This window comes from Trachypithecus francoisi, unplaced genomic scaffold (assembly GCF_009764315.1).
Source record: "Trachypithecus francoisi isolate TF-2019V2 unplaced genomic scaffold, Tfra_2.0 Lachesis_group5, whole genome shotgun sequence".
Classification (NCBI taxonomy): domain Eukaryota; kingdom Metazoa; phylum Chordata; class Mammalia; order Primates; family Cercopithecidae; genus Trachypithecus; species Trachypithecus francoisi.
In genome coordinates this window covers 106,088,717-106,377,074 of record NW_022681470.1, presented here as the reverse complement: position 1 = coordinate 106,377,074, position 288,358 = coordinate 106,088,717, and the positions used below count along the sequence as shown (strand labels likewise).

Below are 288,358 nucleotides of genomic sequence, written 5' to 3'. Positions count from 1 at the left end.
CAGAGCCATAGAAAAAATATATTCTCTACTTCAAAGAAAAATCATTAATAATCATTGGATTGTTTTATCTACAACTCATTGATTATGCTATTACACTGTAAGGTGCAGATGAAGTATGATTTTTCACTGCCTCAGCCTCATAGAGGGAGGAAGGACAAGAATGGCTGGCTGGCTGGGTGGATGGATGAATGGATGGTAGAGATGAGGCAAATCTAACATCTCCCTATCATAATTTTATATGGGTAGTGATGGTCCATAATTTTAACCCTTTTGTTTCTGAATTAATGTGTTAATTAATGGTATAATCCCTGAAAGCATCTATGCTTGTAAAATATCATTGGACAATTAGTCAGAAATTTTGCATCTCCTACACTTTCCCATACCTTGCCTCAATTTCCCCCCTTCTAAACTATGCTCTTTTGAATTTTTTTTTTTTTTAGTTTTTAATTTCTGTGGGTATATAGTAGGTATATGTATTTATTAAGCATATGGGATATTTTGATACAGGCATACAATGTGTAACAATTACATCAGGGTAAATGGGGTATCCATCACCTCAAGCATTTATCCTTTGTGTTACAAACAACCCAGTTACACTCTTTTTGTTATTTTACAGTGTACAATTAAACTGTCAACTATAGTCATCCTGTGGTGCTCTTGAATACTAGATCTAATTCATTCTTTCTAATTATTTTTTGTACCCATTAACCATCTCCACTTCCACCCCTATGCTTCTTTACACTTCTACCCACCACTACCCTTCCTAGCCTTTGGTAACCATAGTTCTATACTCGATCTCCAAGAACTCGATTGTTTTAATTTTTGGCTGCAATAAATAAGTGAGAATATGTGAAGTTTGTCTTTCTGTGTCTATATTATTTCACTTAACATAATGACCTCTAGGTCCATCCATGTTGTTGCAAATGACAGGATCTCATTCTTTTTTGTGGCTAAATAGTACTCCATTGTGTATATGTACCACATTTTCTTTATCCATTTATCTGTTGATGGACACTTAGACATTGCTTCCAAATCTTGGCTATTGGGAATACTGCTACAATAAACATGGGAGTGCAAATATCTCTTCAATATACTGATTTCCTTTCTTTTGGGTATATACCCAGCAGTGGGATTGCTGGGTCATCTGGTATCTCTATTTTTTGTTTTTTGAGGAACATCTAAGCTGTTCTCCGTAGTGATTGTACTAATTTAGATTCCCACAAACAGTGTACAAGGGTTCACTTTTCTCCACATCCTCACCAGCATATGTTATTGCCTGTCATTTGGATAAAAGCCATTTTAAATGGGGTGATAGGGTGTCTCATAGTAGTTATGATTTGCATTTCTCTGATGATCAGTGATGTTGAGTACTTTTTCATATACCTATTTCCCATTTGCATGTCTTCCTTTGAGAAAAGTCTATTCAGATATTTTCAACATTTTTAATTGGAATATTAGATTTTTTCCTATAGAGTTGTTTGAGCTCCTTATAAATTCTGGTTATTAAGACCTTGTCTGATGAGTAGTTTGCAAACATTGTCTCTCATTCTGTGGGTGGTCTCTTCACTTTGTTTGCTGTTTTTAAAAGCTTTTTTTTTAAAAAAAAGCTTTTTAACTTGATGTGATCCCATTTATTCATTTTTGCTTTGGTTGCCTGTGATTCTGGGGTATTACTCAAGAAATCATTACCCAGTCTAATGTCCTGTAGAGCTTCCTCAATATTTTCTTTTAATAATTTCATACTTTGAGGTCTTAGATTCAAATCTATAATCTGTTTTGATTTGATTTTTGTACCTGGTGTGAGATAGGTGTCTAGTTTCACTCTTCTACTTATGAATACCCAGTGTTCCCAGCACCGTTTATTGAAGAGATTGTCCTTTCCCCAATGTGTGTTTTTGCCACCTTTGTCGAAAATGAGTTCATTGTAGATGTATGGGTTTATTTCTGGGTTCTCTGTTCTGTTCCATTGGTCTATGTGTCTGTTTTTATGCCAGTATCATGCTGTTTTGGTTACTATAGCTCTGTAGTCTAATTTGAAGTTAGATAATGTGATTCCTCCAGTGTTGTTCTTTTCATCCAGAATAGTTTTGGCTATTTGAGGTCTTTTGGGGTTTCATATACATTTGGGGATTTTAAAAAAATTTCTGTGAAGATTGTCCTTGGTATTTTGATAGGGATTGCCTTGAGTAGTATGGGCATTTTAACAATATTGATTATCAAATCTGTAGATTGCTTTGGGTAGCATGGACATTTTAACAATATTGATTCTTCAAATCTATGAACATGGAATATCTTTTCATTTTTTGTGTCCTCTTCAATTTCTTATATCAATATTTCATAGTTTTATGGTAGAGATTTTCACATCTTCGGTTAAGTTAATTTCTAGATATTTAATTCCATTTGTAGCTGTTGTAAATGTGATTACTTTCATGACTTCTTTTTCAGATTGTTTGCTGCTGGCACATAGAAATGCTACTGATTTTTGTATGCTGATTTTGTAATCACAATTTTACTGAATGTATAAATTCTAATAGTTTTTTGGTGGAGTCTTTGGGTTTTTCAAAGTAAGATCAGTGTCTACAAATAAGGATAATTTTACTTCTTCTTTTCCAATTTGGATGCCCTTTATTTTTTTATTTTGCCTGATTGTTCTAAGTAGGACTTCTAGTACTATGTTGAATAACAGTGTGTGAAAGTGGGCATCCTTGTCATGTTCCAGGTCCTAGAGGAAAGGCTTTCAGTTTTCTCCCATTGAGTATGATACTAGCTGTGGGTCTGTTTTACATGGCTTTTATCATGTTAAGGTTCAATGTTCCTTCTATACTCAGTTTTTTGAGGGTTTTTTTAAATCATAAATGGATGTTAAATTTTATCAAATGCTTTTTCAGCATTAATCAAAATGATCATATGGTTTTTGTCCTTCGTTCTGTTGATATGATATATCACATTGATTGATTTTTGTATGTTGAAACATCCTTGCATCTGTGGGATAAATCACACTTGGTCATGATGAATGATCTTTTTAATGTGCTGTTGAATTCAGTTTACTAGTATTTTGTTGAGGATTTTCATGTCAATGTTCATCAGTGATACTGGCCTGCAGTGTTCTTTTTTTTATGTGTCTTTGTCTGGTTTTGGTATCATGGTAATACTGGCCTCATAGAATGAGTTTGGAAGTATTCCCTCATCCTTTATTTTCTGGAATAGTTTGAGTAGGATTGGTATTAGTTCTATAAATGTTTGACAGAATTCAAAAGTGAAGATATCAGATCCCAGGCTTTTCTTTGCTGGGAGACTTTTTTTTATTGTGGCTTCTATCTTGTTATTAGTTATTGGTCTGCTCAGGTTTTGGATGTCTTCATGATTCAATCTTAGTAGTTTGTATGTGTCTAGGAATTTATCCATTTCTTTGAAGTTTTCCAGTTTACTAGCATATAGTTGCCCATAGTAGCCTCTAGTGATCTTTTGAGTTTCTGTGGTATTGGTTGTAATGTCTCTTTTTTCATCTCTGATTTTATTTAGGTCTTCTCTCTTTTTTTCTTAGTCTAGGTAAAGGTTTGTCAAATTTTTAAAATCTTTTCAGAAAATCAACTTTTCATTTTGTTAATCTTTTGTGTGGTTTTTCTTTGTTTCAATTTCATTTATTTCTGCTCCAATCTTTATTATTTATTTTCTTCTACTAACTTTGAATTTGGTTTGCTCTTGCTTTTCTAGTTCTGATAACAATGCATTATTAGGTTGCTTATTTGAAGTTTTTTAAATGTATGTACTTACAGCTATAAAATTCCTTCTGAGTACTGCTTTCACTATATTCCATAGTTTTTGGTATGTTGTGTTTCTATTCTCATTTGTTTCAATAAATCTTTTGTATTCTTAATTCCTCTGCTCTTTCATAGTCTGGGCACTGTTCCCACCCAGAGACCTCAATGACACACATGCTCTATGGGCTGCTCTCTCAACAATTTGAACTAATGGTTCTGGTTCTTCTGTCCTCACTCATTTTCCTTATCCTACTTTTTGTTTATCTAAATTCTTTTAATTCTTTAGTTATCTTTTAAGACCCTGATTTCTTTGTTATCCTACCTCTGCTGTCCTGCTTCTTGCTCCTGGTTGCTTATTGTCTGGGCTATCTTCACCATTTCTCAGACCAGGGCCACCCCCAAAACGCAGTAGCACATGCTCTGCTATCAAGTTCCCAGACATGGCTGTTGGTCAGCATGGTGGAATCTGAAGTTTGGAAAGGACCAGAAAAGTCAGCTGGTCTATGTAATGCTAGTCTCTGGCACAACATCCATGCTATGAATAATTTCTCATCAAGTGTAGAATTTAAGAGAACCAAGGGTGTGGTCGTAATACTTTGGGTTTATAAACTTGTGTATATTTGGTTTAGGTGTTTTAGGAGACTTGGCCTTTAAAAGTTAAGAGGTCAGTCTGTGATTCCAAATTGAAATGTATAACTAATCGATTTAGACTTGTAATTTTGGGTTGAAATTGTATTGTTTATATAGTTTTTCAACATTTGAGAGACCCTAAGAAGCCATCTTTTAGCCATGTTTTAGTTTATTAGATTTATGAAAAGATTTTTCAGACAATTCCTTTAATGGAAAAGAAATCAAGTATATTAAATTCATAACTGCAGTTTAAAATATTTGAAGTGAGGTCTCCCTGCCACCTTACTTTAAAACGTATCCCATTCCATCTTCCTTATTTTAATTGACTTTATAGAAATTACCACCTTCTAGGACAGATGCAGTGGCTCACGCCTGTAATCCCAGTACTTTGAGAGGCCAAGGCGGGTGATCACCTGAGGTTGGGAGTTCGAGACCAGCCTGACCAACATGGAGAAACCCCGTCTCTACTAAAAATTCTAAAAAATTAGCCGCGCATGGTGGTACATGCCTGTAATCCCAGCTACTTGGGAGACTGAGGCAGGAGAATCACTTGAACCTGGGAGGCGGAGGTTGCAGTGAGCTGAGATTGAGCCATTGCACTCTAGCCTGGGCAACAAGAACAAAACTCTGTCTTGAAAAAAAAAAAAAAGAAAGAAAGAAAGAAAAGAAATTTCCACCTTCTAATATAGCAAATACTTTGTTTGTTTACTTTGCTTATTTTCTGTCTTCTGTCCATTAGTATGGAAGCATCATACTATGAATATGTGTATGGGTTAACCACAGATATTTTATCTGTTTTGTTCCTGATATTCCCAGTGCCTAGACCAAAGGCTGTCAACTGATACTTTTCAATGCATAAATAAATGAATAAGGTTTATAAGTTCAGCCTAAAGACATAAGCAGGAGCAGGGATGTTTAAATGTGTCATTTTAATAAAGTATTATTTGTTAAAATTAATAAATTTCTGGGAAGTCTTTTTAGACCACAGAAATAACCCTCAAGTACATTTCAAAGTTTACATTTGACATTTTGCAATTTTTCTCAGTTTCCTGGGCCAGCAGGCCAGCTCTAATGTAGAACACATGAGTGCTCACTAACAATTTTTTCATTCCTCAAAGACTCCCATTATCCTTTCTTGATAGTTAATTTTCAGCATGGACGTCATTCTCTTGGACGAGAAAAGCAAGAACAAAGCAAGATCCAAGGAGCTCCACTGTTTCTCTATTACTCAGTGTTGCACTGTCAGGCCCAAATGAGGGACATACTGGATTTTTCTTTTCCTGCTTTAATAAGAACTTGTATTTTTAAAAATTCTTTTGTTATGGTTTTTCTTTATAATTCAGTACATTTGAGGTTTTAACTTTCCTGACACAGGTTCATGTTAACATGTCCTGTTTAGCTCAGCTGCACATTGTACTATTCTTTTGAAGTCTAAACTCAAAGAGAGGTATTTGATACAGCTATACTGGCTTCTATAGGTCCTCCCTCTCTTTTTCCATATCTGATTCAGTTCAGTTGCAATCACAGCATAGACATCAGAAAAGCACCAACAGCTGAAAGACCATTGGCACTGTAGCAGTCTTGATGGACATTGGTAGCACATATTGTTATCAATTGCCACAATAACATTATCTAACAAATAACCCTAAAACTCAGTGGCTTAAAACAATAACCAATTATTACTACTTATACATTTATGAATTGACTGGACAGTTCCAGTCTTGACTGAGTTCAGCAGGGCTCAGGTCTCTGTTCAGTATGGGTCAATTGTAGCTTTCTTGATTTTAGCTATGCTCTCTCACATGTCTGCAGCTCAGCTGGGCCAACTAGACTGACTCAGCTCTGCTCCACATGGTCTCTCATCCTCTAGCAGCTCAGTACAGGCTTGTTCTCATGACGGAAGCAGGGATCTTAAAGAGAGAGAGAGGTATGTGATGGCTCTTGAGGCTTAGCCTCAGGCCTAACTTCTGTGGCATTCTGTTAGCCAGAGAAGACCACAAAGCCAGCCCAGATTCAAAGGGTGGGGAAATAGATTTCTACAACTGCAAAGGGACTATTCCTACAATAAATCTACAAATAGCATAATTGCTTATTTGAGTGTTGACAGCCACAGAAGACACCACCAAAGTCACCCAGAGAAGTAAAAGAGGCTCTAAAGATGATTCCACAGTGTACACAAAAGGATTAATCTCCTGAGCATATGCAGGCAACACCTGAGGAAGTCAGAACTGCTTGAAAGGATTATGAAGAGAGTTCATTTTCCTGAATAGCAAGAGGCAACAGAGCCTGATTGTTGATGCTATTTGTTCATCCTAGCTGGCGAACTTACAAATATGGGTAATATGGGAAGGTTTGTAGCGCTCATATAATCCAGGGCTCAGGTATTGCATCAAAGTTGTGGAACATGCATAGCTCATTTTGTTCACATTACTGAATATTAGACCACATCCTGGGATATGATATGTAAGTGTTATATAAGTGTGGGTTGCTTTTATGCAGCTTCTATGTGATGTGTACCAAGATGTTTCACCAAATTACGTCTATTGTGTCTGTAGTACTACATGTGATGATTTGAAGCAACCCATGCAGGCTGCTCTCCTGTCTGAGGAGCTTCCTGGTCACCACATTGCAAGTGCAAACTTCCTTCCTTGAGCCTTGAACGTTGTCAGTCCTTAGCCCTGAGCCTGTCTGTCCACTCCTGTTCTGATTCATGTTCATCCCCTTGCCTCTGCTCTTTTGTTTGAGGAAGGAAATAAACCCAAAAAGCAATGCTTAAGAGGCAAAATTCTAAAAACAATCAAACAAACAAAATTCCAGCTGCTACAGTTTAAAGCTCATTAATGCTTGAGGAGAGTGTAAATCACATATCAGTAACATTTTTAGAGGCTGATTTGGCAATATCTATCAGCATTTAAAATGTGTACACCCTTTGTGTAGCAATTCCACTTTGGGGAATTTATAAATAAACTTGCACAAATGTGCAAGTGTATGAGTGTGTGTGTGTGTGTATGTGTCCATAGACATATCATCATGCCAACTTATAAAGGGTGTTGATAGCAACATTCTAAGAGCAGGAAGCTGGAAATACATAAATGCCTATCAATAGGGCCTGTTTAAATACATGAAGACACATTCATACACTAAATGACCACATAGCCATTAAAAAGAGTGAGATAGATCTAAGTGTACTGATTCAGAAAGATGTCTAAGACATTGTTAAATTTTAAAAATCAAATTACAGAAGAGTGTAGTATGTTCCTTTTGTGTTTTTCAAAAATTAGGGGTATGTATGTACATATACACTAAATTTTTTTCTTTTTTTAACTTTTATTGTAACTTCAGGGGTACATGTGCAGGTTTGTTACATAGGTCAACTTGTATCATGAGGGTGAACTATTAAGAGTTGTGACCTCTGGGGAAGCAGACTGGAAAGTTGTCGGGGGAGGCATTTTTTACTTAATACTCATTTATACTCATGGAAAATTTTTACCAACTTGCATAATTTACACTTACAATTTTAAAATACATTTAAATATAAAATATATAATCAATCCAACAGAGTTGTGTAAAGCATCTTCTATGTCCCAAGTCATTTGTATCAGTCAAGGTGCTTAGGTACTGTTGGTAGAAACCACTTTGTCAGTTTAAACAGCAAGGGATTTACCGTAAGATACTGGATAACTCACGGAACTGTTAGGAGAACTGGAGTATGGAGTTCTAGATCAGACTTCCAGGAACATCTCTTAGAGCCACAAAATTGTGATGAGGAAGTTGTCACCACCACCATCCCAAACCCCCAACTTCCTCTGCCTCTACCCAGGCCCAGCCTTTTAGCACTCATTCTAAACCAAGCCACGCTCAGGTAAATCTGACCTGCAGGATCTAAGTCACATGTCTGTCCTCTAGCAGCAAAGGAGGCTAAGAAATATAAGAATTTTTTTAAAAATTCTTACTTGAAAAAGTAAAATTCACAATGTGGAAAATACCAAAGTGTGGGGTGTGTTGTTTAAAGATGGGGGCAGTTGTAAATGACAGCTATCTACTGCACAGTGCTATAGGTTCCCCCACTGGGATCCTACTCAATGAAGCATATTTTATCAAGGAATAAACTTATTCTAAAGTTGAACTTGTGTCAGACTGAAGATGATTGCTAGCAGTGATCTGAATTATCCCTCAGTTAATCATTCTCTAAGTAAGTGTGGGCAGCTTATCTGGCATAAATAATTAGAATTTCAAAGACCACTAAAATATAAGTAAAATTCGTTTTAGATGGTTTTCTCTCTGAGTACTAGAATAGTAATTACAGCTACCATTTATATTATGCTCATTGTATTATTAGGCACCGTGCCAAGATCTTTAAACATAAAAAGTGTGATGGTTAATTTTATGTGTCAACTTGACTGGGCTAAGAAGTGCCGAGATAGCTGGTGAAACATTATTTCTGAAAGTGTCTATGAGGATATTTCCAGAAGAGATTAACATTTGAATCAGTAGACTGAGTCAAGGACATTACTGTCACCAATATGGGAAGGCATCATCCAATCTGATCATGGCAAAAGCAGAACAAAAAGGCAGAGGAAGAGTGAACTCTCTCTTCTTGATCCGGGACGTCTATCTCCTCCTGCCCTCAGACGTCAGAGCTCTTAGTTCTCCAGCTAAGACTTACAGCTCCCCTAGTTCTCAGGCCTTTGAATTCAAACTGAATTACACTACCAGCTTTTCTTATTCACCAGCTTGCAGACAGCATATCCTCATCTCTATCCATGTATTATCTATGTATGTATGTATGCATGTATGTATGTATGTATGTATGTATCTATCTATCTATTATCTAGATATCCTGTTGGTTCTGTTTCTCTGCAGAATGCTGATTAACACAAAAGGAAAAAGAATCATTTAAAAAAATATTACTGCAGCCACCAACCCAACACTTACTATATCAATCAGGGCTCAATAAAAGAAATGGGATAAGCAGAAGATACATAGTAACAGACTCATGGCAAGGAATTGGCTTATGCGATTGTGGGGTTGGCTAGACAAATCTGAAATCCACAGGGCAGGCTATCAGGAGAGCACCCTGGAACTCTTGGGCATGGGCTGAAGGGGCCATTCCACACGTGGAATTTCTTCTTTAGGGAAGCTTCAGCTCTGCTCTTTCAGTCTTTAAAGTAATTGAGTCAGGCCTGCCCAAATTATCTATAGGATAATCTCTCCTACAAAGTCAACTGATTATGGACTTTAGTCACATCTGTGAAATATATTCACAGCAATACCTGTCTTAGTGTTTGGATAACTGGGGACTGTAGCCAAGCTAACCTGACACATAAAACTGACCATTGCACCTACATACTACCAATCATCCAGAAAAAGGTAGGGGACATTTTATTTTAGACAGACTGTTAATAGACTTCTTCAGCTATGTAAATACGCCATTTGGCACTAAACTAGAATGACAGTCATTGAGAGAAGAAAGCTTTGCATTCATTTAATTCATTCAATTCATTCAACAAGTACAGTAGTTTTTTCCTATAGGACGAGACGTTCCAAGAACCCCAGTGGGTGCCCAAAACCACAGGTAGTACCAAACCTGATTGTCATCAATTGAAACACATTTCTGTTCATGTCTTGCACTCACAAATGTAATGTCTTTTCCATCTTGACTAAGCACTTGTCACACACAGTGGCTGTAATTTTTGCAGTTTGAAGTGCAACAACAAAACTAGTACAAATGTTTTTTTCCTTCTTCACAATTTCACGGACAGAAGATTGATTCTTACCATAGATCTTGGCAACCTCAGTATAGGATTTTTTTTTCTTTCCTTATTAAACGAAGAACTTTCTCCTTTTTACTTAAAGGAAACACTTTATGGTTTCTCTTTGGCATATCCAAATTGTTACCATCATCATTCTTGTATTTTGGGGCCATTACTAAGTAAAATAAGAGTTCATTGAACACAACCACTGTGCTACCACAACAAGCCATCTGATAATGAAGACAGCTACTAAGTGACTAATGGACAGGCAGCATAGGCAGTGTGGAGAAGCTGGACAAAGGGAAGACTCACATCCAGAGCAGGACGGGACAAGATGGGGCAAGGACAGAGCAGGATGGGGCAAGATTTTGTAACACCTAAGGTTCTTGCCTAGCCACACCAAAAAACTGGTGTGGTGGTTGACCGTGGCAAGTGATAGAGACACAGACCGAGAGGGAGAAAAAGCTGTAGGCTTTATTGAGCAGAGTGAAAGTACAAAGCTTCCAGAGGGTGGAAGAGGTCCCGAACAGGTAGCCAGAGTTCGATTATACAATTGCCTTTTAAACTCTTTAAGGCGGAAAATACGTGCAGTGGGAAGACGTTACCAGAGCAAGAAACAAAGGCAGTAAAGTATTTTGTGACATGTCCTAGATTTTGGGGAAAACCGGAATTGCAACTGAGGTTTTATCTACTTTATGACCTTGCAGTGACATGGCAAAGGAGACAGGATCTTACAGGACTTTACAAAATGTGTTTACAAGGGATTGGAATTGGAAGTATAGACAAGGTCCGCTGGTCACAGAAAAACTGGCAGTTAACATTCCTTTTACTTTAGTTTCGCGGGAGGGGGAAGGCAGAGAGGGCACAGGGAAACTTAGAGCAAAATTTTCACTGTTTACAGCTTTCTTGGGGAAGAAAACATATGCACACATCCTGGTGTTAGGAATATTTTAAGCATATATCTTCAATATTATTCATCCAGGACTGAAGTAAGTCCTGATGCAGGAAATGAGTGAGTTTCACAACTTTCTGAGCCCCTACCAGACCCAGGAAGCCCAGCTGGCCCCTCCTCTCAATTTGATCACACTACTAAGAATAGTGTGCAACTTAAAACTCATACATTGTTTATTTCTGGAATTTTTTATTTAATATTTTCAGACCTCAACTCACCATGGGTAAACTGCAACTGTGGAATGCAGTGCCTCACTGTGTACCATTGTTCTTGGTGCTCGGGATATGTCAGGAAATAAAAGAGACAAAGATTCCTGCCCCCGTGAAATTTACATTCTTTGTATAATAAACTGGTGGCAATTTTGAGTTTGTTTTCATTTTAATTATTTTTCTTTTGAGACAGGGTCTCACTCTGATTTTCTCAGGCTGGAGTGCAGTGGCCCAGTCTCAGCTCACTGCAGCCCTCACCTCCCTGGCTCAAATGATCTTCCCACCTTAGCCTCCCGAGTAGCTGGGATTATAGGCACACTCCACCACACCCAGCTGGTTTTTTGTATTTTTTGTAGAGATGGGGTTTTGCCATGTTCCCCAGGATGGTCTTGAAGTCCTGAGCTGAAGTGATCCACCCAACTCAGCTTCTCAAAGTGCTGGGATTACAGGCGTAAGCCACCATAAACCCCCAGGGGCAATTTTGAGTTTTCCATGGGCGGTTGGAGGAGATTGAAGTTCAGAGGCCCAGGATCCAAGAAAAAAGTTAAGAAAGACAGATATAGGGAAAGGATGGATTCCAACATAGTGACAATTTGGAATTAAGAAAATGATGACCAGTGAGAAATCCCTTTGTGCTAATCACAGATGGCTATTAAGAACAACGAAACCCAGTAGTCCAATTTCCTGCTCTATTGTATTATCCTCTGTTATCCCCAAAGCATCTGCTAAAGTGAGTTAATAAAGTGTGGTAGTGCCTATGAATGCAGCAAACTGATGCAGACGAGGACAGCAGTCACAGGAGGTAAGGGGTTTGGGGGTGGTGAAGGAAGGGGATGGGAAGGGGGTGTCAGGTATTCAGCAAGGGTATTGTATTAGTCAGGATTCTCCAGAGACAGAACCAGTAGGAGAGGAGATACGTTACACACACACACACACACACACACACACACACACACACGAAGTCATGTATTGCTTAACAATAAGGATACATTATGAGAAACGCATCATTAGGCAATTTTATTATTGTGTGAACATCACAAAGTATACTGACACAAACCTAGATGGAATTGCCTTCTATACATCTAGACCATATGATTTAGCCTACTGCTCCTAGGTTATAAGCCTGTTCAGCATGTTATTGTACTGAATACTCTAGGCAATCGTAACACAATGGTAACTATTTGTGTACCTAAACATAGAAAAGGTACAGTGAAAATACGATGGTATTGTAATCTTAGAGGACCACCATCATATATGCAGTCTGTCATTGAATGAAGCATCATTATGGGTGCATGACTGTGTGTGTGTATGTATGTACACATATTTATATACATACACACATATATGAGTTAGGAGATTTATTTCAAGGAATTGGCTTACATAATTGTGGAGGCTGGTAAATCCAAAATCTATAGGGCAGGTCAGCAGACCAGAAACCTTCCATCAAGAGCTGATGCTATAGCCTTAAGGCAGATTTACTTCTCCCTACAGGAAACCTGTTTCATTCTTGAGGCCTTAATACCTTCCAAGTGGTTGAATCAGGCCTACCCACATTATCTAGGCAATTGCCCTTATTTAAATTCAATGGATTGTAGATGTTAACCACATCCACAAAATGCCTTCAAAGCAACACTTAGATTTATGTTTAATAGACTAACTGGTTACTGTAGTCTGGTTCAGGCTGATACATAAACCTAACCATCACAGGCAGGAAATTCAGAGTGATGCCCAGAAGAATCTGAGCCCCACAGGAGTCCTCTGAATATTGAAAACGGAACCAGACTTTTGTGAGATAGAACTTGAGACCATTTGCCTGTTAGCGTGTTAACAAAAAAAGATCAACTCTTGGAAATAGGCAATAGGATGACCGCATGTCCTGTAAGTACCCTTCTGGAGCACCATCTAGTAGGTCCACCCAAGGATTAGCACATTCTCTGGAGGCGTGCACACTTGTTTCACACACTGTTTACTATTGTTTAAGAGATTCTACAACCCTGACGGGGGAAGGTAATATGTTGAAAATGATTCTTATCTGACTGCAATGCAAATATTTTCTGTCTCATAATAATGAAAACTATTTCCACCCATAGGAAATATAATTGCCAAAAGTTACAGTCTTACTGACCTGTGGATTATTAGCCAGTGTTGTTACTTAATTTAGCAATCTTATTCTACTATTATTTCTTTCTGACCATAAATATTTCTATCTCTACTAGGCTCCTTTGTACCAGTTTTATGATTCTGATGCTTCCATCATTAATGAGTTAAAAAGGTCTCTGACACATGTACATTCTATGTATGAGAAGTCTGCTTTTAGCTTTGAAAATTGTACTTTGACAAAAGAAAAGGGTACAGGACCCTAGAAGCCTGAATAGCTTTGGAGTATTTGGGTGGTACTTACCTAATCCTGATTTTCATAAAATACAGCAGCTTAATATGATCATTACTATTTTAATAGATAAAGAAATAGAGATCTCTAAAGTTAAAATTTTGCCCAGAACTATATAAATAATATGTGGCAGAGCTAGGAGCTGCTGGGGCTCAGAACACACATCAAAATATGACTAAAAGAGATCAGAGTATACCACCTCAAAAAATACTTCTTTTGTATATTTTGAGCAGGTTATTTTGAGAAACTTTAGACACAGTGGTAGCTCTGAAAAGCTGCCCTTTTATAAATGTCAGAGGCGTTTCAACCACAGCAACTCCATCTTGACTAGTTGCTGGGTAAAATGAGGCTGAGACCTGCTGAGCTGCATTCTCAGGAGGCTAAGCATTATAAGTCATAGGATGATAGGAGGTCAGCACCAGATACAAGTCACAAAGACCTTGCTGATAAAATCGGTTGTGGTAAAGAAGACAGCCAAAACCCGCCAAACCAACAAGACAAGGAAAGTGACCTCTGGTCGTCCTCCCCGCTCATTATATGCTAATTGTAACGCATTAGCATGTTAAAAGACACTCCCACAGCACCGTGATGGCAATGTCAGGAAGTTACCCTATATGGTCTAAAAGAGGGAGGAACTCTCAGTTCTGGGAATTGCTCAGCTTTTTCCCAGAAAACGCATAAATAATCCTCCCCTTGTTTAGTATATAATCAAGAAATAACTATAAGTATTATCAGCCAAGAAGCCCAAGCTGCTGTTCTGCCTATGGAGTAGCCCTTCTTTTATTCCTTTACATTCTTAGTAAAGTTGCTTTCACTTTATTCTGTGGCCTTGCCCCGAATTCTTTCTCGAGCAAGGTCCAAGAATCCTCTCTTGGGGGTCCGGATCTGGAAACCTTTCTTGTAACATTATAGCTTAAACATGAATCAAAGATGTTCTAGAAGTCTAAGTCTTTACACTATGCATGAATCTCTTCTATAAGACTCTTAATAGTAGTTACTCTCTTCCATATGACAGGACCTTCTTAATCATGTTGTCAGGGCCAAACAAAAACTTCCACTTCACCCTCTGAAGGTTTGCCAAAAAATCAACTGAAATAAGGCAGATTAATTGGAGAAAAGACATACAAATTTATTAATGTGCATTCAGGGGAGAGTCACAGAATAATTGCCTAATATCCCAACGGGTCTCAAATACTTATATAGCTTTATTTCAGAGTGGAGGGGGAAGATGGGGAATATAGATAACTCTGTTGAAAGGCAATAAATGATTACTAGGGAGAATGAATGGGTCTAGCAACAGAGATTAATTTGTAAATGTTTCTCTTTGGAAATTGAGTCTAAGAGAGGGACATTATCTTGTGACTGCATCTGTTCAGGTGTGATTACCTTCTTGGTCTTCTTTTCTGTAATAGATAATGAGAAAACCTGAAGAGGAAGGAAAAACAGTGTTCTCTTTGGCAGGTCCCTTCAGTTTTTATGTAGACAGGGGAAAAATCTCCTCTAGAATCTGTTGATTTCTAAGGGCCTTTAATTTAAAACACTCATTACACCAGGGAGTCATATTTTAGAACGAAGTTTTCTGTGCTCCTTCAATGTTCCTACAGTTTTTTTCCTTTTCTGGCTCAACCTTAGTATTCTTACCATTCTTGAAAATGTCACACACTTCAGATCATCAGCCTCCTGGACACTAGACCTTGATCATTTTGTGAATATCACTCTTCAGGTATGACATCCTGAATTGCATATCATAACCCTCTACATTGGACTGATAAATGAAATCTAGGGAACTATCAATCACCTTTCTTATTACAGAAAATGTTCTTTATTCAGCCTATGATTGAATTAACTTTCTTGATAGTTTTGATAATTGATGATAAATATTACTCTTGCATGCAAACAAAAAAAAATCATGTTTTTTACATAGGTATTATCTGTTTTACTACTTCTGGTTTTCTCCAGTCTTTTTGGCAGAAATGAAACAGAAATATGTGGCACAGATTTAAGGAATTCATGAAAGGAGGGCAGCAGCTCAGTGCAGTCTCTGCATTTATTTTGATTTACAGAAAAGGAAAGATATCCTTTGTAAAGTAGTTACGTTAAGGCAGCCAGCCAGTAAAGGGTCCTAGAGGACAAAAGATATGTAAAAAACAGAGACCACAATTTGATTCACATAGCCTAGGAAATATATTAATGCAGATAGTCATTTGAAAGTTTCAAAGTGAATTCCTGAACTGTTAAAATATTGCAATGACCAAAAATAAAACTGTATTTTTCAAAACAAACCTGAATTTTGAAAACAAGCCATTTGTGTTTGGTTCCAAAAGAGTTTAATTACAGGGGGGGTACTTGTTTTAACAGCCGGATGCTAATGATTGCATTAGGACAATGATAATACATGTAAATGCAATAAAGTCATCCTTTATAGCAAGAATAGAACTAACCTCACCTGAAATTGGGGCATCTAGCTGAGTATATCAGGATTCTTCTGGTTGCAGAACCTATTCAGACTTTTTTGTCAGACAGAGGTTTCATCTGCCTGCAGGAAGTGTTCCTGGACCTAACCAAGGGTCAGGCTACTTATTCTCGTGGCCCTGTAATGAGATGCAGATGAACTGGGAAAGAAGAGGGTTTATTTCTGTAACCAGCTTCAGGGAGAAGGCTGGGAAAATATTGCCAGACCAGCTCAAAATTACGAAGTTTTCCAAAGCTTACATACCTTCTAAGCTATATGTCTACACATAAGTGTGCATTCATCGAAAGACATAAGTAACTTCTTCTAATCTGTAACTAAGGTCTGAGTCCTGAAGATCCTCTTCCAGAGCCTCAGTAAATTTACTTAATCTAGATGGGTCCAGGTGCCAGGAGTGATTACTCTTATCTTGTCTCCTGCTAAATCATGGAGGTTTGGGGAGTTCCTAATAAAATTTGTTTGTGGAGGTCTGGGGAGTTTCTTCAGACCCCCAGTAAAACTTGTTTAATCCTAAATGGGTCCTGGTAAGAATTCCTTTGTTATCTTGTCATGCTTCAAGGCCCATGATGGCCTGGGAGAGACTCTTGGTGGGCCTTTATTACTCGTTCCAGCCTCTATGTAAAGGCACTCGCTCTCTCAGGCTTAAATATTTAACCTAACTATTCAGTCAGTGCTGAAACAGTTGTTATGGAGTCCTGCCTGTTCAGCTTTTTTGAGATCTGGTCTGTCACAGAAGGGCCCCAGAGTTGCCCATTGAGCTGCTTTGCAAGTTGGCATCCATTTCTTTTGCAATGTGATACAGTCATCCTATAGGTTGACATCTCTACACCCAGAGATCTGAGGCTCACAAAGTAATTTCTGGAAGGATCCCCCATTGGTCCATCTTAGTGATAAGAACAGGAGACAGAAAAATTTCAGGCAGAAAAGGGCAGGGTCCCTGGCCAGGACCAACCACAGGCCTAGAACCACAGACCAAAGTCAGAACTTTACATCCCTGTTTTCCCACTTGAATGTTGCCTTTTCCAAAACCACCCCACACCCCATCCTGTACCCATAAAAACCCCAGGCTCCACTGGCACAGAGCAGAGAAGGAGAGAAGAGGAGAAGCAGCTGAACATCGAAGATTGCAGTTTGACATCAGACAGAAGCAGCTTCACTTCAGAGGGACAACTTGACATTGGGACATCAGGGGAAGAATACCTTCTTCCTACTCCATCCCCTTTCTAGCTTCCTCTCTCACTGAGAGTCACTTCCGTCAGCACTAAAATCCTCCACATTTACTATCCTTGAATTTGTGCAACCTGGTTTTTCCTGGACACCAGACAAGAGCTTGGGATACAGAAAACTGTCACGCTAACCCTCTGCCCTCGTGAAAAGGCAGAGGTTCCACTGAGCTGTTAAACATTAAAGCTGTCTACAGACAGCAAAGCTAAAAGAGCACTATAACACACTCCCCCTGGTGGCTACATGGAGTTTTGCTCCTGCCAGTACGCCAAAGCGCTCACTCCAGCTTCTGCGCCTGCTGACGTGCATGCGCCCCCTCCCACGAGGGGTTGAGAGCTGCGGGCTAAGTGAGGCACCCCTGTCACAAGGCTTGAGAAGGAATCGAGGAAGACTTCCTGTTTCATTACGCTCTGTGCATGCCTATCTCTGGACAAGCAACTATGGCCAGGGAAAAGGGGTGATATAATACGTTCAGAAGATTTTGAACAATAGCCAATTCATCACACAGGACAATTAATGGTTTAGAATTTTTCTTCTTTTATTTTTTTCTTTCTGTAGAGACAGTATCTCATTATGTTGCTCAAGCTGGTCTCAAACTCTTGGACTCAAACAATCATCCTGCCTCAGCCTCCCAAAGTGCTGGGATTATAGGCATGAGCCAATATGCCCCAACTAGAATTTCATTTTTATTCATTAAAAATACACCAAATGGTTTTTATATTACAGTAAAATCACTCTCTATTTCAAATGATTATTCCATGTATTTTATGTGCAAAAGTAAGAGCTGCCATATTGTCTTTAAGGGTCTGCGGGTATAGAAAGGACTCATTGCTTTTTATGAGCACTTCTCTCCCATTCACACCTCCAAGAGTTATTGCTTCTTGGCAATCCTCCATTAAGCCTTTGATTAAATTCAAGGTAATTAGATTATTAATGCTTTAGTCATGTTCTGGTTGGCCTATCCCCCTACCCCTCTCCATTCTTTTAATCACTGCTCTATTCATTCACCCAACAAATATTTAATGAGTGCCTATTATATGCTAATTCTATAGATACTAAACATATATAGAGATAAATAAAGCATGATCTCTGCATTTAAGGGCTATATCAAAGATGGGACATCAGACAAATAAACAGATGATTACAATACTGTGTAGGAACCAAGGGAAAATTTCCCCTTCATTCTCTGAAAGTTCACTGAAAATCAACTGACAAAGGGCAGCCTAATATGAGAAAAAGCACACAGATCTATTAACATAGGCAGTTTACAAAATAAGATATCTTAAAAAGGCAAATGATTGACCCATTTATGCCATGTTGAGGTTACAGAAATAATAGGTGTTTGGATCATGGCAAAACAAATTACAGGACGGGGAGAAGAGGAGGCCTGGCCGGCAAAGGTGGTCTTGTTCTGTAGATGAAACCTCACAGGCCTCAGCCCTCAGAAAGAATATATGGTAAATGTTTATTTTAGGCTTTTAAAGGTGTCAGACTCTTGGCCAATCTTTCCTAGATCTCAGACAAAGGCTGGCTGCATCAATGTAGATTCTCTACAGATGCAAATCACTCCCTCAAAACACAGTTTTACAGAGCTGCATCTGTTTGCAGACCCTCTGAATGTTACAGGTAATTAGACAGGCACGAGCGGGGCAGGAGAGGGCTCTCCTCGACCCACCAGGAATGTCAGGTGATGATTCAACAATTAGCACATTGCCTCTCTGCAAATGATAATTTGGCAGCAGGCACCAGGGAGAAGCAAAAATAACTTCCAATAAAATCTCAGGTGTTGGGCGAATGAGTCCAGACATGTAGATTAAGAGACAAAATGGCGGAGCATGACTTTCCGGGGGAAGTCCCCCAGAAAAGAGAAGAAAGCCTGAGATGTGCGTGTGTACAGCCTCCTGAATACACTGCGCGTGCTCACTTCCCAAGCATAAAGAGGGCACTCCGCATGCGGGCAGCCCACCCTAAGGGAAGAATCATGGGAAAAGGGGATGTGAGAAACAAGTGGTGGGCCAGTCTATAAAGTCCTGGGATTAAGGTTAAACACCACACTTGACCTCGATGCCTGGTTGGGTCTCTTGCAAGTGTATATTTCTTTCTTTCCTGTTCTAAGGTCTTTTTAAACAAACTTCCACTCCTCCTCTGAAATTTGCCTTGGTCTCTTTTTCTGGGTATTCCCCTCAGTCAAATTCTTTCTTCTGAGGAGGCAAGAATTGAGGTTGCTGCAGACTCATATGGATTCACTGTCGGTAAGTCAGATACCTGCCACCGGTAACATTTGGTGCCAAGAGACTCAGATATTTGTCACCAGTAACATAAACAGCCATTTCAAAGTATGTCAAAGTAGTGTATCTTGAGGAGAAGTATAATATTCTCCTTCAACTATATGATAAGTGCTGTGATAGGTCTTTTGTATTTTTCACTAGCCTCTGGGCCACAAGGAACAATCTATCCCTTTGCATCTCAGAATGCTTGCTCATCCTACCCAGTTAGAAATTAAATAATTCAAACTTAAAATAATTCAAATATAAAGCTGTTGGAACTTTACATTATTCTGAGCCTTGGGAAGAATGTGGCTATGTGGCCTGAATCACGTACTCAGCAGCTACAATTTCTGCCTTTTATTTCTGTAAATAATTAGGAAGAACAAGTGGCACAAGAGATAAGACCCCTTCATATTATTGCCCCCCCTCATGGAGTAATAAAGTAATCTTCCTCAGAATCTAGAATCTGCAACCAATCAAATTGCTCTGGTGTATGCATTGATCTTATATGGGAAATGCAATCTTGCTGGAACTTCTCTGTCTGCCTATATAAGTGAAACCTTAACTTCTCCACTTCTCTACTCCAAATGACTGCTGACCTCATTCATTTGGAGTTGGTGTTTCCAAGTGACCATCCTCAAGTTTTGCACTAGAAACAACTCCATTCTGAATCATATCTTTTTTTCCAAACAGGATCTCACTCTGTTGCCTAGGCTGGAGTGCAGTGGTGTAATCACAGCTCACTTCAGCCTTGACTTCCCAGACTCAAGTGATCCGCCCACCTCGGCCTCTTGAGTAGCTGGGACTACAGGTGCCTGCCACCACATTCAGCTAATTTTAAATTTTTTCTGTAAAGATGGGGTCTCACTATGTTGCCCAGGTTTGTTTTGAACTCTTGGGCTTGAGCAGTCCTTCCACCTTGGCCTCCCAAAGTGCTGGGATTACAGGTACAAGCCACCACACCTGGCCCCAATCATATTATTTGAATTTCATTATTTAAGGTTGACACCAGTGATGTCTACATCTTTTCAAGCAGAGACTAACTTCTATTCACAATTACAGATAAGGATTTAAGGTGAAAACACCCTTGAGGACTAAGCGTTTTTAATTCACACTGACGTAAAATGACTGATCTTATATCCTTTCTTGTAAGCAAGTTCCCCCACCCCTGCTCCCTGCCTGCTGTCTGAAGTAAAACCAGGAGTCCTCTGTGAAATTACCACTAACCAGGCACCATCTTAACGTGTTGTTAAACATCATCTGTTTTCCTCTGGGTACCAGCAGTCACTGAGTTCTTTCTCACTGAAAAAGCGAAGTTGCGGATTTCATCCACTTGCTTTTATGAGTCCTTTGGCTCTTCTAGGCTTTCTTTTTTTGTTTTAACCAGCCCACAAACCAAAGTGAGTATCTGTTAATATTTCCCCAGACCACTGTTCAAGGAAATGAACCACTTGACATTAATCATGATTGCAGAACTCCTTGACTGACAGTCTTCTCTCAGAATTCATGAGGCTACAGTGCCTGTGGATCACTACTGTGCAAACTTTGCTAGCCAAGACACTCCCTGAGGAGTTTGTGAGCGGTTTGTTAGCAAGTCATGTCCCTCAAAGGCTCTGATTCAGTGGGTCTGGGGAAGAACCCAGAAATTTGCAGTGTTACCAAACCTACTGGCTGATTCTGGAGCAGGTGTTCCGAGGAACAAATTTCAAAAAACCTGGCAATATAGAGGCTTTTTTCTTATTAATGGGCTAAATTTAAGTGTTTAATTAATGGAGTAAATTCATTCATTCATTCAAGTACTTATCAAGCACTCTCTATGTGCCTCCTAACTTGATTTTTTATTTCTAATTATGTTTAATTTAAATTCCATTGTCAAGTTTCACTTTTCTTAGGAGAGTTGCCAAGGGTGAGGCTTGTAAGAGACAAAGTGGAATTGGCTGCAACAGTGGTCACTCCAGCTGCAGGCAAGGAGGCAGGAGAGATGACATCCAGGCAGTTGGAAACCATCTGGTAGGAAGCAAACCCAATGATGACCCTCACCTAAGGAACTTGGCTATTTGTCTAAGCCTCCAGAGGGAGTGATCCCTGGCCCCATAATGTGCTGAGGCAATTTCAAGAGTTATGAGAGGATGAAGATTTCAACATGTGTGATCAGAAAGATGAATACAATCTTTGTTTGGGCAGCTAGCAGGCCTTCTTCTGTTTTCTTTGCTATTATACTGTGACTAACGATTGGGTGTTTGGCTTTGGTTATAACTTGAAAATTGTTGTGATCCATGTGAAGTAATGTCTTGTGAATATTCCACATGGATGCAGCCCCTATATCGTCAGATCTCTCCAGGTATTTCTGAAAGATTCCAATCCCCCAGCTTAAACACAAGTTCGGTTTTAGGGCCAACCGCCAGATGGAGGAGTTAGATGTACATTCCATCAAAGAGGCCCTAGCCAGCCACCCCAAAGTTTGGAGCATGTGAGTGAGGCAGTCTGGAACTTTTGTGTGGTTGGTTTCATTTTTTTACTTTTCTTTTTGGGACTGGTGGTAGAATTTTACAAAGACTTGGTGGGGGAAGATGGGAAGAGAGCTGTCCCAGAAAGGAAGATTTTATACTCCATACCATCTTCTGACTTTCCCTTTTTAAATGGTCTTGTGATTTGTCTCCAGAGAAGAATTGGGTACGTCAAAACCATGAGAGAGTGTGTGTGTGTGTGTGTGTGTGTGATCACTGTGTTTGTGAGGGGAGGGAACATATGAGTGAGTGGGAGGTAGCATTCCCAAATCTGCTGTATTAGTCTGTTTTCATGCGCTGATAAAGGGATACCCGAAACTGTGAAGAAAGAGGTTTAATTGGACTTACAGTTCCACATGGTTGGGGAGGCCTCAGAATCATGGCGGGAGGTTAAAGGCACTTCTTACACGGTGGCAGCAAGAGAAAATGAGGAAGAAGCAAAAGTGGAAACCCTTGATAAACCCATCAGATCTCCTGAGACTTATTCACTATCAGGAGAATAGCATGGGAAAGACCAGCTCCCATAATTCAATTACCTCCCCCTGGGTCTCTCCCACAACATGTGGTAATTCTGGGACATACAATTCAAGTTGAGATTTGGTGGGGGACACAGCCAAACCATATCATCTACCATCAGGTGCCCCATCCACCGTCCGCAGTACAGAATGTACCTTGTGTTTGGCTTGCCTTCTGTAACTCTGGAATGTTCAGAGTCCTCCTTCTTGAAGTAGATGGAGAAAAATGATTTTAGCTGGGATAAAGGAAAATGACAGACAACAAAAATCCAGGCAGGAAAGGGAATCCTCATGGGTGATGCAGTCTCACCCAGCTGCTAAGCAGTAGAGCTTGGGTTCTTCCCACCCCACCATAATAAATGGGGATGCCCATGAGGACACGCCACGCGCACAGGAAGGTGGCACATACAACGGCTCAGTCCTAGGCCCTTCAGGCAAATGAGTATTCAGACACGTAGGCTCTGCCTTCTGAGAAGTTTTGCCCATGAGTACCCTCCACCTTCACTCCTTCCACTGCCATTCCAATCATTAGCACAACTTAGGAGAAATTCTCACTCCTAGGAAGTTCTCTGACAGCCTCACTTGACAGCCTCACTAATATGGATTTGCAAGGCAGAACCAGCTTCCTGGGCATGACCTGCAAGGTGCCACAGGGTCTTACACTTAGAAGGGCCTTGTGCTTGGTTCAGTGCTCCACTATCACCATCTTGAAATTCTTAATTTTTTAACATGCAAATTGCATCAGCAGGGCTGCTTGCTGGGTCAGGAGGATGCTTCAGGCTCTGTGAAGATCTTCAGTGCAGGGAGCGAGGGGGTCTTCCCATCTTGTCCCCCATAGAATAGGTCTGTGAATCTCTATTAGCTTTATTTCTCATCATCTGTCTTCTCCGTTCCTACAGAAACACAACCTAGAAAGCAGAGGGGCAGCTTTGTTGGAATTTATTACTGGTTCTGGTAAAATTAGGAAGCAGGAGTGGAGGGATGGAGGAAAATAGTGAGTGTTGGACTGAATGAACCTTAATTAGGAGAGGTGACAAGAAATGACCCTGTGAACAGGCCTCAAACACAGGGGTGAGTACTGCTCAGCAGGGCAGAGGCCAGCCGCCTATAGGATGAGCCCTGTCTGCCCATCTTTACTAACAGACTCTCCTTCCCCTGCTCAGCACAGGCCCTGGCCCGGGTCCCAGGGACATCAGGGACCTGGGGCTTGTCCTCACCTGGCTTGTCTAGGTTTGAGGTGCTGCTCGGGACGAGCCTTTGCTGCTGCCCCGAACACTGCCTGCCAGCACCCCAGCCCACCGCCCTGATCTCATCACCCCGGAAAAGAGCAAGCTCGTCAAATAGGAGAGTGCTTGGGGTCTTCGCCAGTAACTAGCACTGGCTGCTGTTTATGAGCATCTGTTATACACAAAGCAATGGAGCATTCTCACATTTAATCCTCAACACAGTGCTGTCAGGTAAGTTATATTATCCTCCTCATTTCACACATGAGAAAGCTGACGTTTAGAGGGCATATATAACTTTCTAGGGTTGAGAGAGCTTATGTTGGAATTCAGGTTTTTCTGACAACAGAAAACAGTTACACTCAGCTGAACTTAATTGTGAATGAACTGAATTGATTTTTCCCCATAGATTTTACCGTCTCTCTAATATCTACCTTTCTTATGGGGACTTTATGGCTGATAAGAATCCCATATCAGTTACAGGTGCATAAACATGTGTGTCAGTCACGTGCCTCCTCTGCCTCCCTGTGACATGTGCAGGGGGCCATGGTTTTATCCCCTGTGAGCCTGAGAGATCAGGAGAAGAAAGTCTCCTTGTCCCTTGTCTCTTCAAATGGTGTTAAACCATCTTGCTCACACCTGGTTAGTGAGAACCCTTAGTGATGGTGACAGCGATGATGACGACTAACATTTATTAAGCACACTTCACCAGCATCTTCTCATTGAATACTCACAAGAACCCTGGGAGGTAGACACTGTCATCACATCCATTTTCAGATGATGAAACTGAGGAATGGAGACATTAAGTGCCAAGTTCATACAGCTAGACATGGCGGGTGTCATATATTGATTTATTTAACAAACATTCTAGATCAGGAGGGTACAGAATATGCAAGAGAATCTCAGCCGAGGGGCGGGTCTGTGCGAAGCGTGTGGTAGGACACAACACAACCTATTAAAGGAGCTGAAGGAAGGCCAGTGAGGCTGGAACGGACAGAAGGGTAGGGGCCAAAGCCAGACAAGCCCGAAGAGAAAACGGGCTGCCTTGAGAGGCCTTTGAGAACTTTGGTCTTTATCCTTAGATCAATGGAAAGCCATCGGTGAGTTTGAAGCAAAGTGATAGGAACCAGATCGTAGTTTAAGAAGATCATACTGAGTGCTGTGTGGAGAACACATGGAAGAGAGGCAAGATTGGAGATGAGTGACCACATAGCCAGCTATTTTAGAAGCCCAGAAGAAACATAGCAGTGGTTTGGGGGTAGTGATGAATATGGAAAAAATGAAAAACTTGAGAGGGAGTAAAAAGATGAAACCATAGGACTTGACTGTGATTGAATGCGAGTAGAAGGAAAGGGAAGGACTTGTTTTAATTTTTATTTTTTAGAGATGGGGGGGGTCTCACTATGTTGTCCAGGCTGGCCTTGAACTCTTGGCCTCAAGAGATCCTCCTGCCTCAGCCTCCTGCATAACTGGGACTGAGGGAACATACCACTATACCCAGTTACTTTCAAGGATTTCAATTCAGGTCTGTTAGTCTCCAAATAGTATACTTTTAACCACTACCCCTTAAGAATTTGGTCATTCAGGATTAAGCTTAGCTGCATAACCAGAAACTCCAAATAATAAAAGTTTAAATTAGACACAAATTTATTTTCCATTCACATGAAGAAGTTCAGAAGCAGTCAGGTTGTGGCTAGTGAATTCTATTAGGGGTTCAGGCATCGTCAACATTGTTGCTTTGTCCCCCTTAGCAACTCTATCTCCATTCCAGCCAGCAGGAGTAAGGACGAGGAGAGAGGGCATGTTTCTTCCCTTTGAGGGCATGTTTTAGAAGACACACACCAAACTTCTACTTGCATGTCATTTGCCATAACTTAGTCAAGGCCATACTGGCTGCATGGGAAGCTAAAAAATGTGACCTTTGTTTTGGGCAGTGAAGTGACCAGCTTAAAATTAAGAAATTGATTACTAAAAAGGGGAAAATGGATATCAGGGTACAACTAGCAAGCTGAACTACAACTGTTAGGTGTAAGTCTGCAATGCTAAGCCACATAGTAAATGATGAAAAGTCAAAAGTAGAGACTTGAATATATGATGCAAATTTTTCTAGGTCGCTATTTGATGCATAGTTTAATGTTTCATTTTTGCCCAGTTGTTAAACTCTCTGCTAGATTAACAATACTCATCTCGAATGTAAAATGGTATAGCCACTATGGAAGACAGTTTGGTGGTTCCTCAAAAAGTTAAATCTAGAATTACCCTATGACCCAGCAATTTCACTCCTAGATATATACCCAGGGCAGCTGAAAATATATGTTCACACAAAAATGTGTACGCAAATACTCATAGCGGCATTATTCAAAATAGACAAAAATGGAAACAGCCCGAATGTCCATCAACTGAGGCATAGATAAACAAAATGTGGTAAGTCCATACAATGAAATATTCTGCAATAAAAAGGAATGAAGTACTGATACATGCTAAGACATAAATGGACCTTGAAAGCATTATGCTAAGTGAAAAGGGCCAGACATAATGGCCACATATTGTGTGATTCCATTTACATAAAATGTCTAGAATAGGGAAATCCACAGAGACAGAAAGTAGAGTGGCGATTGCCAGGGAATGGTGGGAAGGACGCACAAGGGTGAGGTTTCTTTTTGGAATGATAAAAACATTCTAGAAGTAGATAGTGGTGTTGATTGCACAACATAAGGAGGATACTAGAAAGCACTAAAGTGGACACTTTAAAATGGTGATTTTCGGTCAGGCGCGGTGGCTCACGTCTGGAATCCCAACACTTTGGGATGGTGAGACGGGCGGATCACTTGAGGTCACGAGTTCAAAACCAGCCTGGCCAGCATGGTGAAACTCCATCTCTACTAAAAAAAAATATTAAAAAATTTAGCCTGGCATGGTTGTGGGTGCCTGTAATCCTAGCTACTCAGGAGGCTGAGGCAGGAGAATTGCTTGAACACAGGAGGCAGAGGTTGCAGTGAGCCAAGACTGTGCCATTGCACTCCAGCCTGGGTGACAAGGGCAAAACTCCATCTCAAAAATAAATAAATTAATTAATTAACATAAAACAAAATGGTGATTTTCGGATATGTAAATTATATCTCAATTTAAAAAAATTATCTTTGGTTCCATATGTAGTTCTTTAAAAAGGCAAAAAAAAAAAAGAAAAAAAAATCCTGATAAACGTTATGTGTATGTGTGGCCGGAGGCAGGTGTTTTATACACATAATGATTTGGTTAATTCTGATGTTTGTAAATAACACAGATTAATTCCAACTTTCGCTTAATATCCTCAGAATCATATTTTAGCTGTAGGAAGCCAAACCATTTATAATTTTTGCTTGTATTTTGAATTTTTCCTAAGGATGCCTGTTATGGTCTGAATGCCTGTGTCCCCCCAAATTCACATTTTGAAACCCTGCCCCTTAATGTGACGATAGCAGGAGGCGGAGTCTCTGGGAGGTGATTAGGATAAGATGAAGTCATGAGGGCACAGCCCACCTGAGTGGAAGTAATATCTCCCTAAGACAGTTTGTTTCCTCTCTCTGCCATGTGAGGACACAGACCAACCCTGGGACAGTGCTGGAGGGGAATGCAAAGGCAGCAGGATCCCCGGGAGCCGTTATGGAGGCTGCTTGTCCCATGGAGACAGCAGAAAGCAGGCTTGACAGACCCAGAAACTGGAAATTCAGAGTGATGGTTGCCAAAGTGCTGTCACTCAGCCAAACAGGGACCTGGCTCAAATGCTGCAAAGCGAAGGCCGTATCTGCTCCGCAGGAGCCACAGGCCAGAGGACCAGCTGTTGGCGCTACTCTGGGACTATCACGCAGGACAGCAGGCACAGGTGAAAGGCGTCAGACCCGGAATGAGACCTCTCTGAGTGCCCCCTGCCCCTCACTCCCTCCATGTGCCTGGAGAAGTCTCGTTCCCTCTTCAGGCCCCCTTTTGTAAAACAGACGAGGTAACTGGGCCAGTGTTTTTCCATCTGGGTTCTCTGGGCCTCCAGGGATCTGAGGATGGAGGACCAAGGTAAGCTGTAGTTTCATCAGGTCTCTTTGGAGTTCATTTGAGAAAAAAATAAATAAAAGTGTACTGCTGATCATTGATAACAAAAAGACAGGGCAAGCTTGAAGGCCACGGTACTATGTGATGCTGACACACCCTCTGTCTTCTCTTTGAATGCTCTGATCTCAGAATCAGGAAAGCCGTGGCTGTGGGATCACTCTTAGTCACGGTGAAGGTATGCGAAGAATCTGCAGTTACGTTTCATCGCGTGGTTTGCTAGCCAGAGGGAAATTACCCCTGTATCAGATGCCACAATAATTGTCATCCGATCATTTTCTTGTTGCCCAGAAGGGGAGTAATCAGAAAGGAAGGGTGGTGTCGGCGGTGTTGACATGGGGCCAACATATCTGGATGGAAGGTGAAATCTCAGTCAATCTTCCAGGCTCAAAGCCCAAGCAGAGAGGCCCCGGGAAGGAGCACAGGGCTGGGAGTGAGTGTGGGGCTGAGAAAGGGCTGTGCCAGGAGGCCTCTCCTCTCCACATTCCTCACCTGCCATCCCTCACAAGATGACCAAGACAACCTAGTGAAACTGTCTTGCTTGGAATATGCCTAAGAGAGGAAGTGCCCTAGCCACAGAAGGCTGTAATACACTAGAGGGCAGTGGCGCCCAAGACCACAGGGAGGGAAAGTCCCATGGAATGTGGGCCGCCTTTCCCTGACTCCCTCTGACCATTCCCGGGGGGAAATGCAGGCCCGGGGTTGCCAGATTTTCTCATTTTCCAGGAGAAGCCAGAAACTCAGGTTTTTATGTGACATTTTCTGGTTTTTAAAATACTTTGCAAATCAAACAAAACATGTTGCTAGGCCAGAACTGATCCATTAGCCATCAGTCTACAATCCCTGAATTCCAAATGAGTGACTGCATTTTAATGAAAACACCAAGAAAATTAGGTAAAAATGTTCATTCTCCTGAGAATTTGGCCCCTGGGAGCACATTATTTATTCAACCATCAAGTGCCTACTGTGTGCCAGGTACAAACAGAATGCTAGAAGTTTTCTATGTTCTCATCCCTTCTCTGACCATAACTCTCTGTTTCATTCATGAAGTTTTCTGTATATGGCAAAGTGGGAAGGAAAGAAATAGAAGGGAAGAAAAATATTGGCCTGGAATAAAAGTTTAGCAAGGTATCATTCCAATGTGGAGGGTAAAATTGTGTCTCCAAGTCCACTGTCTTAATACACTGAGCAACTAGCACAGAGCTGGTCACCTGGTTGTTGAAAGACACAGCAACAATTGTAGCATATGTTGGTCACCCATTACCTGCCAGACTCAGCGGTGTTATTATGTTACTGGGCTGTGAATTTTAGTCCTCATTATACTTCTATGATTCAGGGACTTCCTTTTATCACAGAAGGAAACTGAGGTCTAAACAGACTAAGTAACTTGCCCAAGTTCATAGAGCTCTCAAGCTGTAGGCCTTAGATCTTAATCAAGGTGTGCCTGACTCCAGAATACACATCTTCACATTGTACTGAATGAATGAATATGAAGAGTGACTGGATGAGTGAGCTGAGGCCCTGCTCCCTCTCCCCATCATCTTTCACCCTCCATTCCCCCCTGCCCTCCCAACTCATGTGCTGGTTCTGAGACTGAAAGATCAGAATTACATTTTTGCAGATTTCCCAAAGGAACATTGAGGCCATCACTCCCCTTAGTGCCTCAGGACATTAAGCTGGCTGGGGCATTACCATCTGCCTTGGCCCTTCAGGAGCTGTCAATGTCTACATACCCACTTAGCTTCCTTCCTGTCACATTGATACACTCAGCATCATTTGCCTCTAAAATATGGTGTGTGAAGGGGAAAGAGAAAGCAGCATGTTTTACAGATCAAGAAGTTTTCTTATTTACCAGTGTGCTAGTTTCTGTTATTTTTTTCTGTACCCTAGTGTATAATCAGAGCTCATAAAAGTGCTACTGTGTGGGAGGTCTACATTTCCTCTCGATTAAGCATCCCCAGATGTTCATAGATCCTGACACTTCATGCCTCCCGCCTGCTTTGGTTCACCTTCCAGCCTCACGGCTCCTCTTTGCTTCAGTTGAGGAGCTCAGCATGTCCCACTCTGTGGTTCACTAATCAGTCATCATTCCCCAACATCGCAACTCAACGTCTGCCTATAAGTCTGTTTCCCCTTGATGTGGTCAGGTGTCTGTTGTCTGCTCATATTCAGAAATCCCTCTTTTATGAGAACCTGACTCCCAACTGCAGATGGATTTCCTTGCTGCTTTTGGAAATCACTGATAGCACTTCCTCCTTGGTGCAATCAGAGGAGTCCCTGTGTGGTACATGCTGACCCAGTGGCTAGACAGGGGTTCATCAAACATTTTTATACATTGCAGTTGGCAAACTCTCAATTTCAGGATATGCTGTGATGAAGCAAGGAAACACCGTGGTCCTCCAGATATGTCTGATGGTCTATGTTTGCAAAGTATCATACCCAAAGGATGCTTGGGATGGCCCAAGTAGGGGTTCTTTGCTTTTCCCGTGAATCCACTCAAGGACCAGCTCCGCAGGCTTACGGTTCTGGCCTGAGGGCTTTGACCTTTATAATCTTGGAAAGGACAATGCAAGGGTTTAGGATGATCCAAGACTTGGAGTCTGCAGAACTGGGATCGAATTCTCACTCTGACGTGTTCTAGTTCTGTGATATAAAGAAAATCACTGAATTTCAGGGCTTCATTTTCCTTACTTATGAAATGGGAATGACAAGGACAACAATTACTTCACAAAATTATTGTGAGAATTAAATAAGTGAGCATGCATGGATGTATTTGGAACAGAGCAAGCTTTTATCAAATATTAAATGAATTTCTGAAGTGAAACAAATGAAGAGGTCCTCTTTCATTTTCCCTTCTCACCATTAAGGAGAGAAATAGCATCACCTCAGGTGAGGGGCCTGCACCCAAACTCAAGAACCACTCTGTTGGCACTATGGTGGGACTCAGGCCATCCTAGTCCTAGTTTCTTGACTCTACCTAGCTAAGAAGTCTGGTGTCATTTCTTTACTCCTTTATTTTAAACTTTTATTATAAAAATTTTAAAACACACAGAAAAGTAAAATGAATGACATAATGAAGAATCTACCAGCTAGTTCCAATTATTAGCACTCTGGTATATTATAATATGAATGCATATATATGTATGTATAATATGTACATGTGTATACACACACACATATCTATTTGCTAAACTGTTGCAGACATAATGTTTCTTCATTCCCAAATACTTCATCAAGCATCTCTAAAAGTTGTCATTATTTATATGATTACAGCAATATTATGTGGTAACCAAATTAATAGTTCCTTAATATTGTTTATTATCTAGTTCATGTTAATACTTCCCCAATTATTTCCAGAATGTGTATTGTAACATTTTTAGGAATGGGGATCCAATCAAAGATGGATTGGTTGTTAAATCTTTCAAAATCCGTAACAGACCACTTCTCCCACTCCCAGCCTACTGCCGCACACTTTGTTTGCTTTCATACTAAATTCCACGCCAGGACTATGACAGTGATTCATCAGCTGGCATCAGCTGGCACTTGAGCTGGCTTCTCAAACTGGCTTGGATTGACAGAGCACAGCAGTGTGTGAAAGAGGACTGTCAAAGGCAGCAGCATAGGTAGAGACACAGAAGGAGGCAGACCTGGAGTGTGTATAGGACACTCCGAACCATTCCGTCTAATTAGAGGGCGGGAGTGTCCTACTGATACAACCCGTCATGGTGGAAAATACAAACTTGTAGTCCATTTCCAGAAAGACCTAACTTGTTGTCAACCATGGATATACTACGTATCCAGAAGTCAGAACAAATATTTCTTCACTGTTCCTTGGAGTAGAGCTGCCTTTTCCTCAAAGAGTTACTGGGAGATCTCTTTTCCCTCTAGTCTTCCTCCTTCCTGTTGGACTCCTCAGCCTCTAGGACCTTGGCTTAACTTCACTGCTACCTTCTTAACCTTGGTTGCCAAGCCCTATGTCCCTGGAGCTATGCTTTCATTAAAGAGCAGCCTCTACCAGGCAAACCGGCGTCTCTCTGAGGAAACCGATTGCCCCTCATAGCTTTGATTCCTTATCATGCTAAAATGCACTAAGGATGAGGATGGTGAGAGGCAAGAGGGGTGAAGGGAGCAAAGAACCCTGCACTGATAAGTGAGACAAGCAGAATTCTCAAGTGGTAGAAAGTGGGTTTGGAAGCATAGGTTGAATTTGGTCACCAAGAATTTCTGAGAAAGGGAAAGACCTAGTATGAACACTTGAAATGTGTCAATCTTGGAGTGAAACATAAAGTAGGCTGGAAAGAAGTAAGTCAATGTGGGGAGATTACTGTGGAGAGGCTAGCTGGGAAGTGGTAGGTAGCTGTGAAAGCATGAATACCACTATCCAAAGAGAGAATGCTGAGATAGAGAACACTGCTAAGAATGACTCTTTAGGGCACACACACAAACTGGGAGGTCAAAAGAAGCACCAAGGAGAAGGTAGAACCAACTCATTCTGAGAGGGAGGAGGAGAACCAGCCCATCCCTGTATAACAGAAGCAAGTGAAGAGATTTTCCAAAAGGAAAGATTGGTCACAGTATCCCATGATGAACTGCTGTTGTAGAGATAAGACCTGAGCAAGCTACTTTGAATGGGGTGTCCAACAGATAACTTCCTTCAGGCCACCACTGGCCCACTGGCATCTGTCTTTCTTTCTGGGGTCCTCCTCTGCCAGCCATACTCATCTCTCCACTGAACTCTGGGTCCCATCCCCTTCTGCCCCCTCGCTCAATCAGTCTCCCCTCTCCTGTGTTAATCCTCAGCCAATAAAGAGGCCCAAGACTCTTCTTTCTTAAAAATGCAAACCAACCAACCTCCCTCAATCTTACATCTGCATCCAAATCTTGTCTTCACTCTCTATTATGCCACATTCAAGCTCTTTGAGGAACTTACCTGTGTCCATTTCATCTCCTTTCATTCCTTCCTTACTGCTGTCCCTTTCATCAATGCTATCCTCATTAGGTTCACTGGTGCTCTCCATACTTTTCAGTCCAACAGGCAATTTTCTATCTGTATCTTATCTGGCCCTGTAAGTCATTTGATAATATTAATTAATTTCTTTTGCTTATGATCTCCTCCGGCCTTGCTTCCAAAACAACACTTCTTCCTATTTCTCCTCATGCCTTTCTGTGTGTTCCCTCTCCATCTTCTCTGCCTTGAAATATGTTGGACTCCTCAGCCTCTAGGGCCTTGGTTTCACTTCACTACCACCTTCTTGATCTTTCTTGCCAAGCCCCATGTCCCTGGAGCTATGCTTTCATTAGAGAGCATAGCCTTGAGGTCTGTCCTCAGTCCTCTTCTCTCTTTATGCAGTACAGCCCTCTTGGGCACCCTCTCTATAGGCCCATGTGGCCACCACCATCTTTATGCTGATGAGCCCCAGATCATGTCTCCATCTCCAGGCCTCTCCCCTGGGTGGAATCTAATTGTCTACCAGACAGCTCAGTTTTTATTCAGCTAACACTTATATACTATGTGGCAGGTACTGTTCTAAGCACTTTATAAAATATTAGCTTACTCAGTGCCCTATTTGCTGGAATTTGAAAGTTTGTCCTCTTCCAAATGCGTGTTGAAACTTAATTGCCATTGCAACAGTATTAAGAGGTTGGACCTTTAAGAGATTATTAGGCCATGTGGGCTCTGCCATCATGAACGGATTAATGCTGTTATCAAGGGAGAGGGTTTATTATTGTGGGAGTGGATCTAAAAAAGGAACATTCTCTATCACTCTTTTTTTTTCTTTTTTTGGAGGTATGCAGCATCTTTTGCCAGTTGTCAGCAACTTGCTATTGGACTTCTCAGCCTCCAAAACTAGGATCCAATAAACTTCTGTTCTTCATAAATCACTCAGTCTCAGGTATTCTGTTATAACAGCACAAAATGGACTAAGACAACATTCAAAGTGGAAAATTGCCGTCACCAAATAATGAATGCACCCCCTTTCCATCAAACCTCCTTCTCCTCACTCCCCTTTGAGGTTGGTCTTAGAGAGAGGCATCTACCACTCATGCAATGCTCCAGCCAGAAATGAGTGGCTCCTCCTAGACACATCTTTCCTGAAACACCCATTCCTTCACCCGCTCTGCTCCACAGTCAGCAAGTCCCAAGACCTGCTTATTCCTCCTCTTTCTTACCCACCCCTCCCACATCCACTGCCACTGGTTTGATTCTGCCCCTTACCACACCTGACCTGGATTCTCACAACAACTATCTGGAGTCTCCTGCCTCTGATTCTTTCCAAATGCTTTCTTCTTTTTTTGGAGACTGAGTCTTGCTCTGTCACCCAGGCTGGAGCACAGTGGCGTGATCACAGCTCACTGCAGCCTCAACTTCCTAGGCTTTAGTGATTTTCCCACCTCAGCCTCCTGAGTAGCTGGGAACATAGGCACACACCACCATGCCTGACTAATTTTTGTATTTTTGGTAGAGTCAGGGTTTCACCATGTTGTCCAGGCTGGTTCCGAACTTCTGAGATCAAGTGATCCACCCGCCTCAGCCTCCCAAAGTGCTGGGATTACAGGCAAGAGCCACCACACCCAACCTCCAAATACTTTCTTCTAAAATACATTCTGATCCTGTCTCCACCTGTACTCTCTGCCCTCCTGCTTAAAGTCTTCCTATTTCTTCCCCAGATTACAGAATGAATAAAACTCAAAGTCACCGGAAATAAGATGGGAAAGTCCAGGGAAGCTCCCAGATGGCTATCTCATGCTTCTGCACTTTCCTACTAAGTCCTTCACCTCTTCTCTTTATAACAATCACAGACTCCTCCCAAAGTGAATTTTTCTCTCAGAAGCCTTCTTTATTGCTTTGACCAACCCCATTGGTACTTTCACAGCACACATTATGTATTTATCTATTGTTGCATGTATTGTTCTGTCTTTCCATTGTTTATTTGCTGGTCTCATCCACCAGCTGCAAACTTCTTAAGAGGAAGGACTGAGCCGTATTGAACTGTGACTCTCTAGTACTTCAGAAGCTTCTGTTGAATGAATGGATTAATGACAATACAATTATGTGATATTATAATTGAATAATTGACTGTTCAAGGGTCTGTGATCTAGGATCAGTCCACTTCATTTAAAATCCTATTTCAACTGTCATTTACAAGATCTGTTCATTTGGGCACATATCTTAATGCCCTATGGCTCAGTTTTCTTGTCTATACAATTAGGATTAATAAGATAACCCATAGGTTCACTGTGGTAATTAGATACTCTATAAATTATTAGTAAAAGATCTAACATGTGAGTACTTAATAAATGTTTGCTATTACCACTTTTAAATTGGAAATCAATTACTTTTCAGGTGCTTGGAAGTACTTTTTTAAAATGCAGATTGACTATTCTTCCTGCAAAAGTTGTTATGAATTTTAATACTTTCTATAAATTGTCTTCATTTTTGTTAATTTGCAGTATTAAAATTTGATCTATAGCAAGGAAAAGCTCAGCTCAGCTCTTGGCATAATTATTGCAATTTCCAAAAAAACAGGAGATGAGTTAATGAGATGATCTTACCCTGTTGGAGGTCCCAGATTCAGATGACTGAGGGATATAATCTTTCATTCCAGGAACGAAGGGAGGAGGTGGGAATCTTGCCACTCACTTATGTTTACTGCTGTTTCCTGAGTCAGAAGAAGCTTGAAGATCAAGGTGTACACTCCAGAGACCTACTAAATGTGTTCACCCTGCTCCCCAGCACATTTCGGGCACAACCCTTTCTTTCACTGATTGGAAAGAGTGTGAAGTTGCAAGCGTGTTTAATATTTGTGAATGCGATGTTAGGAATACTGCAGACCACTTAAATATCCTCTGAGACTAAATACAAATAATTTCTGATTCAGCCACAGATTTGAAATATAATACAGGTGAGGAATAACCCCCTCAAGCATACGGGAAGCCTAACTGCAGAATTTTGAAAGCCTGTCTTGGCTACTGAGAGATCATTTCAACAAATAATTAACCAGTATCACAAACTTAGTTGAAAAACCACTGATCAGTTCAATTTTTTCTATTAGTACCCCTTTACCTGCATGAACATTTATGTTTGGACCCAATCCAGCTGTTGCTACTACCAGATGGTTTATAGATGCATGCTGAGACACATCTAAGAAGTAACATCTGGAAATCTTTGAATCGCATTCTTCTTGCTAAAATATCCCTGGGGGAATAGGGGCCTCAAAATAGAGAAAAATCCAAACCTTTAATGGTTCTTGTGAAGGGTGTGAGATATTAAAGTTTTTCTGTCTAATTAAAACTTCCAGAGAACAAAACAGAAATCGACCTAAAATTCTAATTGAAAAAGCATTAATTCTATGTGTAAATGAGTATCACCTCTTCAATTGTATTATTAATGTGTCATTCTTCATCTTTATGAGATTAAAGATTATGAGGGCATCATCTTTAATACAAGTTTATAAAAACATTCAACCACTTGAAAGATGTGTGTTCAAAATCCTTTGTCTAGCAGTGGTGACAGATTTGCACTGCCCCTTCATGGGTATGTCTGCACCAAGGGACCTGGAACAATCTCCCTGGATTGTTGCAAGGTTTAGTGAGATAATGTACATGAAATAACTTGCAAAATGAAGAGCACTTTATAAACTGTAAAGGTCCACATCAACACAGACTGCTTGGACCAGAACTCACAGTACAGAAAATAGTAGAGCAAAGCAAAAATGATTTACTCAGGCAGGTACAAAGCCACAATTCAGGGTTTACGAACCAGTGCTCAAACTACCAAAGTAATACATTGGCTTGCATCATAGACCTGACACAAGTAGTGACTTGATAAGTACTTGCGCACTGGGGTTTGCTTTGGAACCTGGCTGCCAAAGCAGCCAGTTGTGGGGGGTGAAGGTGGGTGTAGTTTTTGTTGTTGTTGTTGTTGTTGTTTTTCATTTTACAGCAGTTTTATTTTTTCAGACAACTCGAACAGAGTACAGAGTCCCCATGGACTTCCCCTCCCTCTCTTCCCCTGCCACCTCAGCAGTTTCCACTAGTAACATCTCCCGTTATTGTAGTACATTTGTTACAATAAACAAATCAATATTGATATATTATTAGCTAAATTATTAGTTTCCATTATTAACTAATTTGAGACATTATTAATTATAATCTAGATATTGATATATTATTAACTGAAGTCCACAGTTTACACTAGGTTTCTCTTCCTGTTATATAGTTCTCTAGATTTCATCTAAACTTTGAAATTACTCCATGTAAGGCTGGGCGCAGTGGCTCACACCTGTAATCCCGGCACATCAGGAGGCTGAGGTGGGAGGATCACCTGAGATCAGGAATTTGAGACCAGCCTGACCAACATGGAGAAACCCTGTCTCTACTAAAAACACAAAATTAGTCAGGCGTGGTGGCACATGCCTGTAATCCCAGCTACTTGGGAAGCTGAGGCAGGAGAATTGCTTGAACCCGGGTGGAGGTTGTGGTGAGCTGAGATCGTGCCATTGCACTCCAGCCTGGGCAACAAGAGGGAAACTCCGTCTCAAAAAAAAAAGAAAAGAAAAGAAATTACTCCATATAGAATGTTATTCAAATTTGGGACTTCCTTCTCTATTTGTGGGTTTCAGATTTTCTGAGGCTGCAGAATTTTTACAGAGGATCCATAGATCCTATGCAAAGCTAGCCTTTAGGGTAGACTGCACAATGTGCTTTTACTGGGCCCTGGAAAAAATATTTATTAATGAATGAGTGAAAAAGCAATTCACTTACTCATTTATATACTGCTATATTTCAAATTTTGTAAATGCCATTATATTTCAGTTATCTATACTGTGGTACAAAACACACCACAACTTAATGGTTTAAAACAACGATTTTTTATTTCTCAGAATTCTCTGCATCTACTAAGTGGTTCTGCTGGTTTTGTCTGGGATTATTCACGTAACTGCATTCAGTCAGCAGAGAAGCTGGTGACTGGGCTGATGGCTTATCCTCAAGGAGACTAGATCAGCTTCCTCACATAATGGCAGCCAGGTTCCAAAGCAAACCCCAGTGCGCAAGTACTTATCAAGTCACTACTTGTGTCAGGTTTACTGATGTCCCCTTGGTCACAGTGCTAACAGAGTCAAGTCCAGAATTAATGTGGCAAGAAATTGAACCAGGAGGTTTGATTTTCTGTGGACAAACAGTGTAACAATCTACATACAATGTTGTAATTAATTAATTTGTAAATTCATGTAAAGGAGTTATTGAGGCTGGGCATTGTGGCTCACGCCTGTAATCCCACCACTTTGGGAGGCCGAGGTGGGCAGGTGGATCACTTGAGGTCAGGAGTTAGAGACCAGCCTGGCCAACATGGTGAAACCTGTCTCTACTAAAAATACAAAAATTAGCTGGGTGTGGTGGTGCACGCCTATAATCCCAGCTACTTGGGAAGCTGATGCAGGAGAATCACATGAACACGGAAGGTGGAGGTTGCAGTGAGCTGAGATCGGGCCACTGCACTTCAGCCTGGGTGACACAGCGAGACCCTGTCTCAAAAAAAAAAAAAAAAAAAAAAAGGAGTTACTGAATCCCTAATAGGTTTTCATCAGAAGTTTTATCAATCATCAGAATTTTCATTAAAACTTCAGATACTCTTCTGAGAATCCATTAAATTGTCTGGCATTGTAAAGATATCTCTGTAGTTAAAAGGGATGGGAACCTCTAAATAAATGGGCCATCTGCTAGGAATTTAAAGTATTTGGTCTTGTTGATGTTTGGGATGAGATTTGACATATTTGGCAAATGCTGCTTTAATGTTTATTATGTTTTCCGCCTTACTTAGGATCATGAGTATTAAATAAAGAATGTTTAAAAAGGTAATTTATTACTGCTCCTTTGCTAGAAGAATAAAATGGGGAATTTGTTATTTCTCATCTAAGGCGGACTATGTCACCTGAATGCGTCAGGCCCACCCCTGGCTCCTATGGCTTTAATGTGGCAGACATCAAGGATAAAGCACCCAGTCAGGAACCTATGGCGGCAGTCAGCTGGGAGTATAGGGGCAGCCCTGGAGTAGTGGTTGTGGCAGTGCACATGGACGCAGCTGCAGTGGCTGTGGGGCTGACTACTAACGTTCCTGGTGATGCAATGTAGAATTTCATAAGAACACATAGACGGAAGGAAAAAAACCTATGGTGACCGTGAAGGCCCTGATGCCATGTATGTCAAATTGATATCGTCTGTTGGTCACAAAGTTATTGTATAAAGAGAATACGCAGTAACATCAATAACAATAAAGGCTATGTTGAGTGAACCAGATCAGTTTGCTGAAAATGAAATCAGTGAGGTCGGTTTTAGAGAAATCTCTTCACAAGTGCTATCAAAAGTATGCACGTAAGCTGCATGCTCTGGCTCAAGCCTATAATCACAGCAGTCTGGGAGACCTAGGTGGGAGGATTGCTTGAGTCTAGTTCAAGACCAGCCTGAGCCACAGAGTGAGACCCTGTCTCTCCAAAAAACATTAAAAATCAGCTGGGTGCAGTGGCATACACCTGTAGTCCCAGCTACTTAGGAGGCTGAGGTGGAAGTATCCCTTGAGCCCAGGAATTCAAGGTTGCAGTGAACTATGATCACACCACTGCACTCTAGAGTGGGTAACAGAGCAAGACCTTGTCTTTTAAAAAAAAAAAAGTACGAATATATTTTACATACAAGGTTCACTACACTAACAGCTCCACAGAGATTCTCAGATTCGCAACTGCACCTCAGATTGCACCAGAATTGCTGATGACTGTGAACTTCCTAGATTGTTAAATAAATTATAATAATTTTTAAAAGTACCAAAAGTTAACCTTTGAACAATGCAACAGTGCAGAAAGCTGGCAACCAACAAATATAAAATCCCTACTTTAAAACGCTGTTTTAAATTATGAAACCAAGAATATAAAATGATGTAATATAAAGTTTCTTTTTTTTTTTTGAGACGGAGTCTCGCTCTGTTGCCCGGGCTAGAGTGCAGTGGCCGGATCTCAGCTCACTGCAAGCTCTGTCTCCCGGTTGTACGCCATTCTCCTGCCTCAGCCTCCTGAGTAGCTGGGACTATAGGCGCCGGCCACCTCGCCCGGCTAGTTTTTTGTATTTTTTAGTAGATATGGGGTTTCACCGTGTTAGCCAGGATGGTCTCGATCTCCTGACCTCGTGATCCGCCCGTCTCGGCCTCCCAAAGTGCTGGGATTACAGGCTTGAGCCACCGCTTCCGGCTATAAAATTTCTTTATCTTCATATCTGCTTTCTAAAGTGCCAGACAATGACTGTAAAATGAGAAGGGCATCAATCGGTAACAGAACAGGCAAGGGAAATAGAGGGTGAGTAAATTGTTACATTGACCAATAATCTAATAATCTTCTTGTTCACAAGGGTGAAATCAAAAGTAGGAATTTAAGTTTCCTGGTGAGTTGGATACCATTCCATCTTCATTGGTGATAATGAGTCAGTACTCTGGGCAATCAATGATCTCACCAGGTGGGCAGACTCAGAAGGAGGAGCCTTAGTTCCTCTCTAAGGGAGCCTCCCTGCAAGGATCTACACTACACAAGTGATTAAAAGGCAATTCATTGGCTCGTGGCCACCTGCTGACACCATCGTTCCAGCAGACTCTGACAGCCTGCTGGAGAATTGCATTAGTTGTTGTTTGTCCCCATCTTTATTGATGCCTCCCTGGGGCATCTGTACCCCAACCCCACAGTTTTCTAGCTGGGCCTGATGTTTCTCTTTAGACATTTCTAGCAGACCATTTTCTCAGTTTATCCTACGTGGCTTAGCAATTCTCTCTAATGTCCTTTTTGTTTCATAGTTCTTTTCATTAATTTACTCAACGTGCATTGAATGGCAGGTGTGTTCAAGGCTCCATGCTAGAGGAGTTATACAGTGGAAATGCAGTTGGTTAAGAGAGAGATATCAACAAACAGTTCTCAAAAAAGTAGTGCATGCTAATCTAGGAGGACAGGTACCCGGACAGTGTTGGCCAACCCAGCTTTCTCCCTTGTCACTTACAGAATGCAGTGTCCTGGGATGAAGAGGAACTGTCCAGAACAACCCAAACTTTGCCCTTGTTCCTACTAGAACAGGATGTTCTGGAATCCTTGTGTTCGGTGAGCCCAGAAATGCTCAGGGTATAAAACCCATGGCAGAGTGATCACAGGGTCTCCCAGCTGCAGAGTGACATGGAACACGGGCAGACAACTAGAAAGTTGTATTGAGCCTTGCTGGACCAAATCCTTGGTTTCCTTTTTTTCTTTTTTCTTTTTTTTTCTGTTTATCTGTCAGTAACAAATCTGCTTTGACTAACTTGGTGAGCATGGATTCTGTCTCACTGGACTAGACCTACAAACCTTTGCAGTAATAAATGTCCCAAGTGGTAGAATGAAGGGTCAGATGAAAGAACTATTCCATTACGCTCCTCCTTCGGTGAACACTGTTTTCCAACTTCCTTCAAGAGCTCCTTTTCCTTTTTGCCGGTACTCACTTTCCACTGTCTCTCTTCTTACTCACTAGGTAATGCATCTATTCATTTGGCTTTAACACCTAATTCCCAGCCCCTAACATTCTCCTTAACTCCCACCCGTATTTTCAACTATTTGTTAGATGTTGCTACTGAAAGTTTCTAGGTCTTCTCTTATGCAGTATGTCTAAAACCAAATTTATTTTTCTGGTACTTACAGATCCTCCTGTATGCCCAGACTCCAACAATGGCTACAAGCTAGAAACCTTAAGTAGTTTTGATACATCCTATGCCTGGACTCCTAAACCTAATGCTTTGCCAAATGTGGTTGTTTTTACCTTGGTTTTAAACTTTTTGTTTAAACTAATACCTTGGTTTTTAACTTTTTGTTTAAACCAATACTTTGGTTTTACCCCTTAAACTCTTTATCTTATCCCCTTATTGAATTATCTGGTTTTTCTTTTTCAGAACCGTTATACCAACCTGTTAACTGGACTCCCGACCTCCATCTCTTTCTTCTCAAACTATCCTCCACTGATACTAGAGTGATCACTTTAATATATAAAGTGATCATGTCACTTCCCTGTTTCAGAACCTCATTATTGCACAGAGTAAAGCCCAGATTTTTAGCATACCAGAGAAGGCTTTCATAATCTGGTCTAATTGGTGATACATAAATACCCACCCCCACCCCAAAACACACACATACACACATACATGTTAACTCTTCCAAAAGCATCCTAGCTTCTTAGGGAGAAAAACTTGTCAAATATTTGAAAATGAAGAAAAGTAATCACTAGCAGTATCTTCCATGAAACGCTGGCCTTGTCTAGTAGGGCCTTCAGGGATGATCTGATTCTATAGGGTTGTATGCCTTTGCTTGCCTAACTAGGCTATCTTACAGTTCTGTAGAAGTAGAGATTAAATTGTAGAAAATTGATAGTAATAAAAATATCTCTTCCCAAATGTTCACTCGCTCTGTCTTAGCTAGGACATCTATCTTCTCCTGCCCCTGGGACATAGGCATGCCTGGTTCTCTGGCCCTCAAACTCAGACCAGGGCTTATACTATTTGCTTCCATGGTTCTTAGGTTTTGGGGCTCAGAATAAATTACACTGCCAGCTTTCCTGGCCTTCCAGCTTATAGACAACAGATTGTGGGAATTCTCAGGCCCATACTCACTCCTTAAATCTTCTGCTAAAGTCTTCTATTTGTCAAACCCAACCAGAAGCCAGAGGACAAGAGACCCCAAGTAGTGTACTACGTAATGACATCCTGCCTGATGCACCATGAGGGGAAAAGCCAGCTGGTAAAGGCCACCCACAGAGATAAGTAGAGGAAAGCCGACAAAGCCTGGGCCCCTGATGACATCATCTGGTTGCTGCTTCATCGCATCATCCCAGAACCATGTTCTACAGCCTTCTCGTCAGTCCCAGTGCGATAGATGTCTACATATATAAATATGTAACATATATAGACAGATGTTTGCATATATATGTAATATATATGTTACACACATGCGAGTGTGTGTGTGTGCTTCACCACATCACATGGTGAAAGCAGGAGCAAGCAAGAGAGAGTTGAGGAGGGAAGGTGCCACATTCTTTTAAATGACCAGATCTCATAAGAACTCCCTATTGCAAAGACAGCATCAAGCCATGAGGGATCCACCCCTTCATATATATATTTTTATATATAGACCACCAGTGCCATACTCACCTTCCAGGGACCTGGGAATTGATCTGCTCCACCTGATGCAGCTGGCACCAACGTCCACACACATTAGCCATGGGCCTAGGGACCGGCTCACCCCACTCACCACTGCTCCACTCACCACTGTCCACCACTGTGGACACTGAAAACAGGGGCCTGAGAACAGCCTTTTCTACCCATTGCTGCCACCACTGGTGCCTGAGGATCAGCCCACCTAATATTCCCATGCCCAGAAAAGCTTCATCATAACCTTCACTAACGACTGCAGTGTAAGCCACTGAGGAACTCACAAATTTCACTAATGCTAATTATCACTGAAGAAATCACATGGAAATTACACTACTGCACATGTGCAAAATCAAAGCTGAAGCACTCTGGCTGACCAACACCATAGATAAATCTATAAGTAAAAAATCTTCCCTATGAAAGCCAATTTATAAAATTGGAAGAAGTGACTGTTAGGCCAGATGCACAGACGTCAGTGTAAAGACACAAATGTTAAAAACTAAGAAAGCATGGCACATCCAAAGGAACACAATAATTCTCCAGTAACAGATCTCAAAGGAAAGTTAGGAAATGCCTGAAAAATAATACAAAATAATAATATTAAAGAAACTCAGTGGGATACAAGAGAACACAGATAAATAATACAAAGAAATCCAGAAAATAATCCATGATCTGAATGAGAAATTCAAAAAGATATAGATATTATTGAAAAGAAACAAACATCAATCTTAAAACAGAAGAAATCAGTGAATGCAATAAAAAACTACAACTGAGAGCATAAACAACAGACTAGCTCAAACAGAGGAAAGAATTTTTGAACTCAAAAACAGGTCTTCTGAAGTAATCTAGTCAGACCACCCCATTAAAAAAAAAAAAAACGGAAAAGAAATAAAAGAAGAAAAGTAAGTAATAAAAAGGAAAAAAAGGACTGAAAAGGCTGCATGACATATAGGACACCATAAAGTAACCAAATATTCAAATTCTGAGAGTTCCAGAAGGAGAAGATAGAGGCAACGACATAGAAAACCTATTTAACAAAATAATAGCTGAAAACTTACTGATATCATTTGGATAATTGTCCCCTCTAAATCTCATGTTGAAATGTAATCCTCAGTGTCAAAGGTGGGGCCTAGGAGGTATTTGCCTTATGGCTTGGTGTTGTCTTTGTAATAGTGAGTTCCCACAAGACCTGGTCATTTAAAATGTGTGGCGCCTTCCTCACAGCTCTCCCTCTCCTGCTTCTGCTTTCGCCATGTGACATGCCTGTTCTCCCTTTGCATTCAGCCATGATTGTAAGCTTCCTGAGACCTCCCTAGAAGCCAAGAAGACACCAGCACCATGCTTCTTGTAGTTCCTGCTGAACTGTGAGACAGTTAAAACTCTTTTCTTTATATATTACCCAGTCTCAGGTATTTCTTTTTTCTTTATATTTTTTCAGACAGGGTCTCACTCTGTCACCCAGGCTGGTGTGCAGTGGCACAATCTCAGCTTACTGCAACCTCCACCTCCTGGGTTCAAGCAATTCTCGTGCATCAGCATCTTGAGTAGCTGGGACTACAGGCACGCACCACCACACCAAGCTAATTTTGGTATTTTATAATTCAGTTGCCTAGGATGGTCTCGAACTCCTCAGCTCAGGCAATCCACCCACTGTGGCCTCCCAAAGTGCTAGGATTACAGGTGTGAGCCACTGTTCCCAGCCTCAGGTATTTCTTTACAGCAATGCAAGGACAGCCTAACACAATGAGTGAGTTCTTGTTCTGAGTTCACACAAGATCTGATTGTTTAAAAGAGTGTAGCACCTCCCCCACTCCTTGCTCTCGTTTTTGCCTTGTGACATGCTGGTTCCCTTTTCACCTTCAGCCATGATTGTTAGCTTCCTGATGGCCTCATCAGAAGTAAATGCTGGCACTACGCTTTCTGTACAGTCTGCAGAACTGTGAGCCAATTAAACCTCTTTTTGTTATAAATTTTACAGTCTCAGGTATTCCTTTATAGTAACAAAAGAATGGACTAACACTCTTTCCAAGTCTTGCAAGACAAGTAGACATTCAGATATAGGAAGCTCAAAGATCACAAAATAGATTCAACCCAGGAAGTTCTTTTCAAGGCACATTATAGTCAAACTGTCAAAAGTCCAAGAGAAAGAAATAATTCAAAAGTCATAAAGAGAACAGCATCAAGTCACATATAACAGAATCTCCATCAGGCTAACATCATATTTCTCAACAGAAACTTTACAGGCTAGTAAAAAAATGTTATGCTATATTAAAAGAGCTAAAATAGCCTTTCCCAGAGAAGTAAAAACTGAGAAATTATCATCACTAGACTGATCCTACAAGAAATGCTTAAGGAGTCCTGTATCTAGAAGTGAAAGGATGATATCTACCATCATGAAAACACATGAAAGTAAATCTCACTGGTACAGCAGATATACAAATGAGAAACAGAAAGAAGTCAAACATTACCACTACAGTAAACCACCAGACTGCAACAGTAAGCAATAAGAGACAAAGAGAGGAATAAAGGATCTACAAAACAACCCCAAAACAATGAGCAAAATGACAGAAATAAGTCCTCACCTATCAATGACAACTTTGAACATGAACAGATTAAATTCCCCACTTACAATTTGTAGACTGGCTGAACAGATTAAAAACATAACCCAATTATATGCTACCTATAAGAAACTCACTTCACCTGTAAAGACACATATAAACTAAAAGTGAAGAAATGGAAAAAGATTTTCACACAAATGGAAATTCAAAATGAGCAGAAGGGGCTATACTCCCACCAGATAAAATAGACTTTAAGTAAAAAAACTGTAAAAAGAGACAAAAAGGTCATTATTTAATGATAAAGAGATCAATTCAGCAAAAGGATATAATAATTCTAAATATATATCTTTTATATTTTTTGTACATTTTGTACATGTATATTTTTGTAAATTTATTTACATATAAATGCATGCATATTTATAAATATATATATATATACACACACACACACACATATATATATATATATCTGAACTTGGAGCACCCAGATGCATAAAGAAGCAAATACTATTAAGTCTAAAGGGAGATAGACTACAATACAATAATATTTGGGGACTTAAACATTTCACTCTTGGCATTGTACAGATCACCTAGATAGAAAATCAACAAAAACATTGGACATAAACTGCACTTTAGAAAAATGGACCCAACAGACATTTACAGAACATTTTATAAAACAAATGCAGAATGTACATTCTTCTCAGCAGCACATGGAACATTCTTCAGTGTAGACCATATGTTAGGCCATAAAACCAGTTGCAACAAATTTTTAAAACTTGAAATTATATCAAGTATCTTATTTGGCCACAGTGAAATAAAACCAGAAATAAATAACAAGAGGAACTTGGAAAACTGTACAAGTACATGGAAATGAATCAATATGCTCCCAAATGACTATGGAGTCAATGAAGAAATTAAGAAGTAAATCAAAAGTATTCTTGAAACAAATGAAAACGAAAATACAATATACCCATATCCCATAGGTATGGGATACAGTAAAAGCAGTGCCTAGAGAGATGTTTATGGCAATAAATGCCCACATCAAAAGAGTAGAACAATTTCAAATAAACAACCTAACAATGCACCTCAAGGATCTATTTATAGCCAAAATCATAACTGCTATGAAATAGCAACCATTTGACCCCTTCATAGAGAAGCACTCCCGAAGTCATAAGTTCAGCAAAGTACTAGGTCTCAATTCCTTCCTCCCAATGTTTTTTATACTGGATATCAGATGTTGTTAGTAGCTCTATAGAGTGCTGGGTACACATGTCCTCCGTCAAATTAAATTTAAAATTAAGCTGCCAAGTTGAAATTCCTGGAGGGTTTTCTACTTGCTCATTCATAAATGTCAGTCCTAGTTGAATTATCTTTAACAAGTCTACATTACACCGCAATAGTTGATACTGATAATCAGGATTGCTCCTGAATTCTCTAATAGGTCTTGCAACCACACCTGGAAACAGTCATGACATGAAACAGTCCTTTTATTTTTATTTTATTTCGAGCTACACACATGCTTATATATAGATTTTATCTCTGTTGAATCCCTTGAACAACAGACAGAACCTTCCCCCACCTTTCATGGCCCATTTCATTGTCTGCCTTTCAGTACTAAGTATGACCACTCCTATCTCAGATCTTAAGAAAAAGAAACACAGTCAGGTTAAATTTGGCCTTAATTTAATATAATTTAACGGGGAAAGAGACATCGTATTGAATATTTTGATAAACTTTACCTACTTGAGTTTGGTTTATTTTTCCCTTTTCCTAAATTAACTAGAACTGACTGTAATTTATTTCCCTGTTTCATATCTCTCCATTCCATTCTACAGGCGTTTTAGCTATTTGAGATGGTGAACCATCAATTTTGCACTTTAGAGAGTGATTCTGACTCAAAACCTCTGTTTTATCAGAAATTTTGTTTTCTCTTTATCTTAGCTGGAAAAATGACCATCTGCCAACTTTACACAGTATTTACTTGTTTTTGACCCACAGAATATAGCACATTCATTGTGCAACTGTCAATTCAGCAAAACCAAACAAAGGAAAGACAAGAAACTACTGAGGAGCTTAATAACTGCTGTTTCTGTACATAGCATTGAATCTTCCAAGTGCTTCTAGTGTCTGTCAGTTTCTAATTGGCATGTGTAGGCTGCTCTGTGACTAAAGAATTTTCAAACCAGCTTTACACTCTTCAGGAAAAATTCTTTGTGATTGGATGTTTAGTATCTGTCAGGAAACTGGTACTCAAGATGTTGAAGCTACAGTTATTTTATGATAGCACACTTCCCTTGATCTGCTTCCTTTTATTCCATCACTGTTTACCCTTTATTTTAATTCATTTTGTAGCCATACTTATGATGCTCTTGATTTGTCGGTTACACAAATCAATTTTATTAAAATCCAAAGATAACAAGTCTTTAGGTATATTTTGTACCAAATTAAAGACAAAAATTGTGCTTTCATAGTTGCTACAAAGATAAATAATGAAGAAATTTGGTACAAAACAACAAAATACAATATATATGCATATCCATATATATATATGGATATATATATATAGCTAATAAAATTACCTGAGGAGTGTAATGCTTGTTTTTTTAGTGTGTGCATATCTTTGCAATCTGTTTTTTATATGTATTGACAAAAGAGACTGTGAAGTATTTAGCCATGCAGAACATGTGACCAGACCAGAGCATGTGTAGGAAGACCTTTTGGTAATCATTAACTCCACCCTGAAATGATGGACTACAAGTTATGATGTGTGTCAATCAGTAATATTAGCAAATCTCCAAATGTTAGCCACATTTGTTTGTCTCCCTCGTACATTCTTTATTCATGATATTACAGTGCTGTAACTGGGTAATCCTTTTTAAATAAAAGATTATTTACAAAACAGAGAGTGTTATTTGTTTTTAGAGCTTTTGTAAATAAAGGCTTCAAATATATTTTCTTACAAAAAAAGTTAAAAAGTACAAAGGATTAATCAAATAACAAATTGTTTTTTTTTGAAAAGAAAAAAATTGATAAACCACTAGTTAGAGTAACAGAAAAAAAGAGAGAAGACTCAAATAAAAGCAGAAAAAAAGGAGACATTACAACTGATACCACAGAAATCCAAAAGACCATTAGAGACCGTTATGAATAACTATACACTAACAAATTGGAAAACTTAGAGGAAATTGATAAATCGTTGGATACATAAAATCTACCAAGATTGAACCAGGATGAAATAGAAAACCTGAACAGACTAATAGGATTTAATAATATTGAATCAGTAAAAAAATTATCCCACAATAACAAAAAAGCCCAGGACCAGACAGCTTTGCTGCTGAATTCTACCAAACTTATAAAGAAGAACTAACACCAATTCTTCTCAAACTATTCCAAAAATCTGAAGAATAGTAGGGAATTCTTCCTAAGTCATTCCATGAGGCTAGCATTAGCCTGATACTGAAACCAGATAAGGACATAATAAAAAATAAAACGACAGGCCAATATCTTTGATGAACACAGATGCAAAAACCATTGACAAAATACTAGCAAACTGAATCCAACAACACATCAAAAAGATAATATACTATGACCAAGTGGGATTTATCCCAGAAATGCAAGGATGGTTCAATACACACAAATTTGTTGTGTGATACATCATATCAACAAACGAAGGACAGAAACCTTATGATCATCTCAATAAAAACAGAAAAAGCATTTGATAAAATTCAACACCACTTCCTGATCAAAACTCTCAACAATTCAGGCATACAAGGAACCTACCTGCTATGGTTTTGTTTTGTGTCTCCACCCAAATTTCATGCCAAATTGTAATTCCCAATGTTAGGAGAAGTACCTGGTGGGAGGTGATTGGATCATAGGGGTGAATTTCCCCTTTGCTGTTTTCATGATAGTAAGTGAGATAGTAAGGAGTCAGCCACCATCACTTGCATTTTGACAGAGATTCAAAGGCAGAGGAGTGGAAGAGCTTTATATTGGGAAGAGGGAAGGCTTCAAGAGTGCCCTGACTAAAGGCTGTTGGCCTGGGGAAGTTGTAGGTGGGCCAGCTGGAAGTGAGGAATCCTGTGTGATTGGTCTGCGGAACATACTTGGCTTTCTCTGGTTGGTTCTAAAATTGGTAGCAGGGTAGAAAATTAGGGAAACTATCAGTTATGAATCAAGTCCTGGCCATTTGAGGACAGTTGTTTCCAGGGTTATCATTTGATTTCTTGGACTGGTTGCTACAGAAAGTATGTTGGCTTCCCAGGCTGGTTGCTGCAGTCATGGGTCAGTTCCACTTGTACAGTTTGGTCCACAGAATTGCCTGTCTCATTGTCATTTACAGATAGCTTTTGTTTCATCCAGATACTTGCTTAAAGTTTCTGCTGAAAGCTACAGGTCAGCATTTGCTTCTTCAAAAAAGAACATCACAGTGCCTGCCTTGAGAAAAAGGACTATGTAAACTATGAATACTTCAAAGAATAGTCTTTTAGGTCCAAGATGCTGTGCTGACATTGCTTAGACAACTTTCATACCACAGCAGTGGGATGAGTCAGAATTTTCAGAATCATTTTTAGTCTAGAAATAGACAGCTTCTTGAAATCAGACTGCAAACACAAGATCTAACACAAAAATTAATTACATAATACTAAATAAACTGATGAAGGAAATTTTTTGATAACTGTTTATTTTTTATATTGTTGGTATTGTTTTAGTGGTCTTCCATATGTATATGTAGAATATATAGATATATAGATATAGATATAGATATAGATAGATAAGTATTCTATCTCTTCCTGAGCTTTCTGGATCCAAAAAAATTAATAAACTCAGTATCTGTAAACTCAAGTAAAAATTTTAAAATGATACCTGATTATTCCTGAACCTCAGATCAGAAATTCTAAATTCTGAGTCCCCTTGCTTTCTGTGGCAACATAATTATCTGCACAGGTTCTTACCAGGATATGATTGGACAAATTGTGCAGCATTAGCTGGAGTGTCACATTTGAGAATAATCCTCACTGAATTCAGCATGATCAGCCACTTTTGAGGAACAAGGGTTGACTTCACTTATAGAGCTGGTGCATACAAATCCGCCCTGGGAATATGGTCCTTGTTTATAAGGTCCCATTCTCAAAGGCAGTAAGGAAGATCACTTCCTGGAAAGCCTGGGACCTTAAGAAGACAGGGATTTACTCAAATGTATAGGTAGCACAGGTGAAGTCTGGTGGAGAGAGTTTCTTGGGTTTGACTTTGTAGTGATAGAGACAGGAGACAGCCAAGTGTCCCGTGCCCCAGCACTGGTGAAAGCCTGCCTTAATCCCTAAAACAGCCTGAAGGCTGAAAAACCAGACTGCAGGTCCCAGATGAAGCCTGCCCTTTCCTGACTTATTAATGCCCACCTGAGCACTGGGAGGACAGGGTGGAGCCTCTGGAAGTTCATGCCATTTGCAGTGGGGAGGAGCCTGGCCTCTCCTGTTTCTGTGTAGTGACCTGAGATTCAATCTGTGAGGTGAGAAAGCTGCTAACAGAATTCTCTCTAGCGTTGTTGAGAGTAATTTTTTTTTTGCCCAATAAATCCCATTTTTTCTCACCCTTACATGTGTCTGTGAGCCTAATCTTCCCTTGTTGTGTGACAAGAGCCTTGTTTTAGCTGAACTAAGGAGAAAGTTCTGCAACATTTTTGGCACCCAACATGGGACTTGAGGAAGGGGAAGCAATGTGCAAACCAAAAAATATTTTTTCCTTTCACATCTAAGCCGTTTTGTCCCTGGACTTCTTCTGAGGGTAGAGGAAATTATGCCCCCACCACACATTGCTCCCAGGGGTAGGGAATGTTGGTCTTTTCTTTCTCTTTTTGGGATGGTTGAGTGAACCAGTGGCTCCTCAACTCCCCTCTTAAGTTTTCTCCATGTTGGAGGAACCCATTGGCATACGAATAAGAGGTTCTTGCCCCAGGCATCTTTCCAACCCTGCACTTTAATTTCCTTTTCCTTTCCTCTACCCTATCAGCAGTTAACTTTTATGTGAGAGGTTTTTTTTCTTTTTAGAAAATGTTTTACTAGGCCAGGACCCCAACTATCACTGTTTATATTCTCTGTAAAGTTTTAATTTTGAAAAAGAATTTGTGAGGTTGGTCTTAAGCTGTAGCCAATCTGGTGTGCTTTGCATGACTTTTTCTATGGTCAGTAGCAAACTTTGCTGTAGGTTTTCATTTTGTTTGACATCCTTGAGAGCATGACCTGTAACTATGTAGCAATGTTTTGCTTAGCCTCCACCATTTCACAATGGTAGCTGGATTCACTTTTGGCTTAGGGTATGAGTCCTTTCTGGTTTGATATCTTTGCAACCTCTGTATTTGTTGATTCTCTTCCCCTCCACCATGAACCACCTTGGATTTTCCTTTCTCTGAGCCTTTAATAAAGTTTGAAAGCCAGAATTATTGGTCACTTGGTGTGGCTAAAGTCAGGTAATAGGGGATTTAAATGGATTTTTTTAAAGAGTGTTCAGCTTAATTAAAAGTGGATATGCAAGATATAGGTATATTTAAAAGACTTTTATCTTTTTCTTTACTTCAACCTTGTTTTGCTGGAAAAGATTTTTTTTTTTGGTTGACTGAATCATTTTTCTCCATTTTACTTTGCCACTTTTCATGCACACACAAAAGGAAAGAGACCTCTGTTTTTCTTATGAAACCCCAGGAATTAAAGGCAGATCAATCCCTCTCAAAATCTGTTTTTGACTCCAAGTTATGCTGTCTATTCAGAGGCCTTGAAAACAGAGTATTTTCCTAACCCTGTCTTTTAAAGGGATCCACTCAGAGGCCAATAATCCAATTAGAAGATTGGCAAACAAAAAATCTTATGGCTGCTGGGTTTCCTTCTGCCTGTCTCTGTAGTTATATATGCATTGTGTATATGATGTCTATAAAAAAGAGCTCTAATTAATTGGCCTAAAGGAATACAAGTGCTTGGATCAAATATTTTTTAAAGGGAAAATAAAAGTTCTGGTACCTTTTAGTTCACATGACTATTCTTTGAGAAATAAAAACAGCTTTAAAAATTATTGGTAAAATGTAGATATCATCAAAATGTAAATAAGTAAACTAAATTATGCAGGTAAAATACTAGGTTTGCTAAATGTTTTAAGGTTATAAACTGCCTTTAAGAATGTTCAACTTGCTGGTTTCACCATTGGTAAGGACTAGGACATATGGAATTAACCATGCCCTTAATTATGCTGGAAGGAGTCAAACCTTGGCTGCACCTAGCACGCAATTTAAAAAACTTACCAGGTTTTACAGTAAAGTTAGAATTGCTAGGAGTTACCATTATAACATGTAATTGAAACTACTAGAAATAGATTCACATGTTAAGTGTGTAAGAACAGTAAGATGAGTTCTCAGCAAAAGATTATAAGAAGGCATGGAAATGTAAATTCTTACCTAGGGTTAAAGGCTTGCTTTTAATTAGATAATATAAAGCTGAATGTCTGAAACAAAATGATGGAAGGATTGTAAAATTTAATCTTGCAAAAAATTTCATGTGTGAACATATTGACTAAATTCAAAATGGTATTACATGGTTTTTCTGTAAATTGAGCATTGAAATAAAAGCACAACAAGGTAATCTGAAGGCATTAATCTGCTCTTTAAAAATTTGTAAAAGGTTATGAAAGGTTTTTGCTTTTTAAAACTTTGAGTAATTTTGGCAAAATAATTGGTAATCTGGAATTCTATTTCATAACAGCAAGTGTTTTAAACCTCTAACATATTTAACAGCCTTCCCGAAATCAAACTTCAGTTTCAAAATTGTCTTTCTTGATGCCTGGCTTTTGGATACTACAGAGGGCCCCTGAAGTATCCAGAAGAAAGGGAAACAAGATTATTGAACATGTTTAGTTACATGGGATTGCCAAAATAGTGTTCAATCTTCTTTCAGTTACATTTTGGTGAATAATACTAATATATGTTTTATAATCGTATGAGATTTAAAAATTCTAATGTCTAAAGTATATGCTATCAATTATAATTAAGGTTGTTAAGTTACTGTAAACCACAGAGATAACCAAACTTCTTTGTCAATTTTGTTTCTAACTGTGACTACCCTGGACATTTTGTTATTCACAGACAATTGCTGTCTTGTTTTGATCCTTTTCAAAAATGGCTTATAATAATCTATAGGACTCTGACAGGTTCTCTTGAATACAGGTTTCTGATAAGTTTGGAGATTTTAACACGTGAATAAAGAAAAAACACAGGATTCTTGAAGAGCTAAAATGTTCATGAATATCAAGCAAAACAAGAGTTAGCTAAATGGACTGAAATATAACACTGAAGCAATCTTTTTGACTTTTGTTTGGAATATTGCTAATCCTTGTCACATTTTTCAGAGTCAAGGAAACTCATTTTGAACTATTTATGGCTTTTAATAATTGAGTAAGCTATACTCCTGTGAACAAAATTTAGAGCATATTTGTTTCTCTCTCTCTTTGCTTTGCTTCTCCACAATTCGGAAACTAGTTGTGCATATTATCAACTTATGGCAATATAGTTGTTTGCATCAGTACAATAACAATCTATTTTCCTTTGCAACTGAATGCAATTGGAGAAACTGGTTGTTTTACCAAGGCTTTAACTGGAAAGGTATGTTTCCCTTTAAGGAGTCAAGTCCAACTTGCAGAGCCAATAAAAGCCCCTTGGGAAAATTGGCCTCATACCCTTGTCTATGCAGTCCCTGTACAGGGTTCCTGATCTGTGGTAAGTAAAGAATATCACTTTCGTACAGGCTCAGGAGCTCCAAGTTTATCTTGGGACCTTAAGAAAAGAGGATTACCCAGCTCACAGGTACTTAAGGAAAAAAACTCATGGCTGGGCTTGGCTTTAAAAGGTCTAATCTGCGATTCCTTGTGGAATCAGAGTTTCATCAAAGCCAATCTAAAAGCCTTATGTATAAATAATTATTCTTGCTGCACTTTATACAAATAATCAGGCCAAGTATAAGACTAACTTCTATTTTGCAAAGAAGTCAGTCCTATCAGGATTTGTTTTTGTAACAAAAATGGGGACTGGAGAGAGAGAAATTATATTTCAAAATTTATCATACATTTGTCATTAGATTCTAGACTCCTTAGCTGTTTTTAAGTTTTTGCCTACATTTTAGACTAACTCTGCTTTTTCGTGTGAACCAACTAGCAATTTCTGGCTGCAGTTCAGAAAGAATAAAAGGGATGGATGATATAAAAATCTGGATCAATATTCTAGTTCTGAGTAATCATCCTGCAAATCCTCCCAGATGATGTGAATAAATAGGGTACCCATCACCTGGAGGTTTCCTTTTTGGGAAAGTAAGACCAAGGGTGCTAACCAAAGTCAGGCCCCATGCACCCAAATCTTAGCAAATTGTAGCAAGCATAACTATAGCCACCAGTTATCTGGGCATGTCACAAAACATCCTTTCCTTTCTTTTTGGAGGAGGACAGAATTCCACAGCTTCACCTTAGCATTCAGCTTATGATAAGGAGTCCATACCACCCTCCCAACTCCCTGCCACAAGACATATTTTTGTTCTGAACTCAATTCCAAGCTTTCAGTCAAAGCCCTAGAAATGAAAACTGGATCTGAGGGATCCAGAGGCAGACAATAATGGAGGTTAAAAGACAGAGTGAAGGTAAGTGTGACTGACTCCTGCCAGTTAAGCCAAACTTCCCATTTCATGGATAAAGGTCACACTAGTGTCCATCACATAAATGAAATCTAGGGAATTCAAAGGCTACTGACAACAGGAGAGATCGGGTGTATGTGGGTAAGAGCAGATACCCCCACCCCATAGGTCCCTCGTTAACATGGGTGAAAGCTACTTTGACACCCATTGGTAGCACCCTGTCATGGTCACCAGGATGTGGTGATAAAAGGATGATGAAAAGAAAGAAGAATGCCTCATTTTCTCTCCCTCATGTACCCCAGGTATTCACCAGGAAAAGAAGGGAGCCAGGGATGCTTCGCTTCCCTTCTTCTAGATGAATAGCCATTCATCTTCAGTCTGTACCCCTTTTGAATGCATCCTGAACCCCTGGGACTCTTTTGAAAAAAATTCTCCTTTTTCTCCTTTCTCCTCTTCCCTCTCTTCACTGATAAGTAACTGTATCTCCATACTATGGGACATTCCTTTGAATGCATCCTCCAAACTAGGAAAAGTTAATTTCCCAAACCTTAAACTGGTTAGAATTGGGCTAGGGGAACCCAGAAGCCTGACATGCCAGCAAAAAGGTAAAGTTTTTTTTTTTTTTCCAGTCAGGCTTTTGCCCCCTCCCCATCCCTGTACAAACTGGTAAAAGGCCTTGGAATTTTTGAGCTGTACTTAACCACCCCACTTGTTTCATTTTGATACATGTCTTCTAATATCCCGGTTTGTCTCTTCTCACCTTCAGGCCATCAGACTCCAAACAGTCATGCAATCAGAACCTTGGATGATGGCCCCTTCTGCCAGGGACCCTTAGATAGGCCTCTGAGGGAGATCTGACAGCTGTTTTCCCAAAACAGCACCCCCTGTCAGCAGGAAGCAGTTAAGATCAATCTTCATGCTTATCCTTATCCTTATTCTAACAGCAGTTAAATGTACTTCTTTAGAGGGGGTAATGATAGATAAAGGAGGCAGCCAAGGGTTCCCTGCACTCCCCAGCAAACCCCGCCTTCAAGCCTAAAATAGCCTGAAGGCTGAAAAACCAGATTGCCAGTTCTGGATGAAGCTCACCCTTTCCCGATTTATTCTTTCTGAATAATGCCCACCTGTGCACTAGGAGGGCAGGGTGGAACCTCAGGAAATTTGTGCCATTTGCAGTGGGGAGGAGCCTGGCCTCTCCTTTTCCTATGTGGTGACCTGGGACTCAATCTATGAGACGGGAAACCTGCTAGCAGAACTCTGTCACTTTGCTGAGAGTTATTTTTCCTTTTCACCCAATAAATCCCATTTTCTCACCCTTCTATGTGTTCACAAGCTTAATCTTTCCTGGTCATGTGACAAGAGCCCAGTTTTAGCTGAACTAAGGAGAGAGTTCTGCAACAGTAGTACGCTGTTTCCTCTGCCTAAAATCTCTACTTAAACGTCTCCATCAGAAGGATTTCCACACCAAACCAAAACATTCTTCCAGATCCAGCTCAAATGCCTCCTCAGGTAAGCCTTCCCTTGTTCCTTCTCTATCCAGAAGACCTCTCCCTCCCAGATTCTCAATGCACTTGTATGTTTTTAGTTATCCTGAGAGGCTTAGTTATCCTGAGAGGTTTTAGTTATCCTGAGAGTTATCCTGAGAGACTCTTCCACCCAAGGGCAAAGAGCAACACATGAAACAACACAGGAGCTGAAAACAGGATGACTGAATGAATGACCAAGTAATGAATGAATGACTAAGTGACAGATGAATGAATTAATGAAGAGATGGCTTGTGCTAAGAGGAGAGATAGCATTTGAATTGAGATTTCAAGGGGATCAGATTTTCAAACTAGGAATAAGGTAGGTCAAGTTCAGGCTCTTGACAATGCTACCTCTTAGCCTCGTAGTATTGACCCACTCACAATCTGCTTGCTGGCAGGGAGATTGTCCCACTTCTCCCAAAAATAAGGATACGAAACCCTAGTACTACAAGCTTGGGAGGCAGATCTGGGCTGGAATCCTCCATCCCTTTCTCTTGGGTGAGTCAGCAAGTTTACCTAATCTCTCTTAGCCCTCAATTTTCCTTATCTATGGAGTGAGAAAAACAATATCCAAATTCTAGTTTGGCTGTTAGGATTTAAGTAGATAATGTCTGTAAAACATTTAGCTCTGTTACTGGCACAAAGTAAATGGTCGCTATTGTATTATTATCATCACTTCCTCCCTGGGATCCCCAGGGCCTATGATGGTAGTAAGTGAAAGAGCTGCCTGACCTGGTTGTTGTCCTTTGACACATTTTGAATCCCCAGTGGCTGCTTCTATTTGCCAAGGCTTTTACCTCTAGAGTTCAGGGCCCATGATTTGTGATTTTTCCCCAGCTAGGTATATGTGTTTTGGGGACCCTGAGGCCCTGGGTGCCCCAGGTCACTGCACCCAGCCTAGGAGTTTATTACTGGAGAAGGCTCTGCGGTGACCCCAGTGCTTTCTGTGTGTGGATTTTGGCAGGGCAGATGCTGCTGAGCCCAGGGAAGCTGGGCTGTGAGGCCTGGCCCCTCTTGGGTGGAACATAGCCTCCTTGTGTGTTAGAGAAGAGCTGGCCCACCCACCTGGAGAAAGTGAAGGGAAAGTTGGGCTGTCCCGAGTCCAGGCCAGAGCAGAATTTATTGTGTGGGCTTCTCTTAACCCAAGAGGCTCCCTTAGAAAGGAGAAGAAGGGAGGGGAGAGGAGGAGCTACAAGCTAGGACTCTTCGACCCAAGCACCTGCTCCATGTTGGATTCTTTGGGACCCTCTACGGCAGGGCCTTTCATGATTTGAGAATGGCCCAGTTCTCTTCTGTCTCTTGAAGCTTCTGCTGCATTTTAAAGAAATGGATAAAAGCTATAATGGGATCATAAAAAGGGCAATTTATAAATTATTAATTAATGATTTGACAAAAAAATGTATAACTGAATAATCACATTTGAAGACTGTATAGGGCTCACATTTCAGGCTTTCTGGGCAGGGGAGACTCGGGCCCTCCTAGCCCTGCTCTTGCACACCTGGCTGTCTGATGTGGCCCTCCAGGTGCCCATGGATATGAGGGAATATGTGGTATGTCTGAGGGGAGCAGGCTGTGAATGTGAAAAGAAGGGAACTGGCTGTAGCAACACAAGGTGGGTGCCCCTGGATCTGGGTGTGAGGACTCAAGGACCCCAGTCCTTCCTTCCACAGCCTTCCCCAGCCTTGGAACCACTCCAGGCCTGTCTCCTGTTAGTTTGTAAGTGGTCATTTCCTTGACTCTGGGATCACAACCAAGTCCTGTTACTGCAGGACGGATTCCCACACTCTGCCCTGGGCCCCAGGAGTGCTGCCATCCCTGCCTGGACAGTGAGTTGCTTTCTGGGGCCCCGAATACGGGAAGAGCAAGACTGAAGCATAGGGACCTGAGGAAAGAGAGGGTAGCTAGAATAACTGTGAGGATTGTCTCAGGACATAGAAAGTCTCTGTGTCAGGAAAAGTAGAAGTGATGCCCCTTGGGCTTTGTGTTATGTGGATGGGTTGGGAGCAGATGGGTGGCCTCAGCCAGTCTAACCAGGCACAGAGCTGACCTTCTGCCTCTCAGACCGTATGGCTGTCCCTGGTCCAGAGAATCCAGTAGAAGCCTTTGTGCTTGTCCAGAGGCCCAGTGGCCCCCAGGTCTTCCTCTTCACTCCCCAGTCCCCTTCCATCAGCTTCTCTGCCTAAGAGCTTCAACAGTCTGATACCAAAAAGCCAGAAGATGCAGGTCCTCAATGCCAGCCAAGGGGTGCGACTTCTCAACAGCAGTGCTCGAAGCTCCAGCATGGATATGTGCAGGCTAGTGGGAGGTCATGGAGACTCGGGAGTGCATGCAAGTCGCTGCTATGGAAACAGTTCAAGTGTGAGGTGCTGGGGACCAAGAGGGAAAGCAGCGGGTGGAGGAAAGTTTGGCTTCTAGTTCTGTTAGAGGCTGGGAGACTGTTTGAGCCTGGAGACAGGGGGCAGGCAGAGCCAGTGTTAGGCACCACTGCAGCACCATCAGGTCTCCTAGGACAGAAGAAGGGGTTGCTTCTGTCCTCTCTGAGGATACCCTGACTGGGAGCCATGGTGGTCTGGGAAATGGGGGGACCTCTGTCCTCTCACAGTTCTGCCCCTGACTGGGTCTTGGGAAATCCACACCATTGCTTCCCAAGACTGACTGCTGGATCACTGTGGCTCAAAATGGGTGGCTTTGCAGAGAATTCTACTTATTTACGCTCTGCCAATAACTGGAGCCTCCTCTAGGCAGACCCTTGTGGGGGTGATTGATAGTGCCAGTGACTACAGTTTAGTCAGCCTGCTAGCGCTGTATTTCCCTCCCCTTGAGGAGGTGCTGGCAGAAATCCTGGGAGCCCCATGAGACTTCCTTTTCTATGCTGGCAGAGGAAGCCACAGCACTGGAAAATTAGTGTAAATGTGCATCTGGCGCCACCTAGTGATCGAGGCCCTCCTGCACCCTGTCAGACGGCTCTCCCAGGAAGGCAGTTTGCCTTCTTACAGTGCACACTTTCTCAGGCTTTCGTGTGTGTCGGTCACCTAGGATGCTTGTCAAAAATGAGGACTCCTGGCCGGGCACGGTGACTCATGGCTGTAATCCCAGTACTTTGGGAGGCCGAGAGAGGAGGATCGGTTGATCCCAGGAATTCAAGACCACCCTGGGTGACATTGTGAGATTCCCCACCAAAAAAATTCCTGGGCTCCAGACACTGAGGTTTTAACTTAGTTTGTCTGGGGAGGAATCCAATAATGTGTTTTCCTAGCTAGTATCTCAGGAGTTTGTAAGGCAAGTCTCTGGACTACACTTTGAGAACCACTCTCTTGAAGGACCATGCCTCTTAAGTGTCTGCTTTGCACAGATAAGAATGTGCACTCACTTAAGTTATGAAAACTGTGCGGAACACTCCTAAATCCTTATCTTTAGGCAAAGTCTCTTGAGTTTCAGCTGCTATTTTTTTGACTGATTGCTTTCTGTCTCCAGAACGGACGCACAGAATTATCATGGCCAGCTCTGAATTTTTAATCTCTATACATCATCCCAAACCTTGTATTAGTCAGGGTTCTCCAGACAAACAGGATGTACATATATATGGAAAGAGATATATTAGAAAGAACGGGCTCATGCAACAATGCAGGCTGAGGAGTCCCAGGATCTGCAGTCAGCACGATGGAGACCCAGGAGAGTCGATGGTTGAGTTCCCACCCAAAAGCCAGGTTTGAGACCTAAGAAGAACTGACATTTCAATGCAAATATAAAGGCAGGAAAAGTTTGTGTCCTGGCTCAAGGCAGTCAGGCAGAAGTTCCCTCTTACAGGAGAGCCAGACGTTTTGTACTAATCAGGCCTTCAACTCACTGGATGAAGGCCACTCACATTAAGGAGGTCAATTTGTTTTATTCAGTCTACTGATTCAAATATTACTCTCTTCCAAAAACACCTTCACAGACAGACCCAGAAATAATGTTTGACCAACTTGACCCCATGGCCAAGTCAAGCTGAAACATAAAATTAACCAGCACAAGTCTACTCCTTCTCAACTTGGCATGCATGTGCATGTACTTAAACCATGCTAATTTCCAAACAAAGATGGTAACATGGTCATAATTTCACTGACACTGATACAACTGTCCTTTGTACAACAGAAAACACACTAAACCCTTCCACAGAGGAAGAAGTAATGTTTTTGAGCTATGCTCACTCTTCTCTGTGATATACCAAAACTTGAATACTATCATATAAAATTAACAATACTTAAATACTATGATATAAAGTTAAAACATCTTATGTTACATGATAAGGGGGTAAACGAAGGAGGAAAACAAAGCTATTCAATACACATACACACACACACGTATACATATCTTGTTACCTTCTTCCGCTACCCATTATATATTTCCCTTATGTTCAGCAAGCACCTCAGCTGTTTGTGGTTCTTTACCTGGTGGGGTGATATAAACCTTTTTGCCTGAAGGGTTTGGGCCATTAATAATCTTGTCTGAATTGCATTGTTTTGCTTTTCCATTGACCTTCATCACAGAGCATAATACTAAGAGACATCCTAAGGGATCTACTATATTCCAGAATACTCTTCTTTACCTCCACTGTGGAGCAGTAGTCCAATTTCCCCTTGGTGTCCAGATCAATCACCCCAGCTGACACTGTAACTTCCTTCTTGGGCTGTTGACTTGAAGGAGTGCAAAGTGTCTGAATGCCATTCTTAACTTCCAGTTCAATAGAACCATTGTTGTGTCTCTTGGTGAAGCATTCTTCCCTTGGAACAAAGATCTCTTAGCCACCTAAGCATAAGACCATAGGAACAGGAAGCAAACATTTTGCTAGTGGGTCATTAAGGGTAATAGTGAGTAGTGCCACTCCCATTTTCATCCCTTGATTCCTGAACCTATGAATCCTGGCTATGAGAAAAAGAGCACCATGTACTGGATGCTGATTCAGAGCATATACAGCTTTCTGGAGAACCTTGCCCCGGCCCTGCAAGGTATTGCCACCTAGCTGGCACTGTAACTGAATCTTCAAAAGGCCATTCCACTGTTCTATCAAGCCAGTTGATTAAGGATGGTGGAAAACATGGTGAGACCACTGAGTTCCATGAGCATGCACCCACTGCCCCATTTCCTCCTGCCTGACTGCTTTTGAGCTGAAACACTGTTTTTGTTTTTTGTTTTCTACCTTCAAACTCTAACTCAAACATTGGCTCTTCCTGGGTCTCAAGCCTGCCAGCCTTTGGACTGGAACTACACCATCAGCTCTCCTGAGTTTCAGCTTGCTCACTGCAGATCTTAGAATTTGTCAGTCTTCATAATTGCATGAGCCAATTTCCTGTAATAAACAAACAAAGAAACAATCTCCCAGAGAACTCTGACAAATGAAGATTTTGGTACTAAGAGTAATGTTTGACCAATTGTCTGGGCAACCTATGGTGCAGTCAAGTTGACACATAAAATTAACAATCATAACTTTTTTGCCTTCATTTAGCTGTTTTAGGAACCACCATGTTCCCAGTCACCAAACTAGAAAACAGGGAATTATCCTTGAGTCGGTCTTCTTCCTTACTTCCCCACAGCTATTGAGTGATTTATGCTGATTTCGCCTCACAAACTTCTGTCTTCTCCTCTCTATCCTGCCTACTATTTGAGTTCACGCTTTTCTCCATTATTTCATAGATATTTTAATTGCCTCCTAACTGGTTTTACTGGTTCTTTCTTGCCCCTTCTTAAATCCATTCTTGATACACTAGCCAAAGGGATATATTTGTTGGCTCACTGTTTCAAACACCCCAATAGTTTCCCATCTCCTAGAGCAGGAATTGGCAATGTTTTCCTGTAAAAAGGCACATAGTAAATATTTTAGGCTTTGCAAACCATATGGCTTCAGTCACAACTACTCAGTTCTACTGTTTTAGAATTAACAAAAGCAATATCCAAAATAGAAAATTTCACTGGATGGGTGTAATAGGAAAATGAGATGTCAGAAGAAAGAATGAGTAAACTTAAATTATCCAACCTTAAGAAAAGAGAGAGGCCATGTAGCATGGCTCATGCCTGTAATCCCAGCACTTTAGGAGGCTGAGGCAGGAGGATTACGTAAGCCCAGGAGTTTGAGACCAGCCTAGGGAACAAATTGAGATCCTTTCTCCACAAAAGAAAAAAATAGAAAAATTAGCTGGTTATGGTGGTACATGCCTGCAATCCCAGTTAGTCAGGGTCTGAGGCCTGAGGTTTGATTGATCCCAGGAGGTCAAGGCTGTAGCAAGCTGTGATTGTGCTACTGTGCTCCAGCCTGGGTCACAGAGGGAGACCCCATCTCAAAAAAAAAAAAAAGAAATAAAAAACAGAGAAAAAAAGGTATTATAAAATGAATGGAGCCCCAAGTACCTGTGAGCCAACAACATAAAAGGTCTAACAGAGTGGCAGAAAGAGAGGAAAACGAGATGGTGCAGTGTAGAGTATATATAGATGTGTGTGTGTATATATATATATATATAGTATGGCAAAAACTTCACAAATTTTATGAAAGACAAAACATAAACTGGATAAACTCAAAGAAAACTATATCTAGACACATCATAAGCTGCAGAAAACCAAAAATAAAGGAAAAAGTCTTGAAAACAGCACATCATATATAGAAGAACGATTCAAATGACTATGGAGTTTTCATCAAAAACCTTGGAGACCAGAAGGCAGTGGCACATCTTTAAAGTGATTTTTTGAAATGGCAACCCAGAATTCTATATCAAGGGAAATATCTTTGAGAAATGATAGCAAAATATAGTCATTATCAGGTAAAGGAAAACTAAGAATTTGTCATAAGTTCACCTGCTCTAAAGTAAATGCTAGAAGACGTTATTTGGGCTAAAGAGTAATGACACCAGAGGAAACTTTGGAACTTTAGACATGAAGAACTAAGAAAAAAGTAAAATATGAGTAAATATAATAGATTACTTTTCTTCTCTTAATTTGTTTAACATAAGTATGAATGTTTAAAGCAACAATTATAACATTGTCTGGTTCGGTTTCCAATGTACATGGATGAGATATATATGAAAATTATTTTTTTAATGGGAGTTTATATAGTTGTAAGATTTCTACATTTTACTTAAAGTAGTAAAATATTAACTCTATGTAGACTATAAAAGGAGAAAAAATAATAACATCAGAAGGGATAAATTTAAAATAATAAAAAATCATAAGTCAGATAAAATATTACATTACATATACATTGTCTGAATACACCTATTTATTTGTTTGTTTGTTTGTTTTAAAATAGAGATGAGGTCTCACTATGTTGACCAGGCTGGTCTCAAACTCCTAGCCTCAAGGCATGTTCCCATTTTGGCCTCCCAAGGTGCTGGGATTATAGGCATAACTCACCATGCCTGGCCTAAATATATATATTTAAAGATCAAAATTTTCCAGATTAAGTTTAAAAAGCCAGATCCAGGCCTAGTGCAGCGGTGCATGCCTGTAATCCCAGCACTTTGGGAGGCTGAGGTGACAGGATCACTTGAGCCCAGGAGTTTGAGACCAGCCTCAGCCACATAGTGAGACCTCGTTTCTATGAAAAATTTAAAAATTAGCAGAGGATGGTGGTGCATACCTGTAGTCCCAGGTACTCAGGAGGCTGAGATGGGAGGACTGCTTAAGCTTAGGAAGCAGAGGCTGCAGTGTGCTGAGATCATGCCACCGCACTTTAGCCTGGGTGAGAGTAAGACCTTGTCTCAAAAAAAAGCAAGACCCAATTACTGTTGTCTACAAGAAAACCACTTTAAATATAAAAGCACAGATAGATTAAAGGTCAAGGGATAGAAAAAATATATCATGCAAACACTAATGAAAGTGGTTATATTAATGTCAAAATAAACTTCAGAACAAGGAATAGTACCAGGGATGAAGAGGGTGATCACATAATGATAAACAGGTTGTTAATTCACCAAAAATATATAACAATCTTAAATTTGTATGCACCTAATAACAGATCTTCAAAATATAGGTGGCAAAACTGATAGAACTGAAAAGAGAAATCAACAAACCCACAATCACAGCTGCCGATTTCAACATTAACCTCTCAGTAATGATAAAACAAATAGAAAGAAAATCAGCAATGGTATAGAAAACCTGAATGAGCTGGGTGCAGTGGCTCACGCCTGTAATCCCAGCACTTTGGGAGGCTGAGGTGGGGGCGGATTACCCGAGGTCAGGGGTTCGAGACCAGCCTGGTCAACATGGTGAAACCCTGTCTCTACTAAAAATACAAAAATTAGCTAGGTGTGGTGGCAGGTGCCTGTAATCCCAGCTACTTGGGAGGCTGAGGGAGGAGAACCACTTGAACCCAGGAAGTGGTGGTTGCAGTGAGCCAAGATCCTGCCATTGCACCAGCCCGGGCAACAAGAGCGAAAGTCTGTCTCAAGAGGAGAGAAAGAAAGAAAGAAAAGAAAGAAAGAAAGAGAGAAAGGGAGAAAGGGAGAAAGGGAGAAAGGGGGAGAGAGAGAAAGAGAGAGAAAGAGAGAAAGAGAGAAAGAAGGAAAGAGAGAAAGAGAGAAAGAGAGAGAGAGAGAGAGAAAGAGAAGAAAGAAAGAAAGAAGAAAGAAAGAAAGAAAGAAAGAAAGAGAAAGAAAGAAAACCCGAACAATGCTATTGAAACAACTTTACCTAACTGACATTGATAGAACACCCCACACAAAGACAACAGCATAATATACATTATTTTCAAGTACACATGAAATTTTCACCAAGATAGACCATATTCTAGGCCGTAAAACACACCTTACTTAGTAAATCAAAAGAAGTGAAATTTTGCAAAGTATGTTTTCTGACAACAGTGGAGTTAAACTAGAAATTAACAACAGAAAGATATTGGGAAAATCTCCAAATATTTGTAAATTAAACCAAAAAATTGAAATAACTCATGCATCAAAGAGGAAGTCATAAGAGAAACTAGAAAATATTTTAAACTCAGCGAAAATGAAATTAAAACATACTAAAATTAACATAGTGCTCAGAGGGAGATTTATTGCATTCAAACTTTAATTATGTTAGAAAATAAGAAAGTTTTCAAATCAGTAGTCTTAACTCCAAAAAAACTAGGAAAAAAGAAGACCAAGTTAAACTGAAAACAAGCAAAGAAAGTCAATAAAGATAACAGCCGAAGACACCAATTACCAACTACAGGAATGAAAGAGTGGAATCGTTGTGCATTCTACACACATTTTAAAGGATAATAAAGGAACACTATAAAAAACTTTACGCCAGTACATTACATAAAACTTAGATAAAATGAATCAATGTCTTGACAGATACAAATGACCAAAGCCCACTCAAGAAGTTAAACAACATAAATATTTCTAAATTGATAAAGAAAACTCTACGTCCAGACTGCCTTGGTTGAAATCATGGCTCTACCACTTACTAGGTATGTAATGTTGAGAAAGTTTCCTAATGTTTCTGGGCCTCAGTTTCCTCATATGCAGACACTTAATAATACTTACCTCATAAGGTTGTTTTGAGATTTAAATGAGTTAATATTTGCGCGGTGGTTGGAAATGCTTGGCATCTAGTTAAAAAACTCTAAATATTTATTAAATAAACTAATTAAGTAAAAAGAAATCCATATAAGGATGACACAGAAATTCACAACTGAACAGATGATTATCTGATCAAAGACAAGGATGCAAGACAAAAATATAATGGAAGAATATCTTTAATTTGCTAAGAGAAAAACAACTAAAATTATATAACAAAATACTTTTCAAATACAAGGATGAAATAAATTCATTTTTAGGCAAACAAAATCCAAAAGAGTTGATCACAAAGGACCATCATTAAAAGATATTCCAAAGAGTATTATTTAAAAAGAAGAAAAACTATTCTAAGGGAAATATCTGAGGAGTGAGAAAGAATGAGAAAATAAAACAATAAAGATGTGAGTACATCTACATAGTACACAGAAATACCTCATGAAATTTAGAAAAAGAATGACAATAGCATGACAACAATAGCACATAGGTTGCAAGAGGATGGTCAGAGTTAGAGTTCTGAGCTTCTCTTATTTTTTCAGAGGATAGTGAAAAGATTGATTAACTGGTTAGTATGTATGTTAGCATTTCTAGATTACTATAATGTGAGAAAAAAGAGTGAAAAGCTTCTAAACTAGTGAAGCAGAAAAATGTAATAAGAAAATGTATTTAATTAATTCAAAAGAAGACAAGAAAGAATAAAATAATTTAAGTGAGAGAAATAGAATTTATAAAATAAGATGTTAGAAATTCATATATCAGTTATCATAATAAATATGAATGTCTTAAAAGCTCTAGCTAAAAAATAAAGACTGTCAGACAAGATTTTTAGAAATTCATCTATGTGTTAAGAAACACCACTGAAAACTAAGGATACAAGCTTGGTGCAGTGGCTCACACCTGTAATCCTAGTACTTTGGGAGGCTGAGGTGGGTGGATCACTTGAGGTCAGGAGTTTGAGACCAGCCTGGCCAACCATGGTGAAATCTCATCTCTACTAAAAATACAAAAATTAGCCAGGCACAGTGGCATGCACCTGTGGAAGGCTGAAGCATGAGAATCCAGGAGGTTGCAGTGAACCAAGATCACGCCACTGCACTCCAGCCTGGGTGACAGAGAGAGATTCTCTCTAAAAAACATAAATAAATAAAATAAAAAACTAAGGATACAGAGAGACTGAATGCAAATGCAAAAGGATCAAAAAATAGGAAAAATATATGTCAGGCAAATGTTACCTTTGAAAGTAGTGCATTTATATATTAAAATCAGCAAAATAGACTTTGAGGCAAATAGCATTATTAGAATGAAAGAAATCACCACATAAAGATAAAAGATTTTCTTTATCAGAAAAAAGAGCATTCTAAACTTATATTCACCTAATGTCCCTGATCTATAAAAAGCAAAATTGACAGACATACAGAGAGAAATACATTATTCCATTATGATGGATTTTATCACACTTTCTCAGTAACTAATGGATCAGTCCTGAAGGAAAATCAGTAACGATATTGAAGATTTGAACAACACAGTTATCTAATAGACATATATGAAATTTCGCATCCAACAACTAGGGAATACACATTTCCCTCAAACACACATAAAACCAATTTTTGTAAATGCTGGCCTTAAACATCTATCTATTTAAACACTTAGAAACATACTTTTTAATAATTAATGGGTTATAAAATTAATCACACTGGAAATTAGATATCACTTAGGTTTTGGGAAACAAACCTTGTGTGCCTTCTCAGTCTCTCAACTACCTCCCCTTTGTTGCTCGGTCAGTGGTCCACCACACCAGGTTGCCCCTACACTTTTTGACTTCAATGAAACACTTCACCATGGAGTATGGGATCTGGCTTTCTGAGCAACCAATGAAGCCTCTACATCCTGGAAATGTAGGGTATTGAGTGTGAATTGGGTATGAATGTTAACTAATGGGAAATGGGAGATGAAAAAGGCAGCTGGGAAAATAAATTTCTCCTTCTTTCACTCTCCTCCTACAGTTAACTCTGAGGTGAGGTCCCTCGTTGCAACCTTTCTAGGGAAATTTAACACACTGAGTGAACACAGCTGCTGGGTAACAACTGCCTTTTCATGGTTCATGGTGAAGTAGTATGTGGCACAATTAGGCACTGCATCACACTGCATCAAACGCTCCCTTGCCTCATCTCTTTTCTCTCTCTTTTCTCTTTCTCTTTTCACTGCCCTGTGCTCATACTTTCCAAACGTGAACATCTTCATTACTGCGTCAAGCTCTGCCTTCTAAAGGACGTGGGCTAAGACAACTTAAAAGTGAATGATGGTGAACATGACACATATAAAAACATTTGAAATGTAGCTAGAACTATAAAACAGGAAACTTTATGCTTTAAATATCTAGGTTAGAAAGGAAGAAAAGGTGAAAATAGATGAGTTAACTATCCAATTAGGAAGTTAGAGAAGGAATAATAAAATAAATCAAAAAAAAAAAAGGAAAGAAATAACAAAGTTAAAAAGAGTTAGCGAAATGAAAAGCAAAGATAAAAGTCAATAAGCCCAAAAGTTTGTTCATGGAAAATATAAACACTGCCGGGCACGTTGGTACCTGTCTATAGCCCCAGGTACTCAGGAAGCTCTGAGGCAGAAGGATCACTTGAGCCCAGGAGTTCTGGGCTGTAGTGTGCCAGGCTGATAGGATGTTCACGTTAAGTTCAGCATCAATATGGTGATCTCCAGGGAGCAGGGAACCACCTGGTTTCCTAAAGAGGTGTGAACTGGCTGAGGATGGCAACAGAGCAGATCTAAACTCCCATGTGCTGATCCGTAGTGGAATCGTGCCTGTGAGAGGCCAGGCGCTATGGCTCACAGCTGTAATCCCAGCACTTTGGGAGGCCAAGGTGGGTGGATCACGAGGTCAGGAGTTCAAGACCAGCCTGACCAACATGGTGAAACCCCATCTCTACTAAAAGTACAAAAAATTGGCGGGGCATGGTGGCAGGCACCTGTAATCCCAGCTACTCTGGAGGCTGAGGCAGGAGAATCCTTGAACCCAGCAGGCGGAGGTTATAGTGAGCTGAGATCGCACCACTGCACTCCAGCCTGGGTGATAGTGCGAGACTCCAGCTCGAAAGAGAGAGAGAGAGAGAGAGAGAGAGAAAGAAAGACAGACAGACAGAAAGAAAGAAAGAAAGAAAGAAAGAAAGAAAGAAAGAAAGAAAGAAATTGTGCCTGTGAATAGCCACTGCACTCCAGCCACACAACATGGCAAGATCTCGTCTTTATTTAAAAATAAATAAATAAATAAATAACAAAATATAAATACTTTAGAAAAGTCTGTGATAGAATGATCAAGAAAAAATAGAAAAGGAACAAATAAATGAGTAATGAAGAGAGGGACAAAACGATAGCAAAGATTTAAAAAATAGTAAGCAAGTATTTTAAGTACATCTTATGCCAATACATTTGAAAACTTATGTGGAAATAATGATTTTCTGGTTATAACTTCAATACTGACTCAGTAAGAAATAGGAAACTGTAACCGAAGTTAAATCGGGACTTTTGATTCTCATAGGTGAACCGCAGCCACCTAAAGAAAGATCTCTACAGACATCCTCCAAAAACTATGCAGATCAATGAAGAGAACAAATAATATTACTCTTAACTCACACCTATATTGGAAGAAAATTTACATATATGTGGCTATAAATCTACACAAGGAACAGACCCAGCTTTAGAGCCCTCTTTGGAGTGGAGAATCAAGCAGGGATTTTGTGTAAGAAAAGTGCAACAAGATCCAAGCAGTAGCAGAAAATAAATAACTGTCCCCAGAGGCTGGGCATGGTGGCTTACACCTGTAATCCCAGCACTTTGGTAGGCCAACATGGGCAGATCATAAAGTCAGGAGTTCGAGACCAGCCTGGCCAGCATGGTGAAACCCTGTCTCTACTAAAAACAGAAAAATTAGCTGGGCGTGGTGGTGCGCTCCTGTAATCCCAGCTACTCCGGAGACTGAGGCAGGAGAATTGTTTGAACCCAGGAGGCAGAGGTTGCAGTGAGCTGAGATAGTGCCATTGCATTCCAGCCTGGGTGACAGAGCAAGATTCCGTCTCAAAAAATATAAATAAATAAATTAAATAAATAAATAAATAAATACTGTCCCCAGAGTACAGCATCAGAAGGAGAGCCTTCCATCCTAGTAGAAAAATATTGACAATACGTTTGAGACTAAGTAAATCTGAGCAAAACAAAGAGCCTTAGAAAGTGTGTGAGCCATAAAAACTTTAGGGAGAGAGTGAGGTAACTTGGAAGAAGGAGGCATACCTTAAAGGCTTGCTAGTGAAAGAAGGAAGAAATATCTGAATTAAGTGTCATCAGGAACAGTATCACAAAATCATTAGCATGCCATTTCTCTCTCTCTCTCTCTCTCTCTCTCTCCTCTCTCTCTCTCTCGTCACACACACACACACACACACACCACACACACACACACCATTCATTAAAGAAACTGAACTACTTCATTATATCATCAGAAGAGGGCACTGTTGAATTTGAAAATCCAGTAAAGCCGGCTGTCGGCCTGGGTTCCCACAAAAGCAGAGCTTGAGAACAAGGCTTGCAGGCAGAGAATTTATTTTGAGAAGTGATCTCAAGGAATAGGTATGAAGGACTAGGAGAAGGATGAAAGGAAGGAGGGAAAAAGCAAAACCAAGTGTACATTATTGAGCTAATTATTTCTGTAGGCAACTAGGGCTCAGTCTTGTTGGGAACCCTCTATAGACCCATGGAGAATGCAGCATTGTCTGGCCTAGGGACAGAGGAGGGGAGCATTTAATCCACTGGTTCCCTCCCCCATTGGTTCATGTGCAGCCATGGAGGTGGACTGCTTGGATCTCCTTTCAAGAAATAACTTGCTACTTAATTAACTGAAAGAAGGGCACCTATCTGAAAGTCTTCAGCTGAGTGCCTTCAGGATATGCCGCAGCTTTTGAACCAAAGCCATGCTCTTCTGCGGCAGCACCAGTGAATGGGTGAGCATGGTGGGGGTCCCAGGGCTTTGTCATTTCTGCTCAACATGGGCAATCGTTGTTCCAAAGCTCCCTGTTGGGCTAAGACTGACAGATCTGCCTCACCATTTGAGGTTCACCCTGCCCAACCCTGTGTGTGGCTTTGCCTGTTTTCTCTCACAGGTGTCTGAACTGCATTGTGATCTGAAGAATTTTCCTACCCAGTCCTGCTTCTCTCCCCTCCAGCCCACCTTCTTTTAACCTTTCATAAGAGTTATATCCAAATAAACCACTTGCACTCCTACCTCCCTCTCAGCATCTGCTTCCTGGAAGACTGAATTGATACAGTCAAGGATTGCCTCATGGATGTTAACTCCCTCATACTTCCAGGTTTGCACATGCCTCAGAATGGTTGCATAGGCTGTGGGCCAGTGCCAGAGAAACTCCAGGAAGAGTATGCTAGCTAGATATGCAACACTAGACATACACAATGCAGTGGAAGCCAGATGTGGTCAGTTTATTCCTGTGCCTGGCTGGTCACCTCGGCAATGATTGGCATAAAAAAGGTGAGCTGAGAAGCTGTGAGGCCAGACTCAAGAGGTGTCCAATACAACCAAAAACAAACAAACAAAAAAAAGCAAGAGACAGAGAGAGAGAGAGAGAGAGAGAGAGAGAGAGAGAGAGGGTTTCACTTTGTTGCCCAGGGTGGAATACAATGGCATGATCATGGTTTATTGTAACCTCGAACTCCTGGGCTCATGGCATCCTCCTTCCTGCCTCAGCCTCCCAAGTATCCAGGACTACAGGCGCCCACCACCATGCCTGGCTAATTAAAAAAAAAATGGTAGAGATGGGGTCTGGGCTGTGTTGCCCAGGCTGGTCTCAAACTCCTGACCTCAAGCGATCCTCCTGCCTCAGCCTTCCAAAGTGTTGGGATTATACAGGCATGAGCCACCTTGCCTGGCCCAACAAACTACCCTCTGTACCTCAGATTCCTGCCTAACAATATGTCCAAGCTGTTACACAGCCTTTAGTAGCCAGACAACACACAGATGTAGCAAATAAACTAGAGTGTGCACTGCTGCAACTCATACTCAGACTATAACTTATATTCATCCTGCCCCCACCCCCACCACTCCCAGATGTCCCTTTTCCTCAGCTGGCACCTCCGTGGGTCTAGTTTGCCTGCCTGGTGTGGTGCTTCAGACCTTGATCTCTGAGGGGTGCTTGCTGGGCCATAAAAAGGATATCCCTGGGTTCCAGATGTACTTCTATTGTGTAGCAGAAACCCTAGCTCTTCACGGTAGCTAGGGCCAACCACCCCTACCAATACTGCAGCTTCTTTCTTTGCCTGCTTTTCCACTGACACGAGGATCCCAAAATGAGATAGTGGTTATAAAGCTTCATTTTCAGTGGAACCCTGTGTCTCCCGGTGGGATGCATGGAATCTTTCCTCCCTCATCATCCCTCAGAAAACAGCCAGCCAGGGCAGCAAAATAACAGTCACCTGTCTTTGAAGAAAAATACTTCTCTGATGTCTAAGATTGGCATTCTTTGGGCTGCTCATATTTAACTTGAGAGTAAGGGAGCCCTGCCACATTGGCGAGAGGAGGAGAAACTCTAGTGTTCTCTACTCCTATCGGTTCCCTTTTAGAGTCTCCTTCCTTCCTCAAGGACTCACTACTTTCTCTTTACAGTCCTGAGGTGGGTGGGGAATCTGGATCATCTCGGCCACCCCTCAGCAAACCCTAAGATGGGCCCAGTGCCTCTCTTTAGAATGAGGTAGTATTTATCATCTACTGTTTTCAGTTTTGAGGCTTCAGCAGAAATTCTGAGATGACCAGAAATGTCCGGTTTAAAATGAAAAGATGTTAAACCTCACTGTAGTCGTAGCAATGTAATAAGCAATAAAGAACTGTCGGCCGGGCGCGGTGGCTCAAGCCTGTAATCCCAGCACTTTGGGAGGCCGAGACGGGCGGATCACGAGGTCAGGAGATCGAGACCATCCTGGCTAACACGGTGAAACCCCGTCTCTACTAAAAAATACAAAAAACTAGCCGGGCGAGGTGGCGGGCGCCTGTAGTCCCAGCTACTCGGGAGGCTGAGGCAGGAGAATGGCGGGAACCCGGGAGGCGGAGCTTGCAGTGAGCTGAGATCCGGCCACTGCACTCCAGCCCCGGCGACAGAGTGAGACTCCGTCTCAAAAAAAAAAAAAAAAAAAAAAAAAAAAAAAAGAACTGTCATTTTTGACTCATATGGTTGGCAGAAATTAATCAGAGCAATAACAATCAGTATTGGGCAGGACCTAGAGCAACTCTGCAAAAGGCCAATAAGATGCAGTTATAATTTTTTTCTTTTCTTTTTTTCATACAGGGAAAAAAGTCTTTTGTACCTGGAAAATACCAATTTTAGTTCGTTTTTAAAAGGTAATATGCGATATATTAAAGTTTTTATTTTAAAACCTAGATTATCTTAAACCTTTAAGTTAAACCTACAAATCTTCTTGCTCTATTTGCAGATTTGTCAATAAAAATAATTTTAAAATCATTGATACTGGCTCTTTGATCAGTGTTCAGCTAATTTAAGTTTAATAGATTAAATCCTTCTTAAACATTGACTTCACTTCTTTAAAAAAATCATATTTTCTTAGACATTTACAACTACAACCACAACCACAAATTTAATATATCAGATTTTTCCAGGCAAATGAAACCCCTGTTGTGGCAGACTTAATAAGCAAAATTATTCTCAGCAATTATGCTATTTTTATAAATTAATAAATCAATTTTGTAATGTGGTCAATCAGATTCTCTTACCCATTTCAAACATTGTGAAAACAGGAAAGCAAACAAAGCATATACAAAGCAAAGCAATGGGTTTTTAATGATTTCAAGACGTATTACAAATCCGATATAATCCAACCCACTCAGAAGAAATCCACATCCACTTTTTCATTATCTATATACTTATTTGTATACCTATCCAGGGTTATAAATTACTCCCCTAAGCTACGGAAAAAATCACAATCTCTGTAGAATGATCCAATCCAAGATGCTGGTTAAAAAGATGGCTAATTTTACTGCCTGGTGTGACAGATGCAGTATCTGCACCCTGTCTCTCTATTACTTGCCTACCTGTCTTATTGCCCACTTTTTCTACAATGCCATGTTGGCACACCTAGAGGTGATGCACCCAGATGGGGTGATCATATAAGCTAACGAGGCCTCATTCATAGCCATGGGTTGGCAAGTTTATACATCCCCAATTTATAATTAGAGTCTAACCTCTCTTGTACACCAAAGACTTAAAGAAAATGCCATGCCAGCACACTCCTTTAGAGTGCTTCTTCCCATTTAGATGAACAAGCTTCCATGACAGGGTGTTTTATTTCTAAAATTTGACTCTTGGTTCAAAAACCTGTCCTTTTATGGTCAGCCAAGGAGGACTAGGGTAGTGTAACGTTTTCATAAATGAATCTTTTGGGAACAAAGCTCTTTCATTTCAGTTAGCCATGGTTGAAACTCACACATGAGCACATACACCTCATAAATTATGTTGGCACATCATGTAGGTTAGCAGCAAATTCTTCACTTCTCCCTTCCCTGTTCATCTGAGGCGGAGTCACTGATACCCTCCTCCTGGCTCCATTTCCTCCTCATTCCTCCACCTTCCTACCTGCCATTTGGGAGGCTGAGAATATGTATTCTTACATGGACCCAATACTTGGCCACCAGGGATGAGCCTGTACAGGCCCAATTAACAACCTGATCCTACTGCTGTCTTGCTGGTCTGTCTGCATAGCTAGGCTTCAGTCACCACTGTCTACAATACACTCCCCTATAACTGAATCCCTCCCTATTATGCTTTGTGTCCCCAAAATTTCATGTATTGCAAACTCAATCCCCAATGTAGCATATTGGAAGGTGGGAGTTTTCAGAGATGACTGGGTCATGAGGGCTCTGCTCCCATGAATGGATTAGTCTATCCATTGATTAATGGATTAAAGAGTTGATGGATTAATGAGTAATCATGGGAGTGGGACTGGTGGCTTTATAAGAAGTAGAAGAGAGACCTCTTGTCATGTGATACTCTGCACCACCTCTAAACTCTAAAGAGTCCCCTTATCACATGCCAGGTCATGCCCTTGGACTTCCCAGCCTCCAGAATTGTAAGAAATAAATTCCTTTTCTTTATAAATCACCCAGTTTCAAGTGTTCTGTTATAAGCAACAAAAAAATGGACTAAGACACTCTAGCAGCCCCAGGCTCGTTGACTGGGACCCTCCCCTCCCGTAACAGTGTTTCTTCAAGGGCGGCCAATGATCACTTAAAGCAGAATCACTTGAGGTGTTTGTACAATGCAGAATCCCAGGCCACATCTTAGATACACTAAATCTCTGGGGATGGATGCAGCAATTTACAAATGTGAAAGATGATAATTATGCAAACCAGAATGTGAGAACCATGACTTCGATCATTCTTATCTACGTCTTCCCTTGGACCAAGAGAGGTGGCATCTTATTCCCTGCTGTGAGTAGCCTGCAGTTAGGACTCCACTGATCTTCTGATTGTGGGCAGAAGAAGTACCTGCATTACTCATATTGAGCCATGTATTGGGTGTAATTCTCGACCATTTTTACTTGAATTCCAGAATGACTTATATTCATGGATTGATTTGTATTCTTGCTTAATTTGTCTTGATTGCTTTTGTTTCTCATTTATGATCATTTGTTTTATAAGTCTCCCCTTTCAAAAACTTGAAATGCTGACACTCTTTAATTTCTCTCTTGGTTAAGTTTCCACCTCATTAGAACACTGTATTAATCAAGGTTATTCAAATAAGCATAACCAATAGGATATTTTCAGATATATAACAGGAAATTTATTATGAGAATTGGCTCCCACACTTATAAAGGCCAAGAAGTCCCACAATATGCCATTTGCATGCTGGAAACCCAGGAAGGCAGTGGTAGAATTCTGTCTTGAGTCAGAAAGTCTGAGGACCAGGGGAGCCCATATTGCAACTCCCCGCCTGAGTCTGAAGGCCAAGAATGAGAGGTGGGCAGGGGGATAGGGAGTATTAGAGTCTGAAAGCTCCAGAACCAGGAGCTCCAATGTCTGAGGACAGGAGAAGACAAATGTCTTCACTTGAGAAGAGAGAGTTCACCCTTTCTCCACCTTTTTGCTCTGTTTGGGCCTAAACAGTTTGGATAATGCCCACTCACACTGGTGAAGGTAAATCTTCTTTACTCAGTCTACTGATTGAAATTCCAAATTTCTTCCTGAAACACCCTCATAGACACACCCAGAAACAATATCTCACCAGCTATCTAGGCAGTTCTTAGCCCAGTCAAGTTGACACATAAAAGTAATCATCATGGCCTGGCGTGGTGGCTCATCCCTGTAATCCCAGCACTTTGGGAGGCAGAGGTGGGAGGATCACTTGAGCCCAGGAGCTCAAGACCAGCCTGGGCAACACAGTGAGACCCCATCTCTAGAAAAAAAAAATACAAAAATTAGCCAGGTGTGGTGGTGTGCACCTGTGGTCCCAGCTACTTGGGAGGTTAAGGTGGGAGGACTGCTTGAGCCCAGGAGGTCAAGGCTGCAGTGAGCTCTGATTGTGTCACTGCACTCCAGCCTGAGTGGGTAACAGAGTAAGACCCTGTCTCAAAGAAAAAAAGAAAAAAGAAAAGGAATCATCATGGACACACTCTGAGGGGACACCAATCACAGACTGGTAGGTTTATAGCCAAAGAACCACTTCCTTCAGTTAGTCAGAGAACTGCAAGCCTGTTCTGAATTGTGCAGTTGAAGGTGTGATGGGCTTTCAGGTAGGGAGACAGTCCCTTTAGGAAAGCCAGTGAATTCTCTTAGGAAGTTGGAGCTTTTGGGTTTGAGCTACAAAATGAACGGGCTTTAGAGTTGCTGGGACAGCCATGCCCCTACAGGGCAAGATTGGGATACTGACTCTCAGAGCAGCCCTGGGCAGCTCTATAAAGCCCACCTTTTGCTCCCCTCCACTCTGAAGAGCATGTCCCATATCCTTCGAGGTGTGCACTCACTCCTCTTTAACGCTTGCCTTTATGAGTTCTAACCCTCAGGATCTTTCCCCTGCTTCCTCAGGTAGACGCCTGAGAAACGAACCCACACAAATAACTGCTAGTTTGAGGCGCTTCTTCTTCTAAATGTATCTAATCTTCATAAGATATCCACAAAGCCATAGTGTGCCAGATCTTAGATTGTCTTTTTCAACCCCTTCTCTGTGGACAGGAAAATGAACTCAAAATAGGAGAATCACCTGCAAAACAGCACACTAGGAAGGGGTGGAGCCTGATGTGAACAGCTAGAGTCTATTTAGAGCCTGGCCTTTCACTTCTAGAGTCTTCTCTACCTGCTCCTAAAACCATACCTAGATGGGAAAAAGAGTGAATGGTCCCCCAAATACTGCCCTGTCTCACTGTGTCTATTTTTTATTTTTTATTTCCAGTCCTCTCCCCTGTATGCCAGACTCACCTATCCATCTGTCTACTTGACTATTCCTCTTGGATATGAAACCTCACATGTCTATAACTGACCTGAATCTCCCCTTCTCTCCAAACTTGCTCCTCCCATACTCTTCCTTATTTCAGTAAATGGCAAGTCTGTCCTTCCAGCCTCTCAAGCCAAACAACTTAATCATGCTTGTCTTTCTCTCACACACCATTTTCTAGCCATCAGCATATCCTTCAGGTCCACTTTCTATGTGGAACCTGATCTGTTATGACAGAGGTCACAGCCATCCTTTCCTTATATTACAATCACTTCCTAAATGGCTTTCTTGCTTCCGCATCTCCCTGCTCCCTGAAGTCAATACCCTACATAGCACCTGGGGTGGAAGGAGGACCAGGTCTCTCCCCTCTCATAATGCTTCTATGGCTCCCGTGTCAGGCAAAAGCTGTGGTTCTTACCATGGCCTACAAGCCCTGCATGACACATGGCATCCTCTGGTGCTGCCTCCTACCCTCAGCCTCCACCTCATCTCCTACCAATCCCCATTCTCTCGCTCTGCTCCACTGCCCTGACCTCTGTGCTGTTCCTCAAGCTTGCCAAGCAAGGTACAGACTCAAGACCTTTGTGTGAGTCTTCCCTCTTCTGCAACTCTCTCCCTGGATGTCTAAGGCTCACTCCCTTGTTTCCTTCAGGCTCTGCTCCAATGTCACCTCGTGGAAGAGGTCTTCTTGACCACCCCATAGAACATTGTAACAGTGGCCCATCTTCCCCTCACTCCCTTTCCCTTTGCTTTATTGTTCTCCAAGCCATTCACCATCTGACACGTTTTATATTTACTTGTTGGCTTACTTATTTATTTTCCATCTCTGCTCTAGAACATGAACTCCATCATAGTAGGGAATTTGCTTTGTTTACTGCTGAACATTTCCCAGCATGTAGAGCAGCACCTGGCACTTACTAGATGCTCAATAAACATCTGGTGAATGTACAAAGGAGTGATTCAGCAGACACTGTGGAAAGCATTTTATGTTCATTATCTCATTTCATCCTCACAACAAACTTAGAAGATGAATATCACATTTTTCTAATGAGGAAATGAATAATCAGAATGATTCAAAACTACAAACCAAAGGTTCATAGTGCTCACTGCCGATAACTGGTAGAGTCAGGATTTGAACTCAGTTCTGATTCAATTATTTATCCATTTTTTAAAATAGAAGAAGACGTTGCAGGAATTATTCTATTATTTATTCTAATATAAAGCCATACCAACAGAATCAAACATATTATTCTTTCTCAAAATATTTGCATTTTATTTATTTTTACTTTCTTTTGTTTTGGAGACAGGGTCTCACTGTGTTACCCAGGCTAGAGTGCACTGGCATGGTCACAGCTCACTGCAGCCTCAACCTTCTGGACTCAAGCAATCCTCCTGCCCCAACCTCCCAAGTACCTGGGACTACATTCATGCACCACTACACCAGGTAATTTTTATTTTTTGTAGAGATGGGATCTCACTATGTTGCCTAGGCTGGTCTCAACTCCTGGGCTAAAGCAATCTTCCTGCCTTGATCTCCCAAAGTGCTGGGATTATAGTTGTTAGCCACCACACCCAATGTTTGCATTTTTAAAGACAGTATGCAGAATATGGTAGTGTTGAATCCTTGATGGTGCAATTTCATACATTCAGCAGTAGACCTTCCCCAAACCTCCACACCGCTGATGAAGACATACCCAAGACCGGGTAATTTATGAAGAAAAAGAGGTTTAATGGACTCACAGTTCCATGTGGCTGGGGAGGCCTCACAATCATGGCAGAAGGTGAAAGCCACATCTTACATGATGGCAGACAAGAGAGAAAATGAGAGCCAAGTGAAAGGGGTTTCCCCTTATAAAACCATCAGCTCTCATGAGACTTATTCACCACCATGAGAACAGTATGGGGGAAACTGCCCCCATGATTCTATTATCTCCCACCAGGTCCCTCCCACAACACATGGGAATTATGGGAGCTACACTTCAAGATGAGATTTGGGTGGGGACACAGCCAAACCATATTAGTGGCAGAAGCTCTCATGACAGTCATCTCACAGTCCTTTCTCACTCTGTGTTGAGGGCCACTCCTGATCAGGGGTATTTCAGAAATCCACTCAGTCAGGGTTTTTGTTCTTGGTTGCTGGATGTATTCTTGCCTCTGACAGAGGTGTGTGTCTTGGTGACCCGTGAGCTCTTGGTGGGTGGATCTCTATTTCCCATGCTCTCTCACCTCCTGGGAACCTCAGGCTTTCTCCATGGCTTCCTGCTCCCCCATCACAGAGGTCTTCATTATAGCTGAGGTGTCCCAGCTTCATCACCTTCCAGTAAAGGAAAAAGATCTCTCTGAGAGCTTAGCTTCCTGTGTATAAAATGAAAAACTCACCTCTGCTGGTCATTGAGAAAAAAGAGAGAATCCCATGATAAGAAAATGGGACTTCCTTTCAGGATGAAGAAAGTGGGAAAGAATGATGTTCCCATTCTACAATAAGGAAAAGCTGGATAAGCTACAAAGTTACAGGTTTTATGGAGCCCATGAGAGAGAGGCACCAAGTAAACCAAATTCCAGGGAGGGACGAGGCCCTCGGAAGCAAGATTGGACACATACAGTCTCTCCTTTGGCAGAGCATGGGAAAAAGACATGGTTGCCAAACAAGCGACTAAGAAAAAGTAAATTAATATGTTAGCAAATTCTTAGGGGCCCAGGATGGGCCAGCATGTCAGCTTGGAATAGCTGGGGGCTTTAGACACAAGGAGAGCTTGTTCTCCCTGGCAAGCTCTTCATGAACCTCAAAGACTGGTGTCAGGCAGAGACTAGCGAGACCCTCCTCACTTGCAGGGGGAAGGGGGATGGTATGAGCAATGAATAGCTGGGGGACAGGCACAAACCCTGCTTACTTACTTCTCTGGACTCTTTTCTTCTATGAAGCAAAAAGCATTATGCCATTTGGGAACAGGTAGTGAGTCATTTCGAACCATGACTTTTTAGAAAATAGTAGAAGTAAAACCCATCTTTCTCTGGAGAAGGTAGGAAACCATTTCCCAGGACATGGGCAAAGAGTCATTGTCACCTGAAGAGTAGAAGCAAAAACCCTTTACTCCTAAGGAGGGCAGGAAACCTCTTGGGTCCAGAATCCTACGCTGATACCAAGAATAGAACTGCACAGCTGAGACGTGGCGGTCCCTTTCCACCCAAGACTAACAACAAATACAAAACAGAGCTTCCCTGCCACAATGAGGAGTGCAGGAACATCAGTAAAGCCTCATCCCCAGTCCCAGGTGCCCAGGGTCCACCTAAGACTGAGGCCAGTCCAGGACAAGAAAACATCTCCTGCCATACCATGAGCCTAGCACTGAGTAACAAGAACTCTACTGTTGAGGATGGGGGAATAGCAGCAAGAGAGACTCCCTTCTGTGGTGTAAGCACTCAAGAACAGTGAAACGTTTAGGGGGAAGCAGAAATACCAGGAGAAACTCACTAGCACCCCAGACCCACACTAAGGAGATGGTAATGGCATCCTACTGCTAGAAGAATTTTAAGCTCAAACCAGCTCAACTCCTGACTAGTCTAGCTCAACTCCCATCTCCCATTCCTACATACACACTAATGGCCTAACAGTAGAAGAGGCATTTCTATTTCCAGGTGTGCAGGACAGGTCACCAAATGACCTTGGTTAACCCAGCTCTTCCTCCTCTTGCTTGCAATTCAGTACAATGTTCTGAGAAAGCAATATGCTGAGATAAGAAGGACCTGTCCAGAATAGCTTGGGCTTTTTCCTCATTTCTCCCAGAATAGGATGTCCTACAACACTTCTGCACAGTGATCCAGGTTTCCCTTGGGGAATGAAACCCAGAATGCCATGATTTTGGAGTCTCTCAGGTTTGGTACAAAGTGGGACACATGAAGATAAGACTCCATCTGCTCTGGACAGCTTTCCTGAGCCTTGGAGGACTTGGCACACCATGGATCCTAGGCTTCTGTTGATTCTTGCTGCCTATTGGTGGGTAACAAGTTGCTTTGTCTGACTTGTGTGTGTTTTCTATCTTGCCAGACTCATACTCTGGTAGCTGGATTTGTGCAAAACCTCCTGCCAGGTGTATGAACCTTAACAAAGTATAAATACTATTTACCTCAGTTTCTATTGTTCTTCTACACGTGATGTATAGCATTCAATAAAAAAAAAATTGTAAGACAAAATTGCAAGAGAAAACAACCTATCATCAAGAGAAAAAGGAATCAACAAAACCAGAATCAGAGAAATCCAGACATTGGAACTATCAGACAGAGATTTTAACATAACTAAATAATATGTTAAAGGCTCCATGGGAAAATACAAATGCATGAACTGCAAATTTCAGCAGAAAGATGGAAATGAGAGAAAGTGTCTGCTAGAAATTAAAACCATGATATCAGGGATGAATTCCTCTCACAAGCCCATGACTAAAGTAGACACAGCTGAGAAAAGAAACAGTGAACTTGAAAGCAGGTCAATAGAAACTAATAAAACTAAAACACAAAGAGATAAATGAATGAAAAACAAAAAGATCAAAGTATTCAAAGCTATAGGACAATATCAAATGGCCTAACATGCATGTAATTTGAATCCTAGATGAAGAGAAAGAGGACAAAGTGGAAGAAATATTTAAAGACATAATAGTCCTTTAATAAAATGAAATACATGAAACAACAGATCTAAGGGCTACAGGGAACCCAGAGCAGTAGATGCACTTTTAAAACACCCAAACACGTCATTGCCAAACTGCCAAATACCAAAGATGAAGAGAAAATCTTGAAGGAAGCCAGGTAAAATAACAGATATAGAGAAACAAAGATTAGAAATACAACAACCTTCTTATAAGAAGCTGTACAAGCCAGGAAAAAAAATGAAATGATATCTTTAAAGAACTGAGGGGGAAAAAAAACCCTCTCAATCAAGAATTTTGTGCCCAGAAAAAAAAATCTCAAGAATAAAGGCAAGATAATGACTTTTTTAGACAAACAAGATCTAGGAGAATTAATTTCAGGCAGACTTGGTTCTATAAGAAATGTTAAATTGTAAGTTCTTTATGTAAAAGGAATATGATAACCAAATTGAAACTTGAATATAATCAACGAATGGAAGAGCACAAAAAAAGTAAACATTAAGATAAATATAAGAGACATTCTACTTGTTGATTGCATTATAAGATACCTGGCTAACTAAAGATAAAAATCATAACAATGCATTGTACAGTCTGTAAGATAAAGTAAAATATATGACAAAAACAGCACAAAATAATTGGAAGGAGAGATTGTAAATATACTGTTGTTTCTTATACTACATATGAACTGGTATAATACTATTGAAAGAAACATATGGTAAGATAAAAATGTATATTAGCTACCCAAGGCCAACCACTGAAAAAGTTAAAAAGGAGTATAACTAAATGAACTAACAATAGATAAAAAATGAAATCAAAGAATTAACTAATACAACTGAAGGCAGGAAAAGAACAAACAAAGGAAACTAACAGCAATGTGGTAATGTAAAGCCAACCACATCAATAATTAATGTTAAATGATCTAGGACATCTGTTTTTAACCAAGACGGAATAGTAGTGACCACATTTACGCTCCTTCCAGAAACCAGGAAACTGGACAAAATATGCAAAATGATGATTTTCAGGACCCTGAACATTAGTCAACAAAGGATAGTGATTCCTGAGAGACACAGAACAAAGTGAGACCCATGATTGCCCAGGTATAGTCCTTTGGGAGAGTTCCTGGCTCTGGTTCAGGGAAAGCAAACCCAGGAAAAGCCTAGGATACTATCTGATGAGGAGACAGAGCTGAGAGTCCAGGGAAACTAAGGTAGCTAGAGTTTTCAGTAGACAGTACCATAAAGTCAACAACTGCAGAGGGAGAACACTGAGATCTGCAGAGGGTCCCTCACAAGTATTCTACAGGGTACTGATCAGTGTACAGGTGTGAGGAAACAATCTGAGACTGAGGAAGGATTGGAGGAAACAGTACATGGCATTCACAGTGACTAGGAATAGTGCCTAATCCTACCAGCCAGGCTGGCAAATCTCACAATTCAGGTGGTATTGGGTAGAGTACTCCAAAAGATCTTCCTCAGTGTTTAGAAATAATGAGCCGTAGGCTAAATATAAGTCAGGTCCCACCTAACATATCTTAAAAGCAATACCTGAAAGGATCTAACTGTGTCCAAGTAACTTAACTGCATCCCTGAACAAAGCTCAAGAACATTTATAGAAATATAAAAATATCCAGCACACAAGGTAAAATTAACAATATCTAGCATCTAGTAAAAAATTACTGAACATGAAAAGCAGGAAAATATTAACTAAAATAAGGGGGTAAATAAAAGATCTGAAAATGGCACAGAATTCATAGTGATGTTAAATTTAGCAGACAAAGGCATTAAAATAGTTATTTCAAAAAATCAAGTAAAAACATGGATGAGATATAAAAGAAACCAAAATAAAACTTACTTTAAGGATAAAAATTACGATGTCTGAAATTTAATAAAAAACAAACATTGAATGGGATTAACAACTGATAGATATTGCAGAAGATGGATAAACTTGCTGGTGATTAATACTTTCAGATTTTTTAAGTCTAAAAATTTATTTACTTTACCTTCATTTTTGAAAGATATTTTCAATGGATATAAAAGTATATCATACAGAATGCTAAACTGACATTTTTTCTTTCAGTACTTTAAAGATGTTACTCCATTGTCTTCATGCTGGCATTGTTTCTGAAGATGAATTTGCTGTTATTCTTCTCTTAGTTCTTCTGTATGTAATGTCTCCATCCCCTGTGCCCCTCATCCCCCAGATGTTTTTCCCTTTGTTACTAGCTTTGAGCAATTTGATGTTGATGGATTTGGGCGTCATTTTCTTCATGTTTCATTGAGTTTCTTGAATCTGAGAGTTTATCATTTTCATGATATTTGAAAAGTTGGGAGCCATTATTTCTTCATGTATTTTTTCTAGCCCCTTCCTGTGAAACCCCTAGTACCTGTATATTATACCCATGACTTACTGATGCCCTGTTCACTTTTTAAATTTTTTCTATGTTTCTTTTTCTGAGACATAGCCTCGCTTTGTCACCTAGGCTGGAGTGAATGGCATGATCTTGGCTCACTGCAACCTCTGCTTCCCACATTCAAGCAATTCTCCTGCCTCAGCCTCCTGAGTAGCTGAGATGATAGGCACTCACCACCACAGTCAGCTAATCTGTGTATTTTTAGTAGAGATGGGCTTTCACCATGTTGGACAGGTTGGTCTCGAATTCCTGACCTTGTGATCTGCCCACCTCAGCCTCCCAAAGTGCTGGGATTACAGGCATGAACCACCATGACTGGCCTTCCCTCTGTGTTTCATTTTGGATACTTTCTATTGCTATGTCCTCAAGTTTATTAATTTTTTTCTGCAATGTCTTACCTTTTGTTAACCTATCCAGTGTAATTTTTATTTCAGAAATTATAACTTTCACCTCTAGAAGCTCAACTTGGATGTTTTTGCTTATTTGACAGTGGGCAACCCCCTTCAGTACTCACAGCCCATGGGAAGGAGGGTGGGCAATCATTCAAGGCTGAAGTTCACACTGGCTTGGGTATGCTATAAAGCCCATAGAGAAGGGCCCCCAATGAACCCATTACCATGCTCTTGGGTTCATTTTACGTCTTTCATTTCTCTACTTAACGTGTTTAATCTTTCACCTATATTTCTGAACATATGAGATACAATTTAAGATGACCATTTTGATGCTGTTTTTCTACTTCCATCATCTATGTCAGTTCTGTGAGTTTCAATTGATATATTGTCCTCCCTGTTATGGCTCACTTTCTCCTGTATACTTCTTTATAGGTTGGTAATTTTTATAGGATCTCAGTCATTATACATTTTCTTTATTGGGTGATAGATATTTGTGAATTTCATAAATATTCTTATAAATATTCTTGAACTTTGTTCTGTAATACAGAGTTACTAGAAGAATTTGACACTTTCAGGTCTTGCTTCTAAGCTTTGTTTGGCACAACCTGAGCAATGTTTCAACTAGGGGCTTTTTGTCCCACTACTGAGGCAATACCTTTCTGATTACACCAGCCAGTGCTCCATAAACTGAGGTTTTCCAGTCTGGCTGGTCATAACAGGCACTATTTACATTCCTGTGTGAGTTCTAGGTACTGTTCTCTCTTATCCGTTCAGAGGATCTTCTCCTCACACACCTGCACTCAACAGGACTCGGTTGAATGCTTGAGGGGATTTGCTGTAGATTTCTAGGGTTTTCTTTCTCTGCAGCCCTCTCATCTCTGTTACTCTGTACTGCAAACTCTAGTCTCCTTGGCCTCCTTGAAATCCAAGGCCTCCCTCTTCAAGACAAGGAGATCAATAGTCTGTGCCTGGGTTTCCTCTCCCTGTACAACCTAAAAATTCCCTCTAGACAGCAAGCTGTGACAACTGTAGGAAATACCTAATTTGTTTTCCATCTCTCAAGAATCATGGTCTTTTGTTACCTGATGTCCAATTTCTTGAATCTTGTTGTTTCTTAAGTTTTGTCCTAATTCATAGTTATTTCAGGTGGGAGAATAAATCTGGCCCTGTTAGTCTATCATGGCCCTCATGTTTTTTAAAAAAACATTTAAAACAAAGTACATGTGTGAAGACTGTATTGTTAAACTCAAAAACATAAAAATATTAAGATCCGAACTTAAAGTCATTGTAATCAAAATGAAAAAACTTGTTATAGTCTGTAATTTATAATTATTTGTATTTCATATTTTCACCTGGGAGGGGAGAAAACCAACAAATAATGCTGCAGAGGAATTTTTTTTTTTTTTTTTTTTAAGAAAGGGATAGGTAGAAAAGTGGAGGATTGGACAGTGATCATTAATCAGGGAAAGAAAGGGGAATAAAGAAACAACAAAAAGAAATCTGCTGGGCATGGTGGCTCATGCTTGTAATCCCAGCACTTTGGGAGGCCAAGGAGAGTGGATCACCCAAGGTCAGGAGTTTGAGACCAGCCTGGCCCACACAGTAAAACCCCATCTCTACTAAAAATACAAAAATTAACTGAGTGTGTTGGCAGGCACCTGTAATCCCAGCTACTTGGGAGGCTGAGGCAGGAGAATCACTTGAACCTGGGATACGGAGGTTGTAGTCAGTCAAGATCATGCCACTGCACTCCAGCCTTGGCAACAAGAACAAAACTTCACCTCAAAAAAAAAAAAAAAAGAAAAGAAAAGAGAAAAGAAATCTGATGGGCACGGTGGCACACACCTGTAGTCATAGCTACTTGAGAGGCTGATGGGGAGAAGTCTGAACCAATCTGGGCAACATAGCAAGACCCCATCTCTGCCAAAAAAACACAAAAGAAAGAAAGAGAGAGAGAGAAAGAAAGAAAGAGAAAGGAAAGAAAGAAAGAAAAAGAAAGAAAGAAAGAAAGAAAGAAAGAAAGAGAGAAGGAAAGAAAGAAAAAAAGAGATTTGTCTTAGTTATCTACAAACAGTGTGGTAGGAAATTCCTGAGCTGAGAACCAGAAGACCTGAGTTTAGCCTGTCTTGCGACATTGGTAAAGTTATTTAACCTACTTGATTTTAGAAATTACCATTAAATAAGTAATAGATAAAAAATGACTATTACAATGCCTGACACGTTGTAAAAACACAATAAATATTAATTGCTTCTGTCTGTTCATTTATATAGTTCACATATCAGGAAAGATTGAATACAAATCCTTTTTTAAAATGTAGGTTTTATGGGGCCAGGCACACTGGCTCATGCCTGCAATCCCAACACTTAGGGAGGCCAAGGCGGGCGGATCACCTGAGGTCAAGAGTTCAAAACCAGCCTGGTCAACTTGGTAAACCCCGTGTCTATTAAAAATACAAAAATTAGCTGGGTGTGGTGGCACATCCCTGTAATCCCAGTTACTTGGGAGGCTAAGGGCAGAAGAATTGCTTGAACCTGAGAGGCAGAGGTTGCAGTAAGCTGAGATCACGCCACTGTACTCCAGCCTGGGCAACAGAGTGAGACTCGTCTTTAAAAAAAAGTAGGTTTTATTATACTGGGGTATGGTGAGGCCAACAGATCAGGAGACAATTGCCATTGAAAAGACAGTTGGTTCCTCATAGTTCCTAAGGGGAGAACACATGCCATGCTGTGCAAGGCTACACAGGAACGTACCACAGTTGGCCGGGAGGCAGACAGAGCAGGCAGGAAACATGGACAAGAGCTTTTATTGTGGTCGCTATGGGAAGAAACAGGCCAAGCAGGGTAAACAGGCGTAGGATTGGCTAGTTTAAATAATGTCAGCAGGCTCTGGGGTATAAGGACAGTCTCTATTTGTCTGGTACCTGACCCTGGAATGATTTGGGCAGGGGGATAATGGCCCAGTATCTGACCCATGCAAGAGCTCAGTAAAAGAGTTGGTTGGGGTACAGGCTCTGAATTGATTCCTTTGCACACAGAAAGGATGCTTATGGGTGAGCCTTTACTATCACTAGGAACTAACTAGCCCTGGGAAGCAGGCCTCCAGATGTCAAAGGCATCAGAAATCCAGAAAATAAATAGGCATGATTAATACAAAGCCTGACTGCTAAGATGGGTCGACAGTGTTGTCCTACTATGCCTGGACCTACCCTCCCCTCTGCAGCTCCCATGGAGACCACTTGTAACTCAGAAGGGAGGGCGGACTGCTTGCAGACCAGGAGCCAAGGCCTTCTTTGCATGCCTGCATTTCCTCCACAGCCAGAAGGAGTCTGAGCTTGGGCCAGAAGCTCTGGAGGCTGGTTCACCCTGGGGAAATAATGCCACCTGGTGTCAGTCCAAATAATTAGTTCAACACTGTAAGTGGTGTGTTATTCAAGTGTTTCTCATAAATAGTTAATGAATTACTGATGATGATGCCACAAATGAAATAAACAACATTAGAGAAGAAACTTCCGGGTCTCTCGAAGGTGGTATTAGCCTGGAGCAGCTCTGCCCATGACTGGCCCTGAGTGTGATCCTTTGCACTGCTCCGGCAAGTGGAATCATCTGGGGAGCACCCAGTAGCCCTAAGGCCACAGCACTGACTAGTGTCTTTATCAGACTCTTTCTCTCCGCTTGACTTGTATCCTTTTCAATGATAACAAGGCTGCCAAAGTGAGAGGTTGGCTACAGTCTTGGCAAGATCCCACTTTTGCAACCTGAGATCTCTATCTCATATTGGGTCCCTCCCAATCCCCAAGGTAACACTAGCCACTGGGTCTGGGAGTGGGCCTGCCTGCCAGGGCCTGCAGAGAAGCCTGGAGGGACACCAGTGGCCGGTGTTCCTGGGAGTTACTGCACTTGGTCCACAGACCATGACTACTTGCTTAGGCTCCCGTGGGCCAGTGGCTTTCCACAGAACAAGCTTGTTTCCTGTTTATATACTACACTTTCAAACCCAGGCAAGGCTATTTAGTAGAAAATCCCACCATTCAACTGCTTTTTCAAGTTTGCTCTTGGACATCACACCCTCACCTCAAACTCAGCCTATCAAAGATAAAAATTCTTGGACACAGAAGAGCCGTTAGAGACTGCTATGTCTAGGGTCACTGCAAGGAACCAATTTGGTCCCTTGGCAATTTTCTCAATTTGAAGGGCCCATTCAAATTGTCTGCAAAAATTGGAGGGATGTGCAGTTTTTCAGTGGTTTCCATCCCATTGGCAATCAAATTCTCAAAGAACCCTGAGAAACCATCAGATACATGTCTTCTCCCAGCTGGCTCTATTTCTTGGCTGACTGTATCTCCTGGCCCTGCTGATTCTGGCGGAGCTTTTTGCCTCCTACCTCATGGCAAATACTGAGACACCTTTGACCTCCTGCACTCACCAGTGGTCTCACATCTGTACAAGGCTAGTCTTTCCACCTGTGCTCTCCATCACACATCTTCTTTGTCCCACAAGTTACCCCTTCTTGAATTTTGAACCCGTCTGGTTGCTTCTCTCTGATCTACACAAAGGTTTCAGGGTTTCTCATGTCAAAACAAAACAACAGCCCATGCCACACTCCCTGTCTTATCTCTGCTTCACACGGTCTGTATTCCTCTACCCACTTCTTGTTCTTTTCTCTACTGCATTGCCAGCTATAAGGAATCTCTGAAACCTATAGTCACTATCACTAGCCTATCTTCTCCTGAGTTCTAAATGTATACTGTTAGAAAGCAGTATAGCTTATGGATCAAAAATGAGGAATCTATGGTCAGCCAGTCTGGGTTCAAAGCCTGGCCCCACCAGTTAGCAGCTGTTGATCTCAAGCAAGTTAAGCTTTCTGTGCTTGAGTTTTTCTCTTTGTAAAATCTGCCGACATCATCAGTTGTAGTGAGGAATAAAGAAGATATGAAATGCTCAGCACAGTGCCTGACACATAATGAACGATCAGTAATGTGAACTATTATTCTTTGTACCTGCACATCCTACAGGTCCCTTACACTCAACATGCCTAGAATTAAACTAACCTTTTCTCCTTGAGCTTCTTCCTCTGCCTGGTTCCCCATTTGTGATTGAGCTTTGTCTGTGAAGGCTGCATTAACTAAGGCCTATTGGCCTCTTTGGGCTTCCTATGGTCTCACCAGCCTCCCATTTGGTCTCCCCGCCTTTACTTTTCCCTCCCACCAAGCCACTCTCCACACTGCAGTCAAGATCTTATCCCTGTCTATAAAAACCCAATAGCTCCCCATTGTCCACCAGATAAAATCTGAACTTTTTTCGTTTGTTTTTGGAAACAGCATTTTACTCTGTTGCCCAGGCTGGAGTGCAGTGGTACAATCATACAGCTCATTCTCACTGTAATCCCAAACTGTTGGGCTCAAGCAATCCTGCCACCTCAGCCTCCCTTGTAGCTGGGACTACAGGCATGAGCCACCATACCCAGCTAATTTTTTTTAAAATTTCTGTAGAAACAGAGCCTCACTATGTTGCTCAGACTGGTCTCAAACTCCTGGGTTCAAGTGATCCTCCTGCCTTAGCCTCCCAAAGTGCTGGGATTATCAATGTGAGCCATTGGGATTGGCCAAAATCTAAACTTCTAAGCCTGCCATGCAGGGCCCTCTGAGCTTTGGCGCTGCTCCTGTTCCAGGCCCATCCCCACCTTCTCCCCCATATCCCAGCCTGATCCTCCCTTATGCTCCCATGATGCCAAACTGCCAACAGGCACCCCATAGAGCCGTCCTGCTTCAACACTCTGTACCTGCCTCTCCTTCCCCTGAAACACCCCCACATTCCGCACCTTGTTTCTTCAGGCCTGTGAAGTCCATTAGCACGGAAGCCACAAATGTGCCTTCCTGGACTTACTCTGTCACACTTCTGTGCCTTGGCCCAGAATGCTCCCTCCCCCTTGATCTGCCAAATACACCCTTTTCCTTCCGGTTCCAGAGTCACAACTAGGTGAAGCCATGCCACTTCTGCAGACTGAGCTAGGCCTTCTCTCTGTGCTCCCATGGTGCTCCCATCCTGCCTCTGGTCTCTGTCATAGCACTGGCACTATCAGCACTATGATATTTGATAGCAAGACTTTATTTATATAGCAGTCTCGCCCTGGAGTGTCTGAGCTCCTCCAGGAGAGTGCTGTATGCACTCTCACTTGACTTCTCCATGTACTTTCCTGCTTTATTTTTCTCTTTAGCACTCATTACCATCGGACATACTACACATGATGCTCATGTGTCCATCTCTCCCCACTAAAATATGAACTCTCTGAGTACAGAAGCTTTAGTTTGTTTTAATATATCCCCAGAGCCTAGAATAGTAACTGGTACACAGTGAGTGCTCAATAAATGTTTGTTGAATTAATTGTTGAATCACTGATCAATGTTACATTACCTAGTTTTATATCTCTAGTGGCTAACATATTGCCTAGCACATAGTAGATACCAGAAGTAGATATCATAGAAGTCAGGCACTGCGGCATGCACCTATAGTCCCAGAGGCTGAGGTGGGAAGATTGCTGGAGATCAGGAGTTTGAGTCCAGCCTGGGCAATACAGTGAGACTGTTTCTAAAAAATAGACTTAAATAAAAATGAAATTTTAAAACACTAGGAAAGAACATTTCAGGTTTATCTGTGGTGCCTGAGCACGTACTCTTAAGGAAAACAAACAAACAAAAAAAATCCAAACATTAGTGCTGGATTCCAGGTTCTCTACCTTCTAATCCTAGCCACTCAAATTTGAATCCTCTTTGTCTTAGCATAAGCCTTTACCTTCACCCTGACTGCCCTGCTCCCTACCCTTGAGTAAATACCAGGCATTGCTTTTCCTCTCTCTGGCCCATACTCCAAACAGAAACATTGTCGAACCATTCTTCAACATGTACAGACTGAGCACCTGGGATCCAGCCACTGTCCTCCATCTATGCCTGTTCCATTTCTCTTTCCTCAAGGCGAGGACAAATTGACCCTCCCTTGGGAAGCTTTCCCTGACCACCCAGGCTTGTGTGACTCTCTCGCTGGGCACTAATGACCCATACTGTAGCACCTCATCACTGGCATTATTAACCAGCAGACATAAAATAAACATATGTAGATTTTACAAAAAATGACCCTTTAAAAAACTGGCACTTTTTAACATTTCAAACATTTTGGATGGAAATTTTTCTGATATTTATTGTACATCTTCTCTGTCTTCTGAAATAGAGTACTGTATACAGAAGGACCATCTCGCCTTTTACAACGAAGGCACTGTGCGTCCCTAGCCATTATTGTGTGATGTGTAGTGTGCCAGGAGTGAAAGAGAAGGGCATGAGCTCTGGAATTAAACAATCCTCATAGTGATCCTCTTTGCAGTCCCTGGGGTCTTCCTGAGGTCATTGCCTGACTCTCTTTTTGATGTGTTGCTAATCTATAGTGAATCAGATAGTAAAGTTTATTAGAATTGTTAGTAAACTAAGTGTAAACAGTATCTAAGTGGGATATGAGGGATTCTCTTGTTTATCAACTCTCTCCACTTTAAGGCATAGACTTTGCACAGTCTATTTTGTAGATCAGAGGCCTTTCTCACTTAACTCCTGTTATTTGGGGTTTATTCATAATTCTTGAGGTTGGTTAAGTAACTTCTTTTAAAAAGTGTGCTTTTAATACATTTAGCATTTTATGTATTATCTTCTGTTAACAACCTTTATATGCATATATAAAAACTCTGTAATTAGATTGTTCTCTGGTTAAAGTATTAACTTTCCAGGGACCAAAAGTATTTTATAGTCATTTATTCATGTGTTAAGTATTTTAGAAAGTAACTACTATGTGAAAAGATCTGTGATAGAAAAAAGATAAATAAGACATGGTATTTACACATTATTGAGGAAATAAGACACAAATAACCAATACAAAGCAACAAGGTGAATGTAAAAAAATCAGAGTGCTATGGCAATTCAAATAGAAGAAACTGTCTTCTGGTTGGGAGACCTGGGAAAGGCTTCATGAAACAGGTGGCATTTGAATTGGGTCTTGATGAACAGGAAAAATTTCAGTGGCTAGCTGAGAAGAAAAAACAAACTCAGTTTCTTCTTACTGTACTCTCACAACGCAGAATGCTTCTCTGACCACATGTGTAAGGGATTTTCCCAAAGACCAAGCAAGCAAGCAATTCTGCAGGAGACATCACTCGGGTATCCTCTAATTCAAATCAGTTCTGACACTATGGACTTGGAGAGTGTCAAGACCCACAGGCTGAGGGCTCAGCCTCCAAGAATGCCCTCACTTAGGCCAGTCGCAAGTCCAGGACTCTGGAACTTATGGCCAACTGGCTATAAATCAGGGTTCCCACAACACCCTCATCAGATTCGATTAATTTGTTACAGTGGATCACAGAACTCAGGGAAACACTTATGTTGTGATAAAGGATATTTGAAATAATACAAATCAACAGTCAGATGAAGAGACACACAGCAGGAGGTCTGGAAGGGTGGCATGCAGAGGTTTCCATCTTGGTGGACTTGGGCTCCGCCACCCTCTAGACACATGGATATGTTCTTCTTCACTGTCCTGGAAGCTTCCATGTGTTCGCCTATCTGGTAGTTACCCAAACCCAGTCCTTTGGGGTTTTTATAGAAGCTTCATTATAGAGGCATGATTGATTAAATCATTGGTCACTGTGATCAGCTTAACCTTCACCTCCCTCTCCACTCAGCTGGTATCTGCTGCAGAATTGATTGCTAGCTTGGTGTGTGGGGAAATACTCCTACAGCGGAATCTGAAAAGAATTCTGTATTGTGAGAGCACATTAGGAAGAAACTAAGTTTATTTTTTCTTCTCAGTTACCCACCAAAATTTTTCCTATCCACCAAGCCCCAGTTGAAAAGCCACCAGTTGCACGAAGCCTTCCACAGGTCTCCCAAACAGAAAACAGTTTCTCCTGCTTGAATTCCCACAGCACTCAATTTGAATGTTCACCTTGTTGCTTCCTATTGGTTATTTGCATCCTAACTCCTCAATAATGTATAAATACCACAGGCAGAACCTTTCAACCCTGTGACTACAGGATTGGTTTCCCTGACAACCAGTGTCTCTCCACCAGTCCTACAAAGTGTTATCTAGGGACTTCTCAAAAATTGCCTCATTAACATAAGCTCAGGTGTGGGTGAAAAGCATTTGTTATAAATAACAAAAGACTGTCTTTCACCTTTATCACGCTAAAACTGTTTCCAGAGCTGCTTCAGGAATCAAGGACAAAAAGCCAAATACTTGAACAAAAGATATCCTTACTGCCCTAGTCACTTAGGAAATAAGAATCTCACAGGAGATGTGAGCCAGGAACCACCGTGGATGAAAACCAAAACATACATATCATCATATCACTGCAGCATACCAAGATTTGGGAAAGCTGTGAGAATGAGAAGGGAGAAATATCTGTATGCATTTGTGGAACACAGAGTCTTGAGATCATCCAGGGCATAGTACCTCACTTCGCACATTGAGTTTGCAACAAATATACTAGTGAAACAAAGAAGTGGCATGTGGCACCCACAATATTACTTTTATTACTAATTAAAGATAAGCTGGAGCACTCAACTTCGGGCAAGAGCCAAATGAGGCTAAACCACATGGTGACAGTAATCTTGAGCTAGGGCAGGCCTCCATCATTCAGTTCCTGAGCTTTCCAATGCTTACCTTTTCAGCTTGAACACTTAAGATCGTTGGAGAAAAATGGACAGTAAATGGCATTTTAAAAATTATACTTCAAGTTCTGGGATGCATGTGCAGAACGTGCAGGTTTGTTACATAGGTATACATGTGCCATGGTGGTTTGCTGCACCCATCAACCTGTCATCTACATTAGGTATTTCTCCTAATGCTATGCCACCCCTAGCCCACCAGCAGGCCCTGGTGTGTGATGTTCCCCTCCCTGTGTCCATGTGTTCTCACTGTTCAACTCCCACTTATGAGTGAGAACATGCAGTGTTTGGTTTTCCCTTCCTGTGTTAGTCTGCTGAGAATGATAGTTTCTAGCTTCATCCATGACCCTGCAAAGGACATAACCCTTCCTTTTTTCATGGCTGCATGGTATTCCATGGTGTATATGTGCCACATTTTCTTTATCCAGTCTATCACTGATGGGCATTTGTGTTGGTTCAAAGTCTTTGCTCTTGTGAACAATGCTGCAGTAAACATAAGTGTGCATGTGTCTTTATAAGAGCCTGATTTGTAATCCTTTGGGTATATACCCAGTAATGGGATGGCTGGGTCAAATGGTATTTCTGGTTCTAGATCCTCCAGGAATTGCCACACTGTCTTCCACAATGGTTGAACTAATTTACGCTCAGACCAACAGTGTAAAAGCATTCCTATTTTTCCACATCCTCTCCAGCATCTGTTGTTTCCTGACTTTTTAATCATGGCCATTCTAACTGGCATGAGACTGTATCTCATTGTGGTTTTGATTTGCATTTCTCTAATGACCAGCGATGATGAGCTTTTTTTTAATATGTTTGTTGGCTGCATAAATGTCTTCTTTTGAGAAGTGTCTGTTCATATCCTTCGCCCACTTTTTGATGGGGTTTTTTCTTCTAAATTTGTTTAAGTTCCTTGTAGATTCTGGATATGAGCCCTTTGTCAGATGCACAGATTGCCAAAATTTTCTCCCATTCTGTAGGTTGCCTGTTCACTCTGATGATAGTTTCTTTTGCTGTGCAGAAACTTTTTAGTTTAATTAGATCCCATTTGTGAGTTTTGGCTTTTGTTGCCATTGCTTTTGGTATTTTAGTCTTGAAGTCTTTGCCCATGCCTATGTTCTGAATGGTATTGCCTAGGTTTTCTTCTATGATTTTTATGGTATTAGATCTTACGTTTAAACCTTTAATCCATCTTGAGTTAATTTTTGTATAAGGTGTAAGGAAGGGGTCCAGTTTCAGTTTTCTGCATACGGCTAGCCAGTTTTCCCAACACCATTTATTAAATAAGGAATCCTTTCCCCATTGCTTGTTTTTGTCGGGTTTGTCAAAGATCGGAGGGTTGTACATGTTTGGCATTATTTCTGAGGCCTCTGTTCTGTTCCATTGGTCTATATATCTGGTTTGGTACCAGTACCATGCTGTTTTGGTTACTGTAGCCTTGTAGTATAGTTTCAAGTCAGGTAGTGTGATGCCTCCAGCTTTTTGCTTAGGATTGTCTTGGCTATATGAACTCCTTTGTGGTTCCATATGAAATTTAAAGTAGTTTTTTCTAATTCTGTGAAGAAAGTCAATGGTAGCTTGATGGGGATAGCATTAAATCTACAAATTACTTTGGGCAGTATGGCCATTTTCATGATATTGATTCTTCCTATCCATGAGCATGGAATGTTTTTACATTTGTTTGTGTCCTCTCTTATTTCCTTGAGCAGTGGTTTGCAGTTCTCTTTGAAAAGGTTCTTCACATCCCTTATAAGTTATATTCCTAGGTATTTTACTCTCTTTGTAGTGAATGGGAGTTCACTCATGCTTTGGCTCTTGGTTTGTCTGTTTTTGGCATATAGGAATGTTTGTGATTTTTGCACTTTGGTTTTGTATCCTGAGACTTTGCTGAAGTTGCTTATCAGCCTACGAAGATTTTGGGCTGAGACGATAGGATTTTCTAAATATACAATCATGTCATCTGCAAACAGAGACAATTTGACTTCCTCTCTTCCTATTTGAATACCCTTTATTTCTTTCTCTTGCCTAATTGCCCTGGCCAGAACTTCCAATACTATGTTGAACAGGAGTAGTAAGAGACAGCATCCTTATCTTGTGCCAGTTTTCAAAGTGAATGCTTCCAGCTTTTGCCCATTCAGTATGATATTTGCTGTGGGTTTGTCATAAATAGGTCTTACTATTTCGAGATACGTTCCATCAATACCTAGTTTATTGAGAGTTTTTAGCATAAAGCGGTGTTGAATTTTATCAAAGGCCTTTTCTGCATCTATTGAGATAATCATGTGGGTTTTGTCATTGGTTCTGTTTATGTGATGGATTATGTTTACTGATTTGCATATGTTGAACCAGCCTTGCATGACAAGGATAAAGCCAACTTGATCATGGTGGATAAGCTTTTTGATGTGCTGCTGCATTTGGTTTGCCGGTAATTTATTGAGGATTTTCGCATTGCTGTTCATCAGGGATACTGGCCTGAAATTTTCTCTTTTTTGTTGTGTTTCTGCCAGGTTTCAGTATCAGGATGATGCCAGCCTCATAAAATGAGTTAGGGAGGAGTCCTTCTTTTTCTATTGTTTGGAACAGTTTCAGAAGCAATGGTACCAGCTCCTCTGTACCTCTGGTAGAATTCGGCTGTGAATCTGTCTGGTCCCAGGCTTTTTTGGTTGGTAGGCTATTAATTACTGCCTTAATTTCAGAACTTATTATTGATCTATTCAGGGATTCAACTTCTTCCTGGTTTAGTCTTGGGAGAGTGGATGTGTCCAGGAATTTACCCATCTCTTCTAGATTTTCCAGTTTACTTGTGTAGAGGTGTTTATAGTATTCTCTGATGTATTTCTGTGGGATCAGAGATGATATCCCCTTTATCATTTATTATTGTGTCTAGTTGATTCTTCTCTACTTTATTCTTTATTGGTCTGGCTAGTGGTCTATGTATTTTGTTAATCTTTTCAAAAAAACAGCTTTTGGTTTATTTGATTTTTTGAAGGCTTTTTTGTGTCTCTACCTCCTTCAGTTCTGCTCTGATCTTAGTGATTTCTTGTCTTCTGCTAACTTTTGAATTTGTTTGCTCTTGATTCTCTAGTTCCTTTAATTGTGATGTTAGGGTGTCAATTTTAGATCTTTCCTGCTTTCTCCTGTGGGCATTAAGTGCTATAAATTTCCCTCTAAACACTGCTTTGGCTGTATACCAGAGATTCTGGTACCTTTTGTCTTTGTTCTCATTGGTTTCAAAGAACTTATTTATTTCTGCCTTAATTTCATTATTTACCCAGTAGTCATTCAGTAGCAGGTTGTTCAGTTTCCATGTAGTAGTGAAGTTTTGAGTGAGTTTCTTAATCCTGAGTTCTAATTTGATTGCACTGTGGTCTGAGAGACTGTTTGTTATGATTTCCATTCTTTTGCATTTGCTGGGGAGTGTTTCACTTCCAATTATGTGGTCAATTTTAGAACAAGTGTGATGCGGTGCTGAGAAGAATGTATATTCTGTTGATTTGGGGTGGAGAGTTCTGTAGATGTCCATTAGGTCTGCTTGGTCCAGAGATGAGTTCAAGTCCTGAATATTCTTGCTAATTTTCTGTCTCATTGATCTGTCTAATATTGACAGTGTTAAAATCTCCCACTATTACTATGTGGGAGTCTAAGTCTCTTTGTAGGTCTCTAAGAATTTACTTTATGAATCTAGTGCTCCTGTATTGGGTGCATATATATTTAAGATAGTTAGCTCTTCTTGTTGCATTGATCCCTTTACCATTATGTAATATCCGTCTTTGTGTTTTTTGATCTTTGTTGGTTTAAAGTCTGTTTTATCAGGGACTAGGATTGCAACCCTGCTTCTTTTTGCTTTCCATTTGCTTAGTAAATATTCCTCCATCCCTTTATTTTGAGCCTATGTGTGTCTTTGCACATAAGATGGGTCTCCTGAATATAGCACACCAATGGGTCTTGACTCTTAATCCAATTTGCCAGTCTGTATCTTTTAATTGGGGCATTAATTAGCCCATTTACATTTAAGGTTAATATTGTTATATGTGAATTTGATCCTTTCATTATGATGCTAACTGGCTATTTTGCCCATTAGTTGATGCAGTTTCTTCATAGTGTCAATGGTCTTTACAATTTGGTATGTTTTTGCAGTGGTTGGTACTGGTTTTTCCTTTCCATATTTAGTGCTTCCTTCAGGAGCTCTTGTAAGGTAGGCCTGGTGGTGGCAAAATGTCTCAGCATGTGCTTGTCTGTAAAGGATTTTATTTCTCCTTCGCTTATGAAGCTTAGTTTGGCTGGATATGAAACTTTGTGTTGAAAATTATTTTCTTTAAGCAAGTTGAATATTGGTACCCACTCTCTTCTGGCATGTAGGGTTTCTGCAGAGAGATCCACTGTTAGTCTGATGGGCTTTCCTTTGTGGGTAACCCAACCTTTCTCTCTGGCTGCCCTTAACATTTTTTTCCTTCATTCCAACCTTGGTGAATCTCATGATTATATGTCTTGGGGTTGCTCTTCTTAAGGAGTATCTTTGTGGTGTTCCCTGTTATTTCCTGAATTTGAATGTTGGCCTGTCTTGCTAAGTTGGGGAAGTTCTCCTGGATAATATCCTGAAGAGTGTTTTCCAACTTGGTTCCATTCTCCCCATCACTTTCAGGTACACCAATCAAATGTAGGTTTGGTCTTTTCACATAGTCCCATATTTGTTGCAGGCTTTGTTCATTCCTTTTCATTCTTTTTCTCTAATCTTGTTTTCCTGCTTTATTTCATTAAGTTGATCTTCAGTCTCTGATATCCTTTCTTCTGCTTGGTCGATTCAGCTATTGATACTTGTGTATGCTTCACAAAGTTCTCATGCTATGTTTTTCAGCTCCATCAGGTCATTTATGTTCTTCTTTAAACTGGTTATTCTAGTTAGCAATTCCTCTAACTGTTTTTCAAGGTTCTTAGCTTCCTTGTATTGGGTTAGAACATGTTCCTTTAGCTTGGAGGAGTTTGTTATTACCCACCTTCTGAAGCCTACTTCTGTCAATTTGCTAAACTCATTCTCCATCCAGTTTTGTTCCCTTGATGGTGAGGAGTTGTGATCCTTTGGAGGAGAAAAGGTGTTCTAGTTTTTGGAATTTTCAGTCTTTTTGTGCTGGTTTTTCCTCATCTTTGTGGATTTATCTACCTTTGGTCTTTGATGTTGGTGAACTTTGGATGAAGTTTTTGTGTGGATGTCTTTTTTGTTGACATTGATGCTATTCCTTTCTGTTCGTTAGTTTTCCTTTTAACAGTCAGGTCCCTCTGCTGCAGGTCTGCTAGAGTTTGCTGGAGGTCCACTCCAGACCGTGTTTGCTTGGGTATCACCAGCAGAGGCTGCAGAACAGCAAAGACTGCTGCCTGTTCCTTCCTCTGGAAGCTTTGTCCCAGAGGAGCACCTGCCAGACACCAGCCAGAGCTCTCCTGTATGAAGTGTCTGTCGACCACTGTTGGGAGGTGTCTCCCAGTAAGGAGGCACACGGGTCAGGGACCCACTTGAGGAGCCAGTCTGTCCCTCAGCAGAGCTCGAGTGCTGTGCTAGGAGATCTGCTGCTCTCTTCAGAGCTGGCAGGCAAGAACATTTAAGTCTGCTGAAGCTGCCCCCACAGCCGCCCCTTTCTCCAGGTGCTCTATTCTAGAAAGATGGGCGTTTTATCTATAAGCCCCTGACTGGGGCTGCTGCCTTTCTTTGAGACATGCCCTGCCCAGAGTGGAGGAATCTAGAGAGAAAGTCTAGCTACAGTGGCTTTGTGGAGCTTCAGTGGGCTCTCCTCGGTTCAAACTTTCCAGTGGCTTTGTTTACACTGTGAGTGGAAAATCATCTACTCAAGCCTCAGTAATGGCGGACGCCCCTCCCCTCAACAAGCTCCAGCGTCCCAGGTCAACTTCAGACTGCTGTGCTGGCAGCAAGAATTGCAAGTCAGTGGATCTTAGCTTGTTGGGCTCCGTAGGAGTGGGGTCCACTGAACTAGACCACTTGGCTTCCCGGCTTCAGCCCCCTTTCCAGGGGAGGGAACAGTTCTGTCTCACTGGCATTCCAGGAGCCACCGGGGTATGAAAAACAAACTCCTGCAGCTATCTCAGTGTCTGCCCAAATGGCCGCCCAGTTTTGTGCTTGAAACCCAGCGCTCTGGTGGCGTAGGCACCCAAGGGACTCTCCTGGTCTGTGGGTTGCGAAGACCATGGGAAAAGCATGGTATCTGGGCTGGAATGCACTGTTCCTCACAGCACAGTCCCTCATGGTTTCCCTTGGCTAGGGGAGGGAGTTCCCCAACCCCTTGCACTTCCCAGGTAAGGTGACGCCCCCACCCTGCTTCAGCTCACCCTCTGTGGACTGCACCCACTGTCTAACCAGTCCCAGTGAGATAAGCTGGGTACCTCAGTTGGAAATGCAGAAATCACCTGCCTTCTGCGTTGATCTTGCTGGGAGCTGCAGACTGGAGCTGTTCCTATTTGGCCATCTTGCCCAGGACCCACAGCATGTTTTTGTTTTGTTTTGTTTTAATTGAGATGGAGTCTCGTTCTGTTGCCCAGGCTGGAGTGCAGTGGCATATTGGCTTACTGCAACCTCTGCCTCCTAGGTTCAAGCAATTCTCCTGCCTCACCCTCCTGAGTAGCTGGGATTACAGGTGCCTGCCATTATGCCTGGCTAATTTTTTTATTCTTAATAGAGATGGGGTTTTGCCATGTTGGCTAGGCTGGTCTTGAACTCATGAACCCAAGTGATCTGTCTGTCTCAGCCTCCCAAAGTGTTGGGATTACAAGTGTGAGCCACCAAGCCCAGCCTCTAAATGGCATTAAAGGTGAATTTATTATTTTAAAATAGGTTATTTGCAACTACCCGTCTTTCCCACAAAACATCATCCGGTAAGGTGGCTAGAAATAACAACCTAAGTGAATTAGAATTACTTTCTGAAAACTCATTGAAGATCTCTGTGTCAATCGGAGCTATTCAGGTACATGACTACAACTGGAAATCCCTGGCCTGTTTGAACTTTGAAAGTTCTACATTTTAGAGATGAGAGAGACATGTTTTTATAATGTTCTACATTTCTGCACCTGAGTGCTGACTTGGGTGAATAGACAATTGGCTTTTCCTATAGGAACCTGGCTGCCTGAGTCAGCAACATCTGCTCTCTGGAGCCTATTGGGAGGCTGGGGGTGGGGGACAGATGGTCTAGGCCACTGAGTGGGGCAGCAGAGCCTGGGGACTGGGAGTGGTGAAAATCAGCCACATTGAACATATGGGTGTCTTCTCAAGGAAGTGTGACATATGCGAGAGAAAATGGAGGCTAGAAGGGATGAGGAAGAGATGATCAGGGGAGTGAGGGCTTCTTGGGGCCAAGGTTCCCTGACTAAGACTAGTCAGGGTGGGCCTGCATTTCCCCACACCAAATGCCGGCAATACTCCTGCAGAAACTCTTCCGAAATTTAGCACTTCATTATACACTGCTTCCACTGTAGAGTTCTGTCATGTAAGCAGCTTTGGGTCCTGGCTAGATTGGAGATAATCAGTAAGGAACCCTAATGCTACCAACACAAGACAACTAAGAAAAGTGCAAATATTCATCAAAATCGTTGCCAACTGTTTTGTAATCCTCACCACAATCCTGCAAGGTGAACATCAGCATCCTCACCACTTTTCAGACAAGGAAACAAAGGCTCAGAACGGAAAGAGTACCTGGTTGGAATCAGCACTGAAGCTTCAGCTACCTGCTTGCAGAGATGTGCTCATCTAGCAGTTTCTAGGAGACTGGGCTAGCGGCAGTGCCTGCTCTGATAAGGGAGGAGGAGGGGAGAGGCTTGCTGTGGTGGCTTGCAGGCTGTGTGTGTGTATTTGTGGGGTCATTTCCAGGGCTACATGTGACTTTAAGTGTGTGTATACGGGTTGAGATATGGTGTATATGGATATTTGTCGGTCAGTTCTTGGAATCTGTGTATATGAGTGTGTGTTGAGTGGGGTTGGGGGGTTAGTCCCTGAGCCATGTGTATATGTGGGTTGGGGCGCTGGTGAGGGCAAAAGGGCTTGGATTTTGTGCATGATTTTGTGTGTGTGTGTGCGCGTGTGTGTGAGTTTAAGATTCCAAGTATGTGGGCGTTGTCGGGGTGGGGGGGAAGGGGACGGTGTCGGAGATCAATCCCTGGGCCGTGTGTTTATAGTGTGTCCGTCTGCCCAGAAGAGTGGGTTACTGGGCTGTGCGCGTCTGTGTAGAGTGTGAGTGTGTATGAGGGTGAATGTGTGTGGGAGGTGTCATTCCCTGGACCGTGTCCATGAGTGTGGCCGCGCACGCCTCCGTGTGTGTCCCGGGTGTGTGGGGTCGGGGCGGTGACGAGTTGAGGGGGACGCCGGTCGGGCCCCGCCCTCCGCTGCAGGTGGGCCGGGCCCGCGGCGGGGCCGGTAGCGCTCGCTGCTCTTGGCTCGCGGCCGCGCCGGGCTCGCAGGGCTGGGCTCGGGCTGCGGGGCGGCGCCGGGACAGGAAGCGGAAAGCAGCAGTGCAGCGGCGGCGGCGGCGGGGCTCTGCCTCTCCAGGAGCCCAGCGCAGGCCGCAGAGCCGGGGCCGCTGTGAGCCGAGACCGCGGGCCGCGGAGCCCGGGCGGCCAGCGCGGAGGTGAGTCCCGCGAGAGGCCGAGCGCTGCGCGGCGGCGGCCCCCGGGGCAGACCTTTGGCTGGGAGACGCCCCCATCTCGGACCCCGCGTGCCCCTGCGCCCTCCTCCCGCACTCGCCCCGCCGGACTTCAACCCCCGGTCGGCGGCTCCCTCCTCGGGCCGGGAGCTCCCTCCCCTCCTCCGGAGCGCTCCGGGTCGTGCTTCCTCTGACTCCACTTTTCTCCCCATGCGTTGCGCCCCTCCTGGCCCTGCCGTGCGATCTCCGCCGCACCCCACTCCCTGGGGTCCCGGGATTCCCTGCTCATGCCTCGGACGCCCCTTCCTCCCCTGGCTGGCCTTTGGGGTGCGCCCTTTCGGTGCGCGTGCTGGGGTGGTGGGCAGGCCGGCAGGGAGTGGCCGAGTGTTGGAGGCACCGGGCGGCTGCAGCCGGGCGCGCACCGGGCTTCCCACCCCTGACGGGGCTCGACCCGGGCACCGCCTGGCCCTCCGCCAGGAACCGGGACAGAGCTGGTCTGTGTGCACACCTCGCTCACAAAAAATTGAGCCGGCCCTAGAGGCCTGGGGGGCGAGTCCAGTTGCGCCTCGGAGAGCGCAACAGGCAGGTAGGAGTTTACTTTCAAAAACGCCGGGGTGGAGCAGAGGCGCCCGGCGGGTCTCTGCCCAAGGTGTCCCTGCTGGAGGAAATCTCACCGCGCCGGGGCAGCCTTCGCCACCGGCAGGACCTCATTTCCTTCTGTAGTCTTTGAACTGCCCCAAGCATCGCGCCTAGAGAAGTGTGAAGCTTTATAAAAATTTAAACGCGTCCGTGGTGGCGGCAGGAGTGGGGCGGAGCCGCGGCCTGGCTGCTGGGTGATGAGCAGATGAGACTTGGAGCCCAGAAATCTGTTGCTCAGTTTTCACTTCTCCAAACCAGGTCTAATGCCCACACTGCGAAGGTGTTGTGAGCTCCCTTAGATGCTCGTTAGGAAGTATTAGAGCCTTATGATGATGATTGTGTGAGAGGCCCGTGCATTTTGTTAAAACTCTTAACCTGGCTTTGGTTAGAAATGAATGTATTCTTAGGCACTTAGTCCAAAAGCTAACAAACTGTAACGAATTGATATTTTCACTGACATGTTTATAAATTTTGCGGGGTTGCTGAAAAATATTATAACTTGTATCACCAAACAACAATGTTAATTAGCATTCTCCCTTCAGTGGGTGGGTTGAGTACACAGCTCCCAGGCACTGCAAGTGAGATGGCAGAAACTGTCTGAATACAGGGAGAGGTAATTAGCCATTTTCTGTAACCACTAATTATAGAGTTTTTAGAGTTGAATTAAATCAATGTGATATAGTTGGGGCTTTGATTTGTGGGAGGAAACTGTTTCTTTTTCCAGTTCAAAGAAATAACACGCTTCACCTATCCATGAGCATTCAACATTCCCAAACGTTGATGTCTCTCAGTATAATTAGTGAAAACACTTAAGTGTGAAATTTCACTGTCAACAATGTTGGCAGTGAGGCTTGCTTGCAACTTAATTTGTAAGTAAAATGGGAGAAGAATTTTGAGAGTGTTATATTTGTAAGGACTGCTTGCCAAGCAGTACATTTTTATTGTCTTATGTATTAAGCAACATAAGGACAAAACCATAAAGGAAATTTAAAGTTTCTTTACCAAGCAGCAATTCCATGTCACCCTTTGTTTGAAGGATAGATGCGTTGAATGAAGAAGGCATTCTCCCCTTCATCATCCCCTTAACACACATATATACACACACCATGCTTGCTACTCTAGGCCTTATCAGCAATTTGGGTGGGATGGGCCCCTGTCACATTGTGTTTTAATTGGAGGTCTCTACATTGGGGCTGTGAGCTGCTTAGGAGTTAGAACTATTTTAGATTCATTTCTTTTCTCCTGAATGCCCCACAATGCTTGGGACACTGAACCTGTGAGTAGAAGTTGAAATTGCAAAATTCTCTGTGGGGTTATATGTGGTTTGGGACAATTTATGATTGTTGCTTATACTCCTCTATATAAACAAACAATTCTAGTAATTGCTACAGTGCTGTCAATTTTCTGTAGCTAAGAGCACAGGTTCTGGAGTTAGACTCTCAACGTTCAAGCCCTGGCTCATGTGTCAGTCTGGTTTCCCTGACTAACATGGTATTAATGTTTTATTTTCCTTAAAGGCTTGTTATGAGGATTAAGTGAGATATTACATGTAAGTGACTTTAAACAGCATCTAACACATAGTAAACACTTGACAACTAGAAACTGTTAGAGTATTACCATCATCTCTGTAAAGTCAGCTAGCTGGTTGGGGTCTCACTGTATGGGGCATGTGATTTGGGCATCATGCTATTCTATTTTCCTTAAGATGGAAATGGTTAGGTGGGCTTGTGATTGGACCATGTTTCTGTTAGCAGTATTGGTTTGATGTTAGCAGTACTAAAGTTTGATGCAAGGATACATGTGTGTTCTGTTGTCTTTAGCAGTGTCCTTCTGAGTCCCACTTACAGAACAGCAGTGATTAGACTCTGTAGCATCAGATTTACGGAGGAGGTAGTACTCATGAGATCTATTTTTCTGAAGTTTAAATATCTGGCAGGGGACAAGGGAGTCACTTGCCTTCAAATATACATCACGTAACTCCAGACATGTTAATTCATGGCTCTTCAGAAATCTGTACCCAGTTGCTGGAGGTGTTTTGGGGGTAATTCATGACTGGAGCTGAGAGAATTTATTCTGGCAAGGTGAGTTGAAATCATTGGCCAAACAAGTAAAACGAAGTTAACGTTTTCTTTCCTTGTAAATAATGACCCAGAATCATTCATTTATAAGCTGTTGTAATAAAAGAATCAATGGGTTTGTCACAAATGCCATAAGCCCAGCAAGATCCTCACATCAGTGACCTGCATGATATTTGATGGTTTATAGACCACAAGTTCAAAATGTTTTATAGATCTGCCCTGCATCTCTGCCCACTCCTTTCCAGGCCCATGCCCCTCCAAGTTAACCCACTAAAACACACACAGTTTTCTCTGGTCTCTCTGACATTTGCTTCCAGCCTGGGGATGGTAAATAGAGGCCTGTAAGAAACAGAATAGAAATCACTTGTTACTTAGCTATAGTTAATAGTAGTAGTTAAAGGTGGTAGCAGAGACCAGAAAAATGTGTATAAGTTGAGTGAAAATGATACAGAAGTTTTATGCCATACAACCCCTTCAGTTCTTCCTAACTGAAGGAATTTTACTCTAGTGAATCCTAGTAGTAGTTGACAGTTGTGAGTGCCTACCATGTGCTAGGTACTGTTCTAGTAATTTTTATGAATTATCTCATTTAATGCCCACCACAGATCTATAAGTAAAATAAAATCTGTTGTTACAGTTAGGGAAACTGAGGCAGAGAGCAGTTAAGTAACTTGCTCTGAGGTCACACAGTAAGTACTAGAACCAGGATTTGAATGCTCTTAACCCACAATCTGGGCTCATTGCTACTCTCTGGAAGAATCGTTGACTCTAAACAAAATTATTACAATTGTCACTTTCCCCTTGAGTACCATTTAATTAAAAATGGGTACCCCTAAGAAGAATGTTAGCTTCAAGACAAAATATAAATAATAATTAATAGCATAATCTCTGCAGAATTCTATATAAAAATCAAATATTCAATGTAATGTACACAGCATATATAAGCATGGTTGTACCAGACACCACTTTTCCTTGGAAATAGATCTACTTACTGCATAGGAAGCAAAATGTCTCTTTAAATTCAGTGCATGTCTCTGTACCCCTTACATAGTAACTTTCCAAACCAGAGCCCCCTTAATTACTTAATAGCTCTAGGCAGAGCTGTTGATGTTTTTATAATTTCCTTTTTGCGAAGGTTAGCTTGTGTTTACCACTGTCATTATCATAACATATTATTTCCTTCATACGATTTGCTAAACACTGTGTTTTCATTTTAAGTAGTAGGAGTTTTATATGAGTGACCATGACTTTAGGAGAGAATTCTGTTTGAGGCTGCTTATCTTCATTTTGCTTTTGATAAAGGGTGGTAAAGGAGGTTCTTTCTGACATTTTTGCCTAGGAAGTCCAGAATTTAAGTCACTGACACTCAGAAGCACCCTGTGCACCTATCTCCCAGTGTTGACCTTGCCTGCATGCGATGTGGTTCGATGAGCCTGGCCCTGTCCTGATACTTGCCTCCAGCCCCCACCCAAGCAGTGCCAAGCAGTGCACTCTTAAGGGGTGGGTGACAGGTGAGGCAAGATGTTCTTGGGCAGTGGCTGAAAGAGGCTGCTGCTGGTTTTTACTCAGTGTGTCTGGAGTATGACCTCTGCCCCTGAGTGGGACTGCCATGCAAGCCAATAGTATAGCTCTATTTTTGATAGTTCTGGTGTCATGGCTCTATCTGATATCTGCATCTTTCTTTTTTTTCACCTCTAAAACTAAAGATTTAAAATAGATAATTTCTAAAGTTTCTTCCACAACGAATCTATGGCCTCATGTCCTAAGATCTGCCACAAAACCCTTCATTCAGCAGACGTTTATAGGGTACCCATAATTTCCTAGGAGCCGGAAAGACAGTCATGAAAGTGCCTCTGCCCTCATGGAGCTTACAGCCTGTAAAGGAACTAGACAATAAGTGCTCACACAAACAAATGTATCACTGGAAGTTGGATAGAAAGGAAGAGTACAGGGTGCTGGAGAAGAGCCTGATTGAGATTGAAGGATCAGGAAAGGCCTCTTCAAAGGAGCAGTATTTAAATTAAGGAGTGATGAGTAGGAATTTGGCAAAACAGAGCATGTAAAGGGTGAGTACCAACAGATATACTGGGCTCTGCCAAAGCCCTAAGATTCTACCTTAAAGGAGCTGGGGCTAGAGAAGGAGGAGGGAGCTAGAGCGCTGGGCAGGACATTGCATACCAAATGAAAGATTTTTGTATTTTATTTAAAGTGCAGTGGGACACCATGGAAAGGTTTTAAACAGGGAAGTGATGTCTGCGTTGTAATTTAAAAGGTCACTCTGGTTGCTGCCCAGCCTGGGCCAAACACAATATGAGTCATGTGAGGGGTCACTATGATAGACAGTTCCAGGTTCTAGGAGCCATATTCCCACCTTTGTATGACTGTCCCATTCATGCTGTTGTGACAGTCTATCAGTTTATTACCCTGGGAACCTGATTCCTTTTCATTGCTTTATTATCTTTTCTGATAAGGGATTCCTTCTGACCTTATCAAGAGTTTTGTTAATTTATTGTGTATGCAAGGGAACTATCTCATAGATATATCATTGCAGTGATAAGCTTCAGGATATCCTTTTCTATTAAGTCTGTTGAAAATCCAAAGTCGAGTTCACTTTGGATTTTATTCGTTTGCCTCTTATTGCATCCTCTTAATCCTCACTCAGATCTTGGATAGGATAAGAGTTGGTAACTATTAGAAACGGTATGACTTACAAGGAGCCTGAGCTGTGTGTAGACTGGTGAGGACACCTGGAGACTTTGTAGTGGTCTAGCCCTGTGTAGGTGGAGCCTGGAGGAAGTGGGTGGCTGTGAATCAGTAGAGGGAGGGGAGGATCAGAGAGGGTATTGAAGGTGGCACAGGGTTGGATCCATAGGATGAGGGTATTACTTTAGCTGAGGAATTGGGAAGAACAGGACAGGATACTGGAGAGCGCCTTTGAGAGGGATGATGGTATTCCCAAGGGGAGCAAGAAGAATCTCAGTAGGAAATGTGCACTTGGGATTTAGTCTTTCAGTAAGTATTTGTTGGGTACCTGTTATGTTCAAAATATCCTGGGTGGAGGTAAGACATAGCTGCTGTGTTCAAGGAGCTTCTGCCGTAGGAAATCTGTGGATGGAGAAGAATGAGAAGAGTTTTGAATGTTAAGGGATAATGTGGTGAGGGGAGAGGATAGGGAGTGTTAGAGAAGTGGTAACATAAGTAGCATCAAATTGGAGGCTAGCGAGTTACAGAGAAACTCTACTAGGGCAAGCAGTGTGCCTTTGTCGTTGCTTTGCCCTAATGTTGCTTAGCATGGTCATGTAGGTGCCACTTAATATGGAGGTGGATGGACTAATAAATGAAATAAAAACCACTGGGGGAGGAGGACAAGGATGCTACTTGGCTCACAGCAATCCTTGGCCAACTTTGAGTTGTTTCAATGGAGTGTTGTGGATGGGGATTTGGAGTGACAGTGGAGAAGGAGGGAGTGACAGCATGTATAGACCACTCCTTTGGTAAGTACAGGAAGGAACTGTGGGAGGGAAACCAGACTAGGGTGGTTGGTAGAGTTAGATAAAGCCTTTCCCTGGAGGGCATTTGGGACCCATGGTTTCCTTTGAGGGACAGGTCTGGAGTTGTATTAATGAATGGCCACAAGTTTTCAATGAGGACAAGGAATGAAGTCCTCTGGCAGAGGGGGAAGGGAATAAAACTTGGGTTACCATGTGCCAGAGACTTTACCTTTGCAGTTTCGTTTAATCCTCGCAAGAACCCTGGGAAGAGAGAATATTATATGACCTCATTTTATGGGGCGGGGTTGGACAAGCTCATAGAGGCAAACATCTACCCCCTGATGTCACAGCTAGGAAGCATCAAGCTGGATCTGCCCAGGTCTGCGGGGCCTGGGCCGCTTGCCTCTGAGACACCCCAGCAGCATTTAGCAAAAAGTAGCTGGAAGTTGGGATGGACTGGGGAATCCAGAGTTATGGGATGCAAGGCAGAAAGAGTGTAGCAGTTATGAAGGGTTAATTATGAATCTAGAAGAGAGAGGGAAATCAGTGTTCTGGGCCAGGGAACTGGACATTAGAATCTGCAGATAGCAGAGAGCTGGGTGAGGGGCTTTCAGGGAGGATCTCAATTCACTCAGGGCTGGAGATCTTCAATGCACATCCTAATGTTGACGGCTGCCTGTTATGAAGCAGGTGAGAAAACAGCAAAGCCCAGGGCAGAAAGGAAGTGAGACTGAGGTGCTGAAAGCTGATTGAAATTGCTAGTGAAAATGGTGGAGACAGTAGGCAGAAAAAAAGATGACTCAGCTCTTGAAGTCTTCTAGGAAAGTAGGGTAAGTGGAGGAGCAAAACTTAGCATTTAAAAAAGGCCTGCTGTGTTTGTTTTCACATTTAATCTTTACAGCCACCTCCCCCACCAAACGCCCACCATAATAGGCTGCCTTGCTTCCTTTTTATGGATTGGGAAATCTCTGAGGCTCCAAGGAGAAACTGCTTTGCCCAGGTGTACAGCTTAGTTAGTAGGCAGCGGACTGAGATGCGAGCTCCATTCTGTCTGACTGCAGGTGAGCCTATAGGTGAGCTTTGTGGCAGGAAGGCTGGCAGAGAGACTGCTCTGCTTCTTTCCAAGCATTTCTCTCATTAGGAAGACAGAGGAACAAGGGTTTTGGAATCCGCAAAGGGAGTACTGATAGACATGGACTTTCATTTACCTAGCACATCTGGAGCTCGCGCTGGGTGCCTTCAAAGTTGTTAGCTCATTTGGTCTTAACAGCAACCCTGATGTTTGCATTTTACAGTTACATGTTCAAAGAGGTTTGCTCATTTTGACTGGGGCCTGATAGCTAATAAGTGAGTAAAACCCGAGATTGGAACCCACCTCTGGAAACTGTATCTGCTTGTATTTTCAGATCAACCTGTGAGGTTGGTGGCTGGGTGGTTTACCCCGTTTAATGGATGAGGAAACTGAGGCATAAGAAAGACAGTGGCTGGGCTCAGGCTAGAACTCAGGTTTCCCCAGGGCTAGCCTTGGGCTCTTGATGGCAGAGGAGAAGTGAAATGGCAAGTAAGGGCATCAGGGACAAAGGAGACTGGCCCTGGGTGGCAGACCTTGGATGTGAACGTACCTGACTCCCAGGAAGAATGAATGGTAAGGGTAAATACACCGTAAGTGGGATGGGAGGCTGTGGGGGCTGTGTTGGAAGTATATGGCGATTTGTGCTGACCTGATTCCCTCCAGACTTACATGTCATTGCTGGGGTCAGGGAAACGTGGCCTCCTCCCAGGAGGGTTAGGGTATGGCATTTACAGCTCCTTTGTTTTTTCTTCACACTTATCTCACTGGCTGTGTTTGCAGTTTCAGCTTCTAGCGCTGGAAGAAGGAACCCTGTTGAGCTGAGACTAGCTCTGGGGTGAGGGGTGCAGAGAGAGACAGAACTTGTGGATCTCGGTTTTCTCGAAGTAAAAATTTTAGCATGTGGGAGCTCAGGAATGTACTTGGAAATGTTTCCAATTTATTTTTATTGCAAAGCGATATCTAATGAAAATGTGGGAAAAGACCCAGGAGCCTGCAAATAATAAATTGCCTGCTTTTATTTTCTGTATCTCCTTTAAAAATCTTTGTCCTTACCAAGGTAATTTTATATGATTTTAACTGTAATGTTGGTGCACTGTGCATCAACAATACTGTATCCTGCTTTTAAAATTTATCATTATAAGAGTTTCCATTCTTTATAATGATCATTGTAAACATATGTGATACGTTTTTGGTGGATGAACCATGTTTTCCTTACCAATTCCTGTATTCTGAGGGCATTTACATTGTTTCTGGCATTTTATTATTTATAGACAATGAGACAACAATAATTTTTCTTTGAAAAAGAAATCAGTTCCCTTAGATAAATTCTCAGAAATTTGGATGCTAGATCAAAAAGACTGAAGATCTTTTTTTTTTTTTTCAATTGACTTTTGGAAATTATGACCGAATCCCTTGAAAGCAACTTTGCTGAGTATTGTTTTTATAACCAGCAAACTGGCAGTCGGGGGCTGGGCATTGTGTGGAGGGCCAGAGATGTGGAAAGTCACCTCCTAGAGCCAGTGAGCAGGCGTCAGGCCGTGCTGAGGAAGTGGATGAGTGCCTCCCATTTTCCTGCTGCTGTGATAGGGGTTCAGCTTGCTCAGCACCTATCCTGTCTCCCTCCCAGACACCTGGGATAGCCGGTTGCTGCATGGATGGAGCATTTAGAGTTCAGCTGCTTCACCCTCGCTTGCTTGTTCCATGATAGAGACCCCAGAGAGGAGATGTGGCTTTGTCATTTATCTTTCAGCCCCATTAAGGTTGGCTTTGAAGATTAATGTCTTGTTTTTTTCCCTCTTTCCCAGAATTTGTTCCTGTTGAAGAGTGCCTGCTCTTCTAATTTCCAGACTCCTTGAGGTTTTAGGAGTCTGGTAGGTGAAATTCTCTACCTCTAAGGAGAAACAGTACCTGATCCTTCCTCAAGGGCAAGCCCTCCATTGCTATGGATACCGAATCCACTTATTCTGGATATTCTTACTATTCAAGTCATTCGAAAAAATCTCACAGACAAGGGTATGTAAATTGTTCATTATTCCACTTTTCCTTTTGGGGAAACCTACAGGTTGGTGAGGTTCTCTACACTCACTTTTCACTGACTCGGCGCTGGAGCTTGAGTCCATTGGTGCGTGAGAGGCTGAGCTTTAAGAGCATTTAACATTCTCGGGAGTAACTATGCCACCAGTTTACATTTTATAGCCACCATTAGAGTTGATGACTTTAATTTCTCACAATTGGTTTTAAATTAAAGTTACTTCCTGCAGTGGAAATGTTTTTCATTTCTAGGTATTTCTCTTTTTTTTGGAGACAGAATCTCGGAATCTCGCTCTGTTGCCCAGGCTGGAGTGCAGTGGTGCGATCTTAGCTCACTGCAAGCTCCGCCTCCCGAGTTCACGCCATTCTCCTGCCTCAGCCTCCCGAGTTGCTGGACTACAGGCGCCCACAACCACACCTGGCTAATTTTTGTATTTTCAGTAGAGACAGGGTTTCACCTTGTTAGCCAGGATGGTCTCAATCTCCTGACCTCGTGATCCGCCCGCCTCGGTTTCTAGGTATTTTTTATAGGTATCAGCTCTCCTGAAAGCTTTATGAAGAATGTAAATGGAAGATTTAAAAAGTGTTTATTGCTTGTTGGTTTTCATCCGAAGTTGTTGACTCATTGTCCATTATGCCTTTGTCATGAGGCTTATTTAGTGAACTGGTAGAATTGGCCTGGTACCTTATTTCTCTTTGACTAATCTTCAGGTGAACAAATTTGGATTTTGAAAACACTGTCCTGGGCGGTATTGGTCAAACTCCCCCTTCTCTGCAAAATTAGCAGGTGTGCACTGCTATTCTTAGGACCTGCTGTGTTACTGACCTGTAGAATGTTTGCTAAGTAGAAGAGCAAATGAATGAATAAAGAAATCAGTGAACAGATAGGTGGTACTGTACCAGTTAGAATTGTATTTGGTGAAGTTGCAGTGCTGCCATTTACTTAGCGTCCTCATCTGTGAAATGGGTACAGCAGTCCTCTCCTACAGGGCTATTGAGAGGATTAAATGAGATTATGCTTGTAAATCATGTAATGCAGTACAGGTTGGAGGTCACTCACCAGTGGCTAGATTAATACTGTAATGGCCTTGGCATTTTAGCACTATGTTCCAAGGTACTAACTGGCCCCAGCCCAAAGGCCCAACTCTGCACTGGCTTGGGAATAGTGATTGTAGTGGTTTTTCCCTGACTGAGCTCTTCCCCATACAAGCAGCCGAATGCAGAGTGAGATTTTGTTCTGTAAAACAGCAGTGAGCTACATATATCTAATGATTTACAAGCCCATCTGGATTACTCACATAGAAAAAGGTTTGGAAGGGTATACTCCAAACTGCTAGGAGTGGTCATCCACAGCGGGAGGCTCGGCAGAAGCTGGAGACTGATGGGAACTTTCGTTTTTCTTTTTGTACTTGTTCAGTTTTTTTACAAGTGTGTATTTTGTAATTTTTAGAAATGAATGGAACAGAATATGAAGGAAAGGGTTCTCAAAGATATTTGATGACATGAGAAAATGTTCATGAGACCATGTTATAAGAAACAGGATTCAAAATGTTGTATGCTATAGTAGTTACATATACATATGATGAGTATTCACATAGTGACTATGCCTGTCTCTGAGTATAGGACTATGGTGGTATTTTCTTTTTAACTTTAATTGTTTTCTAAATTTTTATGTATTGCGCTTATAAAAATTTGAGGAAAACATGTCAGTGAGCTTGTGCTGGAGTCCAGGTAAGGCTTTCAAATAAGGATGAGAAATAGAAGGAGCTTGGGGCAGGTGCTGCTGGACGGGGCCTGTGGTAACATGGCAGAGCCCAGCTCCTGAGACAGTCAGAAGCCCTCTGGCCACAAGAATTAAATCACACATTTCAGCTGGTGGGTAAACTTATCAGATTTAGTTATGAAATGCCAGAAACAGCTGTTTTAAAATACCAGTTTTTTAGCCCTACCAATTCCCTTGTCAATACCAGGCTTCCCTCATTGTAGGAATTTGGGATTCCCTGGGTGCTTGGGGATGAATAAAGGGGGTTGGCTTGCAGTATCCTTTGTGGGAACCATCTCTGGCCTCTTTTGTCTGCACTCGAGTTCTGACTTTCACGCTTCGGGGCCCATTGCTACGCTCTGCTATTTCCTTAGGCCTCTTGGGGCCTCCAGAAATTGATATTCCAATGTCCTTGTAGTAACTTTAAGAGACTGTAACTTCCAATTAAAACAACACACAGGATTTTTAATGTATTCTTGGACCCATATGGAAAGTACTTGGCAAATGTTAATACAAGCTGAGACTTTTAATCAATTATTCAAAAAATGTTCCTGGATATCTACTCTGAGAAAAACTCTGAGAGAGGAGATGAGCATTAGAGATTTGTAGGTGCACTCCATGGGTTCTTTAAAAAACACCACTACCACCTATGGGTGGTGGATTCTCCAACTGATAGCAGCATAGGGCACAGCAACTATGGGGCAAGGGGTACCATCCCTAGAGAGCATGGGCTGTGGTGTACTTTGCTGGGGCCTAAAGAGTGTTAAGCAGTAGGGTTGCCCTCCACAGGCATGAGAGCAGGCCCCAGGCCCAGCCGAGGGTGTTCTGTCCCAGGAGTGTTCCTGTGAAGGCTGCCCTGCTCAGAGGTTTGTGGGGAAGTTGAATGGAAGGGTAAGAGGCAGGTTGGGGCTGGCGGGGGTGGGTGGGACCATGCTCTTTAGTAATTTTAGTCAGACTCCAACTCAGGGAGGAATAATGAAGTGCACCAAACTTGATATGCCTGATTATACCATGATCACCTTAGAAGACTGGCCAGGTTCCAAGCAGATGACAAGTGACTCTTTTCTAACGAAGAGGTCAGTGGCCTGGTTTTGCAATGCCTGCAGTCTCCAGAGGGTGTCCAGTTAACTTGCTGGGAGAATGGTGTGGACTCTTGCTGACCCCACCTAACCTTTGGGTTTGGAGCACAAGTTCCCTGATTTAAACACAGCAGCTGCCAGTCACGTTAACTGCTGTGGGGGTGCCTGCTCGGCCCCTCCCTCATAGCCATTACCTCCTATCCTCACAGCAGTGCTAGAATGGCGGGAGGTCGTAGCCCCATTTTACAGGTGTTGAAATCGAGGCACAGAGGGCAGCGTTATTTGCCTAAAATTACAAAGTTAGTAGGTGCCCTCAGCAGATTTTGGGCCCACCTTGTTTCTTTAGAAGGGAAGTGCTACTTTTGGAAAGGGAAATGAAGGGTGACTCATGTGACGAATGTGCTAAAATGCACAAAAAGAGGACCGCCAGGGCAGTTGGAGGAATTGGTGCTTTTGTTCCAAGGCTGCTTCAGAGTCTGTGTGCCCAGGGCCCAGCCCTCTTACCCCAGCCATAGCCAAGAGGAAGCAGCCAGTCGGGCCCCAGCAGCCAGCAGAGAGAATGGACAGGTCGTGGGTTGTGGGAGAGAAGGAAAGGGAGGAGTAACCGGTGGGGCCAGCTTTCCCCAAATAGAAATAGGCAAACAACAGAAACAGTACTAAATAATCTTCCCAGGAAATGCTGACTGTAAGTGGGAACAGTGAGAATTACAGGGGTTCTAGCTGGAACAAGGAGGGTGACAGCAACCCCCAAGGGCTTAGCTCTAGAACTACCTAAACAGACGCATTTGCTCACACACGTGCAGAGCAGACACATGCCCGGGCTGCCTGCATGCCACCACTTGCTCTTCCTGCCCCTCACACAACACGCACAGATATACTTATCTTTACTCCTACAGGCAGATGTTGCGTGGAGACAGATTCAGAGATAAAGATACAAAGAAAAACTCTCGCAGCTGACACAGCCGCCCAGCAAAGGCACAGAGGTGATCCAGGCCACTGAGGCAGAGTTGGAAAAACACACATGTAAACATGTGTTTGTAACACCCCTCCCCCTGTGGCTTGGCAGTCTGTTTACTCCCGTGGTCTCCCATTTCCGTACTCTTGGACGCCGTGAACGGATTGTCTTCATCAATGGGGAACCCTCTCCCAGACATCTGGAGCTACAGGGATGAGCCTTTGAGTACATATTACAGTGAGGTCGCCGCACTGTGACCTGCAGTCCTGCAGACAGGAAGGCACTGAATGCCAGGATTTTTGTAGAGTGTGACTGTGAAGTCCTGGCTTGGCTCAGAGACCTTCTTAGAGCAGTAATTCGGGACCAGTGATTTCTGATAAAGGTTTTCTAATTTCCTAATAATTTTTTTCTAATAAAAGCCATATGGCAGGTCCTGCTCCGTTGGTAGCGTGACCAATACCTGGTGCAGTGCTAGTGTTGAGCTGACAGGAAGTGCCTCACCTTCAGCTCTCACTTGACAGTGAGTGGAAGGCTCTTGGCTCAGGGTATCCCTCAGTCATGACTGCACACTGTTCTGAACCTTTCTCCCAACTTCATCCACTTCATACTATTTTAATAAAGCAGCGCTGTGTATTATAACATTGTGCAGCTGAGCATTACACTCATGGCTCCCATTATCAAGCCCCTGCTACATACAGGACGTTTCACAAAGAAGCAGACTTCCAAGCAGTCACTCAGCAATCTCCTCCCAGGAGCATTCAGGGAAGAGAATCTTGGGGCAAGTCTCCTTTACCACCTGTAGTCACCTGGGATGCTGGGGAAATTTTTGATTTCTGTTGTCTCCCTTCCAGAAAATTATTTGAGAGTGGGGTCAACAAATCTGCACTTGATTCTATACCTAGGGTAGTTTTTCTGTATCGTTTTTTAAGTTTAAGAAGTTTTTAAGGCCGGGCGCGGTGGCTGAAGCCTGTAATCCCAGCACTTTGGGAGGCCGAGATGGGTGGATCACGAGGTCAGGAGATCGAGACCATCCTGGCCTACACGGTGAAACCCCGTCTCTATTAAAAAATACAAAAAACTAGCCGGGCGAGATGGCAGGCGCCTGTAGTCCCAGCTACTCGAGAGGCTGAGGCAGGAGAATGGCGTAAACCCATGAGGCGGAGCTTGCAGTGAGCCGAGATCTTGCCACTGCACTTCAGCCTGGGCGACAGAGCGAGACTCCGTCTCAAAAAAAAAAAAAAGTTTTTAAAGTTTAAGATACACTAGTTAGGGTTTTGGGCTCTGGAGGATGAGAAACCTTCCTTGGGTTATCAGATGACAAGTTCTTCTCTGGTTTCCCTCCGATGTTATCAGGGGAATTGTTAAACGGTTGTTTCACATTTGGGTGCTCCTGGGCGTTTTAATAGCCAGGCTGGGAGGGCTGGTGATGGGAACCCTGGCTGGCAACAGAGGCTGTTTCCACCTCTGGGTGGCTCCCCACCTGCTTTCTGCCCTGGTAGGGTGCAGGCTCTGGGAATTGGCACTCAATGAAAGAATTTTGATTTCCAGTGGAATTTGTGCTGTCACAAGATTTGACCCATGGGACTAGTGAACAGATAGATGGGTTAGGTGAGCATGTGGCTTGGCTGGTGGCCGAGAGAGTGATAAATGTGAGAGTAGTTGGGGAAAATGGAAGCGGATTAAGATAGAAGAGGGGCATTGTCCATCTGGCCGATGGCGGGGCTGGTGGAGCAGCAGTTCTAGACTTATTCTGAGGTTAGTTCTGAAACTGACTAAACACGTGGGAAGTCTCTCCCAAAGTGTTTATGGTTTCTCACAGTGGGTGCCTTTTGAAGTGATTGTTTTTGACAGCCCAGAGTGTCGGGCACACAGCTTTGTGCTATCTAAGGTCCAATTGTGACTCCTAGCAATAGCTTTAAAGGCATATTTCATAGCTCTAATAGTTTTAAAGTATAAGGGTGTGAGAATGATTTTAAGAATATTTATGCCGTGAAATCTTCCCATTGCTCTTCAACACGGTGCACCATAGTGGGTGTGAATAGAAGTGGTGGCAACAGACCTGAATTCAGGTCTGCCACTGACTGTATATAATACTACTTTGAGAAGTAACTTAAACTCTGTGAGCCACAGTTTCCTTGTCTGTAAAATGAAGACAATAATACTGGCTTCATAGGATTATAATTAGGATTGAATGAAATATTATAGTGAAGCATTCAGCAAAGTGTTCTATAAATTGGGGTAGGATGTGACGTAACTGGCATTGTTAGATGCATCTCTGGGTAAACAACCAAATTCTCTGCTTATTTGGCTGTTTCCCTAGCTGCCTGGCTAAAATAAAACACCTGAGTTGACCAGAACACCTCTATTTTTAGAATCTAACTTTGTGGTTGTATTAGTCTCTCCTTGCATTGCCGTAAAGAAATACCTGACACCTTCTTAAAGAAATGAGGTTTAACTGGCTCACGGTCCTGCAGGCTTTACAGGAAGCATGGTACTGACATCTGCTTGGCTTCTAGAGAGGCCTCAGGAAGCTTACAGTCATGGCAGAAGGCTAAGTGGGAGCAGGCGCATCACATGGTGAAAGCGGGAGCAAGAGAGGGAGTTGGGAGAGGAGGTGCAGCACACTTTTAAACAACCAGATCTCCCAAGAACTCACTCGCTGTCATGAAGATAGCACCAAGCCATGGGGGGTCTGTCCCCATGATCCAGACACCTCTCACCAGGCCCCACCTCCAGCATTGGGGGTTACAGTTCAGCACGAGATTTGGGTAGGGACAACTATCCAAACTATATCAGCAACAGACTGTAATTATAAGTTATGCTCTAGGAATACAATTGTTGTCACTGAAAGATTCCCTTGGCCATGGGAGCCTCCTGGCTCTTTGAAGGAATCAGTCAATGCTTATCCCAGGGAGATAACGATAAGGTAGAAGTTTGACAAGAAATCTACATTTTCTTAAGCTAAGTAATAGGTTAACAGAAGATGTGTTGTGTGTTAATAGTTCCATTTACATCTCTTTCTCCAAGGTATACACACTCTGCGGCACTAAGTCAAGACACCGTTCTTTGACATTGGCTAATAGTAATAGCAATCACAGCCACTCTGCATTAGCACTTACTCCACATCCTTGTACTGAGCACTACTTACATTATGTGATGTTGTCGTTGTCACCATTTCATACATAAAGAAACTGAGGTTTTCAGAGATTGAGTAACTTGTGCAAGATCACACATCTGGTAGGGCAAAACCAAGATCTGTTTGTCTCCAAAATCTGCTTCTATCCTGCCTGGGAGACCTTGGGAATGACGACGGCGAGTGGTTGTAGGAAGGAGGGCTGATGTCAAGGTGGCTGTGGGGGCTGGAGGCTGAGGGAACTCACTGACCCTTGAGGGGCTCCTTAGGTGGGGGCTTCTGGGTTTCCTGTTGGCAACTAGAGGGGGAGTGCCAGTTCCCATAGGCGGTTATTGCCCAGGTTGTGACCTGGGCTTGGCCACAATGATTGGTTCCTTTTGGAATTTCATGAATGACCCCCAGGCAGGGTTCTTACAATCACGCTGGAAGACCACCCAGGAAGTTCCTGTGGGGTAAAATGATGCAGCAGTCTGCTTTCCTCAGGAGGCCTGAAACCCTCCCCGTGTACACACACACACACACACACACGCACACACACGCACTCACTCACACACACACACCCTCCACCCCTGCTGGTGTCTTTGGCCTTTTGTCCTAGCTTGTTTGTTTCTATGGATGTCTTCAAGTTCAGCTAGAACCTATGGGAATGACTTAGTTTTGAACCTGTAAGAATGAGAAGTAAACAGTTCTTTGTACTGACTTTGAATTTCCTTTCTTCTCCTGTCCAAAGGTGAAGGGTGAAAATGTGTCCCAGATTTTTTTGGACATACCAAAGCTTAGATATTCTACAGTGTTGTCCCAATTTTAAAAGCCCTAGAAAATTGATTAAGGCAAATTATAACCAAATCAAATCGGTAATTATTACAATAAAGTGTAACTAGCTACAGAAATCCTAAAATTACAATTGTAGGCTTTGAAAAAATATCACTGTTGATAGAGGAAGAGTGACAGGTGGTTGTTTAAAAGTGTGTCATTGGCCGGGCGCGGTGGCTCAAGCCTGTAATCCCAGCACTTTGGGAGGCCGAGACGGGCGGATCACGAGGTCAGGAGATCGAGACCATCCTGGCTAACACGGTGAAACCCCGTCTCTACTAAAAAAATACAAAAAAAAAAAACTAGCCGGGCGAGGTGGCGGGCGCCTGTAGTCCCAGCTACTCGGGAGGCTGAGGCAGGAGAATGGCGTAAACCCGGGAGGCGGAGCTTGCAGTGAGCTGAGATCCGGCCACTGCACTCCAGCCCGGGCGACAGAGCGAGACTCCGTCTCAAAAAAAAAAAAAAAAAAAAAAAAGTGTGTCATGCCTCCTCTCCCAACTCTCTCTCTTGCTCCCGCTTTCACCATGTGATGTGCCTGCTCCCACTTCGCCTTCTGCCATGACTGTAAGCTTCCTGAGGCCTCTCTAGAAGCCAAGCAGATGTCAGTACCATGCTTCCTGTAAAGCCTGCAGGACCATGAGCCAGTTAAACCTCATTTCTTTATGAGAGTGTCAGGTATTTCTTTATGGCAATGCAAGAAGAGTGTTTTGGGTCTTGGGATGGCAGAAAGAAAATATTAAGTAGAGAGTAAAGATCAATGCACCCCTTGAAGTGTGGTGAAGATGGGTGGGTTTTGATGCAGTGTGTGCGGGTGTGTGTGTGTGCGTGTGTGTGTAGAACTTGCCTAAATTCAAAATCATACTTACATTTTGATAAACCCAGAGAGTTAATTAACATGGCATAAATATGCTAGCTCATTGTTGTTTTTCAGGGAGAGAACTAGAGAGAGACATAAGTCACCCCGGAATAAAGATGGCAGAGGGTCAGAAAAGTCTGTCACCATTCAACCTCCCACTGGAGAGCCCCTGTTGGGAAATGATTCTGCTCGGACAGAGGAAGTTCAGGTAAGGATCAAAGGTGGTCTGTAAGCACACTGCCACTTGACCAAGACTCCTTTCTGTAAATGTTTTCCTTAGGTTCTCTTGGACTTTTGTCTTTATTTTTCTAGCATGCTAAATAGTTTATCTATGTCCCGTGGTCTCTTTTTGGTCTGAGGACAGCCTGTCCTGCCCTTTGGTAGCTTGGGGATTCTTCTGAAGTATGATTGGTTGGCCTGCTTTGCATGGTGTGGAAAAGAAGCCAGCAAGGTTGATGACAGGGTAGGGAAGGGAAAAGCTGAAGTCTCTCACTACTCATTTCACAATGGAACAGTGTAAGAGGGAGAAGGAAATTCAGAAACCCTAAGAAGAAGTTTGAAAAAGTGGGACAGCCCAGACTGACCATTACTACTAGAGCTATGCAGTCAATCAGAGGCCACACACTCAGATGCCTGCTAGAGAAACATAAGTTAATTAAGGAGGACCTGGATCAAAAAGAGGGGGCAAAAATATATCAAACAAGCTTTGGGTTAACAGCAGTCTGTGCAGTGTGTCAGTGTGAGTGCTGTAGTGTGGTGCGAAGGAGCCTGTGGCTAACTGGAGAATGATTTGCCTCTGTAAAGGAAACAGTAGCGCCGCAGCTCCAGACACCTACTGTTGCTCAGGAATTCAGGGATTCAGTGTTTGAGAAAAGCTGCAAATCAGAATTTTATATGAAATCCTAACTTTATAGTATTTTTGAAGTACTGACACTTTATTAATTTTTTAAACCATTGAGTGGGTTCTTCTCCAGGTTCCAACTGTCTGGCAGCCCACCTGATTTAAATAAATATCTGAGCTATACACAGAAACATGTTTGCACACCCTCTGCACATCCTGAAATATATATACACATGTCCAGCCTTGCCTCTCATAAACAAAGCAATGTATGATACACAGCTGTAAAGACAGATATAGGACTATAGATGAGCATACATCTGTACACACTTGTGCATACACACAGGTAAGCATTTATAATCAAATAGGTGCACTGAAACTGGAATTCCTCAGAGTATACAAGGTGTTCTTGGGACTCAAAGCTATAGTTGTGGGTTGAACATGGGGTTCACTGAGCAATGAGCAAATGCCTTTAGTGCTGCCTGCCTTGGCTCTGGGATGGCTGATGGTTGGATGGGGCCAGTCCTAGGACTGGATCACCCTGGAGTGCATGAGGGGGTCAGTTTCCTCCTGGATGTGGGTTCAGAGGTGCCGGTGGCCTACAACAGAGGCTCTTCTTTCTGTGCATCTCCTCTGCACCTCATATCTGAGAACTACTTTGGGAAGCTATTGGTATTGCCCGAGGATGATCTGGTGTGAAAAGCATTGAGATAGGTGTTTGGAGGCTGTATTTTTTAGTGGCTCCATTACCTTGAGTAGTTACAGCCTTTGTAGGCCTCAGTTTCTTTATTGAATATCTAGGGGTTTTGATGAAAGCATCTTAGATGCTTTTTCTTCTAAGAATCTCAAGCTTAACAGGATCCTTTGTACATCTGCATTTTTTAGGCATGCATGTGCACCCCAGGAAACTGTTGTGCCCTTCCTAGTCAACCTCTGCCCCACCCTCACCTCTCCAAGGCAACCACTGTGTTGCTTTCTATCACTGTAGTTTAATTTTGCCTGTTTTTGAATTTAATATAATTAGAATCATATGGTCCACCCCTGCCCCCCAACCCACCCCACTCAGCATAATGATTCTGAGATTTATCCATATTTTGGTATGTTTCAACAGCTTATTCTTTTTACTTTTGCTGAGTAGTATTCCACTGTGTCAGTCTACCACAATTTGTTATCCATTCTCCTAGTGAATGGACATTTGGGTTTTTGTTTGTTGGTTGGTTGGTTTGTTTTTTGAGACAGAGTCTTTCTCTGTTGCCCAGGCTGGAGTGCAGTGGCATGATCTCAGCTCACTGCAGCCTCTACCTCCCAGGTTCAAGCGATTCTCCTGCCTCAGCCTCCCGAATAGCCAGGGTTACAGGCGTGCGCCACCAAGCCCAGCTAATTTTTGTATTTTTAGTAGAGACGGGCTTTTACCATGTTGGCCAGGCTGGTCTCGAACTCCTGACCTCAGGTGATTTGCCTGCCTTGGCCTCCCAAAGTGCTAGGATTACAGGCGTGAGCCACCGCACCTGGCTGGATGTACATTTTTATTAATTTTTGGATAAAACCTGAGAGTGGAATTGCTGGACCATATAGTTAAGTGTATATTTAAATTTCTATGAAACCGCCAGAGTGGTTTTCCAGAGGCACTGTGCCGTGGTCCACTTCCACCAGCAATGTTCAAGAGTCCTGGCTGCTTCTGGCCATCGTCTTAAACAGGAATTTCTCTCAGTGTATGTGATACTTCTGACTTTCCAAGTCGAAGGATTATTAGTTCATAGGATTGAGACCTGAACTACCACTTCTTACCATAGCCCATGTATTTCATAAATCCTGTTTTCTGGTCATTACTAGATTTGGGATTATTTGATTATGAGCGATCTCTGTCTTGCTGATGTAGCTACTAACTTCAACTAGCTTTTTGTAAGTTGGTGTCCTAATTTCACCCCCTTTGCCACTGCATCTGACATTTTTTTTCTGAGTGAGAGGATACATACGAATTTCTGAGGCAAAACCTCTTTGGCTCCCTGTGTCTTTTCAGCACCTGGCTGTCTTGTTGCTCCATTATTATTGCCAGTTGTTTTTAAACAGCAGAAGCCTTTAAAATTCTATCAACTGGGTCTTGCTAAGTGAATAGACTAATTGCTTTAACTTGCAACTGCCTAGAAGTTTAAAAAGACAGGAAGCTAGAAAGTAAAAGATACATTATAATAATCCTGGTTGTTTCTATGCCCTTGATGTTTAGTTCATCATGAAAACATGTTTTAGGAAGAATTTTTAAGCCAATCTGGCCATACGTGGATTCTTGGATTTGCTTAGCTTGGTCCATGAGAAATATTGTTAAAGAGTGCTTGACACTGATACTTGTTAAGTGGATCTTGTGAACATCGTAAGGAGTTTTTGTTTGTTTGTTTGTTTGTTTGTTTTTTGAGACAGAGTCTCGCTCTTGTCCCCCAGGCTGGAGTACAGTGGCGCAATCTCAGCTCACTGCAACCTCTGACTCCCAGGTTCATGCAGTTCTTCTGCCTCAGCCTGCCGAGTAGCTGGGATTACAGGCATGCGCCACCATGCCCAGCTAATTTTTGTATTTTTAGTAGAGACAGGGTTTCGCCATGTTGGCCAGGATGGTCTCGATCTCCTGACCTCGTGATCTGTCCACCTCGGCCTCCCAAAGTGCTGGGATTACAGGTGTGAGCCACCGCGCCCGGCCCATAAGGAGATTTTAAAATGTGAGTCCTAGCTGCAGGTAAGCTTGGGTTTGTGTAGTGGTGTGAGCTCCCTTGCTATGCCCTTTGCTCTTCTGGGCTGCTGGAGGGTGTAGTAATACTCCCACCTCCAGAAGCTGGACTTCGTGAGCCTTTATATCCCAGTGTGAATTGGAAAGAAGATGCAGGAGGTTTATCTCTATAGATGAGCTCTCACAAGATTAGTCTAACACCTGGATTGCGCATTGCAGGGCAAACAGCTCCAGGCCCTCAGAGCCTCTCAAGGTTTTTCAACACCGGGGGTGATAATCAATGTTATGTCAATGGATCACCCAAACAGACAGAAAGATCACATTATGTTTTCTCTGTTTGAAAAGGTAAATACTGCATACATTTTGAAAATTTCAATGAAAATTGTTTGAGTTAAAAAGTTCTAATATTTAAAGAGTTAAGCTTTCATTTTCTGGAAGCCTTTGTGAACAGGGCTGGGTAGATGCGGTGGGCCCTGCATGTTCACTGCTCTTTGTAGCTTTTACAAATGACCTGCATCGTGTCATCCTCACTGTCTTCTCCCCACCAGGATGACAACTGGGGAGAGACCACCACGGCCATCACAGGCACCTCAGAGCACAGCATATCCCAAGAGGACATTGCCAGGATCAGCAAGGACATGGAGGACAGTGTGGGGCTGGATTGCAAACGCTACCTGGGCCTCACCGTCGCCTCCTTTCTTGGACTTCTAGTTTTCCTCACCCCTATCGCCTTCATCCTTTTACCTCCGATCCTGTGGAGGGATGAGCTGGAGCCTTGTGGCACAATTTGTGAGGGGCTCTTTATCTCCGTGGCATTCAAACTCCTCATTCTGCTCATAGGGACCTGGGCACTTTTCTTCCGCAAGCGGAGAGCTGACATGCCACGGGTGTTTGTGTTTCGTGCCCTTTTGTTGGTCCTCATCTTTCTCTTTGTGGTTTCCTATTGGCTTTTTTATGGGGTCCGCATTTTGGACTCTCGGGACCGGAATTACCAGGGCATTGTGCAATATGCAGTCTCCCTCGTGGATGCCCTCCTCTTCATCCATTACCTGGCCATCGTCCTGCTGGAGCTCAGGCAGCTGCAGCCCATGTTCACGCTGCAGGTGGTCCGCTCCACCGATGGCGAGTCCCGCTTCTACAGCCTGGGACACCTGAGGTAAGAGGCAACATCCAGGAAGCAGAAAGGATGGCTGATACCTTGCTGGGAGACAGCTGCTCTCTAACACGTGAGGGGTGGTGACCGATGCCAAGAGCTAGGACCAGAGTCTGACCCTTTTCTTGTTTGGGGAGGAGATGCGAAGGTGGGGATGGTTTCCATGTTTATTGAGTTTCTGGACTTCTAGATGGTGCGGGGCAGTTGCTGGCTCTCACCCGGGTTGAGGTTTTGCTGGGTCTGTTCTCAAAGTTATTGGCAGCTCCCAAAAATGATGGAGAAAGGAGATGCACAGTGATGGCTGCCTACTTTGACTCTGAAATTGGCCAATGGACAATGGATAAAGTGACCAACAGCTCCATTTTGTCCGAAATGTGACATCTGATTTACCATGCTGTCCCAGTGGATTCGTGAATTGTTCCTTTCTTCCCCACCCTCAGAGGCCTGGTTTGGGCAGTAAATTACATGGTCATCCTAGGGAGCCTCCAATAAAGAATCAGGTGCAGGTTAGAGACTCCAAATGTGTGAGCCGTGAGTGTTTTGAAAATGTTTGCCTGAGAAAAAGTTAAAAGTCAGTTGGGTTGTCATACTTAAATCTCTGCATGTAATCTCATTATTTTGTGGTTAAATAAGAGTGATTACCATCATTTTATTTACTTCAAGGTAAGCACTTTAAAGATTGTGTATTTAGTCTTCATAGAACCCCATGACCTAGGTGTTATTAATCCCTGTGTCACAGATGAAGAAACTAGGGCTTAGGGAATTTACATAATTGCACAAAAACATGTGGCTACCTCATTTAGGATTCACTCAGATGTCGTGAGGCCAGGGCTGAGTGAATGCTCCCATAATGGCATCTCTCACTTTGTAGTTAGTGGCCTATTTTTCCATCTGTTTTCTTCCAGAGACTATGAACTCCCTGAGGCCAGGGGCCGCCCTTATACCTCATGACATTCTCAGTGCCTGGCATGGAGCATGGACACAGTTGGCACTGAGATGGTCTCTGGGTGAATGCAGAGCCTGGGACATCTGACTTCAAAGCCTTTACCCTCTCCCAGGCTCTCTGCCTCCTTAGGCAGTATATGCTGATGTGTGTAGCCTGCTTGGGGCAGGGTAGGCACTTAGTTCATTGCACCTATTACTGCTGTGATCATGTAGCTGGCAGAGCAGCCAAAATCAGCAAGGGCACACCTTAGTGGATATCAGAACAATCGGCTTTGTCATAGATTTGGCTGGGCTCCAGGGAGGTGGCTCAACCTGTATTTGGAGTCAGGCCACGCTGCCAAACCGTCTTCATGTTGGTGTGTACCCTCTTTCATTCCTCTGGCTTGGCTTGTGCTACGAGGATGGGATGATCTAGCATTCAAGGTTGCTGCCACCCTTGGTGGAAACTGGTGTCCAAGTCGCATGTCTGTGTACCAGAAATCTGGGGTTTTGAGTCCTTCACAGATGCCTGTAGGGCTCTGAAGACAAGTAGGTTACCGCTTTGCCACGTACTCATCTCAGAAGGCTTTCTTTCCCCGTGTTTGGCATCAGGGAATGACCAGCAGATTTGTGTTAAATGTCTACTGTGTTCAGAGCCCCAGACACATCAGGCTGGCTGCCTTCAGAGCTCTATCTCAGCACCTGTGACGCTCACAGTCACTTGGAAAGAGACCAGTGCACCGCTGTCTGGTGGGCAGGTGCAGAAACAGGCCTGGGGTATAGGTGATAGGAACACAGGAGGACAGAGAATTTCAGATTGTGGCAGCAATAAAGCCGAGCAGGAGACAGTCTGTCTCAGAACAGGTTTTGCTGCAGTTAAAGCAGTAGAGAAAAATCCAGCTGTGGTCACGGTGGAGATGAGTGATATTTGGAGCTCTATATGTAAGTAGCCAAGACACTGGCCAGGAGTGAGGTCTGTGGTGGTTTTGATTTTTGGCTCTCAGCCCTAGTTGGTGTGAATTCCACCTGTGTAGGTGGGAAAGGGCAGGGCGTCTTCTCACCATAGGTCATCCAGGGTGGTGGGACTGACTTCCCCCCATGGGCTCCCACATTGCTCCTCCCTGTAAGACTGGTTGAGCTGTACACTGCAGCTGAGTGGGGGTGGAGAGGGCAAACCAAACAGCCTGGGGAAAGTATGCCTGCGGCGTGTTCAGAAAATGTAATTAGCAACAGCCCTCACCTCTCACCACACAGTTCTGCTGGTCAGGGCAGAGCTGGACGGGAGAAGCCAGACTGATTGTGCTGCATGGCTCCCAGGCTTGCTGCAAACCTTTCAGTTTGCTCTCACCATGACCAACAACTGTCCAGTCTTTCAAAAACTCAAGTCAGTCACCCCAGCTCCCCAGGGAGACCTGAAAGGTGGCAAGTGCCCATCTGCCCTGGGGAGAGCGTTTTGAGGTGGTCCCCAACCTCATCCTTTCAGCTTCTCTTTAGGGCCATTGGTTTTCCTCCTCTCCCTGCCTTTAATAAGGCCCCCTTTGTCCCTCTCATGGAGAGCCTGGGTTAGGAGGTGGAAAGAATGGCTGGGGAAAGAGCGATGTCTTTGCTGACAAATGGAGCCCTCAGGGAGAGCCAGATGCCCAAGTGACAGCCAGTCTGCCAGAGCTGGAGCAGGCTTGGCACCTTTCCTCCTGGCATTGTATGGGCCTGGTCACCCGCCGATCCTTGGGCTAAATCTGGTCTGAACCCAGCAGTGGCTGGAAGAGTTACTAGGCCAGAAATACAACTTCTAAGGCCTTTTGTAAAGTGTAGAAGCAGACAGGAGGGAAGAGGGAGCGGGAATAGACAAAGCAAGCCTCGGAAATCAGAATAGCAGGTCTCCATCAGACCCAACAGAATCACAGGCTTTCGGCTCTCCCTTTATGTAAAGCCTTCACCGTGGCAGCAACCTGTCGGGCTTAGGTGCCAAGCGATGGTGAGCTCTTTTTTATGTTTTCAAAGATGATTTTATCGAATTGACTGAGCTATTTTTGAGAATTGTCAAAAGAATGTCTACTCTTCAGTTTCTTAAAGAAAATAGGCTTCTCGTTAGTTCATAAAAGGCACTTGCTGTGGCCCTGCTTGTTGGCAGGAATGAAGTTTTGGGCTTATTTGAAAACTTTCAAAAATGTAAAAAGTTGTTGCAGAAAGTAAGAGACCGTAAATAGATTGAGATACTTCCTACCCTCTACCCAGTGTCCTAGGAGTTACGAAAAGCTTTTCATAAATTTGGACTCATTTGCCCCTCCTTGCTGCCCTGTCAGAGGTCAGAGCAGGTGGGGTAGAGGTGTCCCCTCTTACAGTTGAGGTCCCCAAGCCCCAGGGTCAGAGACCTGCTCAAGGTCACAGGGAATTAGCACCTTCCTGTGCATCATACCCCTTACTCCACCTCACTGTCTACAGCATCCTGGTGTCTCACACAGTCGCTTTGTCATTTTCCATACACACCTTGCTCGTCACTTTTCTTGACCCCATTCTCACAATAAGTTGCTAACTTTTCCAGGATGTTACCAGAGACTAATGACTTTTGATATGACTTTATTTGAGGAGAAACCCGGAAGAATAGAAGAGCCTAAAAATTAGCATTCAGTTAACCATTTTTCAGTTTTGAAACCTCCGAAGGGAAATACTGTGAATACTGGCACACAGACACTAGTGTAATTGACTGGTTGAGTGTGAAATGGTAGAACAACAGAGACAGAAAAAGAAAACCTTAACGATAAACAATTACATAGTCTTTACTGGGTGCCAGGTACCTTCTAATCTTTGGGTTTTTTTGTGGCAAGGGGGATGGAGTCCCTCTCTGTCGCCCAGGCTGGAGTGCAGTGGTATGATCTTGGCTCACTGCAAGCTCCGCCTCCCAGGTTCACACCATTCTCCTGCCTCAGCCTCCCGAGTAGCTGGGACTACAGGTGCCCGCCACCACACCCAGCTAATTTTTTCTGTTTCTTTAGTAGAGATAGGATTTCACCATGTTAGCCAGGATGGTCTTGATCTCCTGACCTTGTGATCCGCCTGCCTCAGCCTCCCAAAGTGCTGGGATTACAGGCATGAGCCACCACACCCGGCCGTACCTTCTAATCTTTTAACATGCAACTCAGTTTTCACAACAATCATGTGAAGTAGGTTCTGGTAGCCAACCTCCTTTTCAGATGAGCAAACTGAGGCGTGGGAGAGTCAGGTAAGTCTAAGGCCTCATTTGTAATTGTGGGATCCAGGATTTGAGCCCAGGCTCTCTGCTTCCAGAATGATCTTACCCATTTCACCGTACTACCTCTGAATAGATAGGTTCATGTTCACATCACTGCTTTAGGAACACATGAACAAACCCAGAAGCATTTTTTGAGTGTTTCCCATGTGCCAGCCTGATTGCTGGCTATTTTTGTATACATTATTGTGTTTCACTTAACACAGCGCTTAGGGCTGGAACAGAGAGAATGTGGAGGATTGTCAAGATGGCTTGCACTCTGAGGTCCATTCCTTAGCTCTACTGGTTATTTTATTCACTCAGTTGACAAAGCTTGGTCCTTAAAGTCATAGCAGTAGTTGAGCCTTTGGTCGGACCTTTTTAACTTCCTATACTTCACATGTCTCAAAGAAGATATCTTTTATCTATTGTTGTGTAACAACTACCCCACCACTTAGTAGCTTAAAACAACCAATACAGTATTTCTCACAATTCTGCAGCGTGGATTGGGCTCAGCCAGGAGGTTCTTTAACTGATCTTGCCCATGGTCCTGTGCGATTATACTCACATGGTGAGTCAGCCAAGGCTGACTTTCTTTTCCTGTGTATTCTGTCCTCCTTCTTTTCCTATATATTCTCTCCTTCTGGTGGCCTCTGCTTGTTGTTTCCTCACTAGGTTGCTAGACTTCTTAAATGACAGTTCAAGGCTCCCAGGAGCATAAAAGCAGAAGCTCCCACCTAGGCCTTTTAAGGTCTGGGCCTGGAATTGTCCCAGTATTATTTCTACTACATTCTCTTGGTGAAAGCAAGCCACAGCCCTATCCCATATTTAAGGAGAGAGGACGACATAAGACAGAGGCTACTAGGGCGTAAAAGTCAATATCGCAAACTCCCACAACCACCTTGGACTCTCTCAGAGTCTGTTTATTCTTATTTTGCATATAGTTCTAACCAATTTAATTATTGATTTCTATACCTTAAAAAGCCCAGAAGTAACATGTTTTGAGGGGGAAAAGCGCTGCTTTAAGGAGCTATATGAACATCAATGAAAAATGATAGCTGATAGTCATCAACAAGGAGGGAGACAGAGAAACCACAAAAGCAGGTATGACTCAGCACTCTGGGAAACTTGCCACCGTGACCCATTCTGTAGGATATTTATATTTCTGAAGCTCCATTCTACCTAATTCAGCCAGCAGGTTTTAACCGTTTGGGTTTTTTTTCTTTCTTTCTTTCTTTCTTTTTTGAGACGGAGTCTCGCTCTGTGGCCCAGGCTGGAGTGCAGTGGTCGGACCTCAGCTCACTGCAAGCTCCGCCTCCCGGGTTTATGCCATTCTCCTGCCTCAGCCTCCCGAGTAGCTGGGACTACAGACGCCCGCCACCTCGCCTGGCTAGTTTTTTGTATTTTTTAGTAGAGACAGGGTTTCACCATGTTAGCCAGGATGGTCTCGATCTCCTGACCTCATGATCCGCCCGTCTCGGCCTCCCAAAGGGCTGGGATTACAGGCTTGAGCCACCGTGCCCAGCACCATTTGGGTTTTTAAGCTTCAGGGTCAAAGTTTTGGGATCAGAAATGCTTCATTCATTGAGACTGAGAAAGAGTAGCTTATAAATCGACACTGACCATAGACCTTGATTTTGTGTCCCCACCCAAATCTCATCTTGAATTGTAGCTCCCATAATTCCCACATGTTGTGGGAGGGACCCAGTGGGAGTTAATTGAATCACAGGGGCGATTTCTCCCATACTGTTCTTGTGGTAGTGAATAAGGCTCACAAGATCTGATGGTTTTATAAGAGGAAACCTTATAAGAGGTGGCTCTCATTTTCTTTCTTGTCTGTAAGATGTGCCTTTTGCCTTCTGCTGTGATTGTGAGGCCTCCCCAGCCATGTGGAACTGTGAGTCCATTAAACCTCTTTTTCTGTATAAATTATCCAGTCTTAGGTATATCTTTATCAGCAGCATAAAAATGGACTAATACAGATCTTTTAATCAAAGACGTGCTAACTAATCACAGAACCACCTGTTCTTTAGAAGAAATGATCCTTGGATTGCTTTTCAAGCAATGGAAGTTTATGATTGTCACATTGTCAATTGGGATTATATTCAAGGAAGTGTTACGGACTGAATATTTGTAGTCCCCCCAGATTCATATGTGGAAGCCCTAACCTCTAGTGTGGCGTATTTGGAGATGGAGCCTCTAAGCAAGTAATTAAGGTTAAATGTAGTCAGTGTGGGGCTCTGATCCCATAGGACTGGCATCCTTACAAGAACAGATGTGAGAGAGCTTGCTCTCTCTCTGCACACACCCTTAGAAAAGGCTGTTTGAGGCCACAGAAAGAAGGTGGCCATCTGTAAGCCCAAAAAAGAGCCTTTGACAGGAACCACATTGGCTGGAGCCTTGATCTTGGACCCCTAGCCTCCAGAACTGTAAAAAAATAAATTTCTGTTGTTTAAGCTACCTAGTCTGTAGCATTTTGATAACAGCAGCCTGAGCTGTGACAGGAATATTACATACACTGGAGACTTTTGACCCCAGAGACTTTTGACCTGTTGAAATAGAGCTCATCTTGTCCTCTCTTCAGCTCATGCAGGCATCCTCCCAGCTTGTACGGGGACCTTGCTTCTCTGGATTGCACTTTGATTTTCTAGTTTTAAGTGACAAAGGGAGAGTCTCTTAGGGAGGTTAAAGTTACTCCAGTAATTCCAGGATATTTCCAGCTCCTTTTGAAATCTTATGTTTGTGATTCTGGGTCAAGTAATGTCCAAGCCGGTGATTACATTACTGGTAGGCATGTCTCTCCTGCTGGGCCACGCCCTCCATCCTGTGTTCACGATGAGCACCAACGGTCTCCAAGAGCCCAGAGTCAGTGGCTGCAACGTTGGGAAAATTCTTAAATGACCATCAGTGGTTTTGGCTTATGTTACTACGTTCGTGGGTTCATATGCCATCTCATTTTTAGAAATGTGTGTTTTTGTACTCCTGTAATTACTTTTTAATAAAGATATTTTTCCAGTCCTCAGCCCCACTCCATAGCAAAGCAAAGGACAAGAGCAAGTAAGGGCTAAAACAGAGTGTGGAGGGTTTTGCTCCAGCCTTATTTTGCTGTGGGAGAATTTTGAAGGCAGGAGTGGAGCTGCCGTTTGTGGTTTGGTGCTGTGGTGCCTGTTAAAAGTGGCTTTAATGAGAGTGTAAGGTGCTGCACACTGAAGCCCTGTGTTTACTCAGCTGCCTCCTGCCAGCGGCCACAGCTGGGATGGCTTCCCTCGCACGGCGTCTGCCCACAGCCTTGCGCCGAGGCCCAGAGGACTCACAGGGAAAGGAGCTGGCAAAGGTGAAGCTGGTTTTCATGGTCTCCTTAGAGGCCCGGCCCCTGGAAGATGGGTCACACTCTCTGAATGCTGTGCTGTTGGTTTCCCTGGAGGATTCTTGCTGCAGGCCAGGGCCCGTATTTTCCACACTCACCACGAGTGGCCGGGTGTGACTTGACACAGTGTGAAAGTAGCGGGGCACGAGTGCTCAGGAGGGCAAACAGCCTGCGACCTCCTTTCCCTGGCTGCAAAGCCGCCACTCGGCTCTGCTCCTGCCCAGGTTTCAGGGAGCCAAGATCCACTTGGGCAGGCCGGAAGCCTCAGACTCCAGACTTCATGTTGTGCTCCTTCCTGCGTACTCACGAGGAAGATGAGGCAGTCCAACTTCCTGGGTCGGGTGGAGGTGTTTCGAGTCCATATCTAAATCTTTTTCTTAGAGCACCCTAAGCAGCCCGCTGTCTTTGATCCCCATGCCTCTGCTGTTTATCTTGGTGTAATTCATCACTGTAATTTAAGACGTGGAGAGAGCAGAGTTCCCATCCCAGGCAGGGGAGGCACAGTGCAGGTTGGACTGTGCAAGGAAGTGGCAGCGTGGCGAGGTTTGTGCCGCGGCCTACGAGCAGGGCTGCGTGCTCCCCAGGCAGACTGTGGCAGAGCCAAGCCCCTCACTTGTAGGGAAGCGTGTCTCCTAGGTGCCCCGGTGGTGGAGGTCTGCCAGCATCTCTGTGCTGCGGGGAAGGCAGCCAGAGGGCTTCAGCCATAACTATCTCAGCCGCTCAGCAGGAGACCAGCAGTGTCTCTGCACTCAGAACTGCCACTGGGCCATAGTGTTAAGCCTAGGAGGGGTGTCCATGTTAACAACCTTGTATTGCTTAGTTGCTGAGACCAGAAGAACCAGGTCCTTGCGTGAACTGTTAGCTACTTCTGGTTCTCACAAACTCCTCCCAGTGTTGATAGAGAATGGTGTCCTCCGGGCATGCTCTGGGTATAGTTTTATTTGTATTATTAGGGACTCATGGAGAAGTGCTCTGGGTGTCCCCCACACTGCACTTTGGAGATCATTCTGTGATTCACCAAGTCCTGCTGATTCCACTTCCTTGGCGCTCTGGGACTAGATATCCTAGGCTGCCCATCTGCTTGTTCATCTTTCAGAGGAGATACCCTGCAGGGCTTGTCCACAGCTTGAATTTCAAAGCAAAAGCCAGGCATGCTTTCCAGCCTTCAAATATTGGTTCAAAGAATTCGGCTGCTGAAAATTCTGTGTACCTGAAGCACCAGCAGGCCCGGGACAGGAGTGAATCCAGGTGGCCTGAGGAAGAGCCTTCCCGCGGGCCTCAGCCGCCACACAGAACCTCTGATCTGTTTCCCTTTGCAGAATGGGCAGTCTCCTGTGTCTCAAGACCTCAAGCAGAAACCTGTGGCCCTCCTCGTCTATCCTGAAAGTCCAACCAAGTCCAGGCCTTCGTTATGAGACCTGTTAGTAAACATGAGCTAATTCCAGTTTTTGCCCCTCTTTGTCCTTCTCAAGTTCCAAGGTGATCATTGCCTGTTATCTATGGGACTTGTGTGAGCTAACTTCCCAAGTGCAGCTGTGAGACAAACATTTTAATTAAAAGGCAGAAGGGCCAGGAGATATAAACACTCATGTGCCTGGTTGTCAGTGAAGGCGGTGGCGTTCAGCGTCCAGGGGCTAATTATATTCTCTTCTCTGGGACTCACACAAATATTGCCACAAATGGTCCTGACTGTCAGACTGAAGTCATTTATCTCCAAGTGTGGGGAGCAGTGAAGCCCATACATCCAGGTAGATTAGCTCTTACGGACTCTTCTGGAAAGTAGCAGGTGGGTAAAACTGAGAGCATCAGCTATGGCACCCTAGCTGGAGGTTTTCACAGAAAGCTGAATCAACTTGTCTTGGGGGTTCTGCATTTTAGAATTTTCTCAAAGACCTAGGTTTGGGCCCTAAAATGCAGCCATCAGAGCAGGCACACCTTAAAAAGTAGGTAATGCGTGGCCTTAGTGCCTGGGCAGCCTTCAGTACTGGCCTTCTTTGGTTGTCCCTGTCCACTGACCCTCCTTCCTCCCATGCTCTCACCTTTGCATTCATCTGCAGCCTCAGTTACCATTGACCAGCCTTGCTGCTTACCTGCCTCCACCCTTCCTTCCCTAAGTTCAAGTACGTTAGTTTCCTAAGGCTGAAGTAACAGAGTATAGCACAAACTGGATGGCTTAAAAGTTCTGCTTCTCAGAAAGTACAAAATCTAGGTGTTGGCACAGCTGTGCTCCCCTCAAAGGCTCTAGGGAGGAATCTTTCCTTGCCTCTTCCTAGTTTCTAGTGGCTGCTGACAACCCTTCATGTTCCTTTGTTTACGGCTGTGTCACTCCAGTTTCTGCCCCCATCATTACGTGACCTCCTCCGTGTGGGTCTCTGTTATATCCTCTTTTTTTTTTTTTTTTGAGACAGAGGCCTACTCTTTCGCCCAGGCATGAATGCATTGGTGGGATCTCAGCTCACTGCAACCTCTGCCTCCCAGGTTTAAGCAATTCTCCTGCCTCAGCCTCCTTAGTAGCTGAGATTACAGGCACACACCACCACACCCAGCTTATTTTTGTATTTTTAGTAGAGACGGGGTTTCACCTTGTTGGTCAGGCTGGTCTCGAACTCTTGACCTCAAGTGATCTGCCTGTGGCGGCCTCCCAAAGTGCTGGGATTACAGGCATGAGCCAAAGAGCCCTGGCCACCTCTTTTCTTATACGGATACCAGAATGACTCTACCTTAACTAAACATAACATCTGCAAAGACCCTGTGTCCAAATAAGGTCACATTCTGAAGTTCTGGGTAGATGCACATTTTGAGAGACACTATTTGCCACTACAGGTTTCTCCAAGCTGTGCTGTCCTGTGACTGAACACTGACCCCATTGCTCTATTGTGGATGTTTGGGAGGATTAATACCAGCCTGTTTCTGCTCACACTGCTTTCTCTGCCTGGAATTTGCTTTACAGCCTGTTGTCCATGGTGTGACCATCCTTCATCTTGTAAGACTTAACAGTCCAGCTTTGCCTCCACTGTGGATCCCCAGCGGGAACGCCATCCCCCTCTTCTTAGTGTGCATGTTCTGTCATGGTCTCTGGATCACTTGACTGTACTTACTGTTTGAGTGGTGCTCACCACTGATTGGAGCGTAAGCCCCCGCAAGGTTTCATTTACATCCGGGTCTCAGTACTGGGGACTTAGCAAGTGCTCACCATTTATAACTGCTTTTGATGGAGTTGGAGAGGCTAGTTATTAAGATTTTTCTGAATGTAGCATCCTTAGCTGGCTTTCAGGATAGTGCCTGCATGCCCTAAAAGGAGATATTTGCAGATTTTACTCTATGACAAGAAAACTTTTTAGTGCTTTTTCTGTCAGCACGTACTTAGGTAATGAGAAGAATGACCTGGCATATATTTGGGGAATTAGCATGCAAGAAGTACTTTGACATTTTCCACATGTGAAGAAAGCTGTTTTTCCTGATCTAACTGAAAGGATCAAATTCGTATTTGAAAAGATGTGGCTAAAACTTGAAAAGGACTTGTCCATGGGGGATGTCTTCATCTCTTCTCCCTGCTCAGGGAGAAGTTGCAGGCCATAAAGTGTGAGGGCGTCAGTCTGCATGAGCTCTAAAGCTCAATGTTAATTTCTGATTTTAATAACATGTGAGAGTACAAGTTTGATTGCAGAAGCCACAATCAAGTTCACAGGAGGGTGAATGAATGGGAAATAGAAGGGACTGTGTGTACATCTGTGTGTATGTGTGCATGTGTGCACACATTTTTTTAGGCTTTGGTTCCTTTAGCTACAAAATAAGGGAGTTAAAATGGAGGTGATTTATGGTGATTTATGGCCACAATTGTTTCCTTCAAGTATGTAATAGGCTTTCACAAGAAAGGGGGACTTGGGTTCAGAACAAAGCATTGGGTGAACCAGTGGTAGAACTGAAAGGTCATTTCAATGTGAAAGTGAACTTTCTTTTCAAGCAAAGGCTGGATGTCATCTGGGAGCTTATAAAAAGAAGTGGTATATGGATGCCAGGCACAGTGGCTCACGCCTGTAATCCCCGCACTTTGGTAGGCTGAAATGAGTGGATCCCTTGAGGCCAGAAGTTTGAGCCAGCCTGGGCAACATGGTGAAAATCCGTCTCCACCAAAATACAAAAGTGAGCCAGGTGTGGTGGCATGTGCCTGTAGTCCCAGCTACTCTGGAGGCTGAGGCATGAGAATTGCTTGAACCTGGGAAGCAGAGGTTGCAGTTAGCTGAGATTGCACCACCTGCACTCCATCCTGGGCAACAAAGGAGACTCTGTCACAAAAATAAAAATAAAAATTGGCCAGGTTTGGTGACTCACACCTGTAATCCCAGCACTTTGGGAGGTCAAGGCAAGTGGATCATCTGACGTCAGGAGTGCAAGACCAGCCTGGCCAACAAGGCGAAACCCTGTCTCTACTAAAAATCAGCCAGGCGTGGTGGCCTGTGCCTGTAATCCCAGCTACTCAGGATGCTGAGGCAGGAGAATTGCTTGGACCTGGGAGGCAGAGGTTGCAGTGAGCTGAGATATGCCAGTGCACTCCAGCTTGGGTGACAGAGTGAGACTCCATCTCTAAATAAATAAATAAATAAATAAAATAATTTCTAAAAATAATTGATATAGGGATTGGGAGATTAGACTGATGGACTCTTGATTTCTCTAATTCTTGAATCTCTGCTTGGGTGAACACTAAGATTCCTTCCATTTCTAAAATTTTGAGGTTCAGTATAAATGGAAGTAAGGTCATGCTTTTGTGCCTAGAGACTATGTGTATGTTCTAGCCATCGACCGACCCCATCCCTGCTGCAAAATGTTCATGCTCATTATTAGTAATGAGATAATATTTTGTGTTTGTAGAATGCATTATAGTTGATAAATGCCTTCACTGTCATTATTTCATTTGCTCTTCTCAGCAACCACATGCGGTAGTCAGTATTATCTCTTTATCCAAGGCCAAGGAAAAGGCCAAGAAAGCGGAAATGACTTATACAGGATTACAGGGTAGGTAGCAGGAATCTAGACCTTCTGGAATCTACTACTCCTTCTACAATGGATGCCTCCCTATACATAGGTTTGATTTTCAGGAGGCTGAGAGTTGGCAGGAAGTACTGCATAAAAACAAAGAGTAGCATAACTTTGTGGCCCCAGTCCCTAAGGAAGACTGCAGAATGGACCCATCTTGGCTCATTCCCCATGGCAGTACCCTCATGGTGGGTCTCTGGGGGAGGTTGATACAGGCGCACATGGGATCAAGTTGGCCGCTTCAAGATATATGGCCATGTAAGCTCATGGTGGCCATCGTTTATGAGTTATTTACTTTGAATAAGCACTTTAAAATGTGTTATTTCATCTTCAGCATAGACCTAAACCAGGCGGGCTGCTCCTCTTTAGGAAGCAGGGAAATGGAGGGTGAACTCCCAAGTCTCCAGTATTTTTCCTGGTCTAAATGCCAACTAGCTTTGAAGTCGCAGAATGTCATGGAACTTGGAATCATCCCAATGGATATTTAAGCTCATGAGACTTAACCTGCCTTAGGGCGGTGCCGACCTCAGTCAGCACCTGGTATACTTGGATCTCGCAGGCTGCTGCTGGAGGTTCTGAGTAGCTGCCTGTACCAGGCCTGCCTCAGTCAATTCATTAGCCTTTCAGTAAGACATTTTATGCCGCTGAGTATTTTGGAGCCCACTTACCTTGGTAAGCAGGGTTTTCTGTGCTGTTCTTCCCATCCTGCAGATGAAGAGTATGAGGTTTGAAGAAGTGACTAATTCGTTCAAGTTGAATGAATGAGTGAGAGAGCCTGGAGTCATGTTGTCTGGGGCCAGAGTCTGTACCAATTGCACTGTGCGTGCCTCCTCCCGCAGCCTCTGTGCAGATTCAGACATGCACAGAGCATGGGGAAGCAGTGGATGGTCTAGGTATGCAGGGCATTAATTTGATTTGTATTTTTTTTCTTCAGAATTTATCTTTAAAAAATATGTCTTTCAGATTTTTGTGCATTAACATTTGAACTGTGTTTTGAGGTGCTTCTTTCCAGGTCTGTTTAAGAAATGTAGTCCAAGGGCGAGCCCCTCTTCTCTGTTGCCATGGCAGTCATATAACAGTTGTCAACAACACTGGAAGTGCTTTCGTGGTTGATTAGACACAAAAGACCACAGCCTTTCTCATTCCACCCTCTTTGTCTTGCAAAGAAAATAGGCCAGTAGGCAATGTGGTCAGCAGTGAGTTTTAAATTAAAATGTAGCTGTCGGATTCCCTTAGACCTTTACGTAGACTCATTGCTGGTCTGTCCTTCCCAGGAGTTCAAGTTTGGACCAACCTAGACCTAAGCCTGTTGAGGAGGTTTTTATGCATTGGTCTCAAGCGAATTTCTGTCACAACTAGGTGTACCTTCATGTGCTGTTTTCCACAAATCTATGTGGTCTGAGAGAGGGTGTTTCTTTCCTGGGGTTGTGACTAGGCAGGTATGTTGGCATGCGGCACCAGTTGAGCAGAGAGTCCTCTATCTTGGGAAAATGCTCATTGTTTTAGGTTTCTGCGGGGGCTGAGTCCGTAGTCTATACTTCAGGCTCCCCCTGACAGCAATACAGGGGTCCTGTTCAGTCAAGCTACCGCCTTTTCTCTCTGAATGTAATGGTGATAACAGAGGGGCAAGTTTCTAACCAACTTGGTTTTTCTTGCCTCCCACATTTCCCCAAGATTGTCTGGTCTAGAGATTGGGGTTTGTAAAAGGATTTGCTTTTGTTCATCTCTGGGGCCCTTTTTGCCTCTGAAATTCCATGATTTTATGAAATACATATTCAGGACTGATCTTAGGCCTATGGGAATTCTAAGATTGCATGAACAGAGAAGCTAAGCCTGTAAGTATTATATACCCATGGAGGAACCAAAGGATGTGTGTCAGGAATTTGCATAGGTGAGCTTGTTGAAGGGGCAAGACCACCTTCCTTGAAGACATTACAAGTCACGTGTCATCATCTTCGATACTGCAAGTTTAGGGACAGATCAGCGAGACCTGGAGGATTCAAAAAGACTTCCTGAAAGAAGCCAGTCCTGTGTTGGCTTTGTGATTCCTTCCATATTTGGAGGGTGGAGAGGAATCGAGGCAGGAGGAATGCTGGGCGCTGACAGTGGTGGAGGGAACGGCTGCTCCCTGCGTCCTGGCCTCCTGGGGCTATGACCGAGGCCATGGCATAGTAATTAGGAATGACTGATAGCCAGTAGCGAGGGAGAATGTAGAAAAAAATGTAAACAAAACAACCTCACCTATTCACACTTGCTGCAGCCTGGGACAGAGTGGGGATAGATGGCCTCCACCTCCTGATGGAACCCAGTGTCTTCACTGCATTATGTACATGGCACAGCTGAGTGTTAAGATGCGTAATCATCTGGAGTAATCAAGAAGACTTAAATCATACATCACAGACCTCACTCTCTTCAAAATGATGAAGAAAGGCCCGGCGCAGTGGCTCACACCTGTAGTCCCAGAACTTTGGGAGACCAAGGTGGGCGGATCACTTGAGCTCAAGAGTTCAAGACCAGCCTGGGCAACATGGTGAGACCCCGTCTCTTCTAAAAATATAAAAATTAGCTGGGCGTGGTGGCACATGCCTGTAGTCCCATTTATTTGGGAGTCTGAGGTAGGAGAATCTCTTGAACCTGGGAGGTGGAGGTTGCAGTGAGCCGAGATTGTGCCACTGTACTCCGGCCTGGGTGACAGAGGGAGACTGTCTCAAAAAATAAAAGATGAAGAAAGGCATATTGGATTTTATCCCAAAAGGTCACAACCATTTTATTTAAGTCATGCACTTAAGTTTTGTGTTTAGTTACTTGGAAATTCTCATTCCCTAATATTGCTAGATATGCTGGGCATCAGACAGACCATCCTCTGTAGGTGAAAGCATGCACACTCTTGCAGGTGTTTATCAACTTCTCCCTGAGATCCCTTCAGCTCCAGCATTGGCTTCTCAGCCTGGGAGCTGGCCAGGCTCTGAGTCATCCCGTTGCTTCTCTGAGAGGGCAGAGCCAGAGGGAGTGCAGGACGCCTGCGCTTTCCCTTTGTTTGATATTTTTGAGCAAAGGCTCTCACTCCTTGGGAGGACTGTGAGAGCTGTGCCTGTGACACCCAGGGCTGGCATCTCACGATACCCGCTTCCACCCTGGGCACTTCCTGGGACGCCAGGACTTTGCTCTGAGGGGGCTGTCAGGTAGGCTGTGGACTTGGCTCATTTGGAGAGCTGGTCCATTTGGAGAGCATCTGCTGAGGCCCCGTGCTGGAAGGCAGTGGGCCAGGAGCCCTGCTGGAGACAGAAGCCACTGCTCTGGGCAGTGCATCGCACTCACAGGGTGGAGGGTGAGAGACACAGCCAGGAGGCTTCAACCCAGCCATCCCCTCACCGGCCCCAGCTGAATTAGTGGGATTCCCTTGGCCCCTGCTCACAGCCTCGCTGAACAGGAAACCAAAACTCAGCAACCACAAGACAGTTTTGAGTTGGAGATGGTTCTGAGGAGAACTTCTGATGATTGCCTTTTAATTTTTAAATTTAGATCAAGGTAATACTTTTCTATTGGGAATCCAGGGGCCTGGAGATGTTTCTGTATCATTAAAGGAGGGGATGAAGTGGGTTTGAACCCCAGTGGGTGTGGGTGTGTAAACTGAGTCTTACAGCCATGCAGAGGGGCTCCTTGCCTCCCAAAGCCCAGGCACTCCGGAAAAGGCACACACAGGGGTGAGAGCTGAGCTAGGCACACCAGGGAGTGTGTGTGTCTGTATGTGTGTGTGTGTGTGTGTGTGTGTGTAGAGAGAGAGATCAGGGAGAGGGCTGCAGTGAATATCTGGATGGGGTAGGAATTAAGAAGCACTTGCCTCTCTCTGGAGAATGCCATGGACAGGGGGCAAGGATGGAGTTGGAGCCACATTGACTTGGAGATTGCTAGGTGAGACTTTCAGGGCAAGCAGAGTGGACTTCTGCAGGAAGAGCTCTAGTGACACACAAATCTCCACACAAGGCCACCTCCTCAGGAAGGCTGCACCCTGTCCCAGGCAGCCAGAAGCTCTTCTCCGTGGTTACTTAGACCCACGTGTTCCAGCATGAGAGCACACTCACTGTCATGGGGTTCATGCTCCATGTACTGACTAAGGAGGAGCTCCTTCTGTCTGTCTTGATATTCCCAGGGCTTAGCAGACACAGGCACTCAAATATGGAATGACGAGTGAGCAACTGAGTTAATTGAATGATCAGAGTTTTTGAAATGCAGATTTGCTGTTAGGAGTCTTAGGTTTACTTCCATTATGCAAAGTTGGTCTCACCAGATTTCCCCTGATAGTGTTCCCCAGCCTCACATGACTGTACATTATCTAGGACAACATTAAGTACCAACTGAATGCAGGCACTGCTGGGGATATAACTCAGAAAGTTTTGCCATGATTCTGCTCTTAAGCAGGTTAGCTGGCTGACTTCCAGATTCAACTCTGTTAAAGTCTTGAAGCAGAGCTCCAGGGGGAGCCAAAGGGGTGGGTTGACAGAATTTCCAGCGGATGGTTTAGGAGCTCCCTTGCCTTGGTGTGAAGTGAAGATCCCTGAGCCATCCTGAGAGTGTTGGAACACAGTGCGGTCATCCAGGAATCAAAGGGAGCCCCGTCCTGGTGCTCCGGCTACTGCAAATAATCCTTGTAAGCCGATCTGCTTAGCAGAGTACTAGAAAGGAAAATCTAAAGGGCAAGATAAAAATATATCTGTGGTATTTAACGTGGTAGTGGTTGGAGATGTCAGCACGTACACTGTTACACAGAGGCTACATGTTACCGGAAAGCCCAACTTGGAGGTTTGTAAATCATATCAGAGTTCCAGCTCTCCTACTTATTGACTGCATACTGTTGTACAGGTCATAGATTTTTGAGCCTCAATTTTCTTACCTCGAATGATTGTGAGGGTGAAATGAGAATCAGGTATGTGCAAACCCTTGCTGTATCATTGCAAGGTGTTCTTCAGAGTGGCAAGTGTCATGCACCGTAGACCAAGAGCATATCCTTTTGCTGTCTAGACTCATTTCCAATTGTAAGTGCCCTCCCACATCCTCTCTCCCACTTGTTGGACGGTACCTGTTCTTTGTTCCCCTGTTGCTCTCTGACGACCAAGCAGAGGATAGGTTGGAGACCTAGAATATCAGAACATGGATAGTCACCTTCATACCCCTCTGCCAAAGGCCAGAGATAGCAGTCCAAGGGGCAGGGGGATCCAGAAAGATCAGGTGGTCTCAGTGGAGGCCCTCTTTTTTTTTTTTTTTTTTTGAGACTGAGTTTCATTCTTGTTGCCCAGGCTAGAGTGCCATGACGCAATCTTGGCTCACTGCAACCTCCGCCTCCCAGGTTCAAGTGATTCTCCTGTCTCAGCCTCCTGAGTAGCTGGGATTACAGGCATGTGCTACCACGCCCGGGTAGTTTTTGTATTTTTAGTAGAGAGGGGGTTTCATCATATTGGTCAGGCTGGTCTCAAAGTCCTGATCCACCCGCCTCAGCCTCCCGACGTGCTGGGATTATAGACGTGAGCCACCGTGCCCGCCTGAGGCCCTCTTAAGTACACTCTGCCCTGGATGGCTGTAGTTGTTCTGGTCTGTGTACAACCTAAGTTCCAGGATTCCTCATACCCAGGGGCACCGAGGGCTAGGGGACAAAACCTTGAATGAGGACCTTAGAAACCTGAATCTATACTTTGTTCTTTCACTTATTAGCTCTGCAACCATTAGTAAGCCTCTTGCCCTTTGGGGGGGTTCCTCAGTTTCTTCTTTTGTAAACCGAGGAAAAATAGAAAAAGTTCTTGGGTGCCTAAAACTAAATGTAAGTTATGAGTTACAACTTCTTCCTCTTTCAACAAAGGGCTAGATGGGATGCGGCTAATCACAGGTCCAGGAAAGGGCACAGAAGCCACTTGGCCATGGGGCTTAGTATCAGCTTTAAGTTCTCATCCTGGAGACCAGAGGTGTGGTAGAACCCGGTGGACTTCTGTATGAGGTTATCTTTGATGTTGTGTTCCTTGACCTGACTCCAAAAGAGGATTTTTCATTTAGGACCTGCGTATTCAGTGAAAAAGCTTTGCATTAATTTTGTTCTTTTTTTCTCAGTATCCAACGAGCGGCATTGGTGGTCCTAGAAAATTACTACAAAGATTTCACCATCTATAACCCAAACCTCCTAACAGCCTCCAAATTCCGAGCAGCCAAGCACATGGCCGGGCTGAAAGTCTACAATGTAGATGGTATGTGCCTTGAAAGGGTGTCTGCAGTGCTCATAGGGGTACAGTTGGGTGACTGTTTAAGCTTCATGGTACGTTTGGTTCTACTTCCTCTCTGGGCCTACCTTTATGGTACATTCTCGTTTCAGAACAATTTCTCTATTTTATGTAGGCAGACACATTTTTAGAGAAGTGTTGATTTACCATCTACCTATGTGGGAAGCCTGTTCATTTTGGGATTTTATGACTGAAAATAGCAGTGGTGTGTGTTTCCTGCCTTCTGCCAGGCTCACCTTATATTGGAAGCTATTAGGAAAGGGTTGCTTTTCAAAATTTGTACACATTACCCACAGACTCAGAAAGCTACCTAAATCATTAAGACTAGAAATCTCAGTAGTTCAGGCATCTGGTGAGATACCTACAGGCACTTCTTACTCGTGGCTATGAGCCGGAGTTGAGTGGGTGGCAGGAGGCTGGAGGCCAGGCTGGGTAAGTCCAAGCTATGTTTCAGGGTATCAGATGGTTAAGTGCAAGAAACAGGATGCGGTATCATTTCTTACTGGGTACATTGGGTGAGAGCAAGAACTTTACAAACCCTCAGAGAGGATTATGTTGTCAACAAGTCAAGTGACTTATATACAGTGTCAATTTTTGGTGGTAATGTCCTCCCAGTTATTTAATTGTTTATTTTTTACCTATATGAGGTGTGAGCTCCCTCACGAAGCCTGAAGGATTGATAAATTTAATCTGTGATCTGAAAACTTAGCAAAGATTCCCACTAGTGAAACCAAGTCACCAGCCAAGTATATCATCCATAAGAAAGCCGGAAATCTGCCTATGTTTCTGAAAAGCTAAGGTGGTCAAGGTTAGGACAGGACGGGACTTCTGAGTCTGTATTCATTAATGGGTCATTAATATTGGTATTTCCTGTAAATGTTGTAGCTGCCATGACATTCCAGCATAGCTTGCTTTCCATTGTAGACTCAGTGTCTCATGTCCTTTGACTTTCTTTTTGGTCTGTCTGTCCTTGTTCTCCCCAACCCTCTCATTCTGTCTCATTGTCTTGTTGCTGAAATTTGATGTCCCAGCTGCCCTTCTGGCCAAACTGAAACTTTATGTAACAGATGGTAACATCTTCAGCACACTCTGTGTGTTGTTTTTGGCCAACATGTTAATTGTCAAGCATTCTTCATCCCCTTCTGAGTTCTTTTTCCATTTCCACTGACCAGATTGGGGTTTAGCGAGATTCCCCTGCTCTCTTGCCTTGGACATAGTGAATGCGGATCCGGGGCACAGTCCACCCTCCTGGGAAGTGACCGTTAGGATTTGTGTATGTGTGTTTCATAGAGGGTGGGTAGACAACATTGACAGATTGTGGTACTAGTTTTCTGCTCTGTTTCCCAGCCTCGTGGTGTTAACACTATTCTTTCACTGTCCTTTCCCCAAAGGCCCCAGTAACAATGCCACTGGCCAGTCCCGGGCCATGATTGCTGCAGCTGCTCGGCGCAGGGACTCAAGCCACAATGAGTTGTATTATGAAGAGGCTGAACATGAACGGCGAGTAAAGAAGCGGAAAGCAAGGTATACTGCCCTCCTGATGCCAGTACCCTCTTATAGACTTTTAAATTTTTATTTTATTTATGTATTTATTTATTTGGAGACAGAATCTCACTTTGTTGCTCAGGCTAGAGTACAGTGGCAAGATCTTGGCACACTGTCACCTCTGCCTCCCAGGTTCCAGCGATTCTCATGCCTTAGCCTCCCACGTAGCTGGGATCACAGGCACCCACCGCCACGCCCAGCTAATATTTCATATTTTTAGTAGAGAAGGGGTTTCGCTATGTTGGCCAGACTGTTCTCAAACTCCTGACCATAAGTGATCTGCCTGCCTCAGCCTCCCAAAGTACTGCAATTACAGGCATGAGCCACCGTGCCCGGCCTCTTGTAGACTTTTAATCTTTCCTTTTTTACCGCTAGAATGAGGTTTCTGTTTAAAAACATGACCTGCAGGGACACCTTTGGAGCACACCTTGCTCCAGTGTTTCTTAAACTGAAGCCTGTATGAGCATCACTGGGAGGGCTGTTCAAATATAGGATGCAGGTTCCAGGCTCTGCCTGCAAAAGCCCTACTCAGTAGGTGTGGAGTTGGGCCCAAGAAATGGCATTTCTAACAGATTCCTGGGTGGTGCTGGTGCTCCTGGCCCCCTGCCCACACTTGAGTGGGCCTGTTCTGCATCCCTGGACCCTTGCAGGTGTTCACCATCAGGTCATATTCACTGAAGGGGACAGAGGTGCATTCCATCATGTGTGCTGTGCCTCTTCCTGTTTCCCAGGGGCTGCTAGTGTGGGTGGCAGGACGAGGGAGCATGCAGCTCTGCTTCTTTGCAGGGCTGCTTCTGCACCACCAGCCACCTCTCTCTGTACAGAGCCTTTTATAGCCAGTTGGAGAGGCCTTAAAACTCTTTTCATCTAACCATTGCAGAGATGAAAAAAGGACTTAAGTGCATTTCCCAAGCTCATTGGTGACAGAATTGAGAACAGAGTTCATCTCCCAGTCCTGGGGCTCCTTCCCCCCAACGCCTGGGGCCCCTGTTCCACATGTTATTTTTGCTGTTGCTTTTCTTTCTCCCTTCCTCCCTCTCCACCCTCTGGGGGACAGCTAAGGATGCAATCAGCATGATTGGGCCTTGAATATTTTGGCAGGTCAGGCCACAGCAGGGTGGACAAGTGTCATTCTATTCGCACACCCTGTGGCAGGCACCATCCTAATTACTTAGTGTTGCATCACCTTCTAGGCTGGTGGTTGCAGTGGAAGAGGCCTTCATCCACATTCAGCGTCTCCAGGTCGAGGAGCAGCAGAAAGCCCCAGGGGAGGTGATGGACCCTAGGGAGGCCGCCCAGGCCATTTTCCCCTCCATGGCCAGGGCTCTCCAGAAGTACCTGCGCACCACCCGGCAGCAGCACTACCACAGCATGGAGAGCATCCTGCAGCACCTGGCCTTCTGCATCACCAACGGCATGACCCCCAAGGTGCGCTGCTCCGGGCAGGCTCTGCCGCCACCATCCTGGCTTGTCACTGAGCTTGGCCAGTTGAATTTTAGCGTGTTACTAGAAGTGATAAAATCGAAAGACTTCTCTAAAACGTCAAGTAATAAGAATTAGTGATTCTCACTTATTTTATACTATGTTAGTGCAATTGTTTTTTTAAATGTGCCTTTCGAAGGCCTCTGGATTCTAACAGAGGAGAGAATTTCACTTCCAGACAGTACGGAATAGTGATTGGAGACAGTACGGAATAGTGATTGGGGTGCATTGTGGACTCTGGAGCTGAACTGATTCGTTCTAACCTGGCTCCTCCACCAACTAGATGCGTAACCTTGGGCAGATGGCAATAGCTCTGTGCCTCAGTTTCCTAACCTGTTAATTGGTTAGGATAATACTAATAACTATCTCATTTGTATGTTTTGGGAACTGAAAGAGTTAATTCATGTGAAGTGCTTGAAATGGTACCTGTCATATGATGAAGATGGACTAAATAGTTCTTATTATTATTGGTAAAAAATAGAATGGCGTGAACCCAGGAGGCGGAGCTTGCAGTGAGCCAAGATCACACCACTACACTTCAGCCTGAGTGACAGAGTGAGACTCCATCTAAAAAAAAAAAAAAATGCCGTCAGGCATTTAGGGCGTTACAGAATGAGTTTTACTGAGTAGTCTTTTAGATTACGATATTTAGGACACCTTAAGGAGTGTTACAAGAAACAGCCATGTATCTAATAGAGGGTTGTGGCCAAGGAGGCAAAATAGAGTAAAGATACAGCAATTGACTTCTCTACAGAGAAGTGGGTTCAAATCCTAGCTCCACCACTTAATTGGTTTGTGACTGTGCTCAAATTATTCTACCTTCTATTAGATACATGGCTGTTTCTTGTAATATCCCTAAAAGTGTGCTAAATACCATAATCTAAAAGACCATTCGGTAAAACTAAGTCTGTAACACCCAAAATGCCTGACAAAGCAATAGCATTATTTTTACCCATAGTAATAATATCAATTTAATCTGGCCTCTTCATATGACAGGTAGTGTTTTAAGCTACGTCACATGAATTAACTCTTTTAGTTCCTCTACACTTGTTTGCTCTTGTATCAATGAGGATAATAGTAATATCTCTCTGACAGGGTTGTTGTATAAGAATTACATTAAATATGGCAACATGGCATGTAAATTGCATGGTAGAGAGTAGATGAGCTTGGCATGTGGTACACGTGTAACATTTGGTAGCTGTTTTTTATGAGGATCTCTGTTTATATGCTGCACTCTATGTGTATCCTGCTGGTTACATTGTCAACCAGTAACTACCCTTAGGAAAGCAATGTAGAAATAGTAAGAAACCAAAAAGTTTTCTGTATTGACTCACTAATCTCTCTCCTAGGAAAGCTATTTAATGCAATAATATATACACATGAATATACACAAAGTGGTGTTTTGCAAAACAATCTGTAATACCTCCACAAGGGAAATAATTTAAAACATAACAGTGGCTTATAAATTATGGTGTATCACCTGTTGAATCATGAAAGAATCTGTTAGAATAGTAAGTTACAAGAAATAGAATTCAGAAACATGTGAATACTGTGGTTGCAAATGAGGAAAATATGTCTGCAGGTATAAAATGATGGCTTGTACCATGTAGAACCAAAACAGTTGTTTTTCTTTTTACAAGATTTTAGAAAGTTTCCTGGTTGCTTTTTGTTTCATTTAAAAATTTTATACTTTTCTGAATTAAAAATAATAGCTGTTTTTGGCATAGAAATCCAAACATTAAAGAAAAGTATCATATGGGGAAAATGAAGTTTTCATCCCCCGCCCCAAAACAGTTTTTACGGATAAGGAGTTGGTATATATTCTTTCAAATATCTGTGGATGTTTTTTACGCTGAATTGGGGAAACAAAACAGAAATGGGATCATTGCTCTTTCTTTCTCTCTCAATCTCTGTGTGTGTGTGTGTGTGGTGTGTGTGTGTGTGTGTGTGAACCACAGGCACATGCCGCCATGCCTGGCAATTTTCATATTTTTGTATTTTTTTGGTAGAGACATGGTTTTGCCATGTTAGTCAGGCTGGTCTTGAACTCCTGAGCTCAAGCAATCTACCTGCCTCAGCCTCACAAAGTGCTAGTATTACAGGCCACTGCCCCAGCCTATATATATCATTGATTGATTGATTGATAGCCTATATATAACATTCATAGATGGATAGAGATTTACATACTGCATCTCTCTTTATAATGTATATTATCTTTATATATGTAGAGTGATATAGATATGTAAAACTTTGCTTTCTTTTCTTAAAGCTATCCCTTGGCTGTCTTTCCAAGTCAATATGTACAGATCTTACTCATACAGATCTAACTACAGATAAAACTCATTTCTGGTAATAGCTACATCTTATTCTACCAAATACCATGATTTATTCAACTGATTGTCTATTGATGCACATTTGGATTAAGAGTTTTCATTAGTCAAAGCTAGGGGCTGGTTGTATTTGTTAATCAGATTTTATTGGCACACAGCCATTCCCTGTTTTTTATGTATCACCTATGGCTGCTTTCACTCTGCACCAACAGAGTTGAGTAGTTGTGACAGAATATGGCTTGAAATGCTGAAAATATTTACATCTATGGAAAAGTTTGCCAACCCCTGGTTTAGACAACGTTGTGGTGAATGCTTTTTTACATATGTGTTTGTACAAGTATTTCTGAAGCCTAGGTTTCAAGTGGAGGAAAAGCCAGGTCAACGTTGTAGATCCTACCAATTGCCTTCCTAAGGGGTGTTCCTTTTGCGTGCTTTGCCTCTAACATCTGAGATTTTTTATTTCCCACATACTCGGGAGCATTGGATGTTATTGTTTTAAATCATTGCCCATCTAAGAGGAGGAAGTTAGTTTTTAATTCTTCTAATTTATATTTCTTCTTTTTTTTTTTTTTTTTTGGAGATGGAGTCTTGCTCTGTTGCCCAGCCTGGAGTGTAGTGGTGCCATCTCAGCTCACTGCCAGCTCCACCTCCCAGGTTCACACCATTCTCCTGCCTCATCCTCCTGAGTAGCTGGGACTACAGGCGCCTGTCACGACACCTGGCTAATTTTTGTATTTTTAGTAGAGATGGGGGTTTCACCATGTTGGCCAGGCTGGTCTTGAACTCCTGACCTCGTGATCTGCCCACCTCAGCCTCCCAAAGTGCTGGGATTACAGGCGTGAGCCACCACGCCCAGCCTATATTTCTTTAGTTAATAATGTGATAGAACAATTTTTTTTTCTTTTTTCTTTTTTTTTTGAGATGGAGTCTCTGTCGCCCAGGCTGGAGTGCAGTGGTGCGATCTCGGCTCACTGCAAGCTCCGCCTCCCAGGTTCACGCCATTCTCCTGCCTCAGCCTCCCAAGTAGCTGGGACTACAGGTGCCCGCCACCACACCCAGCTAATTTTTTTTTTTTTTTTGTATTTTTAATAGAGAGGGGATTTCACCGTGTTAGCCAGGATGGTCTCGATCTCCTGACCTCGTGACCCACCTGCCTCAGCCTCCCAAAGTGCTGGGATTACAGGCGTGAGCCACCATGCCCTTCCGATAGAAAAATTTTATATGCTAATTTTGCAATAATATTTATTCTTCTATAAAATTATTGTTTGTTTCATTTCTGCAATTGTTGAGTTATTTTCTTTTTCTTATGATTCATAAGAGCTATATTTATATTGGAAGTGTGAGAGTATGTAAGGCCTTACTTTCTGCCTTACAATAGATGCTCCACATGAAAAATATACCTGGCAGTAGCAGCAGGGTGTGAATAAAAGAGGATACCGGGCGCAGTGGCTCACACCTGTAATCCCAGCACTTTGGGAGGCTGAGGCAGATCAATCACCTGAGGTCAGGAGTTCGAGACCAGTCTGGCCAATGTGGTGAAACCCCATCTCTACTAAAAATACCAAAAAAATTAACCAGGCATGGTGGTGCATGCCTGTAATCCCAGCTACTCAGGAGGCTGAGGCAGGAGAATCACTTGAAATGGGAGGCAGAGGCTGCAGGGAGCTGAGATCATGCCATTGCACTCCAGCCTGGATAACAAGAGCGAAACTCTGCCTCAAAAATAAAAAGAGGATACTAGTTAAAAACTGTTATTGGCCCAGCTTGGTGGCTCACGCCTGTAATCCCAACACTTTGGGAGGCCAAGACAGGCAGGTCACTAGTGGTCAGGAGTTCAAGACCAGCCTGGCCAACATGGTGAAACCCCATCTCTACTAAAAATACAATAATTAGCCAGGTGTCGTGACATGTGCCTGTAATCCCAGCTACTTAGGAGGCTGAGGCAAGAGAATCACTTGAACCTGGAGACAGAGCTTGCAGTGAGCTGAGATTCTGCCACCTCTAGCCTGCGCAACAGAGTGAGACTGTCTCAACAAAACAAAATCTGTTCTTGACTCTGTCTGGGACCTGATTGATATACTCCAGTATGTTTCTATCTGTATTACTGGCTCATTTCATTCTTCCTTCCCCTCATGGCTAAATCAGTATTTATTTGATTTAATTCACATGCTGTTGAACTCCTAGTATGTGCTACGCACATTAGAAATTCAAATTAAAAAAAAAAACATACTTCTTGCCCTTCAAGAGAGTGAAGTGTAGTGTGGGGAGCGGACACGCAAGTCAGCAATCACTTTGAAAGTGAAGGGTCACACGAGAGTCAGTGATCACAGGAACCTGGAGGAGCACATGTTAATCTGCCTGAGAGGTTCAAGGGAGGAGGCTTAAGAAGATTTGAAGAGCAGGGAAGAATGAGCTGAATGACAGTGTTTAGCTGGAGGAACAGCACATGTATCAGAACTCTATCGAGCCAGGTGCCACTGGAGCAGAGAACTCAGGAGAGGGAAGAGGGCATCAGGCCTGGGCATCTCCTGGACTGGCCGTGTGCACACTTAGCCCAGCATGGAATAACCATTGTTTGCTTACCGTGCCAGGCATTGCAATGAGTGCTTTTTGAGAGCTAACACGTTCATCCTCATGGCAGCCCTGTGACTCAGGTAGTGTCACTGCGCCCACTAATAGAGAGTGTAAATGACTTGTGCAGAATCACTGCCAGGAAGTGGTAGATCATGCATTCTTGTTCCTGCAAGTATATTCAGCTCGTATTTCCTGACTGCTCCTTTGGGCCCGACATGGCCCTGGCCCTGAGAAACTTTTGGTTCAGGAGGAGGAAGACATGGAGAAACACGTCCAGTAGGGCCATACCGTAAGAATGGAGTGATGCAGCCATAACGGCTTCCAGCCAGACACTGACCCCAGCCACCCCATTTTCCCTCCCCTCCGTGGGTACCACTGTGCTTGCCCTTGGTGGGTAGTAGGTAAAGGGGAGTGAAGAAGTCCAAGAAGTCTTCCCTCCCCAGTAATGACTCAGTTGTGAGGGTCTGATGGGAATTCAGTGTGATGAGCTGGGCTCTGGTCTAAGCTGGTTTATTTGGAAAAAGTTCTTTAGAGGTGTGAGAGTGGTTAGCCGCCTAGCCAGGACTGCCCTTAAAACGGCCTGTTTCTTCCCTAATGGCCTTTCTCCTCTGCTTCCAGGCCTTCCTAGAACGGTACCTCAGTGCGGGCCCCACCCTGCAGTATGACAAGGACCGCTGGCTCTCTACACAGTGGAGGCTTGTCAGTGACGAGGCTGTGACTAATGGATTACGGGATGGAATTGTGTTCGTCCTTAAGTGCTTGGACTTCAGCCTCGTAGTCAATGTGAAGAAAATTCCATTCATCATACTCTCTGAAGAGTTCATAGACCCCAAATCTCACAAATTTGTCCTTCGCTTACAGTCTGAGACATCAGTTTAAAAGTTCTATATTTGTGGCTTTATTAAAAAAAAAAGAAGAAAAATATATAGAGAGATATATATCTATGCCAGAGGGGTGTCTTTTTTTTGAAATTCTTCTTCATTGCTGACTGAAACTGGCAGATGATTGACCAGTATCCTTTGACCATCTGCACTTTATTTGGAAGGAAGCAGGGGTTGTCCACCCTGAAAAAAAGTGACTGATGACATCTGACTTTTGTCGATGAGACTTCTCAAGAAGCGGTTCCCTGGAGCTTCTGTTACAGCTGTAAACCAAAGTGGAGCTGGTGCTTCTTGGGAGCCTCGCCTTACAACAACTATTTCCTGCCTTTCGTCCAGTACCACGTTCCCGGTTGCTTCTGGTCAGCCCACTTGTAGACTTCCAGGGGACGCATCTTTATTCTGTTTCAGGAAACCAGTCACGACACGTCCACATATGTATTTGTGTATGTTAATGTCCAGTATCACATCACCCATGAAAATCGTAGGCAATTCAGGAGATACCTGCCTTCGTCTTTGTTCTTTGTTGCCTTAGGTTCTTCAGAGAAAGATCACAACAAAAAGTTTGCACTGTCGTTTATAGCTATTAAGTGGTTTGATTTTGTTTTTTTCCCCAAAGAGAAAACCTACACACCCTGTTTCTGATCCCACCCCTCTACTGGCTTGAAGCAGGTAGCCCTTTCCCAGCCCTGCAGCTGCCCACCTGGCCTCCATGCCGTCCTGCCCCCACCTGGCTGGCAGCCCTGGCTTTCCATGTGTGCCCTCCAGCTCTTTGTGAAGATTCAAGTCGGTCCCAGCATTGTTTCCATATTGAAGTGTGGGGTGCCTAGCAGGTAAAGCACAGGGAGAGCAGGCAGCGGAAATGCCCCCTTTAGGCTGCAACAGGAGCCCCACACTGCCCAGTTTTCCTCCCCACTGCTCTACACCAACCAGGGGAGACTAACACTGTGACTCTGGGATTGGCAGGTGCAACTTGGAGCCACTTAATTTCCTGGGGAGGTAAGTTCTCCCCAAGATTATAGCAAGCTGCCCTGCCAAGGGAGACCAAACCATGCCAACCATGCTGGCAACTGCTGCTCTCCGGTCCCTGTGTTTTCTGACCACAGTCACTGTGCAACTCATCGCCTCTGCCACTTAGGACCAGGAAGGGGGCTGGTTTTTGCTCCCACTCTTAGTTGCTGATAAAGTGGGGAGAAGGAAAATGGACACTCTACAGAGTTTGGGGAAAGGAGAATAGGGAGCCCATCTTCTTGTCCAGAAAGATTCACCTGTGGTCTGTCTGTTAAACACAGCTGATTTCAGTGGGGCTTTCCCCTGGCCCTGGGGGAGCAGACACTGGGTTGTGGGCAGAAGAGCCATCCTGGCAGAGCCCTGCTGCGGGGGAGCTCCTTCAGGATCCCCATCTGGACCTCTTGCACTGGGCTGCCTTTGCCTCCATTTGCCTTCCTGTATCTGCAACAAACCTTTTAAAAATGTTCACTCTTGCTTTTCCCAGTATTTCGGGTAATCAGCCACCTTGCTGTAGTACAGGATGACACTGTCAAATGCTCTTTGTATGTGTGCACACCCCCTTACTCCCTTACTGCTTCATGCACTCCACAAGTGGTACAGTATTTTGTGTCATTGAAAAAATCAAAATTGGCTTTGGATCTTTGTAATACACCTGTACCTGAAAAAGTAAACAACATTCTTCAATCACCAGCCTTCAGCTTGAAAAGACATGCTGGAGGAGAAGGAAGGGGGAGCCCATAGGTGTGGCAGGGAGCCAAGATGTACTCTTCAACTATGTGGGTCTGTTTATAAAAAACACATACCATGGAACCATGGTGTTTTGTTCTTAGTTTTTGCTGTTAGATCCCTTCAAACTGGAAGTTCCTTATAATGTCTTTCTCAGGAAATATTTTGGGAGATGGGGTAAGGGATGGCAAGTGTGAGACGGGCTGTGTCAGAGGTTGCTGCGTCATGGATACAGAGCAGTTCCAAGTGCCATAAGTGTATATACGTATAGTTAATAATGACACTGTTCATCACCATTCTAAAATACTGTTCTTCCAACCCTATCTTAAATGACCAGTCCAGAAGGGGTTAAGCTGGATCCGTTTGCTGTGGCATGTGCATTCCCAGCAGGGTGAAGAAAAGTTTAAATTAAAGAATTTATTTTCTCTCTCCCGCTTCCTCTTTCTCCCAGTCTTTGCATAGGAGAATGTCAGACGTTCAGAAATTACTGTTTCTATTTTAAATTGAGTATTGATTTTTTTACATTGACTTTGTATTGAGTTCTTTTTGAAAGAATAACAAAATAAAATGGAGGATCTTTGTAAAGCCTTTGCACTTTCAACCTCTTTATAGCTTGAGTTACTGTTGCAGTGGGAACAATGTAAATGACATTTAAACGATTTAAGGTTTCAAAAAGCTGCATCCCACAATTGAACACAATGCATTTTTATTTCAATTCTTGGAACTGGTAGGCTATTATTTTTAAAAGGGGGTAAACTTTGCCCTAAGGCTAGTAGAACATGCATTCATATTATAGGAGACAGGATTTCATTTGCCTTAAATGTTTATAGATTTTTTTATAGTTTTCAACCTACATTATTAAAATTAGAGCATTGAGTGTTAAAGAACTTAGTGAGGAGTCTATGTCTGAGATTGCTCTCTTCCCTGGTGATGTTTTAACTGGTAGACAATTTGTTTTTAAATGTGTACTTTTGAAGACAGTACAGTTTTTATAGTCCATGAACTGAATGTTAGAAGTTCTGTATGCATTCTCAGAGAGGATTTTAAAGCTATATAATTCATCAATCCTCTGCATTATCAAAATGTTAAGTCAAATGCATAATACTTTGGCTAAAATTCATAAAGTAAACCCTAGAGAAAATACTTGACCACCAATTTTTTGCCCAACTCTCATCACCTCCCTTCCCCCACCCCCGCCTCTGTTCTTCCCTTTTGACATCTACATAGAAGACAAGTTCTTTATAGCAAATGGTAAGAGGCAGGTGACCTGGTGTGTTTGCTGTGTTGTTGTACATTGCCTGGGGCTTGGGACTCCTTTTTTAATGGAGAGACTGGCTGTGCAGGTGTGTGTGGGATGGGGATGAAGTGCTCTCCCCTCCCCTCTCTTCAGAAGTTGGTGGTAGATTTCTCTCTCATTTTGCCTCTCATAATCACTTTCGAGTGCATGTATTTACCTAAGGGCTGTAGCTCTGTAGGATGCTACCAGCATATTGGACTGACAGAAATTTATTACCTTGCCACTCCAACCCACGTACTGAGTGAGTGTTCCAGCCACTCAGTGAAACCAACAAAAGCGAGTCCTTGGTTTACCTTCCAATCTGGGCCCTGCTGTGTAAGTATTCCTAAGTAGCGATGCATATTTGTTTGTGCGTTTTTATTTCCATATACATGAGCATTTCTCTGAGTGTATTACCAGATGGATAGCACATTTACATGTCAGACATCTTAACATCTGTGTTATCTATAGCAGATAGGTGCATAGCTCAGCCGATACGTGTGAATGTGTATGTAGCTGAGTGTGTGAGGGTGTCTGTGTTTCTGCAGTCCCCTGTATTTGAGAGATTACTAATAACCCTGTGTTTTGGGAGGTCACTCTAAACCAGTGACTTTTCCCTCCCCTGCTTTATTCCTTTCCCTCACTGACACTGGCTTCTCCCCCTAGAGTAAATGGCTTTAGCACAGCACTGTCTTCTGGGGAACCTGCTGTCCTGCAGGCAAGTCCATTAAACTCTTTCTTGCTTTAGGACTCTGAAAACAGCAAGAAACAAACAAAGAAAGGTCAAGATCTAAGAAAATTACTGCACAAACTTCACTACCCTGGAAGCCTTACTAGATATTTCTTAAGGTAACTAAAATACTGGGCTTTATTTTTAAAAAGTGATAGATTAGTTAAAGCAGCACAGAAATGCTAGCATATTTATTTAAATAGTCCTGCAGCAGAGACCCTGCAGTTGTAAAGTGAATTAAGTATTTCTGGGGAGTGTTTGTGATTTATGGATTTGTTACCAAAAAACAAAAAATCACTACTGTGAATTTACTACTATGTAAACTTGTGGTCATATTTCATTATAAATAAAATAAGAATTGCTCTTCCGCCCACCATTCTTGATTGGTATTCAGTGCAGTAGTGAAATGAAATAGTTTAGACACTTGAAATAGCTGTATTGAGCTTTAACCAAGTGTATGCTCAGAAAAATCGGTTTGGGATCACATTTTGAGAAAACATGTTTTGGTCAAAGAAAGGAAGGGCTACTAACACATTTATCAGGTATTGTATATTACAGTCCGTGTTCCACCCAGCCTTGTTATCCCCACATTCTTTCAAGATAGGAGTTATCTTGGTTTTTCAGGTGAAAAAAGGAAGATCAGAGAGGAAGGGGCTGGTCCAAGGTCTCATGGCTGGTTAACAGAATTTCAAACTAGATGTTTGATTCTAACCCCTCAGTCCACTGTACCTTGAAGTATGGTCTAAATGATTTGGCGCTTCTGGATGTTGAGGAAGGACCTAGAGATACATCCTTGAACTAGAACCTGGCGTGGGAGTTCATTGGGAGGCAGGATCTCTTCTTTCACTTTGGATTTACACCTTGTCCCTTGGAAAGCTTCTCTACTATGCTAGCAAGTATCTTAGGATATTTGATGGAAAGAACTTGAGAATCCCCCTTCCTTCTGGAAAACCCAGCCCTGCCAGTGTTGCACCTGCTGCAAGACACGGATGCTGTTGTTCTGGCAACCCCACTTTGCTTTTGTCTGGCTCCATCTGCTCCCTCTGCTGGCTGGGGCAAGATACGTGCCTTCGGCCTTGGGTGAAGGGAGGTAGGCAGGGTCTTGACCTGGCCTCTCTCTGGTGCCATGGCAACATTATGCCCCAGCCTTCTTCCCTGGTCGAAGTGAGAGGGGCTGTCCACAGCCCCATCCTGGGGGGATCTCAAGCTGGAGTCCCTGGCCTGGCCTCCTTGATATAGGTGTTCTCAGCAAGCAGTTTGCATCCCACTCTTTTTCCCACACTTGCCCGCAAGACTTTTGACAGAGCAGACGTAAAACAGGGTTCGGAAAACCATTTTTCTCTATTCCCATATGTAGTAAGTTTTGATTCAGTTGTGCATAAACCATGGTTTTCTGCCCTGCTGTTTGCTTTCAATGGAAGACAGTAAAGGGAAGATGGTGCTCACGTCTCTCCCCATGACATCTCATTAGGAATTAAGATGTCATGGATTAGAAATGTAAAACTTCGGAATACAATTAAATTTTAGGGCTCGGTAAGTCCCGTTTTCCCGGGTCCTGTTCCATTTCTATGTAGATAACCCAATTTGTTTTGTCTATTAAATAAGTCTCTTTAGTGGGTTGTTTTGGAGTGTCCAACAAAAGAACAGGTTCCTAAAGCCAGCTGCAGCACCGTGAAAACTTTCTTTCAATATGGCACCAAGACTCTACCATTTATGTCTGTCTCAGCTTACAAACATCAGCGTTTTGTCCTTGTCATAGTAGAAGAAAGACATTATTTTAAGCTTTGGGGACAAATGTGGCAAACCGCAGGTTTTTATCTTAAAAGTGTCTTTGGCACTTCTTTTGGCACCGAAATGGTATTTGGATAACATTATTTGAATGTACAGTTGTTTGGTTTTGTGTGTGCTTATCTTTATCTGAGCTTTCACTTGTGGGCATGGCATTTTGTTGTAAAGTTGCTCATCATTTAGGAGTGTTTAATTCTAAAAAGCCCTCAGCCTAAGAAAGCTTCATCTGTGGGGACCGGAGACTGTTGCTCAGGGAATTAGTGACGGGACTTGGGCATCTGATCTGCAGGTGACAAGTTTAGTTCAACTCAAGTTGTAGGGAATTTAGACAGTTGTACATCATCGCCATTCTAGGGGCCTTGTAGAAAGACACGACCTTTGTTTTTCATTTATCAGCACCCCTCAGTTATAGAGGTAATGGAACATTCACTTACTTTTCATCGTCATTCTTTAAAAAGGGAACGTACAAAAATCTAAACTTTGGCAATAATTTCTTTTTATAATAGTTTACGGTAGGCTTTAATTAAATGCCACACTCCTCTGAGACCCCTAAGTTATGGCGTGATTAACCAAATTTGATTTCCAACAGTCATTTACGACCATAACTATTGCATAGAGTGCAGGATGCCAGCAAAGATGAGGGTGGGGGCAGATACTGGTTCAATGATTTAACTCACATTATAGATGACCCCTCCTCAACAGAAATACTACTGAGAGAAACAGAAAGGCCTGGGCCAGGCAGGTCTTATTTGAGAGGAGATTATTTGATCATTGCTTTGGTTAGAAGGACTTTACATTTCCTGATTTCAAGTCTAGCACCAATTTAGAAAGTTCAGAGATGAAACCACCTGTCTTTATCTGACAGAGTCATAACTGTTTGTGTAAAAATGTGGCCAGGGACCTTTTTTGTTTTTTCTGATTAGTTAATACTGTGCATTGTAACCAGGAGGCAGTTTTGCCAACCAGCCTCTGCTCATGATCACCATATGTATATGACAAGGCCTGAGTGAGTTCCTGCATAAACTGGGTAGTGGGCTCTTTTGAGGCATTTTCAAGCATATACATGAATGAATGACACTACCAGCAACCATCTGTACAAGCCCATTTACTCACATTCATGAGGTTTATGCTATGAAACTTCTTCTCATTGTGATGTCAGTAACAGAGTTAGTGTCTCTGATGGAATAGTGTACCTGTCACCCAAGTTATTTTGTTCCTTTTTGGGTCCTCCAGTATAATCCCCACCTCATCCCAATTAACTGTAAAATGTTTTACACATCACATTTTTTATACTATAAACTTGGAAAATAAATTGAAATATCAAATCGTATCTTGTTTCTTTTCTTCATGTGATTATTTCAATCTAAAAAGTTGCTTACTTTTTCAGGGACATTTTTCACTCTTGCATAATTTTGAGACCTTCAGAATTCCAAGACAACCTGTCATATTTCTATAAAAACCAAGACAATTATGATGGATTGGGAAAGTAGAATTACCATTGTAACAAAAACTACTGGTTGTCAATCATTTTGCAGTGAAGAAAATGTTTTGAATAGATAACTGAAAATGAAATCCTCAGGCTCCAAAACGTGGAGATGAAACAGATCTTTCGAGTAAACCAGCAAGTGGAAAGGTGTTTGAGTCAAATAAGAAGAGAGAAAAGTAACAGACCTTGGGTTGATGTGGGAGGTGAATATTGGATTAGTTTTCTGAGTGACTTGGGAATTCAAGTTAAATTATCAATTGATTTTAGATAGGTCTATTTAAAGGAAATTTGATTATTTGCAAAGAAATATGAAGCTCGTTTTCTGCTAAACTCAGCGGTAGAATTTTGACAGCACACAATCAAATTCTTACCTATTGCATGGACAGAAATTAGAGAAAGCAATTGACTCGAAGATATTCATTGGATAGATTATTGATAAACTGTTTATTTGGGTCATTAAGCAAAATGTGCACAATTTATATCTGCATAAGTAAACGCTGCTAATATACCTTGTGCTAGCATTTGGATATTTGTTCCCACCAAATCCCATGTTGAAATTTAATCCCCAGTATGGTAGTGTTAGGAGGTAGGGTCTAAAGGGAGTGATTTAAGAACTTGGGTCATGGGATGGAGCCTTCATGAACAGATGAATGTCCTCTCTGGAGGAAGTGGGGGTGAGTGGGTCGCTCTGTTAGTTCCCTGGAGACCTGATTGTTAGAAAGAGGTACCTCCTCTCTCATGCTTCCTCTCTCACCATGTGATCTCTGCACACACTGGTTTTCCTTTACCTTCTGCCATGAATGGAAGCAGCCAACGCTTTCACTTGATGCCCAGTCTTGCAGCCAGCAGAATTGTGAGCCAAGTAAATATTTTTTCTTCATAAATAACCCACTCTTAGTTATTCCTTTGTATCCATAAAAACAGACTAAGATACCTTGCAAGCTCTGTTACCCAATAGTGCTGGGGAATTATAGGTATTCTGGTTAACCAATTATTCATCCACCAACTCAATAAATGAGTATCTACTTTGTGATGGGCAAAGTGCTGAGTGCTAGGGATTCTAAGATAAATTCCTTGCCTCTAAAGAGCCTGCAATTTAGTGAAAGGACAAACATGCAAATATATGTTATACTTTAAATGATAAGTGACATGATCCAGAGATGCACAAAGCACAGAGGGGAAGGGGCACCTTCAGGTCACCTAGACAATTGGATAAATGGTGCTATCACCCACACAAACTAGGACTCCATGAAGAGGAGAAGGAGATGCTTAGGGGAGAAAGCAATGAGTTCAGATTTTATTGTGTTGAGTCTAAAGTGCTTGTACAACATCAAGTCAAGATGTCCAGAGGCAGTTGAATGAATGTGTCTAAAAATAAGGCGAGGAGTCAAGGTTAGAGACTCATATTTGGAGGCAATTAGCACATGGATAGTATTGATGGGCATGATGACATCGTTTTGGAAGAGTGTGTAGAGTTGAGATGCTGTGAAACACCATCATTTAAAGAGCAGGCAGAGGAAGAGGGGCTGGAAAGGAAAATAGAGAAGAAATAAGGAGGTAGGACTGGAGCCAGATGAGAATGAGCAGAGTCAGAAAAATCAAGATAGGATTTTCAACATTGTCTGAATATTTTCAAAATATGAGTTTAATGACTCATAGAATTAGTTAGCTAGTATTCCACAAAAAATTTGTACAGTGTCTTACATGTGTGCTAAAAGATTGAGAAAATAAATTAGAAAATTATATTGCACACTTAACACTAAAACTACCAAGCACAGTATAACTTTTAGACAGCTCAGAAGGCACTTTGGCATTTTTTTCAGTGCCTCAGGGCATCAGTATGAACTCCAATTATTGTTGCCCTGGCCCACTGTGAGAGTACTGATAACTGGAGAGTTAATTGACTGCTGGATAAAGCAATCTTTAATCCAAATGGGAAGGCTCACTAGCAGCTACAGAGAAGGGGTATTCAGATCCCAGCTTAGGCTAGGAAGCTAGCTGACCCAGTCAGAGACATAAACCCATCAGAAAAATATAAAACCTTTCATCTTTCTAGTTTTCCCCCACCCTCCACTCCTGCTGATGAATATGTGAGACTTACCAACTAGAGGGAAGTTTAGAAAGCAAATCCACCTCCCATCCCAGTTTCCTAATAGACTAGAAATGATAGTGACACCTGTACACGTTTCAAGGCCTCTCCACAGCCATCTAAAGGCTTGAATATCCATAATGATATGAATGACCATCACTTGCAATAAGTTTAACAGAGCCATGAGAATATGATTTATAAGTTTGCTTCCAAGGCTAGCCTTCCCCTAAGAAGGATCGTCTTGGCTGGAGGAGGGATTCCAACTCATGTTCGAGGTACGGAGGGAGCTAAATCATTAATCATGTGTCTTCCCTGGGCTCTGATTATAAGGTCACTCTATGCCTGTGAGTTAGAAAGCTGTCAGTTCTGTTACTGTCATAATCAAAGACAACATAAACTGGTGTTTAAGGGATTGTTCACCCCAGACTGCCATGTTCAGGCACCGCCATGACCCTTGATGGTCCAGCAAAGAACAAGATCTGTTCCATGACGGTCAAGACAGTCAACATGGGGATAATTTTCCTCCTGTCTCTGCTAAGTGGGATTGCTGCATTTGAAAAGGCATTTGCTGAATGATACTGCTCCTGATGCAAAGGGAGTGGGAAAAGAGATAATGGAAAAGGGAAAGGAGCCGACTGGGTGTGGGGCAGAATTGCTTGCTGCCACCTTGTGCTGTCTGTATGGTAGTGGGTAGCTGTGATTTTGTTTTCATCAGAATTGTTTGGAGTTGGGCTATTCATCATCATCATCATCACTGTCATCATTATCCTCATCAGAATTATTATCATCATCATCATCATCATCTTCATCATCATCTTCAGTGTTTATCTTTCCAGAAAGCACATCCTCAATCCAGTCCTCCAGCTCCTCAGCAGTTGGAAGATCATCATCATCTGGAATGTCCATCCAGACACTGTCAGCCTGCATTGAGGGACAAAATGAATGAGTGAGTGGATGCATGAAGGCTGAGCCAGACTAGGGGTAGCTGTGCTGAGTAGCTATGCTGAGTGCCCCCCGACTCTCTCACACTTACTAGGAATGTGCACATTGTTAAATGGAAATGTCAAACAGCAAAACGGTATGTGTAATATACTTTTTGTGTTGCATAAAAGGAAATGTGTATTCCATTACCCAGTGGAATATATATATGACATTTCTGGTAATATACCCATGCAACAACCACCGGTGGTTCCCTCTAGGAATGAGACTAGGGGTTGGGTCAGGGGAGTCGGAAATACTTTTTACTTTGACCTTCTATTCTACTGTTCTGTTTTAAAATGTTTTCACTTGAGCATATTTTAAAAGTTATGTATTATTATTAATTTTAAAGTAGCTTACAAAATAAATGAATGTAGAGTTCCCTAGGTGATTGAACACCTACCAACGGGGAGAAAGACATTGCCAACTGGCCCTCATTCCTTTTTTTTTTTTTTTTTGAGACGGAGTTTTGCTCTTATTGCCCAGGGTAGAGTACAATGGCGTGATCTCAGCTCACTGCTACCTCTGCCTCCTGGGTTCAAGCAATTTTGCCTCCTGGGTTCAAGCAATTCTCTTGCCTCAGCCTCTCAAGTAGTTGGTATTACAGGCGCCCATGACCATGCCTGGCTAATTTTTGTATTTTTAGTAGAGATGGGGTTTCACCATGTTGGCCAGCTGGTCTCAAACTCCTGACCTCAGGTGATCCACCCGTCTCGGCCTTCCGAAGTGCTGGGATTATAGGCATGAGCCACCACGCCTGGCTTGGCCCCCATTCTTAAGAGATTCTACCTCAATTAAGTATGGCTCTAATAATCCTCTGTGATCATCCCTTTCTGTCCACTATTTGCCTGGTTGTATCTGTCCCCACTTCAGCTTTATGATGGTGGAGTTGTATCAGATGTCTGGACTGAGATCTAAGATTTCCTCACATTCTGCCAGTGCACCTCACTAGCCTGTCCCACCCTCAGTTCAACAATGCCTGAACTCTGAGGAGAAGCCCCTTACTCACATATGATTTTCTTCCTTCCCTTCTGCAGGCCTTGTCTCCTGGCTGGGATTCTGGGCTACAATGGCCCCATCACCCATTGTGCAATGATGACTCCTGGTGTGGGTTCCCTTTTGTAAAGAGATCTTATTGTTTGTTGTTTGGCTTTGGGGGTAAATACAGGAGAGTTTACTTGAGGGGAAAGTTCCAAATCAGTGATTCAGGAAAGGCTGGCCCCATAGGCAAGAAAACGTGTCCATGGAAGAGAGCCATGTAACCACAGATTGGAACTGGCTTGGAGACCAGGCGTGGAACACACTGGAAAGTTTCCTTGAGCAGGACCCCCACCCTCTTCTGAAGAGGCTGGACTCCTGATAGATGCTCTCACAATCTAGGTTGTGTAGCAGAACACAGGGCAGGCCAAGGGTGCCTGAGCAAGCCTTCATAGCGGATACTCACATCTGTGACATTCACCACCCCAATCTGTGGCCTGAATAGGTCAATCTTGAAAGTCTTCTCCCAATAGGCAACGAGCTGCAGCAACAAAAAAATAAGATTAGACAGCAGGCAGAGCGCATTCTCTGTTAAGGACCCGCCCGCCGTCCCATCGCAGTAACTAGGTCACCATTGGTTAAAGGTCTTCAAAACAGCTGTGGGCACTTAGCAAATTGAAGACTTGGCCCCAGCCTTCAAGCACTTCAAATAAGCATTAAATAAAAGATGACATAGCATAAATTATGGAAACATGTGTCTACAGCTGTAAGAGAGAAAATTATAGAGGTGGTCTAATGTTGCTTTCCAAATTACTTGTGGCTGTTTTATAGTTTGTAGAGCCATTTCCCTCCACCTCTTTTTTAATGTCCCATTTTAAAAAATACCTTATCTTGTGCTACATGAGATAGCTGGGAAAGCCATGATGGGTCATAAGTTGCCAAGTAAGAAGAAGGCTTCTTCATTCAACCAGGCTTGGACTCCATGTGGACAAATCTCTGACTGGGGCAAAAATAAAGGAGCAAGGAACCACAGGATTTTTTTTTTTTAATGGAGATGTTCAGTGGTAGAAAGTCTCCCATGCAAATATATGGCCTAGTGGGGACTAGGGATAATCAGGAATCTGGAAATCAGAATAGTCTGAAGATTTCTTCTTTGCAAAAACCAAGGCAAACACATAGAACTGGCCAGAAGAGAGGCTGGGCGCGGTGGCTCACGCCTGTAGTCCCAGCGCTTTGGGACTGGAGTCCAGGAATTTGAAACCAGCCTGAGCAACATAGTGAGACCTTGTCTCTACAAGAAATTTTAAAAATTAGCTGGGCATGGTGGCACACACCTATAGTCCCAACTGCTCAGGAGGTTGAGGCAGGAGGATTGCTTGAGCCTGGGAGCTTAAGGCTGCAGTAAGTTGAGATTATGCCACTGCACTCCAGCCTGGGTGACACAGTGAGACCCTGTCTCAAAAAAAAAAAAAGAACTGGCCAGGAAAACTGCAAACCATCTGCAAGCTTATATAACAAAATAGTCAGATAAACTAGAAACACAACCAGGCAGAAGCTATATCAACAAAGCTGTACTGTATGCAGTCTTATATGGCCATGACTTTGTTATAATTACCCAGTGCTACGACAATGGTCTCAAGTGTCATGGAAGCCTCTGCCTTTGATTCGTCCCCCTCCTCTACATAGGGCTGATTTTCAGGACCCTTGAGATGCCTCTCAATTTTCTCTCTTTAATCACAGTATCATCAGTCAAGACCTATGCAACTAGTGATAATTCCTGGAAGATAAAGTCATCATTCATAACCTAATGATAACTAAACTTGTACTGATTACCACAATAAGCTTTTACCTAAAGCAGTAGGTAGACCAAGCTTTAGCATCATGTAGACCTAGATTGGAATATCACATCTATCACTCACTAGCTTTAACCTCCCCAGCTATCATTCTCTCCACCTTGTGACAGGGATTGTAATAGTACCTACTTCACAGCATTGTTGAGAGGATTGCTGTGATGAAGCATGTAAAGCATTACTATAGTTCCATGCATACAGTAGAGTATATCAGCTATGCTTATTATCAGTACCAGTACTTATTATCAGTACCAGAACCAGTACCAGGGTTCAATTCATGTAGTGTACAAATTCTGTTTATTCTTTTTAAAAACATATAAGTATAATCAAAGCTTTCAGGCCACTGATCATGGACACTAGCAAAAGTGTGGACTTTAAGGTTCTTTCACATTCATCGTAGGCTAGACACTATGCTAGGTCCTGGGGAGAACACGATGAACATGACAGGCATATGCTCTCTTTCTCTCCACAAAGTTCTGAACTCGCTGAAAAATGTTCATCTCTGATTTTTATTACTTGGTAATTCAGGTGGCCTCAGAACGATGATCCCCACCCAGAAAGTAAAAGTAGTTCTGGGGACAGTGAGTGCAGTGGTGAGGGGCAGCTCTGGAGCTGCCCCCGAAGGAGTTTACCCTGCTCACTTGGGTGGGTCTCCGAGGGTCAAGGGTTTTCAACTCCTGGTTTCAACTCCAGGGAGTAAGCCTCATCCTTTCAGGGTCAGCACCAGGCCCCAAGTTCAATATTGCCCCAAGGGCCAAGACCTCCCACATTGGATGGGGGCTGTCACTGGGTGTCTTCAAGTGCCTCCGCCTATTTCACCTCCTTGGATGCTAAACGCAATCATGAGGCTGTGACAGCAACTGAGGGTGGGGCGCTGGCCGGAGCCACTCACCAGAGGAAAGTCGTCGGGGTCGATCCACAGGATGCTCAGGTCGGGGTTGTCGGTATTGTCCCGGGCAACCTGTTTCAGGATCTCCAGGAATTCGTAGCCATCTGAAGCAGGATTCAAGAGAGTTGAGTAACCCCTGCACACACACAGCTTCTAACGTGGAGAGCAGAGTGCGGTTTTTCCATGAGGACTTCTTAGGCCGTTTGGTGCTTACCCTCAATTATAGGATTATTCTATAGAATGAGTCAGATGAGAGCTCCAGGCACAAAGCCGCTTATACAAAGGAAACAATAAAAAATTTGAACAAAGGATTAAAGGTTCACAGAGAACTGGCTGGTTTTTCACTGGAAGCCAAACTTCGTTTGTGAAAACTGCCCAGCCTTGGGTCAGAAAGTCAGTCCCAGAACAGAGAAACTCCTGCCTATTCTCACTGATCCTGTGCCATCTCTTGAAACAGATACTTTGCCGTCCCTTAGAGTCCCAGTAACATCTGCTATATGGACCAAGAATGTTTAAGCCTGGACCCTTAGTTTTCTACAACCAGGAATTGCTAAAACCTTCAAACCAAACGAGCTTCTGATTTACAGTTGGTTTCACAGCTCTGAGATAGTAAACGGGGCTTCCCTCCCTCCCTCCCTCCCTCCGTATTTCCTTGTATACTGGGCCCTCCCTCTGTTCAGTCAGCAACAGTCATTGCCCTAGGGGCAGGATGATTCATAAGAAAAGCAGAGAGGAGCTTTATAAGTTTCAAGAACACAAACTTCTTAGCTTTAAAAGCCTAAACCTTGAAGGACTGGGAGCATACAACTTTTGCCATAAACAAAAATTATAGGAGAATGTTTAGTAAGAGATAGCATACTCTCAACCCTCAGCACCACTCCCTAGCCCCCAGCTAGAAACTGAAAAAATGGTTTAGATTCTGGAAGGTCCCTGAGAATACTAAACTGCGCCTGTGTGTGTGTGCGTGCGTGTGTGTATGTGTGCGTGTGCATGCGTGTGTGTGCGTGTGTGTGTGTGCGTGTGCATGTGCAGAAACACAAGCCATGTGTGCATGTGTGTCCATGTACAGAATCTCCATTGTTTCCGGGAATCCCAGGGTATAGAAGACCTATGATTTGTTTCAGAATTAAACTTAGGCAAATGAAAAGATCCCAGAATCCCTTAGAGAACCCCCTGGTATAGGAGCACTAGGGCAGAAAAGCCTGTCGAAAGGCCCCATGGAGTTGTCTTGTCATTCTGAGAAACTTGGACAGGTGACAATGACCCACACCAGATGTGCACCCCACTCAGCTATGCCTGGGAACCAGAGAGACCCTGGATCCCTCGGGATGGTGGAATTGGGGTGGAGGACCATTAATTATCAGCCCCAGCTTCCACCACTCAGTGGTATACACTCAAAATTGAAATTTAGGTTCAGTTCTAAATAATAAAGTTACAGTTCTTGCATAGCTGAATTTGTGGCTTGAAATTTATACCTTGAATATAAGTAACTCACCAGCTACTTGGGAATTCAATTAACTGTGTTTTCTTTGCAAAGCTTTTTCTTTTGCCTGGAATCTTAGCAAACTTGAGCTCCTCCCTATGGCCTCTGTTTAGCAAGCCTCTCCTCTCTCCAGGAATGCTAGCTTTTGTTTGGCGCTTTTGGACTCTTGGTAAAAGTTTTTTTCTACACTTCCTTATCTCTAATGCATTCCAGGCAAAATGCATACTATTCTTAGCAACTCCACTTTGAGTTTTTGAGTTGATGTAGTCACTGTTGCTAGCTCACACTGAAGATTCAGGCTGAGCCTCCTTAGGCCTTATTATGTGGGAAGCACAGCGACCTCTAGTGGACTAGTGGAGAAGTTCCTTTGTTTTGTTTTTTTTGGGGGGTGGGGGGTCTCAGTTGCCCAGGCTGGAGTGCGTGGTGGGATCATAGCTCACTGCAGCCTCGACCTCCCGGGCTCAAATGATCCTCCTGTGTCAGCCTCACAAGTAGCTAAAACTACAGGTGTGTGCCATTATGCCCAGCTAGTTTTTAGATTTTTATTGTTTTATTTTGTAGAGACAGGGGTCTCACATTGTTGCCCAGGTTGGTTTTGAACTCCTGAGCTCAAGTGATCCTGCCTCAGCTTTCCAAAGTGCAGGATTACAGACTTGAGTCACTGTGTCAGGCCTAGAAGGGGTCTTTATGGCTGGTGTCCATTTCTTGCAGAGATACAGAGTGGACTTGGGTGATCTTTTAATCTGTGCCCATAACCATATTGCAAACGAGATTATGACAGACACCGGAGACTGACAGGGCTCTAAGCATTAGAGTTCATTTATCTGTAATTGCGGGACTGGGGGCAAGGTGGGGTAGGGGCAATACTCCTATTGCCTGTAGGTGGAACTGAGAAGGTCCGGCCCCTCCAGTGTATCACTGGCTGCCAGATGTGGACACTACGGGTTCTCCTTTGGCCATGTGTCTGTCACAGAGAGAGGGAAATATGGTGCCACCTTGGTTATCTGTAGAGATAGGAATCATAATACAAAGACCACAAGGAGGAATTCCTCCAAAACAACTTCAGTTACTGTTTTTAGCTGCAGAAAATAAAGAAATGATAATCAATGAGGTGACACTGCCAATACTTTGGAAGATGAGAGAGAGTCAAACGTAAAAGGGACATGACAAATCTGAAATTCACAAAGAGGATGAAAGGCAACAACACAGACTCAAATGAAAGTAGAAAGCAAACTTGTGGTGCAAGAGACTGATTCACATAAAGGAAAGGAGAGTCTAGATAGGCACGAGTGTTGTGGAGGGACAGAATCTGTGACCCAGAACTACAAGCTGAATATACAACAGAGCGCTGTTGTTTTCTTATGGGAAAAACTCTCTCTTTTTTTTTTTTTTTTTTTTTTGAGCCAGAGTCTGGCTCTGTCGCCGAGGCTGGAGTGCAGTGGCCGGATCTCAGCTCACTGCAAGCTCCGCCTCCCGGGTTCACGCCATTCTCCTGCCTCAGCCTCCGGAGTAGCTGGGACTACAGGCGCCCGCCACCTCGCCCGGGTAGTTTTTTGTATTTTTTAGTAGAGACGGGGTTTCACCGTGTTAGCCAGGATGGTCTCGATCTCCTGACCTCGTGATCCGCCCGTCTCGGCCTCCCAAAGTGCTGGGATTACAGGCTTGAGCCACCGCGCCCGGCGAAAAACTCTCTTAACATTGGGATTCAGGCCGGGCATGGTGGCTCAAGCCTGTAATCCCAGCACTTTGGGAGGCCGAGACGGGTGGATCACGAGGTCAGGAGATCGAGACCATCCTGGCCTACACGGTGAAACCCCGTCTCTACTAAAAAATACAAAAAACTAGCCGGGCGTGGTGGCGGGCGCCTGTAGTCCCAGCTACTCGGGAGGCTGAGGCAGGAGAATGGCGGGAACCCGGGAGGCGGAGCTTGCAGTGAGCTGAGATCCGGCCACTGCACTCCAGCCTGGGCGATAGAGCGAGACTCCCTCTCAAAAAAAAAAAAAAAAAAAAACATTGGGATTCATCAAAAGGAATGTGGTATACAAGAACATACCTACTACATTCCTATTTGACATTCTAGAGCAGGTTAAGAGACGAAAAGAAAAACTGAACTGTGCAAGAAAAATCAAATGGATTGTAGTATTTATGTAAATGAGCAAAGTCAAAAGTGTGGCTTACAGCCCACTTTCAAGAAAATAAAAAGGTTTTTGTAAGGAGAATATTCTTTGTGTCTATGGAGAAGCAAAGCAATCTCGAAAACCATTCCCAGAATAAATTAATAAATAAGGTTGACATTAAAGCTGAAAAAGTTTCCTCTAGATCCAAGGGCAGGTTTCTGATGTTCAGGGTGATGAACTCTGTAATGGACAATGTCTGTGTCCCCGAATACTTTTAATGACGGAACAGAGCCCATTCTTCAGGGAGTCAACCCAGCATAGCCCTTAAACACACAGACTCTGGGGCCAAATGACCTTGGCCAAGGTCCTGGATGTACCCTTAGAGTGTGACTTAGAGCAAGTTATTTAATGTTTGTCTCCTCATCTGTAAAACAGGGATGATGACAATGATAGCATCTACTTCACTGGGTAGTTGTGAGTTAAATGAATCAGTTTCTCTGCAGCACTTGGACAGTGCCTGGCATAGAGTAAGATTTAGCCATTATTTTACTTAAATTACCTAACATTCTATATTCAAAGGCAAGGAAGCTGGCTGGAACTCCCTAAGCCTGGCCGTTCCTCTGTTCATTTACCACATCGGTATTAAGTTCAGTGATCTGGGCACCGGGAGTGGGGTGGAGGCAGTCTTGGATCCACGTGGTAGAGAACATGCCCACAGAAAACTACATCACAAGACAGTACAGCGTGGGGCAGTGCCTTCCGGCTCCTGTTGCTGATTCTGTGACCAAAGGCTTCAGGGATGGCTGTGCCAGCTGGTGTGACCATGAGAACCCTACCTTGATAACTGGGTCAGGAAAAGGTTTAATTCCTTTGCTTTTAAGGCATTAGCTTGTGTGGATATTCCTGATCAAAGGCTTACGAGCCTCCAGGGCTCTCCCCTCTTCAGACTCCAGCCTTGAGTGCAGACATGTTAAAATGGATTCTCATTAATCTGTGAAAGTGAGTTAAGGTAGCTAACCTGGTCTCACATGTATTCAGTTGCTAAAATTGTAAGTTACAAGTTCAATTTTTTCCAAAGAGAGCCTCTGTTTCTTTGTAAAACTGGCAGGTCCCCTGGAAATCAGAAACATTCTCTGGATCCTCCCTTTTTGACCAGGAAGGCAGGTGTAGGAAGCCACGTTTCACTTTAGTAATTCAATGTTAAGCAAGAACTAGTCCACTGTTAAAATTACATGGATGAATGACTGAGTTTAAAATGAGTAAATGTTTCCTTTATCAGTGGTAGACATGGCTTGGAGGTCTTTCAAGACTGTGGTCATGCATGTTCCAGAAAGATAGCCCATACTTCACAAAAGTATATAGAGAAAAAGGGGGAAATACTATTCAGAGATGTGTAGGCTAATAGTTATCTAGACATAGCAAGTAGAGGACTAGTCTCTGCAGTCATCAGAAAAGCATCAGTTCTCAAAATGAGAAGAGACCCCGCAACCCAGATATTCCAAACATCCAGGTAGGTGAATAGCCCACACTCAAAACATTTGTATCTTTTGAATATTTCCGGGACTGAGACACTTCGGCATTGCTAAAGGCTGACTACAGAGTTGATCATTCTAACAGCCAAGAATCTTATCCTTGCATCCAATTGAAATCTCCTTTTATACACATGACGTTTACTCCCCAATTTCTTCCTTTATGGACACTAGACATTGTTCTTTTTTGTTTTGTTTTGAGATGGAGTCCCGCTCTGTTCCCCAGGCTGAAATGCAGTGGTGCAATCACGGCTCACTGCAGTCTTGACTTCCCAGGCTCAAGTGATTCTCCCATCTCAGCCTCCTAAGTAGCTGGGATCAGAGACACACGTCACCACGCAGTTAATTTTTTAATTATTATTTGTAAAGATGAAGTCTCTCTGTGTTGTCCCAGCTGGTCTTGAACTCCTGGGCTCAAGCGATACTCCCACCTCAGCCTCCCAGAGTGCTGGGATTATAGGCGAAAGCCACCACGCCCAACCAGGACACAGGACATTGTTCTCCACATGCAGAAAGTCTATAATCACGCTGCTCCAACCTTTATTTTCTGAGTGTCTATTGAACACTTACTGGGTACTGAGTACTTTTGCATTTGATTTTTACAACTCATCTTGATGGAGGTTAGGAAGATTTTATCATCTCCATTTTAAAGAGGATGGAATTAAGACCCAAGGAGAGCAAATGACTTGCCCAGCATCACACAGCAGCAAATGGTAGAGTTGAGAGTTGAACTCAGGTCTTAAGTCTGCACGTCTGGAGCCACTTCCACTGTCTCCTACCCTCTGAGGTCTCCTCACTCCTACCAGTGTTGCTGCCATCTTCCTTTCTCGAGTTTGTGCTTAAGATTTTTAAGCCCAGTGTGAAAGCTTCAACATCAGGGAAGCAGGGGCTGGGACACTGAGGAAACTGTCCATGGGGTCAGCGCCAGGGCTGGCGGGCTGGCAGGCTTGCCTCTACCTTCCCATCACGCTGGCAGGCTGGCCTCTACCTTCCCATCCCCTCCTTCAAACCACGTTGCCAAGCCCTCGCCTCCCAGCAGCTGCAGTATGATGGGTTGGCTAACTCAGGGATGGCTCTGAGTGGGACTGGTGTCTCAGAGATGGATGTACTGGAGCTGTGAGAACTGCTCCTCTCCTGCCACTCAGGCTTGGAGTCCTGAGAGACCATGACCCAGAGCCAAGGGATGCACGTTGAACCAGGAGGTTTCTCACGGCAAGTGAGTGGCCTCTGGGAATCACATCTTTGTGTGAGGAGAAACTGGTGATTATCCTCTCCTGTTTCCCTGGCAGGGACTGATGGGAATGAGCCTTCACCAAGCCCTAGGGGACCGGTCCCAGGCCAGGCACAGCCAAGTCAGGAGCCAAGGCCACATTCGGCAGAGGCTCATGTGTCTCAGACCAAGCAGCGGCCTAGGAGCGAACAGGCCCCCAGCACGCTGGCTGTGCTCACTCCACAAAGGCACTGAAAGGGACCCTTCCTGACTCCATGCCATGGGAAGTTCTGGGCCTCAGGGTCTCTGCTCCTGTGAGGAGAGGCCTGAGCTTGGGAGGGCCAAGCTCTTAGAGTGGGGTCCTGCCCTTACTTGTGTGGCAGGTGGACAGATAAATGGCCGGGGCTGGAACCACAGAGCTTAGAGGTTGTGTCTAAAGAGGACACTGGGTCTGGAGTTTAAAGACCTTGCACAGGTCGCTTAACCGCTCCCCTTTCGTCTCCTCCTCTGAAGGTAGAGAGAACAGCAGCCACATGACCTCTCAGGCATGTTGATATAATGAGATGCTCTCAACATGTGGGTTGGGTAAAGTGTGTAGGGAGACACAGGCAGAAGGGCCTCATAAAGACTTCCTCTGTCTTCTTCCTTTTTCTCCTCCACTCCCATCACACTGTTAAATCATTTCAAGGCTTTTTTTTTTTTTTCCACTACTTTGACGGGAGGGGTTTTTGTTTGTTTGTTTTGTTTTGTTTTTGTTTTTGAGATGAAGTCTCACTCTGTCACTGAGGCTGGAGTGCAATGGTGTGGTCTCGGCTCACTACAACCTCTGCCTCCTGGGTTCAAATGATTCTCCTGCATCAGCCTCCCAAGTAGATGGGACTACAGGTATATGCCACCACGCCCAGCTAAGTTTTGAATTTTTAGTAGAGATGGGGTTTCACTATGTCGGCCAGGCTGGTCTCGAACTCCTGACCTTGTGATTCACCTGCCTGCAATTCCAAAGTGCTGGGATTACAGGCGTAAGGGTTCTGTTTGTTTGTCTGTTTTCATCAGGCAGGTATAATTTGAGCTCCCACAACATCTTAAGCCCAGAGCCAGGGGCTGAGACACAAGGGTGTATAGGACAGGTCCTCTCTCAGAAAGGCCTTATTGGTCTCTAGGCCAGAGCTCATTCGGTAAGTATGAAATTCTCAAAAAGCAGCCCAGCATCTGAACTGGACCCTTTGGGAAACCTCAGAGGGACAGACAAGGCCGGGAGCTCTCCTCTCACAAGATGGAATTGCCAAGAAGTCACCTGTGAGAGGCAAACATCTGCGTAGGACAGGGGACATTGTCTGGGCCCCACGGCTGTGAGACTGCACTTGAGACATGTGAATACGCCACCACTCCTTACCACAGCCCTCTTTCTCTGCCTGTCTTCTGGCCCTAAGATCCCGGAATTGGTGAAAAAGTCAAATGACGTGGTGTTGTGATGAAGAGAAGCTTAAGCTGGTGGTTACAGAGCCCAGACTTGGGGCTGGACTGCTAGGTTTGAATCCCAGTTCTATCACTGATTAGCCATGTGAGCTGGGGACATTATTTAACTTCTTCGTCCCTCTATTTTCTCATCTGTACACCGCAGAAGATGATAAAAACAGCACCTAACACGTTGGGTTGTTGCAAAGGTTAAATATGTTGATACGTGTTAAGTGCTTGGAATAACATTCGACACATAGCAAGAACCAGGCCAGGCACAGTGGCTCACGCCCATAATCCCAGCACTTTGGGAGGCTACTGAAAATACAAAACTTAGCCAGATGTGGTGGCCCATGCCTCTAATCCCAACTACTCAAGAGGCTGAGGCAGGAGACTCGCTTGAACCCGGGAGGTGGAGGTTGCAGTGAGCAGAGATGGTGCCACTGCACTCCAGCCTGGGCAATCGAGGGAGACTCTGTCTCAAAAAAAAAAAGAAAAAGAAAGAAAGAAAGAACCAAATGTTACATTTGATAAACCAAATTTAAAATCAAAAGCTCAAAGAGGCAGTTAGTGGTCCTACTTGAGACAATGGGTCTCAAAAATATTTTTACAAGAACCTGAAGCAGTGGAAGCTTGTATGGAACAGAGCTTGGAGACATTCCTTCCAGGGCCTATCACTAATTCTGTTCCACATGCGCAGACAGCAGCCTGTCCTTGCATTTCCAGCTTGTTAGCGCTAATATTCCCAGTGCCCTTTGAGGATATCCATCCAGCATGCACTCATGTAGAAATGCCGCTTTGCAAATCTTTCATCACATGTTATAAAGAAGATGTCAGCCTGACACAGGTACATCTAGGGGTGGTGAGGAAGAGAGTTGTTCATTTTCAAACCTGTCAGACGAGCGGCTCTGGCGGGTGCTTTGAGCGCAGGAGCTGGAGGAAGACTGGCGGCACCACCAGGCAATGGGCAAGAGCGCAGGACTAGGAAATGTCCTTCCCAGCCAGGCCTGCCTGAGGGCATGGGATGAGATCCAGCGATTAGGCTCTAGGGCCAGGAGAGCAGACCCTGCCTCCTGGCAGGTAGGGGTGGGAGTACAGGGTTGCTGCCTGCCCTCAGCTTTCTACAAGGGGTGAACTCCAGTTCTTGGCCATGAGGGTCATGTCAGAACTGTTGGGAGAAGGAAGTGGTTGGGGCAGCTGGATCACTGGGATGTGTGGTTGTTGCTGTTGTATAATCTTAGATCCCAAACCTGGACAGTGGGAGGAAACCGGACTTTTATTCACTGACTAGGCTCTCAAGCTTCCAGGTGGTTTTGCGCTCTTCTCACCTCCCCCTGCTCTGCCTGCTCGTGCCCCCTTCCCCAGTACATGAGGCAGCACTGCACATGCTCAGAGCCTGCACTGGCTGGGACATTGTTTGGAGTTGGTGTGATAGGGTGGACTGTGCACAGAAGGGGCCCTTGGGAAATCTAAGCTCGATTTTCCACTATTCCTATAACCCTGTGATCTCAAACATGCCATTGCATTGCCCTGGGTCTCCGCTTTCTTGTCTTTCAAATGTTGGAGGTGGAGAAGATGGTGAAGGGCAATAGAGAGGCAGGAAGGAGGAGCAAATGATCACTTAGCACAAGGTCCTGCTACAGACTTACATGCCACTCAGAGTTGCTACCCTGATGACTTCATGTAACCTATGGCAGGGCCTTGTGGTTAAGGGTGTGGGCTGGGAAGCCAGACGTCCTCAGCGTCATTCCAACTTTATGCTTCCCAGTGAGGTAAGCTCTCTCAGCCTCAGCTTCCTCAGTTGTAATAAAAATAATGCCTTCCTCATGGGGTTCTTGTGTACATATAAGTATACAGTAAGTGACAATCACCATTATCTCCCTCATAGTCATGATGTATTTAGAGGTCAAGACAGCCTGCTTGAATTTGAATCTTGGCTTAGGTACAGTGAGTGATTTGGGCAACTTATTTAACCTCTAAAACTCACGTTCCTCATCTGATACTAGAAAATAATCATCATGCACATATTACAGAGTGGCTTTAGGTGCTAAATAAGGTCATCTACATAAAGCTCCTAGCACAGTTCCTCAATAATGTTAGCTCTTTAAGAAGAACTGTATTATTTTCCTGAATGTATGATCTTCTTCCTTGGGTTGGTGGGGTAGGTGTTTTGTTGGGGCGAAAGGCCATGTCTAACTTGTTAGCAAGAGCAAAGGAATGCAGAGGGACTGTATGCAGGAATGAAATTCCTAATCCTGCAGTCAGGCCCATTGCCCCAGGTTACACATCAGTGCTCTGCAGGTAAATCACTGATTAACCACAAATTCAGAGTCAGGGACTTTCACAGACAGTTCTTTCCCTCTCCCAACCCTGAGTGGCAAGGCCCTCGCTCACAGAAGATGCTTCTAGAGCTCCTACCCCTCCCTCTCCCCTCACCTCAGTGCGTGCTTACAGCTTCCCAGTACAAGCCCCAGCTTGGGCTCTTTTGGGGAAAGGCACAGCTTCAGGCCCAGGGATATTTGTACAGGGAGGAGGTGGAAGTAGTTTCTGGAGCTTGATTCATTACAGCAGCAATCTCGGTCAAACAGGTTCCTGCAACTTCGGGGAGGCCTCTTTGTTCTATTGTTCCAAAGAGCCAGACAGGCTTCCCCACAATCCTGGAAGGGGGCAGGTGAGGTGGGGAAGGAGCCCTCTGGAGTCTGGCCAGCAGGCTGCTGCCTATGGCAACTGCATCTCTGTTCACATAACACCAGGGATCCAATTCTGTTTGATTACAGCTTGTAAACCTTAGGCAATTGGCTTCCTTTGCTATTTGCTCCTCCGGGGCAGAGTGGTGGCCAGAATCTGTGGAAAACCCACTGAAACCACTCTGGCTTTTTTTGAGGGGGTGGAGACAAGGGCTAGATCATGCTGAAAAATGAACAGCCAACAGAGTGCTCAGATAATTCAGAATATAAATTTGGTTTTGATACCATGGAATAGTATTCGGCCCTTAAAAGGAATGATATGTGCAATATCATTGGGACATCTTGAAAACATCATGCTAAGTGAAAGATGTCACACACAAAAGGCTACATAGTAAATGATTCCATTTATATGAAATGTCCAGAATAGGCAAACTGTAGAGATAGTAAGTAATTCCTGCCTGCAGAGGTGGGTGAGAGGGAAATGGGAGTAACTGCTAATGGCTGTTTTTCAAAATATTCTAGAATTAGATACTGATTATGTTTGCACAACTTTGTGAATGTACTAAAAACCACTGAAATCTTCACTTTAAAAGGGTTACTATTATGGTATATGGATTATATCTTGATTTTACAAATTATATGATAAAAAATCTGGGTTTCACTCTGTAAGAAACTATGGAGGCTATTAGTGTATTGCCAAAAAAGGGAAGGAAAAGCTGGTCTGCCAGTGAAGAGTTTGGGGCTTGGTCTTGTTTGGTCATCTAACTCTCTAATCATCTGCCAGACAAATATTTATTGAGCACCTACCATGTGTCAAGACATTGTGCAAGAATCAGCTGTATATTGATGAACAAGGAGATCTGTTCACCCTTCATGATCTACCACTAACTGTGTTCTCTTGGGCAGTTTTTTTTTTTTAACTTCTCCAAATGGCTGTTTCCTGATCTGTCCAGTGGAACCATCTCTATCTAGATCTCTCCCTGTGAGTGCATAAGAAACTGAGGTCCCCAGCAAGTACCATGAAAGTCTACATTCCCTTGTCTTTGGTTACATTCTGGGTTGTCTCAGGGTTTCCAAAATGCACTTCAGAATCTGTGCTTCCACTTTCTTTTGGGGACTCTCTATCTCACAGAGTACTGCCATAGGAAATTGCTACCTACAAAATTAATTTGCCTGCACTTCACTCTCCACTGGTGTTGAAAAGAATGAAACCAGAGAAAAGCTGTCCAAGTTCCAAAAACAAAGTTACAAATTCATTTACAGGGTCATCTTGCACATTTAAAATAAGCTGCTCATTTTCCCCAGTTCTCATTATTTAGGGGAATGTTTCCTACTTCACTTCCTAAGCACAGACAATATTTTATGGATCAAAGTATACATTTATCCTATTTTCAGGTAGAATTGTGGTTGATATAGGCTCGATGGCAAAATTGGTAAATAAATATTTAATGTGAACAGAAGTTCACACATGCACACACACACACCCTGTAAAGCTGGTATGTTTTAATATCCTCCCCAGTGCCCAGTGTACCTTTCTATGTTTGGGCAGCAAAGCAGAATGTTTGAGGTTCTTGAAAGCATCTCCAGAAGCATTTTATAAAATCAATTGGAGAAAAAAATAAAATCCCGCTAGGCTTCCCACACCATCAGCAGCCATGTTGAAGCTGACTTGCCCTCTGGCCCACTTCTGGTCACTGTGTACTACCCCAGGATAATGTAGCTCTTGTCACAAGACTCATTGTCCCTTCTCTGTTCTATAGATAAAATTTAAGACATGGTGAGATTAAAAATGATATGGTTTGGATCTGTGTTCTCCACCCAAATCTCCTGTTCAAATGTAGTCCCCAATACTAGAGGTGGGGCCTGGTGGAAGATGATTGGATCATGGGGGTGGTTTCTTATGGTTTAACACTATGCCCCACTTGGTGTGAATTCTCACAAGATATGGTTATATAAAAGTGTGTGGCACCTCCCCACCACCTTGGTCCTGCTCCTGCCATGTGAGATGTCTGCTCCTGCTTTGCCTTCTGCCATGAGTAAAAGCTCCCTGAAGCCTCCCCAGAAGCAGATACTGCCCTGTTTCCTGCACAACCTGAAGAACTGTGAGCCAATGAAGCCTCTTTTCTTTATAAATTACGCTGTCTCTGGTGTTTCTTTACAGCAATGTGAGAACTGACTAATACAATAAGATTTCCATTTGAGTTTCTCTTTTAGGTTCTGCATACCAATAAAACTACTGACATCAGCTGGTCTAAAAGGCTGAGCAAGGAGCTGACTTGTGGAATAATGCAGTTTCCACATCCTCATGATTTCATCCTCTTACCCAGATCAATCGATGACCCCAATTTTCCAGGCCCTCACCTTCCATGACCCTCTTAAAAACCCTTGCCCAGAACCCCTTGAAGAATTGGATTTGTGGCTTGAGAATCCCTCCCCTTACCCATTTGGCAACCTTGTGATTATTAAACTCTTTCTCTGCTGCAAATCCCACTGACTCAGTGTGTTGGTCCATTGCTGTGCAACGGTGTAGGAACCTGGTAGTCTATAACATTCTGATTTGTTCACACCTTTTCTTCTCTTAGCCATGTGCACAATTGAAAACAAACTCATACTTAATGGGTGCCACCAGGGGGTGCCCAATATCTTGCAGTTGCATTGTGGATGGGACGTGAGAGAAGAGAAAGGTGAGGGCTGACAAAGGTGAGAAATCGGTTCTTGCTAAAGTTGTAAAAGAGCAGATTGAAAATTTCCTACCTGGGTCACTCTTCTCTGCAAAGGCCACAATGTGGATCCCATTCAAATCATCTTCCTGTATGAGAAAAGAATCCAAAGTTACACTTCCAGCTGGAGGGTTCAAAGGACTGAGCCTGGGACAGGGACTCAGAAGCTGGAATGGAAACAAGAGAGGTAGGGAGAAGTGTGGAAGCGGGGATGAACACAGAGGCCAGAGGAGTACAGTGGGGCTCACATTAAGGAAGGAATGCTGAGGAGCAACTGGCAGGAGTGCATAGGGTTTGGACCAGGGACTCAGATAAATGAGTTTGCGAGACAGGAAAATATCAACCACACGTAAGACATTAGCACTAAATAAGCCTCACTCCTGTGGTCTGGTGATTCCGGGAGAGCAACAGCAAAAGGCAAAATGAAAAAGAATATGAGTCTGGTTTATGAGGAGATCTGAGGGCAACAATGGCTCTAGAGGCAGCTCAGTAAAAGCAGCTGTCGGTCTCTGTTTCAAGAATTTACCACTGGCAGATAGAGTCAGTGATGCACCAGATTATGGAGGCTTCTGAATGCTGTGGACAGATCCTGAAACTATCCCCAAATGGATGGCAGACAGGAATCACTGAGGTCAATTAGGATGTGGGCTGGTGTTGTCCACACAAGAATCACAGACAACCGTTGAGCTTCCCTATTAGGTCCCTGCCTATGGAACCCATGTAGTGTGTAGGGGACACTTTGCTGTCTGTGACCTCTAGGTGACTTCCTTGAAGTCCTTGCCCAGTCAGTATAGGCCTCCAATGCATTTCTGAGGCTGCAAGAATTGTCTGGAATTTGAATGTAGGGAAAGTTGAGGGTGTGTGACTGAGAAAAGTGGGTATAGCTGTGGGGGCAGGGGCAGGAAGAAGAACCTAAAGAGAGTATTTTAAGTCTATAGGGCAAACGAGGGGCATTTCATGTCTCTACACCCTGGACAGCAAAGACCCTATGCCTTGTGTCTCCTTTGCAATGATTATTTCTGGAGAAAGAGGAGCTGGAGCTTGGAAGGGGCTCTGCTGTCACAAATGTGATTCTCAGGAGACTTGGAGAGGAATATGTGTGAGAAAGAGGTACCTGGGGACAAAGCTGAGTGCATACTGATGATGAGACATGGGGAGAGGTATGCTTTGGGCACTCTGAATGTCATATCAGAATCATCCTATGGAAAAACCTCCAGGCGTCTCAACCTTCCCGTGATCTCTGTTTCCATTTCAATTGATTTTAATGCTGGTGCAATCCTATCTAAATGCTAATTTTTTTCCTTTGAGTTTGGAATGGACAAAACTTCCACAAATTCTAAGAAAGATTAAATGGAAAATATTATTATTATTAAAAACAAGAGAGTGGGCATTGCCTTGGTCAGATTCTCTGGGGAATTTAATTTTACAGATATACGCATGTGTGTGCCTGTGTGTGCCGGCTTATTACACCAATCCGACAGCAACCAGAAGGGGAGTCCGAGGTTTCACTGTTTTACATTTGCTATTATCGCCAGACAGAATATCCCAATCAGTTCTCATTAGGCTAGTCTGTGTCTCTGTCTCCTGCCATCAGATGGGAGTGAGCGCTGTTAACTCTGTGAAGCGGGCTTCATTTCTGTGTGCCCTGCTAGAACGCATTTGGAAATTGGCTTTAGAATTAAGAATCCATATTTGTTTTCTAGGAGGCTGCTCATAATACGGCTGTCACTCCCCAGACCCAAGATGGCCCCTGGAGGGAGCACTGTCACTAAGGGAAAGAGCCTGTCTCTGTGTGCGTCACAAAGATTCAGCACGCAGACCTGTGTTCCACATCTACAAGGAAGCAGGCCAGCCCTAGGTGCCAGGCATTTTCAAGTAATAAATTCACAGAGTAGGAACCCATGGGCAAGCCGGCAAGTCGGGCTTACTCAGTAAGAACCCAGCTTGCACAGGGGGGGAAGAGCTGTGCTGACTTCAGGGCTGGGAACCCCCAGGGCTTCTCTGAATCTCACAGCCTTTGCTACTCAGATCTCTCTTTTGGTCTTTAGGTTACATTGTCTTGGAAATTCTGTTTTTAATTGCATGAATCTTCCCTCCTCAACTAGATGGCAAGCTCACTGAAAGAAGGGATTATGCCTTAAAATAACAATTATTGAAGTGGCAACAATATCTGCTATTTGCTATTTTTTCCATACTTACTTTGTAAGAACATTATCTCAAAATCTCGTAAGAAAGTCTTACTCTTATTGAATGCTTGAAGAATCAAAGTGACTTACCTAAGGCCACAGAACTACTAGTGACAGAAAGGGGGATTCAAGCCAGTTCTGTCTGGCCCCAAAGCCCACTGTCTTGGTCCATTCAAGCTGCTATAACAACATATCAAAACCTGGGTAGCTTATAAACCACAGAATGTATTTCTCACTGTTATGGAGGCTGGGAAGTCAAGGCACTGGCAGATTTGGTGTCCGGCGAGGCCTGCTTTCTGGCTCAGAAACATTGCCTTCATGCTGTATCCTCACAGTGGAAGGGACCAGCTAGCTCTCTGGGGCCTCTTTTATCAGGGCACTAATCCCAACATGAGGGTTGAGCCCGCAAGACCTAATCACTTCCCAAAGGCCCCATCTCCTCACACCGTTACCTTGGGGGCTATGCTTCCAATGTATGAATCTGTAGGGGGACACAAACATTCAGACCACAGAACCTGTGCTCTTTCTTTCTCACCACCACCAGCAGAACAGGCTCCATGAATTTATTGCCCCCTGCAGGGTTTGCAGAAGATGTTGCAAACTTGGATCAATGGCTCTTAAGTTGAAAGAGGCTGGAAAGAGACCTGTATATAAAGTAACTGAGTGCAAGATTTCCCAAAGAACTGGAGATTTTAGAGTTACTTCAGTGAATCCCTTCCTTTGGATCCTCCAGCACTTTGTATGCCCCTCTGTTGCAGCAGTGAGCATACTGGGTTGGCTAGACTGTTTCATCTACTCAACCTGAGCTCCTAAGGACAGGACAGCAATGTTCATTTTTATAACCTCATTGCTTAGCACAGAGGTTCTTTTTAATGCCTATAGACTCAAAAAAGGAGTATGGCAATAAAAACCTTACTCACTGAAGAAAATTAGAAAATATTAGGTATACCAAGAAGAAACTATGCGTATCAATTAACTGCCAACCGCATATATCACCACTTAATATTTTACTCAGTTTCCTTCCAGTCTCTGTTGAATGCTTGTTCTCATGTTGAATGAAGAGATGCAAAGAAAAAATGCGGTTAAAATAAGCAGGCTCCCTATTTAAGGTACAATGGAGTGACCTAGATGCTTGTCTGGGGGTCTCTGACCCCATCTTGAAAGTATTTTGCTGTTGCAATAGAGGGAGGCTTCTTTTAGAAGAAACTGCTGACTCTCCTTCCCTGTGGGCAGTTCCCCAGGACTCTAGCAGGCCACTTGGCTAGATGGAGGGTGAAATCTCCAAGGGGAATGACAGATCAGCACCGGGTCTCTTTTTGACAGCTTGACATTCTTTGAGTATTTAAAATAAATAAATAGCTTTCCAATGTACACACAGCAAATATTACCAGGCACCAGTTTCTTTAGTAATCATATGTGAGGTGTTTTCTATGGCCTGCATCTTAAAAACCTGTACAATTAGAGAGAGAGAAAGATCAATAGTTGTTTTAGTCCTAGCTGGCTTTCCCATCTTATTTAAATACTTCTCAGTGTCTGGGGAAGTGGATGTTGAAGGTAAAGACTTTTCTTTTTCTTTCGAAACAGGGTTTCACTCTGTTTCCCAGGTTGGAGTGCAAGGGCACATCTTGGCTCACTGCAGCCTCTGCCTCCCAGGCTCAAGGGATCCTCCTGCCTCAGCCTCTCGAGTAGCTGGGACTATTGGCACGCACCACCACACCCAGCTAATTTTTGTATTTTTTGCAGAGACGGAGTTTCACTATGTTGCCCAGGCTGGTCTTGAATTCCTTGACTCAAGCGATCCGCCCACCTCAGCCTCCCAAAGTGCTGGGACTACAGACATGAGTCATGTTGCCTGGCCAGAGACAAAGACTTTGAAGTTCACTAGCTGGTCACTTTCCACAGCCATATCTGTGGTTTAAGTTGCTGTGGCCATGAGGCCCACAGAGATGCCACTCTTCAGAGCAGTGACCTGCTAGGGGCACAAGGAGAGGAGGAGGTATGGAAAGTGGCTCCTCAGAGGTCCTTTGGATGCACTGATTTTTGTTTCTCCCTTTCAAGGAAACAAAGGTGACACTGGAGGGGCCTGTCCTGCCTTCCCTCTCTAGTTGGAGACTTGAATGAGGGGCTGACTAGGTCTGGTTAGGGCTCCTGGGTAAGTCATGAGGCTGTTCCAGAATGGGGAGGGAAGGAATAAACCATTTCAGTTGCCCTTTTCTCTACCTGGTTAAATTCAATGCACTGCTCTTCCCCAAGTAGAGAACAATTCAATATGCACTAATGTGGAAAATATGAGACATCACCATTATTTTATATTATTGCAAGAGGCTGTATTTTATCTTATTCATTAAGTGAAAAGAAAGGAGAGAATGAGTTCCAATGAAACCAGACACTGAACTTCCTGTCTGAACATCTGCCTCTAATGTGTCAACAGGGAGTATTTCTGCAGCAGTGTGGGATATGTGAGGACAGAGGCTCCCCATCTACAAAACACCATGGTCTTGGGTGTGATACTGCTGTGACAAGAAGGAAAGAACTGGGAGAAGGGGTCCACAGTGTTATATTCCCTCCCTTCCTAGAACCTAGGTAATTGAGACGTGCCTCTTAGGAATAAAGACAATACAAAGAAAAAAACTGAAGATAAAGCCATAGCAGAAGAGAACATCAATAATGACTCTCAATTTAAAGTGGTATTTTGTGTCATGAAAGACAAAGACCAAGACCCTGTTCCAAATTAAAGGTGACTAAAGAAACATAAGCAGGCCAGGCATGGTGGCTCATGCCTGTAATCCCAGCACTTTGGGAGGCCGAGGAGGGAGGATCACCTGAGGTCAGCAGTTCAAGACCAACCTGACCAACATGGTGAAACCCTATCTCTACTAAAAACACAAAAATTAGCCAGGTGTGGTGGTGTGCACCTGTAATCCCAGCTACTTGGGAGGCTGAGGGAGGAGAATCACATGAACCTGGGAGGCAGAGGCTGCAGTGAGCCAGGATGGAGCCACTATACTCCAGCCTGGGTGACAGAGGGAGAATCTGTCTCAAAAAAAAATAAAAAGAAAAGAAAAAGAAACATAAGCAAATGCAAGTGTGGGATCCTGGATTGGATCCTGGGCCAGGAAACAGAGACATTTTTCTTTTGTAGTAAAGGACATTGGTGGGACAACTGGCCAATCTGAATAATGGTAATAGACTTCTTATATCAGTGTTAATTTCCTGATTTTGATAACTCTCTCTCTCTCTCTCTATCATCTATCTCTCTATGTATCTACATAGATAGAAGGCATCGTAAAATGTTAACATTTGGGAGATCTAGGTAAAGAGATAATGAAATTCTTTGTACTACTTTTGTACATCTGAAATTATTTTAGGGTAAAAAGTAAAAACAACATTTTTAAAAAAAAATTATTTTAAAGCACTATTATACCTTTTTGCTATCACCATTTTAAAATATATTAATAAGACTCTTTTTTTGAGACAAGGTTTCACTCTGTTGCCCGGGCTGGAGTGCAGTGGTGCAATCACAGCTCACTGCAACCTCTGCCTCCCAGGGGAAAGTGATTCTCTTACATCAGCCTCCCAAGTAGCTGGGACTACAGGCGCCTGCCACCATATTCAGTTAATTTTTGTATTTTTTGGTAGGAGCGGGGTTTCACCATGTTGGCCAGGCTGGTCTCAAACTCCTGACATCAAGTGATCTGCCCACCTTGGCCTCCCAAAGTGCTGAGATGACAGGCGTGAGTCACTATGCCCAGCGATAAGACCGTTTTAATATCTTTGAAAGGTTTAAATGTTAGGAAAGTTTGTTTCTATTGTGCTGAGTTGTGATTAAATAGTCCACTCCTCTGGACTGGATTATTTACCCTTTGGTATCTTGTGAAATGTTTGCTTTACCTTCAAACATCCAAGTAAGTTACAGACCAGTAAAACAGTGTCAAGTTACTCCCTGGTTCTGTTCATCCATCACTTCAAAGAATTAAATAGATAAATACTTCCATGTTAATTCCTTTCTCCTCCTCCCCATCCCTCACCCCAAATGGCCCCTTGTGGGGACGTAGTCACTCTGGGGAGGCATTCTGCAGAGAACACCAGGTTTGGCTCCAGATGGCCTGTATTTAAGTTCCAAGAACTAATGGTTATTAGTTGTGTGTCCTTTAGTGATTAATCTGTATGAGCACTAGTTTCTGACTATGTAAGATGGGGCTGAAATAGTACTTGGTTTTTGTTTGTTTGGGGGGACAGAGTCTTGCTGTGTTGCCCAGGCTGGAGTGCAGTGGCATTATCATGGCTCACTGAAGCCTCAAGCTCCTGTGCTCAAACAATCCTCCCACCTCAACTTTCCAAGTAGCTGGGACTACAGGTATGCCCCCTATGCCCAACTAATTAATAATACTTCTTCTACATCACTTTCTAGAGCTGTTGGAAGATCCAAATAAAAGGATGCATGAAATGCTTTGAAAAATGCTCCACAGCCTTTGTTATTTATGAAATTCTGTACAAAGCTGAGGTGTGGGTTTGGGGTTTATCTCCAAGGCCCTCCATCTAACACTATTTGAGCTGCCTGACATATTATCCATGACACAGACCTAGAGGACAAGTTGGCTCAGCTGCTTGCCAGTGCCTTCAGTTGATATTTTTTAAAAAACAGCTACCATATTCTGAACTCTTCATATCATTCATCCTTATAGAAAGTCCCAACTCTAGATAAGGAAATTTAGACAGCTCAGAAAGGCCACATGACTTGACGTAGGACACAAAGCTACTAGGTGGCAGATTCTGGACCTGAACCCAAGTCTCTATGACTTTGTAGCCTGAGTCCCTTCCACTGTGTTACTGTGCGGCTCTGGTGGTCAATGAACAGAAGCTATAGTCACTGTGGGAAATGAACTAAGAGCAATTTTTTTTTTTTTTTTTTTGGAGACGGAGTCTCGCTCTGTTGCCCAGGCTGGAGTGCAGTGGCCGGATCTCAGCTCACTGCAAGCTCTGCCTCCCGGGTTCACGCCATTCTCCTGGCTCAGCCTCCCGAGTAGCTGGGACTACAGGCGCCCGCCATCTCGCCTGGCTAGTTTTTTGTATTTTAGTAAGAGACGGGGTTTCACCGTGTTAGCCAGGATGGTCTCCATCTCCTGACCTCGTGATCCGGCCGTCTCGGCCTCCCAAAGTGCTGGGATTACAGGCTTGAGCCACCGCGCCCGGCCCCTAAGAGCAATTTTGCCTAGTGAGTAGTACCAAAGAGGCTTAGATTGATCCATGAAGAACTGTGTTTTAATTGAGCATGATGTTGTCCATATTTTTGTTTTGTTTTGTTTAAAACAGTGTCTCGCTCTGTTGCCCAGGCTGGAGTGCAGCGCCACGATCACAGTTCACTGCAGCCTTGACCTCCCAGGCTCAAGCAATTCTCCTGCCTCAGCCTCCCAAGTAGCTGTAACTCCAGGCACATGCCACCATGCTCAGTTACTTTTTGTATATTTTGTAGAGATAGATAGGGTTTTGCTATGTTGCCCACGCTGCTCTTGGACACCTGAACTCAAGTGATCCCCCACCCCAGCCTCCCAAAGTGCTGGGATTACAGTTATGAGCCCTCGTACCCAACCTGTCTGTGTTTCAAATACTCACCTAGACATCCACCTCAGCCAAATAAAGCTTGGTTTGAGTTTAGGGACTTAATCTAAGAAGCACTGCTCTTGGGGACTATACTCATCTCTACAAGGCAAAGATAATTTGCCTCTTCCTTACCCATGTTTCAAACATTTCTTCTGGGCGCAGGCGACGTAGAGTGGGTCTGGAAAAAATAAAGGAGCTTCTTGAGTAGGGGTCACTGTGGCAGATACGGCAGCCACAGCATCGTGAAATGTAAAATGAGATGCTAGTTCCTTTAAGGCATGGAGAACCCTAAAAACCCACTTATCTCCTAAGGAAACAGACCAGCTCTACTCTACTGTGTCAGACAGCAAGCTGGACCTAAGCCACTCAGCCTTTTCATAGACCCACTGATCCAAGGATTACAAAGTCTGTTACAAACAATGGGTCAGAGGGCACAGGGTCAGCTCATTCCCAGGGCAAGATGCCATTTCCCTCCTCACAGATAGCCACCACTCCAGAGAGCCCACAGCAGGCCTGGAATGAGAACCCTGAGGGGGAAAACAGGAAATCTTGGATTTTGTAGGTTAAAACTGCCTTTGTTTTATCATCTGGGGTATCCATTGAAAGTCCTTTAGGGATATTTAGGGGAGCAGATAGGATCTATATTTTGCTCATAGTTTCATTTCTTTCCGAATATTGGCAAATAGTGCTGGACATATTAATATTTGTTCCTCCAAGTACTGCCTTCCTGAAGGAACTAGGACTGTCCAGGTGAGGGCGATCACAGTACTCCAGGTAAAATGAACACACATGTGCACATGTCAGGTAGGATAGATGGACAAGCCAGTGAGCACACTACCATGTTCCTTTTTCCCATATCATTCCTCCCTCAAGAGCAGGGGTCAGAAGACTACAGCTGGTGGGACAAATTCAGCCAGGGCCTCCTGTTTTCCTAAATAAACTTTGACTGGGACACAGCCACACCCATTTGTTTATACATGATCCATGGCTGCTTTCATGCCACAGCCGCAGAGTTAAGTAGTTGCAACAGACACCATCTGGCCCACAGAACCTGAAAGATTTACCATTTTACCATTTTGTTCTTTACAGAAAAGGTTTGCTGATTCATGCTACAGCTACACTAAGTGGTATCAAGCATTCCTCTCCCAGAAGTCCTATGCATAGAGTGTTCATCTTTGGCTAAGTTACTTAACTATTGAGTCCAATTCTTTGATCTGTAAAATTGGAATAATAATTACCCTGTAAGGTTGGAGATTAGATAAAATAGTTTCCCTAAAACACTGGGCATGGTTATTGGTATACAGGAATTTTCACTAAATTGCTATCATTTCTAGTACAGAATTTTATTTATATCTTGCCCTGGCTTTGAGGGGATTTGCTGACTGAGGGATTTATCAAACCCTGCTTGCAGGTGCAGACTTACATTCAGAAGTAATCATGTCCCTGCTAGTCATCACTGATCAACAAAGCCATACTACTGAGTTCTGTACTGCTGGGGTACTAACTAGGTTGTTGCTCTTGGCAGGTCTGAAATGGTAGCACAGAGAGGCTCCTCTCCATTCCCCAGATCCCAGGCCCCCAGCCCCCGCATGCTATCTCAGGCACCTTTGGTGTTCCTTCACAAACTCCACAATCTCCTCTTCTGTGTAAGGTTTGTTGGGGATGGCAATGGGCTCATCCATAAATGGCTCATAGAAGTCAACCTCATTCATCTTCAAAGATAATTTCTTTGCAACCTGTAACCATTAGAAATAAGACAAAGTTTATTTAGATGCTAGTCTAGAATAGCAATGTGTTGTCCATCTAAGATAAGTGTGTATGTTTTCTGGCAAAGACATAAAAACAAATGTACAGTTTTAACTTCAATGCTGAAGTGATAGGAACTCATCACTCAAGGCCTGGCTAGACCAATCTTCTTTTGTGATCAAAGAAGGAAAGATAGGAAGGAAAAAGACTTATCTAGCAAATGGAGGTCAGGCCGGGGCAGGGAGCAGTTGAGATAAGAAGTGGGAAGTTTAATTCTACAATCACCATCACTCTACTGCATTTGCCAGGGCTGGATGGGAAGCAAATGCCATTGGAGCATATTTACTATCCTGGGTTGTGTGGTTTTAATGGAACCAATGTTGATAAAACAAGCAATTGATGGAGATCCTTAAGGCATATAGGTACTCAGAATCAGAACCCAACTCATTAGCCTGTCCTTGATTTGCTCATAACCCTAATTGCTATTTAGGTTGAAGTGCTGGCCCTACAGTTAAATCTCTCAGTACCCAGTTTGCTTTGTGGTTTGTCAGACTTTGGGAGCTGCCCAGTTTGTCAGCAGTCATGAGGTGACTGACCATCTTGCTTTGCTCTGGTTGGAAGGGCTTCCTGGGATGCAGGACTTTCAGTACTAAAACTTGGACAGACCCCAGTAAGCCAGGATGATTTGCTCATCTTACAACAGATAAGGAGCTCAGAGAGCCAGCCCATAGCCTGGAAGACATTTTCTCTCTGGATTAAAGCAGCCACATGTTCAGTGTGTTGTCAAGGCAGAATGGTTGCTGTTTGCCTGCACGGCTGCTGAACTCAGGACCTCTGTTTGTGAAATTATTTGAGAGGCCTGGAATGTGCAACGCTCTATAGAAAACCAAATGCCATTCTTTTCTAGTTCAGAGCTGTGGTTCAAGAAAGCACAGGGATGAACAGTGGTTCTCTTGAAGCTGAAGAGGAACTGCCCAAGAGCCGATGCTCTGTGGTGGTAACCCATAGTGCCGTGACCCAGGCCGGCTGCAACTAACTGGGGAAGAGGAGGAGCTGGGTATTGCATAAGCTCTTACACAAGGAGGTCCATTCTGAGGAAACACTGATATCCATATCGTTTTTGTCATCAATTGCTATTAATTCCAGGTCACTATATTCCGAAAGGCATTTTATATAGTACTTAAGGGAAAGAAATTCCAGCATCCTACTCAGAGATAAAGAAAACAGGCCATGTTTTCTTTTTTGTTGTCAGGTTAATTTTAAGAGAGGGAGACATGGAGTTTTTTCTAACTGCTTTTCCATCTTCTCAGGGGTAGGGGGGTGATATAGATGAGCGGGTGATGAAGCAGGGAACCAGAGTAGGCTAGAAAATGACATTGAATTCTGGTTTTCTGAGTTCACTTACTATATATCCTAGGAATCAGAAGACTGTTTCCATGAAAGGAGAAGTGATCAGAATGAAAACAGTAATAATAACAAACATATGGAGTGCTTATCATGTGCCAGGCACTGCTGCCAGGTGTTTTAGGTTGATTCTTTGTTTAATTCTCACTTTGATTGTATGTGGTAAGAATGATTATTATATTTATTTTACAAATGATGAACCTGAGGCACAATTTGGGTAAGAAATTTGTCAGGATCATATATCTGGAGGGAGTAGAGCCAGAAGTCAAACCCACCGGTGGTGGTGGTAGTCTCCAGTTCCTGAATGCCAATGTCTGGGGCCACAGTGCTGTCTATGAATGTAAAAATTGGATTGTCGCATCCTTAATTTAAGTCTTGGAAATGCTGAGTAAAATTTTCCAGGGATCTCTTCACTGTCTCCCTACCACCATCATGGAGTGCTCTCATCTTGTATCTCAGAGAATTCCTCTCTTTCATTTTTTTTTCTTTTTTCTTTTTCTTTCTTTTTCTTTTTTTTTTTTTTTTGAGATGGAGTTTTGCTCTTGTTGCCCAGGCTGGAGAGCAATGGCACAGTATCGGGCTCACTGCAACCTCCACCTCCCGGGTTCAAGCGATTCTCCTGCCTCAGCCTCCCGAATAGCTGGGATTACAGGCACAGGCCACCACACCCGGCTAATTTTTGTGTTTTTAGTAAAGATGGGATTTTGCCATGTTGGCCAGGCTGATCTCGAACTACTGACCTCAAGCGATCCACCTCCCCCCTCAGCCTCCCAAAGTGCTGGGATTACAGGCATGAGTCACTGCGCCTGACCCCCTCTTTCATTCTTATTATTCCTGTCTTGGATGGTAAGGACTGAAGGGGATTTGATTGGTTGAAGCTTTTCTTCATTCATTTATTCAGTAAGTATTTAGTGGGGCCTACTGAATCCAAGGCGTTATTCCAGGAGGAGATCTGGTTCATGGGTATTACCATTATATAAGAATGAATTATATTATTAAGAACCAAATAGATCCATAAAAATGAATTCTTTCACGCTTTTATTTGTTAACTAGTTGGAATAGATTTTAACAAAGATAAGAAAACTACAAAGTACAATGCCGATTTTCTGACAAGTGCATGTGTATGAATTTTGATACAGGTCATTTTTCCTCCAGTTCGCAAGCCAGTTTGGTTGTTGCCAGTGAAACCAACTCAAGTATTAGGTTGGTGCAAAAGTAGTCGCAGTTTTTGCCAAAAGTAGTGGTTTTTGCCAGTACTAAATTTAGGTCTTCCCAACATCTATCTTCTCCACTAACTTTGTTTAGTCACAGCTCCCTTTGGCTCCAGTGTGATTTTAAAAAGAAAGTGATTTTTCATCTCATTGTTCACTCAGACAGAGAAAGGAACAGGTCAGTGGGAGGGGATGTGGGATTATAAGAACTGATATTTTTCAGGCTGTGAGGTACAGCAGAGTGGAACCATCCTTGGCCCTCTGACACTTTCTTGCTCTAACTGCTTCTTCAGAGAGGTTGCCTTCTTGTGGCTTGATTTAGGATTAGTATCAATAGATCAGTACTGGTCCCAAACCTGAACACCCTTTTAATTCCTTGGGAGGCTTTCAAAAACGCAGATTCCCAGACACTGCCACAACCCTAAAAAATTAAAATTTCCAGGGCTGGGACCCAGAGACTAATGGTTTCAAAAACTTGTCAGAGGATACTAATATGGATAGTGGTTGGGAACTACTGACTGCCAAATTTACATCAGCAGCCATGACATCTCACCCTCTTTACAGTCCTGCAACTCACATGATGTATTTATTGGTTTGTTTACTTCGTAATTTTCTGTCTTTCCATCTTCTCTTTCCCACACTAAACTTTAAATTCTAAAGGGCAGGAATCTGCTTTGCTCAATGTTGTGTCCCTGGCACTGAGAAGAGTGCCTGGCACGTAAAGGGCACTCAATAAATACTTGTTGAGTGAATGAATGACTGAATTAATTAAAGACATTTCCAGTTGAATGTTTCCCCAACTTTTAGAAAATAGAATTCATAACTCCATCTCATGTTTCTCAATAGATTCTTCTTCCTAGATTTCCTAATGTTTTCAGTAGCTTCATAATTTTTGCTGTCTTGATGCCAAGACTTGCTATCTTAAGTTATTTTGAGGCCTTCTCTCACCACCTCATCAATGGCCAGATCTTTTTGTTACATCCACTTTTGCTAGTGCCAGTTGTTTTTTGCATTTTTGTAACTGCATTAGTGCTTTCTTGTCCCTTGACTCTCCTAGTTTCAGACCTCAACAAAGCACCTCCAGGTCTCTCTGAGATTCCCTAGGGTGTGTTGTACAAACAGGTCCTTTCAGCCACTTCACATTTATTACTTTTCCCCTCTTCTGTCCTAGCACTCCCTGCTGGACACCACTGAGGCTCTACTGGGTGCAGTCATGCCTTCTGAACCCCACCATCTCCCCTTGGACACCCTCTCCACCCCAACTGACGGGTGCAAGTTCTTAAGCACCAAATGGCATCAGAGTCCTCTCAGTGCTCTCTGCTCTGTGTGCCTTTGTCTTTTTAAATGTTCTGAAATCCAACAAGGCTACGTGAACGCTGGAACTTGTGACTCAGTGTCCTACAGAGTTTTTAAAAAGCATCTCTCTGAATTTTTAATCATAGCCTGACCTCATATTTTTCATGGGCCACAGGCAAGAAGCTATACAGTTGCACTAGGAGGCACTTCTATAAACAGATACTACACTGAGCTCAACGTTGAACCACCCCTCTAAAAACTAAGGCTTTGTTGCTTGGCCAAATTAATTGGCCTGCCTCTCTCTTCCTTCAGCTGGATTCTTACCCAGGAGCCACTTTAGCCACACCTAGTCCATCAGAACCAAATGTCCCATCAGAACCATATGTCAGTAATGGATTCAGTTTCGGCTTCTCTGTTCCTCCCTTTCTCTACTAATATCCTATCCAAGCCTCCCACTTCCTAGGCCTAGATGACTGCCTTCTTATGAACAATGGTGCTCATAGCTGGCTAACTACTACTGACTGCTTCCTGTGTGCCAAACACCAGTCACGCAGTTTGCATATACTGCTTCTTTCTCTGGAGTAAAGTAGGACAGAGCACTGACTTTGAAGTTAGGCTGGTCTGAGATTATAGCAAGCGTCTCAACTCAGTAACTACACGACCATGAAAAAATCACCTAATCTTTCAGCACCTCAGTTTCATCCTCTGTAGAATGAGGATACTAATTCCTCCCTTATGTGAGTGTTGAGAGGATGAAGTAAGAAAATCCATGTTAACTTCTTAGCACACACTCTGGCACAAAGAGATTTCTTAGTACAGACTCTGGTACATAAAATTTTTTTGAATATATTATTTTTTATATTCTTATTTTTTGAGAGAGGATCTCACTCCATTGCCCAGGATGGAGTGCAGTGGTATGATCACAGCTCACTGCAGCTTCAACCTCTTGGGCTCAAGTGATCCTCCCAGCTCAGCCTCCCGAGTAGTTGGAACCACAAGTGTGTGCCACCACACCCAGCTAATTTTTGTATTTTTTGTAGAGATGGGGGTCTCACTATGTTGCCCAGGCTGGTCTCCAACTCCAAGGCTCATGCAATCCATGCCCCTCAGCCTCCCAAAGTGTTGGGATTACAGGTGTGAGCTATGGCACCTGGCCCATAACAGACACTTAATACATGATAGTTTTTAAAATATTCTTGCTCGAGATCCTTCCCAACTATAATACAACTAATTAGAATAAACATTCTTCAAGTTTAGATTATAATACTTGGATTATAGATGACTCTTCTGGATCATAGGCTTGAAGACAGGGCCACGTCCACAGAAGTGGTTCATCATATACAAGAACTGAACGCAGTCTCATCCCACCATGCCCCTTCCCTGCTCCAGCTCACTGGCTTCCTCTCGTATTTTACAGAACACTTGCTTGAACTCATCACAGAGGAGTTCCCATTCTACTCCCCATCCTGACCCAGTAGAAGGGGAAGTATGCAACCCCAGGAAGGGAGAGGATACCCGCTAAGGAAAAAGGAAGCAGTGGCTCAGTGGGCTGGCACACTCTGGGCCCACACACTTCCTATCTCAGTGTATGAGAAGATAAGGGTGGGCCATCAGTTTTCCTTGGATGTTTTTAAAAATATTCTTACATCCTCTGAATTAGTCATCTTTGTACTCATCTTAAATCCAGTAGTGATTTAGTGATATAATTCTTAACCCTTCTAGAGAAAGAGGCAAGGGAGGATAGTTAATGTTGCTACAAGAAAAGAAAGAGTGGTGGCAAGTTCAAACTTTAATTCTTCATGCCTACAAAACTGTTCACATTGGGGTTTCGTAGGTACTTACCCCTTTGTCAAAGGTGGCAAAGAATTTGATGTAAGGCTGGAAGTGTTCAGCTGCTTCTTCAAAAGCCTTGTAGTCTAAGGGGAAAAACAAAGATGAAGGGAGAGACATTTTCAAGATGCACACTGAAGAATCTTCTTTTCAAATGATGTAGAGAGTAGAAAGTCAATTAATCCTGATGGGATAATAACTTAGTAGATATTATTTAGATAGGTATTATTTAATATTATTTAAACCCATAGTTCCCCACAAGAAGTTGGAATTGACTGGCATTCAAATGCCCAAGAGAAGACCCCTTCACCACACTTTTATGAACTGCAGGTAGAAAGCAGGAAACAGAGGGAAATGGGAGGACAAGAGAGAGAAAAAGACGTGTAAAACTCCAAACTGAAATAAAAAGGCCTTTCACTCTAACTCACTGCTACTTATAATCATGCCCTCTAGAGACAGTGCAGTTTGCCAGAATAAATGAGCCCTAAGTAAGAAGGAAATTCATCTCACTGTGTAAAGTAACCTCAATCACAAATGACATCACAGAAGTATTTTCAACTACTTAATGGAAGTACCCCTGTTGCTGAATTCTAGTTTTCTTCCCCTTTTTTCATTTTAAAGGCTTCTTCTTTATTCTGATGCCTCAAGAGGATTTCTTAAACTTAAGCCCTTGATTCACTATGGTCTCAAGCTTGAGTCCACACTGGCCGAGACAGTATGACATCAGGTGAGTGTGGGAGTGCTGTACTTTGGTCCATCTGGGGAGTTACTTGGGAAAGACATTTGTACTCAAGCCTTAGTCATGAGGGTGATGGTGATTGTGGTGGTGGTGGTGATTATGAATAAATGCTGTAAGCCTGAGAGTCAATGAGCCTGTGATTTATTCTTAACAAGATTAACTTCTTTCCATTTCATGGAATTCCATTTCCCTTAACCATCAGAAGTATAAGGCTTTGTTAGACCATGCAGAATTTACTAAGATTCTATCGAATTTTTTCTAGAATAATGTGAATTCAGAGGATCCCAAAATGAATAAGACAAAAATACTGATCTTCCAAAGCTCTCGGCCTAGCGAGGGCTATAGATCCTTTAAAGAATCAAAATGCAGTGTGATAGTTGTTACCACAGAGGTGAGTGCTGCAAGCACAGGTGAGAGAGGGGTTGGAAAGCCATGAGAATACTTGCACATACTGATACACACTCACACTAACTTGTCCTCATAAAAGTAAGTGGGTAGTCAGAAAAGATCTCCTGTAACCTCATAGCTGAGGCTGAGAATTGGGTAGAGGTGAGAAGATGGCTGAGAGTATTTTTTTTTTTTTTTTTTTTTTGAGACAGACTCTTGCTCTGTCACCCAGGCTGGAGTGCAGTGGCATGGTGTCAGCTCATTGCAAGCTCTGCCTCCCAGATTCACACCATTCTCCTGCCTCAGCCTCCCGAGTAGCTGGGACTACAGGTGCCCACCACCAAGCCCGGTTAATCTTTTGTATTTTTTAGTAGAGACAGGGTTTCGCTGTGTTAGCCAGGATGGTCTCGATCTCCTGACCTCGTGATCCACCTGTCTCGGCCTCCCAAAGTGCTGGGATTACTGGCGTGAGCTACCGCGTCCAGCCAGCTGAGAGCATTTGAAGAATGAATGGAGTGAAGGTAAGGAAGTAGAATGGCTAAAGCAACACCTAAGTCACCTGTGTCTAAAGCAGCAATGGGCTCTATCAGAATCCTCTGTCCCCTCTTTTCCAATCCCCATGTCCCTGATGAATTTCTCCTCCCCTCTATGAACTCTCACCCTGATGGAAAGAATGGCTTAGGCCTGTGTCAGGAGCCTCCCTTCCTCTCTTGGAGAGCTGGTCTACATCACTTTAAGACTAAGAATAAAGCAAGGTGACCTCCGGACAGGTGATTCAAAATGTAGCTTGACTTTTAGCCTCGGCCAAACAGCAGTTGCTTTCCAAGAAGCCTCCTCTTGTCTTCTACTATGTTGGAACTCAGGTCATGTCTAGGCTTTCCCTGCCTCTTGACCAACCTAACCTGTTCCTGGTCCCTTCCAGTCAGACTCCCCTCCCACTTTCTTTGATGACTCTTTGGCTTCTGGAATAGGCTCCTGAACGTTTAGTTCCCAGCCTCCAGCTTACTACAAGCTTATCTTAGCATTTTCTCTCCTTTCTTCCCCCCCTCTCAGGGTTGTGCATACTAGATATTAGTGTCACAGATTTTAGTAACTGGGTGTGGTTGATGGCACCAGTTAGAAATGCTGACCAGAAATGCTTGGAATAATATCATCGGTCTTACAAAGAAGAACCAAACCAAGTTGTTGAGGATGAAACATTCAAAGAAGTAGATAAACATGTCAAAATAGATTCTGAAAGCACTGCGCAAGATAAGTGTACACAATTAAATGTATAAACGTTGTAGTGTATAAATTCAATACACAGTTAAGTGTGTAAACTCTGAAGTCAGATTTTGAATGTCCAGGTTCATGTATTGATAGTGCAGCTACAATGACAAGGAAGTGTAAAGGCTTTGCATCAAGTTCTTTCTGAAAATCTTGAGATTCAAATAATATTTATTCAGAGAAAAAGGTCATCATATAAAGGTTTGCTTGTGAATCTGCATTCCACAAAAAGGTTGTTATTTTTAAAAAGTGACTCCAATAACATTCAAATCTGTATAACTCCTTCTCTTTATAGCTTTTGGTGAAGAAATGGGTTCAGGAGACCTCTCCCTGCTCTTTCATCCTAAAGTGGGCTAACTGGGCAAGAATTTTACAAAGAGTTAATCAGCTAAAAAGTAGATTTTAAAATATGCTATGAATTATACTTACTTTGAAAATATTCTGAGGAATCATTATTGGTTTCAAAAAAGGCTAGACCTTGCTAAACACCTACCTGAATGTACATAATTGAAAATTGCAAGGACTACTTGAAATATGTAATGTACTAACAAAGTCTATAAATTAAAAAAAAATTCAACCTTAAAAAAAGGTTAAAATGATTCACTAGCAATTTTATTAAATTTTAAGAATCATTATTAAGATCAGTAGAGCAATATCTATGTATTCCTAAGGAAAAGCTTCATTATTATTTTGAAATATTGATGATATAAAAATTTAATTAGGATTTGTAATCCTTTCAAATTCATTCAAATTATTATAAGAAATATGAACATTATATTTGTCAATGAAAATAAAAGCAATAGCTGTCAGATTGAACTAAGTGCCCTTGAAGGACACTTTAGAGATGGAATTATCTGAATTATGTCCAGCGGCAAAAAAAGAATGCTCATCAGTCAAAGAAAGAGCAGTCCGGGCGCGGTGGCTCATGCCTGTAATCCCAGCACTTTGGGTGGCCGAGGCCGGTGGATCACCTGAGGTCAGGAGTTCGAGACCAGCCTGGCCAACATGGTGAAACCCCGTCTCTACTAAAAATACTAAAATTAGCCAGGCATGGTAGCGGGCACCTGTAATCCCAGCTACTCAGGAGGCTGAGGCAGGAGAATCACTTGAACCCGGGAGGCAGAGGTTGCAGTGAGCCAAGATCATGTCACTGCACTCCAGCCTGGGCAACAGAGTAAAACTAGGTCTCAAAAAAAAAAAAAGCTATATTCTTGAGGCAAGCATAAGATTCATATTCAAATTATTTTTTAAATTGGAAACTTTTTTACAATGCAATATGTAATATATTTCATATTACTTTGTACACTATACTAGCCATGTGATAATGGGCAAGTTAATTGCACCTTTCTGTTCCATCCTTTCATCGTCATTAACATGCAGATAATAATGATAACCACCTCACAGGCTTGTTGTGAGAATGAAATTAAGGCATCCATATAAGCTCCTAGCATAGGCCCTGGCATATGAAATGTGTTAATTAAATAGTGTTATTATGATGATTCATCTAGGCGGGGGAAGACGCCAAGGGTATTGAAAGGTGTGCTCTTTATCCTAACCTTGGTTTTGCTTCCCTCTTATCTGCCATCCTGAGCTACATGGATGAAGAGGATAGAGGAACATAAAGATGGAAACAAATTGAGACAGAGGAACTGAAAAGGAAGGGGCAGGAGAAGCACCCCAGAGTAGTCAGGACTGACATGGAAATGTATGAACTAAAATAAAATTGCCTAAAGGAGAACTGGGGCAAATCTCCCTGGTTAGTCACCTCCCTCTAGCACTTTCATTTTAAGCACAGTAAATGCAGGTTTTAATGAAGCAAATGAAAAGAGGGTTAAGTTGGGACATGGGAGACAGAAAAGGAAAGGGTTGTTGATGAGGTGACTAAGGATGCTAGTGGGCAGACTGTTTAAAGAAATGGGTTTGCAAACAATTTCAGAATATTTTGGGGTTCCCAGAAATAGTCATAAGCAGCCCACATTTGCACTTCCTACTTGTATGAATGTTACCAGAGTTATGCTCACCCCCTCTGATGCTTTTCCTCTCTCCAAGGCTGAGATACCAGAAAAAAGCCTACCTCATTGGGGCCATGTTGCCAAAGCAGTTTTTAAATAAGTACAGTACTCAAGTGCTTACTCCTCCTGGTCCCTTCTCCCTGCTCTTCCTGACTCATCCCACCACCGTCTCATCCCTATACGCGCTGTGGTGATATTATCATAGGTCCTGTGTCCACCCAAAACCTGGTCACAAAGCTTTCAAAGGGAATATGCCCAAGGGTGTGGCTGCACTATGACAGGCAGCCTTGGTGGTCAGCTGTGGGCTTGGCCAGTGATTTTTCACATTCTGTAGCTGCTGCAAAGCCCATTCCTACCCCAATTTTCCACTCATGCTTTCCAATTGACTGCAAAGCTCTCCAGCTGGTGACCATAGGAGCTGCCAATGCCAGGGAGACAGCCCATTGCTTGTCCCATTGTAGGAGAAAATCCGACTGGGAGGTGGGTAGGCAGGAAAAGTGGAGAAGGGTTTTTCTCTCTTTTGTAGAACACTCAGTCTGCTTTAAAAGCAGAGGACCTGTCCCCACCTTAATATTCTTTCAGTTTTCCTGGCTGTTTTGTACAATGTTTGCACATGTACTCCACTGTGTTAGGCTCAGGAAGGATTCTAACCTCCATTCTACCAGCAAAGGAGATGCTGAAGACCCATCCTCCTTTGGGGTAAACTGACATAGCTTGTTTGGAATCTAGCTTTTAGACTCATAGGCTGGGGTTGGCAGACAACTTACATTCTGAGTCCTCGCTCTTGAAAAAGCCGATGAGTTTGATGTGGTCCTCAATGCGTTCGAAGGCTTGGACTTCCAGTTTGCTGCTGATGATCTCCACTGGGTCTTCAATTAGCTGAAATGCCACACACACACACACACACACACATGTTCAAACAAGAGATTTCCTTCTTCACTGGGGAAACAGTGCATTGGAGGGAAGTTGTAGCGGACTTTGTGGTTGGTGCTTCAAATATCTATTCCATTCTCCCCACAGTCCCGCAGTGAGCATACCAGCAGTACTTTCTGAGAAACAGACCTTAACTCAGTGAGATGATTGGTGGGGGCAACCTACTCCTTTTGCCAGTTTTAAAAAACATTTATTTTTAATTGTCGATTGACAAATTATAATTGTATGTATTTATTGGATATAAAGTGTTGTGATGATCTATAAATACGTGAAATAATTAAATCAAGCTAATTAACTTATCCATCACCTCACATACTCATCATTTTTTGTGGTGAGAACATTTGAAATTTACTCTTTTAGTGATTTTGAAATGTGTAATACATATTATTCACTGTATTTACCATGCTGTACAATATATGTCAAAGAAGAAAATCTTATTCTTCCTATCTAATTGAGGCTTTGCACCTTTTGACCATCATCTCTCCATTCTCACCACCCCTGGCCCCCTTCCAGCCTCTGGTAACTACTCTCTGCTTCTTTGAGTTCTTGTGTTCTAGATTCCACATATAATAAGTGAGAACATGTGGTATTAGTATTTCTGTGCCTAGCTTATTTCACTTAGCATAATGTTCTCCAATTCCATCTGTATAGTTGCAAATGATATTTCTTTCTTTTTAAAAAAAAAAAAGCTGAATAGTATTTCTTTGTGTTTATATACACCACACCACATTTTCTTTTCTTTATTTTGTCTTTCTTTTTTTTTTTTTTTTGAGACAGAGTCTTGCTCTGTCACTCAGGCTGGAGTGCAGTGGTGCGATCTAGGCTCACTGCAAGCTCCGCCTTCCGGGTTCACGCCATTCTCCTGCCTCAGCCTCCCGAGTAGTTGGGACTACAGGCGCCTACCACCACGCCTGGCTAATTTTTTGTTGTTGTTGTTGTATTTTTAGTAGAGACGGGGTTTCACCATGTTAGACAGGATGGTCTCAATTTCCTGACCTCGTGACCCACCCGCCTTGGCCTCCCAAAGTGCTGGGATTATAGGCATGAGCCACTGCGCCCGGCCATATACCACATTTTCTTTATCCATTCATCTGCTGATGGACATTTAGGTGAATTTCATAACTTCACTTGCCAGTTATTGATTCAGGAATGGGCAAATAACTGGCCCAATTAGAACAGATTTGCTGAAGGCTTTGGGAAAAGTTCTTTACTCTTAAAAGGGCAATGGGAAGCCAAATTTGTTTTTCTGTCATGAAATATGAAGGAGGAAATGTGATGTATTTGTTCCTGCTGCTGGCCTTCTTATAGCTAACTTGAGCATAGTCAGCTTGAGGACACAGGCAACATACTGAAGACACACTTATCTGTGATTTACAGAGAAAAATGGAGTCAGTGTCTGGATTTGATCAACTCTTGAAGTCTCCCCTAACAGGAGCCTTCTACTTAGGTAAGTCAATCACATTGTTTATTGTTTGAAGCAGTTAGAGTCTTATTTCCAAAAGCCTCCTCCTAGCTGATAAAGCTGGGGCAGAACCATGCTGTCCCAGAGTTGTTCTGTCACCCCCTCAACTTTTTTAGGACTTGTGGATGTGAGTCAATGAGATGGCCAAGCACGGTGGGTCATGAGATGGCACCTTTTTTGGTAAGAGGTAGCTTCCAACCCACTTCTGACCTTCCCTCTGGTTTTTGACACTGTAGAGAAAGAATGATAGACCACTGGGTACTAGCTGGTAGATAAGGAATCGTCAGCATGGATGCTCAACACTAGGTTCTTTATCTGTGCAAGAATGTGTGTTCAAAGCATTGAACTTCACAGTGGTTACTGAAAGTGTGAGTTTATCTATGGATGAAATATTTTTATAATGTTTGTTCCTCTGTTTGTCTGAGTACATGGATGTGAGGGTGTGCTATGTCCATGGTTGAAAATGAGTGTGATATTGGGGGTATCTTTAGCTCTGCCACTTCTCTATGTTGCTCTGAGTGTAGCTAACTCAGGGTGACCTGGCTGATTGGTACTCCCATCCCTCCTCTCTCTTCAGGTGGCTGCTTAGCCCCCTCTCTCCCCACATTCCCCAGCTCCTCTTCAGCAGCAGTGGAGCAAAACCAAGGAGATTTCAATAGATGTCTATGTATAACTGGTAAGAGAATTAGCATATTATTACTACATTGCCCTCAACAGTTTCTAGGGTGACTTAAAGATCAGCTTCCCAGTAGAGTGCAATATAGGTGCTCCTTAGTTTTTTTGTGAATCCTGAAAAACCTGTCACAGACGAGGCCAGGTTCTCCAGTTTGTCTGTTCTTTGGGGTTCTACCTCTCCCTATATTTGAGCAGAGGCAGCTCTATGGAGCATCACCATGTATACATGCTTACATCCAAGAGGAACTCCACCAAGACGTCAGCTGCAAACTCGCCATCAAACTCTATTGTGCGATCACCCTTAAGAACATACAGGCTTCCTTCTTCATCAAAACCTGTAAGAAACAAAGAGGCTCACAGAGAAGGTCATCCTGACATAGGAAGAGCCTTTGCATTGGCTGAGGTCTGGCTCAGGATTTCTGGGTGACAGTGGGGTCAGGATTAGTGGAACTAGCATTAACCCAAGAAGCAGTTGCCTTGAAATAACACTTTAGAAGAGCTCCTGAAGTGGACATTTAATTGGAAATGGTCAAGAACAATTCCAGCTGGATTTTGACTTAAGAGAAAAGTCTATTCTCCACCCCACCACTGCTTTAATTTTCCAAAGGTACAGCTGATCCCATGTCATTCTCCTTATCGAAGATGACCACTGCCCACCTGACTCCTTAGCCTTGCGTTAAAGTCCCTCCAAAATCTGGTTCCAAATCTATCCCTTTCATTCTCCCTGGGGTAGACCTGTACTCCTTTGAAAACTGCTTTCTTGTCCCTTGTGCAACTCCCTTTGCTTCCTGGCCACGTGCTTATATGGAAAGGTGAGTAAAGGAAAAGTCACTGAGCGTTATTCTCTAGACTTATGTATTCCTTGTTCCCCAAGCCTGGAATGACCTCCATCTTGGTTAGCTTCTTCAGGTATCAGCTTAGGATTCATTTTTCTTAAGAAAGGTCACTTCAGTCTCACTGAGCTCATGCCATTATTGATCTTTCTTCAGCTCAATTTACAGGTCTTCACTATCACAGTGAGTTCTCTGAGGGTAGGATCATTGTCTTCTTGGTATCCCAGTGCCTTGTACAGAGCCTGTGCACATCAGCAACCCATTAATGTATGTGACCAGGATGGACAGCTTGCTTTCCTGTTCCAGTTGAATCCCACACATCTTCTTTATCCAGTTGGCCAGTAGATGTTGCAAGGACAGGCTCAGCATCTTCTTACTTTGCTGCCCTTTAGCACCCTTGGTCTGATGCTGTGTACCTTAACAAACGCTTGTTGGAAAAATGCATTTTCCTCCTTAGGAATGTTAAATAGCCAAAGCTGGCATTTAGTCCAATTGCATGGCATCCTTAATTCCTTAGACTGCTTTAAAACTCTATTAGTTGGAGAAAGTTTTCTCCAAATGAACTCTTCTGCAGAACCTCCAGGGACAGGAAGGCTAGATTGCTGCCTGCTGTGTCCCAAGGCATCCATGAGGTGTAAGGAGCCTTTGGCACATAGGTGGGAAATGGTGGAGGCACCATTTGTAAATCAAAAGGAGCAATGTGACAGGTATTCTTTTTGTTTGTTTGTTTTTTGAGACAAGGTTTCCCTCTGTCATCCAGGCTGGAGTGCAGGGCCATGATCATGGCTCCTGCCTCAGCCTCCTGAATAGCTAAGACTACAGGCATGTGCTACCATGCAGGCTAATTTTTGGTATATACATATATATACACACATATATATGAAAAATTATATATTCTATATATATGAAAAATCATACATTATATATATTATATAATATATATAATATATACCTAATTACATGCTTGTACTATATATATATATATAGTACAAGCATGAGACACTGTGTCTGGCCCTGCCAGATTTTCTTGATATCAATGATGGCCGATTTCAAAAGGTGCCCTAGGGAACATCAGCCAGTGTCCTGCTGTTGGATTCTGTCTTGAGCAAAACCACAGTAGGAAGGCTACTGCAACTGTTCAGGCACAACTTGATAGAGGTCAAAATAAGGCAAACGGAAAAGGAATGAAGATGAAGGAGCAGGTTCACAAAATACCTCCACTGTCTTATAAACCCCAAAGGATCAAATAACCAGAAGGAACCTGCCCCAACTCTTCCAAACCGAGCTTGTTTCGGTGTATCAAGCCCCATCATATCCTTTCCTCATCTATTTTTATGTATACTTGCTCAGTTTGTCCACCCAAAAGTTTTAGATCACTGGGACACTAGTTTTTTTCTCTCACTAAATTTGCTGGGAATTTCCCCAAATTCAGCTTCTCATTAAACCAATGGGAAGGCAGAAGAGGAATCAAGAGACTGCTGGGGAAGGAGGCAGAACTCATTAAACTGTTGTTGTTTGTTTGTTTTGAGACAGAGTCTTGCTCTGTCTTCCAGGCTAGAGTGCAGTGGCACGATCTCAGCTCACCGCAAGCTCTGCCTCCCGGGTTCACGCCATTCTCCTGCCTCAGCCTCCCAAGTAGCTGGGACTACAGGTGCCCACCACCACACCCAGCTAATTTTTTGTATTTTTAGTAGAGACAGGGTTTCACTGTGTTAGCCAGGATGATCTCCATATCCTGACCTTGTGATCCGCCTGCCTCAGCCTCCCAAAGTGCTAGAATTATAGGCGTGAGCCACGGCGCCCAGCCATTAAACTGTTTTTGGCTCTAGGGAGAGAGTTCAACATATTTTGCTCCCATACTCAAGGGAGAAAAATATCCCTTAATATGTCTCCAGGGAAAGAGATATCTCAGGCATTCTTTATTTTTATTTATTTATTTACTCATTCATTCATTTATTTTGAGACAGAATCTCACTTTGTTGCCCAGGCTGGAGTGCAGTGGTGCAGTCATGCAGGTAGAAGTCACAGCAATCTTGACCTCCCTGGCTCAAGCCATCCTCTCATCCCAGCCTCCCAAGTAGCTGGCACTACATGCACACGCCACCATGCCCAGCTAATTTTTAAATTTTTTATAGAGATGAGGTTTCGCTATGTTGCCCAAGCTGGTCTCAAACTCCTGGGCTCAAACAATCCTCTGTCCTTGGCCTCCCCAAGTGCCCAGACATTCTTAATAACTCATCATAATTTTATAGTCATGAATTCTTCCTTGTGTCTAACCTAAATAGTTTCCTATAATTTAAATCTTTTTTTTAAAAAAGACTGATCTGCTTGAAAATAAAATAGAAAACAGTTGTCTGTAATTTTCCAGGATAATGGACTTTTATGTACCTGAAGGTATTTATTTATTGAACCACGACTAATCTCTTTTTTTTCTGTACTTACCACTCCAAATCCAATTAATCTTTCTTCAAAGATCCTATTTTATAACCTGCTATTTTTTTTAATAGCCATTCTTCACTGGTCATGGAGAAGAAGCCAAATGGACAGTACATGTGTGTCAGTGTTTGAAAATCAGAGGAGCAGACCAGGAGCTGTGGCTCACCCCTGTAATCCCAACATTTTGGGAGGCCAAGGCGGGCAGATCATTCGAGGTCAGGAGTTCAACACCAGCCTGGCCAATATGGTGAAACCCTGTCTCTTCTAAAAATACAAAAAAATGAACTGAGCGTGGTGGCGTGTGACTGTAATCTCAGCTACTCAAGAGGCTGAGGCACAAGAATCGCTTAAATCCAGGAGGCAGAGGTTGCAGTGAGCCGAGATCATACCACTGCACTCCAACCTGGGTGACAAAGTGAGACCATGTCTCAAAAAAAAAAAAAAAAGAAAAGAAAAGAAAAGAAAGAAAGAAAAAGAAAACCAGAGGAGCTACCTATATTCTCTCTCTTTGGGATTACAGCATTGTGAATCTTAAAGTGCACTGTACTTAAGCCTGACATATCGACACTAGAGAGTACAACTTCCATTGTGCGGTCACTTAACCATACCTCACCTATGTCCTCCCTCTCATCCTTGGTGATAATGCCCAGCTGGGGTTTAGCCTTAAATTTAAAAAGCACTGTTACCCTGGCATTATTACTATTAATGCTATCTTTTGTTGGCTGCTTCAGCTGCAAGGCAATGAAATAACATGTGATGAAAGAAGAGAATTTTTAACTCTCTCAGAGAGATCACCACAGTGGTGAGCTAAGAGAAGCTGGCCTTTTAGCTTGCTTTAGAAGCTGAAAATAAAAACTTAACTCTTTAGCATCAGTTTCTCCAGGAAGAAACCCTCCTCATTGTACTGATACAACCATCTCTTACACGATTAATGTGAAATTATTCAATTCAGGCCTATATTTACTTTTATGAAACCCTTCTCCAACCAAAGATGAAGGTATGCAGGATCATTTTATATATTTAAAAGAGAGTCTGCTTATGCAAGAATAATTGCAACTAGACTTTTCCTTTTGCAAGACACATTCCTTTCTTTCCCACATACAGTATCTCAAAAATCACACTTACCCAGTTTCTTGGCAAGCTTGGCTTCTTTCTTGGCATCCACCATCACAAAGCCTATAGCTTTATGTTCAAGGACCTGGGCCACAAGCTGAAGAAACAAATGGAAAGATGAGTGTGCTAAGGGCAGAAATATGGTAGAAAATATTACAGAATTACTATCCTCATGTATCAACAGAAGGGTTTTCCTCTATACTTTCTGTTACTATGTGACCAAGTCAAGAGTAGCAGAGGAAATGTACTGCTGTCCCTTCCGGAGAAGGATGATTCAGGAGAATGCTGAGAATCAAGGAAGGAAAATCTGAGGAGCAGACCTAAGACAGAAAATTTGGAAGAGTATACCCACTGTCACATACCAGTTTCTGCCCTCGGAGTAGATAAAACCTGGATCAGGAGAAAGAAGAATCAGGAAGGAAGCATAGGTGCCTGACAAGGGACCCTGAGCCTTTCTCTAGCTGCCAAATGTAGCTGGGGTAGAGTGGGAACACAAGAGGACCTAAGAAAAAAGGAGGCCTGTGTCCTCAATATCCAAGCATTACCCTCAATTCCCCGACTCCTGGGCTTGTGAAGCAGGAATGCCCATTGGGTGAATAGACCTGAGATGTCCTCTCAAGGTTCGCTGAAGCACACTAAGACTTGTAGAGTATCGGGGGTCAGGAGTTCGACTTCAAAGGCCAGGAGGATGCAGAAGTGTCCTAGATGGACAGGTAGCTGAAAACTTCTCTGGGTAGACACCAGCATAGATGATGACACCAAGCACAAGATTGCCATTATGTTAAGCTTCCTGAAATGCAGAGATGAGCAAGTAGGGAATACTTGCTTACTTCAGGACTGAGACCTAATTCTTGCCATCTGTTTGAACAGGGACTTGAAACAGAAATGGAATGGAGATGCTACCAGACAGATCATGAAATACTCATACTACTTTTTTTAGTTGAACTTTAAAAAAGAGATAATTGTAGATTAACATGCAGTAGCTGTGAGAAATAATACATCTTGTACATTTTATCCAGTTTCCCTCAGCAGTAACATCTTGCAAAACGGAGGTACAATGTCACAAATTGGGTACTGACATTGATACAGTTAAGATACAGAACATTTCCATCACCACAAGGATCCCTCTGTTGCCCTTCACGGTCACACCCACTGGTTCCTGTCCCCATCCCCAACCACTAATTTGTTCTCCATTCCTATAATTTTGTCATTTCAAGAATGTTGTGTAAATGGAATTATATAGTATGTAACCTTCTGAGACTGACTTTTTTCACTCAGCATAATTATGTAGAGATTTGTCTAGGTTGTTGCATGTATCAATATGCTGTTTTTTTTTTATTGCTGAGTGCAATGTATGATATGAATGTACCACAGTTTGTTCAATCGTTCACTCACTAAAGGATATGTGCGTCGTTCCCAGTTATTGGCTAGTATGAAGAGAGCTGCTATAAACTTTTGTGTATAGGTTTTTGAGTTAAATATTAGTCTTAATGTCTCTGAGATAAATGTCTAATAGTACAATTGCTGGGTTGTGTGGTAGTTACATGTTTAGTTTTTAAAGAAGCTGCCAAACTATTTTTCAGAGTAGCTGTATTATTTTACCTTCCCATGAGCAAGGTATGAATAATCCAGTTTTTCCACGTCTTTGTCAGGACTTGGTAGCATAACCATTTTTCGTTTTAGTCATTCTGACAGGTACGTAGTGCTATCTCATTGTGGTTTTAATTTGCATTTTCCTAATGGCTTATAATGTTAAGCATTTTTTAATGTGCTTATTTGTTGTATGTATGTTCTCTTCTATGAAATGCTTGTTCACATCTTTTGCTCATTTTTCAACTGGATTGCTATTTGGTTGTTGAATTTTGAGAGTTTTTTAATATCAGTCCTTTTTCAGATACATGGTTTACAAGTATTTTTTTTTTACGCTGTATGTGTGTCATTTCATCTTCTTTTTTTATTTGACAAATAATAATTGTACATATCCATAGGGTACACAGTGATGTTTTGATTCATATAATGTATAGTGAGCAGGGTAATTAGCATACCTATCATTTCAAATATTTATCACTTTCTTGTGTTGAGAACATTCAATATCCTAATCATTTCATCTTCTTAATAGGATCTTTCACAGAACAAAACTTTTCAATTTTGATGAAGTCCAGTTGATCACTTTTTTCATTCAGGGATTGTACTTTTGATGTTAAGTCCAAGAACTCTTTGTCTAGCCTCAGATCCTGAATTCTCCTATTTTTTTCTAAAAGTTTTATGGCTTTTCATTTTACATTTAAGTTCATGATTCACTTTGAGTCAAATTTAAAATAGGTTGAGGTTCCTTTTTCTTTTTTTGCCAATAGATGTCCAACTGTTCTGACACTTTTTGGTGAAAAGGCTGTCTTCATCCATTCAATTGCTTTTGTTCCTTTGTCAAAAATCGGTTGGCATATTCATGTGGGTCTATTTGTGGTTTCTCAATTCTGTTCCATTGCTCTATATGTCTGTTCCTCTGCCAAGACCACATAGTCTTGATTGCAGTAGCTAGGATCAAGTATATCTGAAAGCAGGTAGACTATCTCTATTCACTTTATTCTTTTTTTTTTCTAAATTGCTTTAGCGATACTAGTCCTTCAGCGTTTTTGTATAAACTTCAGAATAATCTTGTTTATACATCCAAAAATCTTACTAGAATTTTGGTAGGAATTGCATTAAATCAATTCAATCAACTTGTGTATCAACTTGGGAAGAGTGACATATTTACTATGTTGAGTCTTCCAATTCATGAATATGGTATGTCTCTCCACTTATTTGATCTTCTTTGGTTTCTTTCATCAACATTGCACAGTTTTCAGCCTACAAGTCTTGCACAAGTTTTGTTAGATTTATATCTAATCAGTTAAATTATTTCAGCTACTGTAAATGGTATTGTATTTTTAATTTTCATGTCCATGTGTTTATTGCAAGTATATAGATATACAATTAATTTGTTAATGTTAATGCGAAACTCACTTATTAGTTCTAAGAGGTTTTTGTTTTGTAGATTCCTTGGGATTTTTCTAGGTAGACAATTTTGTCACTTGCAAATAACTTCTTCCTTTTTAATCTGCATGCCATTTTATTTATGTTTCCTTACTGCACTGGTGAGAACTTCTAGCACTATTTTTAATAGGAGTGATAAGAACGTCTTGTTTTCTTAAATTTTTTGTTTGTTTCCCAATCTTAGAAGTTCATTCATTTTTCCTTTCTTCATTCATTCATTTTTCTATCAGTTTTTGCTTTGCGTATTTTGCAGTTCTATTTTTTGGTCCAGAAACCTTTAGGATTTATTGCCTTCTTGATGGTTTGACCCTGGGTCTGTTTGGCTCTACAACTCATACTATGAATCCCTCTACTTTCTTTTCTATGTTTGTTTATTTCATATCTTCTTCATTTTTACGTCTTCCTTTCATTGTTCCCAGTATCTGTGTCTTCTCCTTCAGAGCTCCTCTTCTGAATATCTTGAGGTTTTTCTTTGCATATTCATTCTTCCCTCCCAGACTTTTTTTTTCTTTTCTTTTTTTTTTTTTTTTTTTGAGACAGAGTCTCGCTCTGTCGCCCAGGCTGGAGTGCAGTGGCCGGATCTCAGCTCACTGCAAGCTCCGTCTCCCGGGTTTACGCCATTCTCCTGCCTCAGCCCCCTGAGTAGCCAGGACTATAGGCACCCACCACCTCGCCCAGCTAGTTTTGTTGTATTTTTTTAGTAGAGACGGGGTTTCACCATGTTAGCCAGGATGGTCTCGATCTCCTGACCTCGTGATCCACCCGTCTCAGCCTCCCAAAGTGCTGGGATTACAGGCTTGAGCCACCGCACCTGGTCCCCTCCCAGACTTTTTCATCTGTTCCCAGGCTCTTTCTTTCTCTCTGGCTTCTAACCATTTCCATTCCTTGAAGAGCAAGGATTGTGAGCAGAAGCACCAAGAGCAGCTCCGAGGAGTACCTCTGGTGGTTGGGGACTGGGAGGTGGGTGTGGAATGGCAGGTAGCAAATGAGCCAACCCCCACCCCTACCCCTCATTCAGTTTTCTCTTATTTATTTTATTTTGGCTGGAACTAGGCAAAACTTAGGATGAAAGGCATCATCAGTGTTTATGCATGACTCATCTCGAGACTTTCTGCAGTGCCTAAACAGACCAACCTTTCTGCAAGTCACTTGGCTTCACTCTATTGCATTTAATCTATTAGACAAGGCCATTTTTTAATGACTTTTCTGGTTTCCAGCATAAGCCCCTGTGTTCTATTTAGTGCTGTCAAAATCTTAAGTTAAATGTTCCCCTGTATATCATTCAGAGTCAGTAAGGATGGGACCTAATAGCTTTGCGGTATAGTAAGTTTTCTTACTCCTAGTACGTGAGCCTCTGACAGTGGTTCTTAAACTTCAGTGTGCATAAGAATCACTCAGGGACTAAAGTGGGGCTTCCTGGGCCTCAGCACAAGAGAGTAGAAAATAGACCTGGGTGGGGCTCAGGAATCTACATTTTTATAAACCACACTACCACACCCCATTATTCTAACACAGCAGATCTCAAACCACACACTGAAAAACACTGCTATAAATGGTTGTCAGCACATCCAAAGTGACATGACACACTGCTCTTCTGACTGCTTGGCTCTTTAAGCCCCTCTACCTTTGGCATAGGAGAGAAGTAGTCATAATAGTAAGAATAACCAATGACACAAAATAAGAAATTAACTCTGAGAATTAAACAGAGAATTTAACTCTGGTCTCTCCTAGGTATGCACTACCATGTTTTATTTGGTTTTAGGCAGATCCAAATGTGTGCCTCTCATAGGCACGTAAAGCATGGCCTTCTGGTTATCTTATGGATATTTATATGTGATTTTTGAAGATTTATGAGTGGGAGGTGCTATCTCAAATGAACTCTAATCTTTTTTCCTGATTCCCTGGTTAAATAAACACAGCCAATCACTGTCCTGTGCTACAGATGGAGAGACAGAGCAAGCAATAACACATGGGCCAGGATCCCATGCCTAGCTGAGACTTTCCCACCTCCTCTTTGGCACCTTAGTCAAAATGCCTCCAGAACTCCCATCACTCTTGCCTCCCATGCTGATAAGACCCAAAGTCTGCCCACTGGAGTTCTGTCATCACTGCCGTCAGTCCTAGCAAGTCTCCTTCATGGGAGCCAAGGGTGCCGGGGCTGGCAGCACTTGAGAGAACAATGAGACTGGGAAGGGGAGAATGGCTGTGGTAAAACTCTGGGACCTTCTAGGTGACTCCTGACATGGCAGCCAGGAGCCTCTGCTGGGCCAGTGGGGCAGGCAGGAGTCTGTCTACCTCTCACATTTGGGTTGGCCTTGCCTCCACTTTTGTTTGGCCCTAAATCTCCAGCTCACATGTTCCCTTCTCTCCTGCAGCCTAGTCTCACTGCATTCTCAGGTCACTGCCAGCCCTGGCCACCCTTGGCTGCAGAGCCCAGCTCCAGTTCATCTTTCACTCCATTCTCCTCTCTGGAACTCCAAAAACCCCTCACAAGGGCATAGTACTCTGGCACTTATTGTGTAATCATTAGAGTTGGGTATAGTCTCTATATTGTGACTCTTTCCTCCATAAGAAGAAGGACCCGGTTTTGTGCTTCTTTTGTATCTTGCAGTTTCTTGGAGACACTCAGCATACTTGTGGATGAATGGGTGGATTGGTCCAAGTACTTCACAAGTTCAAGGGCCTTGTAAGCCAAAGAGTTAGAGGCAATTGTCATCAAATACAGTGACAAAGAGTTACATACATGAGAAAAAAAAGCAGAGTCAATATATCTCCTAAATTCCCAGACAACTAGTACACACTTTTCAGATAGGTTGGCAATTTTCTCCTGTTGATGTACAACTGTTTCTCTGCTGGTTTTGTTTATTTGGTTAGTTACCTCTTAGATAATCCATCCTAGCGAATGGGGTTGTCTCTTATCGGTTGGTTATATTCAGCCTCTGGGCATTGGTCAGTGCTCATTCTTTCTAGAAACATTAGGATTTGCTTTAACCATTACTGATTCTATTGATCACAAAAAACGTTTTTTAAAAGTTCTTTTAAGGTCCTTAAGGTTTTGTTTTGTTTTGGGACTTGATCTCACTCCTTTGCCCAGGCTGCAGTGCAGTGGCACAATCACGGCTCACTGAAGCCTTGACCTCCCAGGTTCAAGCAATCCTTCCACTTCAGCCCCCTGAGTAGCTGGGAATACAGGCCTGCACCACCACGCCTGGCTAATTTTCTAAGTTTTGTCAAGACAGGGTCTTGCTTTGTTGCCAGGGCTAGTCTTGAGCTCCTGGGCTCAAGTGGTCCTCCCACTTTGGCCTCCCAAATTGTTGGGATTACAGGCATGAGCCGCTGCACACAGCCTAAAAAGTTCTATGTAAATAATATGAATAATTCAATAGGAAAGAAGAGGATATTTATAATATAGCTTTACTCTTGTTAAAAGATTGTCCTGTAGGTATTTATTGCACTACTGTTACCCCTGTAATGACAGGGTGGATCCAAGTAGATCTCATCTTCGAATGAGTAAATGACTCATGGATACTATGGCCCAGTTGTTAAGTGCACAGGGCTTGGAATCAGAGACCTGGATTTTTGACTTGTCCACAAGCCTGTGCTGTGACTCCAGTGTAAAAAGTGGACAACACCAATATCTATTCAATGGGACTGTTTTGATGATTTAACTGAAATAATGCATGTAAAGTGCTTGGCACAGTTCTTGGCATGCAGTAAGTGCTTAGTAAACATTAGATTTTCTTCTTAATATTATGACAGCTGGCTAGGGTTCTGGATCTTGTGCCAATTCAGAAATACCATAGTGTAAAATATTACAATGGAAAGAGAGCAATTATTAATTGAGAACCTACTGTGTTAGCAAAAATGTGTAAGACACATGTCAGCTCCAAGGATCTTGTGATTTAATGAGGGAGGAAATTCATTAAAAAAAAATAGCTCTTAATCCCAGCACTTTGGGAGGCCGAGACGGGCGGATCACGAGGTCAGGAGATTGAGACCATCCTGGCTAACACAGTGAAACCCCGTCTCTACTAAAAAAAAATACAAAAAACTAGCTGGGCGTGGTGGTGGGCGCCTGTAGTCCCAGCTGCTTGGGAGGCTGAGGCAGGAGAATGGCGTGAACCCGGGAGGCGGAGCTTGCAGTGAGCTGAGATCCAGCCACTGCACTCCAGCCTGGGCGACAGAGCGAGACTCCGTCTCAAAAAATAAAATAAAATAAAATAAAATAAAATAAAATAAAATAAAAAATAGCTCTAGGGCTGGGGGTGGTGGCTCACGCCTGTAATCCCAGCACTTTGGGAGGCCAACGCGGGAGGATCACGAGGTCAGGAGATCAAGAGTGCCCTGGCTAACACGATGAAATCCCGTCTCTACTAAGAAAAATACAAAAAAAATGGCGGGGCGTGGTGGCCGGTGCTTGTAGTCCCAGCCACTTGGGAGGCTGAGGCAGAAGAATGGCGTGAACCTGGGAGGCGGAGCTTGCAGTGAGCCAAGATCACAGCACTGCACTCCAGCCTGAGAGACAGAGTGAGATTCTGTCTTTAAAAAAAAAAAAAAAAAAAAAAAAAAAAAAAAAAAAAGCTCTAGGTGCTACAGGATTAGGACAAAAAATAAGAGCTATGGAGATTTAGAAAGTTTGCGAGCTGGGAGGTCAAATCCTGCAGAGCCTAGTGGGTTGTGATGAATACTGTGTATTAAATTTCCATGCACTCAGGATGAACCTAAATCCCTAACATGGCCAAGAATGTCCTGCACTCTTTGTCCCACCTGTCTCCAGCCTCATCTGGGGTCACTCTGTTTCTTACTTAATACAACTGTCTTCAGCTCCTCAAAACATCAAGCTTGTTCAGGTCTTTGCACAGGATCACCTCCTTCAGCTGTACTCTCAAGCCCTAGGCCAGTTGAAGATTCAGCTGCTTGCAGGGACGTGGATACCTTGTTCTGATTCACACAAAGGCACCAACACGTGCTCTGCTTCTACACACACCCTTCACTCCAAATAGAATTCCTTTTCCCTGTCTGTTTGCTGGTTTCTACTTTCCTTGAAGTCTACATTTAAAAGTCAGTTCCTCTAAAGGCATTCCCTGACTCCCAATCTCAATTTTTCCCTTTTTACCCTTGATCATAGCACCCTGTGCTTTTCCTTTGCAACCATTCCGCAGTTGCAAGTGCACATTAATTTATATGATTCTTTGTCTAGCAATTGTCTATGTTGTAGCCTATAAGCTCTATGTCCATGTCTGTTTTTCTCCCATGCTATCTCTAGCACCTAGCATAATACCTCAACAGAGTAGATTTCAAAAACAAAAACAAAACCAGTAGTTTCTTCAGTAAATGAATGAATGAAGAGGGAGGCTGCTTAGAAAAGGGGATGCCAGCTAGACCTTGGAGGAGGAGTGTGTGGATAGGTGGAGGGGGGTTGCAAGGGCATCCCAGGAGGAAGAAGTGATATAAGCAAAGGTTTGCAGGTGGGAATGTGCAGGAGTGTGCAGGAGAACAGGCTGACCTACTTGAGCAGTGGGCTTATTTGGGCCTCTGAAAGACATCCTGTGTTAAAATCTCACTAGAAAAAAAGTGTGAAGGATTTTACTACTAGGACTGGAAGCTCTGATTTGGGGTTCTCTGAGTAGGAGAGTGATATGACTAACTTGTGTTTGTCAAGAGTGGATCTGAGTGCGTAGAGCAGACAGAAAGGAGAATGGAAAGGAAAGGCCACAGTTGGGAGGCTGATGTCCTAGTCTGCATGGGAGATGTCTCTGATCTCAGACCAAGACAGTGTCAGTGGGAGAAAAAGTGACTTGAGCAGGTGATGCTACAAGTTGAGAATCAGTCAGACCTGGTAAGTCTTCCTTTGGCTTTGGAGAGAGAAGGGAGAGAGATCAAAGAAGAGGGAGGAGGCACGATGGTTCAAGGGTCTCCCATGAGGAAACGAAGTGGAGGACACACAGTGATGGCAGGAGGGCATGACAGAACTGGGGAAGCTTCTCAGCATGGATTCAGACCCAGAGAGTTCACGGTCACGGCAGTCCAGCACAGACCCGGAGGTGCTGATCTAGGGCTCAGGGGAGAGGTCCTACATTAGAAGTGAAGGCTTGAGGACAGGTGCCATCTTTGGGAGACGAGTATGAGAGAAAGCCACAGGGTCAAGTGCTGGCTGTCTCAGAAGGAAGAGCAATACACCTACCCTGGAGGCAGAGTGGAGCTATGGGAGAAGTGCGGGGAGAGAAAGGATCCTGGTGTCATGACTCCAGAGTCACAAAGGAGCGGGTGGTCATATCAAATGTTGCAGGGAGTAAAGGAGGGGTAGGACCCCCATGAGGCCTCTCATCGCAGGACTGATAAGTCACGGGTGACCTTTTAGAGAAGAGCTGGGACAGAAGTCAAAGCACTGGGAGTTAAACCGCTGGGTGGGTGGCAAGGACATGTTACAGCAGGTGTGGCTTGCTTAATTAAGGAGTCACACAGAAGCGAGAGGGACACCCTGTGCTGCGTGACTGCCCCTGGGGCTCCCAGGGCAGCACATCCAATACCTCCAAAAAGACCCCACCCAATGCAGTCTCTTCATAGGACTTACCAGCTCTAATCCAGAGAAAGACAGGAAGAAAGTCACATTTGTACCATTTTCCAAGAACTGTCTTTGTAGAGGAGAAAGACTAATTTACTACACAGTCAGAGGGAAGGTGGGGAGGTGGCGGGTCATAAAGAAAAAGGAGGTGGTTACTTGTTGAAGGGAGGTGGGTGGAGATTACTTTCTGCAGGGCCAAGAATCTGAAAAAAAAGTTGAGCCTCGGGGAAAATGTCACAGATCTCTGCTCCAAGTGAATGTCCCTCAGGCCAGTCATTAAAAACACCCTGGCTGTAACCCTGCTCTTTTCATGTAAGCCAAGAGCCAAATGGCTGTTTGCACCCACTGTCTCTCATGCCATCTGGCAACATGTCAAGCAATTCAACAACTGTGTGTCCTCCCCTGAAACCAGAGAGCTGACGTTTCTCTCCGGTAATCTCCTGTCACTTTCTGCCACCCTCAAAGTAGGCCTGAGCTATGTATAGCTGGGCAGCTGGCATGTGATGGTGTTCACGAAGGAGGCTGGCTCAGTGAAGGGACAGCTATTTTATGGGATTCAAGCGAGTATCGGGGGCCTCTTTAGGGCTAGGATAGGTGGCCTCTGAAAGAGCCTTCAGGGACAGGGAGGCCGTTGATTGTTTTTATTGGCATTTTGGACTATCACGTTGGTCAATGCCAAGGAAAAGACCAAGAGAAGATGCTATGTAGTTTTTCCACCCCACAATTCTGAGAGGCTATATAACAACAACAATATTAAAAAAATAGCACTTACTGGGTATTTACTATATGCCAGCTATTGCTCCACCTGCCTTACAAGAAATATCTTATTGAATCTCTACAAAACCCTCATGAGGTAGAGGCTTGCAGATGAGAAAATAGAGGCACAGAGTGGTTAACCAACTTGCCTGGGGACACACAGTGCTTAAGTGACCCAGCTAGGATTTCAACCCTGACACTCTGTCTCCGGAGCCCAAACTTTCACCAGTTACATTTTGTTCCTATACCTGGGCCTCCGAGGGACCTGGGCCCAAATCCTGGCTTTGCAACTTACCAGCTGTGAGACTCTGGGCAAGTCACAACTTAACTGATCTTCAATTTCCTTATCTAAAAAAATGAGATTCAATATCAGAAGAGTAACATGTATACAAGGACATAGTGCAAGTTCCCTACCAACTAATTACAGGGCAAACCCCACTACACTAAGTCAGTGGTTTTAGAACCTGGTGTACATCAGCATTCCCTGGAGGGGCAGCCAGTAAAAAGAAATTCCTGGGCCCACCCCAGAGTTTCCGATTCAGCAGGTCTGGGATGGGACACAAGAATTTGCATTTCTGCCCAGGTCCCAGGTGCTGCTGAGGCTGCCGGTCTCAGGCCCACACATTGACAGCCGTGGCTCTACCAGTCTCTAACACAAAATTACAGTCTTTTATTGTGGAGCATTTTGCTACGTCCAAACTGACAGAATGAGGGAGGCTGTCCCTGAAGGCCAGGTTTGTTTTGTTTTATCTAAAAACATTATTACAATAGAATTTTTAAAGAGTGAATTTGACTGACGTGGGGCAAGGCCATGCCCTTTTCCAATTTTTCTCAACAGAATTCTGTGCCCCAGTGCCTGTGAAAATGCAGTCTGGAAGCCTAGGCCCTGACCTCCTCTGGTAGCCCCTCCCTCCAACTCTCCTTGGGAAGAAGTTCTACATGATACTCAGTGCTTTCTGGAGCCAGAGAGATCATCCCTTTTTAAACTAACCTTCAGTGAAGGTTGATACACCTCATTTTAAAAAGTGGGTGGGGTGCTTCCTCTCATGGAGAGGCCTCATAAATGTAAACTAATGATTGAATGAAGAGATCTTTGACTTATTGCTTCCACAGCGCACACTGAAAAACAGAAGAGGAACCTGTTCCTGCTTGGCTGAACTTTCTGAAATGTCTGACTAGTGTTTATTTTGATAGCATCTGCTAATGACAGCAAATGCCATGGAAAACTAACTTGAGTTTTCCCAAGAATGGCAGTTTTCAATGTGCTTTCACATACACAACGATTTCAGGAGCAGCCCATTACTAAGTACCAAGCATGTGCCCTTCACTTTACACATATTACCTGTTTTGTCTTCTTAAAACCCCTACGAGGAGGGTACTGCGGCTTAGATTTTTCTTGTTTTATTTTTTGTTTTGAGACGGAGTCTCGCTCTGTTACCCAGGCCGCAGTGCAGTGGCGCGATCTCTGCTCACTACAAGCTCCGCCTCCCAGGTTCATGCCATTCTCCTGCCTCAGCCTCTCGAGTAGCTGGGACTACAGGTGCCCGCCACCACACCCGGCTAAATTTTTGTATTTTTAGTGGAGACCGGGTTTCACTCCGTTAGCCAGGATGATCTCAATCTCCTGACCTCGTGATCCGCCCACCTCGGCCTCCCAAAGTGCTGGGATTACAGGCGTGAGCCACCCCGTCCAGCCTGTGGCTTAGATTTTATAAAGGAAGCACTCAGCCTTGTGGAGCTAAGTGACCCGCCTGCAGTCACACAGCTAGTGCAAGGACTCAATCCCAGCTGGCTCTGACTCCAAAGCCTGTGCATCTCACATTGCTAGATGCTACTGCCAATAGTCATTTAGGTGTTGCATTCACTTCTTCTGTGTCTGGAGGATGCTTCACTCCCTTCATAAATCAGAGGTGTGTGGTCTGGCTAACAGTTAGATATCCAGGGCCAGAGTAATTGTGTGTGCTGTGTAGGTAGAAGCAGGTGAGCATGTGAGGGAGTACCTGTTAGGTCTCCTGGCCACCCAGCTCACGGCAGATGGTGAGGAGAGGCCTGTCTGGCTTGGGGCACCTGGACAGCAGGTGGGAGCTGCTGGAACTGGCACCCTGGGCACACAGAAGCGGCTCTGGCCTGCCCAGCCCATCACATTGCAAGATGCTGCACTGGCCCCTTTCCTTCACGGCTGTCCAAACAGAAACAGCTTAGCTGGATAATTCTGGCCTACCACATCCAGTTTGTAAAAAGGGAAGCCTTAGCGGCTTCCTTGAACAGGCTCAGTTCTTCATGGGGCTGGCTTTCTAGGCGGAACAAGTCATTTTGAATGCGCACTAAAGCTAAGCTGACAATTATGCAAAAATATTCTGCACCAACCTGTAAAGCGCAAACTGCCACAGAGTAGGGTTTCTGAGTAAAGAAAAATCTTGTGATTTGGAATCAGATTTTCTTACTTTTAATTTTACTGCCTTATATCATAATAGCCCTTATAACTGCAGTGGTGACTTTCATGGTATCTCATGTCTCCATTTTAAAATGTATAACTTTGGGGGCTGGGCATGGTGGCACGTGCCTGTAATTCCAGCACTTTGGGAGGCTGAGGCAGGCAGATCACCTGAGGTCAGGAGTTCAAGACCAGCACAGCCAACATGACGAAACCCCATATCTACTAAAATACAAAAATTAGCTGGGCATGGTGGCACATGCCTGTAGTCTCAGTTACTTGCAAGGCTGAGGCAGAAGAATTGCTTGACTCCGGGAGGCGGAGGTTGCAGTGAGCCAAGATCGTGCCACTGCACTCCAGCCTGGGAGCCTAGGTGACAGAGCGAGACTCCATCTCAAAATAACTAACTAAATAAATAAATAATAAAAAATAAAAACTTATACCTTTGGGAGGAGGTCTACCTCAGGAATGTGATGAATACGTGTCCTGTTTGGGTTTGTGCAATACTGGAGGCTTTGGAGATAGGAATAATGAGAGAAGGTTCCAGTGGTCTAAAAACTTCTGAATCAACAGTATATTTTCCAGTTCATGAAACCTCTATTTCCTTATAATTCCATAGGTAGAAGGAAATATTTAACTGTAATCAACTCAATCCATGCTTTTACAACTAGTATCTCTGTGCTTTTACCATCTCACTCCAAGGATCCCCTGTATTACCGATATGTGCCCAGCAACCCTCCACACAGAATTCAGCAGCACTCGGGCTTCACAGAGAACTGCAATTTAAAAGTGAGCACCTCCTGAGAGAGTATGGGCTCTATGGGAGGCTTCGTTCTCCAAGCCAAACCAAAATAAGCCTGACCTCATCTAATTTTTCAGAGTGGAGCAGGTGTGAATTTGGAGATTGCCATTTTTGGGCAGTGAACAGTTGGAAAAAAATACCTGAATCCTGTGTGTGTTGCTATTCCCTGCCCAGTGTTTCCATGTGACTCCATCTGCAGATTCACTCAACTCCAGCAACTTCATTTTGCCTTCCTCTCTTGGGGTTTGGAAATGTAACCACTGGGATATTTGCCTGCACTAAATAGGTTTAGAACAAGGGTCAGCCTTTTAAAGCTTGGAGGTTTCTGCCCATGTGTATATATATTTTGGGCTGAGAGTCCCATGGTTTTAAAAAAAAATCAATTTTACCCATATTTTGGTGGGATTAAGCAAGGGTAACAAACGGGTTCCTGAATCTGGCAAATTCAACCTCCTTACATTTCTTGAAAGTACGTTTTCAATACTTTAAAAAATTTAACTTAATTTAAAAAATAGATCAAGGAGAAGTATATTTCCAGTATAAGCAACTTATTTCTAATTCTTGACATTTTCCTTCTTCCCCTCTCCAGCCATCCATCCAGCAAACATTTATTAAATTCCAAGTGCCAAGCAACAGCCCATTGGCTCACACTAGTCATTTAGGTTCAACACATAGTCTAGTTGTACAATTTAATGCAGCTCAAGTGTAAGTGAAAATCCAGAGTACAAACTAAAGACATCTGTGCCTTCGTAAGTTGGCACAGCTTACAAACATGAAGCAATCCCTTTCAGCTGCTCCTTGGCATACTGGAAGGAGCATGTCATTTTAAACCAAATAGGTTTGGGTTCAAACCCTGCTTCATGATCTAATGTTTTATAGCTTTGTGACTTTAGGCAATTTTTACTTAGCTCTCTGGCTCATTTCTCTGCCTGTAATGTAAGAATATGTTGTAAGAATTACACAAAATTACATATGTAAAGCCCCATATTGGCATGGTTTATGGTAAGTTCATAATATGTGCTTTTCCTTTCTCCTTCTTCCCCTTCTCTTCATTCAACATTCATTCGACAAATACTGTTGAATACCTACTGAGTCAGGCACTGATTTAGGTGTTGGGGTATAGCAATGAGTAGAACAAAGTCCTTGCCTTTGTGAATGTCACATTCTATAGTGGGTGCTGTAGTTTGGATGTTTTTCCCTCCAAATCTCATGCTAAAATTTGGTCCTCAATGTTGGAGTTGAGGCCTAATGGGAGGTCTTGGGGTCATGGAAGTGAACGCCTTATGAATAGATTAATGTCCTCCATGGGTGGGGCAGTGACAGAGTGAGTTCTCACTCTATTAATTCCTGCTAGAGTTCCCTGAGAGCTGGTTGTTAAAAACAGCCTTGCGTCTTCTCTTTCTCTCTCTCTCTCTCTCTCTTTCTCTCTCTGTCTGTCTCTCTTGCTTCCTCTTGTGCTGTGTGATATCTGCATACACCAGCTCCTCTTCACCTTCTGCCATGAGTGGAAGCAGCCTGTGGCCCTAGCCAGATACAGACACCCAATCTTCAACTTTTTCAGACATCAGAATTGTAAGCCAAATAAACCTTTTATTCTTTATAAATGACCTAGCCTCAGGTATTCTTTTATAGCAACACAAATGTACTAAAAGAAGAGGTGTCAGACAATATGCAATAGGTCAGCCAAGTACTATGTAGAAAAAGCATAGAGGAGGGTAGAGGAGGTAAAATGAATGCATGGAAAGTGTGATTTACATAGGCTGTCAGGGAGATAACTTCTTTGATAAGGTGACATTTAAACATAGACCTAAAGGAAGTGAGTTCTTATCATCAATAAAAGAGGAACATTTCCCTAGACACTGTGGCCATTCCATCTGCATCTTTGTAAGTGCTATGATTTTGTAAGTGCTATGTGGTTTGTCCCCATCAAAACTCATATTGAAATTTTATTCCCAATATGGTAGTGTTCAGCAGTAGGGTCTAGTGAGAGGTGTTTGGGTTATGTGGGTGGGCCCCTCACGAATAGATTAACGCCCTCATTCAAAGGTAAGTGAGTTTTAATGAGAACAAATTAGTTTCTGAGGGAACAGGTTGTTTAAAAGGGTCTGGCTTCCTTGGTTTCTCTGCCATCCTTTCTCTCTCATAACATGATTCCTTTCTTATAACATCTATTGCTTTCTGCTTTCTGCCATAAGTTGAAGCAGCATAAGGCCTTCACCAGATGCAGCTGCCAATCTTGAACTTTCCAGCCACTAGAATCATGAGCCAAGTAAACCTCTTTTTATAGATGATCTAGCCTCAGGTATTCTGTTATAGCAACACTAAGCAGACTTAGACAGTAAGTAAGATGAATATTTCATGAATAAATGAAAGAGGGAATATTTCTATTTAGGTGTTCACCAGACTTAGTTTCATATTACAAAATACTCACCAGTTTTCTCTGAGAAACTTTCCCATGGCTTCCCATAAAACATCATAACATCTTAATAGCCCACTTCCATCTACCTTCAGTGTTCTTAGATTTGCCATTTCTTTTGGGGAAAGGGCTAATGTGCCACAGCAACCAAATAGATGTATGTCTTCTCTTTCTGAAGGTCAACTCTGAACCCTGACCTAAGGATAGTTAGAAGGCCAACTTCTAAGTTGGTCTTAAAAAGCCAGGCAATTCAACTAGAAAGATCTCAAATAGGGTAAGACTCCTCAAGTCCCAGATCATTTCTTTTTAAGGAGGTCCAAAGGATTAGTTACTGACTGTGTGAGTGATGGGTCAGTGGGAGAACCCTGGGAGGCCTGGCTGAATCCCAAAGCAGATATGAATCCCTGCACCCCTAGAACCAACTTAATATCCCAGTGGCTCTCCAAATCAGAGCTATGCTGACAGTTCCAGCACCATTCTGAAGAGTGACTAGTCCAAAGGTCAAACAGGTAACAACATGATTCTGGTTATCTGGAAAATTTTCCTAACCCAATGGACTGTCGCAGTGCTTTGCAAACTTTAATGTGCCTACAAAGCACACAGGGATCTCATTTAAGTGTTAAGTTTGATTCTGGGATGGGGCCTGAGATTCTTCATTTTTAACATGGTCCAAGTGATGCCATTTGGTCTGGGGTCCGCCTTTTTATTCAGATGAGGTCTCACTATGTTGCTCAAGCTGGAGTGCAGTATCTACTCACAGGCGCAATCATAACACACTGCAGACTCAAACTCCTGGCCTCAAGCAATCCTCTAGTTTCAGCCTCCCAAGTAGCTGGGCTGCTCTCAACCTTGGGGTTCACATTTTAAGCATCAAGGTTCGAGTGGCCTTCAAACTTGGCTGCATCTTAACAGCACTCAGAAAGTTTTTAAAAATTGCAGCATCTGGACATCAGCCTTTACCCAATGACCAATTAAACCAGCACCTGTGGGGATGAGACCCAGGAATCAGTATTTTTTTTAAACTCTTTATGTGGTGCTAATGTGTGGCCAAAGTTGAGAACTACCACAGTCAACTAAGAACATGTACAAACGTTCAAGTGACTAGTGAAGGAAATTCACATTGATAAGCACCCACTATACTTCAAGCACTCAATTAGTCATTCTATTAATACATAGATGAATTTCTTCTGTAGTAACTGACATAACAAAAATAATAATACCTGACTCTTTCACAGCTTCTTATAATTTTATAAGAAATTCTTATTCACCTGTTTCCATTTAATTCTCCTAATTCATGGAGGTAGGAACTAATGGTTGATTTTATAGATGATTTTACATATAGATTTCACAGATCAGTGTAATGAAGTGAATCTGTGTGACTTGCTCAGTATAGTGAGTAAATGGAAGAGAAGTTCAGGTGTTCTGCTTTCAGTTTTCCCAAGCATTGATACTTCATCTGAGATTGGATATAGAGAAATGGTGGTATACCAGCCTGGCCAACATGGTGAAACCTGCCTCTACTAAAAATATAAAAATTAGCTGGGTGTGGTGGTGGGCACCTGTAATCCCAACAACTTAGGAGGCTGAGGCAGAATAATTGCTTGAACCCAGAAGGTGGCAGTTGCAGTGAGCTGAGATTGTACCATTGCACTCCAGCCTGTGGGGGGTGAAGGGGAAGAAGAAGAAGGAGAAGGAGAAGGAGAGGAAGAGGAGGAGGAGGAGGAGGAGGAAGAAGAAGGAGGAGGAGGAGGAGGAGGAGGAGGAGAAGAAGAAGAGGAGGAGGAGGTGTTTATAAAGTACACATGAGTCTTGTCAATGATGATGCTGGCGCATTGCAAAGCCTGAAGAGGCTGCAGTCACTCTCAGCTAACGTTTACTTTTTATTATACAGAGAGTTTAGGAGACTGAGGCCTGAAGGAAGAAGGAAGCTCAGTCTGGTAGGGGCTCTGGCAGACTGATAGCAGCAGCATCAAGAGATCCGCTAAACAGCTGCAAAACTCAGAGGCCTACATCACACAGGATTATGATTCTTGATCCTGTCATAGACAATGAAACCAGCATCCCTCTCCCCTACAGGGCCTAATAGATAATTTGTGTGAGTCATCATTTAAAAATTATTGGAAAGTAACCTATGTTTCAGCATGGGAAATTGGTTTGCATTTTTAGGTAGTGGTCCTGCCATTTAATACCCAAGATAGCTTAGGAGAGATCCCCTGGACAGGCACTGTGTGGATGGCAACAGAGCATCCCAACAGACTCTACTGGTGAGCTAAAGTGAGACCTTCTTAAGCAGGAAAAGCAGAAGAACCCCACCAAGGGTACACAGGGGAGCAGCCTTAGACCTTGAACTCTAGTTGTAGCCTGTTGAAAAACTACAAGACCAACAGGTTGACCTGGTTCAACTTCCAAGAAGATGTGGCCATTTTTGTGCCAAGACTCCAGGTTTTCTGCCTGCTCAAGGGACCTATTTCACCCTAAATGAATGAACCAAGCTTTACTGTTCACAGTCCAGAAAGTGTTGCTTGTTCTTTATCCATACATTCACTGATACATTCATTTACTCATGCAAAGATTATTGAGTGTCTGTTAATAGCAATGAAAATTTGATAAATGAATTAATATTTCTATTTAGGAATTTACAATGCTTGTTTTCATGTTCTGAAACACTCTCTAGCTGCCTGAAAAAAATTCCCGTAGCTTTCCTTATCCAATAAATGCATATTGGTTACAGGTTAGTCTACTCAGTTGCTATTCCCCCTTCTCCACCCTGCCACCCAAAACACAGATACATGGCTAACAGCATCAATTTTAACTATGAAACATGTGAATATAAAATGAAAAGTGCCCAGAGGTCCTAGAACTGAGCAAGAAGTTTCTTGATCCTTGCCCAATGTGAACTTGGCTCAGTTTGCTTTTGTTTTGCTTTGCTTTGCTTTTTGCTTCCCCTATTACCAAGTTTGATTTTCATTCAGGTTGTTCTTATGAGGCTTCTAATCTAGAGGGAAAAATCCAACCCATGTCTCCATGGGGGGAAAGGGTAAGGTGGAAAGGATTAGAAGGAAACTGGAAGCACCTCTCGAAGTAGGTGAAACTGAACCATGTCTGAAAATGGGGCAAAGCCTAATTTGATAAATGGTATTGATGAGGTGGTTGGATATAGCCGACACAGGCTCAGCAAAGCCTTGAGAGCAGAGGGAATGCCAAACAGGGGTACATTGAGAGAGACCTGTGACCACCAGCAAGTCACTCCTCCTCTCCAGCCCCAGAGAGGAGGAGTGAATAAGCAATAAGACGAGTGAATCAAACTGGCTGGGAATAAGCAAGATGGCAATGCATTTCCAGTCCCCACCTCCCAAGGCCTGGTTTCCTCAGTTTGTAAACTGATGGGGTTAGTTGCACTGTGTTTAGAATCCTGACAAAATAGTGAGTGCGGGCTGAAAGAAGCCAGCATTTGTTAAGTATCTTCTGTGTGCCAGAGCTATGCTCTTGCTGGGCAGCCTCATTCAATCCTCACAACAGCACTGTCATCTCCACCTTGCAAATAAGGAAGGCAGGTCTATCTGATCTGGAAGCCCGTGTTAGAGCATGCCATCTCTCAAGCGCTTCAACCTCAGGGAAATGGTGATGTTGAAGGACTTTTCTCTGGCAATATTTATAGGACATGATAGGAGCAGCGGCTTGCACAGCAGTTTCAAGAAAAAACAGGAAGCAGGAAACAAAGCAGCAAGGAGAAACTGAATTTCCTGACCATCTCCTCTGTCTCTGAGTCCTGTAATGCTAATGGAAGTTGGCCACTGTGGTGTGACTAAATTAACTATCTTGGCGGAAGCTGCAAGAGACAGCATGCAAAATTGCAACTCCTTTTATAATTTGTGTTGACACCCCAGTAGAAAAATGAGAAAAGGCATAGAAAAATAATTTACGGAAGAAAAAAATATATAAATGGCAAAACAATTTTATGGAAAACTTTAGCCAGAAATCAAAGAAGTGTTCATCAAAACAATAATGAAAAGATAAAGATTTTTGAAACTCTAAAAATTATGTCAGGATCCAAATATACGGTAATTATTTTTAAAATATGTATGATGACACAGTGGAATACTATGCTGGTATTAACATTACTATTTAATAATATAGAAATACAATATACGGATGTGAAGAAAAGCTGGAAACAAAACTGTATAAATGGTATAATTCTGAATTGAAAAATGTATACTTATGTACAGAAAAAAAACTGGAAAGAAATCTACCAGAACATTATCCATGTTTATTTTGGTGTGATTACTTTTATTGCCTTTTAGTTCTTTTTCACATATTCTGAAATCTAAAGGAGTATATGCTACTTTGTTGATGAAGAAAGCCAAGCAGGAATCAGAACTACCAGCTGTTTAAGTCAGGGTTACAGCTATGAAATGAGGGGTTCAGAGCAACCTAGATGACTCCCACAGTTCTTTTGAGCTCTAACATTCATTCACTCATTCAACAAGCATGTGTAAAACATCTGCATGGAACTATGGATCATACACTGACTCTTGGGCCCTCCAGAACTGGACTCTGGCCAGACTGGAAAGCAAAGTTTGAGTTTGCTGCCTCCTGGTGTCATATTACTTGCCTATTTCTTGCTAAGCTGTATAGACCTTATCTTCTCCCCCTTCTCCTCTTCCCCTTGTCAAGTCCTGTTCTCACGACAAATTCAGACTCAGGGGATGTAAGTGATTGGCAACATCTCAAAGGTCTACCTCTCCCAGAGGACCTTGACTAAGTCGGGACAAAAATCTTACCCTAAAGAAATGAGGCCCTCTTGGCCAAATTTTAGGAAAAAGCTAGCAGGTGGAAAAATACTCGAGAGCCATCAGAATATGTGCTGTTTTGCCAGTGAATTCCTACTCATTTCACAAACCAGTTCTGGCTCTTCCTCTTTCCTCTACTCTCCCCGAGAAACTTATAAGTTGCTCTGTTGTTACAGCAACCTCCCTGCACCATAGCTCTTAGTTCGCGTGTTTTCTTCCGTGTTCAGCTGTGAGCCACTCGAGGGTCTCATGTTCCCTGTATCCACAGCATCTATCCCAGCACCCCAACATAAGGTAGGTGGCAGATGCATGACTAATTGAATGGCATTTCAAGTGCCCCTCATCAGGCAGTGACCTCCTCGCTCTGTAGATGAAGCTGTTTCTGGCTTTTTTCATTGACATCCCTTAGAGATGCAGACAAAATATACATGACTGGCCACAGCGCCCTTGGAGTTTCTTACAATGGGGTGGCCCTAGTGTGAGGAGCTATGAGTTTCTAATTCCTAGAAATTCCTCAGCTGTTTCAGCCTAGGGATGGCAACTCCTCACTGGAGAGCGAAATCAACTTAATAGGCTGAGATCGATTTTTAAAGAGAAATAGAAGAGAACGGGATAAAAATAGAAAAAAAATTTTTAATTCCCCAGGTAATAATAATAAGTACAGTTTCATGAAATTTTTGTTTCTGGTGTGTGTGTGTGTCTGTGTGTACTGGGTCATAGTCGGTTATGACAAAAAGTGTCAGAAGCCGCCTTAAGCTGCAAGTGGAAGGGAGCTGCCTCCCCTCCAGCTATTTGCCCATGGCTGAGACCACACTGCCTGATGGATGGACACTGGGAGCTGCCTCCTCTTTTCCCCCTACCCCCTAACAGCCACAGCCCTGGAAGCTGGCAGACTATTTTTCTTAGTGCAAGTGTAGGGTCTAGAGGATTAAGAGGACAAAAGAGTTGTTTCGACCATGACGAAAGTTTAAAGGCGTGTTCACTCTTTCCACTCATGGACTTCCTGGAGCCATTTTTTCCCTTGATGCTGCACCTGACAAGTATCTCAACAAAGGCCCGCCCCTTCCTCACCTTCACTAATGGAGCCCAGGCCTCCTCCTCGGTTTGGACTTTTGCATAAGCAGTGCCTCCAGGCCATGTACTTCTCGGCCAGGCTGGTGGTACAGCTGGCATCATCAGACCCGGGCCCAGAGGCTGAGCAACTCTGTTTAAGGAAGACTCTTGAAATCGTCTTAAACAGTCTACCCAGAAGCCCCTTGGGCATTTTTGCACTGATTTCAGGAGTAGCGCAGTATAGGTATTACGTGCTGCCTCCATCTGCAGTAGCTGTGTAACCTTGAACAACTTAGCCTCCCTGCTTCAGTTTTCCCATCTATAAAAGGGAATTGGTAACTGTACCTACTTAATAGAATTATTGTAAGGATTAAACAAGCTAACACATACCAAGTGCTTAGGACAGTCCCTGTACTTAGTAAACATTTAATAAACATTATTATTATTTAATCATTTCTTAAGCCTGCATGATAGTTATTATTTTTCTATATTTATAGATAAGAAAATGAGGCTCTGAGAAATTACATAATTTGCCCTGTGTCCTATGCCTAGTAGAGACAAAGCCAGAACTTAAATCCGGATATCCTGACTTCAAGTTCTGTGTTCTTTTTCTCCTAATGATGCCTCACTCCAGCTTTAGCAGCCTAGGGGCATCAAATTAACTCCTGTCGTGAACTTTTCCTTATCGGTCTCTGCTGGGCTGGCACCCAACTGTGAAAAGGGCACTCTTGGATCAAAGGTGTCTGGAGGGATGGTAAGCCCAGGGGAAGTTCCTGTTCATGATTTTGCATAGTCTTTGGGGACATATATACTTGGGGGAGCTAGAGAGAGAGAGATTAGATAGATAGATAGATAGATAGATAGATAGATAGATGATAGAAAGAGATTTCTTTTAAAAAAATTAGAATCAGAAATGAATGTCCTTGACTGTACTGGCCAACCAAAGGCAATCTTTTGGAGTTCTAGGCTAACTGGACAGCAATGAGCATATAGGGGAGAATCCTTATGCCTTCTATTAAGTTTTCATAACAATGTCTCTTTATAACTGAGTATGGCAGTTTGAAATGGAGATATAATGTAAGTGTTGGTTTCATGGGCTAAGCAGCAGCTAAGTTCTATGTCCTGTTCTTTTCCAGCCTGTGATTTGCTCATTTCTATAGAACAAAGTCTTAATAACTATCCCTGCTTTCTCTTTTCTTGCAACCCACAGAGAGAACTGAACTTCCACATTCAGCACTCAAGGTTGGAAATATAGTTTTGATGTATTTGGGATAGTTTTGCTGGATTTTATGACAGTCAATTTTTCAACTGGAAAAAATTCAAATCCACATGGGTTTTATACAATAATTCTGTTAATCAAACTGTTTCATCAACCTGAGTTCTCTGATTGCACTGGTTAATAAACTGTAATTATCAAATATCCTTTTCACAGGTTTGCGCCTGGGCTAGGCATGGGGACTGATGAGGCATCTTGGTGCCCACTAGCATTCTTGGCACCCTCAGGCACTCTTAAAGTGTAAGCCATCTTAAGCTGTCCAGGAGGAGCTGTAGCAATAGTTCTGGGGCACTCGCAAAGGATTAGAAAATGGGCCCCAGTGCCAGGTTACAAACAGGCAGGCCGTGTAATGCGGATAAAATAAGAACTGACTTCAGCTCTGCCCTAAAGTCACACCAAGAACTTTCTGAGAAAAAAAAAAAATCACATAAATGAATAGGCCGCTCAGAAAATCTGCACACAACTACATTCTGTAATGCTGACTGACAGCAAATCACGAGAAAGGAAAGTCATTTAGTGATATTCTCCATCTGACACCCAGAGAGAGGCAAGGTCAGGTAACTCTGGTCTCTCCAGGATCACAGGGAGATTTGAGGGAGCAGAGTGGGCACACTGAGTGAAATCCACAAGTAGTCCCTGGATTTCATTTCAGCCAACAGTTTTAACAACAGTTTCTGCGTTCTATCTGGGAAACAGTGACTGGGACAAGGGCCCTTGAAAAGTCAAGGGGGCCATAGAGACTTTACATCAGACCCATCATAGGGTAGCACGTTTGGTCCTCTTCATTTGAGGAGTTAGGACCCACCCCTCATTGTTCACACATCCCAGCTGTGCAACAAGGGCATCTGATTCACGTGAGGCCAAAATAAAGCAGACTTCAGTATATATTCTCTGCATCCTTGTTCCCATATCCCAACCCCTGGCCAAAGGCATTCCCTCAGCACCTCATTGAGGCAGCGTGGACAGCATGCCCTTTGATTACTTACCTCAAGCACGATTTCTTTCAGTTGGAACTGTTTTTGCGCGACCTTATCTGAAGACACTGGCTCGTGGTAGTAGAGGCAGAGCAAGTCGTATTTCTTTAAAACCTGCTTGAAGTTCTTCTCGGAAAGACTTACCACTCGGTCCTTCCCATCATATGTGGGGAAATTAAGCCCCTCTTCTGCCCTGCAAGAGGACAGAAAATAAACCCCCACAATAAACAAGTGAGTTCTCTTCATTTGGAAAAAGTTTTGTTTCTTGTTCCCAAATATGCCGTGTGCAGAAGAAAGGACAGAAGACTATTGGAGGCCTTGTTGAGCCAAGCAGGGAGCAGACAGGCTGATTTTGTCTCTCTTCTTTGCCCTTCCTGGGGCGGAGAAGTGACTTTTCACCTCCTTGGGTCCAGCCAGCTCTGGAATCGTGGGCTCAGGACAAAGAGCAGAGGCACGCACACACACACACACACACGCACGCACGCGCGAGAGTAGAAAAACAGCCAAGCTAGGGAGGCTGGGAGGCCAAGCCCCAGATACCTTACATAGCTCTGCTCAGCCTCTGTCTCATTAGGAACTCCATTTTTAGGATGCAGTTGTTTCAGGCTAAAAATAAATCATGCAATGAATAAAAAAGTTAGATACGACACTGTAGAGGGATTTGCTGATACAGTCTGTCCAAATGGTGAAGAGGGAAGAGGCAGGAGGAAAAAGACAAGAATGTGCACGCGTGAAATAAGGAGGCTAGAAAGGTCAAAGAAGAGAAAGAAACTCGAGAGGGAGATAAGGGACTAGGGTGCCCATAAGCAAATGGGGAGTTCAAACATACAGAATGACACTCATGCATTACGGAATTGTTAAATCACTCCAGGGAGGTAACTCAGCCTGTCCCTCACGGTGGTTGCTCACCCTCTGTTCCTCACTGCAACATGAAACAAAACGGAGCCCCAAGGTAGACTTCCTCATGTTCTACTCCTGTTTTTTTCTACCTTCCATCCTCTCTTCTTAAAAATCCTCTGCCAGCCACTGGGCGAGGGGTGCAGGGACACCCTGCTGAACCCAGCTGACACCAGAAGAATCTGTCCTCATTAGAATAAAATGAAACAAGGTTCACAGCTCAAATCCCTACTCAGCCTTTTAACAGCTAATGAACTTTGGCGGGTCACTTGCCCTCTCTGATTATCGGTTCCCCTCTATGTAAAGTGGGGCTGATAATAACCATAAAGTTTAAAACACATAGATGAAAAAGCATGGCACAAAACAGGTGCTCAAAAATGGTAGCTATTGTACTTACTTCTCACTGGAGCTGGTGGAACATTCGTTATATAATGGATATTTGTCTGTTTCTAATATGAATGGTTTGTGAACCCTTTCTTGTCCATTTTCTCCTTGAATCCAGTAGGCAACTGGGACAGAAGTGATCAGGGCTCATCCTACCACTGAGCTAACAGCAACTTGTCTGAGTTTGCAGCATTTCTAACTGCCAGAGCAAGAATTCAACCCTGCCTCAAAGCTGCGGCTCCTGGTTGTCTTGCCTCTGACTCTGGGTGATTCCCTTGCAAACACCCCTTTTCTTAAGTACCTTCTTGACCATCTCTTCCAGTCCAACCCTAGTCCAGTCATGTCTCTCCACTCTTCAAATGCATCTAGGGCACTCATGATTCTGACCAAGTTTCTGATCTCCTTCAGTTATAAATCAGCTTTGAAAAGACAGAGTACTCTGTCACACACAGCTTTTGCAGGGGTTAGAAGGCAAAGAGAAGATCTGTGGCCTCTATGAGTAAGGCAAGGCTTCCCTGCAGTCAGAGGGCCTTACATTGAGAGTCAGGCTGATGAGGGGTTGTCTTGATGCTACACTTTCATGTGCAGGAAGTTGGGGCCTTGAAGAACCCATCACTAAAACCCTTGATGGCATTCCATTCTTTCTAATGGTGTAGTTTCTAAGTTTTCAAAAGATGGAGCCAAGAATATCCATTCTAAGGTGTACTTAGCTTTCCAAGTCAGTGGCAAGCATGCAAGATCTCTGCTTTCTTTAGGAAATTTAAGGGGGAAAAGATTTCTGAGTGAAACAATGTGTGTCTTGTCTTTTTGAGGTCAGCCTCCCCAAACTGTTCCCGGTTGTCTTGATCTCACTGGATTACCTTTATTTAGAATTTGTTCCACTTTTCTTAATATGTAAGTAGGTTTAACTGTTACTGAAAAATCGGGAGATATTTAAAGTCAAAGTCCTTGAATTTCCTTCTGACTTATAATTGACAAAACTATAAGGGGAAAGAAATAATTTTTTAAAATTTAGTTTAACCGTCAAATCTGGTTTACTGCGAAAAGCCTGAGCTGTGGAAAGTTCCTGCCCCTAGATCATGGACTCGATTTGAGCCAGGCAGCCCAGCCCTGAGGACAGGCAGCCACTGACATATGCTGTGGTGATCATGTTTCCCCCAGGCAGCCACGGTAGATATGAGGTCTACATTCATGTCCCACTCTCAGCAAGAAGTAGGTTTTCATAGTTTGCATTTAACGTACCAGGCTTATTTTCTACCTGCCTTTCATTTTCCTATTTTTGTTTTTCCTCTGCCTTATTGATCACCAACTTTAATTCTTTTTTTTCTTTTTCTTTTTTTCTTTTTCTTTTTTTTTTTTTTTTGAGATGGACTTTCGCTCTTGTTGCCCAGACTGGAATGCAATGGCCCTATCTCGGCTCACCACAATCTCCACCTCCCAGGTTCAAGCCATTCTCCTGCCTCAGCCTCCCCAGTAGCTGGGATTACAGGCACGCGCCATCACGCCTGGCTAATTTTGTATTTTTATTAGATACGAGGGTTCTCCATGTTGGTCAGGCTGGTCTTGAACTCCCGACCTCAGGTGATCCACCTGCCTCAACCTCCCAAAGTGCTGGGATTACAGGCGTGAGCCACTGGGCCCAGCCAATTCATTTATTTTTTAAACAAAGAATGCTTCACACATTTCTGAGTTAACCTTACCTCCTGCAAATCAGCTGTTCTGTTCCAGCTTTAACTGCGGCCCAAGCCAATGTGGCATGCACTTCAGTTTATGTGGTTGTGCTGAAATGTTTATTTTTATGTGCCATTAGTAGGTACTTTTTGTTTTGTTTTTGAACAAGAAGGGGTAGAACAAAACATACAAATCAACACAAATAAATGTTCATTGTTGTCAAAATATATGGCGTCGGCCCCCTTGTTTTCCTAACCATTTCCAGTCCTTCACTGTGAGTGGCGGCCACCTAGAGTCCCTTAATCTAACCTAGCTCATTTACTTTGTTTATTCTTGACAGGTGGCAGAATGATGTTCTCTCAGACCATTTTATCTACAAAGAGAAACGTATGTCTTTTCTCACGTCTCCCTTCGAAGGTCTACAGGTCTCTATCTGGGCGCCTCCGAGGCGGCTTAGCGAGAAAGAACCGCCCCCAGAAAGGCAGGAGACCTGGTTCCGCCCACCTGTGTGATTAGGTTAGGAGCCCTCAGGCTGCGGCCCCAGCACTCGCAATTTGTGAGAGGGTTAGAGTCACCAAGCTCCTACGGCCCCCTTTCTGGCTCTAAGATGTTAAAATCTGTTACAAGATTTTCTTTTACCAGGGTGGGCCTCAGCCCAACACACAGGTGTGATGAAGTTTGATGAATGTTAGCTGCGGAGGAGGGTTTTGATGGGCGTGACTCCCGAGGAGTCCAAGCTTGCCTCTTCTCCAAGGCAAAGATAGCCTACAAAGTCGCTGCTGCCAAAGCCCCTTCGTTGGCTAAAATACTCCACCCAGTGGACAAAACAGAAAATGGCCTATTTCTTTGCTCCCGTTCCTGGAGGGAAGCACAGCCTGGTAGAAAGAATGCAGAAATACTCAGGTCTAGAGCCCTGTGCTCCATGAGCCTCCGGCATCCTCTGGCCAGATCTACACAAGTCTGTTAGCAACTCCAAGGCGCTCCTTTTCTCTCGACTTTATCTGGTGGTCCCTGGAGACTTCCTGCCTCCTCTGCACCAGGAAACTCCTCAACAGAAACAAGCAGAAAGAGATCAATGTTATCCTGAAAAAGAGCCCCAAAGCTCCACCAATATGAGTCCAGGTTTTGACAAATGTCACTTCCTTAAGGAGGCCCTCAGTGTAGGCCAGGAGCTGACACTGAGTCCCCTTACTCACTGTACTTCTCCTTGGAAACGCTCCTCTCACGGGAGAGCCTTCTCCCTCTCCCGGCTGAACCTCGTTGCTGCAGGGGCAGCATCTGTTCACAGCATCCTCATAGCACGTAGTAGTTCTCATTAAATGCTTAGTAAATAAATCTGTAGGATTACTTTGTGGCCGGGCCCGGTGGCTCACACCTGTAATCCCAGCACTTTAAGAGGTTGAGGCGGGAGGATCACCTGAGGTCAGGAGTTTGAGATCAGCCTGGCCAACATAGCAAAACCCCATCTCTACTAAAATACAAAAAGACAGGCATGATGGCACCTGCCTGTAATCCCAGCTACTCGGGAGGTTGAGGCGGGAGAATCGCTTGAGCCCAGGAAGCAGAGACTGCAGTGTGCCGAGATTGCACCACTGCACTCCAGCCTGGGCGACCTAGCGAGACTCCGTCTCAAAAAAAAATAAGTAAAATAAAGCCAGGTATTTTAACAGCAGAAACAAGAGAAAGAGAGAGAGAGAGAAGGAAGGAAGGAGAAGGGAAGGAAGGAAGTAAAACATTTAATTCAGCAGACAAGAACAGATAAATGGAAAGTTTAGGGCTACTTTGTCTTGGAACTAGGGGGGAGATACAGGGTTCTCAGGGGTAGCAGTAAAATAACAGGAAAAAAAAAACCCGAATATGGAGATCATATCAAAGGGTCCAAATGGAGGGTGTGGTAGACGGAAGAGTGCTCCCCATCCCCCCAACCCCCCCATAGGATGTCCAGTATAATCCTCAGAACCTCAGTGTGTGTGTGTGTGTGTGTGTGTGTGTGTCTGTGTGTTGCCTAATTTGACCAAGGAGTCTTTGAAGATGTGATTAAGTTCCGGATTAGCCTGGATTGTCCTGGTGGATGCTTGTGAAACAGAGGCAAGAGGGTCAGAGTGAGAGAAGGAGATGGATGATGGAAGTAGAGGCTGGAATGACACAGGCCAGCAGCCAAAGCATGTAGGCAGCCTCTATCTGAGAGATAGAAAAGGCCAGGAGAGGATTTTCCCTGAAAGCCTCCAGGAGGAATGCAGCCCCGCAGCCCATTTTAGACTTTTAACCTCCATAACTGTAAGACAATACATTTGTGTTGTTTTAACCACTAAGTCTCTGGTAATTTGTTACAGCAGCAATAGGGAACTGAGGGTGACAGTGAAAACCGACTCCTAAAATGACAAAAAGCTGCCTATCCTATAGCCTCAGCTTTTTTTTACCTGCAAAGTAACCTGTACCTTTACCTAGCCCCATTGCCTGTACCAGACAGATGTGAAAACAACTCAGCACAGCACAGTTGATAGGGTGGTTTACATTTATGGCTCCTTTGATCCTCACTCCATGAGGGAACTGGGACATATGTTTCTTGGGCAAGTCACTAACACCTCTCAAGGCCTCTAAAATAATCTAGATCCACATTCTCCTACCTTTTTGACCTTTCCTTTTTATGGTAATATACCATCTCTCAATATCTCTCCTTAGGAGTTTTTTAAAGTTGCCATTTTTGTGTAATATATTTAAAAAGAAATGATTTTCAAATATATCTAGGTTGACATATTATTGCAGACTCTGTTATAAAATTCATTTTAATATCTTTCTTAATAACCATTATATACAGAATGAAGATAGATTATAATTTGTCAGTTTATAAATGATTCATTGTTTAATTAAAATAGACAACAGAAAGGTTGATTTGTTAGCAAATGTTTAAATGGCGTGTTGGTTTAGGAAACAATGTATATGAGAAATAAAGATTGAACTTTTTCCTTTTTTTAATTTGTTTAATTGAAATATAATTGATATACAAGAAATTGCACATATTTAAAGTGTGATATTTGATACATTTTGGCATATGCATACACACATGAAACTATCACCACAATCAAGATATTGAATATATCCACTGCCTACAAGTTTCTTGAGCCCTTTTATAATCCATCCTTCTTCCCTCCTCTCACCCTAGTCCTTAGGCAACCTCTAATCTTTTTTGCCACTATAGATTAGTTTTTATTTTCTATAATTTTATGTAAATGGAATAATACATTACCTATTCTCTTTTTTTTCTTTGATGTGGCTTCTTTCACTCAGCCTACCTGTTTTGAGATTCAGTAACGTTGCATATATGAATTGTCATTCATTTGTGTCACTAACTAGAATTATATTGGATCAACATATACAATTTGTTTATTCTTTCCCCATTAATGGAAATTTGTGTTGTTTTTACACATAAAGCTACTATGACAATTAAAATCTGTGATTCAATCTAGTTAATATAGTATGAATAAGTATGAATCAAAGTAAGGGTGTTTTGGCATATTCCATTTTTCTGTATTATACTATTTCTTGAAAAGACTCCAGTTCTACTCAGTTGCCTTAATATGTTTGTTAAAAATTGGTCATCCAGCCAGATGTGGTAGCTCACGCCTGTAATCTTAGCACTTTGGGAGGCTGAGGTGGTTGGATCACTCGAGGTCAGGAGTTCATGACCAGCCTGGTCGACATGGTGAAACCCCATCTCTACTAAAAATACAAAAATTAGCTGGGTATGGTGGTGGGTACCTGTAATCTCAGCTACTCCGGAGGCTGAGGCAGAAGAATCGCTTGAACTCGGGAGGCGGAGGTTGCAGTGAGCCGAGATGGCACCACTACACTCTAGCCTAGGGGAAAAGGGAAATTCTGTCTCCAAAAAAAAAAAAAAGTGGTCATCCATACATATGTTAGTCTATTTCTGGGCTGTCTGTTTTGTTCCTTTTATTTATCTTTTTAAAATGTCAGTGCTGTGTATTAGTTTTGATTACTATAGCTCTGAAAGTCTTGAAATCGGGTACTGTTAGCTGTCCAACTTTCTTCTTCTTTTTCAAGTTATTTTGGTTATTCTAGGTCCCTTACATTTCCATATGAACTTTAGAATCCGTTCAACAAGTTCTAAAACAAAAATCTGTTGGGATTTTTATTGGGGAGAATTCATATCTTTGCAACATTGAGTCTTCTGAAACATTAACCAGATAATCTCTCTATAAACTTAAGTCTTTAATTTCTTTTGGAAATGTCTTATAGTTTTCCCTATTTAGGTACTAGATCTTTCATCAGGTTTGATCTTTAAGTATTTCATATTTTGGTGCTTTAAAAAAAGATAAAGTTTTATATTTTTTATTTCAATTTGTTTGTTGATAGTAAATATAAATAAAATTGATTTTTTGTGTGTTGGTGTTGTATCCTGTAAACTGGCTAAATTTATTAGTTCTAGAAGCTATTTTGTAGAACCCATTAGATCTTCTTCATAGATGTTGTTTTGTCTGCAGATAAAGACCTATTTATTTCTTCGGTTGAAATTTGGATGCCTTTTTTTGTTTCTATGGTTTGTTTTATTGCACTAACTAGAACCTGGAGTACAATGTTAAACAGATATGGTAACTGTAAACATCCTTATCTTGTCCCTGATCTTAGGAGAAAAGAGTTCAGTTCACTTACCAGCAGGGTGGTAGCTACAGTTTTTGTTTGTTTGTTTTATATAGATGCCCTTCGCTAGGGTTGGGAAATTGACTTCTTTTCCTAGTTGGTTGAGAGTTTTTCTCAAGAATGGGTACTGCATTTTGTCAAATACTTTTTCTACATCCATAGAGATGATCATATGTTGATTTTTTTTTTTTTAACTATGTTGATTTGGTAAATTACCAACTTGATTTTTTTAAGTTAAATCAACCTTGAATTTCTAGTATAAATCCCATTTGGTCATGATGTATTATTATTTTTACAAATTTTTCAATTTTATTTATGAGAACTTTGTTTAGAATGTTTGCACCTTTGTTCATGATGGATATTGATCTGACATTCTTGTGGTGCAGGTCTGCTGACAATTCTTTTAGCTTTTGTTTGTTTGAAAATGTTTTTATCTTGCTTTTTTTTTTTGAAAGGTATTTTTACTGGGTAAAAGTTTTAGGTTGACTTTTTTTTCTTTCAGTACTTTAGAGTTGCTCCACTGTTGTCTTGTTTATATTCTTTTCTATAAGTAATTACTGTCATCCTTATGGTTGTTCCATTGTATATAATTTATTTTCTCCTCTGGCTGTTTTCAAGATGTTTTCATCAATAGTTTTGAGTAATTTGATTATGATGTGACTTGCTTTAGTGATTTTTTTTTCATGTTTTCTGTTCTCCTTGGATCTGTGCATTCATAGTTTTCCTCAGATTTGTTAAATATCTGGCCATTATTTCTTCAAATGGCTTTTCTGTCTTCTCCCCATTCTTAAGGGATTCTCATTATATATACTAAGCCACTTGGGGTTTCCTAACTTATGTTCTTTTTATTTTCTAAAATTATTATTATTTGTGTTTCATTTTTGTATAGTTTCTATTGCTGTGTCTTCAAATTTGCTAATCTTTTCTTTTTTAACATATAATATTTTGTTAATACCAGTTAGTGTTGTTTCATCTTGGAAATTATGGTTTCCACCTCTAAAAGCCCGAGTTGGGTCTTTTAAATATTTCTTTGTCTTAAATTAGGTTTTTAAAGATATGAAATACAATTACAATAACCATTTTAATGTTGTTGGCTGCTAATTCTAATATCTATGTCAGTTCTGAGTCAGTTTCAATTATTCTTCTTCTTATCAGCATGATTCATATTTTTCTGCTTCTTTGAGTACCTAATAATATTTAATTAGAGGCAAGACCTTGTACATTTTACTTCATTAATTACTGATTTAAAAAATATTTTTAAATCTTTTCTACTTTTGTTCTGAAATGCAGTTAAGTTATTTGGAAACAATTTGATCCATTCAGGTCTCTCTCTCTCTCTCTATATATATATATACACACACACACACACTTTATATATATATATATATACACATACATATATACACACTTTAAGTTCTAGGGTACATGTGCGCAACGTGCAGGTTTGTTACATATGTATACATGTGCCATGTTGGTGTGCTGCACCCATTAACTCGTCATTTACACTAAGTATATCTCCTAATGCTATCCCTCCCCTCTCCCCCCACCCCGCAACAGGCCCCGGTGTGTGATGTTCCCCTTCCTGTGTCCAAGTATTCTCATTGTTCAATTCCCACCTGTGAGTGAGAACATGAAGTGTTTGGTTTTCTGTCCTTGTGATAGTTTGCTGAGAATGATGGTTTCCAGCTTCATCCATGTCCCTACAAAGGACAGGAACTCATCCTCTTTTATGGCTGCATAGCATTCCATGGTGTATATGTGCCACATTCTCTTAATCCAGTCTATCATTGATGAACATTTGGGTTGGCTCCAAGTCTTTGCTATTGTGAATAGTGCTGCAATAGACATACGTGTGCATGTGTCTTTATAGCAGCATGATTTATAATCCTTTGGGTATATACCCAGTAATGGGATGGCTGGATCAAATGGTATTTCTAGTTCTAGACCCTTGAGGAATCTCCACACTGTCTTTCACAATGTTTGAACTAGTTTACAGTCCCACCAGCAGTGTAAAAGTGTTCCTATTTCTCCACACCCTCTCCAGCATCTGTTGTTTCCTGACTTTTTAATGATTGCCATTCTAACTGGCATGAGATAGTATGCCATTGTGGTTTTGATTTGCATTTCTCTGATGACCAGTGATGATGAGCGTTTTTTGATATGTCTGTTTTCTGCATAAATGTCTTCTTTTGAGAAGTGTCTGTTCATATCCTTTGCCCACTTTTTGATGGGGTTGTTTATTTTTATATTGTAAATTTGTTGAAGTTCTTTGTAGATTCTGGATATTCACCCTTTGTCAGATGGATAGATTGCAAAAATTTTCTTCCATTCTTTAGGTTGCCTGTTCACTCTGATGATAGTTTCTTTTCCTCTGCAGAAGCTTTCCCAGCACCATTTATTAAGGATACAAAATCAATGTGCAAAAATCACAAGCATTCTTATACACCAATAACAGACAAACAGAGAGCCAAATCATGAGTGAACTCCCATTCATAATTGCTACAAAGAGAATAAAATACCTAGGAATCCAACTGAGAAGGGATGTAAAGGAGACCTCTTCAAGGAGAACTACAAACCACTGCTCAACAAAATAAAAGAGGACACAAACAAATGGAAGAACATTCCATGCTCATGGATAGGAAGAATCAGTATCGTGAAAATGGCCATACTGCCCAAGGTAATTTATAGATTCAATGCCAACCCTACCCAGCTACCAATGACTTTCTTCACAGAATTGGAAAAAACTATTTTAAAGTTCATATGGAATAAAAAAAGAGCCTGTATAGCCAAGACAATCCTAAGCAAAAAGAACAAAGCTGGAGGCATCACACTAACTGACTTCAAACTATACTACAAGGCTACAGTAACCAAAACAGCATGGTACTGGTACCAAAACAGATATATAGACCAATGGAACAGAACAGAGCCCTCATAAATAACACCACACATCTACAACCATCTGATCTGTGACAAACCTGACAAAACCAAGAAATGGGGAAAGGATTCCCTACTTAATAAATGGTGCTGGGAAAACTGACTAGCCATATGTAGAAAGCTGAAACTGGATCCCTTCCTTACACCTTATACAAAAATTAATTCAAAATGGATTAAAGACTTAAATGTTAGACCTAAAACCATAAAAACTCTAGAAGAAAACCTAGGCAATACCATTCAGGACATAGGCATGGGCAAGGACTTCATGACTAAAATGCTAAAAGCAATGACAACAAAAGCCAAAATAGACAAATGGGATCTGATTAAACTAAAGAGCTTCTGCACAGCAAAAGAAACTACCATCAACATGAACAGGCAACCTACGGAATGAGAGAAATTTTTGCAATCTACCTATCTGACAAAGGGCTTATATCCAGAATCTACAAAGAACTTAAACAAATTTACAAGAAAAAAATCAAACAACCCCACCAAAAAGTAGGCAAAGGATATGGACAGACACTTCTCAAAAGAAGATATTTATGCAGCCAACAGACACATGAAAAAATGCTCATCATCACTGATCATCAGAGAAATGCAAATCAAAACTACAATGAGACACCATCTCACACCAGTTAGAAAGACTGCCTTCTTTTGTCTTAAACCTTCATCATATTAGTGGCTGAGCCTGGTTGTTGAAAGATGACTGCAAATAACTCCCGGGCTCCATAATTTTCCCTCTAGAAAGATAGTGTGAAGATTTTTTTTCCCCTCAGAAACCAGCCCAGCCGTCTTCTCCAATCTCATAAACTAAAATTGAGTCATATGCTCGCGCTGAAAAATAGAATCCACGCAGACCCCGGTGGGGTCAGTTCCCTGAAAGCTGGGCTGCCAGAAAGGGGTGGAATACCCAAACAATACTCAGGTCACCGTCAAAAGTCAGAGGATTGAGGGGACTGAGGATATTGCAATCACAATGTCCACTTGGGTGGGCATCAGACCATTTGTAAATGCTTTGAGACAGATAACATAAGTGTGAGCAATCTCTTCCTTCCTAATAAATGAAAAGCCAAATTTGTTATAATTATGATAGCATCTTTTGCACTCTCATTTTAGATATTTTGGAGACATCTGGATATGTACATGGGATTTAGATCAGATAAACTAAACTAATAGAGTTATGAAGATCACCTTGAGGTGAACTTGGAGAATTAATAAAATTGGTATGATCCTCTTCCCTTAACTTGTGTTTCAGTACCAAAGTTTCTTGTATGTTCTTGTCTTTATGTGTTATAGGCAAAAATTAGGCAATCTGATGACTAAGAACAAAGATAATTGAAAGCTCTGCAAGAGTCAAAACCACTGTGGCAACTGAGTGATCATCTGAGAGCCTGAGTCAGGAGCTGGCCCATCTGACCCCACTGAGGGCCACGTGGACTAATATATTTAATCAGAGGCACTCAGCAGTTTTATTTTAAGTGGCAAGACATTTAGGTTAGTATTTTAGAACTTATTTTAAAAATTGAATAAGACGCCTTAGTGCCATTAATGTCATGAACCCTGGGAACACTGTCACAACTCCCAGCTGAGAAGTGCTGAAACAGACCATTTGTAGGACTCACCACGTCCCAAGTGCTGTACCGAGCACTTTACATGTAACGAAGAATATATATCCTCACAGATACATTGTGAGGTAGTCACTGGCATTGTCTACATTTTACAGATAAATAAAAAGGTGAAAAGAGGTGGTATTCCCTTGCCCGATGTCGCCTGATAGTAGGCAGTAAAGTGTCCCAAGCAGCTGGGATTCTGGCACCAGAGTATGTGTAATTGACCACTACACTCTATGTCTCTGTTAAGTGCTTGGGGCAAATTTTTTAGATAAATAATGGCTTTGGTTTCACACATATGAATAAATCAATGTAAGTGTTGGATTTTTAGCAGAGGTCTCTGTATTTCATGCCAAGCTCTAGTCTCAGGAAGTATTATTGCATGTGCTTTCACTTCTTTTGAAGCTTAATACCAGAAGTTTAGATTAGTGATTCCCATTCAGAGGTGATTTTGATTTGGCAGTGTCTGGAAGCATTTTTGATAGCCACAACTCAGAGATGTGGTGACTGGGGTGTTCCTGGACCCTAGTGAACAGAGCTCAGTTATGTGCTAAATATTCCACAATGCACAAAACAGCTCTCCACTACAAAGAACTGTCCAACCCAAAATGTCACTAGTGCTAAGGTTGAAAAATCCTGAGTTATACTGAAACAGAGCTTGCAATGTGCACATTGAGATCCCTCTCTGTGGACACTACCCAGAGTTTTGTCCCTGTGACTTGAGTAGCAGTCACCATGCCTAACCCTGCTCACAGAGCCTGAAGAATACATGGCACATTTCATTCCTTGTTTGGTATATGAGCACTGGTTCAGCTTGTATCGCCCTTTATAGCTCTGTCTCCTTGCCTCACAAGCTATGGGATAAGTTTAGAGTGGGAAGAATACTTTCTCCTTAACTGTTCCAGGGCAAGCATTCTCAGTGTGTGTAGCTCTTTTATGTTTTCTGAGTCATGCTTTAATATAATCCTTTGATTCTTCTTTCTGCCTGTCCTGTTTGCTAGGTTCTTGTGGTGGCAGCCACCCAGTCTCTGAAATCCCCTGTCATCCTCAGCACACAACCAGCCTGATGGAGCTGAGGTGCTCAAGCTTCTGTGTGACATTGTCCTGTTGTCAGAGCTCTCAAGTGCTTTGGAGTGCACAGACACATGACTGAGATGAAGCATGGGGCAGGTCCTTGTGGTGTTGGTGCAGTGGCATCCCGAGGCCTGTGGGCTCATATGAGCAGGACTGATATCCTCTAGGGCAGTATCTCAGCACTGCTTCAGGAATAGCTGCTGTGTCTTGCAACATGTGGTTTGCATTTGTAGCATCCAGAAACATTCCATTGCCACTCCTTCCTAGAGCAAAGGAACTGCTAATCCTCCCTCTGACTCATAACTAAAGCCAGCTTCCAAAGTGGTGAGGTTGCAGAGCTTGAGGGAGGGGCCTCATGGTCCCAAATACCTATTCCACTTGTTTGCTGCTCCAATGAATTCCTACACAGTCAGTTAATATTATTATCACTCACTCCAATTTTATAGAGAATCCTTAAACTCAGAGAAGTTAAGTGATTTTTCTGAGGTGATACAACTAATAAGATGGTGATCCATGTCTATATATTTCACACTCACTACTCTTTACTGCGTTATTACCAAGAAATGCCTTGGCCTTATCTAATACTGGATGGGACTAATTAAGTCATCCAAGTATCTAAGCAACAAGGATATGTCCACACCAACAAACCTGAATGGAACTTCTAGATCTGAAAAATAAAATATTGATGGTCCCCAACTTATGATGATTCAACTTAACAATCTTTAAACTATACCATGGTGCAAAGTCAATATGCATTCAATAGAAACCATACTTTGAGTATCCATACAATTGTTCTGTTTTTCACTCTCAATGTAGTATTCAATAAATTACATAGGATAATCAATTATTTCTCATAAAAAAGACTTTGTGTTAGATGATTTTGCCCAACTATAGGCAAATATAAGTACTCTGAGCATGTTTAAGGTAGGCTAGGCTAAGCTATGATGTTCAGTAGACTAGGTATACTAAATGCATTTTCAACTTTTTTTCAACTTAGAATGGATTTATTAGGACATAACCCTATTACAAATAGAGGAGCAAATATATCTGGAATAAAAAATATACTATATGGGGTTAGACCCAGATTAGACATTGGGGTAAAAATAGACCAGTGAACTAGAAGAAATAACAATGAAAACTATGTAAGTAAAGGACAAACTAATTTGAAAAAAATAGAATCCCAGTGACCTATGAGACAATGATAAATAGCTTATCATACATATAATTGGAAGCCCTGAAAGAGCAGAGAGAGGAGAGATCAGAAAAAAAAATTTCAAGAAATAAATGGCTAAAAGCTTTCCACATTTGATGGAAACTATAAACCTACACGTTCAAGAAGTTTAACAAACCCCATCAGAGAAAGGATAAAAGGAAAACGAGGCAAATTATAATGAAATTTCTGGAGACAGAGGATAACAAGAATTATAAAGCAACCAGAGAAAATACCTTATCTGCAGAGGAACAAGTATAAGAATGACAGCATACTTCTTTCTAGAAACTATCCAAGCCAAGAAACTGTAGAAAAAAATGAAAGAAAAAAAAACTGTCGACCTAGAATGTTTTGCTAAGAGAAAATATGTTTCAGAAGTAACAAGTAAGAATGGATTGTAAAAGGACATAAAGAAACTTGTGAGGATGAAAAAGTTCATCATCTTGATTTTGGTTATACATACATGAACACAAATGCATAAACATAAAATTGTACATTAAATAGTGCAACTTACTATAGACAATTTATATATCAATAACGCTATAAAAATTATTAATAAAAAAGGAGAAATTCAGACTTTTTCAGATAAATAAAGGCTGACAAATTCATGATCCACAGGCCTTCACTACGAGAAATGTAAAAGGAATTTCCCGAGGAAGAAGGAACATGATGTCAGATGAGAATTTGGAACACAACAGAGGAATGAGTAGCTCCAGAAGAATCTGGTAAGCATGACTGTTTAAAGCAAAAATGATATAAATAGATTATGGGACATATAGCATATATAAAAGTAAAAAGATCTTGACTCTTTTTTAAACAAGTAAAATATATTATAACAATAGCATAAAGAATAGAATGGGAGAGATGGAGATTTACTGTTGTAGGGTTGTTATTTTATATACGAAGTAACAGTATATAAAATGCAGATATGTTAAAGATAAAGGACAGAAAAAGAAATATCAAGTAAATATTAATACTAATCAAAGGAAAGTTGAAATGGCCATATTAATTTTGAAATTAGGAATTTACCAGAGATGATGAGGAACACTTCATAAGGATAATTGGGTCAGTTCACCAATATACCTAAAATCTGTAAGTCTGTATGCACCTAATAATATAGCTTCAAAATAAATAAGACAAACCTGACAGAACTGAAGGGAGAAATAGACAATATACTACTATGGTCAGATATTTTAATTTTTCTTTCTCAATAACTGATTTTAATATTTCTCTCTACATAGTCAGATATTTTAATATTTCTCTCTCAGTAACAAGTAGGCTGAAAATTAGGATATAGACATCTTGAATAGCACTATCAATCAATTTGAGCTAACTGATATTTATGGAATACTTCACTTTTTAATGTGGCAAAATGCACATACTTTTTAAATACACATGGATCAAGAAGGTAGACCATATTCTGGGCCATAAAACAAGTGTCCATGGATATAAATGTTGAAATACAGAGTGTGTTCTCTGATTACAGTAGAATTATATTAGAAATAAATAACAAAGGCTGGGCATGGTGGCTCATTTCTACTAAAAATTTAAAATTAGTTGGGAGTGGTGGCACATGCCTGTAATCCCAGATACCCAGGAGGCTGAGGCAGAAGAATCACTTGAACCTGGAGGTTGCGGTGAGCAGAGATCGCGCCATTGCACCCAGCCCGGGCAACAAGAGTGAAATTCTGTCTAAAAAAAAGAAATAAATAACAAATATATGAAAACAATCATCAAATATTTTGAAATTAATAAGACACTTCCAAATAGCTCATTGGTCAAAGGTAAAATCATAAGAAAAATTCAAAGATATTTTGAATTGGATAAACGTAAAAACACTAGATATCAAAACTTATAAGATACTTCTTAAATATTTCTTTGAGGGAATTTTATAGCATTAAATGCTTATTTGAGAAATGAGGAGAGGTCTCAAATCAGTTATCTCAGCTTCACTTGTAAGAAACTAGAAATAAAGCAAAATTAACTCCAAAATAAGCAGAGGTAATTATAAAGATGACAGCAGAAATTAATGAAATAAAAGACAAAATAGAGAAAATCAATACCCGAAAGACGGTCCTTTGGAAAGATACATAAAACTGATAAAAACTTCACCAATATTAATCAAAAAAATGACACAAATTACCAAAATTATGAATGAAAGCAGGAGCATCATTACACATCTTACAAAATTCCTTGAAAGATACAAACTACCAAAATTTGTTCAGGAAGAAATAAGTAAGCAAAGCAATCTTATATCTATTAAGAAATTTGAATGTGTTGTTAAAACCCTTCCCACAAAGAGTACTCCAGGCCCATATGGCTTAACATTTAAGGAAGAAATAATCCCAACCCTACTCAAACTCTTCCAGAGAACAAGAAAGAAGAAAACCCTCCCCTCTCATTTTTAGGAAGGCAAGAAAACAAGAAAATGATACTATAAGAAAGAAAACTACAAACCAATATATTTTTTGAACATAGACACAAAAATTCTTAAAATTACCTTAGCAGACTGAATCCGACCAAGTGGGATATATTTCAGAAATGCAAGACTGGTTTTGAAAATTAATCAATGTAATTTACCATATAAACAGAAAAACAAAAAAAAACATATGATCATTTCAATAGATGGATTAAAAAGCATTTGAAAGCTCAACATCCATTCATGGCTAAAAAAAAGAACTCTCAGCAAATGAGAAATAGAAAGGAATTTACTCAACTTGAAACAGAGCAATTTCAAAAAACTCATAAATAACTTCATATGTCATAGGGAAAGACTGAATACATTTTTCCTCCTAAAATTAAACAGGAATGTCAACTCTCATCATTTTTATTCAATATTGTACTGGAGGCCTAGTCAATCCAATAAGACAAGAAAAAGAAATCCAGCATATACAGATTAAAAAGAAAAAAAATTGTTTCCATTTGTAGATGACATGTCTACGTAGAAAATTCTAAGGAATTTGCAACGAAAGCTTCTACAACTAATCAGTGAGTTTAGCAAGGTTAAAAGATATTTCAATAAGCAAAAATCAACTGTATTTCTGTATACTAGTTATCAAAAATTAGAAAGTAATTTTAAAATACTATTTACCATACCAACATTTATAGGGATAGATTTAATAACAGATGTATAAAACCTTTATACTAAAAACTATAAAATATTGCTAACAGAAATGAAAAAATACCTAAACAAATGAAGCAATACACCAGGCTTATGGATTGGAAAACTCCATTTTGTTAAGACTTTAATTCTCAACAAATTGGGCTGTATATTCAATTTAATCCTAATGAAAATCTCAGAAATCATTTTTATAGAAATTGGCAAGCTGCCTTTAAAATTTATATGGAAATACAAAGGATCACCACTAGTCAGAAGAATTTTGAAATAGAAAGCTTGAGGACTTATCCTACTTGATTTCAAGACTTACTGTAAAGCTACATTATAGAAGATAGTATTATATTGGCATGAGCCTAGACATAATGTAACAAAACAGAGGGCTGAGTGCAGACTCAAATGAATATGATGAATTGATTTTCAACAATGTTGTCAAGATAATTCAATGGGGAAATGATAGTTTTCAAAAAATAGCCTTGGAAAAGCTGGATATCCCTCTGCAAAATGATTGAACTTAAACCTTGCTTCATGCTATACACAAAAATTAAATAAAAATGTCTTGCAGTCCTAAATGTAAGAGCTAAAAAATAATGATACTCTTAGTTATGTGACAGAAAATATTTGTGACTGTGAATTGGGCAAAGTCTTCTTAGATAGAACACAAAAATAAAAAACCATTAAAAAGTGATAAATTGGACCTCATTAAAATTAAAAACCTTTGATCTTTAAAGGACATTCCATCTCCTTAAAATTAAAAACCTTTGATCTTTAAAGGATACCATTGAGAAAATGAAAGCCATAGACTGCATGAACATATTTGCAAAATATATATCTGATCTATAACTTGCATCCAGAATATACAAGTAACTTTTACAATAATAAGACAACCTAATTAAAAATTAAGCAAAATATTTGCATGAACGCTTCACCAAAGAAGATATTTGAATGGAGAATAAACATGTGAAACAATGCTTAACATCAGTAATCATTAGAGAAATGTCTATAAAAATCAAAGTAAGATACCACTGCATTACTCACCGGTATGGCTAAAATTTAAAAAACTGACCACATTAAGTGTTAGCATGTGGTTCAACTGGAACTCTCAGACATTTCTGGTAAGAATGCAAAATAGTACATCCTCTTTGGAAAACATTTTGGTGGTTTCTTTTAGGGTTAAACACCCTTACCGTACAACTCAACAAACCTCTAGATATTCATCCAAGACAAGTGAAAACTCATGACCAAAGACCTGTAAACGAATGAATGAATGTTCCTAGCAGATTTATGTGTAATAGCCAAAAACTGTAAACAAATCAAATTATGAACAGATAAAACTTTGTGGTATATCCATATAATGGACTACTCCTCATCAATAAAAAAGTACAAACTGCTGATATATGCAACAACACGAGTTGTCATGCTTACTGAAAGAACTCAGAGTCAAAAGACTACATACTATATGTACTATATAAATGAACTGTAGAAAAAAACAAGCTATAGCTATTAGTTTTTCAAGAGGTGAAAATTTTGAGGTGATTATTAAATATGACCAATATTAAAAATTAAATTATATAAACATGATTAAATAAATTATATTAAAACAAACTTAATAAATACCCCAAAGTCATATACTTCTTGCCTATTTTACTATAATTTCCTAATAGATATGCTCTTGAAATTATTTTAATCTATTGTATCTGTACTGTAGAAATTCTGTAAAATGGTGCTCTATTGCACACCTCTTACCAACTCTGCATTCAGTGATGTCATGTTTGTTGGTAACATGAAATCGACCATGATGAGAATATTTACACCATGGAAACTGGCAAATAATAAATTAGGGTTTTGTTTGTTTTCCAGGAGCACTGTAAAACATTTGCCAGCACATCACTGAATAGATACATAGAAGATTCTATCTCAGGAAAAGGAGGGAATATATAGGATGGATGAAAAGATCTTTCTGGAGGAGGCTGGATTTGAACTGACCCTTGGAAAATGTACAATATTTAGCCTGATAGAGAAGGAAGACAAGGACAAGCCAGGCACAAGAAACAAAAGCAAAAACCAAGGGACAGTCTGGCCGGAGTGAAGGCTGTGTATAGCCTTAATGAGCAATCATGCTGTGAACGTATGCTGGATCCCGGCTGAAGGAAGCCTAGAATGACAGCTGTAATGGATTTCTGTTATCTCTCTTTCTTCTCACTTTCCCCCCTCTCCTCGTAGTAGCCTTCTGCCCGCAGCAATGCTGCGCCATTGGATTCTGCCCCACACAGAGCACAGCCCACCCTCCGTCCTTAGTGATAGGTCCTAGGGGAGACATAGCCCAGGATGGCCCAAGCAGAGCCCCCAAGCAGTTGTTTCTTAACTGGATATGGTATGCCAAAGGATATTTTCCCCTTCTCTAGTTACTAAGCTTGAAGAATGGCAGTCCAGAGCTGACTCAAGACATAGCAGGAGGAGACAAGAGAATCAACACATAATAAAAGCAGAGATAAGAAAAGAAAGAGAGTGAGGTTTTGAATCTTTCGTTTCTGTTGTCTTCAGATCAACTCTCCCTGATCTTTCCGAAATTGAATGTGCAAGCCAATAAATTCTCCTTATTTTGCTTAACCTGGATCAAGTTTTTTTTTGTTTTGTTTTGTTTTGTTTTTTCTGTCCTTTGCAACTAAAAATTTGAAAATAGTACACTATGCTCAGGATTTTTAACATACATTCTTTATTCCTGAAAACCTGAATTTGTGTGTGAAAGAACAAAAGGCAGGGGGCCAAGTCTTTTATAGCCCAGGTGTCCCACTGTTGAGAGGGCTTTAGTTCCAATCTCTCGCCTGTCTTAGAGGGCACTCCAGCGGATGAGGTGGGCCCTGGGCCTTGGAACAGGAAGGACCTTTGAGGTCATGTAGGCCAATAATTTGTTGTGGTTTGCAAACTAAATTCCTGGAGCTGTTGGCTTCCACGGAAATGCCCCAGGATGTGTTAAGTGGGCCTACAGGGAAGTTCTCAGCTCCCCTGCTCTACTAATAGCAATGCAGCTGTGGATGGCAAGGCAACCAGAAGCACGCTAGCATAGTACGGATAGCACATTGCATGTATTTATGCTGTAGTCCGACACTTCATGCACACTGCAAGGAAACGGTTTTCTTCTGAAATCAAACCCCAGTATCCTCCAAAGTGTGAGCAGAGAAGAATGCTGGAAGAAGAATCCACCCAAGCAGGAGAGGCAACTGAACAAGAATTTTTAGAAACCATTTTCCTGAGTTTTCACCTCCCACTTGAGATTCTCACCCCAGGGCACATCAGTTTCCATTTAACAGTCAAGTTCAACAGTGGACAAAATTGTTTCCCTTGGTTCTTCATAGCACAGCTGAGACAACCTGACATTTTCAAAATGAGTTTAACTAAATACTAAAGGAGAACAAAAATGAAATTATACCAGTCAGTACAAATAGTGACTTTCCAGAGTACTGGTTTCTGATCCTAAGGTAACCACGGGGTGGTCTTAAGGATAGTGTGATAATTTAGATTATTGTTCAGCAAATATTCATTCCCTATCCCTTCCCACTGTGGATGGAATATACATCCCTGTCTCACTGATGCTGAGCCATGCCTGACTTTCTTTGACCAATGGAATGTTAACAGACGTGACATGGACAGAGACCTTAAATGTATGTGTGGTTTGGCTTTTGCATCCAGTGATCTTCCATGAGAAGATAAGCCTTCAGTAGCACTTCCCCTTTAGCCTAGACCCTAGAATGACATGTGGACTGGACCTAAGCCCAACCTGGGCGGCTCATCCTAGATCAGCTAAATTGTAGAAAACCTGTAGACCATAAGCATGAATGTAACAGCTGGTTGTGGTGACCACTGGGTTCTAGACCAACTTGTTTCTCAGCATTCCAACAAGAATAGTTGATTAACACAGATGATGTAACATCACAAGTCCTGTCTAAAACGCCTTCCTTAGAGGAAGTCCTGCCCTTATTGCTTGCCACCCAGGTGCTGTATCAGGACATCTTGACCTCATTCCTACTGGCCAGTTAAACTGAGTAAAACATGATACCTGCCTCCAGCTGCTGATGAGGGGTTAAGTTTATCATCCTGCTCAGGAAGTACCCCTGCCACATCACACATGCCCACTCCCACAGTGGAAAGCAGTCTTGCTCTAAAGAGTAGTATAGTATTGTATAGTATAGTATAGTATAGTATAGTATAGCATAAAATATGTCTGAAGCAGACAGTAATTGCAGTGAATAAGAAGACCTGGCACACTTACAACTGCCATGCTCTTCCAGCAACTTGGATTGCCCATCCTTCCCTTCTTTGTGGAGTGAGCTGCACTTACCCTTCAGCTCTCAGCACAGTTGACACTTCCTCAGTGGCCTTCCCTGAGGAGATAAAGTCCCCCACTAGCCACTCCTATAACTCTTTTCTTCACACCACTTGGAGGTACAATTTCACATTCACCCATAGGAAGATTTGTTTACTGTCCATTTGTCCCAATATGTGAGCTCCATGAAGGCAGACTCAAGCTTCAGGTTGCTTTTGCCATGCCTGGCACATGGAGCGTTTAATAAGTATCTGCTGAATAGACCAGATTCACAGGCTCGTGTCTTTTTCCAAGCCTCAGAGCTGCCCCTTTTCTGGGTAATCATTTGATTACCTGGGTTTTTGTTCCTTTCTATAGCGCTTTTTATCCCACAGCTCATGAACTCATACTGTTCCGACCACAATTGCAAAGTTTCTCCCAGCCCTTCAAGATCATAGAAACAAAGAGATCACACAAAAAGGTCTTACCATCTTCATCTTGGATGTGAGGACACAACCTCTTCAGTTAACAAAGGAAGAAACTGAGGCACATTCTCTCATCCAAGTTTCTTGGCCAACCATTGGCAAGTCTTAGAGCTGTTGACAGGAAATTGGTTCTGCTCCCTTATATTGTCACTGTGGGCATAAATTGTTTTCCTCCTCTAACGATGACTTTGGCACCAAATACCATAGGTCTGAAACACCCGTTTCTTATTAAACAGCCCTGGCTTCAGAGGGTCTGTGAGTGAATAAGGACGGATTGGGAGCCGTCCACTGGCCAGGTGTTTGGTAGCAGCTGCCACTTTCCTTCCTTTGTTTTTTCTACCGTCACTGGTTTTAACCCTCATCTAGAAGGCCACTTTGTCTGGGACAGGGAGATAATTTAGTCTCGCGTCTGTTTGGCAGCTTCATGATTACCAGCTGAGCCTGATTACACAGTCTGTGTGCCTGTCCCAGGACAGACGTGCTGCTGCATGCTGGAGGAAGGAGGCGGCTCCAATAGTGGAACTACATTTGGGGTCTCATTTCTAACACTTCTCTTTGGCTAACGCAGACCCAGTCCCACAGGCGACTGACTCTGAGTTCCACTGTTAATTTCAAAGCTACTTTCTCTCTCCAGCAGGGGTCCTAGTGGATAGACCAGGCTCTTGTCCCCTTCCACGCCTCAGATTTGCCCCTTTCCTAGGAGATCCTTGGTTTTCTGTACTTTCCCTAGCAAGAAAAACTTTCATTCATGAATTCAACAAATTTAACTAAAACAGTTGGCAAACACTTATTGAAGATTTTTGTGCCAGGAATTTGAGATGTGGGTTGAGTAAGACACAGTTGTGACCCCAGGAGCTGTCAGAATAGAGATAGAGACAGAAATGCAGCAGTTCCAATAGTGGGAACCCCCAGGAAGAGACTAGTTTTCTCAGAGAAGGGGTGGCAGGGAATAGTTCTGGAAGGCTTCACAGAAGAGGTGCCACCTTGGTGGGTCTTAAAAAGAATGACTGGGGTTTGCTCCTTTGTGTAACTGAGTAACACACAGAGGCATGGAGATCCAAGGCAAGTGAGGTAGGGGGAACAGCATGGGTAATCATGTCCATGGTGGGTCAGAGCAGGCGAGTAATCAGATATGCCTGGAAGACACCAGGGTAGGAGTGGCTGAGGATGGAAAGTCGGGCTAAGGATAGAGGATGAAGGATGCTATCTGACATGCTGTGAGGCAGGCAGAGTTACAAGCATCAATTACAAACATCAGCACCTGTGTGAACATGAAGCAGGTCATGAAGCTTCTACTTCATATAAAAATATTACTTTTATATGATAGGTTAAATATTTTCCTGGAGAATAAAACACATATAAGTAAACTAAGGAAGATTGCTTCTATAAGATTTGGATAATTGTCAAAGGGAAAGCTTGACATCCATTGAGCTTGCAGTGTATAAGACACTGTATAAGCACTTGATGTATATTCACCTCCCTTGGCCCTTACAACTAACTATGCTAGGCAGCAGATATTATTTTTATCATTCCCATTTGGTAGTTGAAGAAAGTGCCTAGTCATGGGCCTTTGGTGAGGAATACAGTTTGAAGTCAGTCAATCTGATTTCAGGGACTATGCCATAATCTTTATGTTCTTTGGGAAATAATCAGAATCCTAAACTAAAGAATGCTTAAGATTTCGTAATTTCTACAGGCAGTGGGGAGCCACAGAAGATTGCTGAGCATAGAGGAGATTTAATAAGCTGATGATGAGCTCTCTCTGTGGAGCAAATGAGGAATATAGAAGAAATACTTGCAGAAGTTTCAGGGGTAGCACTTCAAACAATGAGACCATTGGGAAACTTCAGTCCTAGGGAGGCTAGGCATGTGGGGAGGGCTCGCCTGAAGAAAGGCTTTGTGCTAACTATGTGTCTATGTGTGTCTATGGAGCCAACTGCATGCAGTGACAGGCTCTGAGGATGAGGGCTGCCTGTGCCCATCAAAGAATGGCCTTCCTATGTCCCGTGGCACAGACCCTGGTCACATACCGGTCTTTTTAGCCTTTCATATCCCTTAAATCACCCCTCAGCAGGAGCACCTGCAACTATGAAGTCAAATATTCTAACCTGAATTCCCTTTCTATTCGCATGACCCATTTCAGCAATCTAAGGACAATCTCATAAATGTTAGGTGGGAAAGAGTTTTACCTTGCCAGGCCAAGTACCTAAATTGATATGCGTGTTCCCCAAAAAGCAGAGGCAAACCCTGCTTGTATTAATGACCTGTGCCAGGGCACTTTCAGAATTCTTGCAGCATGAGATGCCTTTCACCCACCACACTGGAGTTACTTCCCTCAGATTCATCACTTCGTGGCTTTCCAGTCTGCATTGTCTTTGTTCTTCTCTGACCATCTTTGCAAACTAACCTCAGAATTATGTTCCTGCTTTTCCTGGAGTCTGCAAATCCTCTGTAATGAGCAGCCATCTGCAGATTCATTTTTATGCAGTTTCCCTTCCCCCCTCAGACTGGTAATAAAAATATTAAACAGGACTAAACCCGGGGCTGACCCCTGCTGCACCCTGCTAGACAGGCCCTCTTGGGATTGGCTGCCTTTTATCATTGGCCTTTTTTTCTTGCAATTTTTTGTCCAATTTACAGTCACCTCCCCCTGTCCTCAGCCTAGTCAATTAGAGCCGAATGTGAGAGTAAAAATGTTGGGAGATATCCCAAGCTCTTCCCGATAAAGTCCGAATCTATGTCTGTTTCTATACATCAGGAAACAATTTTGGGTAAACACTGAATAACACCATATTAAATATCAACATATTTTTATGTTAACCGTAATCTGGACTGTTGACTTAATATTTTATTTTCAACAAGTTCTTTGGGATCCTGTCTTCATGAGTTAACATTTGCTCATAAAAAGTAAAAATTTCACTCAGTTTCTCTTTTTGATTGTAAACTCAGACTTGGGACATTTTGCACTTCAGTTTCTTCAGATGTAAATAAAATGAACTCATTTGTGTTTACAACAAGCTCCAAGAAATGTTTGATAGGACTACAAAGGATTATTTATCCTTTAGAAATGCTTTGTCTTTTGACACAATTATTTCCCCCAATTTGGGGATCTCACCAAGAGAGATACTGTGTAGATCTGTTTCATTTTTATTGTGTGTATTCCACACATCTAGAAGTCCTGGAAGAAGAAGAGGAGCATATCACTCCACTGGGACTGCATTCTGAATGCATGGATGTGCTATGAAATATAAATGTATCTTCCTGGACAGAGTTTTCTTTTTTCCCTTGCTCTCCTGAGAATCCAGGCTCATGGCGTCAAAAGCTCAGGTGCATCTAGCCATGAGAAGGCGTCTTTTCAGCTCTCTTTATCTTTGCCTCAGTACCCTCATCATAGTAATGAGAATGGACAGAGATTTAAAAGCAAATATAATCTAACAAATAGGCCAGACCCCTTTCTAATCCACATCCAGAACAAAAGATAGCACTTCCTGGAATGAACTCCCCGAGAGAGAAACACTCTCCTCTAGTTGTGGAAAATCTTTTCCTTTCTCTCAAAATATTCAAAAAGTCTTATACTTTTAAAAGGACCATAAAGAGAGAGCCTTCAATGTTTGGTCTATAGTTTAAAATTTTTGTGACTTTTTCTTGATCAGGAATGCTTTAACAAACAAGATCATCCAAACTCGGAATTTAATAATAATTTTTACATTACAACTGCACAAAAGTGCATGAAATAAGAGAAACCCCACCAGTCTTCATATATTTTGACTCTATTGTATACAGAAAAGATATAGTAAAAATAAAAAGGATTGTGTAGTTCATGAAACACTCTCAAGATATCACTCTCCATGATGAATGAATTTCTGAAAATAATATATATCAAATATAGTGTATATGACAGATTGATTTATTCTATACCCATAATATTTGTGTTATATATTATTCAGGTGCTATTTTTATAAATGTATGTCTAAAAACATCTATAAATGTGACTTCACTGGTTAGCTGTCTCACTGATATGGTGATGTTAGTCTTCAGCCCGTCTTTCTTTGTATCTCGGTACATCAGGTCTCAATGGCAATGGAGTGGGAGCTGTCCCTTTTCTGAGTCCCTGAAGCCCAGGTTGTGTTTGTGTATGGGGAGAGTTAATGAGAACAGAATGGCTTTCTTCCCCTAGCTTCCCCAATCCCATCTGTTCAAACAAAAGGCTGAAAGGGAAAGAGAACTGAGACCCTGCTGGTCAAGGGGGGAGGAATAATAACACATATCCTTGGGCAACATTTCAGCACATGCAACCCTTTTATACTGTGCTTAAGCTTTTATTCAGACAAAAGGAAGTCGGGCCAATGTAGGTTCCATTTAAAACTAAAATTAAAAAGAAAAATACATTAGGCCCAAAACTAGTTTTTTTTTTTTTTAAACTACATTTGTTAGTCTAGATTGAAAAATGAGAACTATGAAAGGAAAGGAAAAAAGCAATTTGTTTGTACTGAAATCTGCTGAGTAATCCACCCATGTAGGCAGTTGTAGAAGACCAATTTCATTTATTTTGAATGAAGTTCAAGGACAAGTAATGAGCATTATAATAAAAAGAGTTAAAAAAAAAAAAAAAAAGGCACTTCCCCGACTTCCTAAGAAAAGTCTATGAAAATATTGTGATTTCCAGTGGAGGACAAGAAAACCAGTTGCCTTCAGTTCATCAGGTTAGCAGCTTGCCCACAGAAGCATGGCAAGCAACTCTGGAAGGTCAGCACAACATTCCCTGGAGCAGTTCATTGAGGCTGACTGGCTCCTAGAGACGGCTGCTTAAATCCCAACCAGCCACCCTCAAGGGATTATTTCACAAGATTTGCCAGTGCCCTGATACATGCTGCTGTTCATTAAGGCAGGAGAAGAAAAGATTTCCTGGGCATTTACTCCATAATTTAAGCCGGAGCTATCAGGCCATCTTACCATCCATGGAAGGTGAATTTGCAATCAGTTTTCTTTTATCTGTATTATAAACCCTATATTTTAAGTCAGCCACCACAATGGCTGCATTACCATCACATACATAGAGACTTACCATTTGTTTGAAAGTGTATAAAATAAATTCTGCTCTCTCCTCTTGAGTTAACTTTGATGCTATCACTTCTGTAAAAAGGAAAATAAGAAAGGGATGAAGATATTCACAAACTGAGATTGCCAAGGAGTTAAGATGTTTAGGTCACTATATATTTGGAAAAAGAAAAAAAATCCACATCTTCAGGATATTTCCCAAATGACAAAAAAAGAGAAAGGAAGAGGAAAATAAAAAGTAAATGTGAGCATTAAGAAATGTCATCTTAGGACCTCCCGGGAATTGTGAAAACCTGAGAAAATTTTATAAGGAAATGCAATTAGAACACCTAGGACACGACGAGGCACAAAGTCTGGCTCCTTCCATAGAAGGGCCATCAGCTACTGAAGAAAGGCAAACCAAACCTAAAATCTAAGGGAAAGAAATTTCCTGAATGAGGGGGGTGACCTCTGAAGGATCAGTAAGCTTGTGTAAAGTACGAGTTTAGCAAATCTTGGTTATCTTGGTGAACATGTTCTCATAAATGTTCATTTTTATTGTGTTGTCAACATTCAATTGTGCATGCAAATGGAAGGCAAAGCAGGGAAAAGACAGTCCAAAGTGGTGATTGAGCAAAACCATATTATCTGGCTTTCACCTGCATCGTATTATTCTTTTTTTACAAAGCATTTTCTTTCCTCATTATTTATTTTTGCTTGGGCTAATTTTAAAATGAGTTTTTATTCCCTTGGTACAACAGCCAGTGTTGGCCCGGAATGAAAAACACACCCCTGATAATCCACAGAGAATGTAATCTACAACATTAATAACTGGCGGCTGAACGCATTTGCCTATTCCATTTTCCTCCTTTATTCCTAAAGGAAAACAGGAATATAAATACGCCTACTTTATAGAAGACCTGAGTTTTTTAAAGGGTCAACTACAAGAAAAAAAATTATTGACAAAATTAGATTTTGCCGTGAATGTCTATCTCAAAACTAAAGTTGTAAACCATGTAAAAAGTTTGCTCTTGGAGATAATAGGAGCCATATTTTAAAAATAATATGGTTCTAAATGAAACTGCCTTTGCAAAATTATGACAGTAAGAGACCTGACGTAGTTGACTCCGTCTTGCTTCTAACCTCCAAGATGTTCTTGGTCATTATTGGGTGTAGGCCAAACTAACTTTGCGAGAAATATAGTTTATAGTTTAATCTTAAAGCAAGGATGATAATAGCCCTTCCCAAAACTAAATTGCCTTTGTAAAACTAATGAAAGCCTACAAGGTTAGGATTATGAGAGGGTCTTGAATTCTGCTAAGATATAGGCATAGTTAAATGACAACTAGCCATTGTTCCAGAGATCACAAGAATTGTAACTTCCCCAATTACTCCTGTAAATAATATCACTATTGTAGAACCTATGATTGGCCTTTTTTTCAGACTTTTACATTGCTGATGAGGGCTGACCCTAACCAGACCCCCAACTCATGTCTCAACCGGTCCTATGGCCCCCACCCAGAGACTGACTCAGCACATTAAGACCTTTTTCCACACCCCTATGATTTCACACCCAACCAAGCAACATTCCTCATCCCCTAGTCTCCCGCCCACCAAGCTATCCTTCAAAACCCCTAATCTCTGAGTTTTCAGGGAGACTGATTTGAGTGATAAATTCAGTTCCTCCTCATGGGCTGGCTTCAATCAGTTAAACTCTTTCTCTACTTCCAATGCTGTGGTCTCAGTGAATAGATTTTGTCTGTGCAGTGGACAGGAAGAACCCATTGGAAAATCACATAAAGATAGTACATTTAAGGTTGAAAAAACGATCAAGGCTAATTATTGGATGATCTCCATTGAAGGATTCTCATTATGCTGTCCACAGTAGCCACAAGAGACAAACATGCCATGTTTGGGACAGACTCCTTAGATATGACAAGGACTCCCCCAGCCTGTGCCCCTAGCACTGCAGTTTCAGGCTACTTAAAAAAAAAAAAATGTGTTCTGTAGTTTTTACTGCCATTTCATATGAGGTCATTATACAAGTAAAGGGAACCCCTTCTGTCTGTTATCGTTGATGAGGTATATATGCATTTGAGAGAGGCAATGCATTCTTCACATTTGACTAAAATTTAGATGTATCAATTTATTCTATAACCATTCATTGTGAGACATTAAATAAAGGCTATAATGTATTAAAAAATGCTCTGTCCAGGTACATGTGAGGGAGTGGAGAATATGGTCTGCCAGGCTGGGGCTTGGATATTTATCCAGATGGTGATGAGGAGGCACTAGAGGTTGAAAACAGAGAAGCTGTGAGCAGATCACTGAGAAACAATGCAGTTTCAGCTACAGATCATCGCAATAAAGTGAATATCACAATAAAGCAAGTCACACAAATTTTCCTAGTGCATACAAAAGTTATATTTACATTATACTGAAGTCTATTAAATGTACAATAGCATTCTGTCTAGAAAACAGCATACATGCCTTAATTTAAAAGTACTTTATTACTAAAAAGTGTTAACAATCATCTAGCCTTCAGCAAGTCATAACTGTTTTTCTGGTGGAGTGTCTTGCCTCAGTGTTGATGGCTGCTGACTGACCAGGGTAGTGGTTGCTGAAGGTTGGAGTGGCTGTAGCAATTTCTTAAAATAAGACTACAGTGAAGTTTGCCCCATCAGTCAACTCTTCTTTTCATGAAGGATTTCTCTGTAGCATGCAATGCTGTTTGATAGCATTTTGCCCACGGTAGAACTTCTTTCAAAATTGAAGTCAATTCTGTCAAACCCTGCCAGTGCTTTATCAAGTAAGTTTAGGTAACATTCATTTCAACAATGTTCACAACATCTTTACCAGGAGACGATTCCATCTCAAGAACCCACTTTCATTGCTCATTCATAAGAAGCACTCCTTATCCATTCAAGTTGTACCATGATAGATAAATATGATATCAATTTGCATTAATATCATCATTGAGAAGTAACTGCAGATGAGGTGGAAACAGCAAAAGTACTAGAATTAGAAGTGGAGCCTGAAGATGCAACTGAATTGCTATCAGTCAGTTCAGCTGAAGATTTTAGCATTAACTTCTCCTCTCTAGCTATAAAAGTCCTAGACTGCATCTTCTTCCAATACAAGGCTATTTCATCTACTTTGAAAATCTGTTGTTTAGTGTAGCTGCCTTGATCAATAATCTTACCTAAATCTGCTGGATAACTTGCTGCAGCTTCTGCATCAACACTTGCTGTTTCACCTTGGACTTCTTTGTTTTGGAGATGGTTTTTTCCCTTAAACTTTGTGAATCAACATCTGCTAGCTTCCAACTTTTCTTCTGCAGCTTCCTCACCTCTCAGCCTTCATAAAATTGAGAGATTTGGGGCCTTGCTGTCAATTAGATTTTGGCTTAAGGGAATGTTGTGGTTGGTTTGATCTTGTCTCCAGACCATTAAAACTTTCTCCGTATCAGCAATAAGGCTGTTTCACTTTCTTATCATTCACATTTTCTTCTAATTTTCTTCAAGAATTTCAAGAACTGCACATTCAAGAACATTTTCTTTGCATTTGCAATTTGGTTAACTGTTAGGTGCAAGAGCCCTAACTTGTGGCCTATCTCAGCTTTCAACATGCCTTCTTCACTAAGTTTAATCTGTTCTAGCTTTCAGTTTAGAGAGATGTGTGACTCTTCCATTCATTTGAACACTTAGAGGCCATTTTAGAGTTATTAACTAGTCTTAATTTCAATATTATTGTGTCTCAGGAAATAGGGAGACATGAGGAGAGACAAAAAGACATGGAATGGTTGGTTGGTGGAGCAGTCAGATTACACACAACATTTATCAATTAAGTTTACTGTTTTATATGGGTATGGTTTATGGCATCCCAAAACAATTACAATAGTAACATCAAAGATCACCAATCACAGATCACTGTAACCAATATAATAATAATGAAAAGTTTGAAATATTGTGAGAATTACCAAAATGTGACACAGACATCAAGTGAGCATATGCTATTGGAAAAATGGAGCTAATAGATTTGCTTGACACAGATTGCCACAAACTTTCATTTTGTAAAAAAAAAAAAAAGACTGTCTGTAAAGTTCAAAAAAGTGAGGCACAAAAAAGTGAGGTATGCCTGTATTTGCAATTACAGTTGACCGTTAAACAACAGGAGTTTGAACTGCACAGGTCCACTTATACTTAGATTTTCTTCTACCTCTGCCACCTCTGAGACAGCAAGACCAACCCCCTCTTTTTCTCCTCTTCCTCAGCCTGCTCAAAATAAAGACAGCAAGGATGAAGATCTTTATGATGATTCACTTCTACTTAATAGCAAATACATTTTCTCTTCCTTATGATTTTTTAAATAATATATTATTCTCTCTAGCTTACTTTATTTTAAGAATACAGTATATAATACCCATAACATGTAAACTATTGTTTAACTACTTGTTATTAGTAAGGCTATGGTCAACAGTAGGTTATTAATACTTTAGTTTTGAGGTAGTCAAAGTGATATGCAAATTTTCAACTGTGCAGGATCAGGGGGGTGGGGGGGATGGGGAGATGGTTTCCCTAAGCCCTGAGTTGTTCTAGAATCAACTGTGTATTATTTAGTTTAACCAAATTCTTTCTCACTAAATGAATTAGTGGCATCGAGAGATTCCTGGAAAGACATAGCAGACTAAAGCAAAGAACAGAATGGCAGAGTCAATGTTCTACTCTTAGCCTGAGTTCTTTGTCAGCAACGTTATAAGGTTAAAGCAAAGATGATACAATAAACTCTGTCAAAAAGTCAGCCAAAAAAATTAAAAATTATCAAGAGTTTTTGAAATATAGCTTTGTATCATTAACCACAGGGTATGATCCATATGGTATGTATTATGTTTTCATGAAGTGAGGTATCTTTTTGGCCACGTCTGCCATGAAAATCTAGTGGATACATAAACTGGGCTTAGAATCACAACTTTGAATTACTATATTGTAAAACATTAAACTAAATTTGATTTTAAAGAATAAAATGTATCCAACTATATTACCCTCACTAAAAATATTATTGTGAATTACAATTCTAAAAGAATACAAAAAGTTTTTGTATCATTAATAAAAAATAATTTTAGAAATGTTCATTTCATCTTTCTCATTTTTTTCCAGTTACTGTGCTACAGAACAATTCATCCCAAAACTTACTGGCTTAGAACAGCAACAATATTGATTTTGCTCACTATTTTGCAAGTTGTGGAAAGCTCTCAGGGATAGCTTGTCTCTCCTCCGCATGGTGTCACTTTGGTTGGCTTGAAGGCTGGGAGCTAATGCTAACTATCAGCTCCTTTCCATGTGGGCCATCTTCTTGTATGTTGGCTAAGGGCTCCCAAGGCATGTGTCCCAAGAAAAAAAGAGCTAGGCAGAAGCATTATCTTCTTTTATGACCAAGTCTAGTTAGCCAGCACAGTTATAAAGTTCTGCAAGTTTCAAGGGGAAGGAACACAGCCTTTCAGTCAAGTAGTGTCAATGTCACACGGCAAGATGAAAAGGTAGGAACAGATTATGTTGATACGGCCATCTTTGAAAAATGCAATCTTATAAAATTATCATTTTTATTATCATACAACATTGTGTGTTTTACACAACATATCAGTACATCTTCATATTTTATACATAACTAAATATGTATATATTTATAACATTGTCAGAATGCTTTATAAATTGGAGTGCATAATAAAAACTGAAAACTTTTCTCATTTAGGAAATTGAAAGAGAGTAAAATACAATGTATCTTTGCATGGCATAGGAGATACTAAACATATTTTTTCATCCTCATTGGCTTTCAGACTAACAGGGGGGTCAGTACCTCGTAAAACAGTGTTTCACTAGGACTTTTTGCCATAATTAATCTCCCTTTCCCCTATATTCTAATAGCAAATTATGCCTTTGGTAGCACATTTCTCACATTACGCTTTGCATTCAAATTATGTACATATATTATATAAGACAAAGTCTTATTCAGTTCTGTGTGCTCAACAGTTTGTAGAATGGTTTTTACATAGTAGATGCCCCTCAAAATACTGAGTAGGATGAACTAGCTAAAGTTTTAGGATCTTTACTCCAGCAGTGGAAGTTGGTGGTGAAAGAGCTGATTTACTTAGAAGAAGAGAGAGAAGGGAATGTGCTATGGTAGTCTATTTTCCAGACCACAGCGCTCCCTAGCATGTACTATACATGGTGCGAGCCAACTCTGAGGGCCACAACAGTAAGTAGGTAGAGGAAGATGAGTAGGTCCTTAATCCAAAGGATTGTAAATATCTACCGCTCTCCGTTGTCACAGATACCAATGTCTCTGATCCCATGATCATGGTGTAGCAGAAATAGTTCCAGATTGGCAGCCATGACATTTCTCACTGACTGGGGGTAACCTTTTGGAGCTAACTTTTGGTTTCTCCATCTGCAAAGGAGTGGATTTGTATTAATAAATTCTTAGGTGCTCTGCAGCTTGAAAATGTTCTGATTCTCAAAACCCCTGTATGAGCAGTTATGAAGGTGAAGCAAGGTTGGTGATCCCAATTCATGATCTGAATATGGCACTGTCTTATGATTTAAAGAAAACCATTGAAAATATAGATTATTATTCTTATATACCCAACACCTAGAATAGTACCTAGCTCAAGATAAATGTTCAGAATATTTATTGATATAATAACGAGTGTAGTTGATTTTTGCCCATGGTTCCTGGCTCAAAATTTCTTGGAATTTTCTGAATGATAGGAGTGTCTTTTGTTTTTATAAGAGCCCCTTTTGATCATACCTCAGTTTATGCTAATGAGGTAACTTATGGTAAAACCTTAGTTTTAAGGGAGAGGCTGGCCATGACAGAAACACCAAGATGTAATGAGAATGTTGGAATTTTCAGCCTCACCTCCTCAGCTCCAAAGAGGGCAAAGGAGCTAGAGACTGAGTTCAATCACTTGGCCAAGCATTTAGTCAACCATACCTATGTGATGAGACCCTAGATAAAAACTCTGAACACCATAGTTCAGGGGAGTTTCCTTGTTGGTGAAGGGGTTGATATGCTAGGAGGCTGACACACCCAGAAAGGACAAGGAACCACTGTGCCCAGCTTAAAATCTTAATTTTAGTGTGCTTTCAGTAAATTCTGTGAGTCATTTTAGTAAATGACAAGAATGGGGTCATGAGAACTCCTAAAATTGTAGCCAACTCAGACAGAATTGCAGAATTACCACTTTCAACTGACATCTGAAGTAACGGCAGTCTTAATGGAGACCTTGCCCTCTAACTTGTAGTATCTAATGTTAACTTGAGGTAGTTAGTGTCAAAATCAAATAACTTTGCCCTTAACTTGTAGAGTCTGCACTAACTGTGGGTAGTTAGTGTCAAAATTGAACTGAATTCTAAGATATCCACTTGGTGTTGGATAATTGGGGTTAGAAAGTAGTAAGTATTTTCCCAGGTCATAATAAATCACATTAATGAGTACTCATTCTATGCCAGGTACTGTTCTAGATGCTTGATACGTATCACCTCATCTAATCCTCACAACAAAACAATGAGACAGATGTCATTATCATCCCCATTTTACATGTAGGAAACTGAGGCATAGAGGGAGTAATTTCAGTGTTATACAGCTGACAAAACTAGATTTAAACCCATATCCTAAACCGCTACCCACACACAGTCCTACTACTCAGCCCTGTCTTCTCGATCCTCAGGCAGCTGAAGCAACACCGAAAAAGTCAGACTTGAAAATTCTGGGCACACTGATGGCAAATGTTCAGAAATATGGAAGAGATTGCTTCTGAGACACTTCATGAAACAGGCTGTGATATGGTTGCCAGTTCCCTGAGAATTGAAATATGCCACATAACTCACCTCCACTCAGATATTAAGTGTGAAATACCTCAGACCCTATTAATCAGACCCATCACCAGAATCAATATTCATTAAACAGCCATGTGCCTGAACAAAAGCTAATCACAAAGAAGACAAAGATGCTACTCCCATGTTGGTTCTGCCCAAAAGGAGAGATAACACTAATGGAGACAAACCTTCCTTCCTGTCTTGAGAAGAGGGAGGGTAGAAAAAAGTCCCACTTATCTGAATGGATTTGGAGCACTCCACAGCTGCCCCTATGCCCTCCTCATATCTCTTCATATGTAAAGTATTTTCTATTTGGAGGACAGAGCAAGACTAGATTAATGGCAGGTCTGATGACCCCTATCTGTAAAGGGCCTTAACCTCTCATAAAAATACTTAATAGAGTTCTTTCCCTATAATCGCATGCCACAATCTTTGGGGGCCCATCTATCTCTATGGGTACTCTGGGCACTAGCCTCCCTTTGTAATGTGGTTCTGCCTGAGTGTGGAATCAGCTGATGAGGCCAGGGGTCCCAAGGCAATACACCATCTGGCCAAGGTCATGGGTGGCAGATTACCAATTAGGAAGCATGGCAGGGAGGATGTTGTGTGGCTGGGGGCCAGGAATAGATGGTGGATCAGCCATTAGTAAGAGAACCAGTGTAGTTGTTGCAGCAGATTAATACGCAAATCTTTGCTCTCAGGGGAGCCTGCATGAAATCTTAGATTGGGTCACTAAGAGCTTTCAGAGGTAGAAAATGGAGCAAATTTATTAAAACATGAGCATGCACTTAGAGCAGTGTTTCTCAAACTTTAATGTGCATGTGAATCACGTAGAGATCTTGTTAAAATGGCTTTGGATTCAGTGGGTCTGAGGTGGGCTTGAGATTTTGCATTTATAACAACTCAGGAGATGCCAATGCCGCTGGGCCATGAACCACTCTTAGATGCAAGGGCTTAGAACACATCCCACCTGGTTCCCTGCTTCCCTCTTGAAGGTTTCGGCTGTTGGAACCTGGTTTCTGTAGCCCTGCCTTCCACTCCAATTCAATAGATTAAATGAGGTCCCTCTGGTATGTTAATCACGAATAAGAAAGTCCAGGTTCCTTTTTTTCTCTTTTGCTTTTCACTTACTTTTTAACTGCACCAGTAATACCTGAATATATCTGGAGTATTTCAGCCAACCCAGACATCATATCATTTAATTTGTGAGTTCTTTTTTATCTATCTTCAACATAAAGACTCTAAAAAAAACCACACACACAATACCATTACTATTCTCAACAAAGCTAATAATAATTCATTTGTGTTGTTTAATATCTAGTCTATGTTCAATTTTAAATGATTGTCCCAAAAATGTCTTTTTATAGTTGATTTGTCTAAATCAACATCTAAGTCACAGCTACACATTGCATTTGATTGATTTGACTCTTAAATCTCTTTTAATCTCTAACAGTTTCTCTTATTTCTTTCTTTCTTTTGTTACTTCATTCAATTTATTTGTTGAGAAAACTAGGTTATTTGCCCTGTAGAATTTCTCTCATTCTGAATTTGCCTGATCGTATCCACATGGTGTCATTTAACATGTTCCTTTATTCCCTGTATTTGCTGTAAATGAGTAGTTAAACACAGAGACTTAACTAGATTCTGTACCTTTTTTTCCAGTAATACTCTAAATGGTGCTGTGTGCTTTGTATCTCCATCACATTGCAGGGAACATTATTACTGGCTGTTTCACTTTTAGAGATATTGAAATTGATCATTGGGTTCTGATGCATTTAGCTGAACCATCTATTATCAAGTCTTCCATCAACCTTTCACTTAGTGGTTTTAGATGTCGTGGATAACCTGTTTGCACTCTTGAAAGTATTTCTCTGGCATGCTGTGCTTCCCTAGTGTAACAGTTTATTCCTCAATTTTCTCCACTTGATGGTAAATTCCCTCAAGGCAGGGTCATGTCTCTTCCTGTCTTCAGCACCTAACCCGTTATCTGGCATATAGTTGGTATTCGATAGTTATTGAATGAATGAATTCTGCCCCTAACATCTCCTGAAACCAATGGATGCATGCCATAAATTGGTTCTTAGGTTACATATGTCCAGGATGTTTCAGGGGCTTTTAAAGCCCTGCTAATATCAAAGGCATTCCTTTCAGAAATTCTGCCACCCTATTGGACTCAGTATGAACTTCAGAAACAAGGTAATATTTTAGCCATGACTGGGTTTCCCAAGTCCATGGTGCCAACGAGTAGATAAGGAGAGAAAAGGAAGGTATACTTTTATAGAGCCTTTTTCAGTTGTTGAATTAAGAAAACACATCTCAGGGTCAGACACATGGTCACAGGCAGAGACTCACTGAGAACACAGATAAGCACATACTTTGAGAATGAAGCAAGGAGACACTCCAGGTAACAATGTTTTGTATGACACTTGGCTGACTTGAACCCTGATATCTCATTTCAGAGTAGAGGGGTCACTGATGCTTACACTGAACTTTGCCCTCTCTTCCAGGAAGTCTTTGAATCTAACTAGGGCTTTAAAAGGCAATTATGTGGAACTATTCATCTAATGGGATAGTAGATGGCCTCTGAACTTCTTCAGTACATCAGTGACAGGGGAGAAAGGGGGTGTTTGCTTGAATAGCCTAGCTAAGATCTTAGCTTTTGGAAACTGAAGGCTTAAGGACATCATGCCCAGTAGGGGGAGCCCTTATCAATGAAGATGCCTCTGGGATGTTGGAATGAACAGGAAATGCTAGGAGGAAGTGTTTGCTGAGGTCCTGAAGACACCCTTAAGACAAATATGTAAGATTAAAAGAAAACTGCTAACTTTCCAAGTTCCAAATTCTAGCAACTTTGTTCTCTTCCCTATTATTCACATTGCTAATGTGAGTCTACACACTGATACCCAAGCCTAAACTGTAAAACAGTGGTTCTTACCTGGAGGCAATTTTGCTCCCAACTACCCTCTACCCCCCAACCTCCCACCCCTTATTCTCAGCACACATTTATCAGTGTCTGGAGACGTTGCTGGTGATCGAACACTTGCACAACAAAGAATTATCTGGCCCAAAATGTCAATAGTGCTGAGGTTAATAAATCCTGCCTTAAAACAATCTTTTGTTTGTTTGCAATTTATAATAATATTGAATTATACAAACTCTCCAACTCTTAGTTTCTCATCATTCTTCTGTCTTTCGTCTGAATTCCTAAAATCACACTCTCAAGTTTCTTGAACTCTTCGTTCAGAGTTATCCAGTAAATAGCTCTGTTATATCCTTCAAAATCACATGTCCCAGATGTGTTTCTCTCACAAGTCTCCACCCCGTCACCCCCTATCCCAAGTACCTTCTCTTTCTCTTTCTCCCCTTCTTTCTTTCTTTCTTTCTTTCTTTCTTTCTTTCTTTCTTTTTTTCTCCCTTTCTTTCTTTCTTTCTCTTTCTTTCTCTCTCTTTCTTCTTCTTTCTCTCATGTTGTTTTTTAAAGTCTGCTTTTCACACCTCATATTTTTTGAAAGAGAGAACAGAAATATAGAAACCAACTAATGAAACAAATGAAAACATCTCTGGTTAAACATGTTTATTCTCTATGAATATTCCTTATGCTTCCTATTTCAGAATTAGGGAATATAATTCCCTAATTGGACCCCTAGGTCTAATTAACCAGGGCACTTTTGGGGCCCACCTGCATTCGAAATTAAGAGATTTGTACCTGACAGAAAAGTCTAGGAGGTTTTAACTTTGCTGAATTTGAAAATGGAAAGCTATGGCATCTTTGTCATTGTTGAGTACCCCTAAATATTTGGATGAAAGTTGTAGAGAACCCAAGTGATAGAATTGGACAGTTACTGGAACCCTCAAACCCTAGCTCTTTCCCCATAAAATAAAGGATTGTCTCAGGAGCTCTTCCAGCTTCAGACTCAGAGTCAGGGCCCCCTCTCGAGGGGCTAAACTGAAAGATTCTTTTTGAAAGTAGTCAGAAAACCTGCATGCTGAGCAGGCAGGACAAGTTGGGTTGAAAATAGGAAAAGGTTTAGTAGGTTTGCCACATCCCCTCATGCCTTTTCCTGGGAGTGTTGTGGTCTCCTTAAATAATCATCATCACCATAATCACCATGAGTAAGGGCTGATGCTTTATCTACTAATTCTCAATCTTCAAAATAATTTTTGAAGTACCATAGAATGTAAACAATTTCCTCAAGGGTAGGCAGAAGATAAATGGCTGTATATACATATATGAAAAAGTCTAGGATGGGAATAAAACGGAAAGGAGAGAATTTCTGAAATAGCAAAACCTAATCTCGGGTCCTTGAGTGCCCAAGGAGACAGATCAGCATCCCCTACAGAAAGCTGACAAGCTCAGCCTCACCACCCAGTGAGGTCCATAATAGTAAATGTCACATGGTAAGTTCCCTACCTTTCATGTTTCTTTCCTGTCACCTCTTAGAACTATATACCATCTAAATTTTCTGCTTTCTCAGTCTATGGATATAAATGAAATTATATTATTATCAATTGACCAGCATTTCTGTTTTTGCCCCCACCTGTGCCCACCCGCCTCGATTGTTCAAGTCTTCCCTTCCCCACCCCAATAGCTTTGATAGTCACCAAAGAGGGGCCCTGCATACACTCAAAAAACAGTCTGCCCACTCTGGTCACTACCTGCCATCTGTCACCTTTTCCCTCTTGTTCTGCCCCTCTAATTGATGTCTGCTAATCAGGAAGCCTCTGAAAGGAGTGGTAGTATTGCTACTTTAGATGGTGTGCTCCTCCCAACCCCCAGGAAGCCATGATTCATTCCACATGCTCCCAGTCACCACCAGGTTTTAAAATGCCAGAGCTGCGCTGAGTTTCTTGACAGAGTTTTCCTCATCTCTGTCAATTTGCAGCTGCCCCTCAAAGATTTGCTCAGAGTTGAATGAAGACTTTTGGAAACACAGTGCTTGCTTCTGATGCAGCTAACTGACCAAGAAAACACACACACACACACACACAAAGAGAGAAAGATAGAGAGGTTTGTGTAAACGAGCAACAGTGGAGCCTAAATATCTTTTTAGGAAATAAACATTTTCCCCAAATAAGTAGGGTCTACAGAGACATAGCTCTGCCTAAAACCTAGATAACTTTTTTTTCTGCTTTTTTACATTTCTCTACTTCCAGTTAAGGGGTCTCCAATATCTCATTTTCCAATTATGGACCCTACTTTCTACTTACATATCTAAATTTTGTTATATATCCACCTTCAACTCTTACAAGACATGAAACACCTCCTAAGTTTGAAATCATAGTACTCTTCCCATGAAAGCCTCCAAACTATTAAGGCAAAGCTTCAGATTCAAGTTTCTTTGGGTTTTTCTTCACTCTAGCATGTGATCTGGAAACTATTTCTTCCTATAGATGGTAGTGGGAGAGGTGATGGTAATAGAAGGCATACTTCCCTCTCTATATTATTTCCTTAAAATTGCTGCTTTTTCTTCCTCAGGATCCTGATCAGACATGGAATGGTAGATCTTAGAGGGACCTTACCAGCCTGTGGTGAATATAGCAAATGGCTTGACTCAACCTCCATCCTCTCACCTCCTGGTCTGCTTCCTGGAATGTGAGTGCTGGAAAGTTCAACATTTCATTTCTCAAGCTTTCCTTGCAAGCAAAGTCTTACGTACAACTTAGGTTCTGCCATTTATATGCACAAGCGAGATTTGAATAGTAGAAGCAAGGCAGAGGCTGCCTTCCTGTTCCATTTGTTGTTGTTGCTGGTAAGCAAGGTTGAGGACACAGTGCATGTCCTGTGGTAGTGTCCGTCCCTAGCTTCCTGGCATCAAGAGGTGGTGGAGGCAGCAGAGGATGTGTATCCTTGGGTAGTAGGCATGGCGGTGTGTCTTTGAACTCAGCAGTTCCAGTGGTGGCTTTCTGGAGGCCCATCCTAGAATCCCCTCCTCCTACCCTTTCAATCATTTTGTAGTACTTCATTTTCTGTATTGCATTTCTGTGTGCTTATAATAACCAAATTTCTGTATTCTACATGGAACGCTGCCTCTACGAGGTCATAAACGATGAAGAAATTCCTATCGTGCTTGTTACTAACCTAGGTGCAGAACTGAGGGCCCCAACAGCAGCGGAGAGTGGGAGATAATGAAGGGAAAAGCCAAGCCAGGAAGTGGCAGGGCCAGGGGAAGGGGGCGTGCTATTATGTGTGCTGTTACACTTGGTTGTAGGGAGACCTCAGAGAGGCTTTCCAAATATATACAAGGATGTCATCATGTTAACTGGAATGTAAAACATTCACAGTGCCTAGGCTTGTCGTTAAAAACAAGAATGGGCTTGGACTACATGGTGAGCAGAAATACCTATTAATCTAAGTCCTCGTCTGGATAAAGTGTAGAGGAGGTGGGCACCACTTATTAAATGTATCTTATGTTTTATAAACCAGCTGACAAAGTGATAAAAGTAAGAAGTAAGATTGTGCACAAAAAGCTTGTATTTGTGTAAAATCAAACCTCTGGTTTTCTGACTGTGGATTTTACCTATTGCTGAGAAGTTTAATTTACCAGTTGTTCCCATCATGTTATTCAAATAATCTACAAGTTGCCGGCACAGCAATGTATTGCATTTCTAGGGCATACTGTAGATTCTTGCAACCGTTGTTCAGTATAAATTCTGCTTTAAAGTATCTGAAAATTGCCTACAATTCTGGTCCAGTTTGGACACGACTATCTGGCAAAAGAAATAAGCTGGAGAGTTGAAGGAGGACAATTAGACTTTTTGGAAAAGCTGAAAATTAAAAGGTAAAGTGCTGTGTTGGATAAAAGTTCAGAAACAAAGCAAGACCCCCAAGGCCACTTGGAGAAGAGCAGAGTGGCCTTGGACTCTGGATAAGCTGGGAAACATCCTCCCAGTGTTTTCTGCAAGTGTTCATTCCTGCCCATCTGTTCTGTGCAATACACAAGTGCCCCACTTACGTTGTTTGCACAGAACCTACTCTGTGGTGAAACGCCAGGTTCTGGCTGCACGCTTTCCCAACAGTCCCTTCTTCTGTCACCCCAGAGTTGGGTGTGTGTCAGGGGTCCCCAAGCTCTCAGGCTTCATTGACAATTAATTAGAGAGATTCACAGGACTCAGAAAACCTGTCATACTGATGATTACAGGTTATTCCAGCAAAAGGATATAGATTAAAATTATCAAAGGGAAAAGGCACATGGGGCAAAGTCCAGGAGAAACCAGGTACAAGCTTCCAGGTGCCCCCTCTCGATAGAACTGCACAGGATGTATTTAGTTCTCTCATCCTCAGTGTGTGATAACACATATAAAGTGTTGCCAACCAAGGAAGCTCACCCAAGCCTTGGTGTCTACAGTTTTTATTGGAGATCTGTCATGTAGGCATGCTGTACCTGTGTGATTGGTTTTAGCTACTCAGACTCCAGCACTCCTAGACCAAAAGCAAGTGTTTGCCACAAGTCACATTGTCAGCACAATCTGATCCAACTGGTAACATGTGACCCAAGGCCTCAAGCAAACAAAATGACCCTTATCAGGCAGAATATCCAGGGACTCAGAGCTCATCTCCCAGAAACTGGCCAAGGGCCCTTGCGGAAATCAGGCCTTTCTTGGGAATGTGTAGGGTTTGAGCAACTCTGATCTCTTGAGCTAACACTTTCCTTCCCAGCAAGAAGAGGAAGTTTGGAGCGGGAGGGACTCTTCCTGGTCAGTGGCCTTAGGACTGAAGCCTTTCTGCATAGAGACTCAGCTCCCCACAATAGCAGTGTCTTGGTAACCACGCACATTTGGTCAGACCATATGTGCTGGGCATAAGGATTGATAGTGTCCACACTACCTATGCTACTGCTGAGAGTGGGAAACCTGCTGGAGGATTCCTTCAAGGATGAGTCATCCTCAAGGGGGCCTCAACCCTTTGTCCCCACCCAGCATCATTCCCAAGTGCTGCCCATTTCACCCTTAAACATTACTCAGACCTGCCCCTCCTCTGAGCCTCTGCCACCATTCCCTAGTCCAGATCAACATCATCCCTCACTTGCACCATTGCAGCAGGCTCTTCCTCAGCCTCCTGGCCCACTGTCATCCCACTGTAGTCAGAGTGAGCTTTAACAAAGCTAAGTCTCCCCTTCAGTGGCTCCCCATGACCTGTAGGATGAAATCCAAGCTCCGTGACTCTGAATGGAACATTCTCTTGCCCCCACTCCAGCCTCTTGTCTCCCCTGCCTCTCATCATTGCCTTTGACAATCCAAATTGCTTGTAGATCTCAGTATAGAGCTCATTGTTTCTGTCTGTTGTTTCTTTGCATCAAGAGCCAATCGTAATCCCAAAAGACACAATCTCAAATGCGATAATCCCACATGTTAAAATCCCCAAAAATCAAAATCACAAAAATACAATTCTGGGAAAAGTAATTTTAAAATTAGTTTAAAGATATCTTATTTGAGAAACATATAAAAAGAGAACACTCACAGGCCACTTTATACCATAAAATAGATCAAAGTAATACATTTTTGCAACATGACTACTCAGGTATACTGATAGTCACATAGTGATGAGCAGACAACTGTATTCATAAAGAAATAGATCAAAAAAGGAAATGTACATATGAATATCATTATGGTTAGTAATTGTGTACACCCAGCCTTATAACTGCAATCATCTGAAATACTGTGATGAACAACCTAAGTCTTTTGATGAAAAGGATCAAAAAATGCAATGGGTCACCAGCTCCTCATATGCACTTGCTCAAAGAGCCGAGATCTCGAGAAATCTTATCTTTCACAAATACAGGTGCACAAAAAGGACATCTCTTCATTTGTTGAGGAAGTTTCAGTGTTTTCTAATGTCCAAGGCAGCAGAAGGAAAGTCTGTTCCAGCTCTCAGATACCAATAGCCTTCTGTATTTGTTCTCTCCAGGACCCTAGCTGATTGGATGGTGTCCTCCAGTATTGGGGGAAGATCTTCCCCAGCTAATCCACTCAGTCTCAGGCACAATCTCCTCTGGAAACACCCTCACAAACACACCCAAAATAATGCTTTACCAGATTTCCAGGTATTCTTTAATCCAATCAAGTTGACATTTAAAATTAAGTCCACAAGTTCACCCCTTGTCAACTTGGCACTCACACACAACTCCTTAAACCATACTTCATTTCCAATAAAGACAACAACAAGGCAATAGTTGTGCCTAAAATGATACATCTATACTGTGATTGTAATTTAGACTTTAGGGGTTTAAATCTTTTGGGATTCCAACATTCAGGATTATGGCATTTTGGATCATGTACCTCAGGATTACAATCCAAATGCCTTTGCACCAGTCCTACTGCCTGGAACATTGCTCTCTTCTCACTTTCTCGCCTTAGCCTAGCCACCCTCTGCCCCTGGACTGAGCTCAGGTATCACCTTAGAAAGTCTTCTCCAACTCCCTTCCTTAGCCCCACAAGCCAGGTTAGCTGCTTTCCTCCTCTGTGCATTATAATCATCTGTTCAATTGCCAGCCTTCACTTCTGGAATATTCTCCTTGAGGACAGACATGGTGGATTATTAGTTTTTTTTAAATCTCCAAAAGAAAGTAGCACTCTATTTAGCCTTTGGTGAACACCTTCCTGGAAAGCTAATACCCAAGATGCTCCATGGGGGCCGGGGTGAGAGGTTGGGCGATACGATGGTGCTTGTCATATTGCGATTTTCCTATATTCATAGGAAAGTCTGTCCTTCTGCTCTCTCCAGCTCTTTTTACTTTCATTTCACGATCATCAAAATCACCAAGCACTCTTCAAATAACAATTCACTTGTAGGCTCACCATAGGAAGAAGATATGCAGGCCAGGAAAGCTGATAATCCAGTCTACTTAATAATATTTTATTTTATTTTTATTTTTATTTTTTGTTTTCAGACAGAGTCTTGCTCTGTTACCCAGGCCTGAGTACAGTGGTGCCATGTCAGCTCACTGAAGCTTTGACCTCCTAGGCTCAAGCAATCCTCCCACCTCAGCCTCCCAAGTACCTGGGACTACAGGTGCACACCACCATGCCTGGCTAATTTTTGTATTTTTTGTAAAAACGGGATTTCACCATGTTGCCCAGGCTGGTCTCAAACTCCTGGGCTCAAGCGATTTGCTGGCCTCAGATTCCCAAAGTGCTGGGGTTATAGGTATGAGCCACCGTGCCCACCCTTAATAATCATCTTTCTTGTGGTAAATTTAAAACTTGGAATGTAACTTGGGAGAAACGGGGGAAATGATAAAAGACTAGAGATCACACTCTGTACTCTATTACTCATTCCCCAAACCCCACCTCTACTCACCACACCACATATTTTTAATCCAAATAAATAAAGGGACAGCCCTAACGGATAAAAAAGAAAAGTCATAAAAGGGCAACCTATGGCCAGAGGGAAGCAGGTGGAAGTGGGGAGAGGCTTTGCTGGGAGGTCATGGAAGGATTTAGGCGCTGGTTGTGTAATTGAGGCTGGGGCCTTTTCTAAACACTAACTGCGGGAGCCTCATCCTTTTACACCACCATCTATTAAATAATTCCCCAAATCACCACCTGTGACTGTAGACTGAATTCAGTAAACTCACTTCAGAAATTTACAGCCTACTTATTTTCCCCTATTATGCATAAGCAATTCAATTAACTCCTGGAACTTAATAAAAAGAAAAAAAGTCATTGGAGTACAGGGATAAGATGAAAAAGAAAGACACTCATTGTCTAGTTCTTGTTTCTCCACCATCAATCAATCTTGTTCTCCCTAGGGTGGGGAATTATTGCACATTAATTGGTGTGCAACTTCCTGTCTGCTGTTCAGGGGAAAAACCTTCAAAACAAGGTTGAGTTTAAAGGTGCTGGTCCAGTGAAGGCAATTTAAGTGGCAGCAGCCCAAGTTTGAGGACAGGGCTCAGATCTTTAAGGGTGCCTACTTCTCACAATTGTCCATTAAATAATCATATTCCTATGGTCTGGCTTCCCCAAGGCTATTATATCAGAAGTAGGAGGCTGACCATTAATCGGGTGGCATTTTCTAACATCCAGGCAGAAGAGATGTCTGATTACTGCTCAATTACTTTCTCCTACTTAAGGAAATAAATTAATAAATAAAATATGTATCTTGAAGTTGAGCAATATACAGCTATCTTTCAATTTATGATATACTATAATTATTAAAATGTTTTACCTGGATGTTATATGCAAATAGCTAAGAAATCAGATAGTACAAAAGGGTGTTCATAATAAAATACCACAAGCTCTTACCTGGCTACCCAAGTCTGCTCTCTGAGGGGCAACTACTTTTCATTGTTTTTGTGTTGAATTCTTAGAGCGGTTCCTTCCATATTTCTAAATTATAGGATTATCATATTAGATGTTACCTGTTAATTTCTGTCAAGATGGACAGTGCTTTAGCTCTATACACCTTCCTGGCCTTTCTTCCTTCCTACAATATAGTTATATAACTATTTTTTTATTTCTCTACCTTTACTAAAAATACATAAACCCCTCTTTTTTGTTTTGTAAACTCTGATTTCTTTATTTGTAAGTTGAGGATATTAAAATCCCTATACTTCTTTCCACCCCTTCTCGTCTCCTTCTATCCCTCAACTGCAATCAGCTATACTTTTTTTTTAACCTTAATAAGATTGATAACATTCTGTTTTGTAACTACTGTTAATTGTGCTATTTGTCTATAGCTTTATTCTAAAAGTTAAAAACTAATAAACAAAAGAGATAAATAAAGAAAATACATGTTCCTGAAAAGAAAGACTGAACATCTTTTTTTCCTAAATTTATAAACCCAATGTAATACAATAAAAATACCACCAGGATTTCTTTTTTCTATTTCTGTATCTACATAAGTTGATTATAAAGTCCATTTGGAGGGAGAAGAAACAATAATTGACAGAAAAACCTTTGAGAACAGTAGTGGGGCCAGGGTCTAGACCTACCAGATATTAAGGCATATTACAAAGCTTCTCTGAGCCATAATGAAAACAGGGTGGCATTTGCCCATGACTAGACAGACAGAACAATGAAACAAAATTTCTAAAAATGTAGGAATACTCAATTGCATATGAAAATTTAGTATATGGGCCGGGCGCAGTGGCTCACTCCTGTTCCCAGCACTTTGGGAGGCCGAGGTGGGCAGATCACCTGAGGTCAGGAGTTCGAGACCAACCTGGCCAACATATTGAAACCCCATCTCTACTAAAAATAAAAAATTAGCTGGGCATGGTGGCACGTGCCTGTAGTCCCAGCTACTCGGGAAGCTGAGGCAAGAGAATCGCCTGAACCCTGGAGGCAGGGGTTGCAGTGAGCCAAGATCATTCCACTGCACTCCAGCCTGGGCGACAGAGTGAGACTCCATCTCAAAAAAAAAAAAGAAAAGAAAAGAAAACACAAAAGAAAAGAAAGAAAATGTAGTATATGATTAAGGGAAAAGTTCTGTTATTTCAAGATTGTTACATCTTCTTGAGAAATTGATCCCATTACTATTATAAAGTGTTCCTCTTTATCTCCGGCACTACTTCTTGCCTTAAAGTCTACTTTGTCTGATATTAATACAGCCACATCATATGTTTTTATGATTACTGTGTGCATAATATATCTTTTTTCATCCTTTTACTGTAGCCTATTGGGAATTTGAACTCAAAGTGCATCTATCTTTGATTTTCTCATAATTTGGGCTATGAGACAGTTGAATACAATTTCAGATATTTTTGGTTCACCTTCGAATTTCACTCTGGTAAGTGTCCAAAATCCAATCACTATGAGAAGGCATGAAACTACGTGATTTCTCTGCTTATTAGCCCCTCCTCTACTGTTATTTTATCAGAAAAACCTGGAGTTTCCTACTTCCAGGAATTTGCCCTACATATGCACTAACAAAAATACCAAAATACATATGCACAAGATTTTATATTGCAGTACTATTTATAACAGTAAAAGACTAATAACACCCTAAACGTCCATCCATAGGGAACTTGTCTTCTAAACTATGATACATCTACACAACAGAGTACTATGCAGCTACAAAAAAGATAATTACCTGGGAATGGAATGATTGACTTGTGTGGTACATACATATTTAACTTTTAAATAAAATGATATGTCTATACAAGTACTGGCACATGAATATTTATAGCAGCTTCATGTGTTAGAGTCAAAAGCCAGAGACAATCCAAATATCCAAAAATTGGTGAATGAGTAACTAATTGTGGTATATCCATTCAACACAGTACTACTCAGGAATAAAATGAAACAAACTACTGATACATAGATAAATCTTAAAATCATTGTGCTCAGTGAAAGAAGCCAGAAATAAAAGAGCACATCCTATTTTTCCATTTACATAAAATTCTAGATTATGAAATTTAATCTATGGTGACAGTAAGCTGATCAGAGATTGGAAATGGGTAGATGGAGAAATAAATTATAAAGAAGTGCAAGGAAATTTCTGGAAGCAATAGAAATGTTTGTCATCTTAGTTTTGGTGTATGCACATGTCAAAAGAGATCAAATTGTATACTTTAAATACCTGTAGTCTTTCAGTTATACCTCATTAGACTTGGGCAAAAAATATTTTAAAAAGGAATCTGAATATTTCTACCTGTTGTTATGGAGTGATTTTCAGGATATACTAGATGAAAACACAGCATGAAGATAAATACATATCGTATGCCACCATTTATCTAAGAAAGTAAGAGATATTAATATACACAAGTGCATAAATATCTGTATATATACACATACATATGTACATATGCACATATATATGTGCAGATATGTGTGTATACATATACACACACTTGTTTGCAGAATAAAAAAAGAACAAACCGTAAAAACAAGTTTCTACAGAGAGAGGAAACAAAGTGGAATGGGTCATGGGAATATAAATTCTTAAAATATACCTAATTCTATAGATATGGCCTTTGAACTATATTCTAAAATAATTCTAAAATAAATTCTATATTCTAACTTAATTCTAAAATAAAACTAAATTTTAAAAGGCAAAAATGAAACGAATGATCCAAACCATAAGACTATTTGAAGTAACTGTAAAATACAATAGGCTGGGTGCAGTGACTAACACCTGTAATCCCAGAACTTTGGGAGGCCAAGGCAGGCAGAACGCTTGAGCCTTGGAGTTAAAGACCAGCCTATGCAACATAATGAAACTTCATCTTTATAAAATATAGAAAAAATTAGCTGGGTGTGGTGGCATGTGCCTGTAGTCCCAGCCACTCAGGAGGCTGAGGTGGGAGGATCATCTGAGTACGGGGAAGTCAAAGCTGCAGTGAGCTGTAATGGCACCACTGTTCTCCAACCTGGGCTACAGAGCAAGAACCTGTCACCAAAATAAATAAAATAAAATAAAATAAAATAAACATGACAATTTTATCTAATAGTATATACTCTAAGACAAAAAGGGCTGTCAGAAAAAACAAAAACCTTAGACTATTTCAGTTATCATATTTTTTTACAGTAATATTGGTTCTGTTATTCTTAAGACTGTGTTTTTATATAGAATAAGGCAATTAAAAAAGGAATTATACTGGTGTCATTGAGAACTGATACATTCCACGTGAAAGAAAGGAGATAGAGATATAAAATCAAAAGAAGGCAACCAAAAGCCCTGTAGTCTTGAATTTGAATTGAAAGTTATAATTTATCCTAAAACAAAACAAGGAAACAAAAAATATTTTTTAGCTCTTTACATTGAAAAGATTTGGTAGCAACAGCCAAGCTAGTAGCAATGAGGACCCCTATTCACAGACTGTGGTTTATAAGCACCACTGTGCACTAACAAGAACTAGAGTACCTTGGAGAAATGGCTGATTCACGATCTGAGGAAGGAAATGTATAAGACAATCTTGGAACATCTTGTCATATCAAAAGCAAGGATATTATGAAACACTGCTGAGATCATGTTGAAAAGATCTAGAAGACAACCTGAAAAGGCTCTCATTGGCCAAGAATGGGACAATTTAAGTATTAATAAGGATAATAACTGCAACAGATAGAAACACATCATCCACTTTAAAAACACGATTTTATAACACATAGAAAACATATTTTAAAATCTTATTAGTCACCTTTGGAAGATGCTAGAGAATCAACTCATTAATGAAAACTGGCAAATTAAGGTAAAGAAATGACAACTGATCCTGTCTTTCTTATTTGATGAGCTGTACCTAAGGTTAACCAAATGGCTGATGACAGGAAGTTTATCTTCATGAAGTGTCCCAAATAATAGATGAAGAAAGAATGATAGAATTAGAAAAACAATTTACAACTGCTAATGAATTAATGAACCTAAGCCATGGTCATTAGTGGCTGCTAATATCAAAAGAAGAGAACTAACTAGACATCATGAGCCTTCTGATAGAAACACATACCACTGCCTATGAAGCAGATTTGCCAACAATTGAAAACTGAATCTGGTCAAGCTTCTAGATCTACTTACCAGTTTATAGAAATGCAAAATCCCCACAATGGGGATTTAATTAGAAAAATCCAGACTGTGAGAAACTCAATAGAGAAAATTATTTGGTTTCTACCAAAAAAATACATAAATAAAAATAAATGCAAGGAAGAAGAAACATCCTACAGATTAAAAGACATTTATGGGGCATATCAAGCAATGTATATAGTTTGTCTGAAAAAACTATCATTTAGCGCTAAATACTAAACTATTTATGGATTTCATGATATAATGACTTAGAATATATTTCCAAACAATATAGGGAGTGGGGAGTATAAATGAAAGAAAATTGACCATGAGATGGATCAGCACTGAGGCTGGGTAATAGGCATAAGGAGTTCGTTGTACTGTACAATACATTTATATGTGTTCAAAATTTTTCATAATGAAAAGTGAAAAACAAACTACAAACCACATTTACAGTTTATGACCATGCAAATATTCAATGCAAAGTGGCATAGTGTACTATGGTCCCAAAGTCCCAGTCTCTGTGCCTCTCAAAAGACATGTTTCTAACATCAGAGCTAAATACTCATTCCTTTCTTGTAATATTCTAATTGCTAAATATTTTGTTACATTTTGGTGTTTCATATCTGGACTGTGCCTTTTTAACACATTTTACCTTTGAGAATAGATTCCAGTTTTCTACTTGAAGCCCACTGACTTATCATATTTGGATGGCTGCTTTATATTTTTAACTTTAATGTTTGTATGAAGCTTTATATTTTTCTGATGTTTCTAGTGACCTTTCCAATTTCTTTTGCATACCCTCAAGTTTATTTTTCCACAGATCTCATGTATATAGAATCCCTTTGATAATGAGGGACCTCCATCCTAATACTTTCTCTCTCTGCTCCAAACTGGACTATTTTCTTTCTAGGTTACTTGTACCATGATCATCTTGGGACTTTGCTTCTTTGCTCTCCTAAACAGCATTTACTCTTTTTTGGCTTTCATATTATCTTAGTTTTGCTGTTGTTGTTTAAGCCCTTATTTTTCTTGCAATATGTATTCAAATAATTTATTAAGAAAGGGCATGTGAAAGGCAAACTTCTTGAGGCTTTGCATGTTTAGAAAAGGTTTTATTTTTGTCTTCCCGATTGATAACTTTGCTGGGTATAAAATTCCAATTTCAAAATCATTTTTCTCTCAACCCTTTGAAGATACTGCTTCATTTTCTTTTGGCATAAAATGTTGCTGATAGCAATAAAAATCATGTTCTTTTGCAGGATGCCTTTTCTTTTTCCTCCTGAAAACTCAGAATTTTCTGTGTATCTTTGAAGATCTAAAATTTTCTAATAATGTGCATACTGGTGTATCCTTTTCTTTATAGAAATTTTTATTATGTTACTTCTTTATAATATTTTCCCCTCCATTGATTTCATTTTCTCTTTCTAGAATTACTATTTTTGATCTTCAGATATTTTTGATCATCAGATGTTAATATCCATGATTTATGTTTTCTCTTATATTTTTCATATTTTTATTCAATGTTGTGAAAGATTTTCCAGTCTTTATCTTCTAACTCTTCTATTTTTTCTGCATGAATTATATTGTTTTACTCTAAAAAGTTATATTGATCTCTGATTTTACTGTCTCTTATCTTGTTCTTTTAAGAATACAATATCTGAGGCTGGACATGGTGGCTCACGCCTGTAATCCCAGCACTTTGGGAGGCAGAGTCAGGGGGATTGCCTGAGATCAGGAGTTCCAGACCAGCCTGGACAACATGGCGAAATCCCGTCTCTACTAAAAATACAAAAAAAAATTAGCCAGGTGTGGTGGCACACGTCTGTAATCCCAGCTACACAGGAGGCTGAGGCAGGAGAATTGCCTGAACCCGGGAGGCAGGGGTTGCAGTGAGCCGAGCTTGCATCACTGCACTCCAGCCTGGTCAATGGAGTGGGACTCTGTCTCAAAAAATAATAATAATAATACAATATCTTTACTAATATAATCTCCTGAGGATACTACTCAGTTGTTTTAATAGTTTTCTATTTTCTGAATTATCTTTCTTAATTCTAGTGCCAAATGTACTTAAAACAGACATCAGCAAGAAGGCATAAAAGGACTTTTCAGAACTCATCCGCTCACAACAACATCAATTTGAACAACTATTCACGCACAAAAATACTTTAATAAGACCTAAGGAATCCAGGTAAGTGACTACAGCACCTAAGTGAAGCACAAAGTAAAGACTCATTGATAAAGGTAGGAAGGACAATGCCAAATTATTATCCAAAATAGCTGGGCCATTTTCCATTCCCACCAGCAATGTATGAGTTCCAGTTGTTCAACATCTTTGCCAGACCTTGGTATTGTAAGTTTTGTTTTTTTTTTAAGTGAATCTAATAGTAGTATAGTAATACCTTATCATGGATTTAAATTGCCTTTCCCTATTACTAATAATACTAAGCAACTCTGCATGTGCTATTTGCCATTCATATCTTTTCTTTAGTGAAGTGGTTGTTTCAATCTTGTGCCTGGTTTTTAATTGAATTGCGTTTACCTTATTGTTGAGTTTTGAGAATTTTTTATGCTTTCTAGACACACTCTAAACACCATTTTGAGCACTTTTTTTCCTTCAAAAATCCCCTGAAGAAGGTACTATTATTATACCCATTTTATAGATGATGAAATCAAAGAACAGAAAAGTAACTTACTCAAATCTTGTGACTAGCAAGTAGTGTCAGCACTGGGATTTGAAAACCAGCATTCTAATTCTAGGGCTCTTCCTCTATACCAGGAGTTGGTAAACTTTCTGTAAGGGACCAAATAGTAATAGATTTTGTGGCCCATAAAGTCTCTCTTACAACTACTCAACTCTGCCATTGTCAGCTCAAGGGCAGTCATAAACAACACATAAATAAAGTGTTGCTATGTTCCAATAAAACTTTATTTACCTACATTGAAATTTGAATGTTATACCGTTTTCATATTGTGAGTATTGTCAACCTTCAATTTAAACCATGATACTGTACTGCTTTCCACTTGAACTAGTGACATTTTCTATTCATGTGTCCCCAAACACCAAAATGTTAAGTACTTTCTATAAAATATTTATCTTCTTGCTGTAAAATTGTGTATCATATACAGTATGAATAACTGTAAAAGGAATATACAATTTTATTTGTATGTGCTGATGATTCAATCGCAAATAAGTCAGATTACCTGCCTTTGAAAAGTTCATAACCTAGGAGAGAATTGAGACAAATAAATATGCCAGTATAGTGCAGTGATATCAGTGTTATGATGGAGGCTGGTACAAGGGGTTACGACATTTAGAAGGCTCCTAGCTTAGGGGAATCACGTTAAACTGACCCTTGCCAAAAGTCCTGCATATTGGTATTGTAAGCCACAACCTAAGGAGGACAGGGGTGAGGGAAATCATTGAAACTATCTTTGGGTGTTTCTATTCACTTTCCAAATCCTCCTCCTTTTTTTTTTTTTTTTTTACCAATTTCATAACTTTTAAATGTAAAAGCTAAAAAACATTACCTGTGCCCCTGGTCTCTGTAATTTCATGCAAGAATCCACATACATCAGAGACACATTTTTGTTTATTTTGGCAGCATCATTCATTCTCACATAATTCAGAAAGATAGGCAGCTGGTTTGGAGCCCCCTGTGAGTTCCCACTCAAATATTGGCTATCTGCTCAGGGAAGACAGCAGAACTCCCGTTGGCATTGTCAGGTCTACAACCCAAATCAGCATATGTGACCTCTGGATCTTCCCACTGCCTGTGAATCTTTCCCAATTTGAGTCCTGGTTTGTGGCTTCCTCCTTTTTATGTTTATGCTATGGTGTTAGCTAGGCTGCATTTCGCCTCATGTAGACCGTTTTTTAAAATCAATGGCTGATAATACTGTTATCTGTGGTTATACAGCTGACACCAGCATTAAGGACCAAGGTGTCCGTACTAGTGTTTGTACTGCAGGAGATGGAGAGGGAACAATATCTTGAAAAGCAACAAGTTCCTGTGTGCTGCTATATTTGGATAAGAGAGTAAGAATGAGATGGAGGGACTTGTTACATACACTATCCTTAGATAATTTCCTTTTCTAATCATCATAAGTATTGTGTGAACGTTTCATATATTGACTGTGCCTTTCCTTTGAGAAGCAGGAGAACGTAGCTCCTTCCACAATCCCCTCCATGCTTTGATTCCAGAGACCATCTCTTAGTATTACCATCTCTTTGAGGGGCAAACCTCCAAAAGATAGACTGTCCAACAGAAGAGTAAACCTGATAAAAATTCTCTTGTTCTTTGCACTAGAAAATAATTTTAGCATCACATTCTGTCCATCTGGACATCATTAATATTGTCAGCCACTCCCTCCAATAGCCTTTAATGTCTAAATAATTACTCCCTGTGGCCACAATCCGACATGATGTCACTCCCCTCCTGATTTGCATTTCATAGATAACGGACAGCTTGGGAATTACAGGAGCCTTTGTGAGCTGTGCTGAAAGCCTAACACTCCCACCATCACCTCAATCACATGATGTCCCCTCCTCTAAATCTGTCACCAAACTGCACAACCTTCCCCCACTCAATTACCCTTTTCCTTCTGTTACACTATCATTGGCTCTGTCTAGACAGAGCTCAACATCCTGACTGATAACTGGAAACAAAGTTGACTAATCAAGACATTTCAGTGCTTTGCTTAATGTGAATATCCTTGACTGGAATTTTGGCTTTTCATTTCTGAGTGTGACAATCACCCCCGCCCCCACCCCAGTATACCAATCACTTTTCCATTTTGTAGCCTCTCCTCTTCATACAGTTGCCCTCCCTGGGTAAGCCTAATGCCCAGGCATTAGGGCCAAGGTTGCTTCCCTAGGTCTCCTCATGATTTCTCTTCCCAGTCATTCTCTTAAACCTTTCCCCTCTGCACCCTCCCACCCTCCCCTCCCCCATATAACCCAGACCTGGACAAGCAGAAATGATTTTCACGGAGCCAGGTAAGAATGAGGCCAAGGTGTGGGCTATGAAGAAACAGAATGTTGTTCTTTGTTTAAAAATGTACTGGTTTTTATTTTTTACCTTTCTTTGCATTTTTTGACTTTAATTTCTCCTTTTCTTCCCCATCACCACTCAATTCCCCTTCTTGCTGTCCTCTTAACCACCTCTTGGCTTCCTTCTTCCCAGTTAGTTATTTTTCTTTTCCGTGTTTAGGTTTGGTCTTTGTCTACACAATACCAAACATCTGGGTCTATAGTAAAAACGTGCTGTCAAATACTCAGATGTTTGGAAACATCTGGGTATTTTGGCACTTAGCAGCAACAGCTGGATAATGGAATTAATTTTTCACTTTTCAGTCATCTCTTGACATGGGATGGACAGAGTCTTATCAGCCACAATCTAAACACGGCCATTATCTGCCAGAAATTCTTTTATCCTCTCACATGGGAAATTATCTCTGTCAATCACTTTATTGTCAA

General features: G+C 42.0%; 2 protein-coding genes, 1 long non-coding RNA gene, 1 other non-coding gene and 1 pseudogene across 4 annotated transcripts in view; 3 read left to right on the top strand and 2 right to left on the bottom strand.

Annotated features, from left to right (window-relative positions):
- Nucleotides 1-14,105, top strand: part of LOC117075995 — a 17,824-nt gene extending 3,719 nt beyond the window's left edge. Inside the window, exons 3-4 of the long non-coding RNA XR_004434196.1 lie at nucleotides 8,007-8,011; nucleotides 14,095-14,105. This is a non-coding gene — a long non-coding RNA (uncharacterized LOC117075995). The remainder of the gene's footprint in view (nucleotides 1-8,006; nucleotides 8,012-14,094) is intronic.
- A 25,030-nt stretch (nucleotides 14,106-39,135) lies between these two features.
- LOC117075388 lies at nucleotides 39,136-39,773 on the top strand (annotated as a pseudogene).
- A 45,717-nt stretch (nucleotides 39,774-85,490) lies between these two features.
- On the bottom strand, nucleotides 85,491-85,624 carry LOC117077052. Its single transcript, XR_004434642.1, has one exon. It is a non-coding gene; the product is annotated as a small nucleolar RNA SNORA42/SNORA80 family (small nucleolar RNA).
- A 17,884-nt stretch (nucleotides 85,625-103,508) lies between these two features.
- VANGL1 (VANGL planar cell polarity protein 1) lies at nucleotides 103,509-160,821 on the top strand. The gene is made up of 8 exons (XM_033200749.1): nucleotides 103,509-103,708; nucleotides 112,809-113,016; nucleotides 121,708-121,840; nucleotides 125,735-126,342; nucleotides 144,987-145,120; nucleotides 146,545-146,677; nucleotides 147,892-148,126; nucleotides 153,703-160,821. The coding sequence occupies exons 2-8, from the start codon at nucleotides 112,946-112,948 to the stop codon at nucleotides 153,961-153,963; spliced, it is 1,575 nt and encodes a 524-aa protein (XP_033056640.1). The 5' UTR covers nucleotides 103,509-103,708; nucleotides 112,809-112,945; the 3' UTR covers nucleotides 153,964-160,821.
- Nucleotides 160,822-162,593: 1,772 nt separating this feature from the next.
- Nucleotides 162,594-232,707, bottom strand: CASQ2 (calsequestrin 2). Its single transcript, XM_033200748.1, has 11 exons — nucleotides 232,206-232,707; nucleotides 208,107-208,191; nucleotides 203,947-204,047; nucleotides 201,410-201,521; nucleotides 196,251-196,324; nucleotides 190,357-190,487; nucleotides 188,884-188,929; nucleotides 180,999-181,053; nucleotides 167,767-167,867; nucleotides 165,491-165,565; nucleotides 162,594-163,989 (listed from the first exon to the last, which is right to left on the bottom strand). The coding sequence occupies exons 1-11, from the start codon at nucleotides 232,437-232,439 to the stop codon at nucleotides 163,801-163,803; spliced, it is 1,203 nt and encodes a 400-aa protein (XP_033056639.1). The 5' UTR covers nucleotides 232,440-232,707; the 3' UTR covers nucleotides 162,594-163,800.
- Between the last annotated feature and the right edge of the window lie 55,651 nt (nucleotides 232,708-288,358).

Coding starts and splice junctions, on each gene's coding strand:
- VANGL1 (XM_033200749.1), top strand. CDS start 112,946: ATGGATACCGAATCCACTTATTCTGGATATTCTTACTATTCAAGTCAT. Junction 126,343..144,986: donor TACAGCCTGGGACACCTGAG/GTAAGAGGCAAC, acceptor TTTTTTTCTCAG/TATCCAACGAGCGGCATTGG. Junction 145,121..146,544: donor GAAAGTCTACAATGTAGATG/GTATGTGCCTTG, acceptor CTTTCCCCAAAG/GCCCCAGTAACAATGCCACT.
- CASQ2 (XM_033200748.1), bottom strand. CDS start 232,439: ATGAAGAGAACTCACTTGTTTATTGTGGGGGTTTATTTTCTGTCCTCT. Junction 165,566..167,766: donor ACCCCGACGACTTTCCTCTG/GTGAGTGGCTCC, acceptor TTGTTGCTGCAG/CTCGTTGCCTATTGGGAGAA. Junction 163,990..165,490: donor GGGTGGTGAATGTCACAGAT/GTGAGTATCCGC, acceptor CCCTCAATGCAG/GCTGACAGTGTCTGGATGGA.